The 249,577-nt window shown below is 39.7% G+C and overlaps 1 protein-coding gene across 12 annotated transcripts; it reads left to right on the top strand.

Moving 5' to 3' along the window:
- The first annotated feature begins 21,946 nt into the window (after positions 1-21,946).
- On the top strand, positions 21,947-205,987 carry tns1b (tensin 1b). 12 transcript variants are annotated; one of them, XM_038300269.1, is made up of 34 exons: positions 21,947-22,061; positions 61,725-61,839; positions 76,307-76,344; positions 117,753-117,791; positions 143,525-143,566; positions 150,811-150,860; positions 154,436-154,607; positions 156,657-156,707; positions 156,784-156,906; positions 160,194-160,258; positions 160,935-161,018; positions 162,249-162,361; positions 162,449-162,509; positions 164,639-164,714; positions 169,910-170,039; positions 170,129-170,194; positions 170,288-170,410; positions 185,788-187,281; positions 189,520-189,600; positions 192,791-192,972; positions 193,047-193,185; positions 195,739-195,834; positions 196,962-197,130; positions 197,275-198,302; positions 198,402-198,539; positions 199,881-200,009; positions 200,117-200,209; positions 201,983-202,060; positions 202,149-202,217; positions 202,321-202,347; positions 202,571-202,739; positions 202,982-203,050; positions 205,190-205,219; positions 205,297-205,987. In XM_038300269.1, exons 1-34 carry the CDS (start codon positions 22,047-22,049, stop codon positions 205,433-205,435), a joined length of 5,493 nt encoding a protein of 1,830 aa, XP_038156197.1. In that variant the 5' UTR covers positions 21,947-22,046; the 3' UTR covers positions 205,436-205,987. The 12 variants fall into 12 exon arrangements, with proteins under 12 accessions (XP_038156197.1, XP_038156196.1, XP_038156193.1 ...); XM_038300268.1 differs by lacking the exon at positions 21,947-22,061 and adding an exon at positions 32,245-32,580 and having other exon boundaries at positions 193,047-193,122; XM_038300265.1 differs by lacking the exon at positions 21,947-22,061 and adding an exon at positions 32,247-32,580 and having other exon boundaries at positions 170,294-170,410.
- Positions 205,988-249,577: the final 43,590 nt, after the last annotated feature.

Below are 249,577 nucleotides of genomic sequence, written 5' to 3'. Positions count from 1 at the left end.
CAAGCTTCTATGGCTTTGTGCTCCTCTGAAAGTGGCCTTTATGCTTCAGTTTTGTTGATTTTTCTCCATGTGTGGGAGGGATTTTCTTGTCTTCTTTCTGATACTTGGCAGGGCGATGAAGCATTTGCTGTTGGCACCGTTGAAAAGCCCCCACCAAAGACTCACTCTAGGGGCTTTTGTAGCCTTTCAGAGCACTTCCGAATGATGGACAGGCGAGTTCAGCTCTCCCAGAATTTCATCCTGTTTTCCCTGAAAATGTCCCTCTGTTTTTTTCTCTAGCAGCGTCCGTTTTTTTTTTTTTTCCTAGAATTTATTTCAGGTAAAGTCAAGACGCCACGGGGCTATGAGGGTAATTGCTGTCACGGTGGAGCTGAAGTTGGAGCTGGGCTCTCAAGTCGCCTAATCATGTTTTCATCATCAGGACAACGTTTTTTTTTTTTTTTCTTTGGGGCTGTAATAAATCTCCCCTTTGACATGCTACATTTACGCTGAATGCACGCTGGGAGAAAGACCCCAGGATTTATTTTCCCCTCTTTACTTTAACACCAAGCCTTGTAACAAGCTGAGGCAGATCATTGTTGCTGCTTCGCCTTCACTGTTCATTCAGAGCATAGGTTTGCACACCAACACATTCCAACGCAGAGGAATTTTGAGGGGTATTCACGCTGGAATGTCATGTTTTAGTGGACTGTGAGGGACATGAGGAAATGGATCCATGAAGTCTCAGTAGACGCTTTGCTGTAGAGGAGATAATGGGCTCTTAGAGATGTGTTCAAGCCAAGATGATGCCTGTCAAGTCTGATGTAGCTTCCTTTTAACATCTTAATGCTTCACAGAAGCTTCAACTTGTGCAAATAAAAGCTAAAAAAGTTCAGAGTCTAACCGATGAGACGTCCACCCATTTCTTCCCATCCTAATCCCACCCTGTGCACCAGGCAAAGGAGTCTTTAATTGAATCACACTCCGGGATACAATGCGACATGTGTTGCACGTGTCTCCAACTCCACGGGTGCGGCGGTTCTACCATATTTGGATGCATGCACACATTTTGTTTCGCCTGCAGTGACCCATGCGCTCTTTGGCTGAAAACATGGAGAATCCATTTTAGTTTGGTGTCAGATGATTGGAATTTTTACACAATATCGCTGCATCTGTTTTTTATTCGTTAATGTTTCTGGAGGGTTTAATGTTGCTTGTACACTCATGAGCTCATGCTGTTGACATTTTACTGTAGCTCAAACTAGTGTCATATAATCAGATTTAAACTCTCATCCTCTTTCACGCCTCCCTTCAGGAATCTCCATAGATCATCTCCAGCTCACTTGGTTTCTACCTTCCTCCTCCAGTGGACAAACTCTCTATGCATCCATTAATCTCCTCTCAGTTCCTCCCCCTTTCCTTACCATGCAACATTTGTCCATGTGTCCCTTTTCCTTCCAACCACCTTATCCTTCCATCCAAAATGTATCTCAGCCTGAGCTCTCCCACATATTCTTTCTCATTTTTTTCTATGAACATCTAACCTCTGTCTTCTGTACTTTAGTTCGTATTTGACAAAGACCACCCATGATGCACCTCTCCATCCTCTCTTCCCTTACTTTTTAGCTTGCCTTCTTCTCTGGCTCTTATTTTGGATGGACGTCCACATAGATAAAAACTAAACCTCTACACCTTTCCAGCTTTGTGCTGCTCCATTTTCATTTTAACCTGATTTTAACTGAAACACTCACTCTTCCTCTTTTTCGTCATTCACATGACTTATCACGTCTGGGTTTTGCACATTTCGATCTTTGATTTGATATGATGTCAAACTAATTCTTTTATTTCTCTCTGCTGTCATAATAAGAAAGAAAGAAAAATATAGAAATTTAACTTTATTAATCTCACAACCGAGAAGTTAACTCTGCAATTTCACCCATCCCCTTGCGGAGCAGTGGGCTGCCATTGTGTGGCGCCTGTGTAGCAGTGTGGGGTTAAGGGTCTTGCTCAGGGACCCAGAGTGGAGGCTGTGGTGATCGAACCAGGTGCTTACAACCCTCTTAGAGAACTAGCGCACTGCTCTAACCACTAGGCCAACACTCCCACAGTAAAGTACTGTAAAAGTGCAGTAATATGTTATAGCATCTTTCATGCTTTAAATTTGGAAAGTGCATAACCAGGTGAAGAATGGATTGCATAACATTAATGATGGACAAGTGAATGGCTTTTGGGTGGATAGATTAGTTTAGAGTTAGGTAAATGGTTGGATTAGGGCAGCGTTGTCTGAAATCAGTTCCAAAAGACTGGATTCAACAACCAACCAGATCCCGTTAAGGGTTGTAGAAGTAGATAAAAGGCTTAGGTAGCAAAATGACAATTATAGGTCAACCTATATGGGTTCTTGCTTTTTTGTTTATTGTTTCGCCCATACCAGTTATTTTACTTCACCCTAACAATCTAAAACTATGTTCAACTGACTTGCTGACAGTGTTGTTTTATCTTCCTCTATTTACACGATTGAAATGACTCAATGATGCCAAAGGCTACATGAATCTCAAAAAACCCCAAACACTCATAAACAAATCTAATAAAAAAAGTCAGCAATGAATGGCAAGTAAGAAGTACGGCAATTCTTCATGTGATCTCAGGGGGTGTGGGGGTGGTTTATTTCTTTCCAAAATACCTGAGACCCGTGTTTTTTAGGGGATTGATGTCGAGTTATCTGTGTGAGGCCTTGTTCTGGGGTGTTTTACACCAGATTGCGTCTGTAATCTTTCAGGTACTGTTGCACCAACACATGATTGGGGGGGTTCTTAATCCTCTGGTTGAGACAAAGGTTTAATGAGGTTCTTTGACTATGTCCTTGTTGAGCTCGGAGATAAATTGAAGATCAATTATACTTGGTTTTGGTAGTAAAACATTCTAATCTATTTGAATGAAAGAAAATGGCCCAGAAAACTTTATGGCCGTTGCTATGGAGTCAGGTATCAGTCAAAACAGAACAATAAAACATAGCTAAAAGGAGAATGGTGATGGTCTATCCAAACCTCCAAACGAGCCAACCTAGCTCTCTGGTCCAGTTCTAACATCCCACCATCTTCCTCTGGTCAATAAATTCACAGATTTGGTACACAGAAGCCGTTTTCTGTCACTCGGTGTGGGAGTACAAAGGGACTTCAGTTTCACTTTTCCTCAGTCCATCGCCGACTTCATGAAAAGATAACGGACTGAAATGCTTTATAACACAATTCTCGAATTTCTCTTATGTTGAATGCAAAAACTAAAGTTTGGCATTCATTAACAAAGTCTGAAAAGGGTTGTGTTTATATTATAAAAAAGACCAGAAAAAAAACTTCCCAATTTGACTTGATTCTCATTTAGTCCTAGAGATCGTTCATACAGCCAAAGGGCAATTTATAAAATAAAACCATTTTCTTTGGTCCTTTCAGCTGCCATCCCCTGCCATTACTATATACATTTTCTTTTAAATGTTAATATATTGTTAATATCAAAGAATTGGCAAACTTGAATTGTTACCACTTATTCTTCCCTTTGGATTGAGGCTGGTCAAATTTATGGCAGGTTGTTAGTGCTTTTAAAGGAGAAGTCCGCTCATATTCAGAATTCAAACTTCTGAAAGTACTTGTGAAAATACTTGAAAATTATTACCCGCTCTTCAATAAATGATAAGTTCTTTTAATTAAGAGTAAGTCCCAGTGCTGTATCTGGTGTTTGTCACAACGTGCTATTATCCAAGTCATCTTGAAAACATTCTTCTTTGAAATGTTTGCTACATATTATTTGTTTTTTCTCTGGCCAGAAGTTCTTTGGCAAATCCTCCCTCTTCAAGTTGGCAATCTGACGATGAATGCATAGTGGATTATGAATGGGAAAGGTGAAATAACTGTGTTTTTTCACTTTTGGCCGATGTACTCCAACATCCAACTGCCATGCACGTGGTCATTGTCAGTTTAACTATAGCTCTGACAATTTTCAATGGTGAAGTCCTCTGGAAATCTTAAATAACTGTTGATTGCAGATATGTCTAGTAGTTCCCATTGATTTAGCTTGTAAAGCGGGGAGAATGGCGCTCGGCTTACCGCACTGTGATGATACTGCCGGAAGAGGTCAGGAGTGAGGCCGCTCCTAGACTCAGTGATTGCGACGAAAATGTTTATTTTTTTACAGATTAATGCTAAAATAATTAAATCATGGTGAACTTATTCCTTTCAGGTATAGATAACGATCCATTGATTATTTCTTGCTGACCGGACTTCTCCTTTAATGTGTTCCAGATTGAAGAAAATTTTAGGGGTTTATCCACATACAGGTCCATGTTTTTTAAATCCAGATCCACAGGAGACAGTCAAACTGTTTGGACCTACAGCCAGGCCAGCTTCCACTCACCTAGACGACTCTACTACCTTTCCATTAAAGGAATAACCAGCACTTGGCTACACCCATACTCACCAAAATAAATGTAATTAAATAGCACATAAATGCATCTAAAGTAGTAATTTTAAATGAGAAATCTGATCTGAAATCTTAACCAATAATCTTACATGTGAAACTTTAACAAGAACACAAATAATGGCTTTTACAATCAATGAATAAGTACACAATCATGTAATCCAGATGACTGCTGAAAATACTTTCATTACCAGCAATCCAATTTGAGATCAGATGGAAAAGAATCTGTTCTAAATCTTAAGTGAATTTTAAATTCTTGAATGGATGTTTGTTTGTTTGTTTTTTGCTTTATATAGAAACATACATGCATGAACTCCTTATTCAATACTGCAGTATTGACAAGCTTGCAATATAAGATGGGTGTTAATGGGAGGTTATAAAGTGCAGAAAATGCTGCCTTTTGATTGCATTCTTTGTGCTGCCGTGACTTTTATCCCCAAAACAAGTTAATGACATATTGAATAACCTAAGCTTTTTTTCTTAACCTTTAATCCAGCTTCATTGCACACTAAAGTAGTCTGGGAACATAATCTGCTGCCTCCTGCATGCCTTTCAGCCTTGGCAGCTGGCAGAGCTCTGAAAATAGCCTGAATGGCTTCGTGTCATTCTATTGTGCAAGTATGGGCTCTCACTACAGGCTCCTTGGGTATGCTAGTAATATTGCAGTTGTTGACATGAGATGGCCTGGTTCACTCATCGTTTCATAACAAAGTACAGTTCAGTCCTGCCTTCGACCAAAAACTGGTGAGGGCATTCAGAAGCAGCAGTGTTAGATTTGCTGTATCTTTTTGTCTTAATGTCTTGTATATATCATGCATATTTTCTTTTGTTTGGATTTTACATGGTATTTAGTGCAGAGAAAGTTGTGGTCCAGTTTAATGAACAAACAACAAGTTTTTATCTTTGCTGATAGTGTGACCTCAGATGTTGGATAAAAACGATGGACTTAACAGCCGCATATTTAGATAACATGTTGGAATGAACGGAGCGAGTGGCTTTAATAGCTCCACTATCAGAGAACGGCTTATCAGACGGCAACACTGTTACAAATGCTTTTCCCCTGCGCTTTCCATTTTCTGCCACATTCCTGAGATCTTTGTCATTTTGTACAATTGTAATTTACTGCTGCTAATCCAGGACGTAGCCAAGCCTTAAACACATGTGCAGTCTTAAAATTAGACTCTGAGATTAGCGCTTGGCACGTCGGCGTTTTCATGGAGTCAGTTGAGTGACTGAAGGTAAAGCAGAGTCTATAAAAAGAGTGCTTCCTAATAGTTTTAGTTGGGACATTAAGAGAATGAGATATGAGGAACATTTTGTTACTTTTTACTCTGAGTCTGTAATGGTTTGAGTTTAGATAAATCCCCAGTGTTGGAGAGCATAACTCATCATAATGTGAGTTTTTTTTTCCCTGAAACTTGATGCTACTTTTGGGTTCAAGAGCAAAAATCAAAACCCCCCTAGGTGGTTGACAGTTGGATGTTTTCCGGAGTCCTGCTGTGTTGCGCTGCTGGACATTAGGACCTTGGTATCATTTGCAATATCTGCCATTTTTAAACTTTTATCTCTTGTGAACTCTAAAGTCGTAGGGAAGTCATATTTAAATTTCAAATCATTCTGACTTAAACATGCACATACCGTATTTTCACGACTATAAGGCGCACTTAAACGTCTTTTTTTCCCCTCAAAATGTGCGGTGCGCCCTATGGTGCGGTGCGCCTTATGTGTGTTGTAACTGCGACTTTTGAGACCACCTCATTGAGGAGATGATGAAAGAGTGGCTGAATGTAAGGAGACCAGGTGTTTTTTTTCCACCCCTCACCATCGCTGTTAATATGTAACTCCATGCGTGCCCATCTCACAGCTGATGTGAAAAACATGGGGAAACAAATTAACGCTGCTCGACATCGGTGTGAACCGGACCCAGCAGGTGCAGCAGAAGCAGCGAGTTTACATGCAAAGTCAATGGTTGACGCGCATATAGGTGCAGCAAAAGGTCCCGCAGCGCATTTTGGTGCAGCACGTCGGGAGCGTTTAAGCATCTGAAGCGCCGCCAACGCGCTTCTGCTGCTCGAGATGGAAAAATTGAAGTTTTGCTGCTGGACGCACCGCATCAACCAATCAGAGAAGCTGATCTGGGAGCTGCCAGCGAGACAGACAGCGCTCTGATGACATATGATATTAACGCAAATGGAAAAGGCTGGATGGATGCGTGGCTGAGGCAGGTGTATGTGAGAAGACTAGGTGCTTTTTTCCACGCATCACCATCGCTGTGTGCCCATCTCACAGCCGATGTGAAAAAAAGGTGAATCAAATGAACGCTGTGCTCGCCGTTATCCCGGGGGTCTGACAAAGGAGCTTCAACCGCTCGACATCGGTGTGAAGCAGCCGTTCGAAGTAAGGCTGCGAGCGGCGTGGGAGCGATGGATGACCGACGGAGACCACAGTTTCAGGATAAGAAGGCAGCGCCGGGCAGATTACGCCACAGTTTGCGGATGGATTGTAGATGCTTGGACTAAAGTGTCTGCTGGCTCTGTTGTTCAAGCTTTCGCCAAAGCCGGCATTATTTCTGAGCAGGGGCGGATCTAGAAAATTTTACATGGGGGGGCAAAGGGGTGGCAAGAGGTCTTGGCAGGGTGGCAGAAGTAGACGGTACATGGGAATCCTTATATGTGAGCTGCTTTAACCAAATAAACACAAAACACTTTTAAACTACAGTAGTTGTTGTTTAATCATGCCCTTACACACTACAAAGTTTTTCTTTTAAATTCACAACAGAATAAGCAAAGTGCAGTGATCGAACAAAAAAAAACCTGCATCTTTTAAAAAGTAAAAGTCTAACAAGCAAAATCCCTTTAATTTATTTGTTATAATAATTGTGTCCAAGATGCAGTGGACTACAAGCACTTATTTCCTCATTTCCTTCACTCATTTCTGTGTCTCCTTCATGTATTTCCTCTTTTTCGTCACTTATTTCTGTGTCTCCTTCAGTATTTTCCTGCACTGACCCTCCTGGGCTCTCCAGTTTACTGCCTTCTCCCTCATTTCCCTTGCGCTCTTCCTCTTGTGTACTTGTTGGAATTTTCTTTGCAAAAAAGCTGGTTATATCCCCACTTTTGGCCTTCCTTTTCATGGCTAGGCCTATGAAGTAATATTTGCATGCAAAAGTCAATATGTGAAAACCTCTGGTTATCCTTGTATTTCATTAGCCTACACTGTAGGGCCATGGAACTTATAAGTTAAGTAGCATATACTACAATACCTATATATATATATATATATATATATATATATATATATATATATATATATATATATATATATATATATATAGGTATTGTAGTATAGCCTATATAACAAATATAAATGAGAAAGATTTATCACATTCACACACCAGTTATGTTTAGACTACTTAATTCTATTGTATTTGTTATTTCCCCAGTTATAACCTGGTTTCATTGCTGCGATATCTGAGAGGAATTGGATTTATAGGACTGCTCAGCTAATCAAATCAACACTGTAGCCTGCGTGTTGTAACGTAACGGCGGCATAACGGTTACCATCAGTAAATCTGTTAACGTTATGGATAAAAAAAATATTTTGTATTTTTTTAAGCTGTTTTTTTCTTAACATTAATCAAAGGGAAGAGTGCTCTTACAAATCCCGAGGGAAGGATTTGACCGACACACTCGCTGTTTTTGCTAATCGTCTTTAGCAGATATTGACTACAAATGTAACTTTTAAGTGAAACGTGTGTTTAAACTACACCTGGTAAAAGTCACTTCACCTTCAGATGCCCTGGGACAGCTCATTCTCTCCAGTTGGTTTGCACACTACAGAGCCACCGCGACGATGCAGACTGTGTGTGTCAGACAGACTGAGCGCGAACTGCGCTCTGCACGTTTGAATCAGGGGCGTAGCTAAGTATTTGAGGGACGGTGGCAAATAATACATAAAAAATAAAAAACTAAATTGCAACCTTTTGGTAAATGTATTGTTTTGAGAAGCCTGTGAACATAGTGGCAGGTTGTTTTTACAGGTAAAAACAAAGTTAGGGGGGCAGCTGGGGGGGCAAGGCTCCATATTGGGGGGTCAGCTGCCCCCCCTTGCCCCCCTGTAGATCCGCCCATGTTTCTGAGGAGCCGCGCTGCACGGAAAGTGACTGACAGCGAAGAAGGGGAAACTGGCATGTCTGATTTAGCGCAGCTGTTTTATTCAGAAACAGAGGATGATGACTTTGATGGGTTTGATTAATACTTTGTAATAAATACATGAATAAAGCACAATCATACTCAGTTTTGCTCCCGCTGTATTTTTCTCCCTGAAAACTTAATTCAACAGCATCCCCGGCGCGTCTCCTCCTCTTCATCGCGGTGGCTGGCAGGTGTTTTTTTTTCATCTAAATAATCTAAATCTTGCAGCTATATTTGCTGTGATCAGTGGGAATAAAGTAGTTTTAATATGTTTTTAAGTGAGAAAGTCCACCTGAAAACTTCATAATTGCAGTCAGTTCATCCAGATTATCTATTTCTGTCGGAGGCGCTCAGACCCCCACATACCAGCGGTGCGCTGACAGCAGAAATCTCTTCATCAGCAGCCTGTAGGCTGGGCAGCCTGGGGTTCACCGCGGCTGCTGGCAGGTGTTTTTCATCTAAATAATTTTAGCTGCAGGCACCAGGATACCGGCAATAAAAGCGAACATATTCCGTCAGCAGGTTTCAGGATTTTAAGTTAATTTAGGAGTGACCACAGCGCTGTGTCATCTGCGATGTCTCTGTCTCACGGCCAGCTGCCAGGTTTGATTAATACTTTGTAATAAATACATGAATAAAGCACAGTCATACTCAGTTTTGCCCCCGCTGTATTTTTAAATACGCAGTAGAGGTATTTAAAGGTAGTAGAGGACTTGTACCTGTATATAAAAAACGCGCCCTATAGTCCGGTGCGCCTTATGTGTGTGTTAAATACAGAAATGGGACACATAACTGAGAGTGCGCCTTTTAGTCCGGTGCGCCTTATGGTCGTGAAAATACGGTAAATGTACTCTTCATCAGACCATATTTTTAAATTTCTATTTAAAAATTCTGTCTTAAAATCTTTTTTTTTTGTTATTTTATGCAGGCCAGTTAGCTATACCTCAGGTTGTACACCTAAATTTGGCCAATAATATATCAACGGTCATTTGCCAATAAAAATTTTTCGGTCATAGCATCTTGATTCATATGTCGCAGCTAATATACGCAACGGTTGAAATAATAATTTACTTTCCCATTGAGTTCCGCCCCAGTGTTCATGGGGATGGACATCTGTGTCTTCGGCAGGCGTAGAGCTAACAGAACTGGCAGCGTTGCGAGGCAAGGGCTCAAACATGTACGGCTGTAAGCCTTCTACACCAAACCAAGCTTCTGCCGCCCTGGCGTCCTCTTCCATAACAACTTCTAGCCCACTTTCCATATCTAAATTTAAAAAATTTATGACGGAGGAGACTCATCCATGACCTCAGACACAAAACTCTCCTCCTCTTGCATGTTTCCACTGTCCATGACGTTCCTTGACAGTGTTGTTGCTAATTCACCAATTTAGTGCTACTTGGTCCCAATGTAATTTCCTATTGGGAACCTACTAGCACTAAGTTGCTAACTGGTTAGCGAGATGCTTCCGAGACACCGGCCACAACAAAACTTGCAAATCTCGTGAATCTTCCGCCACAACAATCCCGCCCCCTTGATAATCGACCAATCACATTCACTTTATTCACTCGTGTAAAGTCGGGCACCACTCGGGAGAATTTGGAACTGCAACAGTTGGAACTACCGCTTTTCTACCACCTTAACATTTTGACCAACCTCCTTGGGGTTTACTTTGAACATATGCTGCCATGAGACTGTGTCCAACGGGTTCAAACATACATCAGTAAGAAAAATTCAAGTTCACAAAACTTGGAATATGGGTTGATTGTTATTTTCATGAAGACATCTCCACAGTTCAACCCAAGCCAAAGACAATTCACTGTCTAGAGAAGGGGTCTGCAACCTGTGGCTCCAGAGCAACATGTGGCTCTTTGTACCCTCTACAGTGGCTAATAATGGCTAAAATATATATAAAGAGCTAAATAATGTACTAGTCTTAAATGCTTTAGTGGTTTTTATAAGATGGAAAAGAATGACATTAAAAGAACCAGAAATATGCTTTTGGAGCATTTTTTCTTTTAATTAGCTTGGAATTTATGTGTAATAATATAATTTTAAAAGCTAAAAATACATAATTTGTTGGTTGTTTAAGATGTCAACTAATTTCCTAGAGATAATAGGAAATAAAAATAAGATGTTTTTTGAAAAAGTCCGTTTATGTTTTGTGGCTCTAAACAACTTTTACTTGGTTGGACTCGGGGCCAAAAGCCTCTTTGGATATGAAAGGTTGCAGACCCCTTGCCTAGAGAAATGACCCAAAACCCAAGTGCTCTATTTCCAACTCTACAAGCCTTGGTAAATCTCGAACCTCTCGTCATATGGCATCTCGTCATCTCCAACCTCTAACCAAGCATGGCCATTCAGAGGGAATGATGGAGGCCGCTTCTTCTCTCTAAATACAATATGGCAGAAGACACCACTTGATGTCATGAACTTAAGCAACTCAAGATATCAGTGCAAATGCCTCATTCTGACTGCTAAGCACAGTAGTGCATGGCAAAGGATTTGGGTTTGTTTTGGACCATTAATACCTCTCTAAGCCCTTTTGGGTGCCACGCAGGTTTCCATGGATGGCTGGAAGATTAAAATCCAGGGTGCAGTCCACCGTTTAACCAGTAGAAAGAAAGAGAGAGAAAATAACTCCTTATGCACGACCAAAAATGGCTCAAACATTGTTTCCTCTCCACTTGATTTTATTTATTGCTAAGTTTTGACTCATACTAAAGTAGTAAGGAGGAAAATGCCTTTTGACCTCTTTGTAAGGGATTTAACTCTGTAAACCTTGCACTGTGCGTACAATCTAACTTAACTCATTTGTCTTACCTTTCTTTGTTTGTTTTTTTCTTTTCTGTTGCCGTCTTCCTTCTGTTCTTAAGATCATGATGTATTTGTGTGTGAAAAGTCTGCATGCCATCCAATCTGATAGGAGCAGTAACTTTGCACCCGGTCTGTACCAAGTTACCAATATCTGAAGGGTGTGCGACCACACGCAACGATGGCACGTGTAGTCTGGTGGTGTGGAGTCATGATCGGTGCGCGCCCCATGTTAAGCATGTTGAGTATAAACCAGGCTTAATATCCAAGTGTTCAAGAGTAAAATGAGTCCATCTGTACAACAGCTGGAGTTTTATCGAAAGAGTCATTAAAAGGACAATAATCCCAAATACTATTGTCTAACTGAACTGCTGAAAAGGAAAAGCATCAATGTGATGCCCTGGACTAATTTAAGTCCAGGCCTGGTCCTGATTGAAAATATGTCTGCAAATGTTGCAGCAAAAAAAGATTTGGCCAATGTTCCTCTGGCATTTGCTAAGTTTTGTTAAAAAGCTGCTGCATCCAGAGTTGCATTTAATTATTTATTACTGTGTTGAGAGGCATGCCAACCTAGATCATTCCCATTCTTTTTAACCTTCTAAAGCAAAAGCTACCTATGAGAGGTATGTGTTTTTTATTCTTGGCATCCTGTGAAGTGCAGAGCTCTGGGTAACAGGTGAGGTGAAAGGAAAATGCTACTGCATGCAAGACATTTTCTACAATAAGACTAAAATAGTCCAGATAAAACTCGGGTTCCACATCTCGATTCCGGAGTCACAAAAAAGGCTTCATCCAGTTAAAAAGCATCAATTTGAGGATCTATTTTCTTCAGTTAGGCTTTTTCTGTGGGTCTGGTCATGAGAAGTGAGAAGATCACTGATAGAGCTTTATTAGTCTTTAATCCATCATACACCAATTTTCCTTATTTCTGTATGAATTCCCAACAACAGACGCTCTGTTCTCCAGCAGCGTTTGCTTTGACACAAGTCCGGTCAAGTCTGGAAGTCCACATGTCACCTTTTTATGCCTCCTCCTGTCAGAAGCGGCCCCACGTTTGAACTCCAGCGGTTCCTTTTATCTGCTGGAGGGGGGGGGAGCCATGTGAGGTTGTTTGTTTGGTGTCTGGGTGGGTCTCTGGAACTCTGTCCCCAGTCAAACTGAAAGCCGGCGAAAAACATTCCTCCTTTCAGACTACAGCCAAAACAACTGCAGACGGTTTTATCAGTTTTTCAAAGAGGATTTTATTGTTTCTGTACCTTTTAACCAGCAGATGGGGACATTACTGTTTAGCTTTTCTCTTCTTTAATCTGCTTTATCACATAGGTGCACAGGAATGGTCATTTATTGGTTAAAAAAGAATAGTTATTACGAAACTTTAGAGACAGTTTTAGTTGAACTGATGGCTTTTATGATGCCAGATGTTGACTGATGTTGAAAGATTGCAGCACATGTTACAACCATATAAAGATAAGACTTGGATGGCCAAGGAAAAAAGTTATGTATTCTATCAGCTTTTGCAGACTTTATTTTCTATTTTTTTCTCTCATAATTGAATGTTTCTCATCAGTAAGAGAACATGACAAGATGCAAAAAGGAGTTCATAAATGCTTCATATATTATGGGAAGACATGTATATCAGGTTAAATAGTGAACTAAAGGTGAATAAGTTAAACTTCTAGTTGTAAACCACAGATCAAACCTGATTATTGCCAAACCTCTAGAAATGAAATAATAACATGTCTGACAACATGAAGTAGGCTAAAATCTTTCAAATAAATACATTATGTCTGTATTTTAAAAAAAAGAAGCAAAGATGCAAAAGGTAACTATCAACCAGCTCCACAGGCGGCCCTGTCCAGGGAACACAGCCAGCCAGACCAGCTCCCATGTTAGAGGATGAAAGAGAGCACATCCGGTTAGTCACAGTCAGAGAAACAGGACTATATTGAAAAACAGACCAAACTCTGAGATCTATAAACAAAGGTGTTGATAGCAGCAGCGCTGCCGATATTTCCGTCCCAGATGTTTTCAAAGCCAAACAGGAACCGACCAGATGAGTAAAAAACTATGAGAAAAAGCAGAAAGAGAATAATTTTGAATAATGAGATTGAACTAACAAATGCTGCAGAATAGTAGATGAGAGATAGAATGATGAAAAGGGGTCCCTATGTCCTCCTGCAGTCTAAGCATATAGCAGCTTAATCATTGTATAATCTGAGCCATTCTAACTATAAGCTTTATCAAAAAGGAAAGTTTTAAGCCTACCCTTAAAAGTAGACAGTGTCTGCCTCTTGGACTAAAACTGGTTGTTGGTTCAACAGGATAGGAGCCTTAAAACTAAAAGATCTGCCTCCTATTCTACTTTTAAAAATTCTAGGAACCACTAGTAAACCTACAGATTCAGAGCGAAGTGCTCTGTTAGGAACATAAGGAATAATCAAATCTCTGATATAAGATGGTGCTTGGCCGTTTAAGGCTTTGCATGTGAGAAGGACAGTGTTGTATAGTAAAGAAGTAAAAATACTTCACCACTGTACTTAAGTATATTTTGGAGTACTTTATACTTTCCAAGAGTATACATTTTTTTGAGAACTTTTACTTCACTACATTTACTAACTTAATTGCATACTTTTACTCTGATACGTTTTCAATGTTTGGTTTAGTTACTATTATTTTAAGTGAATTTAACCTTCAAAGTTTACCAAAATGTAAAAAAAATGTCATTCAAACTGCACTTACCTTTTACTTATACTTTTCACTACATAACTTGAGTACATCTATTTTTACAGTAATTCTTATACTTACGTACAAGCCATTTTAGATACTTTAAGACTTTTACTCAAGTAACATTTCAGTCAGTGACTTGGACTTTTACCAAAGTCATATTTTGGAGAGATACTTTTACTTGACTCTGAGATTTCAGTACTTTATACAACACTGGAGAAGGAGGATTTTAAATTCTACAATAGATTCTGCGATTCTGTTGAGAAATCATGTTTCATATTGAGATTAAAAAAAGGGAGTTTTTCATGTTTATAAATATGCATTTTTTTTTATCCCTATAATTATATGGCATTTTCTCTCCAAATGGTTTAAAAGATGCTTTTTATTATAAAATAAATTTTCTTGGGTATTAATATTGAGTCTTGAATCTTGGTATTGTTACAGCCCTACCGAGGATGCATCCTAAAGTTTAAGGACATCCAACCTCAAGGACTATAGTTATCCATGCCTTGCCTCGGATGATCTGCCTTCAGTGTTGTAGTGTGTTTACAAACCAAGAGAGGGCGCTGTTATTCATCCTTATTTTGCACCACACTAGTTATGTTTGCATTCTCAAAATTTCACGATCAAATGGAATTCATTCATTTTTAAAGTTAATTTGATTTTACTGTTTATATCGAGATACATACCTAAAATAAAATAGCTGATCCCACTATAAATGTGTCATTTAAACATGTAAATGGAAATATTCTGATAACGACTAGCAACTCGAGGTAAAATACACCCTGTTGATGTGCGGAGCACATGCATGTCAGCTTGCCTTTTTCACAATTGCTTGATCCTTTCTAGTGTTTACATGAATGCTGATCAGAGGGTCAAGCAGCTTAAACCCCCCCATTTATTTGGATTACAGCTTCATTCTGGTCCTGCCAAATCTGGTCAGAAAATATTCTGACATGTTTACATGACATGTTTTTAGTATCATATTTACAAAGAGAAATACTTGTGCAGGAGGCAGAAAACTGAAATGATCCAAAAAGAGTCTGATGTGGGATTAATGTTTGCTGTTAAATGGCAACGAAGGTGCAGTATGTGCTTAATGTGGTCTGTTGATAAATATAAACACTCTGAAAACTTCTTAAGTTATCGCACAAATGGCACCCATTCAACTCTTTGCATGGCGAAGCAGCATCAACAACTCAACCAAAAATTACGACTGTGTCAAAACACGAGGATGATGACAGAAAAGTGGAGAGCATTGAGCAAAACACGATTGAGAAAGACATGATACAGATGACTGTGATTAATGAGGGCTTTTATAAATGAATGTACTTCATGAAGTCAAGTTTTAACATTCCTTTGAGAGCAACCAGAACCACCTGATTGGATCACAGTTAACAGCACTAAGGGTCGCTCCCACCAATGATTTCTGCTTTGCCCTAAAAACAGCAAACTATATCAGTTACCTTCAAACTCATTGACAGGAAGTAGTAAGTAGACTGACGGTATGTCAGAGTGACATACACCAGCTTCAAATTATAGGTTTACATCTCTGTTCATATGTTTTAACATAATATTTGTCTTATTACCTAATAGGTTCCTGTATGGTTAAGTTTGATAAATGTGTCTAAGTTTAATGATTTTGTGAGGAAACCTAAAGACTTTGTTTATTCAGTCATAAATTGTTTAATATTGATATGCCTCTTTTTTTAAGTCAGCATATTGTAACAAATTTCTACCTTCATGTTATAGAAAAAGCCGTTTAATACTCAGGTTTGTTGGAAAAAAATAACTTACCAATTATTTCTTAGACGATCAATAAGATCAGTCAACTTTTGATGAAGCTAATTGGTAGCCTGTATCCATAACTGATATCTTTGTGTCTGGGAAGGGTTGGAAAACATGTTTTAAGACTTTGAGACTCCAGAGAACCACATTAAAATCCATACCGAAACTGGAATGATAGAGAACCGTCCCAGAAGTGGTCGACCTACTGGTTACACCAAGGACTTATCAACGACTCACCCGATTCCATCTAAATGTTGGTTGATGTCATTTCAAAATCTCAGTTTACAAGGACACCGAATAAGATAATCCGACCATAACGTGTGTATGCATGTACAGCAAACATTTGACTAAGTTAAATCATTTAAATATGAGCAGAACTGTCCAGTCTTCCGTAGTAGTAGAAGAAGAATGAGCTGCCTGTTTTGGAAACAAACTCGTACTTGTCTGCTCGTCCATTAAATTTAGCTACTCTTTAGTCCCATTTCTTTTTCTACTGTTCTTTAGTCTTGTCTGTGTCGTTTTTTTCCCTTCATGGACCTTTCGTTTTTGGTGCTCATACCAGTTAAGGGATCAGTCAGTGGTATATTTGCCTCACCCTTCTTTGTTACAGGGGTAGATGGGAGGATGGCATGTTTATTGGAACATTACATTTAGAGCCACCTCCTCCAACAAAAGGAGACCAGGAATCAGTGGTCTAAGAAAAGTAAAGTGAAAAACGTCATGCTGATGTTGCACACATTTGCAGAGGAGATGATTTTCCTCCAAACATCCGAATGGTTGTACATGGACTCCAATCGGAATGGCTATTGTGGAAAAAAGGCCACTCTTAATCAGAATGAAATGCATTTCCAAACAGACCAATCTGAAATGTTTACATGACACGTTTTTGATCTTATCAGATGTTCAGTCCAATTATTTGTATCTATGTCAACGTAGCTAATGACACGAGTCCATCTCTCACATTAACCAAAAAACACTGATGATGCCAAGATGTCTGGAAAGCATTCCGATGACAGACCTTTTAGAGGCGTTAATGTCATATTACTTCAGGTGTAAAAATAACAGGAATTTGAAAACTCACTGTAAAACTGTAATCATGTCTGGGTAATGGTCTTGGGCTATTTGAGCTTTTTGTAGCTAATGGAAACATTGATTCTTCTCTCAAGCAATATGTCCTAGAAATAGAAAAAGGGGAAGGTTTGGTGTGGCCTAGTCAAAGTCTGAACTTAATTCAAACCCGGATGCGGTGGCCTAGCCTTAAGCAAACACTTGTTGACTGCTTCAACGGGTGATAATGCCAGTGATTAGGTTCAGGGCTGTCTTGTTTATTTATTTATTTTTTTAGGATGAGATTTGTTTGGACTTCATATTCCTTTTTTAAAGTGGGACAAAAACCAAACTGTAAGGACCTGTTAAGTTGGGGATAAAATCCTTTTTGAGGGCTTTATAAACATCTATAACATATTTCCTTCAATTCATCGATATAAACACATCTAGGAGCTCCTGCCCCAACAGGTTCAGTATGAAGTAATTCAATTACATCAGACAAAAGGCCAGCAGCAGCTTTGACGTCCGGAGGAAATGTGATGTCATGCAATAGACACACAGTCTTGCGGTCAGTCAAGCGTGATTTACATTCGTACAACTCCTGGCTGCTGGGCCGAGCGTCATCGCCATGGGTTACGGTGGCTGCTGGGAAGAAATGCTGCTCTGTTTTGTGGGTTTATCTGGCGGGTTTCCTCAGCACTGCCACACACAGACTGACAACAGGCACATGTTTATACATTACTACTGTCAAGAGAAACCAATCATTAACCGTTAACTATACTAAGATCTTTACAACCATAATATTGAGCTTTGTTTTCAATAAGAACAACATGGGAACTCTGAGAGTAAAAGTAAGATTGAGACAAGTCATTGCAGTGAAAGTACTGTTTACCTCTTTGGATTCCAGTGCAGTCCTCAGGCGTGGAAAAGCGTGCAATATGCTTGTTGTTTCCAGGTATAGTAAGGATGGGAAAACCCAGATTACAGGAAAAAACAATAATGAATGTTCTTGGAATTCATGTACTGTATCAAGGTGCTGTGATCAGTGTACTGCCAGTATGTAGTAATAGTCCATGATGTAGACTTTAAATAGGCCATTTCAGCTGGTTTTCTTTTCAGCCATTCTGTTCTACATTTGTTAATCTATTTGGGGTTTGTGGTCCAGTTTGAACCAAGCCTCAGCTAATGGACAGATGGACTGAGATTCGGCTTAGGAGAATATCGTGGTTCAATGAGTGAAAGGTGTCTACATCATTTTGCTGAGATATAGAAGCCCATATAATCATTCCTCCACTGCTGTGCTGAAAAGTTACTGCAAAGAGTTTTTTTTTTTCTGATCTGCCCTTTTTCATTTTCTCCAAGCATTGCTTTGTTTATTATTACCAAAATTTCTACTTTAGTCTTATTTGTCAAGAGGATCATGTGTTTCAGAAGTTCAGAAGATGGATTAGTAAAAAAGTTTGAAGAGCAGGTGTTCTCCTTTAATCCACGCAAACTGCCACCTGTGATCCAAGTTTTGTAGAGTCATAGAGGAAGCTCACAGGTTTATTAGCCATTTCTCCCAGCATCATGCTCTGACCATGGGACTAATCTACATAGAAGGCTACTCCTGAGAAGATTGACAGGTACCTGAGATATTTTTCCATTAGGTAATAACTTTTTTAGTTCTGTGAAACAATAAATTTTATGTAGCTTGGATATGAATAAACTAAACAAACAAGATTAGTTTGCAGCATAAGTTGCTTCTCTGAGGTCATTGCTGATATTTTCCATCTCTCCTGGTAAATAAAGTGTTAAATTAAATAAGTGTATGGATTTTGGTTTATTTTACTGGGAAATTCATGGAGAATTGGAACCAGTCTCAAACCTTTTTTATCTGGATCTTCCTGAGCTCTCTGTCAGAATTCCTGCTTTTACAGAGCTGCTCACACCTGTAACTGAATCCAGTAGGTTAGGTTATTTGCAGCTTTTTCCCTAGACTGTTTGGTCTGTATTTTATCATTTGATGCTGTAGGAACTGAAGCAAGAACAGCATCTTTTAATGTGTGCGATTCTCAGACATCACTAATTCATTTTTTTTTTATCATAATGGTGTTTGTGTAACATGACATATGTGGTCACAGCTTGAACAGATGTTTAAAAGCCTAAACCACATAATTTTCAACATTTATATGAAAACAGTGAAGTTGCATTTTCACCTCCAAGTGATTGGCTGCTTCAACAGCTTCAACCATGATTCTGGTGAAATGGCCAGCAGGGGGCAGTAACGGCTCTAGATTTGCTGGTTCTGTGATATGAGAGATTAAAGTTATTGTTGAACTTTGTTTCTTTGTTCAGGTGTTTTAGATGGAGAATGGAGGCGACTCCAGCTCCATCCTCTGCTTTCTCTGCGACACACATTAGAGCGAGGAGCACCCAAAGCCCCCCCTACCACCACCATGTTAAAGCCTGTGCATACACTGCTGACTTTGATCTGTCAGAGAGGCTTTATGGAGGCTTTCTGAGGAATTTATCCTATATGGTTTCACTTCAGGAGTTCTGCTTGTTTACAATACAGACAGCCAGGATCCGTTTTACATGCATGGGCAGAAACCCCACTATAGCCTATGTTCTTAGATGCTTTTTTTCGCTTTTAAAGTCCTGATAAGTTGCAATAACAATTTCATATCAATCTCCTTCCTGATTTACCTATTTATTTTAATGTTTAGATAATTAAAATGTCACACTGGGTTATATTGGTGTGTCGTAATACCTAATTTCCCAAAGGGGCGGAAAAACCCTTCCACCATTATTATTTTTTCTCTTCCAGCAAAGAAAACACCTCCTTTGTGTTTAACATGTTCTAAAAACCATGTCGAGTTGAAAAGCAAACCGTTGGATGTTAATGTCCCGTGCAGTTTTTGCAGTTTTACATCTGTCTGCCACCCCCCCAGATTTCATGGACAAGTAGCAGTGAATCGGTGAGGTCTGACCTGGCTTCCATTAGCACTCTATCCAACACCCAAAGGGTTCTAGAGAAGTGTTTGACCTCCTGATGAAGCACTTTGCTTTATCCTTCTGTGACATCTTTACAATTTACTTCTAAGCCTATTTTTCTGACATGTTTGACTGTTTTTGAAGATGGTTTACAGGTTTTTCTTTGTCTTTTCTTGAATATGAACTTTATTCGAAATTTGTTGCTAATGATTACTGTTTGCATTAAAGATGTTAAGGTATATTCAGACCAAACGTGGTGTCCCCTGCGAGCGAGGTGGATTTATATAGTATCCCTGTGCAGACGACAGGTTCAGATAAGTGGCCAGCGGTGAATTTCAAGCATTGAGAGCTGTCCCCGCTCTGCTTTCAGCTTATGCTACTCAGTAGAACTGAGTTGTTGTCAACCTGCAACATTGCATGGAGAGAGTCGGGCGGTGATTGCTGAAGTTGAAAATGTTGAAGTTTTTATGTGAAATCGCATTGCAGCAACCAATCAAGAAATGTTGTAGTCATGACGTTCGTTAAAAAAGGGCAGCTGAGGCGGAGCTTTTTTCAGTTAAAATGGAATACAGAGGAAAGAATGTTAACAAAGAATGAAATAATGAATGCCCTGGAGAGGTTTTAAGGTCATTTAAAAAAAAAAAGGCGTTTTAATTTAGCACTAGAAGGATTGTTCGTAGTGCTTTCTTAACTCCAGAGCTGCCTCTGCACGGCTTGAACCACAAGGTAGTACTAATAAATCCGACTGCCATCCAGATGCAGCTTTGGATGAACCAAAGTGATCTACTTTTTCAGCACTTTGGGGCTTTTCCAAAAATGTATGGACTCCCAAAGCCAATTTGAAAGTTGTGCATAGGAAACCATTTTGCAGCAGTTTGTAGTGTTACGTTTCATCTATGCAATAATTGTGAAGTGGTGACAGTGAGACCTTGACAGGTTATGCTATGGGGTTGCTAGGGGTAACGGCACAGAGGTTGATGGCGACTAATATTGTGAAACAATCATTCCACCCAGTAAATGTAAGGTAAACATGCCCACTGTTATATTCATGCCAACACAGGAATGACTTATTATTTGATGCATTTACTTTATATCAGGAAACAAGCACAGCACTAACGTCTGCTGGGATGGTGATGTCATCGGCCAAAATTAAAAAACTATTCCATCTTAAAAACTAAATCAGTTTTACCTGAACAAATCAATTAGCACAAAAATGTAGCTTAATGAGTGATAGTTGACCTCTGGGTGACCTAAAAAAAACATTAATATCTCTGCAATAAAAGTATCACACTTTATTTTCTCAAGTTAATTTATTTTCATTTTTACAAATGATAATTTTGAAGTCTGCAAACATGCAGTAAGGTAGCACTAACCACATTTAATCTATTTGCTGAGTTTTTTTTTTTTTTTTGCATGTCAGCCTCAGCTCAAGCTTCTCCTAAGAACTGGTCCGGGATGTGAACCCTGTGCACTAGTTAGCCAGAACATGACCATTGAAGAAGTCAGACACATTGACTGGCAGTCCTCTGGTTCAAAGCTGTTATGCAAAAATACCAACAATAAACACAAAAGTTTTTCTTTTTTTCATCCAATATAAAAAATTCTGCCATCGTCTTTGGGAAAAAAAGTTTTCTATGATTTGAGTTCTTTAAGGATTTTCTCTTCTCCCTTTCCCAGGTTTGATGATGCACTTTGTTAAAACATTGATTTAAGCTAAAACAACCTGATAAAATCTCTATATTTCCATCTAACAAAGCTAGAACTTGATTGAATGAAAGCAGCAGTAAGTGGAAAATGACCCAGAAATGTTGAGAAGTTTCCATGTTGTGATCTTTTGACACCAGCTTTCCACGGCGTTCACGTGCTTCCTTCTCTGCTCACTAACAATGCAGCTCAGGAAGTTTGTCAGGATAAGAGCCAGACTGTTGGGCTCTCTCTGGTCAGAACGTCCCAATGCTTCCAGGGTCTGTTAATCCTAGAAGAGATCTGCTTCTTTTGTAGCTGTGGGTCTGTGAAAGTGGAAGAACTGCTCCAGGTGTCTTCAAAGAAAACTCAGCGATGTCCCTCTGGCTGGTAAGTCTGTGTCAACCTCTTACTCTGATGCTGTGGGTGATCAGACCCTCCCCGGTTGGTTAAAACCAACAAAACAATATCAAAGGATGCTTTTGCCTATTTTGAACCATTAACCTGCAGCAGATCTGTAATATTTTCACCAATTTTCCTCACCTTCAAACCAGTTTAAAAGTGGGAAGAAGCTCTCAGACTTCCTATGAGGTCTGAGCCTTAAGATTTCATACCCTGGATGGATGTTTATGTATTTAAAAACGACTTCCTGTGTCAGATTGTCTGACAATGTGAGGGTTTGGGTTACAAAAAATTTCATTTTTACTCCACTGCAGTGAGATTTATCTGTCTTGCCGGTAAAAAGCAGTGGAAGCAGACTGGGGAAAAAAAAAACAGTTGTCATAAAGTTTAAGGTTCAGAGTATCACACAGAACCGTGAATATTGAGAACCGATTGCTACTTCATGTCTTTCTTTTCAATTATAAACATCTCACTGGGATCTCCATTGGATCACAGAAGACAATGTAATTTGGCATGAATGCAACAACTGTGGAAATGTTTCCATCTGCTGTCTGTAGATAGAGCTGCTGGCCTTTGTCTTTATTGAAAGGAAATAAAATGAGCTTTTCTCTGGCTGACTGTGGATTTCTGCCACTAGCCTACTTTAGTTTCTTTCTCAGAGGAGAGGGACTGATTGTGATTTCTATAGCTTATGTCGATTTTTTTCCTTCTTTATCCATTTCTATTTTGTCCTGGGATCAGTTTTGCCTAATATGGTCTGTATTTTTGAAATGGAGCAGCTATCCTAATGGTCCACAGCGAGGAGTTATCAGAAGCAATAGAAAACCACCTGCAGACAATTGTTCCTGTCAGACCTGCTACTGAAACCATGACTGGCCGCTTCCCCTCCTGCTCTCAGGGAACAATGACCCATAACTCTTTGACCTCTCGTCGAATTTCTTTAAATACACAAAACAAAACCTGATGTGACCCGACTGCAGCTGACCCATTGTTTGTCAGAGAGTCCTGTTTGGTTCTCTGCCATTTATTACTGCTGATCTTCTGCCATGAAAGAAGCTTTGACATCCCCTGATCTTTTCCTCAATCTTGTCTTTAAGCCACAAATTTTTCTTTTTATTTGGATTTTGTTTGGCTGCTCAGTGGCACGGTGGGTAGCACTGCTGCCTTGCAGCAAGAAGGTTCTGAGTTTGATTCCTGGCCTGGGGTCTTTCTGCATGGAGTTTGCATGTTCTCCCTGAGCATGCATAAGTTCTCTCTGGGTACTCCGGCTTCCTCCCACAGTCCAAAAACATGACTGTTAGGTTAATTGGTTTCTCTAAATTGTCCTTAGGTGTGAGTGTGTGAATGGTTGTTTGTCCTGTGTGTCTCTGTGTTGCCCTGCGATGGACTGGCGACCTGTTCAGGGTGGAACCCGCCTCTCGCCCATTGACTGCTGGAGATGGAGACCAGCACCCCTCCCAACCCCAATTGGGACAAGCGTGTCAGATAATGGATGGATTTTATTTGAACAGCGCCAACAAGGACTGTGTAATTTAAGTGGAGGGAAGTCAATGAATATGATAACATTTCTTAGAAACTGAAACCAAAAAAAGTGTGTCGCAGGCCTCTTAAATCAGATTCCCTCAAATATAATCTAGTGCACCTTTGTGTGATTTCATCAGACTTTATCTGTTCTGTTTAAACCATGAGAGGTGCTTTAGAAATTTGAAAACAAATGGCATCATGAAGACCAAACTTAAGGGACAAAGATGTGGAGAAGTTTAAAGCAGATATAGGTCCTAAAATAACGTCAAAAGCTTAAAGTATCTCTGAGTTCTGTTCACTCAAACATCTCAACATGTAGAAAATATCGACCAACTGTAGACCTGCCAAACATGGACGTCTATGGAAGTAAATCTGTGTCGCTGGGATTTGAAATAAAAATGGCACTGAAATTTAAATGTTGTATGTTTGTACTTACTGTTTCAGTGTTAAAATATATTCAGAACACATTTTAGACCTAAAAAGAAGTTAATTGTCATTATTTCTACACATTTGAAATTTCATCAACAGTGTTTATTACTCTCATTTTTCTGTAGTTGAGTTAGCATTAGCTTGCATGACCGGCTCCGTCATGCTGGTTTTCCTTCCATATGAACGCCACAGCGTCACGTCACGTGACTAAGAAAAGGTAACAGGATTGGCTGGGTGTTTGACGCCACAATCCATTGCTAATGTCTGTGACCTGAAGTAACCCTTCCCTTTTTACACTGGATTTAGACGCCAAATTTAAGACAGTGAAATAGAGCCAGTTGAATCTCAGGAGGCTGAAAATATTGAGTTTGAATTTTAAAAGGTTGAATTTTTTTATATGCAGATTTTTTTAACACTCAAAAATTAAACTGAAAAATAAGTATTGAAAATGTAATCACTTTGAAATAGTAATGTGAATTTTTAGCTTGAATAGAAAATAATAAATAAGAGAAAATTACAAATAAAATTTGAAATTTTGTCCACCTGAAAGGACAGGGCATTAATCAGAGAAGCACCATCAAGTTCATGGTAACTTAGGAGGTGCTGCAGAGATTCACAGCTCAGGTGGGACAATCTGTCCACAGGACAACTATTAGTCCTGTAATTCACAGATCTGACCTTTATTATTAAGGAGCCACAACATGAAAAGAATAACAGCAACAGGAGCTATGTCCATGGTTAAGGACAAATCCGGGACAAAATCAAGAAAAGAACAGAGTGGAGGTTCACCTTCCAGCAGGTCAACCATCCTAAACACAGAGATACAGAGAGCGGTTTGCATCAAAACAGAATCAAAGTCCATACATGAATCAAAATCATGGCAAGATTTAAAGCTTGATCTTCAAATTATTTCATTCCTATTTGTACTTCAGATGTTTTTGAAGAATGGAGAAAGAAATTTGGTCTTTAGACATTTAAAGCTGGTAGAGACGAACCCTTAAGGTCTGCATTCGGACCCCTGTACCAGAGGTGGTTCTGCACCCGCTCAGCTGGGTGGAGTATAGAGGAACACATTTTCAGATGTTTTTGACAAATATGTTTAGAGAATGAAAGGAAACCATGAGGAGTTTTTAATTATTTGGAAGCTTTCTAACCCTTTTATGTTTAACAGAGCTGTCCAAGAGAACCTGAAGCCTAAAGAGTAGAGAAGTTCTCTGTTCATCAGATGGTTCAGAACTTCATATTTATTCATTTCTATATAATACTCTATCCTAGAAAAGCTCCTCAGCATCCCTTTATATTTCTCTGCCCTCTTTTCTACATTAAAATGCAGAACCAGCCTTTTCCCATCACTTTAAGTGCCTCGTTTTATATGAGACGGCTCTGCCCGACCCAACCCTCCCCGCCCACTTCTGTCCTTCCCCTCTCCTAATCTTGTTCCTCTTCATCCTTTCAATGGAAGATCCAGCTGCATGAAGAGATGAAGACAGAGTTACAGGTTGTCGCTGGATTGAAAATGCTGGACTGAACAGAGTGACGTTGGGAAAATGTGCTTTTACTGGAAACGGATGGAGAGTCTTCATGGTTTTATTCTGTAAGACTGCTGGAGCATCTGTAGGTCTGGAGACGGGTGTTGGAGGAAGGGGCACGAGGGTGGGGGGGTATGAGAGGGAGATACAGTCACAGACGTCAAGGGGATTTTTAGGAGAGGATGGGGGGGACTTCACTGGTGCCTCGACACAATCTTCACTTGGGCTAAATTTTTCTTCTTCTGCATCTTTCCATTTTGGAAACTAAGGAGAAACAGGAATAAGGTACAGTTCTTGGCTTGGATGCATCACAAAACAATACAGTTTTATTAAAATAGAGATAATTTTGAAGGCTCGAAGGACCGCTGTGTAATGCTTTCTGAGTTATAGCTTTACCTTTCAGCTTTTGGTGTGTGTTCGGTTCTCTTGTGTTTTTATTTTTATCTGCTTTTATTCTGCTTTCAGTTTACTTCTCTTTATTTAACTTCTATTTTCTTGTTTAATTCATTTTTTGGATCGTATTTAGATCATTGTGCTATATAAATAAACTTTTATTGTCATCTCTATATTTTAAGATATCTATATGTCTGTTGGTTTAGATGTACAAAAATGTTTTATTAGATATAAAATTGACCACTAGGTGCAACAAAAAAAAGAAAAACTTGCAGTAAAGCAGTCAGTAGTCCTTCCAATAAAATATTATTGTCTTTATTTGAGCTTTTCTTTTCAAGGTCTTTAACATTCAGACTTAAACCAGACAATTCAACCTTCTGTAGAACGTCCTTCAGCTGCAGACGAATCTGTTTGACTTTCAGTCTCACATTGTTGAGGAGGATTTTTGGAACTGCTATCCCTTCCTTTCCTGGAGCTCCAGCCAAAGCATTTTACCTGGTTGGGGTTTGGACTTTGACTAGACCATTGAAGAACATATAGTTTTTTTTTCTTTTTTTGCTATTTTGTTGTTCTGGGTTTTTCTTCTTTTGATGACCCAGTTTGGATTGAGCTTCAGTTATTGGACCCACATCTGATTCTAGGGTATTTTTGTTCACAGAGGACATCACAGTCCATTCCGTCCCTGCAAACCGTCCAGGTCCTGTGGGTTAACCTCCCTCCCAGCACTATGCTTGGTGTATATGAGGTTTTAGCTTTAGGTTATTTTCCACCAAACATGGTTCTGTCCTTAATGGTCACTTCTTTGTTTTGATAATCTGTCCAGAGAATTTTTTCTTTCTAGTGCCGCGTTTCTTCGACAGTAGGCTGACCGGAAAGGGTTATGAGAGAGGGTGAAAGACATGCGGCAAAGGACCACATGTCAAATTCGGACCCGGGTCGCCTGCATCGGGGATTTAGGCCTCTGTACATGGGTCGTACGCTCTAACCACTGCGCCACCTGCAGGTCCAGCTTTTTTAAATTTTTATTTAGCTTTTAACCTGACACCTGTAGAATCTATGGTGGTTTTAGCCTTTTCTGAGCTTAATGCTCTGACCTTGGATTGGACCTGCTGAGACGCCAGCTCCTGGGAAGATTGGCAGCTTTCTCAGATGTTTTCCAGTCTTTCAACTGATGGACTTCCAATGGTTTGGAGATAACTTTATGACCTCCCAGATTAATATAAAGCACCGGGTGGTTATTAGGTCATTGTTGATGTCTTCCCACCAAAGCATTGTGTTAAAACACACCAGTAAACAGACACAACATAGATTTACTGGGAGGATCAGAGAATATTGACATCTTTTCTCAATCTTTTCTTTTTGGATCTAAGGGTTACGCTTCCATAACTCTGGATGGAGATTAAGGAGAACTGGCCTCTGATAATTTTTTTTTATCTTAAATTTTTAAAAGATGCCTCATTTTCTGATTTGAGGAGAAGTTGCTTCCTTTGTGTTGGGTGGAGTGTTTATGCTTTGTTATCAGGATATTAGGACAATGTGTCTCTGCGACAGCTGGGCTGTATATTGTGATGGTATTAATTATAAGGTTCCAATGCCCTTTGCAGCTTTCTTTCATTTCCTTATCCACAGTTTTCCATCACACATTTTGAGCTTTAGGATATAAACCGCCTAGGATATAAATCAGTGTTTTTTTTTTTGTTTTTTTATCAAGGGCCGAATTAGTATACATGGCACCCGTTATATCAATGCTATAAAATTATACAGATAACTACTTCTCTGTGATTTCTAGAGTTAATGTTAACATTCCTATCCCAACATATAGGACCCATCAATTTTTCCTCTTGTTCTATGCTGCTTCTGAAATACAAACCATCATAGAGCTGAGATTGACCTGAAACATGGGAAGTCATTTTTCACCTGTGCTTATTCTGAATATGAACTCCACTAAGACGCTGGTCTTTGTTCCAGGTCCAGGTGATGCCATGTTGTAATTTCTACGTGATGGAATCAGACTTACCTAAACGTATCTATACTTAAATCAGAAAAAAATTATACATTGAAGAATAATACATAGATTTATTAAATGGAGTGCAACGATTCAAGCTTTGAATTATTTTAAATTGTGCTTTAGAAAAGTACTAAACTGTGAAAAAGATAAATGTTAGGAACTCTTGGTGTTACAGCCTAAACAGCTAGGAGGTTAAATTTAAGAAAATCAAATGTGTTAGAAAACACGAGTCACCAGCACCAGTGAGAAGCACAGCCTTATGAGAATTATCAACAAAAATCTATTAAGTGTTTAGGGAAGGGCGTAGGTTTGATTTCAACTTTGGTAGGGACACTATTCTTCAGTTTCATTGGTCCTTTGCAAAAATATGCATGCTCTTTTTTAAGCTTAATGTGAGCTTCAGGGCTTATTTTGTTTAAAGAGAACAGCAGCATTTCTTGCTACATTAATACAAATCTTATAAGCAATGACGTCCAGTTTGAATTCCCAGTTAGTGATGATGCCACACCATCTGCTGCTGTAGATCTGCTAGGTCCACAGTTAACGCAGGCTTCTACCAGGAAAGTTTTTGGAGGTAATCAGTAGATCCAGGTGTGTTGGTGGAGATGCTTCCAAAACTTGAAAGATGGTGGGTCTTGAAGACCAACGTTCAGTAGAATATATCTAAGCAGAATCTCCAACAGTACTTCCAACCAAGCATGCTTTGTATGAAAATGAACAGTTTTTTAGAAGCCTGACATTCATTCATCCCTGCTGGGGTCCTGATGGGTGATGGTGCCTATCTCCAGCTGTCTATGGGCAAGAGGCGGGGTTCATCCTGGACAGGTCGCCAGTGTATAGCAGGGCAACACAGAGACAAACAGGGCAAACAACCATTCACACTAACACCTAAGGAGAATTTAGAGAAGCCAGTTAACATAGCAGTTATGTTTTTGTACATGACTGCCGGAGTACCCAGAGAGAACCTACGCATGCTAAGGGAGAAAATGCAAACTCCATTCATAAAGTCCCAAGGCTGGCAATTGAACCCGGAACCTTCTTGCTGCAAGGCAACAGTGCTACCCACTGCCTCACTGAGCTGCCCTTAGAAGCCTGACATTTCAGGTTAAAATATCTGTTGTTTTTTTTCCCCCTTTCTTTTTATATTCTTTTCAAATAAATTTTTCTTTCATTATCTGGGAACAAAAATGATAAAAAATGTAAGTAATAAAGACTTCACTCTGTGTAATGAATATATGAAGAGCTTCACTTTCTGAAATTTGTGACAAAAATAGTGGACCATTTCATTTAATTAGATTTTTGAGGTATACCATAAGGAAAATCTAATATTGCAAAATAAACCAAAAACCTCAGTGTACAGAAGAAGAATAAACCTGACTGGTGTGAAACTCTTCCCTTGATGCAGTCCAGCAGTGCAGCTGTAGGAGGCAGCGTTGTGTTCTGCTGGTAGGCGGCTGATCATGGTCCCTCTGAGCTGAAGAAAAGAGGAAAAGTGTGCATGCACATGTGAGCATTGTGCATGGAGGGCGCGGGGTCTGCATTGTTTTCAACAGATGGGAGTCACTGAGCTGGGAAAGGGTGTGTGCTTTGGAGCGGGGAGCTGACGGCTCACGTTTGTTCTTCTTTTTTGTGTCAACAAACCCCAAGCAGTTCTTCAGGACGTCAGCCAACATGTGGGACACACCCCTCTTCTGTTCTCACACTCTCTCCCTTTCTGTCTGCTTATCTACTACCTATATATCTGAACTTTTTCCTTAAACACTGACCTGTGTCATTTTATTCATTTTCTCTCCTGTTTTTGCTCCTAAGTGTGATAAACCTCTTATCTGTGTTAACATTGCTCTCTTTGATGCCTTCCGTCTGTTTGCTTATAGTAACTTGCTTCAAGGACTCTGTTCTGGCTCTTGTTCAGCGGTCTAATTGCTGAAGTCTTTTTGAGGTAGACAGAGATGGTCAAGGTTAAAGACCTAGAGACGCAATGCTCTGAGGGATTTGTGTAGCCTTGGGAATACGCCCTCTCTTCCTTTAGTAGATCATAACCTCACTGTTTCCAGACTGACTGTCGTTCATCTCGGCAGAGACTGGACTGTAGACTGCAGCTTGGATTGTAAACAGTCTCACAGGTTGTTTGTGAGAGCCTCTACATAAATCTTCTCAGCAGATAAAACGTGAAGTCCTTTAAACTTCCTGCTCGACGTCTTTCTTCACAATCCTTTCAAGGCTTTAGCTATCCCAGCTGCTTGTGCACCTTTTTTTTGGCTTATTTGCTGTTCTGAGTGAATTGTTCTTTTGGGAAATGGCTCGCGTCAGTTTAGATCGTCCAGTTAAGGGTTATTCTGTTGCAAACTTAGTTAACCCCCTTTTGTTTTTTAGCCCTAAAAGCCATAATCTAACATAGATTTGGGCCATTTGTACTGATTCTGTTCCAACACATCTTTATGCAGTAATACTTCCCATTGTCATGCTGTTTGCCTGTTTTGTAGCTCACTACAGATGAAATCCTGGAGCCGAAGGCTTCACTCTATAATCATCTTTTCTATATCATACTGTACATGCAGCTATACATTTGATTTGATTCAACTTTATATTGCATATTTTTAGGATCCACCATGATGTTCTTTCTCTGCAAAAAGGGCACTATTGAGGTCTGCTTAGATGCACACTAAGCCAAAGTGTGAATCAAGGGTAAAAAGGAGGCGGGTGCACTTGAACTCATTAATAAAGGCAAACGATTCTGTGAAAAATCAAGTATTGGGATGCAGCCTTAAAAGTGGCTTAATGGCAGCTACCGCACCACAGTGGGTGTCCATCTACAAAATCTCAGCTAGTTTCATTTACTTGACCAACCCTCCCTATGGATTGGTGGCATGAAGCAGCTTCTTTTGCTGCAGCCACAGATATTTGGCCTCATCCTACTACTCAATTCAATATATACCAATTTACAACACGTCACCTCAAGGCACCTTACAGAGGCAATTCCGCCCGAGTCAAATTGATTTAAACTTTTCTATCTAAGGAAAACCAGTTGATTGCATCCACTCATTGACTCGAAGGCAATCCCTCACACCAAGCATGCTTGTAGCGACATAGGGGAGGAAAACTCCCTTTTAACAGGAAAAAATCTTCAGCAGAACCAGGCTCAGTGAGAGCAGCCATCTGCTGAGGCCGAGTGGGGTTCATGGAGAAAGAAGGAGTACAGTGGAGTAATTAACTTGTCACATCGGCTCAAAAGTCAAAACATTGTGCCGAAAGGAGGAAAAGGTGCATGGGGTATATACAGTATATACTGTGCATCCACATGGGTATATATATATATATATATATATATATATATATATATATATATATATATATATATATATATATATATATATAAAACAGCTGAAGTCTCTTATTTAACTGGAAGTTTATTGCACAGGGTATTAAATAGCTATTTATATAAATAGGTATTTAAATGTAGTTATTGCACAGGGTATTAAACATAAATAGGTTATTGCACAGGGTATTAAACATAAATAGGTTATTGCACAGGGTATTAGATATAAATAGGTTATTGCACAGGGTATCAAATAGCTATTTATATAAATAGGTATTTATATGTAGTTATTACACAGGGTATTAAATAGCTATATAAATAGGTAATTATATGTAGTTATTGCACAGGGTGTTAAATATAAATAGGTAATTGCACAGGGTATTAACTACTAATTGCACATTAGATATTGCACAAGTTATTGCACTTATAGTGCTGCTTAAGATTCATTCAAATTTAATTTGGTGCAATTTAAATGTACTGAGATAAATGCATGTTTCTGATAAGTTTCCCTTTCAAAAATATTTTGAAACTGTGACCCTAAAGCTGAAACACATCACAATGATTTCTGACTTAAATATATTTCAATAATAAAAATGAATCCTCTCTGGAACACATTATGATGATGATGATTTCCACTTTGAACAACTAAAAACTACGCAGAATATTGGACGGATTGATTGTTGTTGCATTTCCTGTTGTCTGGGGGAAATGTGTGCATATTAATCTTGGGGGTAAACTGAGGTTGAGTTTATGAAATATTCAAATGGTCTCAGAGGGGAGGTGGATGGGGGTCCTGGATGCTGCAGGGGATGAACAGAGAGGAGGTGGGATCTGGCAATGAATGAAATTAAAAGTGGTGAGACTTGGAGGGGTAAAGAGGGAGGGAGACACAGGATCGGAGAAAGAGAGGAGGTGCAAGAGAAATGGATAATAAGTGGACTACCCCCTCCCCCCTGCTCCCGTGGAGAGGTAGGGGCAGCCTGAACCCCCCAGATAGAATAGAAAAAGCTTTGTGAAACTTTCCCCCGACAGAGGGAAGGAGAGGCTCAGAGGAGAGGCAGTCAGGATATAATTTGGAGGAACTCTGACTGAACAGACCAAAGCGAAGCGTGGAGGACTGTTTGCGTCCTGAAGGGTCATGTCATTCCCGTGTTTGGCAGCTTTTCTCCTGCTCGGATTAGTCCTGAGGAAGCTTTAGCAGCCGCAGCATCACTCCGGTCCGTCACCATGCCGTCCGTATCCCTCAGCCTGCCGACGGCTCTGGCAGGACCGGCTCGGACCTGGGTCTGTCTGTCCTGCATGTTCTGGGTGAGACCTGAAAACTTTAAAATCGATATGCATGCGAGAGCAGCACTTTCTGTCTGACCTGAGCGTCTCTGCTAAGTTTGTCTGATACGGTGGAATGAGAAGTATGCAGGGATGTGTGCTGGCTGACAGTTTTCCACTGGTCGTTTGGGAAAGCCTGATCAAATGGAGGAGGTCAGGAAATGCAATGGGTGGTCTGTGTTGTCGGGGGTTGGGTGGAGGGTTAGGACCCTGAGCTGTGGGGGGCCTTGGCATAGTGACACATTTAAATAAGCTGCTGGAAGTTCCAGAAGATCCAACCTTCATGTAATGGGTAGAAAGTTTGTAAAAAAAAGAACAGGACATGAAAGCTTTTGGGTTGAACGCATTTCCAAATAAACATCACTGACCATGTGTATATGTGGTTTGATGTTTATGACTTTATCTTGGAAATCAAGAGAACATGATGTCATCATTTTTACTTTGTGTATCTGCCTGGAAACTCTTTAAAATCCCTCTTGACAATGTAAGAAAAGTATTTCAAACTTTTAAAGAAATTGTTGAGCGTATTTAACGCTGAATAATTATTTGGAACCTGGTTAAAAAAATGACAAAAGCGAGAAAAATATATGAAACTGTGAAATGTTTAGATTTGCTGAAGCTTGTAAATTACTTTTTGAAACCAACCGCATACAGTAAATGAGGGATGTCTTGATGCCCATTTTTGATTCCCGATACGATACAGATATCGCAGCTTTGAGAACCTAACCCGATCAATATTAACACAGCTTTTATTACTTATTTAGTATGTATTATCTTAGAAAATGCTTGATCAAGTGACAGAAACTTTGAACTGATGCAGAGTTTCTGTATCACCATTTCATTTTGTTTTTTTGAGATTTTAGATACTGATATAATCCGATATTAGTTTTTTGGCTAACATCGGACAGATATCTGATTTTAATGTTGGATCGGGACACCCTTAAAAAAACATCTCAGTGGTGCTTATCTTAGGGGGGGCTGATCCTTTACAGACATTTGTAATTCCCAGTATTCCTGAATGCAGCAGTTTGGAACATTTGGTTGAGGGACCTAAGCTGTCAGTCATCTTTCCAAATCCTGTCTTCTAAGCCCCACCCACAGGCCAGAGGAGAGGGTAATAGTTTATAACAAAAGGAATATAACTGGGAAAAGAAATGTCACACTGAAAACTTGTTTAAAAAAATATATATTTTGAGTTTCAGATCTTTTTATGCTGTTTCAATTTATATTTTTTAGTTTTGGAACAAACTTCATGGTCCCAACTTGGCTCCTTACCCTACACCCTTCATACGTCCCCAGCCACTCGGCTCTTGGTTGGAACTCCAGACTATTTTTGCTTCCTGCTGCATAATTTAATCTGCCCTTGGTTCCTGCTCATGGTCGGGGGCGGTTTGTGTATGCCCTTGTGTCCTGGGAGCTCTGATCCGCTCTGTGATGATCTGTGTTACCATGTTTGGACTGGGTCCTATTATTCTGTCCATAAACATTAAGTTTGTGCTGATATGAAGCCACATACGTGTTGCATGCTAATCCCCACTTTCAGAGCTGAACAGAAAATGAAAGAGGAAGGATCTGAAAGGACCATTCAGATCCATTCTTCCTCATTGGGCTGCGCTCCTCCGGGACACGACTACGCACCACAGGCGCTCGGCGTGGAGACTGGATAATCTTACTGAGCTCTTCATCAGTTAATTACCATTCTTCCTTTTGAGGAATGGTAGGCGAGGTGAAGGAGGGGGTTCAGTCGTAAAAGAAGCTCAAAGCCCCCCGGCTAAGCCGTGGGTCACTGATTGACTGGATCAGAGCGCTGTGTGACAAAGCGGGCTCACTTAAAGGGGCGAGGTTCAATCTGAGCCTGCGTGTTAATGGCCAGATCTTTGTTTGGTGCTAAAATCTCTTTAATTTGGAGACACCTTCCGTCCTTCTTTCCTTCCTCCTCTTTAGGGTTTAGATAAAAAGAACAGAGCAAACTAAGTGCTTTTACAACAGCCTTGAGACACCTCAACATTTTAAATGACACTTTTCTGTAACTATGGGATAATTTTTATATCTTATACATTTTGCCCAAATAGCTATTTAATCGCCTCAGATTCATGTCTGTTAGGGTCCCAGGTATGAATGGAGATGGAGAGCAGGTTTGTTAGTCAGTTTAGAGGTGATGATCTGTGTAGTTATACATCTCTCTTAAAGCTGTACCTTGGCATGAAACAACATCAGAGCTCTGAATGCATATCCATACTGACCCGATACACGCTTCTGGTTAGGAGGTTAAGGTTTTGCGTTATAATTTTCTCCAAACAGTTAAAGGACATCAACTCATATTTGGGTTTATTTTAACTGCAACATTTTGTAAATTGCTTTAAATCAAGGTTAAATCATAGTTTTGAATCCTTATTGACACTATGGACATTATATTAAATTACATTTAGCTTGCACTTCCAAAAGACCTCCCAAAACTCGGACAATTAAACACTTAAAGTGGACAAACAAGCCTTCTCTGTCTCCTCAGTGAATCTGAATCGGCGTGAGAACCTGGTGCACATGATGGCTCCTTGAGAGAAAAAGTGACCAATGGAGTTTTTTTCAGGCTGATTCTGATACGGCAGATCAGTCCATCAGTGCTTTCGTATTTTTTCTGGGCCAATTTTTCTTTTTTTCCCCTCCTTTTACATGATTAAAAATGACAATAACAAACTAAATACCAGCAAAAAAGAAAAAAAAAAAACTCCTAAACATTTAAAGGTATAGTGGAGGATGTTCTTTTTCTGGGTGGATCATCAAAAATAAGTAGTCCTCCTAATTGTCAATCATTCTAATTAAATGTTTACATAAGACCGTCCTACATGCTCGTCCCAATTTTTACTTACCTGTGGTGAGGCTGACGTAGTTGAAAGTAAGCCTGTATGAGCAATGCGAACAACAACTTTTAAACAGCGTGCACAAGGAGAAATGGGCTCTTGCACGCTCTCACACACGTTTAATAAGTGCTCCCTATAGGGAGCGGGTACAGGGTTGTGCATGTGCATTTTGTTTTAAAGTGGAGAGGGCAGGTCTTTTCAAAAATTTGCAAAAAATCCTTCACTATAACTTTAGCAAATAAAACTACTTTTATTTAGTTTTCAAATGGAGAGTGAGGCAATGCATGCCCTTCATGTGACCTCAAGGCATGGCAAAGAAAAATGTCGTCTGGCGGATGCTTTGGTCTACCTGTAGATAAATGATACTCTCTCTCTCTCTTTCCTCTCTTCTTTTGTTTTTTAATATAAAAAATAAAAGACTGAGGTTTGGGGACAGTGTTTAATACTCAGAAATTGTATTAAAAGTGCTTGGCCCCCTTTCCAACTTAGCAGCTGAAAAAGTGAACACAGCTGCACGTCTTTATAAAGAGGCATTATAATGGAAAGATGGAGGTAATATTAGCATGGAAGGCAAGTTCCACATCCAGGAAAAGAACCACGCTAAAGAACCAGACAGGATCCACTCCTTAACCCTGAGCTTTAGAAGAAAGGATAGTTCTGGATAATAGGAGATTCATCCTTTAGCAGAGAGAAAATCCCGGGGAAATGGCAGAAACCTCTTGAAGGATTCAGGAAATTAAAACTGAAGCAGCTTTAGGTGAAGAGTTGGCGCAAAATAAACAGGCAGCGTAAAGAGAGGCCTTGATGGAGAGCTTCCTCCCCACAAAACACGGTGAATAATTAATGAATGCCAAAAAGGGGTTTACAGATATTTATCAGGTTTCTCAGAGACGACCTGAAAATAAATCAAAGCCACTTTTTGCTCGGAGGGAGTTTTTAAAGGTCGCGCTGATGCTGTTGACATTCAGGAGGTTATTGTTTCACCTGATCGTCAGATTTGTGCCAAAAGACTAAATAAGGTGTTGATTTCACAAACTGCTGTCGGTAATCAAATAATGGTTTAAAACTCGAGTTCTTGAGTGGATCCAAACCATGAGTTTAGAAACTGTTGGTTCATCTAATAGAAATCATTTTTAAGGTGAAATCCTCCAGATTAATTTGGATTTGCAAACTTGACAGATGCATAAAGCAACATTTGCTGCAGTCCTGATCTGGGCTCTCACCGTCGCCCATCCTTCTCAGGACTGTTCCTTCCCACCGTCTCCTCATGTTGCTTCTTTCCCACACTCTGTAATCTCCTTTAAAACCTTGGTTCCCCTCTCTAGAGTTACTTTGATCCCCCCCCCCCTCACTGAGCCGACCTCCTGTTTTAAGATGAGAGCTCCACATGCAGAACCCATTAGAAATCACATAGTCTTAACATCAGGGTTTATTCTGACCCATTGTTTCACAGCAATCATAGGTTTCGGTGATGCGGTCTCTTTCTAAATGCTCATTCATTTATGGTGAGCTGGGTTATTACGGGGATTTTTCATCCCTGCGTGGCTGATGGCATGTGTTATCTTGCTGGTGTGTTTTGAAATGTGTAAAGAAACAGAATAAGGGGAGGCTAACATTTGCTCCTTTGATTTATGCAACTTGTTGAGCTTTGTCTCCTACTCCCACCCACTACTTTCACTCCTGAGCAGACCCCCAGCTTTGTCCACGCTCCACTAGGCACATTTGCCTCAACCCTCCCACAGCCTGAAGGTTTGTAGATCGGATTTAGACTGTGTACGTTCCACCTTAATCTGTCACAAAACATGAATCTTGGTCCATTTGGTTTTTTTAATATAGAAGGTGACATTTTCTTGATCTCCCTTCTTAAGTCGGGTGATTGAATCTAAGGCTCCGACAGATATAAGCACACTGTGTAATTTTCACCAGTTTGACTATAATTACTAATGTGGGGTTAGAGTTTTAATTGTAGGCTTTGTTGTGTAAGAAGACCCTTTGGTGCCTAATGGCCCCTATTCCCACAACTCCACATCATTGTCTTATTGTCCTCCAAAAAGCAGAACCTGTACTTGACCCTTTGACCTTCTGCAAGGTCCATTGAGATCCGCCTCTCTTTATTTCCTGTCGTTAACACATCCGATTTACCCTAAACCCCCCCTCATAGGAATGGATCTGGAAGAGAGGATGAATCTTATCAAAAGTAAAGCTTTCACTAGAGACGCAAGTTATTGATTAACAGAATAATCTAAAGTTGACAGATCTTATCGTTATGCTAACGATTAATTGATATAACATAAATTTTCCTAAAAAGTTTTCTTTTTCAACCAGAGAATCCATTAAATTTAGGTGTCTATCTGTCGCTAAAGTTCAACCACTTTGGATAGAAAGCATCTGCAGGTTTTTAAAGATTTGACCAGGACTTTGACTAGGCCAATCTGTTTCAATCTAAACCATTCCATTGTAGCTGTGGCCTAATGTTTAGGGTCATAGTCCTGAAAGAAGGTGAAACTCAACCCAAGTCATCTCAACATTTTCCTGCTTAAAGAAAATTGTCCCCAAAGCAATATGCTGCCACTGTGTTTTATCATAGGGACATTGTATTAAGGGCATTTTAATTTTAATATTAATTAAAAAAGTAAGTTAACCATCATCTGATCAGGTCACATGTTTGCTGCGTCTCCTATTTGGATATCCACTGACATTTTTTCAACAATATTTTCAGATCCTTCTGCTTGTACTAGAAAATAAACCCTTTCTGAGTGAATTTGATGAGGAAAGGATGACCCATATGTGTGTCCCCATATTGACAGTTTCATTTAAATGGATGAAAATTGTTAAGTACAAAGGGAGTAAAATGTTTTACTACTGGAGTATTTGTATGATTGGGTTTACTGGCTGCTTCGGAGATGTTTTCATCTGGTAATAATTAAGGTTTGACAACCAGCAGGAAACTCATGGTGTGGTCTGAAACTCCTCGACCTTGGAGCCCAGACATGAAACAAAATGCAATAAAATACTTCACTGATGCTTTTTAAACTGCACAGTGATCTAGGAGTATAATGGCTTTTCATGATCGGTCTGTATAATGGAAAAGCGACATAATTATATTTCATTGTGTTGCATTTGATAATGGTTTTATACACTCATGATTTGTGTGACTGGTAGTTTGGCCTGATCTGCCTTCTGATCAGTTGGACGACTACTTAAAGTACTAAAAGTTGGATCCACAAATAAAAATGAAGCATTAAGATCAGACCCTCTCTTTGCACTGGAATAAACCTTTAAAAATGAAAAGTAAGGAATATATTCAGGGTGTCGATTACAAATAAACTATACATTGGTCAGAACCAAATTTTCTAATATCAGCAGTACATTCTTGACTATTACTTCCCGTTTAAATAGAGTAAACTTTATTATGATGATTTGATTACACAGATATAAATTTATTGCCTCCACACTTTTCTCACCTTGGGCTGTTGGCCTGTGTGGAGAGAAACTCATTAAACTGGAGCTATTATATATTTGCTTGTTAATAATTTTCAAGTGTGTCACAGATTCTAACTGTATTTTTTGTTCACTAGAACCTTAGACATCTATAAGCTACTTATAAGGTTGCAGACTTCACTGGAGTAAATTCCTGGATTATTCTCTAAAATCTTCATTTCTATAATGGGGGAGAAAACACCTAATACTCCATTCATTGTCAGGATTGTCTGACAAACCACAACTTCGAAATACACAGTATCCACCTGTATAGAAACACAGTAAAAGTTGCCTAAATGGATACAAATAAACTGCTGTATACCATCCTTGTGGCTACAGTCTTTGCCAATAAAAGCCAACTAATGGACTGATTGAGTTTTGCTGAGATCAATTGGGATGCACCAAACACATAACCTCTTATCTCTTCTGTATTGTGTGTTTGCTATTATTACTTGGATACATCAATATCCCCAGGAAAATAGAGGGCACTAAGGTAATAGTAATAGCACTAAGGAAATCATGGCCTTAAAAACCTAAGAAAACTGTTTTTTTTTCTGCTAATAATTTGCTTTTTGGAATCTGAAAGATTGTAGAAATGATTAGGAAAATATATCCTTCCAGTATTTTTCTAGCCTTAATAAATATATGATGGGTTTAAAATGCCGTCAATGATCTTCCAAGGCACAAACACATGGGACTGTCTCCAGGGCAAATTCTGTCTAATGTGATTCTATGCTGTTACTTATAATAGATTTTTTTTTGTTTGTTTTTTCAAGATTTCTGTATACACTTCTGTTGTCGAGTAAACTTGGATTAGTTATTCTAATGATAATTTCTGTAAAATTAATTTTAGGTAGTTGGTTAGTATTACAGTTTGAAAATGATTTAACTTTAGCACCATATTAATTTACTTTTCTTTTTTATAATTAGGAGTTTTATCCAGAGAAGGCAGTGCAAGCACAACAACTGAAGAGCATAAACAGCTTAATGTAGCTGTACTTTGAACTTTATAACTATACAAGGAAGACTTTTTATCTTTGCTTAATGCAGAAGGAAACTACAACCTCTCTTCCAACAGCTGTTAGCGTCCTAGTGGCTAATGCTACGTAAGTAAACAATCATGCAGGAGCCTTCAGAATGACCTGCTTTGTCTTTTTAACTTGTTAGCAGCCTGTCAGCTTTATGGGACTGCCACTGTCTGCTTACACTCTATACTTCCTGAATTTTAATCATCTATTTTTTTCTGTTTCTAAACCAAGGATGTTGCTATAGCTAATTATTGGTGAATTTTTTTTTTTTAACATACATGTTAGTCTCACAAATAACTCCCTCCTTTAAGCTTAATGGTCTGGCTGTCGACTGTTGAAGCCAATGCTCATAGCTGCAGTAAATTCCCTTAGTCATGAGTTTCTCCTTCCTTTAAATCTAAGGTTCCCATTTTTTGTTTGTTCTTTGAGGAAAAGAGTTTCTTACAGAGATTTTTTCTTGAGAAGAATTATTTTATCCTCCACAGAGCTCACCTGTTTCCTGCATAGATGTCTTTAGTAGCAAAGGAGTTCCTGGTGACCTTTTTGCTGTTGCAGATTTTCCCCTGTACCTCCACTCTGCATAGTCCTGTCCAATTCTTTTCTTTTATTTTTTTTTATAATAGATATTGATACCGGGGCTGCTCAGTGGGACAGTGGGAAACACTGTTGCCATGCAGCAAGAAGGTTCCGGGTTCAATTCCCTGCCCGGGGTCTTTCTGTATGGAGTTTACATGTTCTCTCTGTGCATGCATGGCTTCTCTCCGGGTACTCCGGCTTCCTGCCACAGTCCAAAAACATGACTGTCAGGTTAATTGGCTTCTCTAAGTTCTCCTTAGTTGTGAGTGTGTGTGTCAATGGTTGTCTGTCCTGTTTGTCTCTGTGTTGTCCTGCAATGAACTGGCAACCTGTCCAGGGTGTACCCCGCCTCTCGCCCATAAACAGCTGGAGATAGGTACCAGCACCCCTCGCGACCCTGCCTAGGATAAGCGTACCGGAAAATGGATGGATAATGCAGCTTCCTCTTTTAGCTGGCATTACTATTTTGGAGCCTTGAAAATGTTTTAAAACGACATAATGCTTTGGAGACCATTAGAAAGTTGTACTTTAATTAGCTGCATTCACACCCTAAAGATTTAAAATTGAGATAGGAATAATATTATTTGGTTATTTATGGGCTTAAATGAAAAACATATTTTCTCACCATTAAAATGTGTTTTTGTTGTTCTGCATTAGACACTCTGACGAAGTATCAGAGGTATTGGTCTAATTTAATATTCTCCTGACAGAGTTTTATAACCACAATGATAAGAAGCCAAAACACATTGTGTGGTTCTGAAACAAGCTTTAGGCTTTAACATCCTAACATTTGATATTGAAAACTTACCTTTTATGGATGAAACCTCATGGATGCAGCAGAGCTGTTGTAAGCCTGAAAAAAGCCTCACATCTGCTTGTAGAGTCCGATTTTTCTTTCCTGCCAAAGAAGAATTTATCTGCCAAGTTAAACTTTAAAATCTACTAAGACAAAAATAGAGATGGAGCATGTGTTGTGTTTTGCAAAGATAAAGACTAATAGGTGCCCCAAAGCTCACTTTGTCTGCTGTACAACCTGGATTGTTTGAGGAAGCAGAGTGTTTCTTGGCCCGATTGGTCTGATCTGTCAGCAGACGGCCCTCCATCGATAAAGGCTAGATTGGCATGGTAACCTTTAACACGGGATGTGATTTAAGACCCCCTGCAGTCACATTTATTTAGCTGTGAACCCAGAGAGTCCAGAGAGTTGAGCTGATGGCTTCATGCTGTGCTGCTGTGTGAAAGAGAGAGGATTTGATAATTATTTAAATTTTTGTCCTGAACTGAAAGTTCTGGTTTCAGCTGTGCTGTTGGGCTGCCTTTAACAACACGATGAGAGGAACAGTCTCGTTTCCTTTGGCTCTACAACTTTAAATACCACAGATTAAACCCTTTTCATCCTTTCAAATCAACATTTTTGGCACAAGTGCCCTATTTATTTGGAGCTTGTGCTCATTTATGTTCTGCAGGCACCATTTATTTTCTTTGGGTGCTTAATACAATACTTGGAAAACTGTCTAGAGCTTTGTTTTCTTTAAACAGAAATCTTATCTTCAACGATCTGGTAGATTTTCTCTGAAAACAAATCAAACCGAAGTTTAATATCCTGCTTTATATGAAATTTGTTGTAAGACGTTCAAACGCATAGCTGAATCCAGGCCAGGAGTTAATCGTGTCACCTTGTTACAAATGGGTTCTAGACAGAAATCAAAAAGGCCAAATTTGGTTTGAGTAAAGAGTTACACATTTCTCATAAGCATGGAGCCTTCTGCTGCAGTGGCAGATCCAGTAAAACTTCATCACATCATAAAATTTAAGAGACTAGATGCTGGGTATATCATAGAAATGAAAACGACTGGATTGGAATGCTGAATCAACATCATCCATCCGATACTAGGGGTGGGTATTAACAAAGAAGTCATGATTCGATTCGAATCACGATTCACACGCCACGATGCGATTCTATCACGATGCATCACGATACTTGAAATATTGGGATGCATCGCGATGCATTGCGATATTTTCACTGAACACTGTAAGAAAAAGATACGGCCATTACCAGTGGCTGACTGGCTGTGTATGATCTGGATAGTGTCTTCAATTGATACATACCTGAAAGCAACTGAATTCATACATAGCTGTATTTATTGAAATGACTTTTGGAGGTGTTGCCATGGAAACAAATACTGGACACAAATATTACTATTACTGGTGTGGACACACTGACAAAAAGATGTTAGGATTCATAAAACTTAAAATAACAAAATAAGGATAATCAGTGCCGTTTACATGGCCTCAGTGGTCCTTTAAACCAATGAAATGAAAACATGGAAATGTATGACATTTCCCCTTTTCCAAATTACGTGCTTCATATCAATTTCGTTTTTTCCTTCTTTGTTTTTAAAGCCAAAATGCAACCAAGCATCTGACTTGAAATGTGATGGAGCTGGGGGGCAAATTTTCTCAGGTACCTCCACGTTTTGTTCACGAATGACTCGTCTCAATATCCCGCGGCCGCACATGCTTGTGACACAAAGCAGCGGGCGTCAACACATCCGCAGCGACATCTGCTGGACTGGAAGTTGTATTCTACTTGATTTGGCTGATGTCCGCCAACCATTAATGTATTTTATTTGTTCATTTTTTAATTAAGAATCGATTCTTGCCATCAAGAAAAATGGCATCAGCGCAACACTATCCGATACCCAATCCAAGTATTGGATTGGTGCATCTCTAATTCTGGGATGGTTAAATATTATAAAATCCAAGGTGAGATCAAATCAAATAGTTGTTTTTTGATGACGTGGATTCACTTTTGCTGCGATTTGATTAACTTGGGCAGAACTAAATTTTTTTGTAATGTAAATATTTAAAACACACTGTTTTAGACATAAAATTATACGTTTGGGTTGTATTTGGCTACAAATTGATTGAGCTGGTCTGTTATAGTTGTAATGGCTTTAAGAAATCAGCTCTAATAGCTCACCTCGTCTGGGTTCAAATTTTATGGCAATTGGAAAAACCTAAATTATCGTTTTAGAAATTGGACTGAATCTCAAAGGAACACTGTACCAAGATGGGTTGATCTGTCCTTAATTAAAAGAGAAATAACGGTTTAACTTTTCACAGCGAGGACTGGTTGGTTATTATTTAAAAATGGCAAAAATAACTAAATAAATAATCATATTGTTCGGCCAAATCCTAGAACTTGCCATAGAAACCAAATGCTTCGGCCTAGACCCCATAATCTGTGATGTCACACCGGGACATTGCTGTCATCTACCAGAAGCGAGCATTCGCCTCTGATAGACAAGATTGTGTTTTGGTTCTTAGGGATGAATTTCTGCTGTTGTCTGTGATGACATGGATATGCATTGCATTGCTCTCAAAAGGATAGTGGGGTATTTGAGTGGCCTAAAACGTCATTTTCCTCCTCTGACGAGGTGTCAGGCTCAAAATAGGGGCATCAGCTGCAGTGCCTGTTGATCAACTGGATTCTGTTCGTCATCCGTTCAAATACGTTCACTTGACAAAGGTTCATTAGTATTTTTGTCGCTTATTGCTATCCGTTTCAGTGTGTTTTTCTGCGATGTTGGCTTGGCAATGTCTCGAAGTGACAGTACACTTCCTGGTTTGGTATGGGCAAAAAACAGAACCCACAAAAGAGCCTTTTTCTTTTTAAAAATGCTTTATATTTAATCATTTGTATTTGAGTATCTTAAGACTCTAGTATTGACAGTAATTAACCACAGGAGATCACTGTATTAAACGTTTCACCCCATCTTTAAAGTTTTATGTAGCCGTTTGTGTAACTCTAATGTTTGAAACGTAATGCAGGTTTTCCTGTTCATCCTGAAAATCACAGATTTTTATATCAGGTCATCTCTAGTTAACCCTTTAATGGCAGGGGATAGAAGAATAGAATAGAATAGAATAGATTAGAAAATAATAGAATAGGAAATTCCTTCATTGTCCCAGAATAGACATGGAAGTTGGCTATACTTCAATCTTAACTGATATTTTAATGACTTTATTCAGTTTAAATGGGTTAAGTTTTACTTAAAGAAAATTTTTTATTTTTTTGCCCTTAACATAAAAACGATCTTAATTGAATGAAAGTTGTTCAGAGCTCACAAAATAAGGTTACAACTTGTGATTTTGACTATCTAAACATTAGCTCTGCTGTCATCACTGTTCAGTGCTCAGAAACATGAATGAGGCCCTAATCCTGGGAACTTTGACTAAACGATGGCTGTGTTTTCACCTCGAGCTGATGGTCTGAGGAAGAAGGGATTTTCTCTAGTCTTTATTTCTGGATGACTGAGTAATTTCCTCCTGGGATCCACCTCCACTGAGATGAAATGCAGCGGGGGGAAGGAGAGAAAGAATGGGGTGGGGGGGCTTGAATGCCTGGGGTGTCCCCCACTCTCCGACCCCAGAAATGAAAAGCAGGTGACTTTTCACTGCGGGAAAATCGGGTTAGTAACTGGAGAGGTTCAGAAAAGGGAGGAAGGAAAGGGCTGAAAGAAGAAGCAGCTCTCAGAGGCCTTGTGTTCAGCTCCATTGTGCCAAAGCCTTCTTAGAATAACCAGGTTCACAGGGACTTCATTCTTGTCTCAATAAATGTTTTGAACCAGAACCCTTCAGTGAAAAGTTGGTTAATTGGGGCTCGTTTTGTTGCCAACCTGAAAGGGTTCACTGCAAAAGATGTTTTATTTCACTGGAATTTAACAATTAAGCAGTTTTAGATCAATTATTATGTGGATGTTGTATTGCCTTCCATGCATCTTTTCAGTCTCATCATCTCTGCTGTCCTTTCTCCTTCCTTTCCTTTTTTTTTTATAAAGGTACCAAATGCAAAGTTTGCAAACTTTTGGTTTGTTGCCTTTTTTTAAAATTATTTTTTAGTCTCATGTGGTCAGAGCACTGCTATGTCGGTAGTTGTAATGAAAAACGGAGAAAGCTGGATTAAAGGCAAAGGTGTTTTTTCGGATATACAGTCCATACTGTACAAAAGGAGCAGACTGGTTTAGACTATTTACAGATTTACTCCTTCTGTAAATCTGTCAGATGGTGGGGCAGGAGCAGGGGGGTCAACGTAAAACAGGGGAGTTTGTCTTGATTTTGATTGTTGTTGCAGATTTTACTTCCTTGGAAGCTGAAATTCATCTATTTAGACTTGGTCAATCGTTCTTCTGTTTTTCTCAGTTTTTTTTTTTTTATGAGAACCTTTGTATTTTTTTTTATTTTTTTTTTTCAGTAATGTCCATTGTAGTATGTAGACAGGGGTTGTTCAACTCTATCTCCAACTCACCTAAATTGGGTTTCTGCAGTCCTTGAAATGCATAGATTTCACTTGGTTCCTGTGTTTTGAATGATGTCGCTGGACAACACTGACTTATAAAGAAATTTTTAAAGTATTATTTTGTTTGGCCATTTCATGCTCTTAACTAATGATAAATAGGACACAAGCCAGTGTTCTGTCAACCAGTAATACATGACTTGACAAAGAAATACAAATAATTCAACAAGGAGCAGAAAACTTGGTTCAAATTTTCAAGGTTTCAACCAGCCTTTAAAAAGATGAAATGGTTAATGGCCTGTACTTGTATAGCACTTTTCCAAGTCAGGAGACTTGACCAAAGCACCTTACACTACATTCAGTCATTCCACCATGCAGGCAAACACAGATGGTCGCAAACTACATTGTAGCCACAGCTGCCCTGGGGCTCACTGACAGAATCCAGGCTGCCATACACTGGGGCCAACGGACCCTCTGACCACCATCAGTAGACAATGCAGGTGAAGTGTCTTGCCCAAGGAGACGACGGCATTGAAAGCCGGAGCCAGGGCTTTAACCATCAAAACTTCAATTTCAGGGCAAGCTCCTTGATCTGACGCCACTGTCGCCCCTAGAAGTGATTGAAATAACTAGACAAGAAGTGAATAAAGATAATTTCCAGACTTCATCCATAACGGAGCATTATACAGCTGCTATAGACTAACTATCTGAAGGATGTCCATCAGTAACCTAAGGCAAAACCAGAGATGCACCAAAGTTTCAGCTTTTCGCTCGGAGAGCTACACCTCCTAATCAAATAACACAATTTAAAAATCCCTCTTAGTAAATGTTTACCACCAGGTCAATCCAAGTGATGAGAAATCCTGCTCAACAAATTTCTCATTTATACCCATGTGTATAAATATTGCTTATGAGTTTATCTCTTGGTTTTCTGAGAAATGTTGGAGGTAAGCGTCAAAAATCTTCAAATCATTTATACTAATTTATAAATTATCATCTAATTTAATTCTGCAGGTTGTAATTCTTGTTTAGGTCCATAGAAACATAAAGAATCAATAGACTTTGATTCACGTTAGTAGACATAATTCTCTGCAGCATTTAAACAATCACATTTCCATATAAAGACATTAAATGGGCTTAAATCTATTAATGTCAAATTGGATATGTAGGGGGGGCAATCTGATTCTTGTTCAGAAGGAAATGCACCGATCTTAGAACTCTAATTAATTTAGATTCAGATAATGGATATAAAAATGCTGGATGGAGACCTTCACTACGTCCTGTTGGCTAAAATATCCAAAAACTTTCACAGATGGAGAAATGCAGCCTCTACTTCACTCTCCTCATTCATATTTCCATCCATGCACATGGTGTCCCATATGAGGGATGGCTGCATGTTAACTGATTAACCCAGATGACTGGAAGGGTCTCGTTGGGTCTTCTGGCTCCACTGCTAAGAACAATAGCGTCTGATTGGTGGGGGGCAATTATGGGGCACTGCCTTCTCTTTGAGGCTCCAGATGCTTTTTTTTTTTTTTTTCTGATTTCATTCAGGCTGCAGGAAACCAAGCAGCAGGCGGGACCGGCTCCTTCTGCTGGTTTGATGTTATGATGTTAATGGCTGTCTCCAACACTCAGGTCAAAAGGTTTCCCAGAACCATCATTCCACCTAGAAACAGCGTTATTGGATCGGTAAAATCAGAACCAGAATGTGTAACTTTAATAAGGATTGTGTCAGGATTGTGGCATGACTGTACACACCTGACAGTAATATTCAAATGCCCATTTACACTACCCTTTTGAAAGCTTCCCGAGAGCGGTCACAGCACAGTAACTGGGATAATTATTGAGTGTAAATGGCAAACTGGACCGGACCATGCCAGACACAACTGAACCGCGCTAAACTAGTACTAGTTCATCAGTAGGGCTCGGTGCGATTCAATTCTGGCTCGGTTCTCGGATAGTAAAGGGTGCAGGAGCAGACCGCATCATTTCCTATATACAGTCAGCTTCCAGTAGTTGGCAGTAATGCACATCAGTAAGTTGCTCACCAACCGACATAAAACAGATGAAGAATAACAGCAACAATCAAAAGACTTTTATTTTATAAAATGGATTTAAAAGAGCGTGGTGCAACCTGGGATAATGCACAAAAAAAAATTTCCTAAAAATTTCCAAAGAAATTATTCCCTCCTTTAATCCTAGAGAGCAGATTATTAATCGGATAGCAAAAACATTGAATTATTGTTAAATAATTGACAGATTAATCGTTTAGCAAAATAATCATTAGTTGCAGCTCTAGTGGAGTCTAACTAGTTTGATTAGTTGGTTGCAATTTCTTAAGAAAATGTAATAAAAGGCTAAATATGTACTTCCAGGAGTATTTTCCATTCTATTGTACTTGAACACAGCTTTTAATTACTCTAAAAACCTAGAATTACTTTATTGAATGAAACTGCATCAGAAATATTTATAGTTTTAACTTTAAAATTTATTTCAATTAATTTTGTTTATAAAGTAACAGTTCTCAGCAAGTCATCTTAAGGTGTTTTATGAATCAGTTCAGTTAAATCATACAGTCAGATTCCAATTTACCAAAAATTATCAAATAATGCCGTCAAATTCAGTTTATGTTTCTTTGTAAATTTTCTTTTAACACTGATAACATCAAGTCACATTTAGCGACTGGACAGTTGTTGCATTTTGGTGTAAACTCATACCATGGTTACATGTGTTGACAGTGGGCATCAGTTTGTGTTGTTGTTGACTCTGCAGCAATCCCCCTTTCTTAACACGAATGCAGTGACAGTGGAGATGAAAAACCTCCACAAAAGACTTCTTCATTTACACTGACAGTAGAGTACTAATTATGTTAAAAACTGGAGGTTTGGTTTTCAAAGATATTTGAATTTGAGCAGTTTAGATATTGGCTTATTTGCATTATTATTATTTTTTTTTGCACAAATTTGCAAAAAAATTGCAGAAATCCTACTATTTTTTCCCCATCCATCCATTTTCTGTCATGGTTATCCCAAGCTGGGTCGCGGGTGCCTATCTCCAGCTGTCTACGGGCGGGAGGTGGGGCCCACCCTGGACAGGTCGCTAGTCCATTGCAGGGCAACACAGAGACAAACAGGACAAACAACCATTCACACACACACCTAAGAACAATTTAAAGAAACCAATTAACCTAACAGTTATGTTTTTAGACTGTGGGAGGAAGCCGCAGTACCCAGAGAAAACATGCAAACTCCATGTAGAAAGAGCTGGGCCAGGAATCGAACCCAGATCTTCTTCCTGCAAGGTGGCAGTGCTAGTAGTCCTTTGCCAAATAATGTTTTATTTTTACTTGAGTAAAAATACTAGGAAGTAATCATATTTATACCATCAACTTTTTCAAGCCCTGCATTCATGTAGTTTGTTAATGACAGATTACATTCAAACCAAAATTTGTAATTTAAATTTCTCCACAGGACTATCTAGAACTTTCCTATTTTTTTTTCTTAGAAAGAAATGGGCATGTACGGTCTTCTTTATTTCATGTTTTACAAAAGAACCATATTTCTCAATATCTACTTTGAAAAAATAAACAAGGATGAAGTTATATTGTTTTAAAGATTGCTTGGCAGAAGGTTAGTAAACCAATCATCATGTTGTGTTTTGGCAGCTATTTGTAATCTTTCCCCTTTTAGAAACAAAGATTAAAATTCAGATTTCCTGCAGCTTATCAAAGTTAAATGATAAGCAAGGACCGCTAGAAAATGTTATCAGTGTTATTTCTCTGTGTGAATGATGTAATTAAATGGAGCGTTTGTTCACTTCGCCAAACATGGTTTCCTTTCTAAATGAGGTAATGCATGAGGTGCTGGAGGTGAGTGTTGGCGTAATCAGAGGTGAGATCGGTGCACGTGTGGACGGATCTCTGCATGAGTCACACAGTCGGAGGGCGGGAGGAAAAAAAAACAACCTTCTGGTGACGTTCTTATGCAAGAATGTCTGGAAGAGTTTATCTCCGTGTGCTAACATTACCTAAAGTGGGCTGGTGCTGATCTATGTGGACAGGTTCATGTTCAAACAGAACATCCATTAAAAGACTCTACTTTTCTAATGGTCTCATTAACATTCTGATTTTCACTTGTGTTTATGCAATTTAGTTGTGATTCGCATCCAGAGATCCTGAGACTGAAGGAGAAATATTACTCCTTATCACATTGTAGCAGTTCATTAATGAATAGCTTTCCTATTAGTGTGACCTGCTTTTATCGCTAAATAAAATCAGTCTGGTGTGGTTCTGATTTTTTACCATTAACTGCCTCAATAACCTCCACTCAGTCAAGGTTAAAATGGTATTCCTTCTCTCAATTCAGGTTTCATGTATCTGGAAGTTTTTACCATGGAGCGAAACTGTAGCGCTGTGTGTATATCTAACCCATGATCCAATAATCCAACAGCTTTTATAACCACCTCTGAAAAGCAAATATCCATGTTTTCTGCATTTTTTTGTGGCGATACTTTCTCCAAACCATTTTTTAATGTTGCTTCACTTTTTATAGGTTTCTGCAGAGCTCTCCTAACCTTTTAGTAAATGTTGGATCTTTTTTAATCTTCTTCAGTCATGCAGTTATAGATCTGCTGCTGTTATTGGGTTCAATTTTTTTGTCGATGAGATATTTTGGATCAAGGACTTCTGAATAACTCTAGAATACTTAAGGATATAGAGGAGATCATGGTCCACTCTGTGACTGAAAAACATCAAAACAAACCTAAATCATTACCCCTCCAACACTGTGCTTGACATTTGGTATGAGGTGTTTTTGCAGATCTGATGTGTTTTTCTCTAGGTTCTGTTTAGGTCAGGGGTGGGCAATTCCCGTTCCTGGGGGCCAGTTTCCTGTAACTTTTAGATCCCTCTTTGGTCCAACACACCTGAATGAAATGGCTGAGTTACCTCCTCAGTATGCAGTCAGTTCCTTCAGTCATCTCAATCATCTAATTACCTGATTCAGGTGTGTTGAACCAAAGGCACATCTAAAAGTTGCAGGATACCGGCCCTCAGGAACTGGAATTGCCCACCCCTGGTTTAGGTCATACATCTCTGCTTTGGTCTGGTTTTTCCAGAGGACATTGTCCCACAAGCGGCTATGCTGCCATCTTGTTTTCCCCTTCCAAACAGTCAAACTGGTTCAGTGATTTTCCAACTGACCGGTAATGAGCATTTATCCTCTATGTGCTAACAGAGGCTTGTAGAATCTGAGATGGAGCTTTTGAGATTTTAGTTTTCTTCACTCCTGGGGAGATTAGCAGCTGTCTGAGATGCTTTCCTCTTGGATATAATCTTCTTTCTGTAGAGTGATGGTTTGGAAACAACCCTGCCTTGATCAATGGGCAGTAACAGTTCACTCCAATGGTGCAGTCACACAGAATGAGATTCCGGCGACTTTGTCACCACAGTCTGGTACCGTGCTCCCTTGACACAAGAAATCGGCATGCATTACTCTTAACAATTCACAACATCATCAAATCGCAAAAGCTTCTATCTTCTGCTTGCCAGTTTCAACATGGTGGACCGGGGTTTTATACAGTGAGTTGCTGTGAAGATAATAGCAAGAGCAAGCCATGCAGTTAGGATAGACCAGGGCCAGTATTGCATAGGGATGGGAATCGAAAACCGGTTCCTGTTAAGAACCGGTTCCGTATTTTTCGATTCCATGGCATCGTTTGGCAGCTCGCTGAACGATTCTTTTTTCGATTCCCGCAGCAACAGAGCCTAGCGCGCCGGCTCTGGGGAGCACGACTTACGTCACGTTTTTTACGTACGTTACGCAACTTACGCAACTTACGCAAGTTACGCAAGTTGGAAGAACTATTCGAGGAGGAAGACAACGAGCTGCGGTCACTTTGTGAATCAAAGCCCCGTCTTTCCTTAGCCCAGAGGGTAGATCAGGAAATCCAGCTCTGTAAAAGCTTGCCCTCCATCCCCTGCAGGGATAGCGCCACACTGTGGTGGTGGAACAAGCAAGATACGCTGCCCTTGCTATCTGGACTGGCTGAAAACTACCTCTGTGTGCAGGCTTCCTCCACCCCATCTGAGAGGGTGTTCTCCACGGCTGGAGACACCATAAGCCCTGAAAGATCCCATATCCTTCCAGAAAAAGCAGATATGCTCATCTTTCTGCAAAAGAACTGTTAATTTTCCCTACTACTGTTTTATAATTAGTACTTTTTGTTATTTAAAATAGGTTATAATCCCATCATTTGTTATTAGACATTGTTTGTTATTAAGTTTGTTCTTGTATTCATTTTTCATTTAAACACAGATGTTACTCCAGTTTCACATTTCCTGTGGACATCTTGATCTTGTTGATTTTGTAAGATTGTGCAATAGTTAAGTAAACAAAGTTGATTCTGATAATCAAACTGTTTGTTCTCCTTTTTCCCCCAAATTGGAATCGAAAAAAAGAATCGATAAAGAATCGAATCGTTTCATAGAATCGAAAAGGGAATCGGAATCGTGAAAATCTTTTCAATTCCCAACCCTAGTATTGCAGCTACAAAAGGACAAGTAATAAATAAATAAACTTTCTTTTTGAGGGTTAGATTAAATGAGCTTTTAAAGCCCACCCACAAGCCTCTTAAGAATATTTCTTACTGTATCCAATGTCAATGTCATTTTTTCTGTATTTGATTTAGATTATAAAAACATTATCCTCCACTGCAGTCTTTCGCCCTATGTCATATGCTGTGTCCAAATATCTATCCTAACCCCTTTATAGAGCACTGTATAGCCTGATCCAGTCCTGGCTAGTTGTGGTCAAACAAATTGACAAAATTTTCCTGCGGTGATCCAGGTGCACCTATTGCAGGTGTTGCGTCTCTGTAAAAAGCCATAATCATGCCTGTTGCATAGCTGCATGTGCCTTCACATGGGGATAAGTAAGAAGGCCAATAACTCTGGTGGCTGAAGCAACATTTTGTGTGAAAGCATCATAAGGAGCTAGAGTGGCCTAGGAGGTAGGAGTTTGTCCCGTAGCCCCACTCCGTCTGTCTCTGTTGTTGTTATATTGCGAGTCACCTGACCTGCCTTGCTTGCTGTTGGAGTTCAGAGGACCTGGTGGTGCTGAATGCATGCCAGCTATGCCTACCATGTGGCTTACCACCGTCAGAGTGGGAATGTGTTTATGAGTAGTTGAATGACTACATGTAGTGGAAGGTGCTTTGGTGTCCTTGGACTTGATAAAGACCTATACAAATGTTCCGTAAAAGTAAAAAAAATAATAATAATTGTTGGTGTACAAATGTTGGTGATTTAATGTTGGTGTTGGTGATTTAAGGTCATTGCTGGTTTCTTTCTTTTGGTGTTTAATGATGCCTACATGCTCCAGAGAACCAAACGGCTTAAACTTTTGCTTCTGTAAAAATACAAGCACATTGAATCTTGGGAAAATGGTAAAAAATCGTACTGATCAGAACCACTGTTTTATGATAAAAAATCTGGTTCTTTCAAAGATAGTTTTTAATGGCATTTTCCATAAAGGTCTTGTGTTAAATACCTAGAAAAGGTTTAGTTTAAACATTAAGTAAGCATCCCTTATTAGAGGCAGAGATAAAATAGGCAAAGTTTATCAATTTCCTAAAGCCATAAAAATGTATTTTCTAAGTTAAAGATAAGTCTTTCCTGCAAGAATAAATCATAAATGGAGCTCCTTTAAACAGTGGGAATAGTTTATAAGTAGGGTGGGAGTGATTGCTGGGCAGAAGGACATGCATGAGTGTGTGTATGTGTGCAGTTGTGTCAGTTATGTGTCCTCATCTACACATTTTATTACACAAAACTGCCTGTTTTGCTCATGTGTGCTAATGAGTGTCAGGCAGGAGATTATGTGTTCGTCTCTAAGGGAACGGGAGTCTGTTCCCAGGAGCTACAGGGCCCAGGCTGAGGGGGGTATGTGCACACCCTGACCCCAGCTCTCGGGGTCCTCTCTGCCTGTCTGAAACCATTTCCTCCCTTTGTGGCATTGCTTGGTCCCAGAGTGTGACATAAATGTGAGGGACAGAGGTTATATGGAAGTTCTACAAAGTGCTGAAATAGATAATAATCGGTATGGCTGCTATTAAAACTGCAGCTCCAAACTCCTCATAGCTGTCCTCCTCACCCATGTCTCACCAATCAACAGCTAAAGCCTCCCCCTCCACCTCTCAATAATAAACAAGTGCTGAGAGCGACTGGTGCATTGCTAATGATCGGAAACAATTAAGCCTCCACAAAAGGAAGCGTCCCACTATACCACTCTGTGTTGACTTAGTATTTGGAGGTTAAATGGCTGAAGCAGAGATTGCTGTTGTGTGCAGGAGAGCTAAAAGAGGCTGTTTGGCAACCTCTTTCTTTTGTTTGGCATTTTAGAAGTGCTCCTTTAGTGATACTGGGAGAGCTGATGGATGTGAGAATTTTTTAAAAACCTGATAAACCTTGGACCTGAGGTCTTGCCACATGTCAGTCGTGTCAAATGTTTAATTTTCAATGAACTACACCGCAAGTATCTGGTCTCGTTTTTAACACAGAACCAAGCAACCCTTATTAAAGATGTGCTACACAGATCCTTCAGAACTTTTATAATAATCCACAGAAGAGGATCCCTAATCCATTCCTGTTTCATTGTACTTCTTCACCAGGATTGCTGAAATTAAAGAAATGGATGGCTGCAGTCCTGATTACTATAGACTTGAATCATGTCTAAGCAACAACAGCAGTGATGTCAGGCTTGACTTGAACTCAAGCTTCTGGACTCGAGCTTGTAGAAAATCTGCATCTCATGGATTAGTTGAGAAAATAAACTGGTTTGTTGAGGTTTAAGGAAATTACGGCTTTTCCTCTCTGAGTCACTGTAATGTAATAAATAGCTGGTTGTCATGTTAACAGTATATTTGTGATGTTTCTTGGCAATGAAAGAGGTTAGCATCAAATTCAAGGTCTGTTTCTGGAGGAGTGGTCACGTTGTAGTTGGAGAAGAGCACTTCTGTCCTAAGAAGGCCTTGGGCTCTCTGGTTTCAATACCAGACACTGCCACTCTGGGTCCTTAGCCAAGACCCTAGGCCCCAAGATGCTCTTACGCTGCCCACTAATCCCTTAGGATGAACTAATTGTAAAGAACATCAGAATGTACAGATTTGTAATGATAACTAAAGATGATTGTACCATGGTATGAGTGAATATTCTGATTGGCTTCAAAGTGTCCAGTAAAACAATGTTGTAGGACACCTATTGGAAAGTTCCAGTCGTTTGCCTGATTGTTCGTAATTATTGAGCTCACCTCCTTTGAAAATATACTTTGTATCACTTAATGTCAAGTGATACAAAGTATATTTCAAATTATCACATGTAATGCAGAATTGCACTGCTTTAGGAGGCTGCAGATTTGATGTTTAAGAAAATTTTCAATCCTCCATTATACTTATCTTTTTGCAAGTGTCTTTTCATTGGTTAAATTTTTTATGATGCTTAATCATACCAATCATAGTAAATTTTTCTGCTCATTAAATAGAAGCTAAAATAGTACATTATCAACGTCTGCAATTATCTGCTAAATTGAAATGGATGCATCAAGGAAGTACAGCTGGAGCCCTGCATCATCCTCACAAGGAATCCGGAAAGTCAAGCCATCTGTTCCATCAATCATTATTTGCAATGTGAGATCTTTAGGAAACAAGCTTAAAGATCTCAAAGCCCAGGCAAGGACCCAACCAGAATGATGTGTTTTACTGAAGCCTGGCAGCAGGATCATGTTTCCTCCAATTACCCTTTGCCAGGCTTTCTGTCTCTACAAGCTGAGTTAAAGAAGGCTGGGAAACTAAAGATATTGTCAAACTCAAGGCGGACAGATTTCTACCTTTTTAAAAAACAGAATTGGGGTGAACGGCATCTAAGGCAGGAACCTCTGAAGGTGGAGATGGCAGGTTAGTGACTACGCCTTTCTGTCAGTGGATGATAACGAACATGTGAGTCACTAACCTGGTCTTAAAGTTCAGTCTAAATTCAGAGGCAGAGGATGGTTCCAGCAGGCTGGCTGCCAACTCAACGAGGCAGTCGCCGCATGGAGTCCCAGGTGCTGATGTATTAGTGGTTGGAGGAGAGGCAGGAGATTAGCACCGAGCAGATGGATGTAGGCAGGATCTCCATAGAGCAAAGCCAAAGCTGATACCGGTGACGTGGTCGGTTGACAGAGCCGGGAAGTCAGACATCCAATGAGGTGCCAAAGAACAATCAAGGACAAAGTTGGGTCATAGTTCCAGGAACAGTACACAGTGGGGCTCACAGGCTGGATCAGGGCAGGCAAATGCAGTGGTCAGGAAACGGTTCCGGTTGGAACACAAACAGGCAGAGATCCGGCAGGAGTCAGAAGACAGGTCAGGCAAACAGAACAGATGGGAACAGGCAAGCTCAGAAGTCGAGAGGCAGAACAGGTCAGGATCAGGTAGTCGGAACACAGGTAGCTATAATAAGTCTCACCAACAGCTTGAAATAATCTGGAACTGATGACTGGTCTGAAGGCTGGTTAAATAGAGACTAATCCAGTTGGATCAGATGAGCTGGCTATGAGAACTGGGCAGAGCTAAGCAGATGTGTGATATGAGTAATTAGACCACTTTATTTTCATTTTAATCTTTTTACAAATTAAAGTAAACCGTCTGAGGATAAAAAGTTTCAAAATTCGAAATCATAACTTTAAACTTATTTCCTGCATACACTCCCATTGACTTCCATTCATTTTCTACAGCCTAACTGTTACAATTATGCTAAGCCTTACCGTTACTGGTACATACCTCACCTAAATCACACCTTATTCCTAATCCTGAGCCAACAAAGGGAGAACAACTAAAAAGTGCTCCCTTCAATGGTATTGTGCACCAAAAATGTCCTTCCGTTGGAGCAAGTACAAGCACACACCATACTGCAGATGTGTTTGATCCCCTACTGCACCCATTGATATAATTGAATTCAGCTGTTCCAGGCACTTCAACAAGTACATTTACCCTTGGATCACTATTGTCTGACTTCACATGTTTGCAGGAAGAAGGGTCAGAATTCCCACTAACATACTTTATATAAATTATTTCCAAAACCATTAAATGTTATTAATGAGGAAGGCAAGTGTCCCTAAAACTTAAGCAATTTTGTAGTTTCCCTCCTATTTTTTCCCAGGTCTTTTAAAACAGGATTGTTGTACTTTTGTTTGTCAAACATAGCATTTTCATGCACACTGAGCACACTGAGCATTATGCAAAGATTGACCAATTGATTTTTACCAAGCACTGAACAGAGTATGAAACAAAACAGCCAAAATCAAAAGAATAAACTTCCCAACAGTTTATCAGGAAGTTTCGAAATATTCAGAGAGTGTGTGACTGCTTGGAAGAGAAATATAAACAGTGAAAACAGAAAACATTGACTAGTACCTTTTGATTTACTGAAATGGGAATAATTCAAGCATAAACAAAACAAGTGGGGTTCAAATGAAGTTCCCAGTACCCCGCCTTCCTTTCCCAGTGGCCCAGAGACTGGTTAAGTCTGAGAATTTGCATGGGCAGCGGCTGGGAGAGTTGGAGAAGACCCATGATTGGTCAAGAAGGCGGCTGAATAGACTCTGAAAGCTGAGACTCTCTGCTTGTTTTGACGAATTGCCTGAAAGTTTCTCTGTGAAGGAAATCTTGACTGGAATTAAAAGGTGTGCATTTCTAAAAAGCTCTACAGCTCTCTAAGCTGCAACAAACAACACTTTAAATGTGAGGTCGTATCTAGTGAAACCTAAAGTCATCAACCGTTATGAAGGATGATGCCTGTCAGTTAGAATATAATGGGATTAAGCATTTTAAACTATCATCAGGGTGTCCCAGGGCAATTAAATGATTCCTCAATGTCTTATTTAAAAAATAGGCTGAAGATCCTGGATGCAGTAGCATTAAGACTTAGACTTCGACAAACTTTATTGTCATTTTGTATATACGGAGTTTATACTAAACGAAATTTTGATACATACAGCTTTTCGACACTGAATGAGCAACATGGCAGTAAAAATGAACATTTCCATTTAGAAAGTGCAGCAGTGATCAAAATATAAACACTGTAGGAGAGACACGATGCAGAAGGCATTGATGTGGAAGGTTCAGAGCACTGCAGAAATAAATAAATGGATATGGTGCGAAATGCAGTAGAAACACTGAGTTGAGTTCTATTTTGAAGATGTAGTGCAAGTATGATATCATCAGTGTGATGCAGAGTCTTGATTTGTGACTTGGTTAGAGTTTTCAACAGTTCATCAGTCTGGTGGTGGTGGGCAAAAAGCTGTTGCAGGACCTGCTGTTCCTGCATGGAATGCTGCGTAGTCTCTTCCCAGAGGGCAGCAGGGAGAACAGTCCATGGTGGCAGTGTGAGGGGTCGATGATGATGTTACGGGCTCGGGACACGCAGCGCTGGGATGAAATGTTTCTTATGGAGCCCAGATGTTCTTCTCTGCAGATCTCACTTCTCTCCTCACCTTCTTCAAGAGATGCAGAAATGGCAAAAGTACTCACTTTCCGTACTTGAGTAAAAGTACAGATACTTGTGTTAAAAAATACTCTGGTAAAAGTGGAAGTACTGGTTAAACTTCTTTACTCAAGTAAAAGTAACAAAGTACAGGCTTGTAAATTTACTTAAAATATAAAGGTAAAAGTAGAAACCACTTTTTTCATGCCGTTGCCTACATTTTAAATGGATGTCTGCCAATAGGACTAGATCTCCGTTGTGTTCATTTTCAATCATCTCGTCGTCCATGCTACCAAGCTAACGCCACCGCCACCAAGCTGCAACGATTTGCCGCGAATGAATACCGCCGAATCTGTCGATTCATCTTTTAGCGGTGCGTCAAATGCAACGTAGATTCCCATCCAATTAGATTGAATTTGGTATTGATGACGTGAAAAATAATAACGGTAACTCCATTGAAATGATTCAAAACTAAAGTAACGAGCCAATTTTTTGAAATGTAAGGAGTAGAAAGTACAGATATTTGTGTAAAAATGTAAGGAGTAGAAGTAAAAAGTCGCCATAAAAATCAGTAGTAAAGTAAAGTAAAAATATCAGAAAAATCTACTTGAGTACAGTAACGAAGTATTTGTACTTTGTTACTTCCCATCTCTGAAGAGATGCTGCGGGAATTGCAAGTATGTTGAAGGGAGTGAATGCTCACTGGTACTAGACAGAGCATTATTGTAGGTTAGCATGATTTAAATAACATTACATTTAAGTAAATAAAACACAATTATTAACTCATTAATCTGATTTGATCTAAAACACCCGGTTGTATAATTTAGAGGATTTCTTTTTAGGGTGGTTGTTGTGCTGGAGTTTCGGTCCTCCACCTCATTCGCTAGTCTACTGCAGCCTCTGATATGCTTTCTATCAGATCGGACCTGAATTTGCCTCCATCCCTCTCCAATCAACACTAAACTGCTTCCCTGTCTCCACTAAAGAGCCGGATTTATACTGAGATTAAATGGCACGCAGCTGCAGTACGAGTTTTATGTGCTAAACTAACAAAGTAAACATATTCAGCTATGTTGTTGTTCTGTAAAAGTGGAGAAACTTGAGGGCTATTATTACAGTGCAGTGTTTGTGTTACTCGGTGTATTTCATTCTAACTCTAAAACATTCTGAAGTCTCCATGGATAAAAATGTAAATGGAGCCTAAAGAATTTGACTGATGAAAACTATACCCCCCGTGATGCAGTTAATTTATCAGGAATGTGTTTCAAGCATGTATCTTTCATAAAGCCAGAACATTGAATCCTCTATAAGAGCATTCCTGTACAGTATATTGCAAAAACTTCCTAGAAATGGCCTAGGAAGCGTGCCAACTATTCAAACCATAAAGACAAGAGTCTGATGTTATCTAAACAAGATACTTCCCAAAGACGCCATCACTAATCCAAAACGTCCACAAGATCTTTTTATTATTTTGTTCAGGCCCTGATTGGTCAGAAATGTTTTAAGAATCAGGATTAAACGGGTTTAATGAAAAGTTTTATGGCTTCATCTTTTAAACAGTTCAAAGTGTTTGTGGATCATGAGAATATTATTATTCCATTGATTTAAAATTTTGACTCAATATATTCAAATATCCCCCTTATCGCCTTTTTCCACTCTGCTAAAACCCAAATCCTGATTACTGCCCCTGCAGATGCCAGTCGGAGCTTTTGGGTAACACTCAGGCTGTAGGGTCTTGCAGGGACCTCCATCCTTCTCCTGCCAACATGGCGCATCCTGCACAGCCACGCTCATTATTTCAGTCTAAACAGATTAAACTAATCCCGTTATGTCGTAGTAAGGCGTAGCTGGGAGATGGAGAGAAGGGTTGGCTGTTCTGCTGTTGCCATGTGGCCCTGTATAAAACAAATGGCGAACTGTCACATGGATGTGAATAAACAGCACCAGGAAAGTGATGCAGGAGCTGGTACTTGATGAATATTTAAAAATAATCCTCCTTCGTGTCTCGGGCTGAGAATCCTGCTGCTAAAGTAGTAAAGGAGCAAAACTTTAATGACCCAAACTGTTTATTTCCAAATACCAGCAGATCTGATGACTTTCTATCTCATCTGTGGTGCAGAAATTAAATTAAGAGGAAGAAATTCCAAAAATGTCACAAAAAGACTTTTCTCTTGGAAAACTGTCTGCTTAATGTTATTTGCCAACCGGCAATCAATATTATTCCTGCTGTGACGTTCAAAACTAATCAGTTTTAGACTAAAAATTAATTTACTTGTTTATCTAGGGATTAAACATTTTTATCTTTGATGGTTTCTTTTCATTTCTTTGTATTCTTTATTTTTTCTGACCAAATACAATAATCAATTTCTTTTTCCTTCCTGAAGTTTAATAATAAAAGAGGATGGATGATGTACAATACTTTTAAAAAACAGCTTTTATTTCAATAATCTTCTCTCAGAGTTGAGCTTCATTTCAAAGATAATAAAATTCAATCTGTCAAACATTAGATAGGAGTTCACACCCAATAACAAAAAGTGATAAACTAATGTCCCTCTGAGCTATGGAACCTTAAAAGGTGATTTAGAAGAAAAAGAAAAAAATCGAGATTTTTCCAAAAATGAAACCAAAAAAATAGATTTATCAATAAAATTGATAAACGGACATCCCTAAATTTATCTTAATTGTAAGCTTTTTGATTTAACACATTGGATAGGAAAAATACGGCAAACTGGCTGATCTTCTTTGCCAAGCTAAAGTCATTATTCCTCCATGGAGCCCCTCCAAATGCCAACCATATTGTTCGTTCTTTAGGGCTCTGCAGCGATGTAACCATGCATGGGTTATGTAGCTTTAAGTGGCAACAGAAAGGCCTCGCTAACCAAAACCTGCCTTATTATATATTTTTTTAAATCATTCTCTGCAGAAATGTTAGTTTTATTCCACAGTTTTTGTCAGTAATTTGCTTTAATCAAACCTCATCTGCAAAGAGGGGGATCTGTCACACTGAATGATTAGAAGACCACAGCTGTGATGAAGGGACACCATTTGCCTGTTTTGACATTTCCCTAATTTAGAGGTGGATTAATTAGTTTTACTCCCAGTGTTCTCAGCTTGAACAGATCTGTTCCTCTGAGGGGCAGCCTTCAGGTTGCATTTTTAAAACATGGTTTAAACAAAGCAAACTCAGAGAACCAGAAGAGAATCTTAGTCAGAAGATGTAGGAAATGGTACCGGGTCTTTCTCGTTGTCTTCTTCTACTCTCCCCTTAGAGCAGTGACACATGGGATGATGCATCTTTCTAATCGTGCCTTCCTCCTTGATTACATTAAAGTTTCTCCTCCTTTTGTTTCTCCTCCTGTCTGCAGCCAGAGGAGTTGGAGGCGCTCCATTCTCACACGTTCCGGGTGAAGACGTTCAAGAAGACCAAGCACTGCAGCGTCTGTAAACAGAACATCGTGGAGGACGGACTTGTCTGCAGAGGCAAGTTAAATCTGTGACCAAGGAGTGTTTTTTTTCTTAACCCTAATGGTAAAAACTCCCACATTCTCAGACTGTGGTGCAGAACCAGCTTAGTTATGGTACTAGAGTGAAGAAACGGAGCATGTCCAGTGGTAAACAGCAGAGTTTGAGGTGAGCAGACTGACCTTCGCGCTGCTTGTTCAGATGACACAGCTGCAGAGGGGTCTCAGGGAAATGGCGTCCTGCTCAGAGCAGACGGCAGTTTAACAAAGACAGCTGGGACAGTGAAGGAGATGTCTGTCCCAGCATCCCTCAGAGGTCGTCCCAGGCCGGGTGGGGGTCGGCTGACAGGTCCGTCAGCAGACAGCAGAGGGCAGGAGAAGCTTGAGGGAGGCTGTAGGTCAACAGCTTTTCATTTCCTTAATGGAGTGAAATAAAGAGGCTTTGTTGTCGAACTGCATGTAGTTCACGGTGAAAGTGTTCTTCCAGCACTTTCTTCTCTTCCAGTTCTAAAAATTTCCAGAACTTTTCATGGGAGTTCTGCTATTTTCACTCATATTTGTTTACGCTCTGGCCTATTTTTAAAGCTCATTTTGGCCTTCAACATCTGTGGCTGCCATTTTGGCTTCCATCACTTGATTTAAAAAAAAGTTTCTTTAAAGATCCAGTTCTAAGATGCTTATACCTACTGGGGTTGCAAGGGATGCAGGTGCCTATCTCCATTTGTCTACATGCGAGAGGCGGGGTCCACCCTGGACCGGTCGCCAGTCTATCACAGGGCAACACAGAGACAAACAGGACAGACTATTCACACTCACGCCTAAGGAGAATTTAGAGAGGCCAATGGACCTAACAGTCAAGTTTTTGGACTGTGGGAGGAAGCCGGAGTACCCGGAGAGAACCCATGCATGCACAGGGAGAACATGCAAACTCCATGCAGAAAGACCCCGGGCCTGGAATTGAAACTGGAACCTTCTTGCTGCAAGGCAGCAGTGCTACCCTCTGCGTCACTGTGGAGCGCAGTAAAATAGTCATATTCTGAATTTCGTTTACCGTAGATTTAAAGCAAAAAAGCTAGTTTACTTGTTAACTTGTTTGATTAACTTGAAGATGATTGGCTCATTTTTTTTTAATTAGTTGACTATTCAAAAATCAGTTTCCCCCCAGATTGATCAATTTTTATTTTTTTTCAAATAAAGCTTTAGTTTTTACTTTAATAGTTAAACCAGAAAGCTGTTTTGTTTATGTTGTTTCAGTTAAGTTTTTATTATAACAACTGAAAGAGAAGGACCACTTCTGTCCTGGGCTGCGCTCTGGAGTCTGTGGAGGAAGTGGCTGTGAGGAGGGTGCTCTCCAAGCTTACATCCATCATGGACAACATCATTTTTTAAATATGCTGTCTTTAAATGGTATCATTAATTACATTAAATATAAATTTGCTCCACCAACAATATTCCCGAAGCTCAGCTGACTGAAAATCCAGCCTGCAGGATATGGGCTGCTGAAGAATGATGCATCTCTCAGATCTCAGCTGGATTTTCTTTTATTTTTTTATCTGTTTCTTAAAAACAGCAAAATAAAAAACTAAATCACTTCCAGAGATTCCAGAAGGTCCAACTTCATGAGCTGGTCAAGGTTTGAAACCTTCAACCATCTGCTGAAGGTTTCCTGTTTTTCAAATTAGAAACACTTTGACTTTCTGTTGCATAAAGCCTCCTGCAGCCATTTCTGCCCTGCTGTGTCCTCCACATAGACCGACACCAAACTGGAGAACCTGTGACTGTCTATGCACATGATGTTGTTGTGGAAATGCCTGTTTTTCACACAGATACTGCAGCATGAAGCTAAAGCTTACGGAAATGACTGGATGTGTGCTTTGGCACCCGGGTTCAGTTGTGTTTTTGGAGTGGCAGTGGTGGGGGGGCAGCTCTCGTTTCAAAGCGGATGCAGGGTCGGCCTGGGTACGAAGCCCAAAAAACCCCAGAGGGTTTTTTTCTCCATAGATGGACTCATTTTTTAACACAAAAGCTTTCATAGTAAAAACTACAGTAACTGTAATATGGTCTGTTTTTTTATTATTATACGTAAATCAAGCTTTTTTAACAGAACCATGTTGAGGTTCTAGAGTCGGTCTAGAAGTGTAGCATTCATTTACTGAACATAGAAAAGCTTCTAAAACCCCTCTAATGCTGCTCAGAACCAGAATAAACCCAATAAAGGAACCTCTCCAGCCGTGTGTTTTCTGACCACAATAAGCGACGGTCCATTTCACGGTAAGGGACGGTCATCCTGTTCTAAAAATAAACCTGACTGTTTCTGCCAACTCGTCTGGACTAAACGCTCCCTACCCAGACACGGTCGCTGTAGTGTTCCCATAAAGTGCTACAGGAGGCCATCGTCTGTACGAAGTGATTTATGGGGGAAGTAAAGCAGCACGACGAGCGTGCACTGAGCTTTACGCTGATTTAATTTACTCCGTTAATATTCCCCCTGCTGGATCTGGGTTTGTCCATTAGTCTGGGTAAATCCACTGCCTGTGAGTGTGGAGGGGACATATTTATGAGGACACAAACCAAAGAACTGTGCGGGGCTCTCTGCAGAGGCAGCCGGCAGACACTTTCTTTTAGTTTGCTCTGATTCTTGTTTGCTGGCAAAAAACCGCTGCAGATCTGTGGCTGCTGTTACCTTACCAGGTACAGTAAATGGAAAGGTTTTCAGCTGCTGCCTGAAGAGATGCTGAGTCACTGGTTGCTATGGTGATTTGCAAACAGCAAGGAGGTAGAGATGGATACTGTTATTTTAAGGTAAATTAGTCTAACTGATCCCCGCTTTTGTGCTGTTAATATTTGGGGCTGATTCTCTGAGCAGATAGTGCTTCTATTCTTCCTCCATTTACATGATAAAAATTACACAAAGATAGCAAATAGGTCTCAATTTAATCCCCCCCCCCCCCCCCCCCCAAAAAAAAAAAAAAATGAAATGAAACATTGATAATTATTAGCAAAAGCATTAGAGTGGCACTGCATGCACTCCACATTATATCAAGGCATGGCTGCTGAATGCACTCATGAATCAGCCAATTCATGCACCTATTGGCAGATACCGATAAAGGAAAAAAAAAAAGAAAAGCTAATATTAGCCAAAAATATCATCTGATTTCTTTATCGGTCTATCTACAATGGCAATAACTGGTGCAATTGAATATTTGCAAATACCCAGTATTGCAAATTAATACCCAGTGCAATAGCTAAATACTCATATATATAATGTAAATTCCCTCTCAAAATAACTCTGTATAATAATCCTGCTTAAAAAAAAAGAAAGACTTCAGCATATATATATATATATATATATGCTCTTGTCCATCTATGTCTTGTTCCAGTAGCCAATTTGTGTCATCAAGTTGCCCTGGTTCCCTAGCAACTGACGCGGATCTTGTTAACCCGTTGTATTTGCTGTTTCACTCATGCCTGAGGTAGGCCAGTAAGCACTAAGGACCTTGCCTAAGGGTCCACCTGGATGTCCATGCCGGGATTCGGACTCACGATCACCTGTACCGTAGTCGTCGGTGTTACCTACTGAGCTATCCAGTTGCTCTGGAGGTTCTACTTAGAAACTGGGAGAGTGGCTACAGCAGATTCCAGGTAAAACATCAGAGGTTTCTGTCCAGAAGAGCGCAGTCCTAGGAACAGCTAAGATACTGCGCAGAACCCTCAAACTCCCAGGCCTCTGGTAGAGGACCCGAGCTTGAGGATGACACATACCACCCCACGAGGTGTGAGAAAACAGTTTTATATATATAATTTCAAACTCATGTCTTGAGGATTATGGAACAAATATGAATAACAGAGGAAGATAACCTGAAAAATTAATAGCTGCTCCCTCACTGGTAGCTGCATATCTGTGGTAATAAGTCTTTTATTATGGAGGATAGTTGAGCCACTCTGCTCTGAAGGATTGGTTCAATTAATGAACAATGGTGGGTTTCCCAGCATCAACGACCTGTTTAAAATATTTTAAACAGATCTCAGTCTAAACTTTGACTAGGCCAGTCCAAAGCCTGTTTTGTGTGCTTTTCTTTTATTTTAATTTAATTTCAGACTTGCTGTAGTCCTTTTAATCTTTTTCTGCTTCTTGATCCAAATAGGACGGAGTCTTAAGTGTGACTGTAGAACAATCAACTTCAGGATTGTCAGAGTACATGGCGTCATCGGTTATGGCAGATTAGCCAGCAGCAAACTATCCCCAGATCATCACATTACCCCCACCATGCTTTACTGAAGGAACTGCGTTCTATTTATGAAACTGTTTGTTTTGCTCTTGATGTAACAGGACTCACTTCTTTGTTAAAGGTCCACATTTGTCTTGTTGGTCAACAGAATGTTTCCCCAAATAAGATAAATAGGATGTTTTTAGGCATATATGAGACTATGAGAAGAGAATGAGTCTGTTTTGCATGGTGTTTTGGGTCAGCAGTGTTATTTAGGCCATGACTCTCCTCATACTGTTGAATCGTGACCTTCTATGACTGAGGCAGTGAGGCCTGCAGAGCTGTACATGTTCCTCTGGGTTCTCATGATGTGTGACTTCCTAGATGAGGCGCTAATGTTCTTTTGGAGGAATTTGGGTCAGCTGGCCTTTCCTGGAAAGATTCTTCACTGCTTCAGACGTGGAAACGGCATTGATTTTTTTCTGAGGCCTGTTGGATCAGACCACACTGAGTCTGAAGATCAGGAAAAGCCAACAGCAGCAGCAGGTCAGGAGATGTTCTGCAGTAATTCAGACCTGTCTAAACTGATGGATGACCTCATATTTAATCTGTTAACGCTAACATTTTATTTCAGATTCTTCAGCCTACTTCATGTTGTCATGGTGGTTCTATATCTTGAATCTGCTGTTCAGGGAACAACCAGGCCTGGGTGAGATCGGTTGTTTCAAACTAAAAATGGTTTAATCCCAGTGGATTTATGCTTTAACTAGAGGAGATAAATTATTTCCAGCTTTTAATTTGGAAAAATTTTCCCCCTTTTAATTGAAAAAGAAAATCTTTTTTATCCTCACCTCCTATTATTATTTGCTCTAATTTGAAAAAAGAACACATAATGAAAACAAAACAAAAACAAACATGAAGTTGCATGAGCAAAGTGCAGAAAAAGGTTCTTCTTGGTAAATCCCTCAACGTTCTGGAGGAGAGGAGAGAAGTTCTTCTCTTCATGCTCAGCTCTGCAGAGACCCTGATTTCTGCCTGCATTGTTGACCTTTGATGAAAATGTTACAGGATTGTTCAGAGGCTGCAGTTTTCCATCGCTCCCCTGCTGTGATCCGACCCGGACTTTGTGACGTTGATCCCGCTCCAGCTGCTTCCTGCCTTTCTTCCCACATCAGCAGAAATAAAATGGTGCTGACGTCCACGTCTGACTGTCAGCCAGGTGCTGAAGGAGCTGAAGGTTTCCGCCGAATGTTTGAATCTTCCCACTTCTGATCACCAACAGCCTGCAGTCACGTGGTTCTGGATAACAGGAGAACTTTCTCCTTCCTTCCCTCCGTGTCTTCGGCTGTTGCCAGGAGACCCAGTGTTGGGAGGTTTAACAAAAGCATGTTGACGCAGGTTCGGACCACGTTTTTCCACTTTAAATAAATGTAGTGGAGTATTTCAGGAGAACGAGCCCCAAGGCAGGAACTAACTTTTATGTTCCGCCTTTGTGGCGCCGGACAATCGAGCGTGAACGGATCTGTTGTTCTTTGATAAAGGTTAAAGAAAAGGTCAGAAACTGCTGCATATGTTCTGATGCTCCTTAAAATCATGAAGTTTCCTGTTCAAAACTGAGTCTACTCCTGAATAAATGTCTCATCTGGAGAAGTCTGCAAAGACTCAGAGATGATGTCCTCTGAGGTCGTCCATCTGCAAAGCTTCAGAATGACAGGTTATCATGCAGCTGGTATCCAGCAGAACCCAGTGAGGCTGGAAACATTCTGACACGAGTCCGGAGTGATTTTAAAATTAACCTAGAAAATTAGCAGCACTCAGGAGGAGATGAGCAGAGATCATTAGAGAGCTTCTGCTGATCAGGATCTGGCTCCTGATATATGATTAGACTGGGATCATATACTGGTGACTGTCTGGCTTCATGATGCAGGCAAAGGAGGGACTGGGCCACCTGCTGGATGGTTTGAAGTACTACAGCATCTGATCAGCTTAAATACATTTAGTTTACAAAAAAGACTCTCAGAGGGTAAAAAACTACTGCAGAACACCTCCTGACCTGCTGCTGCTGTTGGGTTTTCTGTGTCTTCAGAAAATCATAGCTGGTTCTGAGTGCTACAGGTTGCCATACATGGGGAGGACTGGGATGAGTGTGGGGTTTGCATCATGTAAGGAAATCTGTGTGGATGCACCAACATGTTCTGCAAACCCTGATGCCTGCAGCGTCTGTCGGGACAACGCTTCCTGCCTCAGAAATACTTCAAGAACAGTTTGAGGTTCACAAAAACAATTGAAGGTGCTGCACTGAAGCCCTTTAAAATCTACTAACTTTATTTTTGCTCTGTCTGGTTGAAAAGCTCAGGATGTCCGATGCATCTGTAACTGAACCCTCCTTAAAATATTTTGGTTTATTTATTGGGAATTTCTAAATAATTTTCCATGTATTTTGCTGGAGTTTTGGTCCAGATCTCCAGCTTTGGTCTTCAGTTACATCAGATTTGTTTGAACTTCAGGACAAAAACCCTGCAGGTTGTTTTTTCAGCCTCGGCCTGCTGTACCCGCTTCCTGCATGTTTCACATGTTTCTGTTCAGCACACCTGATTAAACTGATGGTTGACTTCCGGGCTGCTACAGAACGCGATGACAAGCCTCTGTATCAGAGCGGGAACGGTGAAACATGCAGAGCACAACACGCCCGGGACCGATTCTCACATCCAAGACAAAATTTCCTGAATGTTACTCCGGTTATGAAAGAAATTCTGCAATATTAATAGAAAAAAACTTTCTAAACCTGCTGTGAAAATCATCAGAAAAGACTTAATACACCTCCTATCTGCCTTTTAATATCATGTTTTGCATCGGCTCATTTATAAAAACAGAGGAATGTTCGGAACGTGTGCAACAGATCTAAATGTTTTTCCTCTCCACTGTCGCTACAAGCATGCTTAGTGTGAGGGATTGCATTTGGGTCAATGAGTCAATGCAATCAACTGGTTTTCCTTAGATGGAAAACATTGACTCAATTTGACTGTTTGATCTGGTTGAACTGTAAAGTGCTTTGAGATGACATGTGTTAATTGGCTCTATAGAAATAAACTGAATTGAATATGTAAATATCTGGGATCTGAAGCTGCTACAGTAGAAAACTTTTCTTGTGGTCTATTGTTAAAAAGAGGTGTTTCCAAATTTCTCCAGACTCAACGGGAACTAAAAAAGAAAAAGAAAAAAGCTTTAGTTTTTAGAAGAATAACGGAGTTGATGATAAGAAGCAAAAGAAGTATTTTGTGGTATTTCCGCCTTGTTGGGAAAATCTGAATCATGAAGGACAAATTATTCTAAAAGCTTCTGTTTATTTATCCAGCCATGAATCATCCCTTAAAACCTGGAGCTTCACCTTTCAGTTCAGCTCCTTTATTTATGCCGGGCAACAGCAAAACCTGCAGAATAAAACCCACCTCTAGGCATTCATGTGATGTTTTTAACCTTCATCCAGTTGGTTCAGAGGACGAGATGAAGATTTAAACAGTTAGCCCACCTGCTCTGAGGAGCATGTTTCATTCTAAACATAAAAAAAATCCTCATTGTTGTTTTCTTCCCTGAAGCCATTAGATTTCCTGCTCAAATACCAGTTTTTTCCATCCTTCTGACAGCCAGCATGTAATTTTTATTTATTCACTTTTGAAACATTTGATTTCATCACTGTTGCTATAAATCCTTTGGTTTTTAAGTCATGAGATCGACTCTAAAAGGTCACAGGTCTGAGGAAAAAGGATAACTCAGTGTGGCCACCAGGTGGCAGCAGAGACATAGGTTTGGATGATCTGCTTCATGTTCCTGTTGCTGTTTTTCCCTCTAAGTTTCCCACAACCTTCCTCCTGAACTCATGCAGGTTGTTTAATCAGTGTGTCAGATTTGTTGTATTAAAACATGAGGGGCGTGTGTGTGTGTTTGTGTGTGTGTGAGCAGCTGTTTAAACAAACCCAGCAGCCGCAGTGACACACATGCAAACCAGACAGAAACAGTAAGCAAACAGGAGTTGTCTGTTTTGTCAGGAAGATGCAAACACATGACAAATCCTCGCGGTGATTCCATGAGAATCCTCTCTTGTCCTGGAGGGATCTTGCACGTTGGGAAAGCTGCAGCCGCTGGATGAAGGTTGGGCGTTTCCTGCTGAAATCCAACCCAGGCCAGGATTAGAGCCACCTGGGGAGGGGGGCAGAACGCGTGGGCTGGGAGATGACAGCCCTTGTATGAGTCAGACGACAGATCGGAATGACTGAATGGCGATAATTATGGACATTAATACCAATGTTCTCAGAAACTGAAGCCGGTGCAGCAGAAGGTTTGGTGTCGGACAAAGTGAAGAAACTCATAAAAGGAGGGAAATTCTCTGAGGCTCAGGTTGGAAATGGTGAAACAGACCACATATCTCAGCTGTTTATCGTCTGTTTGCTTCACGTCTCACATGGACTTAAACTATTCTGTCTGGACTTGTGCGATGTCTGCTGTTCTGTTCACAGTTTTATCCAGTTAATATTTTAATCGTTCATCATAAAACAGTACAACAACAGCCAGAGACGGAGAGCAGCAGCCAGAGGTTGATCACGGAATAAAAAGGTGTGTCGTCACACAACAGCAAGATGTAAAGACATCAGGCAGGCCCTTGGAGTAGCAGCAGCTGCTGCTTCTCTGTCCAGAAAGGTTATCAGGTCCTTTTCAGAAGGCCATCGGTCTGTAAAGGGAAAGATTATTAAAACATGTCTGACCAAGAGAGAATGTCTCAGCAAATTCAGGCCAAAGTTCAGAGAATAACGCTCAGAGAAATGACCAAAACAAGAAGTTCTGCAATCAAATGTGAGTCCTTCTGTTTGACTCTAGGGCAGGGGTAACCAATTAAAAATCAGCTGGGTCTGAATAAAGAAAATCAACAACCAGTAAAGGTCAGAAGACATTTTTAATTATAATCTATTATTTTAAACTGCATATAACACTGAAATAAAATAAGGTGTTTATGCATCTGTGTTATACATTGATTTATTATACATTGCTGCCTCTTGGCCAGGACTCCCTTGAAAATGAGGTTTTTAATCTCAATGGGATTTTTTTTTTCCTGGTTAAATAAAAAATTAAATTAAATAACATTTTTAAATAAAAAAATATATATATATTTAAAAACACAACATTTTTCCATACATAGACAATTTCCTGATTCACTTTTTGTCAAAAACACCTGAACTGACCTTTTTTTTTCTTTCTTCTTTTTTCTGGCTTAATCTTCACAGTGGGCTTTATGCTGCCCTGCAAGGCTTTAAACCTGGGTTTGAATGGACACTAAGCCATTCTCAAGCACAAATCAAGGTGCTCATTTTGAGCCTGGATCCATATTTATTTTTGATTCTGTTCATGGTGGAGAATCCTGCTTCACAGCAGCAGATTGAGCCAAACATCCTCTAAATGTGCAAGGTCATCTTTGAGCACCATTTCACTTTTCTGTCACCAGTTCACCGCAGTTCTTCCAGGAGTCCAAACTTTCTCTGCTCTCTTTTTCTCATCGTCTTCTCCTTCTTTCCCATCGCCCGCCTCGCCACAGGTTTGCCTGCTGTGTCTAAAAGTGGCAGCAGCAGCAACCCAGACTGACAGCAGCTCATTGGATAATTTGCATCACTGTAGCCTCTCTGGAGGACTTTACCGTATTAACCGGAGAAGTGGCGCAAGTGACATTTAGACACTGTTGTCCAACAACATGCAGTAATTTATAAATATTTTAAACTAGTTTGGATCCAGATTAGCCAGCAGGTGAGTCCGGATCTGGACCCTGGTCCACTAATCCGTGACCTTTGCTCTAGAGGCTTGATCCAAACAGATTCATTAGCAGAACAAAACTGGTGGCCTACAAGAGAAGGATCACAGCATGGCGGTGGCCTAGTCAAAGTCTGGTTGAGTTGCTGTGGTCAGAAGGAAGAGGAGAGAAACTTCCGCAAACTCATTTGAACCAAAGTTAGATAGGTTGATCAAAAATTGATTGACAGTGATTAAAAAGAGGTGGAAGAAGAAAAAAATGGCTTTTTTCAGACTATTTAACCTTCATTTGTAATCATAAAGTTAAAAGTTTTTGTAGTTTTTCTTGACATAAAAAGCTCCTGACTCAAAGGATGACAAGTGTTTTTGAATCTGAACAGGTAGCCTACAAAACCAACATTACAGTACATTGGATTTGGTACCGCTCTTTCTGCTTGGAAAAGAGTTTAACAGAAATCTGCTCGTTTCCATGTACTTCCATCAAACAGCAGCGGTTGGCCCTGATAGGCGGCTGCTGATGTGGTGTTTACACTCCGTGTGCTCACGTGTCGTACCCTGTGTGTAGAAGGAAAAGGAAACAGAGGAAACTGGACTGGGGAAAGTGGGAGGGGAGGAAGAGGAAGCTGTGGAGCCCCGCCCTCTGATTGTGTTCTGTGGTCCAGCCCAGCCCGGTGGGACAAAATGCTCCTTCTAGGAGAACAGGGGAAGGAAGCTCACCTCAAACCCTCTATAAGACCAGATGTGAGATACAAACATGCCCCTCGTCATCTTCAGCCCAACTCCAAGCTTTCTAAAACACTCTCCCCTCCACAGATGTCTTTCCTCCAACATCATCTGTCCTGATGTTCTCCTCATCCTTATTTCACGTTCTCCCCGCCCTCTGTTTGTTCTCCAAAGCCCTGACTTCCTAAGAAGGTAACGTCCAATGCCAGCTCAGAGTGCTGCTCCTTTCTCACCCAATATGGAAGTCCTGGCTTTTCCTCCCATGTGGCCCTGGAGTGATGTTTACCAGGGCCTCCTGCGCGCAGGGAGCGGCTCGGTCGGACTTCTGGAGCTTATCATGCAGATGGACAAGCAGGCTTGTGTTTCACACACAGAGAGCGTTCCAGTGTGACTTATTTCACAGCGAGCGTGTCAGACGGACTGTAAACAGCCGTCAGACGCGGCTCACATGTCTACTGTACAGATGGAAAACAAAGCCTGCTGAAGGAAAACAGTTGGAGGGAAAGGGAAAGTACGACTGATAGAAGAAATAACAGAAAGTGAACGAAGCATTTGTTGGATCCATGTCTTTATCTGAGACTTACTGCATGGTTCTGGAGGGGATCAAGGTCCAGAAGTCCTCATGAAAGCCCGTAGTTCTGGTATTAGTTTGTAAATCCCAAAGTTAATATATGATGGAGATCTTTATAAGAATTGTTATTTTCTGCTAACCTAAGTCCCTTGGAAAAGAAATGCTGTCCTGTCTTATAAATGCCCTTAATCTACATTCATCTCCGTAGAGAACATATATTTTTTTACCTTTTAAAGTCCAGTTTTTGCGATTTTAATTAATTTAGTGAGTTTTTTCAATTTAATTAATCTAGGGGTCTATTAATCAGAGTCTGGGGACTTAAAAGATTAAACTGAATCAAATTATTTTTCACTTTTTTGGTTCAAAGTCATTAAAAATTCAAAATAGTTTACCTTCTACAATGTGTGAATCATACTTTTGCAGAAAAAAACAGCTTGTCATTGGAAAAAAAAAACACAAAACAATGAAGGAAGAATAAAAGCAAAAATAATCTAGTGGTTGTGCTTTAAAATGGGTTTTTAATAGGATTTATTGCAGAAATATTAACGTTTGCTTTAAAGAAGGAGAACTAACCATTTAAAAGAGAAAATTTAAATTATAAGCAATATGCATCAAAAAATTTAAATAAAGACCAAATATTCAGAGACCCCAAAGGGGTTAAAGGTTATTATGTAGAGGAGAGAGTAATTTGTAGAATTTGGTGAAAAACATGAAGGAAGCTAGAGGAGAAAAGAGGAGTTTTGAAAAAGGAGGAAACAAAATGATCTTTGTAGGAAATTAAGACAAAGGAGAAAGAAAAAAACCCAGAGGGTTGGACTACCTGATGAAAATCTTCATATTTGGACATATTCTCCTTTTCCCAGTTCATTAGAATAAACAAAATTCAATCAGTTATGTAACTTAATGAGTCAGAAAACTTCCACTGTGGAAAGGGAGACATTTCTGCATTAAAAAGTTGCTCTGCCGGGACGGGCATCACTTCTATAAGAGGATTGTTTTAAATGATGGTAAAACGTTGACACTAATAACCAGTTAGGCTCCATGTGCTCAGAATAACATCAGACATGATATTCCTGGGTTCCTGAAACCTTTACAGTAAAACCTGTCTTATTACTCCGGTCTTCACGGAGCTGATGAAGCTGGGAACCGGCTCACACTGCAGGTCTTGGTGCCGTTTCACGGTGCCACCCACATTCAGAGGCCTCTAATTACCAAGCAGTAAAAGTCCAACGTTAACCCCACATACAAGCATCATTCTACGTGTTCGGAAATAGAACCCAAACGGGCTGTGATGTAATTACACATCGGGAAGAGAAGCTTCCCACTGTCTCCACTTCCTGCTCGTTTACACTGTTTATTTCTGAAATGTAGGTTAAATCCGGTTTGCATTGGATATTGAAGTATTCGCACCGCTTTAACTTTTCACAAACTGTATTTTATTTAGAGGAAACTTCAGGACTGCATTATGATTCTAGACGGCGTCATAAAGGAAGGAACACAGCGGACAGGTTGGGGAGAAAGTGCTGGAACGATTTAAATCAGGATTTAAATATCTTTCAAAGCTCTGTTTAATCTATGACCTGCTCATTAGGGGAGGCTGCACCGACTGCAGACCTGAAAAGACATCGACGTCCCCCCCAAACCAAAAGGAGAACTTAAATCAGATCAGCAGCCAAAAGGTCAAAGGAGCTGTGGAGACTAACAGCTGATAGATGTGACATCCACAAACAGGGGCCTTCCTGTTTCCTATAAGTCATGTAGGAGGCTCTGCAGTCAAACATGGTGGTGGCAGCATCATCCTGTGGGAATACCTTTTGTTCATCAGGAACAGGAGAGCTGGTTGGAGTTTTTGGGAGGACGGATGAAGCTAAATCCAGACGATCCCGTTAGAACGAGAAAAGCTGTTAGAAGCTGCAGGGGACCTTTAACTGGGCTGCAGGTTCACATTTAATGTGGATTACAGAATATCCACATTAAATATTTAAAGATAGGAGATGCATTAGCCAAAAGCAGATACGTGTTAGAATGGTCTAGTTAAAGTCCAGACAGAAATCAAAAATATGCTGAGATGTTATCTGAATATAAATCCAAGCTGCACTTCATTTCTTTCTTCTTTTTTATTTTATTTCTAAGAAACTTTTAATAACTATGAATTCAGTTTTTTCTCTTTACTAATGGAGAACTTTTTTCCTCCCTCACATAAGTTCATTAAAAAAAAACCTCAGAGGTTTGTGATTTTAATGCAACAGTAAGAGACCAGGTTAATGCTTTTTGTCCTGAAAATCTAGTGTCAATATTTCTTATATTTATTTATTTCCTTATCAAAAAATAGTTTAGCTTTAAATAAGTTAGCTTTTTTCCAGCAGAACTATCTCAGTAATGTCCCTGCATCCCTTTCCTAACATTTAATCACTTACAGATTACATGCATAATATTTATCTGCTACTTAAAGATATTGTAGCTGGACTGCAGAATGTGTCTCTGCTCAGGAAGAATAACACATTACAGTACATAAGGTGTAGAACCTTCCAGGAAAAGCATACAGCGATCCCGTTAATCCGGAAAGCCGACACCTCGGCCTGCTGGGTCGTGTTTTCGGTTCTCAGTCCTTCCAGAGGATCTGACCCTTATGAGCTTCTGGTCCAGGTTTGCTCCTTTGTTGACCCGCAGTGAGAAACTGCTGTAAAATAATACCAAATTCATTTAAAAACAATGTAATTTATCTTGATTTTTTCACTTAATTTTTTCTCTTTAATTCAGGCTGTGATACTTAAAATGATCCCATCCTGGAAAAGCAGGATTTTCCAGTAGAGAGCCAGGAATCTTATGAGCACTGATGTTTTCATTCCTGTTTTCTTTCCATTTAAATTCACAGCTCCAGGCGTGTGGTGCTGAAACCAGCCTAAAGGTGCAAAAGTTCAGCATCGGGGCTCTTTCAGTAAAAAGCTTCTTCGTTTGTTTGTTAAACCTAATCCATGATCCAGTGTGGTTCCGGTTTCTCCTTTCGAGCAGGGAGTTCGTGATGTGGGGCAGTTCCAGCTGACTGTGACCACAGAGCAAACACAGTTGGCCGGTTTGGAGCCTTTTCTTGCCACCTAACGGCTCCTCGGTGACTCATTCTGCACAACGTGGGGGAGATGTTTCCTGAACTGTGGAGTTAATTCTGCTTTCTCTCTTTCTGTTTTCTCCAGTGTGCCGAGTTGCGTGCCACAAGAAATGTGAAGCAAAGGTAAGAGATCAGAACAATCTTCAGCAGTTCACACCATTTCTGCATTTCTTTAAAAGCACATTTTATGTTTGTTTGGGTATTTTATGTCAGAGCTGCTGTTGAAGCTGGGGTCAGCTTCCTTTTAGGGAATGTAAATGCAGACATGGAGGGGGGGGAGTTTATGTTTCTGGGGAGAAATGAAAATGTTAGGAATGTCTAAACAAGTGCTCAATGTACCAGAATATGTTTACATTGGATGAGCTTCTGCATCTTGGAGATCATCCCAAGTCTAAAAATAAAGACCTTTGGATGAAGCTGAAAAAGTGTCCTGTTAAAAAGCAGGAACGGGGGCAGGTTGTGGGAGAGACGTGGGGAATGCTGTTCATATTCACCAAGCTGATTGCTTGGTGAATATGAACATATAGTTTCCATCTTGGCTTTAAAGCTGGGCTCTCACCCAAAGGCGTCTCTCATACACACCTCGGCACACACCCTTCATCTGGTATCCATCAGTTAAATAGCTTCTTGTTGCCAGCTTTGCCCACTTTCTGTTTTACTCGCAGGAAATGCCAGAGGTGCAGAGTAGATGGGCTTGACTGCTCTATGACTGGGGCGGGGGGGTTACTTGACTGATCTGTAATATCTGTTCACCAAATTTCTGTCGCAAAGAGACATTTCTCTCATTTCTACAATATCAGGCATCAGGACATGACCATGAGTTGATCTTTTATATCAGTTTCTACGATCATTTAGATGTTTTCCGAAAACACAAACCAAATCCAAAATGTCAGTATTTATTAAAGCCAGACAAAGCCAGTGTGTGGAAGTGTAGAAGTCTTTGCGAAAGAAGGAATTCAGCAGGAAGCATCCATGTGATCACTAATTTCTTTTTTCCATTTTTCTCAGGAGTGTATGGGTCAGGGATGGGGAAGTCATCTCCAAGTCATGTATTTGTTTTGCCCAGCCACTGAGCCAGGAGAATCCATTCTGCACAGGTTAAACCAGACTGGACTCACATGGTTCAGTGACTTGGAAGGTCAAATACATGTTGACTCCAGATCCCTAATCTCTGGTACAAATTTGATTGAATTTAACTCAAGCGTGGAACTAAATGAGCAGTTACCTTAGAGAGGCAGCCTTTGCCGCTCAGCAATATGGAACCTAAACATGTGTTATAAGGTCTTTAAAAACCTTGAGTCCATCAGACACAAGGTTAGAAAGAGGGATCTACCAAATAGCAACTTTTCATGAGTGGACGTCTTATCAGATTAAGACCTGGAGCTTCATTTCCAACTCTAGAGTCAGGTTGAAGTTATTTGGAGATGGGGGGGATACCCTTGAAGAGGTCTCCACTCTGCCACAGGACAACAACATATGACAAATGATCGTGCACACACCAGGCAAATAATATTCGACCTAAGAAATGCCTTTTGGACTCTGGGGAAAGCTGAACTATACAAAAAGAAGGCCTACGTTCACAGTGAGAGCATGCAAGATGCCTGCAGGAAAAACTTAGCCTCGTGAGACCATCCTGATCTCGCGAGCTTTCAAGGTTTCACTCGCAGATCAGTCTGGAGACTCTCCGTTAAAGAAAATTTGGAGCCGTTCACCAAACGAACGTCCAATCAGCGTTGGCTTTGAGGCGGGTTGAGGTGTGACGCAACGAGAAATGCGACAGTTCAGTCTAAAGAACATGGCGGCTTCAGCCGATGAAACTAGCGTTAGCGTGGCTATCGAGCAACTTGTATCGGAATTATGCAGTATTTCTTCACTGAAAGAAGAGCAAAACACTGCTCTGGAGGCTTTTGTCAGAGGAAAAGATGTTTTTGCTTTTCTCCCAACTGGTTTCGGCAAGAGTAGCCTGGCTTGTGGTTGTGTTTTCGTCGTCGCTCTGTTAGTACGTCACATGCTTCGTTGATCTGATTGGTTTATTTGGCCCGTCTATCACCAACATAGGCCAATCAGCTAACCAGTATTTTCGCCCCTTCCCAAAATTACTTCAACGGAAGGTTTCCAGATGGATATGTGGAGCAAATCCATCTGGCGGAGTCAGGTTAGGAAAAACCCAGGCTGGGATTTAAACCAGGAACACCTTGCTGCAAGTAAACTGTGCTACCAACTGCACTACTGCCCAGCTAGGCTTTTCAATTATAGCCTCACAATGTTAGAAACTATCTGAACAAAAGGTTAAAAAGCAAAAAGACATTGCACAGTTGGTTTTATTCACAACCAACCAGTATTTCACAAACCAAAAATGTACCAAATATGGTCCGGATTGGATGGTATTTTGGGTTTAAATTAAGCTGTTAATTTACCCAAACCTTACTGCAGCTGTTGAGCCCAAGAGACGTAGAGGGACTCCATTAAATCACTGGTCCTGACTTCGGTCCAGGCGCTCAGATTTTAATGCAGCTGAGATTGAGATCAAAGTGTGATGAATGGTGGAGCCCAGCACACACTTGCTGATAACGTTCAAGTTTCAGGAAGTCAGAGATCAAATTCGTGGGAGGAGCTGATGCCGATGTCCAGAATACACAAATCAGTGACTTTCCATCTCCAAAACCCACAGCAACAATTCCTTTTCTAAACATTTCAGCTGATATTTGTCATAGCTTTGGCAGGAAGTAATTTGCTACCAAGCATGAGATGAAAAACAAGGGAGTGACTGTGACAGGGTCAGGCGTGATGGCTATCGTCTCTTGGTCCAGACTGCAGTCAGGAGGGTTTAAAAAAAGAACAAAAAAACAAAACCAAAATAAAACAAAAGCATTTTAAATATAATCCAAAGCTGGGACACGTCTCTATAAATCATCTTCCTGATGGTGATACTTGCCTTAAATTTAACTTGTGAACTCCAAGCAAATGGCCAATCCAAGCCGTGTTTGTTCACAGCTGGATGTAAAAAATCTGTTAAACCTTGTTTGTAAAAATTCTCATCAGGGTGATGACAGAAATGAGCCAAAAACAGAAGCGGAGGGAACTGGGGCGTTTTTATCGGATGACAGGATGCAGGAAGTAAAACCTTGCAGGAATGTCTTTAATATCGTTATTTTTCACTAAATGATTTGGGTTTTTCCATCATCCTTCTTGTTTTCAAATAGATAAACCTTTTTTTCTTGAAGCAAATGATCATTGGTGCAGTTCCTTTTTAAACAACTTTACTATTAGAAATAAGGAAAGAAAGAAAACATTTTTTTTTATTCCCTGCAGTAAATGTGCTTCTGACTAATACAGTAAAACAGAAGATTATTAGTCTGGGCTGCCAGACTGACTTGCATTATATCAATGGCCTAACAGTCGGTAAAGAAGCGATGATGCCTGATTTAAGGCGGGACTGGGGCAGGACTAACAGCCTGCTAAAACAGGCTGGACCCAATCAGATAACCACAGATGTGTTCCAAAAACTTTTTTTTCTACCAGCTCTTACAGAGGCCCGTTGTTAAAATTTTAAAGATCCATTCAGCTGATTTAGGACTAAATAAAGGGCATCATTAAAACATAGCTCCTTTGCAGCCTCAGTTTCAAAAGTATGGTATGGAGAAATAACATTTGAAACCAGTCTTACTGACATTTTTTTCTAGAATGGAACTCAGTTCAGTTCAGTTCAGTTCAGTTTATTTATATAGCGCCAAATTCACAACACATGTCATCTCAAGGCACTTTACAGTTCAACCAGATCATACAGTCAAATTGATACAAAGTTTTCTATCTAAGGAAAACCAGTTGATTGCATTGACTCATTGACTCAAATACAATCCCCCACACTAAGCATGCTTGTAGCGACAGTGGAGAGGAAAAACTCCCTTTTAACAGGAAGAAACCTCCAGCAGAACCAGGCTCAGTGTGAGCGGCCATCTGCTGAGGCCGACTGGGGTTCAAGGAGACAGAAACAGAGATACAAAAAGCAGCTGTAAAAGGCGGCCCCGTCCAGGAAACACACAGCCAGGCAGACGAGCTCCAAGGCAGCTCCCATGCCAGAGGACGAAGAGAGCACATCCACTCAGTCACGGCCAGAGAAACAGGACCACACTGGAAAACAGGCCGATCTCCAACATCTATAAACAAGGGTGTTGATGGAAGCAGCACAGCTGATGTTTCTTTCCAGGATGACGTCACAGCCAAACAGGAACAGACGAGGCAAAGCTACTCTGAGGAAAAGCAGAGAGAGCAGAAGGTTAGAGATTGAACTAACAGATTCTGCAGAATAGGAGAACAGAGAGAGAATGAAGCAGAATGATGAAATGGGGGTCCCTATGTCCTCCAAAAGTCTAAGCCTATAGCAGCATAACTATAGAGATAGCTCAGGATAACCTGAGCCACCCTAACTACAGGTGCTGGTCATAAAATTAGAATATCATGAAAAAGTAGATTGATTTCAGTAATTCCATTTAAAAAGTGAAACTTGTATATTATATTCATACATTACATACAAACTCATATATTTCAGATGTTTATTTTGTTTAATTTTGATGATTACAAATGACAACAAATGAAAATCTCAAATTCATCATATCAGAAAATTAGAATATTGTGAAAAGGTTCAAAATTGATGGCCCCTGGTGCCACACTCTAATCAGCTAATTAACTCAAACCACCTGCAAAAGCCTTTAAATGGTCTTTCAGTCTAGTTCTATAGGCTACACAATCATGGGGAAGACTGCTGACTTGACAGTTGTCCAAAAGACGACCATCGACACCTTGCACAAGGAGGGCAAGACACAAAAGGTCATCGCTAAAGAGGCTGGCTGTTCACAGAGCTCAGTGTCCAAGCACATTAATAGAGAGGCGAAGGGAAGGAAAAGATGTGGTCGAAAAAAGTGTGCAAGCAAGAGAGATAACCGCACCCTGGAGAGGATTGTGAAACAAAACCCATTCAAAAATGTGGGGGAGATTCACAAAGAGTGGACTGCAGCTGGAGTGAGTGCTTCAAGAACCACCACACACAGACGTATGAAAGACATGGGTTTCTGCTGTCGCATTCCTTGTGTCAAGCCACTCTTGAACCACAGACAGCGTCAGAAGCGTCTAAACAGAAACAGGACTGGACTGCTGGTGAGTGGTCCAAAGTCATGTTCTCTGATGAAAGTAAATTTTGCATTTCCTTTGGAAATCAAGGTCCCAGAGTCTGGAGGAAAAGAAGAGAGGCACTTCATCCACGTTGCTTGAAGTCCAGTGTAAGTTTCCACAGTCAGTGATGGTTTGGGGTGCCATGTCATCTGCTGGTGTTGGTCCATTGTGTTTTCTGAGGTCCAGGGTCAACGCAGCCACATACCAGGAAGTTTTAGAGCACTTCATGCTTCCTGCAGCTGACCAACTTTTTGGAGATGCAGATTTCATTTTCCAACAGGACTTGGCACCTGCACACAGTGCCAAAGCTACCAGTACCTGGTTGAAGGACCATGGTATCCCTGTTCTTAATTGGCCAGCAAACTCTCCTGACCTTAACCCCATAGAAAATCTATGGGGTATTGTGAAGAAGAAGATGCAATACACCAGACCCAACAATTCAGAAGAGCTAAAAGCCACTATTAGAGCAACCTGGGCTATCATAACACCTGAGCAGTGCCACAGACTGATCGACTCCATGCCACGCCGCATTGCTGCAGTAATACAGGCCAAAGGAGGCCCAACTAAATACTGAGTGCTGTACATGCTCATACTTTTCATGTTCATACTTTTCAGTTGGCCAACATTTCTATAAATCCTTTGTTTTTATTGGTCTTCAGTAATATTCTAATTTTCTGATATGATGAATTTGAGATTTTCATTTGTTGTCATTTGTAATCATCAAAATTAAACAAAATAAACATCTGAAATATATGAGTTTGTATGTAATGTCTGAATATAATATACAAGTTTCACTTTTTAAATGGAATTACTGAAATCAATCTACTTTTTCATGATATTCTAATTTTATGACCAGCACCTGTATAAGCTTTATCAAAAAGGAAAGTTTTAAGCCTAGCCTTAAAAGTAGACAGGGTGTCTGCCTCACGGACTAAAACTGGTAGTTGGTTCCACAGGAGAGGAGCCTGATAACTAAAAGATCTGCCTCCCATTCTACTTTTAGAAATTCTAGGAACCACTAGTAAACCTGCAGATTGAGAGCGAAGTGCTCTGTTAGGAACATAAGGAGCAATCAGATCTCTGATATAAGATGGTGCTTGGCCATTTAAGGCTTTATATGTGAGAAGGAGGATTTTAAATTCTATTCTTGATTTAACAGGAAGCCAATGAAGAGAAGCCAGGATAGGCGAGAGATGATCTCTCTTTTTAATTTTCATCAGAACCCTGGCTGCAGCATTTTGGATCAGCTGAAGGCTTTTAACTACAGTTTGTGGACTTCCTGATAGTAAAGAATTACAATAGTCCAGCCTTGAAGTAACAAATGCATGGACTAGTTTCTCAGCATCACCCCTGGACAGGATATTTCTAATTTTTGCAATGTTCCTCAGATGAAAGAAGGAAATTCTAGAAACCTCTTTGATATGGGATTTAAATGACAGGTCCTGATCAAAAATAACACCAAGATTTTTTACTTTATTATCTGAAATCAGTTTAATCCCATCCAAATGAAGTGACTGGCTAATCAGTTTCTTTTTCAGAGACTCTGGTCCAAAGACTATAACTTCTGTTTTATCTGCATTCAGAAGCAGAAAGTTAAGAGTCATCCAGGTTTTTATGTCTTCAAGACATGCCTGTAATCTATGTAATGGGTTAGCTTCATCTGGATTTATAGACAGATATAGCTGGGTATCATCAGCATAACAGTGGAAATTAATCCCATGCTGTCTAATAATTCTACCAATTGGGAGCATGTATAAAGTAAAGAGAATTGGTCCTAGCACTGATCCCTGTGGTACTCCACAGGTAACCTTTGAGCGTGTTGAAGATCTATCATTAACATGAACAAACTGAATTCGATCAGATAGATAAGATTTAAACCAGTCTAGTGCTGTTCCTTTAATTCCAACAAAATATTCAAGTCTTTCTAAAAGAATATTATGGTCAACTGTATCAAATGCAGCACTAAGATCCAACAGGACGAGCACAGATACAAGTCCATTATCTGAGGCCATGAGAATATCATTAGTGACTTTCACCAGAGCTGTTTCAGTGCTATGATGAGCTCTAAAGCCAGACTGAAACTCTTCAAAAAGTTCATTATGGTGTAAGTGATCGCAAACTTGTTTGGCAACTACTTTCTCAAGAATTTTGGATAAGAAAGGAAGATTGGATATAGGTCTATAATTGACCAAGTCATCTGGGTCAAGAGACGGTTTCTTAAGCAGAGGTTTAATTACAGCAACCTTAAAAGCTTTAGGTACATATCCCTGTAACAGAGATAGATTAATCACATCTAAAATGGAGGAGGAGATCAAAGGGAATACCTCCTTAAATAACCTGGTTGGAACTGGATCCAACATACAAGTTGAAGGCTTAGATGAAGACAATAATTTTGCTAATTCAGAGAGTTCAACTGGATCAAAGCAGTCTAAACCCGGTTCAGATTCCATGACTACCTCAGGTACAATCGGGGATAGAGGAGTGCTTATGATCTTATTTTTAATAAGATCAATCTTATTTATAAAGAATCCCATAAAATCATTGCTGCTAAGAGCAGGTGGAATGGACGGTTCAACAGAGCTATGGCTCTGGGTGAGTTTGGCAACTGTATTAAAAAGAAATCTAGGATTATTCTTATTCTCCTCTATTAATGAGGAGAAGTATGCTGCTCTTGCTTTACAAAGGGTCCTCTTATACAGCAGTAAACCATTTTTCCAGACTAGGAAGGACTCTCGCAGGCCTGTGGAGCGATATTTTCTCTCCAGTTTCCTAGCATTTTGCTTCAAAGTACGCAGCTCTGCATTAAACCAAGGAGCAAGCTTTCTATTTTTAACGGTTTTCATTTTCAAAGGAGCTGCGTTGTCTAAGGCAATACGCAGAGAACTAGCAACCCCATCAACAAAATCATCAACCTGTGAAGGGGAATAAGCTAAGCTTTTGCACTCTGCAGCACTGCTCAGTGACACAGAGGAGAGAGAAAGTGAAGCAGATTCTTTAAAATTTTTAACTGCACTATCTGATAAAGATCTACTAAAATTGAACCTTCTTTTGGGGGAGGAGAACTCTGTTAAAGTAATCCTGAAGGTTATTAGAAAGTGGTCAGAGAGGACAGGGTTGTGAGGAAATACTGTTATTTCTTCACATTCTATGCCGTATGTCAGCACAAGATCCAAAGTATGAAGATGAGAATGCGTGGGACTATTCACATTTTGAACAAAGCCAACAGTGTCTAAGATAGCATTAAAGGCTTTAAAGGCCTCAGGTAGAGGGTTGTATCAAAGCGAGCTGTTCAGCTTAATGTGTGAACCAGAACATGACCCTAATGCTCCATAAACCAGTGTGATGGAGAAACAGACTATAAGTTAATGATGAGTGTGGAAGAGCTTGTTGGTGGAAAAGCAGAAAGCTGAATGATGATGAAGGTCTGGTTTTCTAAGAGTAAGGACTCACGTAATTTTGTTGATTGTGTCACAGTAGGTCAGAGCTGAAGGACTCATCTTCTCTACAAAAGCATCTGTGTCTTGAACCAGAGATTACTCCAGCCAGATACTTTATATTTTGAGGATTGTACATATTTAATAAGCAGAGACCTTAAATATCTACGTAGCAGATCTTTAAGGCTAGGTTCTTAGTTTTCCAGTCAGAAATGATTGGATCTTACTGGTCATAAGAAGATGGTGACATCTAAGGAACAGATCTGCAAAAAAAAAAAAAAAAATCTTAATAAGTAATTTTTTCTTAAAATAAGTGCATTTTGTCTTGAATTGAGACATTTTGCCAATGGAATAAGACAATTTACATTTAAAATAAGAAAAATATTTGCAGTCTCTTATTTCAAGAGCATATTTTCTAATGATCTTACTTTAAGAGTAAACATATTAATTCCATTGGCAGATCATCTTATTTATCGACTGAAATTAAGGGTAAATACACTTAATTTAAGAAACTTTTACTTATTTCTAGATCGTTTTTGCAGTGTACAGAGGGGAAGCCTCATTAAAGAGTAGATTATGATGAGAGGAGAGAAGAGCCAGCTGGGTATAACATGTCGTCATCAGCATCCAGATGGATATAAGAACTATCAGCAGCTTATGCTACATAATTATCATATAGGGAGAAAGGGTTTGGGTCAAAAAAGGAGCTTTGAGGCGCACTTTTAGAGATGCTTCTGATGTTTCTGACCTGTTATATTCAGTTTTCAGCTGCTGGTTACTAAGATCACACGCAAACTGCCCACCTAGAACTCAATGAAGTCCAATGGCATTGGTTATAATATGACTCCTGTGACCTCTCTTATTTCTGGTTTAAAAACATATTTTAACAAATTCATTGCAGAATAATCACCATTATCATAATAGTTGCACCCAAATGAGCTCTAATTCACTCAGACTCCTCTGGACTCTACAAGGTGATAATCAACACCTCTGTTTATCCATAACAAAATAGTATTTTGCTTACATTATGAAATCCTATTATTAATTTTTTCAATTTAATGACTGGAAATGTAAGTTTTAACATCCAAGAAAAGAAAAGACAAAAAAATTAAATGTTTAACAGGTTGATTTTGTGTGAAAAGAAGGAAGCTGTCATGGTCTACTCTTAAGATGGAAAAAATGTCCAAAAAAAGCAAAGTTCAAGGACTTGTCTACTTGCTTCCTGATGTTTTTCAGTCCTTGATTCAAGATAATCAAGCACTTGTTTTCACATCTCCTGCACTTCAGATTCTCCAAATGAATGCTTGGACAAAGCAGAGGAGATAACATATTTTTCTTTGCTCTGGCCGCTCCTCAGATCTTTCTTTGTTATTTCAGATTTGTTGTGTCTGACCTCATCTTCAACGAGTTCAGGGTTCTGCTGAATGCCTTCTGCTCCCTGAGAAATAGTTTCCCTTTCATTCCCCTTTGTTTGCCAGAGAAAAAAATCATATTTCTATTTGATTTGTAATTACAAAAAAAAAAAAACTCTAGCAATCTATTGTCCTTTATACTCAACAGGTGTGAGACTTGCTACTGGAACCTTTAGAGACCGATTTTCTGTTAATACTGTAGTAAATTATTAAATTGACTGAGGTGTCACTGCCTTATCCTACAGAAAGGTTTTATGGGTATTCCATTATGTAAAGATCAGTAGCAAATATTTCAAAGGTATTGACTGTATTGTTGAACTTAGCTTTCAGAAAAATGAATTATTTCAAGGCTAGATACCAAGTCTGATACCAGTCTTTGTTCTACCTGAGGTGCTCTAGGTGGATGGGTCTGATTAAACACCAGGTTTTAATGTTTTAAAACATTTTTTACATACTTGAACAGCCTTCTGAAGATAAAAATTCCCTTGTACAGCCAAGAATACAACACACTGCCTTTGTTGTGTTATTTATTACGTTCAAGCACCTGCAGGCACACATGTGAAGGGGATTTTTTTGGGAAGATGTCATAAGATAACTATTTGTTAGTTCATCTGAAATCAGATCAGTTTCCATCTCTTCCCAAAACGTGGCTAATTAATAGGTTAACAATGGTGCACCACATGAGATGTATAAAATATTTGGTAATACTAACAGATATTTAATTTTGGACCGTGCTGTGCCAAAAATACAAACAATTTTTGTTACTGAATCTAATGGGTACTGAAAAATAGCGTGTTGCTATGATGAATATTATATTATGTATATTAAATGTATAGTGGAGGATTTTCACAATTTTTTTAAAAGACCAGCCCTCTCTGCTTTAAAAAATAATGCAGATAACAACCCTGTAGCCTTTACTGAGATGAAACGCCTATTAAACACATAGGATAGCATGGAAGAGCCCTTTTCTCCTCGTGCATGCTGTTTGCGTCACTCATACAAGCTCAGCTTCCTAAAGAAGATCTGCAATATTTCCACTATGTAAAACTCACCACCCGTAAGTGAAAATGGGGACGAGCATGTAGGACGGCCTTATGTAAACGTATAACCAGAATAATTGACAATTAGTAGGACCACTTATGTTGATGATCCACCCGGAAAAAGAACATCCTCCACTAGGGATGCACGATATAATCGGCCCCCTATCGGTATCGGCCTTAAAACTGAATATCGGACATCGGCCACCCTACCTATATTTAACCCGATATTTGATCAGCTTCTATGTTTCTAAAGTCTAAAAAAAAATAAAAAAATACTACTTCTTCTTCCTCAAAAACTTCTTTTTTACAGACTTAATAACTTCTAATGACGAGGGAAAAAATATTGATACATTAAAATATCCCAACATCTTCCTATGCTGATATATTGCCATTTAAAAACACCATATCAATCTCTTTTACTAATGAAATATTGCTATATGTCATCCTTATGCTACGAAATCCCCCGAAAATTCACAAAATTTTGCCATATTTTTATATGTTGATATATTGACACGGTATCGATCTATTTTACTAACAAAATCTCACAAGAATTTGCAAAATATCACGAGAGTTTGTAACAGAACGATGAAATTTCACGAGATTTTGAAAGTAAAATAGATTGATACCGCGTTTTTAAAAATCAATTTGATATCAGCATATGAAAATATATTTGAGTATATTATTTTTCAAAGTGTCAGAAATAGATAACAAAACAGCTATTTTCAATGACTACTTATTTTTGTCCAGCTTTAACATCGGTATCGATATCGGTTATCGGCTACATGAGTTTTAAGATATCGGCATATCGGATATCGGCCAAAATCCCAATATCGTGCATCCCTATCCTCCACGATACCTTTAAGTCTCTGGTTCTTGGTCCTTAATAGTACAATTAGAGACTTAAACATTCTGATACAGAATTTTAAAACAGCTTGGCGTGTTAGACTCTCATTTTAAGCTTTATGTTGTTTCCTTTTACATGTAATAGTTTATATAAGATTTTGTTTTAAAGCAGGTTCGGTAGGGTGGCTGTCAACTGTAAAGCTAGAAGACTAATCTTTAGGTTTGCAAACTAACTCTGCAGAACAAACCTTGCTACCCTGGAAACAAAACAGATACCGGGGGGGAGTGGCGACCTAGTCAGGGCATTGCACTGGGAATCCATAGGGTCTGAGTTCAAGTCCCACTCCCACAGACTGCCACTCTGGGTCCTTCAGCAAAGACCCTTCCAGACTGCTCCCCGGGGGCCGCACAATGGTAGCCTAGTGCTCCCCAAGTGGATTGGTTAAATGTAGAGAGTTAATTTCGTTGCTGACAATGAAATGACAATAAAAGATGAAAAAAAACCAACAGCAAAACAAACAACAACAATTTCTTCCCCAGAAAGGTTTGTCAACAGACATCTTGTTTCATCATATCTAAATCTGCTCCTGTAAAACCCGAAGGAGATTCTCATAAGACGTCTTATAATGATGATATTGTCTTCAGTTTGGGTTAGCTGCTCGAAAAAAAAAAATATACAGCTTCAAATGATCCGTTGTCCCTTTTTGTTAACTCCAAAGAAGAAGAGACTTCAGCATATTTCCAGTTTTTTGGTTTCCAGAGACCAAACTGTGCATCTAATTTAACACCATGAAACCAGATTATGCTGCAGGAATTTGCATGTTTAGGCCTGCGCCTTACACATGCAAATACTTTTTTTTTTTTTCGAGCATCAGAAACCAAGACTGTATCTGCCGAAAATCCATCATGACTTAGTTTGGGAATGACTGAAAAAAACAACAAATGAACAAAAAAAAAAAAAGATTAGTGTTTTCTAGAAATAAAGTGCCACCTCAATGTTGTTTTTATAGATAACTGAAAATTCAAACCAATAAAAAAAGCATAAAATCTGTGTTTTTATCACATTATTAGTTTTTAATCACATTTTTTTCCTACTGTACAGTATCCTTGCGTGTCGCAGTAAGTTGCACTGCTTTGGGGGATAAAAACATACCTATGTAAAGGAAAACTACAGACCAGATGTGTCAAAGTGGTATCAGCAGGACACACATGAAGATGGGGACATGTTGGAGCAAAATAGAACCTACAGGGTCTGTTTATAATGAGTGTAGACCACAGTAGCTGCCAGAAAGCAGCCCTGAGTCTGATTAAACACAGGCACAGCCAGCAGCTCTCTGGCTAATTGAATTAGCAGTCACTAGACAGAACACATGCTCAGAACCTTCCTCTCCGGAAGACAACAACCGTTTTTTTTAAAACATAACCAAAGTGCTTAAGCACAGGAGTAATTTCGGACCCTCAACTAGACGTAAGAAGGAAACTGCGACGTCCTGATTGTCGGGTTTTAAATCTAATATCTGGAAGGATGCGCTAATTACATCTTGCTGTTCTATTGATTTTTCTTTCAGCTCATTGGTTGACAGCACAGCACATCTGAAACATCCCACCTGCCGAGACTTGCTGAAAAATGTCACACAAGTAAATTTATTACATTTAAACCAATTAGTTTAACTTTCGGTCTGCTAAATAAGCCGTTTCAGCTCAGGTATGATAATAACAGGACTGTTAGCTGCAAAGATACGTAGCAAAAACAACCATCTGTCATCTGTTTTCAGCTGCAGCAGCAAATGGCTTTCACAGTGAGCGGTGGCTCATGGCCATGTGTTTAGTAAGAGTACAGTAGTGAAATGTGCTTAGATACAGCAGAGAAAACAAACAGGAACGCCCAGCTCTCGACATGATGGAGTAATCAGGAGTTTAAGGAAAGAATGTCAACAATGGGTCGAGTGTACGAAGGAGACAGTGATGGAGGAGCCAGGATTTGAAAAGCCACTCCTATAAGCCGCCAGCGATATCAATTCATTCTGCTTTAATGTTTACAGAAATGCAATTTTTCAATCAAACTTCCTTGCTTTTGCAAAAAAGCTCTGATAGGTTCAGTTTGTTGGATGTCAAAGACTCTGGGGGCCGCTGCCAGATTCCCAACCAGAACCCTCTGACATGTTCATTTATTTCATGGAGCAGGATTTTCCGCTGCTTTTTTTCGTTCAATCGGCGCTAAAGCTGCCAGAGTCCTGATCCTACACTAATAAAAGCGCTCCATGGCCAGCGTGGGTGTTACTGTAGAGCTGCACTGATCGCTTTGGGAAAGAAATTTCCTTAGCCCTGCTGTCGTCTGGGAAAGCCTGAGTCAGACCCATGAAACCGGACCTCATCCACACTTTTATCCATCCTCTTCACTCTCATCGTCTCTGTTTTTGGACTTTCTAAGGTGCCTGTTTTTGGAGACATGTAGTGCTATTTTTGAGCAGAAATTATATACTATAGGTTAAAATGCTAAATATGGAGCTAACATTATGTTTTGAGGAAAAAAAGGAAAACGGTCTACAGCCCAAAGCTTTAAGCCAGACAGAAAATATCCTGCTTCAGTGTTTTTTTCAGATGTTTCTATGCTGGGTTAAAGTTACTACTCTTCCAATGCATTTATTTATGAATATCTAAAATGTATCTAGGAGATCATAGAGTTCACATCTGGGGAAATTTCTATTTGGGAGCCAAGAATGTCACCTTTTTGACTGACAACAATGCTTTGCAACACTTGAAACTCAAAGAAACATCCCCATCCCGTAATGATTGATAGGCGATGATCCGCTGATGAATTCGATGTCTCAGAATTATTTTATTCATGGATCCAATGGACCAAACTGGCTTTCAGTGGTCAGTCACCTGTTTCTCCATTTGTCAAATTTTCTTTTAGGCAAACTGTAGCTTCTCCTTGGTTTCCCTTTGACATCTTCTAATCACTTACAGGAACAGCAGGTAACTCTGCTCGCTCTGCATCTGATTTTTAGCTGATTGGTTTTTGACATTTTTGGATCTTCTTCAATTACATTTCTTTTCTGATTTTCTACTTCTGGTTTCCATTTAAAGCATCTGAGACCATTTGAGCTCTGCAGCCTCATTTTCTGGATGTAATCATATGGTTTCCCCTCTTCAATCAATTTCATTGTCAAAGTTCTCTGTTCCTCTGTAACTTGTCTCAAGCAACCAATGTTGCTTAAACGTTCAGAGTAAAAATGCATCATAATCTTGTTGTTCTATATCTTTTGCTTTCAACCTGAAATATTTGCTTCCTGTTGGGCCTCATTGAATCATATACTCACTACTTTTATTTTAAATATTGGGGTGAAATGTTTAATTGAAGCTGCTCTCCTGTAATTGATTACTGTCAATACTAGTATTGAGATATTCATGTAGTAATGATTAAAAATAAAGCAGTTTTTTGTATCAAAGCAGGAAGTATTATGTCACCCCCGGAAGATTGTGTGGCCAACATGGCGGATATAAAAACGGAAGCGGTTAAAATACTTAAGAATAACTAAGAATCTTTATCAAGTGAGCGATCACAAAAATAATCCTGTTGACGAATAGGTCCTGCCCCTTATGTTGGCCCCTGATGATTTTTTCTCTTTAGATCAATGCATTGCTGCACTAGCCTCGTGAGACCATCCTGATCTTGCGAGCTTTCAAGGTTTCACTCGCAGATCAGTCTGGAGACTCTCCGTTAAAGAAAATTTGGAGCCGTTCACCAAATGAACATCCAATCAGCGTTGGCTTTGAGGCGGGTAGAGGTGTGACGCAACGAGAAGCGCGACAGTTCAGTCTAAAGAACATGGCGGCTTCAGCCGATGAAACTAGCGTTAGCATGGCTATCAAGCAAGTTTTATCGGAATTACAGAGTATTTCTTCACTGAAAGAAGAGCAAAACACTGCTCTGGAGGCTTTTCTCAGAGGAAAAGATGTTTTTGCTCTTCTCCCGACTAGTTTCGGCAAGAGTAGCCTGGCTTGTGGTTGTGTTTTCGTCGTCGCTCTGTTAGTACGTCATATGCTTCGTTGATCTGATTGGTTTATTTGGCCCGTCTATCACCAACACAGGCTAATCAGCTAACCAGTATTTTCGCCCCTTCCCAAAATTACTTTAACAGAAGGTTTCCAGATGGATATGTGGAGCAAATCCATCTGACGGAGTCAGGTTATTGCTGCACATCTGCATAGAAAGAATTGTCGATCAAAACATGAACATAATCCTTTTAGCCCCTGTTAGACGAGAACTAATCATGCAAGATGTCACCGGTTTCATGGCTGAAGCCGAAGCATTCTGTTGCTATGGCATTTGCTTTAGCTTTAACTGAAAACATTTTTGCCGTTTTGCCGTTCTTTAATAATAACCTCTCAGTCCTTGCTGTGAAAAATGACGGCTCAGTTCCTCTTTACTAACTTTTTATGGCATCTTCAAGCAAAAAGTTTTTCGATTGATTGAAAACTGTTGGATCTGTTGATCTTCTGTTAAACCTAATAGTTAATCATTTTTAATTTAGAACATAGCTTTTGCTACAAAAGGTGGCTGATCAGAATAACGATGGCAGACTGTTGCCCCTAGTGTTTGTGAAGAGAAACTACAGTTTCTGATCTGTCAAAGTGAGGAACTTTTGATCAATATGGGCAATTTGATAAGAAAAAAAAAATTAGCAAGAGTTGATAAAATAATAGCTTTTTCTGATTATAGTGATTGCAAGCATACGTGTACAACAAACAGGAAATAGACCAGACCAAGCCAACCATATTAGCTGCAGATATGCCACGGAGAACTTTCCCATGCTTTATAGTTCCTCAGATGTTGGGAAGAAGCTGCCCGTCTGCAGAAAGAAGGCCTTTAGGAATCAGGGAATTCCCACCGTTTAGCCCCACAGTGAAGGTATCTGTCGGTGGTAAACAAGCGTGCTGTTTTGTTCCCATAAACCACACGTCGCCTCCCTTGCTGCCCACCTTCCTTCCTGGCCCTTGTCATTAATAGAGAATTAAATGGCGCTCATAGTCCCAACATCTGGGAACAAGTCTCCAGTTAAAGGTGCTGCCTTCCATGTAATTACCCCCTGGTAGCATCAAAGCTGATGACCATGCTCTGCATGTTGAGGTATAATTTTTTACGTGTGGCAAATTTGTAGCCAGCATTCCTCTGTGTCCTTTGTCTGCTACTGGATAATAGATGTAAAGGCTTTAAAAGGAACATCTGAATTCCAAATGCTTGGTTTGATCACTTTTTTAATTTGATGATGTTTATTTTGCATGGCATGACAGTATGCACATATTTTTCAATAAGGCAGGTGTTCTGGTTTCCAGTGTTTTGCTTTCACTGGTTTATTTGAGTCGTGCAGCTTGTTTTCAGATGCAGCGACTCGAAACGGGAATCTGGATGATGGAGGCGGCTGGTTTGTAATCAGCATGTTTTCAATCGGTGGGTTAAAGTGAAACCATTTCTGATTGCTGTAATTACTCCTCCTCTTTATACTCCTCATTTAGCTGGCTTTTAACCAATAAATCTCCAGTGTTGGTGGTAGGAGAGAATTCCCACTTCAAAGCAAAACTCTGGCTAATTTTATGTGTTATTTTCTGTCATACTAATTTTGAGGATATTTTGCTATTTTATTGTCTTTGATTACACCAAGCGATTTCTTTTACTGTCCTACTTACCTTTCTTAATGTGTGGCTGACGAAATGTTTTAGTGGAGATCTGGTATAAATATATTCCTCAGAAAACCGTTATATAGAAGAAGAATATTGATATAAGTGAGAGACTATGTTCGTTTTTTACTTCCAGCTGCAAAGTGAGTTTTGTGTTTAAGGTGATCATATTTTTTTGTATTTCCGCTTCTTTCTGTATCTCTGCTTCTGCCTCCTATTGAAAGATCTTGACTTAACGGTCATTGTATTATAGTGTAGTTACTGTCTTGTCATTGTCTTGTTTGGACCGATCTTCTGCAGAAGTTTTGGTCTAAACAGAGCAATGAGGAAGAGGCGTTAATAACGCAGTCAATACCTACAAGGTGCCAGAAAAGCTTTTGATCATCACCCTTCCACCACCGTGCTTGATAGTTGGGATAAAGTGATGCTGTGTGAAGTTTTCTCCAAACATGGAGCTGTGTATTGTTAAACATAATCTGTCTGGAGGATATGGTAAAAAACAAAGATGTTCCAGCCTGATTTTCTTAAAGTGGAAACCAGCTGATGAACGTTCTCCTTGGTTCCTCCCAATCAGCCATCCTGGTTCAGTCTGTTCCTGTTAACCTGCTGAGGCCTGACCTAAAAGGTTTTGAGTTTGGGGATATTTCACATCTAATGTGACGTTGAGCAGACTGGCAGCTGCCCTCTATGTTTTTGACTTGGAAATAATGGTCCGCTCTATAGACTGATGGACCTCAGATGGTTTGGATGTTGCCTTAAAACCATTTTTTCGATGGATGGCTGCTTATTTAAGGTCATTGCTGATATTGTTCCATCTTGGCTTTATATTAAAACATACCTGCATCCTCCAGAGCCAGAGCCAGATGAAACCCCAAAGGATGAACAGTTAATCATTAAATCTGATCAGTAGGACCTGGATCCTTCTTTCTTTCTTGAACCTTGTGGAAGCTGCAGTTTTTATGCACAACCTTTCAGATTTTCTGTGTTGGTAGTCCACCTTTAGCATCATTTTTTGATGAATATATTAATAGATTTATTCAGTGTCCTTTTAAGCTGATAAACATTGATGGCTTGTGTCCGATAACTCAGTTCCCCTCGCAGCCCTCAAACCTGACTCCATGTTTTAGTCAATAGCCTCTTTCATGGGAGTTTCTCTCTTGTGGCAGCTGTGCAGAAAGTGAGAGTAATGGTCTTTATGTTGCGGGGGGGGGGCCTCATATTAAATCTGTAACTTGAGAAGCTGATAACAAGCAGAGAACGAGGAATGAGCTTATGAGGACGGAGGGTGTCAGACTCAGAAAAGGCTTTAGTTTCTCTGCTTCTTGTCTCATTATGTGGGAAACTGAGTATTTTTGTTTTTCCTAATTCGTTTCTCCGTTTGGGAGGAGGGTGAAAACGGCTCGAACAAGAGGGAGGAGAAAGCCCTGGCAGCGAAGGAGAAGGGGAGCAGCCAGACTTTGCCTGCTTATTCAGCTTTGAGTGCTGCACTGCGCCGCCTCCACTTGTGGGATGTTCTCATTCTCCTTTGGCTGCACTTCTCCTCCACTCGCACATTAGGACTCCTGAGGAATTTTTATGCTCATTTTCTTGGAGGAGGGCTAAGAGAGGGAGAGACTCTTCAGCCCTGATAGCTTAACACACACTTTTCCTCTCTTAACCTCCCACATACATACAGTGGTACGCTGCTCTGGCTCTGCGCTGCACCAAGGTAACTGAGTGGATCTAGCTTTAACCATCTGGTCGGAGCTCACAGGAAACCGTCTCAGAGGAGGTGGTGGGGAGGGAGGGAGGCGAAAGACGATGCAACACTAAAACACAGAACGGCAAAGAGTGAGAGTGATCCACAGACAGGCAGCGATCCGGACAGGATGGCCACAGCAGTGTTCCAGGTGAGCAGAGTGGAGGGGATGCTGTCCCTGTGTGAGGATGGAGCCAAGATGAAGTTATATCTGTTTGTTTCAAAGGTGCATGTTTCACGCATGCATTGAGGGTGAATTGCTGATACAAAGTTCATGCAAGGGGCTGGTTGGGATGTGTGAGTGTGCAGTTAGGAGTTGCACACTGTATTAATGTAATCTTTGTCTTTATGTAACGTAAAGCTCTGCTTGTTTCTCTCCGTGTGTGGTCTTCTTGGCTTCCCATGTGGTCGGTGGCTCGCAGTCACAAATGGAAGAACTTTCTATTTGTTTTTAAATCTCTCATTGTTTGATGAGAATCCCCCCCGAAGCCTTTTTGTTAGAAAGCAGTCGGCCATTCATTAAAGCGTACGTGTCTCTAAGAGATTTCAGCCTGGGTGAGCCTGCAGCCGTGAACTTGCCCGCAGCGTTTCACAACGGGAGCCTGCAGGAATTTGTTGCACATAAAAAAAAAAAGGCCCCAGGTGTGAGAAAACCTGGGAATGCTTTGGGAAGTCTCTGCTATGACAGGGAACCACAGTTGCCTCCTTTTTATCCTTATTGAGGGGTAAAGAAGGATGCTTTGCATTAATTCTGCTGATGCAATTTTTTTATTTCTATGTTTTGCGTTCCTGCAGTATGAAGACAAAACAGGCACATATTATGGAAATTTTGTGTTACACAACCTATACTGGAAAAAAATAAATAACTGGCTCATGGTAAGACTCCTAAAACATGATCAGTGTTTGAATCATTTCCATCAGTGTTTGAATCATTTCCATTTATAAAATAATTCACATTGTCTTTATTCAAAATAATTAACAAATATAAAAAGTATGAGTTTATATCAAGTTATATACTGAATGGAAAAAACAGCTTTTAGTGCATAAATAAACTACGTTGAAGCAATACAAATGGTATCTAGATAGATATTACTGTCCAATATCATTTTTATGTTATATTTAGTTACAAATATTTGCTCAAAATAAATGTTGAATAGATATTTTTTGCCCTTTTAAAACCGAAAAAGCCATTCCACTGATATTACTTCTTCTGGTTCAGTTGAATGCATCACAATCCTGCACTGCGTCACTATAACTCGCTCATGGCCAACACTAAACCCATCCCCTTCAGAGATGCGTACAAAATCAGCTGCTTATGGAAATAAGAGATGTGGGTATTTTAGGAATTCTTAATAAAAACAATAAATAAGTTGCTGGTTCAACTCCTCCAGCACCCTGATGTTCAAGCAGACTGCCTGCTAGCTCAGTTCTAGCATCATATGATTCCTGATGTTTTATCGCATTTACTCAAAGCCAAAACCCAGGATTATCTTTTAACGTTGTATCTTTTTGCTAAGTCATTAAAAAAAAAAAATGTTAAAAGGGGCTACAAAGATAGGTTAAAGTAAAATGAGTGAAGTTTTGTATTAAAAGGTGATCAAAGAAATCCAAAAAATGCAAAACCACCAGATTGAATTAGGTAAAACTAGAAGTCATTATTAAATAACTTAAACCTTAATCTCAAAAGTTTGATATTGAAACTCTGTGCTGATAGACGATGTTATCATCATGGCTCTATCAGAACAAAATCCTGATCTACTACTAGAAAAAGATTCAACTAGACCTGGTCAGAACAGACATTTAAGAAAACCTTGTTTAGAAGCATAAAAACTACATAAAACTGCGTGTAACAGCCTGGATGTCTACACTAGTTTTTGAGGCCCTCTTTTTTTAGTGGGAAAGGAAGTGGTTCTGGTGTTGACAACATTGAATGGTTAAAATCGTCTTGTTTGGATGATGAATGTGTTGACTTTCAAATTATTTGGCTGCATTTTCCACAATGGCTGGATCTCACTGCGAGAATAAATTGACACGCCGCTTAAAATGCTAAAGTTGGCGTCTGCGCTGTAGCTCCCAATCATCACTAAATTAAAAGGTTATTTCATGGGTAAACTGATCATGATCTATCCAACATAGAAACCACCTGCTGACCAAATCTGAACCAGAAACTTTTTATGCCGATCATAGTTTATGAAATAGCAATTTTCATCACTCTGTCTGGGTTTAAAGTTGTCACTGCTACTCTGACTTTCTTTGTTTTCTTTCATTAAATAGGCCTATCCAAAGACTTTTTGTACTGAATTAATGTTTAAGTAAAACTAAAAATAAAAAAAATGCTAACATCTGATGTGGGTAATATTCTTAAATGAATGGCCATCTGTGTTTCTGGGAATAAAGCCTCTATATGACAGAACTTCAACCTATATATTCTCCATCATGCTTTGCTTATGAAAAAGGGTGGAGGAACACGTAGAGCTGGGGCGTTTAGGAAGGTGTGAGTGGATCGGCCGTCCGTCTGGGATTTAGGATAAGGCAGCAGTCCAGTGACCATTGAAAAACCAAAAAAAAAAACACACCAGAATGAATTTTCATGCTCTTCTGCTGATGTAATGCCTCTGGGGTGTGTGTGTGTGTTCGACTATTTGTTGGGACCATTTTTATCATTTGTATTGCTGTGAGGACCCTTTGTAAAATGCTACTTTGGGGTTGGAGGTTAGGTTATAGACTAAGGTTTGGATTTTGTTCATGTTTAGGTTTTGGTTAGATATCAATGGATGAGTCTCTGTCAAGATAGTAGAACCAGACATGTGTGTATTTGAGTTGGTATTTTAATCCCTTCAGATACAGATCAACTTTTTGCCTCACTGTCTGTAAAAATAAGCAATGCTTCATTTAAGATTTCTTTTTAATTATTCATTAGGGTAATAATGCATGCTTTTAATTTTACACGTTGGGTTTTATCTCCAGCCATAACTCTGGAGGCCTGCTTTGCACAAATGCAATGTGTAAACAGCAGTTTCTTTACACCACTTTTTCTCTGGGCTCCATTCTGCACCTGCAGGACTTTGCAGACATTAATAATCTGTAGCACTGGCAGAGCTTTGTGCTGTCCACTCCTGCTTTTAGTGTAATTAATAGCATCCTGCCAACACAGAGTAAAAGCTTTGTTTATAAAGAACTTGTGTATGGTAGTTAGTCAGCAGAGTCAGAAGCTACTGTCCCAGGACATGGAGCTGCATAATACAGTATATGGCAAATCTAATAATATTATATTATAACTAAACAGCTGGACTGCAATGAGTGTTGGCTTATTATTTGACACCTGTGTACCCAGATTTCCTTTGGCTGCAAAACTTTTTAATCTTTTCTGTTTAATACAATGAAAGTTGGGGGAAAAAAGTAATGTTATTGCTTTAATTACTATTTATCAGCCAATTTACCCTACATTCAGTCTTGCAAGGACCACAAGAAGGTGCTCTGTAAACCACTAAACCCTGCACTACTGTTGAATGGGGTCAGAGTTTAAAAAAAAATACAACAAGAAATCACATCAAGCAGTTTTTAATATTGGTTTATATTAATTCAATGACAGGGTTTCTATATGTATGGTATATAACACATGGTTCATTTGTTGACCACTATTTTGATTAATAGATGAACAGTTTGGTAGCAAAAGGTGCTTACAGAAGTTTTATTTAACAGAATGTGAACCAGATGATGCAGAAACTACCAGCCCATGAGCTTTTCTTAGCAGATCATATTAATAATAGAAAAAGACTCTTTATCTTAAATGTAAAATCATTTTTTTAAGCGAGTAGCTGGTTTTGTAGCTTATATAGTCGAGTTAATGTTTGGATTCATTACCAAATTATGATGATTGTTTCAATCTATAAATGGTGAATGGATCTCTCAGCCCTTATTAGAAGAGTTGTTCCTCTCCATTGTCACCACATGCTTTTGGAGGATAAGTGATTTCTGCAGGTCTGTGAGTCGATGAAATGGCTCATGAACTAGAGGATGATTTAGAAATTAGTATCACATGATATACAGAATAGGTGGTTTTATAATGAAGATTGAATTGAAACCAATGTAATAGGATTTGAGTCAGAATATATGATTAGATCTTTATTGAAAGGAATTGCTTTAGTTTTAATTACATTTGATCAAATTGGATTCTGTGTTCTTGGACATGAATATAGTCCGTTTGTCTTTTAAAGAGTTCAAGACATTTGCCGGAAGTTAGCGCCGTTTACTTAAACTACATTGATGAAGCATCCCTCCATCCTTTATAAGCCTGTCTGGCTTCAGGATCAGGTGGAAAAGGCACTGAAGGGTCATTTAGTTTCAGGTCTCCTTTGGTTGTTCAGTCAAATCTGCAGGGAGAGATACATTTTATAGCTCAAATGATATAAAAAAACATACTCTGCTCTGTCATTATACTGAGAAAGTGTCAGATCTCACAATTATATTATCCCAGGGTTTTTTTTAAATATGTCCTAAGCTGTCGTAAAACGTTGCAGTTCAGATTTGGATCAAACCAGCCTCTTGATATCTGATGATTGGTGTATGGATGCTGATGAGTGGAAGGATGGGTGTTTGATGGATATTCAGTCAGTGGGTTAGATGACCTGATGGGTAGATGGGTCAATAGACTGTTGAACCCGTAGCAGGATTGATTGGTCTTTTTAGACTGTAGAAGGGAAAGAAATATCTCAATGCAGAAATATTTCTGATTAATCCCATTTTCCAGAAGAGTAGAGTTCATTCCAGGTCCCTCAGGTTGTCAAGACAGCAATGTGACGTGCTAAAACTCCTTCGGGTATCGGAGAGATTTTTGTTCAATAACATCCTTCAGATTATTCAATATACTGGCAGAGTGATGTTTGGACCCACCCAGTGTAATCAAAGAAAACTGAAAAAAGCTGCAGTTCTTTTCCATATGACTGAGCATCCATGTGAACACTATGTGAAGTATGTGGCTACGTTGGTGCCAGCAGGCCATGCAGAGGGTGGAGAACGTGTTTTCTTCTTTCTTCCCTTCCTTCTCTTATCAGGGCTCCAGGTCTCCATGTGGAATGCTTGGAGGGGGGGCGCAGTCTGGTTTCCTTGCTTTTAGCAGCCAGCCCCGGTATTGTTGTTTGTATTATGATGGCTGATTGATGGGAAGGAGGTCAGGTTCCAAGCAGAAAGACAGGAAACTCGCACAACTGTTTGATTAAACTCGGGCTGGGAAGTTGATCTTAGCCTCTATATGGATTTGTATATTTGAATCCTTTGTTAAGAGTTGCTGCCTGAAATTTTATGTATACTGCATTTTTCATCAAAGTTTACAGATCTCCGAGTAGATCGCTTTTTTTTTTTTAAATGCACATATGCTAAACTTGGAAAGGTTGAATCAGGGTAGAAATCAGAGGGAGTAAGGAGGAAACTCCCCATTCTTTAGAGTAACAGAGCCTGTCAGTTTAGTAACCATAAGACCAAGGCTATAAATATAACAAGGGTAAATGTGTTAAAGCCAATTTATGCTTCTGATGCATAGCCTCTGCAACCTTCAAATCTGTCTCTGAAAATCCTGAGAAATCCTGACTATGTGTCGGATGGTCGCAAACCCGCGTAGGCCTCAAGCGGAAGTGCGCAGACAGAAAGCAGCTGTGATTGGTCCTAGGTATGCCTTTCCAGCCTTCTGTGTGGCCGCCCTTCTCGATTCTGTGCCCGGGGTGCGCCATTTTTAAAAACCGAGGAACAACTACAATGGAAAACTACGGCAAAAGGTTAATTGAGGAGGTTCGCTCCATTAACAGAACCTCTTCGATATCTAGCAACTCTAGATCCATCTCCGTGACAGTGATATCTTGCAAATGCGTCATTGTTAGATAAACACAAAGTTTTCGCAAGTTCTCGAATAGACTCCCCCTTGCGCTTTGGTGGGAAACTGCTGTGTGTCCCTAGATATTCCAGACAGACAGTGCAGGAGCTTACCAGTAAAACTGGCTCGCGACCAGAACCAAGCAACATTTGATGTGTGCGGGTGCAGAAGTATAATCTGCCCTTAAGACTACTGCAGGGGTAGGCATGGTTCTCTCAGTTGAAAGTTGAAATCTTGGCCAGGTGGAATTTGCCTTTTTTCTTCATGCAAAAACATTTCACTGTTATTCCAGAGATATATAATTACAGTAAAACAGTAAATGTATGGATGTTGGTCCTTTTGTGTCTCTTGAGTAAACTCAAAGGTGCTCTCCAACTGTTCTCTGTGCAGTTCAAAGACTGTGGACGGGTTAACCTGTCAACATTGAAGGGTCTGTGTCATGACAAGTCAACTTTTTTGAGCTTTAACTGTTGTAACGCTATTCCATCAAAATCATGCAAATGCTGGTATTTCAACTGGTTCATGCATCTTTAAATCGTCCTGATGGGTCCTGCTGTCTGAGCAGCAAGAGAACAGTGTTTAAAAAGCTCCCAGCAGAAAGCAATTACCTTAACTGTGCTGTGCCTGCACTAAACAAATGCCCACTTACTATGACCAAAGAGGGATGATGTATTGTAGAACACGATAATTTTAACTCAGAGTTAAGAGCTTTTAGCTAATGTCTGACATGAAAACACTTTTTTTAGTGTTTGAATCTCTGATTTTGTCCAGCCACCAGAAATGCCATGATACAGCAATGTCATCAACTGGGTGGCACCCTGATAGCGGTAGCTGGCTTTGCTTCTAGAGCAAGTTTTTTCTTTGGGGCTGGAAAAAAAGCAACTATACTTCATAACAAATGTATGTAGGTATGTATTTACCTATAGATGACTTTGAAAGGCTTAAAGCACAATACAAGATCTCGAAGTCTTTCACCCTGCTGAGAAAAGATCAAAGATTTGAGGTTGTGCTTTCATCCTGCCATTCCAGCACAAGGGTTGTTTGGTGCAAATCCTCCATCATTTCCAGCTCTTTCCTTCCACCCAGGCTTTAAAGCTAGGACTATAACATAGGGTGGAAACCTTGGTGTGCCCCATCTTTAGGCTTTGCGTGAAGTAGGGGGGGTCTGAGGATATCCTCCCCTGGAAAAATGTTGAAATTTAGACTCTCCAAAGCTAACTTTTTGTCTTTGTTACAACACTACTTTTATCCTGATTATGGGAAGTATGTGTGCTTTACTAAAGGTGGGAATTTCATATGGAAGGCATGAGATCATTTTTAGGTACAGCATCAAAAGCATCATTCAGCATCAAAAAGCGCTGCTACATTTTGGATGCTTGTACACATTAAGGTCAGACGCACCTCAAGAGCATCTTTGATGCTCCTGAAGTGCGTCGATTAAAGTGTGTACAGGCACGTCTGATGCTTCTGCTGCTCCTGTGTTCAATGGCAGAGAGTGGCTTTGCTATATTTGCCGTGATAAGTGGGTAAAATGTAGTTTTAATATATTTTATACGAGAAAGTCCACTTCAAAACATTGTCTGTAGAGTCAGTTCATCAAGATTACGAACTTGCCTTTGAAATATTATTTTCCTGTCTGAGTTGCGCAGACCCCCACATAGCGTCAGTGGACTCTCACCGGGAATCCAGCGGCAGCTGCCTCAGGCCCAGTTGCCTCTTGGCGGTTTCCCCCCTACGGTTCGTGGCTGCTGGAAGTAGATATTAACGTTTTTCACATATATGGTACAAACTGCAGGTACCAGGATACTGTTGCTTATCATCTCTAACCTTTTATGATCACATTGAACCCATCCTTTGATTAATGCTTCCAGAGGGATGATACACATGGTGGAAGCAGCTGTCATATCTGAGCTGAAGAAATGCCTGTGAGCGAGGCTGTAGTTGTTCTGTTTAGGTGATGTATGGGGAGTTAGATGCAATGGTGGTGTTATAACTTCTGAATTATAAATAGAAATGTACCAATACAACAGTCTGCATGTGGACAGCAATGCTCAGTTAAGCAAATCCTCTGAAGGTCAATGCTGGTAGGAGATTCACATCCTCTTATGAATCATTTTCAAACATCTGCTTGGAAAGATAAGAAACAATACGATCAATATTGACACAACAATCAATTTCTTTTTCTCTTTAGATAAAAAAAAGTCTGAATATTTTCTACAAAACTTTTTAATATGTGACATTGAATATTTCATATATGAAAATATTTAGATATTTATAACAAGGCAGATTAATTTGAGAATTAGGGTTTATCTTTAATGTCAGGATGACATTCTTATCAAGAACATAAAACATTGGCTACATTGTCATCCAGTAGGAAGGAATTCTGTAAAGTTTGTGACGCAGGGGCTTGCTTTTTAGTGCGCACGACCCATGTACTTAGGCCTTAGTCCTCGACGCGGCCGACCTGGGTTCAAATCCGGCCTATGGTCCTCCTGTCCCCCCCAACCCACCCCACCCTCATACCCCCTTTCCTGTCAGCCTACTGTTAATCAAACAAGCCACTGCTGTTGTAAAAACTAAAAAACAAAAGGTTGGTTACTCATTGCAGTCGGCCAGGTTTCCTTGGATAGAAAAGGATTAATCAAATTGACTGTGACAAAGGTGTTTCTTAAGCAAAGATAAACAGTAAATTGCCCTCCCCTCATTTTTTTTTCTTCTTACATTTACCAAGACTGAGTTTTGACTTGGAAACAAACTAAAACATTAGTGGTGAGTCAAGAAAGGCTGTTATACCTTTAGGCCAGATTTGCTACATTCAACATGCCAATTAGGGTCCATAGAGTCTGAGATGGCTCTACTGGGAGTTTTGTCATTTTTCGAACATTCAGCTGTATCTGCAGAGAAGACTGACAGATGTCAGGGCTGCATAAGTCCAGCCCTCAGGGTTTACCATCCAGCGACTTTTGCTTCTCCTACCCACTCCAATCAAATTAATAACTTGTCACCAGAGCTGGTTACTTGATCCTGATGAGGGAATTCAGCCATTGGCTAAATGCCACAGAATTTTTCTTTCACTTTGAAACTGCATCAGACCAAAGTTGTTAACTCCAGACCAGCAAACCACTTAAAATCTTTTTAATGGCCTAACTTTACCCTTTCACATTTTATATCTATAGTCACTAGTTTGTCAGCTTAAAGATACGCAAAGATGTCTGGCTCCATAAATGTGAAACCTACTCCTACGTAATTATATTTAACAATTTCTAAGGCAACACAAATATAAAGATTAAGACTAAAAGTTCATAGATGATTATAGATAACATACTTATGAATAATATAATACATTTCTTTATTTAATTCCCTGTAATTAGTACAGACTGTAGTTTCAACATGATATATTTAAATCCGGTCACATGGTACAGGGATCTATTTATTATGTAAATATACAGCAAAATCAGTCCAAAGGTATTGACAGATTCAAAGTTGGTGACATACATTACACTTTGACTCTAGCCATAATAACTTTATTTATTTTATCACTCAAACTGAGGAAAAAAGATTTCCATCTGAGAAAATCCAGCTGATTGCATAGTCATTGACTTTGCAGAAGCAGGTGATTGCACAGAGTAATGAACTCTGCAACAATTTGTTTTACTGACACATATTGAGCAACAGAAGAGCAGAAAAGAGCTCCCCTATGACAGAAAGTAAATTTCTGCAGAACCGGACTCGGTGTGCATCTGCAGATAGACCCACCAGACGTTTGAGAAAAGAAAGCATACACACACACAAAAAAAGAAGCACTGATCCAGGAAAGGTTAAACAGAGGGAGAGGCTTGATATAGGAGAGAAACAAAGGTAAATAGATAAGCCTTGAGCCTGAAATAAAATATGGGGGATGACAAATAGGAAACAGTTTCAACAATAGCTCCTTAAATTGTTGTCTGAGGGGACAGTGCAACTGATAGCAAGAGAACTGGCAGAATATTGGCAGTAGTAATTCAGTAGATAGCAGCCTTCAAGAAAGTGTCCCAGCTAAACAGAATACCAGGTAAGCTGTAGCTGAAATGAAGAGAGACAAAAAAAAACAACAAATATAAAGGAAAGATTAACTATGAAAAATGCAAAATTGGGGAATAGCAGAAGAAAGTAGCGAAGTGAGGAAAAATGGTCAGTATGTCCTCCAGCAGCTTTAGCCTGTAGCAGCAGAACTACAGAAATGTATCTTGATAAACTAAGTCACTCTGACTTTAAGCTTTATCAAAGCGAAACGTTTTAAGCCTAGTCTTTAAAGTAGACAGGTGGTCTGTATCTTACACTTCTTGAAGAGCCTGAAAACTAAAATATCTTCCTCCCACTCTACTTTTAGAGTATCTACTTTATAGACACCAGTAAGCCTACACTCTGAGACCTAAGGGTTCTTCTAGGAACATATGGAACAATTAGATCTCTGATACATGAAAGAGTTTGATTTTGAAGGGCTTCATATAAAAGAGGAAGTATGTTGAATTATTTTCTTGATTTACAGGAAGCCTATAAAGAGAATCTAGAAATGGGAAAAGCTGATCTCTTCTCATGCGTTTTAGGTCATCACTCAGTTGGCTTTAAATATGCTGAAACCTGGAGTTGGAAGGAACAAGAAAATGTCTCTTGCAACATACACTATATTGCCAAAAGTATTTGCTCACCTGCCTTGACTCACATATGAGCTTAAGTGACATCCCGTTCCTAATCCATAGGGTTCAATATGACGTCGGTCCACCCTTTGCAGCTAGAACAGCTTCAACTCTTCTGGGAAGGCTGTCCACAAGGTTTAGGAGTGTGTTTATGGGAATTTTTGACCATTCTTCCAGAAGCGCATTTGTGAGGTCGCACACTGATGTTGGACGAGAAGGCCTGGCTCTCAGTCTCCGCTCTAATTCATCCCAAAGGTGTTCTATCGGGTTGAGGTCAGGACTCTGTGCAGGCCAGTCAAGTTCATCCACACCAGACTCTGTCATCCATGTCTTTATGGACCTTGCTTTGTGCACTGGTGCACAGTCATGTTGGAAGAGGAAGGGGCCAGCTCCAAACTGTTCCCACAAAGTTGGGAGCATGGAATTGTCCAAAATGTCTTGGTATGCTGAAGCATTCAGAGTTCCTTTCACTGGAACTAAGGGGCCAAGCCCAGCTCCTGAAAAACAACCTCACACCATAATCCCCCCTCCACCAAACTTTACACTTGGCACAATGCAGTCAGACAAGTACCGTTCTCCTGGCAACCGCCAAACCCAGACCCGTCCATCAGATTGCCAGATGGAGAAGCGCGATTCGTCACTCCAGAGAACGCGTCTCCACTGCTCTAGAGTCCAGTGGCGGCGTGCTTTACACCACCGCATCCGACGCTTTGCATTGCACTTGGTGATGTATGGCTTGGATGCAGCTGCTCGACCATGGAAACCCATTCCATGAAGCTCTCTGCGCACTGTTCTTGAGCTAATCTGAAGGCCACATGAAGTTTGGAGGTCTGTAGTGATTGACTCTGCAGAAAGTTGGCGACCTCTTCGCACTATGCGCGTCAGCATCCGCTGACCCCGCTCCGTCAGTTTACGTGGCCTACCACTTCGTGGCTGAGTTGCTGTCGTTCCCAAACACTTCCATTTTCTTATAATACAGCTGACAGTTGACTGTGGAATATTTAGGAGCGAGGAAATTTCACGACTGGATTTGTTGCACAGGTGGCATCCTATCACAGTTCCACGCTGGAATTCACTGAGCTCCTGAGAGCGACCCATTCTTTCACAAATGTTTGTAAAAACAGTCTGCATGCCTAGGTGCTTGAATTTATACACCTGTGGCCATGGAAGTGATTGGAACACCTGATTCCAATAATTTGGATGGGTGAGCAAATACTTTTGGCAATATAGTGTACTTACACAAAAAGTTCCTGGGATAATCTTGATGTTTTTTTTTTATTTTATTGATTATGTTTTGATTGTTTTTAACAGGTTAACATGGATCCCTGGAACCAAACTGGAGCTTATAGATGCTCTAAACATTAAGCCCAGTAAGGACACAGCCAGTATGTCATAATGAAGGTTAAATGGAAACAAACGCAAACATATACACAAGCCGTTGGAGACTCGCAGTGCTCCTTATGCTAAGAACCATAAATCACTCCCACAGACACGGGGAACAGTGTTTGGACACAGGCGCTTTCATGCCCTCCGCTCCATTATGCTCAATAAATCTGAGGCTTTCCAAAAGTTTCCCTTCAGGGAAACTGAGAGACCATAACTTTTCCCACAGACGGATAAACTCAAGAGAAAATGCATTTCTAAAAAGGCAGAAACGGATAAATGGGGAAATGTGATCGGGATAACTGGGAGTTGGATATCGGAGTTGATTTGTCAATTTCAAAAACAATAGAAGCGATTGTTATTATTAGAAAATAGAAATGGTCTGGTAGAACAAAGACACTTTGCTCTCATCACTCCTCTGTGCTTTGATAATATCCCAAGGAGGCGTACGGACCAGCTTTCTGACACAGTGGAACATGAGAGGCCGAGTAAAAGCCCTCTGTTACCAGTTACTTCACAAATTGAATTCACACACTGAATAGTTCTGCCTGGTTGTCCCAGATGCAAATATGTGGATAAACATGAAAGTTCTCAGGGCAGCGATGTATTTATGTTACCAGAGCTGAGATCAAGGAATGGTTATTTTTCTTTATTTTTTTTATTTTCTCTACCGACTGGCACCGATCTCTATTCCAAGTGGAACTACCTAACCTGCATGCTGGCAAATTCCCTGTTTAAAGAAAAAAAATCTTCTGCATCAAACTGAGTCAGTTTATCATTGGCAAATGACAGGTTTCTGGAATAAAGCAGATCCGTAGTGGGGGTTTTAAACGTATTTAGACCTGCAGAATGACATAAATCTCATTAGTTGGCTGTATCTGGAGTGCGTTAGCCTCTAACAGGAAGCTTGCTGCATGTGAGCACCGTCCTACAAGCTGAACATGCCTGACATGGGCATTTGTCTACAGGAAATGAGCCCTTGTTTAACGCTGTTAACACAAACATGTATGGAATGCAACAACACAATTATCCTTTATTATATTACACTCATTTGAATACTGTCGATAAGCATCAGTGTGCGGGCCTCCTCCCAATGCACTGCAGAAAAGGACCTGTGTAGGTTTTCATCTGAAGATGAACCACATTCAGAATAATTTACATTCCTTGGGTTCTGGGCGGCATTGTAAGCCGATAAACCACCACCTATTTAATGGGACTTCTGTGCAAGGATAAAAAAAAAAAAGTATCTGCTTAATGACCTGTTAGTTGTATTATAAAGCTAACATGCTAAATTTTTCTAAATGGGTGCATTCTTTTTAAACTAATTCAATTAAAGTTTTACAAATTTTTTTGTGTATTTTTATCTACTTTTGGTTGTGTATTAAGCCGAGCATACTCTTGTGTGATTTTTTTCAATCGTTGCACGCAGCTACAGCTCACACTGTACGACGAAACTGCAGGGTTTTTCGCACAGTGTGAGTTCACAGCTCATGATGCATGTTCAGCACAACGCTCTGATGTGATCTACCTGCTCACACTGTACCTCTAAAAACCACGTCAGACTGAGCTCCGCAGTGAGATGGCGCTATTTGGACTCGAGGAATATGACGCTCACTAGAGTGAAACGCGCTGCCTGGGCAGTTTGTGCAATTTGTGCGGAAAGTCCTAAAAAGAAAAGGCGACAACGTATTTGGACAAAGACATGGCTGAGCAGACGTGGCTGCAATGATCTGTCAATTTTACAGAGAGAACTCCATTTCACTCGCATCATGCTATGCTTTCGTATTTTACTCTGAGAGGAAGAAGAAGAATCCTTGTTTGTGCAACAACAACTCCGAACTCACGATTCCTGATCGGGAGGCGGTCATGAGAGGCTGATCGCCCCTCGTTACCCCCTGTGCACTACACGACACATGACCCACGATCAGGCTGAAAGTTGGTCTGATCTAAAAATTCTCGCACGACTCGAAAGTCGGCCCGAACAGGGCAAAAAATCCCACAGTGTAAGCCCAGCTTTATGGTAACATTTACATTAGGAGCATTGTATGTAAATTAAGTAAAAATTAATTGCATCTTATCATTAAGTAAATTTAACAGATAAACCCTTTTCAACATCTTAAAAATAGGGTTAAGTAAAAGTTTGCTTGCTTGTTAAAAATTTATATAGTTTTTTTTACTAATTTTGAGATGATTTATGATTCATAGTTCATAATTTGTAATAAAGCAAGCCATGCTTGCAAAGAGTAAAAGTCTAAAAATACTGGCATTTTTTCTAAATCATCTTAATTAAAGATAATAATGTGGATCTGTAATGAGGAGGCACCTAAACACTCCCGTAAATCCTAACAAAAGTATTACCTTAATTAAAGAATTTTATGGATTTTTTTTTTTTAGGCCAATTTAGAGTAATTGGTGCATAATGGTGCTTTGAGCCCGTATAACTTAGGAGGGTCGGATCCATCTTTGAATGAGTCATGCGACTGAGATTAGAACTTAACAGCGGTCTGAGCTCCCCTCAAACATGAGAATCAACTTAGTTAAAAGTTGTTGTTAGGCAACAGATTTGGCACTTAACAGATCAGATATGGTTTTCGGTCTCTAATGAAGGATTTAATCTAGAGTGCTAAAGATGACTTGATGACTTCTCAATCTGCCTGTCCAAAGTTCTGCTGTCTTAACCAAACCTTAACACTGAAAGATACTAGTTAATTTTCTGCCAATACCCTTCAGCAATGCTTAACGCAGGTCTTGCTCTAAAGGAAAATACATAGGTTGGCCATAATTTCATAAAAATTATCAGATTAGATTTTTATCTAACTACCGTATTTTCTGCACTATAAGGTTCACTCAAAAACCTTACATTTCCTCAAAAAACAGCAGTGTGCCTTATGCATGGATTATTTCTGTTTCTAACTATGATATGATTTTGTGTTTCACACGGTACTCTGTCAAAATGTTTTAGTACGACTTTGATAAGCTTCAAAGGGAGTATCACCATTACGGCTACTGTAGTGAGAAGCATGGCGGAGTAACGCATGCTGTGCTTCTCCATAATATTGCTGTGTGTGTCTAAGGATCCCAAAATGGCCCATTTGGTAAAGACTTTAAAGACAAGCATGCAACAAAGAATTTAACCTCAAGGCTATCAGTCATGTAGTAGAACATAGGCAAAGAGCAGGTATTAGAGAATTCAACTTTCATGAACCAATGTTGTGAAATCGGAGGAATAAAGATGAACTGCAGGTTATAGTCTGGTGCATGTTATATATGAAAAAGTTCAAAATCAGACCCTTAATTGGCAGTGATCTATTCTGCCCTTTAGTGCAGAAAATGTGGTATACTCTAAAGTAGCCCACTAAAAAATCATGACCAAAAGAAAGGAGCCTGAGTACAAATTAGGCTGACATGATGCTCAGCATCCACAACAGAGGGGGACCAGCATTTGGAAAAAATGGGCTTTCAAATTGCACATCGACTCTACGTCATTGGCTATATTAACCTGTTGTGGCCAATCGATACGCAGTCTATGACTCCAAATGAGAAATATTCACCAAACTTATCTGGGGCCAGCCTAAAGGCTGGCTTATTATGACTGATGTATTATTCTGTTGGCAGTCTTAAAGTTCGATGACACATTAAAGGGACATTAACTGGAATGCATGCAAAAACCCAACTGTGTCCTATGTTAATTATATTTGGGACATGTCTATTTTCTGGGACTCATTGACTACGGTTTGGGAAATCTGAAAAATATGAAAGAAATGTTTTCAATTTGAAGTCCAGATCATACATTTTTATGTCACATATAGTAGCTTTTTTATTTTTTTTAAAGGGGGCTATAAACGTGACCAATAAAGTTGAACTTTAAACTTTAGCTTGAAAGTGTAAAAACTTATCAGAAATAAACTGTTTGAAAAGCTTCTAATATGTTTGAAATTCTGCACTATTAGTGCGATGGAGATGGGAGGAATGTGCTTTATTATTGTCAAACATAAACTATGGGCTCATAAGAGGATCTCATGACCTCCGTTGGTAGAATTAAGCCTTAAGACCTTTTCCACATTAAATTTAAAGGCTTCACACGACTTAGTGATCAGATATTTACCTTTCATAGCAGCTGATTTAGCTGAGTGCTTCCATCCTCAGAGCCATCCTTCCATCCTGAATCATGGGTTGGTCACGGGTAACTCACATGCTTAACTTTAAAGCTGTTTGGCTCTGTCCACTAGCAGATTTCCTAGATTAGATTAGATTATCTGGTGGCTTTTGTCTGGAGTCTTTTTCACACTTTGGTTTCCTCCTTCTGGACTGTTCGCCCCCCCCCCCTCAATTACTGATTGATTAATTAAATCAATCAGTAATTTAATTTAACTTCATTGTGATCAGGTTAGATACTAATCATTTATAAGGTGTTAAATCAATGAAGCCATTACTAGTTTTCTACCTGAAGGAACTTCGGTTTGAAAAATTCTGGTTTGCATTCTGATATAAATCTAATTTGAATCTGTATATACCTAAATATCTTTACCATTTGTATACTTCCTATTTTAAATAATGCTATAAATATATATTTGTTTACAATTTTAAGGTGCATGAGGTTTTTCTGAAAGCTGTGAGACAGATATTTCATTTTTGCTTAGCAGTGGTTTTGGACTTTAAACTCCGCTGCCCGTTTATCTGTTCAGTTTCCGTGCTCTTCAGCATCACCTGTCTAATGTGTGCTAATAGTCACTGGTCACTCAGTCTGTCAGAGGTGCATCAAAGCGAGCTGTGAAACCCACTGATCTTGGATAAAAAGCCTGTTTTTAGGCCGTGACTCCGAGTCTAGTTGAGCTTGGGTTCTGGTTTGTCCGGTTGGAGAAAAGCTTAGCACATCCACATCCTGGCCTAAAATGTAGCCTGCATGATGTTGCCTGCTAACTTGTGTTGTTAGCTATGATTGGAAAGCAGTTAAAGTGGTCCTTAAGAACTGCAAAACAAAAGATTAATGCAGACTATTTAGAGTTAGAATAACATCCATGTTTTCATTAGATGACCCTGCTAAATCCTTGCTCTCTGTCATAGAAGCTCCTTGGTTTTCATGGTTGAGCTCTGGGCTCTCTATGATGACCACTCAGTCTTTCTCTCTTCCTCTGCTGGTTTTTCATGTCTGGTTCTGGGATTCCTCGGCCTCAGGAAGAAGTTTGGTTTGTCCAAACAATGTCCTTACACCTCTGCAAACAACCTGGATCATGCTGTCATACCCAGGCATGTTTCTAGATATTACAAACTTTTCCTGGGTATCTGGGTTCGCGATATGCTTGCTGAGCCGTTTGCTCACCACAGGTGGATCAGCTGTTGGCAGCTTACAGTGCAAACATAAAAACACTGACCAGACTGGAGGAGTCGGGACACCAGAGGGAGGAGGAGGGCCCCTTCAGCGATAAGGATGGAGATATTCACGAAGGAGTCGTAACAGGGAGGGTTTAAGATGGGCATAAATGCTGTGTCCTCTCATCAGCTCAAAGGAAAACCTCGAAATCAGACACATTCCACATGGATGGCATCGTTCATCTAGGCTGCATGGAGATTTTCCTTCACATCTAACATTAGGGTCCTTCTGATGACACCATGTTGGGTTCTGCTTTAAAATGAGTCACAGCCTCTTTTATGGCAGCTGCTGCTACAGCAGAAATGGTCTGAAACATATGATGTGATTAGGGTCATTTCCTGTTTAGAGTGAACATTCCTGCAATCCAAAGCGGGGGGGGTGGGGGGTTGGGGGGAGCTATAAAAGACATGGAGATGCTTCAGTGGCCCAAAGTGACTCACTCATGTTTAACTTTGTGGCTTTAATCAGCCTGAGAAGTCCCATGGAAGTCATCCAGTCGTCTTTTTGCAGCTGGTTTGAAATCACCTGCTGCTCATTTCCACGAGATTTTCTCCCTCCAGGCTGCCAGACGTTTCAGAAGTCTTTTAAAGTGGTGCTGATCAATGGATGTCCAGGCCTCCTGAAGAGGTTTTTAAGTTTTTTTTTCATTGGATAGCTTGTTGACATCATCTTTTAATGTTTGACAGATGTACTGGAGGACACTTTAGACTTTCCCCTAAGTTTATTTCAGGGATTCATAGTGGCGCTGTTTTTTCTTACCATGCCAACATTCAGTTTTAAAACGAATAACTAAATCAAATTTTTTACCAGGTCAATATAGTTTTCTAAAACTGATAAAAAAAAAACAACTATCGTTTAAAATCACTAAAGCAATAGTTTTAGTTCGTAAAAGTAGGTTGTACAAAAATAAATCCCTCTACAAAACCTAATTAAGTTGAGTTAATTAGAGAAGAAAATGTTAAAACTAAATAAAATAAATTAGACTGAAAAATCCAAAACTGTTATAACCCTGGTGGTTTAAAAGCTCAAACCACTCAAATTTCAATTACAGCTCAAATTTCTTGCCCTATTTTTGCTCCTATTGTCTCTGCTTTCATCTGTTAAACTTAAGATCGTCTCATTAACCTGTAAGTACAGTTAAAAACCCAAATGTGTAGACACAAAATTTTAAGAAAGTGAAGCTTATATTCTACAGATCCATTAACACAGATTAAAACATTTCAAATTTGCATTTATTGTAATTTTAATGAATATAGCAGACAACTGAAGAAAACTTTTAACTTCTTGAAAAAAAACCTCTAGCATTTTCATAGAAAATTGAGTAAAAGGGAAAAAAAAGATGAAAAAAGATCACATTGAGGGGACTGAGGCTGAAGTCACAGCATCAAGAGCAACATTGGTCCTTCTCAGGAGAAAATTAATTGCTATGAATTGCTCAGTAATCCACCTTTTCCTTGTAGAGTAAAAAGAGGTTTGTATTTTATTTTGAAATCATGGTCTAACAGGCTGGAGGAGAGCTGAAGGAGTCACGTTGCTTCGTCCAATATGACGTTTCCTCAGCAGATGATTATTTAGGAAGCTATGTCGTCTGTTTCTACTGGTCCTCTGGGTTTCCTGAAGTCCAGCAGACTGGACTGACCAGAACCCTGCAAACCAGAACCCTGGAATGAGAAACCCGAAGCATTAATGTAGAATTTCTGAAAGAAAGCTGGGATGCATTTACAGCTCAGCAGAACCACAGGCAGCTCACCTCCATGCAACGCTGCATAGATGCATTAATTAATCCAAAATAAGCTCCAATCACATGGAGGGTATTAAAAGGAACATACTTTTCTTGGTCAAGACATTTCAATTGATGTTATATAATAACTCTCTGAGGAAATTTATTTTGTTTTCATTCTCTATTAATCCTAATCATGAAAATGACAAGAAATGAAAACTTGAATGTTTTACTCTACGTAAAAAAAGGAAAAAAAAAAATATATATATATATGCATGATATTTGTTTCTGAATTAACTGGAAATTGTTTAACTTTATTCATATATTTGTAGCCCAGCCTGCATTGCTGTTAGATCTAAAGCCATCAGATTTACCCAAAATGGTTTTTGCCAAATTATTTTGCTCAACTGTGTTAAATTTATTAAAGATATAACATTGATTTTAAATTTCAAATCTTAAAACAGGTCTGCCCAGTGGGGCAGTGGTTAGCAATCAAACCCGGGGGCCATGGTTGGATTCCTGGCCCGGGGTCTTTCTGCCTGGAGTTTGCATGTTCTCCCTGTGCATGCATGGGTTCTCTCCTGGTACTCCCGCTTCCTCCCTCAGTCCCAAAAATTGTGAGAGGTTGTGTGCATGGTTGTGTGCCTTTGTGTGTCTCTGTGTTGCCCTGCGGCAGACTGGCGACCTGTACAGGGTGTACCCCACCTCTGACCTGTAGGCCACCGGCCATACCGGGGCCCTGACAAGGACTAAGTGGGACAAAATGGACTGATGGAAATACTGAAACACTGATGCTGTAGAAGCCTTAAAGATGAAAACTCCAGCAACACTTGAAGTACCTGGAAACAAACCTCAGTGGTATATCAACAGGTTTCAGACTGTGGCTTCCTTCATGCTCATTAGAAATCACCACACAAATTTTATTTAAATTAAAAGTACCTTACAAAAAAAATCTGATAAAGAAATCACATGTTCACCTGTGCACCCGCTGGTCAATCAGCACATAGGGGGATGCTAAGTGTTGATTGGTTTGGTCCTGACTGAAAAAAACAGTTGTTTTAAAGGGAGGACAAAATATGCCACGCTAGAAACACTTTGTTCTAGTTAAAAACAAGAAAATAGATAAAATAAACCCTAATGATGAGATTAATACTTTACTTCTAGCTTTGCAGTTTTAGAATAGAAAGAAAAGGCAAAAATAAACTGGAGGACAATAAGAGGATCATCCTGGGTTTAACTGGGATTCCTGACTGTGTCCAAACTAAACTCCATCATTACCTGCTGAACACCTCTCTGTCAGGTTGCCAGCAGATTTACAAACATAGATGCAAAGATACCCTGAGAGGCCCACGACTTTATCCTGTTTGTTGGTCAGACGAGGAATGTGCCGCAGTAACAAAAAGCAGACGTGTCCTTATCCCAAGCCTTGTGTTCATCCGATGACATAATTAGTCTCGGATAAGGAGAGCAGCCAGGATGAAAGATGCTTCTAGTGGCCGACACTTGTGATAACAGTAGGGCCTCATCTCCTAGAGCTAAAACGCAGAGTGGTAATAAAACCGGGATTGAAGGTCTGCAGGAGTCAGAAGCTCCCTGCAATCATCAAACTGTCGTTTAGCAGATAAAACCACTAACTGGTGGAAATTAAGTTTGCAAGTAATTTTTTTGTCTTTCCCCCAATGAGCAGCATTTGAGGAATGAAGGTTAAAGTGAAGGCAGGCGTGCACAGGAAGGAAACATCAACACGGACATCCTGCCTGCATTCATCCTCATCAGGCTTTTTCTGTAATCCCTTCATTTCAATCTTCTGTTAACCGCCATTATCATTACGCTCTTCCTGTTTATCAGCGCGCTGCAGTTCTTGCTCTGAGCTCGTTGAATGAGCCAAACTGCAAAGGATGAAAGTCAGTTCAGACATCAGGAGGTCCTCTGATTCATACCTTATTTTAATTTAAAGAGCTTCTCTTACATTGCAGGTCGATTTCTGTTATCGTATGCTCTTCCAAGACACACCTTGGAGTTTAAAGCAGTTTGTGGCCGTAAAATAAAATAAGCATAAAGTACTCTGACTGTGAACATGACTTGTTAATAAATTAGGGAAATGTTTGAGAAATGAGACCTGCTGTAGTAGCATTTCCCATCCTGCCGTGTATGTTTCCTGACCGTTAAAAAATAGGCAGTTTGAAATGTTTTGCCAATGACGTCCTTTCGCATCTATGAAGTATGTAATGCTTTGTAATCTGCAGGCTTTTATTTGGAGAAAGGGTTCTAAGTAGATCTACAGAACCTTGACCAGTTGCATAATGTCTCAGACTTGTTTGATTTCATAGTTATTTATGTGGAAAAGAAAGTTCAATGCAGTTTAAACGTTTAATAAACTCCACCAAGTGGTCAACTAATGCATTTATTAGCTTATAGGTAAGGCTACCGTGTGTTGGAGCCACTTCAAGCATTCGGCATGTGGAGCTGAGTGGATATTCATCTTTGCAGATAGAAATTCTGTATAAAATCAAGAAATGCTAATGAATGAATTGGATTTTGGCAGTTTTTATTTTTCAAAGAACCTGTTGAAGCCTGAATTAGTCAGATGTGAAGCTGTTCAGTTTAGTGTCGGATGTTAAGGAAGAAGATGTTTCCCTGTGATTCTGAACTGCTAGGCTGATCAGGGACAGTGTGACTGAGTTTAAAGATCTGAAGAACACGAGGGTCTACAACACATCTGGTGTAACTTTTTTTTATTTGATTGTTCGTGTTGCTTAGAGATTATTATCCATGTAACATATATCCTACATTAGAGGCTTGTTGTGTTCTTATACACCCTCTCGAAGGCTGAGGTCTCCGGACCAGAACCTGCTCATGGTCCCTCGTACTCGTTACAGGACCAGGGGAGATTGCTGCTTTCAGGTGGTCGCGCCGGCGCTCTGGAACCATCTTCCTCCTTCATTGGGCTTTCTTGATTCTGTTGATGTTTTTAAGAGTGAACTGAAAACCTATTTGTTTAAGAAAGCACTTTAATTCCAGTAGATTGAGGGTTTTATGACCATGTCTTTTGTGACTGTAAATGTATTTTATATTTGTAATGTAATTTTATGAAGCACTTTATGACCTCTATGTCTGTGAAAGTTGCTATATAAATAAACATTACTTACATACATCTGACCAAAAGCATAACTGATTACGTTTCTGCTTGTTTGCAGGTGTCTTCCTCTTGTGTTCCAGCGACAAACTATGAGCTGGTAAGTAGATTTCAAATGCCTGAACTTATAACAAAATTTCTCACTTTGCAGTTATATTAAGAAACATTTTAAAAAAGCTTAGTTTAACCTGAATTATTCAGTTTTTCTGTTAATAAAAAAGTGAATCATCATATAAAGGCGTCATCTGACGTGAGTCTGAGCTGAAGTAAGTGGAACATGACTGCAGCGAGAAGAAGCTGAAGGGCAGAGGAAAAAAAGGCTCTGGCTGCTTTGCCTTTTTTGGTATCGGTTGAAGAAGCTGTGTTGGGCTTGGATGAGATTTGCTCACTCGCTTCCTCACATGTTGTGTGTTTAAATGGTTTTGGGTGCTTGACAAACCAAAGCAAATATCCCCTGCACTTTACTGCTCTTGCAGAGAAAATGTCTGGGTTTTCTTTCAATAAAAGCTGCCATAATTAATCAGAAACATGTTGTTATCCTCACAGATGCTTTTGCACTAGATGTTTTCTGCATGAAGACATCTTTCTGAGATGTGCACAGGCTTTAAGACTATTGTGAGGAGGGATTTAGAAAACATTCACTCAAATCACCATTGTTTCCTGTCTCTCATGACGTATTTGTGTTTGTATTAAAGGTTCTGATCGTCATTAATGCTGATGAGCTAAAGTTTAGTAAATGTTTGGAAATTTGTGCATCATGTTTTTCGTGACCTTTCTGCTTAATTGGAATCAGGAAGCATGAATCGTATCTCCAACACCCAGTGGACAACAGGGTAGGGATAATCTGGACAGATTACCAATCCATTATCTTAACGCAAAGGACTGATAGCTATGTACAAACACGTTCACACCTAAGTGCAATTTAGGGACATTGACCTAAAAGTTGTATTTTCGGACTATGTGGTTGAGCTGAAATACTCAGAGAAAAACAACAGTGGGAATGAAGTAGTTAAATTCCCTTATTCTAGCTGTGTTTGCCCAATTCTTAAAAAGACAGTTTTAGCCGATAAGCACATCTAGGGTAATTCCTTTCTTTTATTTTTCTTTTTAGAAAATTACCACGAACTATTATGATTAAATAATTTAATGGTGGGCTGGACAGTGGTGAAGTGGGTAGCACTACTGACTTGCAGCAAGAAGGTTCTGGGTTCAATTCCCTGCCCAGGGTCTTTCTGCATAGAGTTTGCATGTTCTCCCTGAGCATGCGTGGGTTCTCTCCAGGTACTCCAGCTTCCTCCCAGCCAAAAAACCTGACTGTTAGGTTAATTGGCTTCTCTAAATTCTCCGTAGGTGTGAGTGTGAATAGTTTGTCCTGTTTGTCTCTGTGTTGCCCTGCGATAGACTGGCGACCTGTCAGGGTGTACCCTGCTTCTCGCCCATAAACAGCTGGAGATAGGCACCATCACCCCTCGTGATAAGCAGGGATAAGCGTGACTAAAATAGATGGATCATTTAATGGTATCAAATCATATATCGGTAGATGCACCACTGCTTCATCTTTTCGTACTGATTGTTGCTATGTTTGAGCGGGTCATGCAGAACCTGAAAGGTCAGACTGAAACAGGATGACTTGGATGGCAAGTACTGCTGGGAAAAAAATCTGTTTTGTTTGTAAGGGATGTGTAATGTCGGTGACTAAATCATTCATAGTATACTGTATATACAGAACCTGTCACTTTCAAGCATTAGGCGGAAACTGGTTGATCTGTGCACACTTCCCAGCCTTCCCTGCAGCGGGGGCAGAACTCCAAACCTCCACTCCTTGTTTGGCAAATTCCTCCTCTTGCTGCCAGAGACCAGAGATGATTTAGTGTTGCATTCAGGTGCAGACTGATTTCACCAACCGTATATTACCTTACTGAAGGAAAAATGTTGGCAAGGAATAGGAGCCCTTTTTACTTAAAAATGCACAAAATTCCAGGGAGACGAATGAGCCACATCTGGACAGAACAACAACTTTGATATCAGAAGATAAGGATTCATCTAAATGGAAAAGAAAATTATAAACATTTACGTTTTTTTTTCTTATACTGGCCTTAAAGGTTATCTTCAATTTTTTTTCCCCAGGTCAACATGATCCCAAGAGTATTTATAGCAGGAATGCTGGGAATCTTTATCATCCTCTTCAGCTTTTGAATCAGTTTGGCAAGTGGTCAAAAAATTGGACGTTCAGGATTGCACCAGAAAGCCACACAGTAAACAGTTATAGGGATCTAGATGGTTAAAATGTAATCTCCCAAAGAAATGAAAAGGCTTTATTGTCTGGATTCTTCTGTCACGTCTTCTTGGATTAAAACATAACCTGGGAAAATCCAGTAGTCATTTCTCTAACATCTTTAAACTCATCACTCATGGTGAGGTGGTTTGCTGTTGGTGCACTGAGTAGACTTGGATTAAAGCTTTAAAATGATAGATTTTAACTTATAAACACTTCTCTTGAAAGTGCTAAAAGACAAAAATATAGAATTTATTCAGCATCAGACTTATAAAGCATAAGAAACAAGTTTTTAAAAGATAATTAATGTTATATATTTTTATTTTTTTGGAGAGGAAGGTCCATTCCCCAATGAGCTGAGGAGAAGTCTTGTGTAGTTTCTGTTACCCAGTAGATTCTGGGTATGTTTTTAAATTAAACAGGGTGTCGTCAGCATATTGTTGGAAGTAAATTGATTCCTAACCAATAACAGAGCCTGGAAGAAGCATTTTTAGATTAAAACGATGTTGCCCAAGAACAGATCCTTGTGTGACACCCAATGTTACATGGGTTGTTAAGGAGTAGATCTGCTGTTTCCTCTGATTGGGCGATGAGCTGCAGAAAATATATATGGTGTAATGTTTGTAATTTACAGTAACAATTTATATGTCCAATTATTATGGTGTGATGAGTTGTAAATGGGTAGGTTTTGTTTTAGGGTGTGAGTTTCCGTGTGAGTGAATGTCCGTAACACAAATTGAAATTATTATTATCTACTTTTACTCAAATATGCATTTTAAGCTTAATTTTCAGATGAAAAAACACATCGATACTCATCTGCTTCCTCTGTAATTTTTTTATTCTGAATTTCAAAAAGTCTATGTCCCAATTTTTGTTCCCTAATTTATTTATATTATCTTTCCAAGTCGCTAGAGATCATGGTTTTGTTGAATCTCTTTTTAACCAACAGTAAATAGAGTTTTAACCTGTTTTGTTGGCTTTTTGTTCCTCTATCAGTAGAAATGCATCAATGTAAGAAGTTAATTGTCTGTTTTAAGAAATATGAAAAATGCTTGGGTTCGACTTTCCACATTGTTAAACATTGAATTTCTTCTTAGTTACAAAAATGTTTTTGGTAATTCAAAAAAAATCTAATATTAAAGACCCCTACCGGTTACACCAGTTAGAGAGCTGTCATCCTCAATATTCAGTGAAATTCCCCAGGTTACACACCGGCTCATCAGGTTTAGAGGTATAAAACGTTTTTTTTTCTTTTTCAGTAGGTTTATATTGTGTAATTAACAATAAATATCCCAAAGGAAATCAAACCATGTGGATCTAAGTCTGATTGGAATTAGTCACAGACCTTCAGCAATTCCCCCTCCTTGATATCGCTACAAACAACACTTTTTTTCTACTAAATGATTTTCACTAAATAATACTGCTGGGATTTAATACATTTTTGTTTAGTTGGTTTATGAAATTGTTTGCTCATTATTATTATGATTAACCAGCAGCCTAGAGAATCCCATCTGACATACTGTAAAAACATCCTTCATATACGTTACATTTGAATCAGCTGAGCTCTACACTTAAAATGGCTTTTATTCCAAAATAAAGAAAAAAATCAAACTGACATGACGGAAACGTTCTAAAACATCAATATTGACTCTCTAACTTTGGGAACAGTATTCCTAGAGTTATGGTGTGTTCACTGACTGCAAAAGGCTCAGATTTTAGGGCTCTTAATGGACAAGCAGACCTTCAGTTGGTGACATATAAATATGCTAAACTCATTGAGAACCTTCAGTAGATTATCGTCTGGAGGTTGGATGTGTTAATCTGGTTTAATCTCTGTTTTTTCCACACCTGCTATTCCTCAGGAATGCTCTCCACTGTCCTTTCTCCCGCTTCCTTGGGCTAACACTTTACAGCTTCCACTGAGTTGCCTACTGGACTTAAGACAAGTGAAAAAAAGAGCTAAATCTCAAAGAGAGCTTGTGAAATACCTTCAAACAAACCTGCAGCAGTATTAATGAGAAGCGTTTTAGATTACAGCTGACAGATGTGACTCGTCCACCAGCCCCACTGGGATGGCGGTGCTCCGAAGCATTCCTCAGACGTTCCCTCATGCAGATCCACTTCTGCCAGGAATAAGTTTTATTTTTGGGGGTTTAGACAGAGGTGGAGGGATGTGAGGTCACCTCCTCCACCCCTCCCCCCTCCTGCAGATCCAGACCTAATGAACGCATGCTCTCTGAAAACCATAAACCACCAACACATACGTCATCTGGGCAGATGAGGTGCAGGGCCAGGACATTGCAGAGTAATGACTAACTGTAGGGTAGAGATGGTGGAGATGTGGTCCAATTAGCGCCAAGTTCAGAACCACAGAGTTTACTCCAGTGTTCTCGGTCTTGTTCAGCGTGTTTAGACACCGAACGGGGATCATGATGCAAGTCACAGCTTCCAGGGTGAAACTGATCGTTTGCCCCTTTTTAATAAAGGGACGGTTTAAAGTTCTGCAACCTGTGAAACCAAGAAAATAAAGACTGACTGGTGCGGTTTCAGACACAGATGCATCCTGCACAGCCTGGAGCGGTTAGCTGTTGTCGTTAAAACTGATCAAGATCGTTAGATAGCCTGGAAACAAAATGAAGAAATATGAAGAGAAAATAAGAGAAAATGAAAGTGCACTTTTCAAGCTGTTTTCATTTTGAAGATCCTTCCTTCCTTCCTTCCTTCCTTCCTTCCTTCCTTCCTTCCTTCCTTCCTTCCTTCCTTCCTTCCTTCCTTCCTTCCTTCCTTCCTTCCTTCCTTCCTTCCTTCCTTCCTTCCTTCCTTCCTTCCTTCCTTCCTTCCTTCCTTCCTTCCTTCCTTCCTTCCTTCTGTCTCTCCTCTATGCCCTCCCTTCCTTCCTTGGATCCTTCCTTGACCTGTTCCTCTTTTCCCTCTGTTCTTCCTTGTTTCTTCCTTTCTATTTGTCTCCTTCCTACCTTACCATACTCTGTCCAGCTGTAGGAACATCTGCCACAACTCCAAGCTGAACTTTAGTATTTTATGTGTTTAAATGAACAGGAAAGAATGGGATCTGGGAAGCAGAGTCTGGAAAACTTTTTTTTTTTTTTTTTTTACAAAGATATATGTTAAAACCCTAAAATAAGGGAAATGTCTGTAAAAAGTTGGATTATACACTATATTGCCAAAAGTATTTGCTCACCTGCCTTGACTCACATATGAGCTTAAGTGACATCCCGTTCCTAATCCATAGGGTTCAATATGACGTCGGTCCACCCTTTGCAGCTAGAACAGCTTCAACTCTTCTGGGAAGGCTGTCCACAAGGTTTAGGAGTGTGTTTATGGGAATTTTTGACCATTCTTCCAGAAGCGCATTTGTGAGGTCGCACACTGATGTTGGACGAGAAGGCCTGGCTCTCAGTCTCCGCTCTAATTCATCCCAAAGGTGTTCTATCGGGTTGAGGTCAGGACTCTGTGCAGGCCAGTCAAGTTCATCCACACCAGACTCTGTCATCCATGTCTTTATGGACCTTGCTTTGTGCACTGGTGCACAGTCATGTTGGAAGAGGAAGGGGCCAGCTCCAAACTGTTCCCACAAAGTTGGGAGCATGGAATTGTCCAAAATGTCTTGGTATGCTGAAGCATTCAGAGTTCCTTTCACTGGAACTAAGGGGCCAAGCCCAACTCCTGAAAAACAACCTCACACCATAATCCCCCCTCCACCAAACTTTACACTTGGCACAATGCAGTCAGACAAGTACCGTTCTCCTGGCAACCGCCAAACCCAGACCCGTCCATCAGATTGCCAGATAGAGAAGCGCGATTCGTCACTCCAGAGAACGCGTCTCCACTGCTCTAGAGTCCAGTGGCGGCGTGCTTTACACCACCGCATCCGACGCTTTGCATTGCACTTGGTGATGTATGGCTTGGATGCAGCTGCTCGACCATGGAAACCCATTCCATGAAGCTCTCTGCGCACTGTTCTTGAGCTAATCTGAAGGCCACATGAAGTTTGGAGGTCTGTAGTGATTGACTCTGCAGAAAGTTAGCGACCTCTTCGCACTATGCGCGTCAGCATCCGCTGACCCCGCTCCGTCAGTTTACGTGGCCTACCTCTTCGTGGCTGAGTTGCTGTCGTTCCCAAACACTTCCATTTTCTTATAATACAGCTGACAGTTGACTGTGGAATATTTAGGAGCGAGGAAATTTCACGACTGGATTTGTTGCACAGGTGGCATCCTATCACAGTTCCACGCTGGAATTCACTGAGCTCCTGAGAGCGACCCATTCTTTCACAAATGTTTGTAAAAACAGTCTGCATGCCTAGGTGCTTGAATTTATACACCTGTGGCCATGGAAGTGATTGGAACACCTGATTCCAATAATTTGGATGGGTGAGCAAATACTTTTGGCAATATAGTGTATTATCCTACTGGGACAGATGGAGTGAAGAGATAGAAAACATCTCTAAGATGTTGGAAAATACATTCTTGTCAGTGAGACTGAGTGAGCTGAGATGTCAGAGGTGGTTTAGGTTCAGAGTTTTTCCCACAGTGAGGAAAGACCACTCCTCTATCCGAGCGGTCCGGAGGGATTCTTGGTACGCCATCAGACCCCAGCCTTAACGAGCGTACGGACTGTGAGCGCGCCCCCTTTTTTGTTTATGTCTGAGTGTGTGAAGCTGCAGAGGTAGGAACCGAGGAGCTTCAGAGGAGCAGCTGTGTTTAAATGAATCAGCAATAATATAATATCTGTGTTTAAGTCTGTGAGTTTAAAGTGTACAGATGTGTAGTTGGGAAGAAATGGTTTCCTCCTGATGCAGGAGGTGGTCTCTGTATGAAGGACGACCCACAGCAGGTTTTATTCAGTGTGTAAATATAAGGGAAGGGTTTCGGCTCTGACGTCCTAAACCACATGACTGGATTTCTATGACATCTAAAGTAAATTTCTTTGTCTTATGACTCAGCTGTCTGCATGTCCCTTTGTGGAGTCTTGATGAGCTCACTCAGAAGAATATTGTTTTTTTTGCTTTGTTTCTTTTCAGAAATGTCCCGTCTGGACCATGGAGGACAGATAAACATACAGGGAATAATTTGGATAAACTTTGATCCTGTAGCACATTTTAAACGAGCTGTTTCAGCTCAAATTATTTAGTTTTCCAGCTCATTAATGTCTCTGCAGGGGATGGCATGGTTTCTTTATCCCCTCAGTCACCTAAAGTTTCACAATCCTACCACCAGGTGGCGGTAGTGCTGCAAGCTAACCAATAAGGCTGCTGTCAGAAGCTTGTCACCATGTTTCCACTTTGATCCTCTGGATAATCTGATTATATTTGTATCTGTCTTCCTGGTTTGAGTTTTAACCAAATTTAATGATGGAATCAGCAGAGTTTTAGTAAACAGATTGATTTCCCTGCACACAATCAGCTTTAAAGCATAGTTCTCAAATATTTGAAGGGTTGAGTTTTTAGCTTTAAGAAGACCACTTTGGAACCTTAAGGTTGGTCTGCCTTTTCCAGTCCAAAACCAGTATGGATGTGTGCTCCCAGTTTCAACTATTTATATTAAACCATTTTGTTCAGGATGTTTAATCTAAAGCCTGCCTCAATGGAAAGCACTTAAACAGCGATGTTACGTCCCACTGTGAAGCCAGAATCTCCTCATCAGCAGCAAAAAAAGGGAAAGAGAAGCACCAATCCAGGCGTACTTTCGACGTGAGAGGAAAGTGAAGGGTTAAATGTAAAAGTGGCTTCATCCTGGAGAGAAACGGAACTAAACAGGAGAAGTCTGAGCTTCTTCAAGATGGTGTATTAAATCTAGACAGAAGAATCAGTTTAATTCATTCCAAACTGGAGCTGTATTAATATAAACCACTAACATGTTTTATTGAGCCTCCGTATCTCACACTATAGCAACATTTTATATGCAACATAGAAACTGAGCTGCCCTTTTTTAGAAACCTTGATAATAATTACCAGAGCTGCATCATGTAATGATTTGCCTTAGGAAGGTGCTCAGCGTTACATCATCAAAAGGGCTTCATAAATATTTGTCCATTAGAACTCCTGATACAGCTACCTTATTTGGCTATTTGATGCCAGTAGCATCAAATACATATTTTAAAGGTTTTTGAGCTGACGAATGTTAGAATACTGAATCTGGTGAAGTTTATTATTTTTTTCTTGCTGCACATGAGACACTAATTAGTTTCTGATTCTGTTTTCTGTTGGATTTGTATCGTGCAACGAATGTTTTCAGCGTGTCAGGCTGAAACATGTTAATGAGCTGAATGAAACCAGACTTTACCAGCATGAACCATCTGTGGCTGTTGTTCGCGTCCCAGTAGAGATGTTTCAGGTTAGGGTCACTCCACATGCTAACTTTACTTCTGCTTCATTTAGGAGACTGTTGCTGTAGAAACGCTGCAGAGGTCCTTTTGGTTCTATCCTCCTAACATGCAGTTATCCTATCGTTCCACTAGAAAGCACTATTGGACCTGACGGAAAGGAAGAGTTCCTGGGTTCTGTTTACCAGTCCAAATAAACACAAAAACAGGCAGGTTATTAAACCCAACTGTGTGTCCTTTTTGCCTGGTATCATTCTCTAAAGTCCGAAAAAAAGCAGATGATCAGAAAACGCTCCAGTTGATTTGATAATCCAAAAGAGCAGAAATAATCACTTGAAATAAACAATTCCATGTGGATTTACTTTATACGTTGACTAAATGAAATATTAAAAAATACTTTTTGATAAAAAATTATCGAGATTTAAAATCATTACATGAGATTCATCACATGAGCTTTTCCAGGAGCAGATTAGTGAATCCTCGTGCTCCTGCGGTTTGGTTGCTCTACATCTCACTGATGTATCCTAAACACTGAATCAGAACCCATCCACAGTCCCACACCCAGTGGGCTGGGCTCAGTGGGCGAAAGATGCAGAGCATATATATTTAGCTCCAGGTCATTTCCGCATCAGCCAAGACAGGAAACTCCCCCAACACCAGTGACCTCTGCTTTGCTTCAAGCTGCAGGCTGTAATCAGTCAAGGAACCTCTGTGTGGTTCCAGCCTCATGGTTCAATAGCGGTGAGGATGGAGAGCTGAAGAATCACAAGCTGTCCCATCATCTGGGAGCTGGAGCCCTCGGGCAGGGATCTCCATCCTATTGATCTTCATAATGGTTCCTGATACTGCTGGGTGGAGATGTTAAGGAGAAATCATGCAGGATCAGCAAAGAACCTCCATAACTAAAGGACTTTAGTGCATTAGTGCAATTAAATTTGTGCTGTTGTTGCCAATTGTTTTTTTCTATTATTTCTGTTACTGTGAAACATACAATTCCTTAAATGTCATTCTCATTTCAATTTAAAGTTGTTTAGTGTTTAAAATTAAATAATGAAAACAAAACGATGCCCTAATCGTATTCATTAAAGGGGAAAAGTAAAGTTTGTGAATGTAGCTTCTTAAAGTAAAGAGGACCAGTAGTATTGTATCTGCTTCCTTTGAGTCCATCAGCTGTTTTATGAAGGATGGCTCTTGATGTAGAGAGGTCGGAGATCTGGAATGTCCAGTTTAAGTTTTCTTCTTTAATCGCTCCAGATTCCATCAGTGGCTCCAATGGTATCCTGCTCAGCTGGGGCATAACCCTCCACATTGCCTCCAATTGTTCCAACAAATAACTTTTTTTTTTTTTTTTTTTTTTTTTTTTTTTTTTTTTTTTTTACATCCAGCTCCTCTTTTATCGTCACTGCTAGGGTTTCCACCATACTAAAACTTCAAACTCAAAATTGATACAATATTCAATATTCATTACTCAGTACCGTTTTTAATGGGGATAAAAAAAACTGATGATTAAGGGCATCCATCTATCCATCCGTTTTCCATCTCGCTTTATCTCAGCTGGGGTCACGAGGGGTGTTGGTTCCTTTCTCCAGCTGTCGTCGCGCAAGAGAAGGGATCCACCCTGGACAGGTCGCCAGTCCATCACAGGACAACCAAAGACTTTTGGTTGCATTTTTTTTTTTTACTTTTGGAGGAAGCCAGAGTACCCAGAGAGAACCCACACATGCACAGGGAGAACATGCAAACTCCATGCAGAAATGTCCTGGTCCGGGAATTGAACCCAGGTCCTTCTTGCTGCCAGACAGCAATGCTACCCACTGTTTCACTGTGCATCATAAGGAGCACAGTGAGGCACCTTATGCCTTAAGGGCATAAAAGATAAATTTTTACATTAAAAAACTCCTCATTTAATCTGAACTGGAAGAATGCTTTCAAAATAAAAACACAGATGCCAGTTAGTAATGTTTCTGCATACAGAGTTTGAGTAACAATACTTTTCAGCGTAGGATTCAAGTTCAAATTGATCTAAATTGAAGTTTTACATGATTTAATGAAAATGATCCAACTCTTGTTGGCCTGTGTTAAAATAATCAACCGCTGTAAGAAGCCTGAATAAGCCGGTTCCACTGACTCTGGGCTTCATGTGTTGATACCATTTTTATCTCCACAAAGTAACAACATTAACAGCATAATACAGCATATGGAATACTGGAGTTCTTATAGGATCCCTTTGGTTTTGCTCTGAAAGCCATAAACGTTTATTTCTGAGTTTAATGACTGCTGTGGTAAAGCTCTGCGTGGTGGGAACACTCCGGGTGAAAAATGTCTGTTAATCGTCATCAGTCATCTTCAGTTACTCTTTTTCTTCTGATATCATGCAGCCATGTTTTCATTCCTTCGTCATTCAGGAGATCTTCTCTGGACCTCTGAAACAACGAGCTGCTTCTATACACCACTTTCTACTCCGATCTGTTTGGTTCCACAAACCTGGAACTTAATGATTCTCAGTTAGACGGATCTTATTTCGTTTATTTCGTCTCTGTTTCAGACAGTTTCCCTGAAAGGAGACCTTAAAAACAATTATTCCCCAGTTTTCCCCTATCCTGCATCTTGGGTCACATTAAGAGTCTTTATTTAGTCTCTGACATGAGAACAAGTCCAACATGATGCTCAGCTGACTCGGCTTAAGATGATGGCATGATTCCAAGCGAGGGATGTGCCTGGAGTGCAAAACTTAGGAGAATCTGCAGCGGAACTTCACTGCCCTACAATTAGCAGTGAGTCTGCTCATTTCTGGGGTTTGGCTTCAGAGTCTGTTTCTTCTTTGTGTTTTTATCTGTTGCAGTCGTGTGCAGTCAGAGCTTTGCTAAGACTTTGATGGTGTGGCTGATTTCTGCTCTGAAACTGCTGTAAACAACCAATCAAATGCAAGAACTTTAAACCCGGTAACACCAAGACTATCAAACTTGATAAATGAGTTTTTGAAACCTTTACATCATCAGTGGGATGTTTTTTCATTCTTTGAAAACCCTGAGTCATACACAGACAAATATAGTTAAAGCAAAAAGGCATAAGGAATTGCACAGTAATGAATAATGCATCACAAAATTATCCAAATAATTATTCATTTAAAACATATTTATTTTTTTAATTTTCAGAATTATTCATCAAGACTTTACACGGATAAAACCATTTATGATTAAAATCTTTAAATCAAAATAAGTTGATCTTAGGTAATAACTTGTTTAATGTAAGTTGTTGGGTTTGGCCTTGGTGTAAAATCCAATGCTTATAAAGCTAAAGGTTCCCAAAGTCCAGCAGCTTCTGACCATAAGGTTTAAAGCAGATGTTAGCAGAAAGTTTGAACAAACGAGAAAAACTCCTGTTTATAAGTAAAGTATTGTTGAATCTCACTCACAATAGCTAGATATGCTGCTGTTTCAACAGCTGCATCAGGGTCTTTCCATTCGAGGTGCTTCTGAGGAACTCAGAGGTATTGTGGAGGTATTGCGAATTTTTGAAAAAACCCGCCCTCTCCACTTAAAAAACAAAATAAAAAAATGCGTATGCACAACCCTGTACCCGCTTCACACAGGGAACGCCTATTAAACGTGAGCGAGAGCATGCACAAGCCCATTTCTCCTCATGCATCCTCTGTTTGAAAGCTGCTGTTTGCATCACTCATACAAGCTTACTTTCCAAAAGAAGATTTGCAATTTTTCCACTATGTCTGTGAAAATGGTGACGAGCATGTAGGGCATCCTTACGTAAACAAATCACCAGAATTATTGACAATTAGGAGGACCACTTATTTTGATGATCCACCACCACTATAGTGAAGATCCTCCACTTTATATTTAACATTAAACTTCCTGAAGCCCCAGCGTGAGGGGAATCATTAATGGACCTATAAATCCCACTATGAGCTGTTCCTGCTACTGATCCAGGCTGGGCTCCACTGGGTTTAAAGGAATCCACTACTGAGTAAACATATTGGCCAAAATATGTTGTAATATTTCTTATTAGCTTAAGGATGGCCTTTTGTGATGTGTTAAAGCTCATAATTACTTCAAAAAAATACTACACTGGAACCTACATAGTAAGCGCAGTAAGGCTAACAGGAAGATAGGGTTATCCATGCTTGTAGGTTTTAATAGTTCTTTTAATTCAATTCAATTTCAATTCAGTTTATTTCTATAGCGCCAAATTCACAACACATGTCATCTCAAGGCACTTTACAGTTCAACCAGATCATACAGTCAAATTGATACAAAGTTTTCTATCTAAGGAAAACCAGTTGATTGCATCGACTCATTGACTCAAATACAATCCCTCACACTAAGCATGCTTGTAGCGACAGTGGAGAGGAAAAACTCCCTTTTAACAGGAAGAAACCTCCAGCAGAACCAGGCTCAGTGTGAGCGGCCATCTGCCGAGGCCGACTGGGGTTCAAGGAGACAGAAGCAGAGACACAAAAAGTAGCTGTAAAAGGCGGCCCTGTCCAGGAAACACACAGCCAGGCAGACGAATATATTCCACCCTGTTGTTGATCTTGATTGTATTTATGTTAGAGGTGTGAACATGTCATTGTTTCCTCGAGGTAAAATCTAGGTGAAGTCTCTAATGACTGAAATAAACATTTCTTAACAATATTCAGATCCAGTCCACCTAAAAAAATCAGAGTTGACATAAATGAAGAACTGTTAAAGGAAAGCTTTGTGTTTACACCTGGAAGCTTTCTCTCTCCGGTTCCTGGAAAGAGATCGATCGGGACAAACTCTTTAAATAAAAATTCATTAGTTATATGTCTTGCATAACCATGAGAAATCACAACTGATTTTCATAGAAATTGTAATCTTATTCAGATCAGAGAAGTTGCTTAGGATTACAGAAGGCAGCTGCTTACCAACCTGGGCTCACTTCTTGTGAAGCGGCCCCAGTTAGAGAAGCATTTTATACGTCTCCAATCTGCCACATCATCACATCATTACGTCATCATACATGGTTGCAGGTGAGGAGACATCCATGGCTCCAGCCTTATCAAAATATTACAATTTGTTCTTAGTTGAAGGACACCACTCTCATTCCATTCCCAAATCTTTGTCACAACAGAAGGAAGATCATAACTGTATATCCTGAGTGACGAACTGTCCTAATTAGATAAACTACTGGGGAAAACATTAGTTCTGACACGCAACAGACAGGAAATATTATTGTGTAATAAACTCACACATCATCAATGATAATTATCCTAATAAAACCACGTAGTAAAAGAGAAAAGTATTATTTTCTAAATCAAGCATTTAAAAAAAGCAAATACTCTGAAAATTAGATACAAATTTGAGATTTACTGTATTTAATATACATAGTCATAAACTTAAGTGGAGATTTCTTTTTTCTAAATAATCTGACCATGCATATCTCTCTTTTCAATGGATCCAATATGGTTATATTACTTTTTCATGTAGAACTTTTGTTCATCATCTTTCTATCCTTTCTATTCAGGCCACTATAAATAAACGAATCCATATTCAGATTTTTTGACTCCTCTACTGAAACTCAACAGGTTTTCTCAGCTCTTAGCACCAACCATCTGGCTGCAATTAGCCAAAGAGGAAACGCACGTTAAAATCCATCACTGTGAGAGCTGCTTGTGTGTTGTTGTTTTTTTTTTTTTTCTACAATAGGCTGTATTTGTGTGAAAATGCCTGCGGCTGCAAACTTTGGCCCAGCAGCCAATCCACAGCCTGTATTTAGAGCCTCTAACTGCAGCCTGTTGTTTCCTCTTCAGATTCCTAGATGCAGTCTAGGATGGTAGGTCTCTTTTTTTCCAGGACTGTAGATCTCCTACACTCTCCCTGGTTGGTGGTTTCATCTGGGCGGTTGGAGTGGGTATTCTCGGCCTGTATAGTCAGACTATAATTTACCCTCTGACTTTTCACTGTTTATACTACAGCCCAGCTCCCTACAGAAACATGTCATACAGTAGGGTTGATGTAAGAGTCAACTCTGTTTTCTGGTATAATCCAGACCAATGTTTTTAAATGGATAGAAAATGTTGTAATAGTGAATACAAGAAATCCAGACATCTGTCGATGCTTTTTGAGAGAGGATGATTCCACAGATCCCCATTAATCCCAATATTTGTCATTACCTGTGAAAGTCCAAAGCTTAAATCCTTGATGAGAATTATTTGGAGTGGGAAGGATCTTTGTCAGTGGTGAATATCTGAGGCAGTCTTAGGAGAATGTGTGTGTTTTGATGGATCAGGAGAACAACTATGACTGTTTTCCACAAGAGAGGGTGGTATGGGGTTATGGTTTTTCAGGGCTATCTTATTTTTCTGTCTTCTCACCACAAGGCTCGCTGTGTTCCCAGTGTGTGTTGGGAATCCACCAGTATCCATTGTTTTGTTGCAGATGTTGTGGTTCTGTTGACCAGATCTTCAAATTATGACCTTTGTTGTGCACAAGATGGGTTTCCTATTCAGTTTGAAGCAGCAGGTTTCAGAGTCACCTCCTCTAAATCTTATGCCACAGCTCTGTAATGCAAAATGTGGACCGCCCTATCTGATTTTGGGGGTCTGATGGAGGATTTCTGGTCCATGAATGATGGTATGATGGAGCAGGAGAGGAAGGAACATATTGGGGCTTTGTCCAAAGAATTGAAATCTTAGTTAATTGTTCTTAAAATAAGTGCATTTTTTTTTCTTTGATTGCAGTAGGCAAGTGAGACACTTTAGCAATGGAATAAGACAATTTCATTTAAAATAAGAAAAAAAAAACATCTGCAGTGTCTTATGTCAAGTGCATACTATTTATGTATGCTATTATAATGGTATAAATACTAATCAGTTGACATATTTACCTACTCAAGTTAAGTGTAAATACACTCATTCAAAGAAATGTTACTCATTTTTAGATATTTTTCCAGTGCCCAAAGTAGAGCCGCTTATTCTTGCACCTGATCATGATGCCTACAGGGATTTGCCCTTTATAGGTTTTCTAGGCACATTTCCCTGAGAGGAGACTTTTGGGAAGCACCAGAACTAAGGGGACTATATATCACTTCCTGGAAACACCTTGGGATCCTCCAGAATAAGATGGAGGATATTTGGCTTGACCTGTTATCCCTACGGCCGATCTCTTCTAAGCAAAAGATGACGGCTAGATTACGAATGATTGAAAAAAGCTGTTGTATCTGTATTTTACTGGTGAGATTAGGAGGAGTGTGGCAATAATAGACCAAAGATAATGTTAATGGTTTAAAAAGGTCACTTGTACTGACTCTCTACCTTATTTGGCTGCAAATGTTTGTAAAATGGAGTGAAATGTGGCAGAATCTAAAGCGGAATCAAGAGAATTGATATCATGGCACCTCTCTGAGTTCCTTTGTGCTTCATTTTTGCTGCTGCTCTACTTGGTTATCACTAAAACTATGCGAAACCATGTCCTGTGCTCTGTATTTGCACAAAATGGACATTTATCCTATTCATCACAATATCTGCAGATAATGATGTTGCTCAACGGGTCGCTCACACTCTAGCAGCAAAGATCTAATGACAGCAAGCCTACCTGACGTATCATTGGGCAATGGTGTCCTCTTATCAGTTAAACACCACAACATCATGATTATAAGTAATTATGTTTAATAATTGAACTTTATTGATCTCACACTGGAGAAATTTACCTCTCCATTTAACCCATCCCCTTGGGGAGCAGTGGGCTGCCATTGTGTGCCGCCTGGGGAGCAGTCTGGGGTTAGGGGTCTTGCTCGGAGAGCCAGAGTGCAGGCTGTTGGGATCAAACCGGGAACTTGCAACCTTCTAAGAGCACAAGTCCTGTGCTCTAACCACTAGGCCAACACTCCCCTAAGTAGTACAGGAGGTTTGGCCCCATATCTGTCTTTAAACACTGCATGAAAAGTGGGATTTTCGTCAATATACGGCACTGTAGATTGTCGTGGAACTTCAGGTTAGCGGCAGTATACGGCAATTTGCAGGCTTCGCCGAAAACTCCCGTAAATTGTCAGAAATTGACGTGGAATTTCTTAGGCAGTGTTTCCCCCATGCCTCCCCCCCATGGAATTCTAGGGGAGGCTTTAACATGTAAATGAACATGCTGTGAGCTATACAAATGCAAACCAGGGTTGCAGGGGGGGTTTTATCCCCCCTGCAACCCTGGGTAAGAAAATCTCTGATACAAAGAGATCAGGTATAGCCTCTTACATTTTAGCTTGAATTGATTTATTTAATTAAAGTATAGAGACCAAAACAGATATTTAGCTGACAGAGCAATACATTTAGGGCCGGATTTATCAAGATCCAATTTTGCGTGCAGTAATTTGCGCTCGCAAACTGGAATTTTGCGCGAGGGGCTGAACCATGGTTTGCGGGTGATTTAACAAGAGTGATTGCGTAACTGGTGGAAGGTGCAAAACTGTTGGAGACGCCCTATTTAAATGATGGTTTTGCGCGTTTTGTGGTTTGCAGCAAAGTAGTTTGTAGTCTGTACAAACTAGTGCATTAAGAAATTTAAATCTTACAGTGACCCCCAACAAAAAAAATAAATAAGTATATATATATATATATATATATATATATATATAGTGGGAGATTTTAACATCCATGCTGACATTGAAGGCGATAGCTTAAGAGCAGCCTTTAATGCTATCTTAGACACTATTGGCTTTGTTCAAAATGTGAATAGTCCCACACATTCTCATCTTCATACTTTGGATCTTGTGCTGACATACGGCATAGAATGTGAAGAAATAACAGTATTTCCTCACAACCCTGTCCTCTCTGACCACTTTCTAATAACCTTCAGGATTACTTTAACAGAGTTCTCCTCCCCCAAAAGAAGGTTACATTTTAGTAGATCTTTATCAGATAGTGCAGTTATAAATTTTAAAGAATCTGCTTCACTTTCTCTCTCCTCTTTGTCGCTGAGCAGTGCTGCAGAATGCAAAAGCATAGCTTATTCCCCTTCACAGGTTGATGATTTTGTTGATGGGGTTGCTAGTTCTCTGCGTGCTGCCTTAGACAATGCAGCTCCTTTGAAAATGAAAACCGTTAAAAATAGAAAGCTTGCTCCTTGGTTTAATGCAGAGCTGCGTACTTTGAAGCAAAATGCTAGGAAACTGGAGAGAAAATATCGCTCCACAGGCCTGCGGGAGTCCTTCCTAGTCTGGAAAAATGGTTTACTGCTGTATAAGAGGACCCTTTGTAAAGCAAGAGCAGCATACTTCTCCTCATTAATAGAGGAGAATAAGAATAATCCTAGATTTCTTTTTAATACAGTTGCCAAACTCACCCAGAGCCATAGCTCTGTTGAACCGTCCATTCCACCTGCTCTTAGCAGCAATGATTTTATGGGATTCTTTATAAATAAGATTGATCTTATTAAAAATAAGATCATAAGCACTCCTCTATCCGCGATTGTACCTGAGGTAGTCATGGAATCTGAACCGGGTTTAGACTGCTTTGATCCAGTTGAACTCTCTGAATTAGCAAAATTATTGTCTTCATCTAAGCCTTCAACTTCTATGTTAGATCCAGTTCCAACCAGGTTATTTAAGGAGGCATTCCCTTTGATCTCCTCCTCCATTTTAGATGTGATTAATTTATCTCTGTTTCAGGGATATGTACCTAAAGCTTTTATGGTTGCTGTAATTAAACCTCTGCTTAAGAAACCGTCTCTTGACCCAGATGACTTGGTTAATTATAGACCTATATCCAATCTTCCTTTCTTATCCAAAATTCTTGAGAAAGTAGTTGCCAAGCAAGTTTGCGATCACTTACACCATAATGAACTTTTTGAAGACTTTCAGTCTGGCTTTAGAGCTCATCATAGCACTGAAACAGCTCTGGTGAAAGTCACTAATGATATTCTCATGGCCTCAGATAATGGACTTGTATCTGTGCTCGTCCTGTTGGATCTTAGTGCTGCATTTGATACAGTTGACCATAATATTCTTTTAGAAAGACTTGAACATTTTGTTGGAATTAAAGGAACAGCATTAGACTGGTTTAAATCTTATCTATCTGATCGATTTCAGTTTGTTCATGTTAATGATAGATCTTCAACATGCTCAAAGGTTACCTGTGGAGTACCACAGGGATCAGTGCTAGGACCAATTCTATTTACTTTATACATGCTCCCAATTGGTAGAATTATTAGACAGCATGGGATTAATTTTCACTGTTATGCTGATGATACCCAGCTATATCTGTCTATAAATCCAGATGAAGCTAACCCATTACATAGATTACAGGCATGTCTTGAAGACATAAAAACCTGGATGACTCTTAACTTTCTGCTTCTGAATGCAGACAAAACAGAAGTTATAGTCTTTGGACCAGAGTCTTTGAAAAATAAGCTGATTAGTCAGTCACTTCATTTGGATGGGATTAAACTGATTTCAGATAATAAAGTAAAAAATCTTGGTGTTGTTTTTGATCAGGACCTGTCATTTAAATCCCATATCAAAGAGGTTTCTAGAATTTCCTTCTTTCATCTGAGGAACATTGCAAAAATTAGAAATCTCCTGTCCAGGGGTGATGCTGAGAAACTAGTCCATGCATTTGTTACTTCAAGGCTGGACTATTGTAATTCTTTACTATCAGGAAGTCCACAAACTGTAGTTAAGAGTCTTCAGCTGATCCAAAATGCTGCAGCCAGAGTTCTGATGAAAATTAAAAAGAGAGATCACATCTCTCCTATCCTGGCTTCTCTTCATTGGCTTCCTGTTAAATCAAGAATAGAATTTAAAATCCTCCTTCTCACATATAAAGCCTTAAATGGCCAAGCTCCATCTTATATCAGAGATCTGATTGTTCCTTATGTTCCTAACAGAGCACTTCGCTCTCAATCTGCAGGTTTACTAGTGGTTCCTAGAATTTCTAAAAGTAGAATGGGAGGCAGATCTTTTAGTTATCAGGCTCCTCTCCTGTGGAACCAACTACCAGTTTTAGTCCGTGAGGCAGACACCCTGTCTACTTTTAAGGCTAGGCTTAAAACTTTCCTTTTTGATAAAGCTTATAGTTAGAGTGGCTCAGGTTATCCTGAGCTATCTCTATAGTTATGCTGCTATAGGCTTAGACTGCTGGAGGACATAGGGACCCCCATTTCATCATTCTGCTTCATTCTCTCTCTGTTCTCCTATTCTGCAGAATCTGTTAGTTCAATCTCTAACCTTCTGCTCTATCTGCTTTTCCTCAGAGTAGCTTTGCCTTGTCTGTTCCTGTTTGGCTGTGACGTCATCCTGGAAAGAAACATCAGCTGTGCTGTGACTGGGTGGATGTGCTTTCTTCGTCCTCTGACATGGGAGCTGGCTCGGAGCTCGTCTGCCTGGCTGTGTGTTTCCTGGACGGGGCCGCCTATTACAGCTGCTTTTGTGTCTCTGCTTCCGTCTTCTTGAACCCAGTCGGCCTCGGCAGATGGCCGCTCACACTGAGCCTGGTTCTGCTGGAGGTTTCTTCCTGTTTAAAGGGAGTTTTTCCTCTCCACTGTCGCTACAAGCATGCTTAGTGTGAGGGATTGTATTGAGTCAATGAGTCGATGCAATCAACTGGTTTTCCTTAGATGGAGAACTTTGTATCAATTTGACTGTATGATCTGGTTGAACTGTGAAGTGCCTTGAGATGACATGTGTTTTGAATTTGGCGCTATATAAATAAACTGAATTGAATTGAATTGAATATATATATATATATATATATATATATATATATATATATATATATATATATATATATATATATATATATATATATATATATATTTATAAATTGGCAACCTTTATTCCCTAAGGTGGTATGTGCTGCAGTAAAAAAAAACCAAAAAAAAAAACCAGGTGTTTTGTATTGGCCTGTGACTGTGGATGAGATCCCCGCAGCATTTGGCACGTTGCTCCACAGGCGGAGAACCCCGACCCCGTCGGACAGCACTTCTGAAAAAACGAGATTGGGAGATCCCAGCTCACGCTGCAACCGTACGCTGGAATGACCCAGATGCAAAAAAGTGCAATGTTGCAAGGAGTTTTGTGATATCTGGTATTGCGTGGGTCTTCCTTGTGGCTGGCTCCAAATCCATTCGGAGTTCCCCCAACAGCTCCAAAATGGCAATGCTGGATAAACGATATGTTTTGATGATCGTTTCCTCGTTCATTGCAAAAATATTCACACGGAGTGAAAAAATGCGTTCTCTGCGTCTCCTTGTTTTATTTCCATGTCTCCTTCTTGCGACAATAACCGCTGCCATGTGTGCGCAATTACGCATACAGACCATTTGCACCTTCTTTTGAAACGTGTTAAATATAGAGTCAGATACTGTTAGCAAAATTGCGTTCAAGTTTGATAAATCACTTTGCGAGTGCTAAATTAATATATTTACATGTTCTCCTCCCACAAGACGCACTTTAGCGTGTAAACGCCCCATATTGCATATTCATTGCAGAAAAAGTACTAAATGGATCAGAGGCGCTATTTAGCACGTTTTAAAGACCAAATGCTTTTAGCACGCTGTTGATAGATCAGTTTGTACATTTTTTAGCGTGCGCAGTGAAATAGCTCACGTTTTAATACACGCAAACCTTTGATAGATCCGGCCCTTAGAGCAGTAATTATTTTTTTTTAAATTTGCATTTAAGATAAAAAATAAAATGTTGTCTGTCAATATGCTCAATTCACAATTACTTAAGTGGAAAAGTTTCAAGAAATGATTGTGAGATGATTCACTTTATAACATGGCGCATTATCCTGTTGGAAGTAGCCATCAGAAGATTGGTACACTGTGGTCATAAGAACATAGGCCAGCATGCTAAATTGGTTTTAAGTGGCCCAAAGTGTGGCAATAAATATCCCCCAAATAGATGGTAGAAATAGATCAGGCTCAGTATAGCCTAATTATAGACTCTTACATTTTAGCTTGAATTGATTTATTTAATTAAAGTACGCTAGATTACTGTGTATGCAAATGTTATGTAAAAAAAATACACAAAATAATTTACTTCAAAAATTAGTTTTAATCAGAATCAGTTGGCTGTAATGGTTAATTTTTTTTTTTAGATTTCCACTTTTTTTTTTTTTTTGTTATTGAATATATAAGAAAACAATAACAATCTCAAATAACAAGTCAATAACAAATATTTCAATACAAGAAGAAATATCACAACTCCTGCTTTTGAAAAATAAAATTAAATGCACAGGCTGGAACAAAGTATAAAATAAAATAAAATAAATAAAAATAAATAAAATAATAATAGTAGTTAAAGTAAATTAATCAGTGGGGACTACCAACTGAAATTCTTCAATTAACTCAAACAATTTAATTGCATTTAAATTCTGCATCTTTCTCAGACATCTTTTGAAAAGGGAAAGTTCATTTTTGAGAGCAGAGATTGAGAGGGAGCATTTTGCATAGCGACATTTATGGATATAATACTTTGTTACAATTATTAGAATATTGATTAAAAATTCCAAATTTTTTTTCTTTAATGGATAAACCGAATTGAATGTTTTGCCAGGAAATAAAATCTAAATTTATTGTTTTAGAAGACAGAAAGGTTCGAAGTTGATCCCATAAGTTTAATACTTCTTTACATTCATAAAAAAGATGTTTAGTTGTTTCCAATTGAGTTGTACAAAAGCCACAATTCTTAACATTAAACTTAAATCTCTCTCTTAAAAACTCATTTGAAGGATATATGTTATTTATTATTTTAAACTGTAATTCTTTATATTTAGGAGGAATTGGGAATTTCAAATAATTTGTCCTAATTTTGACTATCATAGATTTCTTAAAAGTTTGTAAGAGAGCTGTGCTTTTTGTTCTTCCTGGGTACATATTATTTATAGAATATTGATTCAAAAACTTGTTGTTGCATTTATTATCTCTAATGTCCACCTGCTCAAATTCAATCTTATGGAGACAAACAATTGCAATTGCAAACAATTTATAGGTGCATTACCGCCACCTTCCAGAATGGAGCGACGCGAGCTCTTCTCGCGAGTCCTTCCGTATAACAATGACGTCGTATGTGATTGGAGGAGCCTGATGAGCCTTCGGCCCCATCGTCCAATCACGTGTGAGCTTTTGTGCACTACGACTTCTCGCGAGACCAGCATATTAGCAGACATGTTTGTGTTGTGAACTTCATCTCCATTTACCGTGTTTGTATTTTGTTGTTACGTGAACAATGGCTGCACGACGTCTCGCGTTCAACTCGCCTCCAACTGCTCTTAGTCCACAACTTTCGGCCAGCCCGCAGACCGACGAGAAGAAACTGCTGATTGCTATCAGCGGACTGTCTCGTCAGCTTGCCCAACATACTGCCGACATGAATGAGCGCCTCACTCAGCTGGAGAATTCGATGCTACGAACTCGAGGAAGAGAAGACGGGTGCACAACGCCACGCTAGCGGTAAATATATGTTCGATTACTGGTAGCTATGCTAAAAGCAGCCTAGCTTAGCTAGGCAAGCTAAAGACAACCTAGCCTAGCTAGGTAAGCTAAAAGCAGCCTAGCCTAAAGCTTTATTAAAGTGTATTTTTTGTGATTCACAGGAAGCAATATGCCGTCTTAACAACTCGGAGACTAATTGCAGGCGCTATGAACCGGAGCAGGGGTAAGGTTTAAAGAATATGCTTTCATTCTGCGGTAAAAGGACATGGATACGGATGGATACCGACCATAGCTGTACTTTTTTTTTTTTTTTCACAGACTACAGTCGCCTCACAATGAGGCGGTGACCTCCTATTTGCTCGGATTTGCACGATGTTGATAAAGACGACATTGTGTGGAAGTGACTCGTTTTAATGTTTTCTCCTTCCTTGTTACTGTGACTTGCGTTTGATTTTTTTTTTTTTTTTTTTTATTCATACCACTCTCATTTAATTGTTTTCCAGCTGCCTGTAAGACGTATTATGAGACGGTACGCAGGAGCTTCAGATACACGCTGCTAGCCAGCACGCTGCGTGCGGAGGCTGCCAGGCTATCTGCTCGGAGTCGGGCCAGAAGAAAGAGGGTAAGACTTTATTTGGTGACTATTTTTCAGGTGCATTGATAGATGTGTTGTGTCCATACGCAGTGCGCTGATTCATTGTTTTTTTTTCAGCTGCTGAAGGCGAGGCAGAGTGTGCTGGCAGATGAGGAAGTGGAACTCTGGAAGTCCGCCACCGTCGACCTCATGTCCGACGAAGAAGATGGCGTCGTCGGCGGTGTCTCTGGATGGATTGTACGGTCGCCGCCATTTCGTAGGCCGGATCTCACTGAACTCTGTGTTAAGCTGCAGTCCCGGTTAGAAGCGATGCCGAAGTACAGGGCCACGCACAGTATGCGTCTGCACATCGGACCTGCCTCGGAGGGAATGCTGCCAGTTACCTCCAACCCCGAGGAAGCAAACGGACCGTTCACGGAGTTGTAATTTTTAGATACGCATGTGTTTGGATACGCGTTGTATATAGTTGTGTGTGTTTTAATAAACCTCTTTCTTTGCATAAACAGCTTCCTGGCAAATCTTCATTTCCTGTATAAATTCATTCATGTCCTTGATGGTAGCATAATAATTGTGTAGTAGTGTAGGATAACATAAATACACAGCATATGAATGAACAAATATATGAATGAATAAATATATGAATATATATATATATATATATATATATATATATATATATATATATATATATATGAATGAATAAATATATATATGTAAATATATATATATATGCCAACCAATCACGAGCGACTTTACTTGTTTAAAAAGAAGTGGTTCCGTCCAATACTCAGTAAGAAAATTAAAGCCTGGCGTGGCCACGTGTGGTTTTGCTGCCAATCACGAGCGATTTCACTTGTTTGAGAATAGTGGTTTCAGCCAATACTGAGAAGGTTATTCAAGCCAGACCTGGCCAGCCGCGCGGGTTTGCTGCATTCATATGCTAATTAGGGCCATTAGTACAGCTGATCGCTCTCCACATACGTCAGAGTCCGTTTCCGACAATTTGTGGCACGACAAACGCGGACAAGCACGGGTTGCAAATTGTCGGAAACTGACGAAAATCAGGCAGATCTGCGGGAGTTTACGGGGGTTTACGGGGACGAAAATCTCACTTTTCATGCAGTGAAATGGGCACCATTAGTCAGATACAGATATTGGATGGGATCATCTAAAGTAGGCATTTCAAACTCCTTTTTAATAACATTGTATGCCTTTTCTGGCTGTTGAGGACCAAAGAAATTGCTGTGGTGGGCCGGTCCGCACTGTGGACCTTGAGTTTGACACATATGATCTAAAGTATTGGCCTGAGTGGCTATATTTAACTGTCCTGATCCAGACTCAAACATGAGAGAGGCAGACGGTGGTAGAAAAGATCAGTTTGATCCCAAAACTCAAACTTGGTCAGAATTCAGGCGGGATGAGAAACAGAAAAGCACAAATTTCAAACACTCCTTTGTCTTCTGTGTCTAAGATCTGTTAGCTTGGAGCTGTGAGTCTTCCAAAAAGCCCAAATCTAATAATCCTTCACATATTGAGCAGTCCTTTGTGTTTCCATACAGGTTGATATTTGTGAAGATAAATCCAATAACAACACGTTAAGTTAATGAAAGCTAAAACATTCCTCCTTTACATTTCTGAAATGCTATTTTATCCATTGAACGTCCAGCATCTTCTGTAGGTTCAGTTCTGGTTCTTTAATGGATGCCAGTGATGTTTTGCATCTTCAGTCCTTTAGCAGACGTCTTGTGTGGGCAGGTTGGAAAATGTGACTTTTTCTGTTACTTTTCCTTTTTCCATGTTAGCAGATGAATCCCGCATCATGAAGTCTGACATGATCACGGTCTTCGCCTTTATCTGCCCCACCTGGCTTCCGTCTCAGCTTGTCCTTGACGTCCACCTACCTCCTTGCTGTTTATGCTCCTCTCATCCTCCCTCTCTCTCCCTCCATTGCTGTATAAGGCAGTGAAACTGTGGCCGGACCCTTCGGTCTTGGCTAAAGGCTGCAGTCTTGTCTCTTTGTGTAAATATTTGTACAGGGGGGGATAATAGATGGTCCCCCGCATTCAGAGTTGGAATCCTGATTCACTCTGGACCACATTTGGGCAAACACTGGCTCCCAAATGGCCCTAGATATAACCTCATATAAAAATAATTGCACATGACCTGATATGATTGGAAGATATGATGTGTATTGATTGTGCCTCTTTGTTTCCTAACAGGCACCAAGCAGTAACCTCGCTCTCAAGCATGTAGACACCATGGTGAGTCTCAGCCGCCGCCTTTATTTACTTTACTCCCGCTTTATGCTTTAATCCAGCTGTGTCCTTTACTTGAATTAGATAAAACTGCTTTCCCCACATATGTTTTTATTAAAATAAGTAGGGATAATTTAAACTGAGGCTTCGTATGCTTAACGATTTACTGTCATTTTCATTCTCTTTTATGTTCATAATATTATATTGTTTAATGTAGTTGCATTTATTTTAATTTTATTTTTATTTTTTTTTTATTTTGATCTATTTTTCTCTTTTATAAGTTTCTGTTTAAGTTGGTCTGATATGTATATATTTTCATTAAAAAGTTAATTATTCAAAAGGGGTCTAGTAGTGTTCAGTGATGGTGTCTGGGTTTCTGAAGTGAGCCTCTGCAGGTCTCCTTCCTGCTCCAAGAGCTGAAATCATGATGCAACTTTTTTATTATAGTAAAAATGTCTCCGTCATCTTCATTAAACCAGACATTTTCAGCCGATTAACTTAATGATGCAAAATCCAAAAGCTCAAGCCATAAAATCAAAATATGTTTGCAGAACTTTCAAAAAGAAAATGACTTAGACTCAACTTTATTTATCCCTTGGGATTACTCTTTCAGGGAAATTCCGGTTCCAGTAGCTTTTATAGAGTACAAAGAGTTAGAGCAAGATGCCATTAAAGATAAAAATACGACAGAGAATATAAAAAGAGTGCATATAGTACAAAGAAAAAGTTGTAATGTCCTGGAAAGTTTGTCCCTTTGATATAAAAATATCAGACTACACAGTAACTGAATTGGGTTATCGCACTTGCACTGCAGAAATGTACTGACCTTATAAATAAGTTTTTAAAAAATACACAGGCTACACAGTTGTTGGGATGTGTTATTGCACAGTGACGGAGAAGAATATTGCACATCAGAGACGATAAGTAATGTTTTGCATAAGATGTCCGGGGAGGGTGGGGGCGGGGTTTAACAATGGAGGTTTGAAGAGCATTAGAAAGGTGCCACCGTCTGCAGGTAACGTTTGATCTACCTCATATTTACGTAAAATCGTACAGCCCTCCTCTTTGTGTGCTAAGTTATAGCAGCACAAACATCACTGTGTTTGTTTTGGACCCACTGGTCCACATTTGTCTGTGACAACATCCTCTGGGCTGATTTTTGTCTGAGAACGGAAGGATCGTGGAAGCGGCGTGGGGTTGTGCCCACTGTCCCCACACAGACCAGAACTCAACCAGTTTGTCTCTGTTTGTGCGTGTGGTTCGCTTTTACTGGCATTTCCAAACTTAGCCCAGAGTTGAGTGTTAGTGGAGTCTCTAAATGAGGTTATCTACTTTTAGAGAGCAGAACAGAGAAGCCAGAGTCGTGCGGGACAAAGATGTTGCACAAACCTGCTGAGTTAGAGGAACAGAGGCGCAGTCTTCTCGTCTAATGCGGATCCTGAATCGGCCTTTCTCTGAAGCCAGTTTATGGGTGAGACTTCCTGCATGGTCACATGTCTGTGCAGCTGTTACTGACCCGGAGAAGCTCGCTGGCTTGTGGTCGCTCTGTGATGTCAGGCGGACGCGGGCCTCGCCTCATCGCCTGGGAGCATCAGAAGCATTCATCTCATGAATCCAACGCTTCACTTCGTCTCATTGCTTCATTTTCTTTGGGATAAAGATATTGTACCCCCCCTTCACATACACCCCACTATGGATATTTGCCTGCTAACTGTCTGCTAAGTGCTTATTATTATGAACAAACATTCATCAGTCCCCAGATGTTTGTCCTGAGAGGCGGAAACGGTTCACAGTTGCAATTTAGATTTGTACACAGATGAGGGGAAAAAAAGCTACGGGAGGGAGGCAGGCAGGGAGGGAAAAGTTTGAACATCAGGGGGAGAGATAACTGGGTGGTAGGCAGAGCTGGAGGGGGAGGGAGGCCACAGCAGACAGGAGGAGAGAAAGGAGAACACAGGGAGGACGGAGGAGTTCTGTGGAACAGCCTGGTCTGAGCAGCATTGGCCCGGCTGGCCCAAAATAGAACCCTTGTTTTTCCCTTTTTTGCTTTGGTGAACTCCTTGGCTGTCAGGGAAAAGGGAGAGGTCCCTGAGAGAAAAGTTCACCGCTGCACACGGAGCGGCGACGGGCAGCAGAAGAGATGAACCGAGGAGGGTCTCTGAGAAGGCGGCTCTCCTCTCTGAGGGGGGCATGGCGATGGAGCACCGGCCACCTTTTCAGGAAGGTAGGATGGGGAGACCATGCGTCTTTCTAAAGCTTCTCTTTTTGGCGCTCAGATTTTGGTTCTCACCAGCGGGCTTCAGCCCTTCCTCCATCCTTCGCTCTTTCTCAGATGGTTAATTTGTATGGTTTGCTTGTAAAGTCAACCTCCCCAGATGGTTTTCATCTTGCAGCAGGGCCTGGAGGAACCCCCCCTCAGCTCCAGGTCCCACCTCCTCCACCTCTGCCGCGCTCCTTCCCAGCGCGAGCTTTTAAAATGCACATGGGGTGTCTTTAACGCTGCAGGGCCACGAAATGGATTTAAGCAGCACATATTACAGATATCAGGGCTTCCTCTGCTCCGCAACAGCGATGGTCTTCATTAACTCTGCGACTGCTTAAACAAACTTTAGTTTTTAACAATGCCAGCACATTAAAAGCTTTTGTTTTATTTCTTCTATTTGCAAATGTGGTTGATTTGTGATTGAAAGGTTCTGGCTCATAAAAGCCACTCAGATCCCACTCAGGGTCATTAAAACCCAAATGTTGAGTCAAATGGGTTGATCTTCTCAGTTCCTCTTTTCACGTTTATCTCTGCCCCTTCTCTCGTCGTTAATTCATCTCTGTCCTCCTCTGACGACTCCCTGCACTTCGGAGGTCGATCTCCCATACTGGAGCAATTAGGCGGGGGGGTGGGTGCTTTGTGTCACCCCAGTTCGGCAGCAGCCTCGTGGGAATGTCGAGATGAATGCGAAGCATCTAGAAATGAGCTTTTTTTGTGTGCATAAACATTAATGTTGGTGTGCTCGCTGCTGAAATGCTCTCATCAGAACCTTATCAGTTGGATCTGACAGCTTCCCATGAATCCCAGTAGAGTTCTGCTGGAATTACTGGGCAGAACGAATGCTTGTTTTCTTCAGTCACAGCTTCTTGGGCCCCTTACTGGATTCCAGTATTTACTTTTAGAGCCATTTTCCTCTTAATGCATTTATGTAAAGTCTTTACAATTTGGTCAGAACTCATTTTTAATTAAAGATCCAAAACAAAATATCCTATAACACTAATTTGGACAATTGTTGCTCTCTCATCGATTGAAGAGTTAAAAGTCAGCCTGTCGGACATTACTGGGTCTCCTGCCACATTACAGAGTAGCATGCACAAATCTTTCACTCTCATGGTTGTTTATTTTTGCCGTGGCGACATATCAGGTTCCTGAAGGATGAAATAATCACAATGTGGGACCCTAAAGAGCTGTTACTGTTTAAAATAAGGCCTCCAGTATACCCCCTCCAAATAGGCCTAATGTGACCTTCTTATCCATTAAAAGTGGCCTAGAGGTGTGTGGACCCAGCTGGGTCCGAACTCCAACTACCTTACAGAGGTTAAAAGATTTATAGTCAGTCTTCGTAATAAATCATAGATTTTATTTGACAGAAATATACTCTGATGTCTAGTTTTACTTAAACATACCTTTTATTTTTTTTGAGTAATATGTCAATAAAGTACTTATCTCCATTCTTACTTGAGTAAAATATTTTGCTCCTCCACCCAACCTGAGTAACTTCAATGAAGTGAAAAAAGCTCCAGTTGATGTTTGCATCAAAATAAGTCTTTCTTTCATAGACAAGTTCACTTCAATTTACTATGACTTTTAGAGATGGACCTGACAGACAGTGAGGAGTAAATATTGTCACTGGAGGCACTGATTTCAATAGTTATGTTAAGCTTGGATAGTAATTGTTTTTTATTTTAATATAGTCTTTTAAATACCAGAATTTGCACATAACTTTATATTTTGGTCTCTCTGTATCACATAAATGTAAATATCCGGTGTTAAGATGAATTACTCAATACTTAAATACCCTTTTAACCAAGTAAATTTTTTACTATTACTTGAATAAAAGTATAATGAAGTGGTAGAAGTGCTCTTAGTTGAGTACAATTATGGCTCATTTCAGCACCATTGTTTTAACTTCAGCAGCGCTACTAGTAGTAATAATGTCCAACATCATTATGCAGCCACCACCATGCTTGACAGTAGGATAATATACCCCAATACTTCTAGTTGTGTCAGAGCAGCTTGTATGGAATACTCTGTGCATTTTATAGATTTCATCCTCATAGATTAAATATGTTAAACATGTTGATGTTAAATAGAGTTTGCAGTAAAAACTGAAAGCAACATGAGATATGACCTGGTAGTTTTAGTTACTCACTCCATTAGGATCCCTTTCTGTGGCGGGTTGTACCCCTTTTCTTTTTTTGTTGCTGCTTCTTTATTTCGTAGATTAAAAACTTTGTCAGGAACATTCTTCAGATCTGGGTTTGTTAGCTGCACATCTACACTGCAAAAAATTGAAGTCATTTTCCCTTAAAATAAGTGCATTTTTTCTTGAATTTAGGTGGTAAGTGAAGCACTTTGCCAATGGAACAAGACAATTTACATTTCAAATAAGAAAAAACAATTATATTGTCTTATTTCAAGTGCATGTTATCAAATTATCTTATTTTAGTAGCAAAACTACTCATTCTATTGGCAAATCATCTTATTTACCGGCTCAAATTAATGGGAAATACACTTAATTTAAGAAATGTTTACTTATTTCTAGATTGTTTTTGCAGTGTAGGGTGAAGCTGCAGACCATTTGGGTTTAGATTAGAGGACGACGATACATCAGCCGGCTGAATCTTTGGTTTGTTCAATTTAAGACTTTAGATTTGTCATCATTATCTTATTTTTATCATGTAAAAACGGAACAAAAAGAAACATTGCCTTAAAAAAATGCACAAAAGGAATCGGCAACATGTAGAGAGGATCGGTTATACATGTGTAATAATAATCCATATTCAGCATTCGCTTTAAAACAAGCTTCCATTGGTCGACCTCTAATTCAGAGAACACTGTCATGTTCCAGAAACCGGTTCCAGATTTTTTGAGCTTTGTGACAGGGAGCATGGCTTTTATAAAATAATGCTTAGCTGGTACCAAGGGACCTAATCTCATGTTCTTTGTATTACATCAGAATTTGGGTATTTATATTGTGTGGATCATATCAGCCTCAGGGTTAAAACTGGTGTTTTATTTTAGTTTGATGTGATCTACAGAGATGTGAAGAAGTTTAACCCTTTTTTTGGATTAGTTTAACTTCCTTTTTTTTTCTTGGGGCAATTGAATAACTAAACTGCTAATCTACTCATGTTTGTAATCTGTAGGAGTGTCTGTCTGCCTTTCCAATTCTGTTTGGTTTTTCTGAATTGGCTTCAGATAAATTTAAGCTAGATATTTTTCATAAAAACTACAGACTTTTCTGTTCTGGTTGGAAGAAACAATGTTTTTTTCAGGGGGAGGTCTGAGGCATGATAGAGAATCAGATAAGGGAGCTAAAGATTAGGGTTATGGCTAGGAGGCCTTCCAAACCCGAAGACTTGAAGCTCATCAAATATCAACCAAAAAGTTCAAAAAGCTTCTCTGCAAAACGCCTCTGATTCTGTCGAACATCAAGAGGAGAAATTGTTTTCATCTTTTAATTTATTTTATCCTTTTATCATCCTCCGGTGTGTTATGTTTATCATTTATCTAAAGTGTAAATCTGTCATGAATAATTCTGGGTTTCTACACCCTCTGAAGACTTTTTTTAGAACATTTCTATCGCGCTCTCCTTCCATCTCTCATTTCGTAAAGATTTACCCCAAATATATATCAGGATGGAGTAATTATTGTAATCTCCTTGAACAGAGCGGTCAGGGTATGTTAGATAATGAAGTTTAATCAGATCCAGTTATGAGCCTATTTACTGTTTTTTCCATCTGACCAAACCCCCCCTCCCCTCCCTCCATCTTTACTTTTAGGAAAGGTCTCTTTTTTTCTCAGATATTTGCCTTCTGCAGCAAATGAGGTCAGTTTAGTGGAAACAGAAAACAAAAGGATTCCCTTTCAGACAGCTGAGCTGTTAGAGGAGCAGAGAAGGTTGAGGCTCCTGCAGGGAGGACAGCCATAGGTTATGGTTAGCGTTAGCGAGCTAGTCAAGTCTAATAGATGATGAACGCCCCCCTCTGAGCTCCTCTTTGAGCTGGTCTGAGGAGGAGTCGGCCTGGGCGGCTTTAATGGAGCCAAACACAGTCATGCACCTTCAGAGTCAAACCGCTCTGCAGGGGCCCCTCTCTTCTGCTGCATGAACACATCATGTGAACCAGTAATGACACCCCCCCACCCTCCTGTCAGGGTGTACGTTGTATTTTAAGTCTCTCAGTGTGCTAATACTCCAACATGAGGCTGAAACTTCCCAGCAGCAGAAGCAGCAGCTCATGTTTTCCTTCATGTTGAGGGTTTTTATTGAAAGCTGTGTCGCAGGTCAGGATGTGTGCTGGAGTTCTCTGAGTTCTGACGTTCTCTGACTCAAACATGACCGCGTGACGAGACCCTGGGGGGTCAGTCCTGATAGGGGCTACGGATGTTGGGTTTCTACAAGTCATTAAGAACCGGAATAACTTTCCTTTTAACAACACAAGCGGTGGTGTTACTACTGAAATTACTCTTTTAATTGAATTTTTTTCAATTGATTTTTATATTTGTGCTCGAAAAAAACTTCCCAAAAAAACAAAAAAAACCTAAATAAAGTCATATTTATTTTATTAAGCTCAGGGTTAGGGAGATAATAATCTTTTTTTCTCCTGGTTTGATAATAACTATATATTTGGTAAAAGCTCAGATTTAAAGAACATTTAGATTAGCAATAAAATACTTTATATGTTTTGGAAAATCATTTCAAAAAACACATTTTGATTAAATGCTTTATCAATATTTTTGTACAGCTCCACAGTTCTCTAAAGTTTTCGTTTATTTGCTATTATGTCCCTTAAATGAAGATGATCTGAGTGAAATCACAAGTAAATGTTAATTTCCCCTGTGATGCTTAGATTGGAAAAGATTAGATTTGATGGGAAGTCTTACATCGATCTGTAGTAAAATAAGCAGTGAGGCCGACAAGAGTAGCTGAAACTAAAAGCAGGTAAAAATGAAAAACTGATGTGTGACTTTTTGTCATCTCCAGGGTTCAACAAAATCCTCAAAGAGCATGGAGTCACGGAGAAGACCGTCCAGGTCGGTTCCCTCTCATCTTCCTCTGTCTTCACTTCTGCCTTTTATTTCCTGAACTTTTACCAATAGAAAATGTTTCATCAGTTTTTCTGTTGAATAATTTCAAAGATTAAAGATGGAAGAATCCGGTATTCATATTAAAGTGATCTTGGATCAGAACCAGGTGGAGATGGGAAGATTTTTTTTAATAATGGTCGATCATATTTTATAACTTGATAATTAGTGCACCCATGTGTCTTTCTATAATCTGTCCCAGTCGGTTCTCGTTGTGTTGTCTACAGTAAGTGTAAAATACGAAACTATAAAAGCTGCTGTCCAGATTAAAGACCTCGTTCATTTAGTCTGCTAATGATGCCTTTAAGCTCCACATGCAGAGGATGAACTGAACCACAGCAGATGGCCGACAGTGAGACTTTTGATAATGAGGAAAAACAAACAGAAGTCTTTCTGCAGCATTGAGATAATAAGAAAAACAAGAAAATGAGAAGAAGAGGAAAAATAAAAATGGGAAATGAAAAGAATAGATCTGCTGATAAAAAGTAGAGAAACATTATTTTCAGTTTGGACCAAAAGGTATTGTTTAATGTAGAAATAAATCCCTATAAGTCGGTTCTGTTTCCCTTCATAATAACAGGACAACATTCAGAAACAGAACCAACAGGAGAACCAGTTTGAAGCTTCGGTAAAATCTGCTCCAAATAAAGCTGCTGTGTTCATAGACTCTACCCGGGCACAACATTATGACCGGGCATTTTATTCCCCTGAACATCCCACCGATGCTTGATTTGATTGGGATCTTGGTGATATTAGTACAGATAAACAACTCCCACTGGTTGTTCCTGAGCTGTTCTCCTCAGAGGCAACAAGCAACTTCCAGCTCAGAGAGGCTTCAACCATCAGAAAATGATTTCTATGAAAGAGTCAACATGTCTACAGCTTAGCCTGTCTAGGTGGTACCCATCAAACTGATGTCCAAACCGTGACCCGCTCTCCGTCTCAGTGCAGACATGTGGGCTGTCTCTGCAGGTCTGGTAAAACACCTACCATTTATTTAACCATTGGGGAGTCCAGCAGGTCGGGTTTAACGCCGCCATTGCTTGTTCCGGTACAGATCTCCTTCCAGCCAGACATCTCAGGTTTCCTGATTGAAGAATCCTTCTTCACTATTTGTGTTGGTCCAAATGGGATCAGCTCCGCTCTCAAATTGAGCGTGCTGAGATCATTTGTCATTCACCAAACGCGATGCAGCAAAAAACAGCAATCACTTAATCTCTGCAGCTGATGAGAAGCCAATTGGCTCCTGGCCTGATAGACCCACACTGCCGGATCTGGAAGGAGACCAGACCACGACTCTGTTCTGTCTGTTGGTGCAAGAAGAGGTCAAAAACATGCATGAAGGGAGAAAACTCAAGAGCACAAAGAGGACACCAAGAAGAGGACAAATAAGGAGAAAGCAAAATCGTTCAGAAAACCTTCCTGCATCTTTCTGGAGACGCTGCAGGCATGTGAGCTTTATTTCTTCCTTAGTCAGTGTAATGAATCATTTCCAGTAAACAGGTTCTGATTGGCTCCAGATGTACCACAGAGGTTACAGTATCAGTACAGTAAAGCTGGAGGGATCTCCTCTCCGTCGACCAGAGGCTGACGAATATGGGAAACATGCAGCAGTCTGAGATCAGACACCCTGAGCCCAGCTCATCATCTGACAGCTCATGTTTGGTCCACCAACCGCCCACCTTTATCACCACAACACAGTTACTTGAGGCAGCTGTAACAGGATGATCTGGTGGGAAAAAGTCTGATCTCCATCCAGAGACGAGACGTGAATAAAAACATACAGCAGAAACTTGCAGCAAAGATCAGAGCAAGCCTCAGTTTTACAGTATTTACCCCAAACAGAAGAGCTCAGAACAGTTGCATCATGTAAAAGAGGTCAACTTGGTGTAAATAAATAAGCTTTAGGACATCTGAGATGGAATAGGACCAGAGATGGGCTACAGAACCATCTTACCACCTGTGCAGAGCTTGATTAACCTCGGGCAGCAGGTTCTGGGAAACTATTGTCTAAGAATGCCATAATGGACAGACAGAAGGAGGAGGAGACTGGAGCAATGGTGCTGATTGTCTGGGATGTTTGGGATCGAATCTTCTCAGAGAATGTTGAGAATGTTTTGAATGTTGGGAAAACCTACAGACCCGTAATCAGTGATCAGAACCAGAACCCGAGCAAATGGGATCAATGTGTTCAGAATGTGTTCTGAAGGCTCTGGTCAGGAAGACAAAACCAGAGAAGTTCTAACTAAATGTCAACCATGAAGTTCTGTTAAAGATAAACTTTGAAAATATATTTAATTCCTCTTTGGTTTACCATTTAAATATATAAAACAAAAATCTAAATGTGCATAAATCCAGAGATCAGAACCTGACACATTCTCTTTGATGTAAAAGCAGCAGATATTTCAAAATGTTATTTACTACATTACATACCAGATTAAAAAAAAAAAAACTCCCACAATCTTTCAGTCCAGAAATGCGTCAACCTTTTTCTTTCTTCTTTTTATTTGTTTTCTATTCCATAAAATATCAGACAGTAGAGATCAGGAAAGGAAGCCTTCATGATCAATGTTTCTCAGTTGTTTTCTTCATTTTTGTTCTTCTTTTGTTAATTAGTGGATCAGAACCAAGAGAGGCCTGATTGGTGAATCTCGACAAAACACCTGAAAAAAGCTTGAATCCTGCAAATGGAGCTGGTGGAGATTCTCATTCTTCCAGGTCATAGTCTTTCCAAAAAGTTAAAGTTAAAAAACAAACCACTGGACTTTGTTTTCCAAGTTTTCCAACGCTAATCCGGACATTTTGAATTGAGAACGCTACCTGGATGGGAAGTGAAACGTCCTCAAACTTGGATAACAAAGTTCAGTGGAATGTTTTTTAACTTAAACTTTTTGGGGAGCTGTTTAGCAGATTAGTATCTGCAGATCCACCAAGATCAAATCCAAAGGATGTGTTTTCTGTTTGGACCTTTTAGGTCTTCGGTTTGGAAAATTTCAATTTCACGCGTGTTGAGGGAAAATCACGTCTCTTAGAATCCAGTTCTGGGTCTCTTCCCCTCTTACTTCCTCTTACCTGATCCACTTTCACCTCTAGTGACACGTAGCTGCAGCAAAATAGTGTCCCAACAGACTTCTAAGGAATCTTTTCCCTTCATCACATGGTGAACTTGTGAGGTGCTCGCATTCTTCTGCTGGGATCCATAAATGAATCCCTTTATCCTCGCTCTGCAGTCTGACCACATGACCTGTCATCGTTGGTGAGCCCGTATCACTGTCAGGCTGCAGGAACCCGCTGGTGCTGCTGTAGATTTGGTGTTTATGCTGCATGTTCTCCATATTAGGTTGTTTATTCCAAGGAGGTCCAGGAATGTGTTGAAATGTATTTTGCAACCCTGAGTAGAACCAGAACAGGCATGCTGATGTCGTAAGCAGCCACTCAATGTCTGAAACCCCTGAATGTCTGCAATGACTCCCTGACAGCAATCCCCCCGTCATGACGTTTTGCTCTCTTTGATTTCTGTGCAGAAGTGCGAGCCTCCTGCAGGCGCTGGACGAAGGCTATGAGCTGGACCTGATCTACATCACAGAAAGGATCATCTCGGTGTCCTTCCCCAGCAGCGTGGAGGAGCAGAGCTACGCCGCTAACCTCAGGGAGGTGGCCTCCATGCTGTGCTCCAAACACGGACACAACTACCTGGTGCGGTGACTCTGATGTGGTTTTAGGTTTAACCGAACAGTCTGCTTCCAGATGGGAAGGATTAGCTGAGATTTATTGTGTTCAATCATATAATAGGTCTTCATCATTTGAACAATCAGCTTTGACAAAAAAAATGTCCTCATAATGTGGAACAGAGTTTGGTGCTGCTGCTGTTTGGTTTCCAGATTTTGTTTGCGCTCAACCAGATGAGACATTTACTGTTGTCCCAATGGAACTTGGACTCCTCATTTGCTTCTGTTAGTTGGAGAACATAGAGATCTTTAACCAGCGCGTTCAGAGCTGAAAGAGGAGCAACATGCCATGAAATAAAGACATATGTTTGTTTTAAGTATTTAAAATTGAATGATAAAAAAAAAAGTTTCAGCTCTTTAAAAGACTTGATATGAATGCTAAGGTGGCCCCATATAAAATGTGTTTGACAGCATCATTGTCCTGGTGAAAATCAAACGGTTTGGTGTGTTTTGAGTTTTCAGGAAGATTTGACTTGCAAAAAAAAAAAAAAAAAAAAAAAAAATATATATATATATATATATATATATATATATATATATATATATATATATATATAGATATATGAAACAGCTATTACCAGATTATGACAAGCTTCTGAAGAAAGTTGACACGTTCAAACGACTTCCATGTTGTTCACGTACATGAAAGGAGAGGATAAGCTGGGCTGTCTGCCGCTGTCTCTGCACAGGTCTTCTGTTCAGAGGTGTAATGTCATTACAAGTAAGACGGTTATGAATATTGAAGTTCATTTTTCAAGAAAATCATATTTTTTTTTAGCAAAAAGAGGCTTCGTTGCAATTCGTTGCACTAGTTTCTCTTCAGTATGAAAATATGGAGTCTGTGATGTTGTTTGAGGTAAACTTGTGGCTGTTCGTTTTCAAAAATGCCTCCTGTTCTCTCTGAGACTCAACAAAGTGGCCAGAAGAACGACAGCGTGCAGCGCTTCACGCCCACCTTCATGCTCAGAGAATATGATCTATCATGAACTGACCAACAGAGCCTGTAGATGCAGTTGGGCTAAATGGAGGAAAACTCTGTTGTTGTTTTCTTTACAGGAAATCATAAGAACTTGTAGGAGAAGGAAAAAGAAGAAAAAAAACAACAACTTCATCTTAAAAAAGGCAGCAACATAATTCGTTAAAGATAATTATTTAATAATGTGGGAGTTTTTTTTTCCTTAAATAATAAATGGCTTAAAGTTTGATATTAATCATCTGCTATTATATCAGTGCTTTTTAAGGTGTCTTTGTATCTGTAGCCTTGTTCCCAGGATCTGGTGTTACTCTGCAGTAACTTGTCCATCTTGTAGAGCTTTTCTTTAATTCATTTCCACAAAATAATAAAGTTCTGGGAGTTTTTTGTGATGGTGTTGCTGACTTTGCACTCTGGGATTGTTCCACTAAATGTAAAATATCTAGTAGAGAACAGGAGAATTTTACCGATCTGCTCCTGTTTGAACTCGGTCCAATCAAATGCACTGCGGTCCAGTTCAGTTGGGAAGGTTGGTCCCAGCTGGTGGATGGTACTGGTTCTGTTGGAAACCAGAACATTTTTGCTTGCTCTCATTAGATGCATTGGATTTAGGCGACACCAGGAGGCAAAGTTGGTGATGTGGTTTTTATTTCACAGTGAAGAAAGGATACAGAAATAAATATAATGAACAAATATTGGTTATCAGGTTCTTTTTTGGACTATTTTTGATTTCTTTAATCAAAATCAGGAAAGTGATGCTTTTAGGTATGAAATGATGATCAGAGGTTTTCTGTTCTCTGCGCTTTTAGAGAACCTGGTGCTGGTACCAGAACCAGACCTGCTTTAGAGACTGGAAGTGCTTGTGTGTCGAAGATTTTTTTATGTTGCCATGCCAACTTGAACAACATGAAAGAACACAAATAGACTGATCTGGCTTTTTTGGACTCTGATGTTTTTTAAGGATTCTAGCAAAAATAAAACAGCAACAAAATTTAAGGTAAACTATTACCCTTCTTAATGCATCCGTTCTCTTCTCTTTTTTAGCTCTTCAACCTCAGTGAGAAGCGCCATGACATCAGTCAGCTGAACCCAAAGGTAGTTTCACTTCTCTTTTCCTCTCTTCTTCTCCACTTTTTGAGCAACATTCATCCCGACCCTTCCTCTTTTCAAGGTGTTGGACTTCGGCTGGCCTGACCACCACGCTCCGGCCCTGGATAAAATCTGCAGTATCTGCAAAGCCATGGACACTTGGCTGAGCGCCGACAGCCACAACGTGGTGGTGATACACAACAAGGTGGGACTGACTAGCATCTGCAAACAGCAGGTGGTGCTGTGAGCTGCTCTTAGGAAGCTCCAGCTGCTCCTGTAGTGACGTCCTCCCCGGTGAAACGGGGTGGAGTGTTTTGTGCTTTACATTGCTTCCCTTTGTGTGATTGTTTGGGTCAGGTTCCACTCGCAGGGTTAGGAAAACACAAATTAGAGCAGGAAGGCAGAACAGTCATCATGGCTGCTTGGTTTTATTTACTCTTTTACCCTCAACAGTGCCATAAAATCTGACTTGACCAATATTTCGCTGTTGTTGCTTCACATTAAACTTCTGTGGCGAGCCACACTCATCTGGCTCCAAAGTGTTCTGACAGCACCAATAAAAACAACATCCAAAAGCAATTACCCCCAATCTAACACCTAAATATTTTCATGGCAGACCAACTGCAGTCCTGATTTTTTTTTTCTTTTGCAAAAATCAAAATAAGCCAAAGGATCCTAAAACTTAAGGCCGCCGTGTTCCCACAGGGAGGTTACAAACATGTTGGCTGCCATGGCGACTGCAGCTCTGAGAGTTGAGGAAGGGAGCTCAGAGGTTGTGGTGGTCACTAAGGAAGCGGGCCATGTCAGGTTTCAGCAAATCAACAAATCATTTCCACTGGGCTCCCCGTGGTTTAAGCAGCTTCAGTATTTATAATGCAGAACACGCTCAGTCCCCGCAATCTGTTTTAGAAAAGAACAACGTGTGAAACGAAAGGAATCTGACACCAGTTGAACAGCAATAACAATATTTTATTTAACTGGTTCTCTCCCACTTCTTTTACTGGGAAAGTACAATGCAGGACCACTTCTTTAAACACCTGGAAAAATCAGTCCATCCATCCATCCATCCATCCATCCATCCATCCATCCATCCATCCATCCATCCCTACATCCGTCCCTACATCCATCCGTCCGTCCGTCCATCCATCCATCCATCCATCCATCCACCCATCCGTCCATCCCTACATCCGTCCCTACATCCGTCCCTACATCCGTCCGTCCGTCCGTCCATCCATCCATCCATCCATCCATCCATCCATCCATCCATCCATCCATCCATCCATCCATCCATCCATCCATCCATCCATCCATCCATCCATCAGTGGTTCACCTGTTAGCAAACTCCTAAAGTTTGCAGACAACAACACATGAAGCAGCTCATCCAGTTTAAGTCTCTGCTGAACCCACAAAGTCTGGAAAAGTATAGAATTCCGGCACTACAGAAGGTTATTCACATAAACCAGCCGACACAGAGACAATTTGCGCTACTCTAACCTGCCTTTTAATGATTATGATTCCCTTGTTTTGTTTTATATATTTAATAATGATGGGACTTTTTATTTTATAAATGAGTCAAGGTCTATTATTAATTATTTGCAGTGAGTCGCATTTTATTTAAAACCCATATAATGATGTTTGTGCTCATTTTTTTGGTCATAAATAAGCTCATTAACACATATGTTTTTTCTTTACAGCTTTTTTAAGCTCTAGTGGCCTTTTTTGGTTATTATTGAAAATAAAAAGACAAATGGGATTAGATAGAGGGGCAAGACATGCAGCAAAGCCTGGACTTGACTGACTATCGAATTGAGGATAAAGCCTCTGTACATGGATTGCATGCACATCCTTGCACCATCAGACCCATATTTTTTGTTTATAACCCATTATTTAGGTTATTTAACGATTAGATTTTTTAAAAGTTATTAGCTCTCTTTTTTCTAGAATGTGCTATAGAAAACAAAACCCTGCCTATAAAAGGATAAATAGTACATGGACATTCACTATAGCCTAGTTCCTTTCATTAAACATGTTAAAAAATATATAGCAAAAAGAGACGTACAACATTTCCTCAAATAGTAACTTTTTACTGTTTTATTTCTAAAACTCACAACAGAACTATGACAGTAGAGCAATACATAAAGCATTACCATTCAAAGCTTAACACCTGCTAATAAACATGCAATATTTAGTGAATTTGAAACATAGAGAGGCTACAGATTTTACCAGAGAGTTGTTTAGTATTTCAGACGTGGGCTTACAATGTTCGCTCTGAAGCTTTTGCAATGTCTGTCATGCTTTATTCCTTTCTGACTCCGAGCGACGGTTGGCAAAATGGACAGATCTCCTAGCATAGGTCGAAGTTCTAATGTAAACAAAATCACATACATGGTGCAAGGTGTTACGTCTATAAATATACCCTGGAGATCTGCGTTCCGTCTCCTGTGATCCTCTTGCTGAGAGGTTCGTAGTAAACGTTTTGACTAGCAGTCCTCCAGTAATTTACTTAGCCATACACTGGAAAAATGATCAAGAAATAAGTAAAAGTATCTTAAATTAAGTGTATTTACCCTTAATTTGTGTAGGTAAATGAGATTGCCAATGGAATCAGTATTTTTACTTTTGAAATAAGATAATTAGATAATATGCTCTTGAAATAAGACAATGCAATTGTGTTTTCTTATTTTTAATGTAAATTGTCTTGTTCCATTGGCAAAATGTCTCTTTTACCTTCCCAATCCAGGAACAAATGCACTTATTTTAAGAAAAAATGACTTATTGACTTATTGACTGCAAAAAAAAACAAAATTTAAGTAAGTATTTTTTTTCTTAAGATACATGCATTTTCTTGAATTGAGCAGGTAAATGAAGCACTTTGCCAATGGAACAAGATGATTTACATTTAAAATAAGGGGAAAAAATGCAGTCTCTTATTTCAAGTGCAGAATACCTAATTATTTTATTTTAAAGGTAAAAAATAATCATTCCATTGGCAGATTGTCTTATTTTCCCACTCAAATTAAGGGTAAAATCATTTTTTTGAATGGCCACTGCACTGACATTGTTTATAAGCTTCAATTCCCCCAGTGGAAAATCACTGATGTTTCTGCTTGTGTGTCGGATCTATGATCTGGAAGAAGATTCCTGCTTAGAACTTTCATCTGTATCTGTTGTCACACTAGTACCTGGAATCTGATGTTCTAAACCGTGCTGAACTCTGAATCCTTCTGCTCCTTAAGCTTTTTTCATAAACAAATTACTGAATGGAAATCTTTTCAGATTAAAAACAGCAGGGTCGCAGTTTAGGGTTTTTCCTGGTAAACAGAGTCTGTAAATATGAGGTCAGGGAAGCATTGTTTCATGATGTCTCTTTTGGTTTCTCTTTGAAAAACACTGGAACTATACTTGGAATTATTATGTTTTTTTTTTCAGATTTAAAGTATTTCTGTAAGTTCAAAGACTTTCTTTGCTGATGCTTAACTGATTTCTTTTCAGGGTAATCGGGGCAGAACCGGTGTGGTGGTGGCTGCCTATATGCACTACAGCAACATATCTGCCAGGTGGGTCTGGAGTCCCAGCTGCAGGACAACCCAGATTAGTCGCCATGTTTATCATGTGATGTGGTGATATGTTTCACACATATCACTGATCCAAAGTACTGCAGAGATGAGCAGCGGATGGCACTTTTGTCCCAGCAAATCAGATGAAATTTGTTTCATTATATTACAGGCAGAAAACCACAAGTTAGCTGCATCATAAGGCTCAGATTATATAAAATCTTCTTTGCTTTTCTCAGTTGGGTTGTTTTTTGGTTAGAACACTAACAATCAGACGAGCACATGATGTTTTTACATGTTCTAAAAAAAAAAAAAAAGACCTCTGCTCTGTTTAAAGCTTTGGTTTTTGTCCTAATCTGATTATCCCGGAAGCTTTTATGAAGCTGACAGTAAGGAGCTAGAGAGCTTTTATTAGCAGCAAACTGTCCGAACATGGTGTTTCTGATGGTTCATGGATAAATTTAATCTGCTGATGATGTCAAATTAACACATTTTCAAATACAAGATTGACGGATTGTAAATGAGTTTCAATTTCAAGAGGTAAATCTCTTTTTTTAGCTGCTGTTTCATCTTTTTCAGTGTTCTGATATCTATGGGGTTAAAGGTCCTGGTACTTACTGTAAGTCTGACCCGGCTGGTTGCTCACATGTTAACCTCATTGTTTTGTGTTTGGATACAGCGCTGACCAGGCTCTGGACAGGTTCGCCATGAAGCGCTTCTATGAAGACAAAGTGCTTCCTGTGGGTCAGCCGTCTCAGAAAAGGTCAGAAAGATGTCTTAAATAAACATCTGGTTTTTACAGGTTCTAAAAATAAAATTGTAAAATTCCACATGTCAACAATCAAGCATGGGGGTGGAGCTGTGATTATACGGGCTGGTTTTGCCCTAACTACATTCAACAGTGTTATTAGCTGACCTTTAAGCACTGATCGTGGTGCGTTCACTGGTCGGCAAACGGTCATATTTTTTAGGATCCAGCTCGCTTTGTGGAAAATTCACAATTTTAATGTTTGATCATTTTCAAAAACTGCTTAAATATAGAAAATGTGAACACCTTAAGAAAATAAAACAGTGTTTTAATGTAAAACGAACAAACCTCTTAAAAATGAAGTGATATCTCCCTGCACATTTTTTAAGTGACTGACCAAAGATATTGGCAAGGCAAGGCAAATTTATTTGTATAGCACAATTCAGTACAAAGACAATGCAAAGTGCTTTACATGAATAAAATATAGGAAAATAAAACAGAAACAAAGCGAGTAGGAAAAAAATAAATAAAAAATGCAGAAACAAAAAAGAACATTCAAAACTGTTGGACTAAAGAAAATAAAAAAGTTGAACTAATGATGTTTCATGATATCCATTCCATTAATCTCCAACTGAGCTTAAGGTAATCAGACCGGATCAGACTGAGACTTCAGTATTTTAATTTAACGTCCTTTTATTTCTCAAAATGTCAAAAGTCATTTACAAATAGCAGAAAATGTATAGGCACTCCATAAAAAGCGAGGTAAAACAGTATTTGTATTTTACAAACAATAAGCTGACACAACATCCCGTCGACTAAAACTGTGGAGGTGTTGTCTGTCCACAAGAGTCATGTTTAAAGACAAATCCCCTTTGGTTTTGGCCAAGGCTAAAACGTTTTTGGACAGGCTAGAAAGGAACACATTCTGGTATTAATTTCTGGCCTGCAGATTTCCACCTACATTCCAAAGGTGTGGACCCGTTCGTCCGTTTCACTTTATGCACTTTATTTAAGAAATAATGACTTATCTAGATGTGTAAAATGTTCATTTTTAAATAATTTCCACTGTTTAGATTAATGTATCGCTGGTCAAAAGTTGGGCTTAAAGTCCTAATCTTGAACAATGCCTTCCAGAGCTTTTTGAGTGTGATAGACATTTCCAGACAGCCTGAGTTGTGAGGTTTGTTTTCAGATGTTGGTTCTTAAACTTAGAGGAAAACCTTTCTGTCTCCTCTCCTCCCTCAGGTATGTTGAGTACTTCAGCGGCTTACTCTCTGGCCAAATCAAGATCAACAACAAACCGCTCTTCCTTCATCACGTCATCATGCACGGCATCCCTGACTTCGAGTCCAAAGGAGGTCGGTGTCCTCCTCTGATCTCCACCTACAGCCAAACGTCTCCAGAATAAATCCAGTGTTTTTAAAAATGTCTTTCTTCTACCGCAGGTTGTCGTCCCTTCCTTAAAATCTACCAGGCCATGCAGCCCGTCTACACATCTGGGATCTAGTGAGTTTGAACAGACGCTCAAATGCTCTTAACAGGATTTCTGGGATGGGGACCCCAGAAGGGCTGCATAATAAACCCTATGATTTTCCTTTATTGCCTCTCTCTAACACCCACTCCAACCCACCAGTTACACTCCAGTCTCAACTTACATTGTTGTATTTAGCTAGCCTCTGCGGCAGTAGATCCCCCAATCACACCTTGTTAACTTGTGAATAGGGAGGCAGACAGGCATCTATGTGGACGCCTATAGGGTTGTTCCTGCCTGAGGAGACTATTTAGGGTTCTACAGGACTGACAGGCAGTGGCTTATTGGTCATCGGTTGTTTTTTAGGAAGGTAAAAGCTGCTTAAAGGCTGAACATCTCCTATATACACATGTCGAATTAGACATAACTGTATTTGGCTCAGCTGCACAGTGAAGCAGTGGGTAGCGATGTTGCCTTGCAGCAAGAGATGAAGTTTGCATGTTCTACCTGTGCATGTGTCGGTTCTCTCCAGCTTCCTTTCACGGTCCAAAAGCACGACTGTTAGGTTCATTGGCTTCTCTAAGTTGTCCTTAAGTGTGAGTGTGTGCATGAATGAGTGTGTGTATCTGTGTTGCCCTGCAACCAACTGGCGACCAGTCCAGGGCGTACCCTGCCTCTTGCCTGTAGACTGCCGGAGATAGGCACCAGCCACACTGCGGCACTGACATGGAATGAGTGTGAGAAGATGGATTTATTTGGCTTAATTTCCTCTCATATCTACCCAAACAGACCCATTTTAGATGTACTGCTTTCACATAGTATCCTTAAATGCAGAGGAAACCTGTTTTTGGAGTAAATCTGTTCCTTTATTAACCCCCCTACCTGGCAAAACCAATTATTTCAAAGTCAGTTATCAAGTCCAAAGCCAGTTTGGGTTCATTGTCCTGTTGGAACATTTATACCATCCTACTAGCACAGAAAAGGATCCACAACATGATGCGATCCATCAAACCTTGTTTGGAGTAAGAGTTATTAATATCGAAGTGGATTCATCGTAGACATTCCTACTGATGTTCCTGCGGTTTCCAGATCATGGCAGACTTCATTATCATCTATGCTTTCTGTGTTCCTGAACATCCAAATTGAATTATTTTTAACCAACAGGTCAGTTCATGTCTTCTTAAGTGAACATGCTTCCTGTCAGCAGTCGTTGCCCTTTGATGAGGCTGTGGGATACTTTAAAGGAATAGTACACCCAAAACATGATTAGCCTTCATTTTCTACTCACCCCCATGCTGAACAACACTCTGGAGTACTTTTTTGATATCTCAAATGCATCTGGAGATCTGGGAGGCTTCTTGCTGTCTGCTGACATTCAAATAATGGAGGTCTATGGCGCCCGAGACAGAAAGGTCCATAAAGGATTTTTTGAAAGCACGCACATGCGCGCTCACGACGCTACGGAAGCCGGCAGACCAAACCAGCGCATTCAGCTCGGCAAAGAACTCATGCTCTTCCTCAACACTGAAGTCCTCAGACACTTTTCTTTCGTTGTTTCTTTCTTTGCACAGGTAAACAGCACATTTCTTCTTCTACGCTTGCATTATTGGCAGAGCAGACGCTGAATGCGCACTTTAATCTGGTTTGGTCTGCCGGCTTCCGTAGCGTCGTGAGCGCGCATGTGCGCGCTTTCAGGAAATCCTATACACTACTGTTTATGCTCTAAAAACATTCTAAATGACTTCGTTTCGAGTAAATTCTGGATGCTACCCACTCAGGACACTTGGAATACATTGGACGAGCAGTATGGAGGAATATTGACACGTTTTTTGTGGACTTTTATGGACCTTTCTGTCCCGGGCACCATAGACCTCCATTATTTGAATGTCAGCAGACAGCAAGAAGCCTCCCAGATCTCCAGATGCATTTGAGATATCAAAAAAGTACTCCAGAGTGTTGTTCAGCATGGGGGTGAGTAGAAAATGAAGGCTAATCATGTTTTGGGTGTACTATTCCTTTAAATCTTTAGTCTGATATGGTTTTTGCTGAAGAAAAAATTGTTTAATATCCACTGAGCAGCAGTTAGTGGAGTAATCTCTGCTGTTTCCACCGCTAACTGATAAGACAGAGTCATCTAATATATAATCCCTTTTTTTTTTTGCAGTAATGTTCAAGGCGACAGCCAGACAAGCATCTGTATCACCATTGAACCTGGTCTCCTTCTGAAAGGGGACATCCTGGTAAGAACCGCACACAGACACAGGACACATATCATAAAACAGGCATGGTTGGTTACTGGTATGAAAGTTTGGGTTGAAAAGGGTCCCAGGGAATTCTCAGAAACCTCTTAAAAACTTTCTGTTGGGAAGTTATTCTTGGAATGTTGGAAATATTCCAAGTTGGAAACTGTCCATGGTAATAATGGGAATGTTGGAGGACTTAAATGGTAAATGTGGGTAATTTATAGAAACATTCTCACATCCAGCCATTGGTATAAGAATTATGTTTAAGGAGCCACGCAGGACATGTTCACACATTAGCGCCGGGTTAGCTGACTACAGTGCGGCTATGGTCCCGATCTGATGTGGGCATGCTGCAAAAAGCCACTTACACTGATCGACCCGACCTAACTCCTGCTCTGGCTGCAGAGAAGATGCTAACAGGAAAAATGGTTCACGTGGATTCAAACCCTCGGGGCCTTTTTGTCCTCCACCAGCCCCTCAGTTTCCTAGTAGTTTGCCGATTTCCTCGGACTATCCAAGGTCAGTTTTCTGCTCTAACAATATTGATATCGTACATTGATAATAACCTGATTTGGCAAATTGGTACATCTGTACCAGAGCTGGACTTTTTTTTCTTCCTTGCATCAGTATCAGCCAATACCTGCATGCATTCCCCGATTCATTAGTGCATTCAGCAGCCATGTCTTTAGATCATGGAAGTCGCCATTTTGCTATCCATAATCAGTTTTGTTTGATTTGTTAATAACAGTTTTTTTTTTATGTTAACTCATATGCTGTTTGTTATGATTATTGTAATTGTAATCATGTAAATTATGAAGAGAAAGTAATATTAAGCCTAAAGAATCAGCCCCAAAATATCAGCAGAACCTATATGGGATCAGTTAGACATCAGGGTAATCAGTAGCTGCATCGGCCTTAAATAAACAGAACCAGTCAATCTCTAATCCCTGCAATACATAACATCTGTTTACACAGTCAAATAAAATGTTCCTCTCAGGCTCAGATGTCTGCTTTTAGAGATGCTCTGTGTGTGTGATGTTCAGTGCCTATAAGCTGTTAGGTCATCAGACCTTCAGTAAGTCGCCTGCATGACATTGAAAAACTTTATACTTAACAAATAGTGTTTTTTTCCCCCACAAAATTGGGAGAAATTAGGAAAATGGTTAATCTCATGAATGTGAGAAACTGGATTTTTAAGTATCTGTAAGCTATTAGCATAACTACAAGGTTTACACTTACACTATAAATGTTTATAATGTTTGTTTTCATTTTTAAGCTCTGCCTTTTCAGTACTGATCATTTACATTTGATAAAAAAAGCTGCACTAACCAGCAGAATAAGCCAGGTTTCTGGTGGTCCTGTTGGGTTCTTCCCCTCTCAGCATGGATATGATGGGAGCTTGTACTGTACGCACGCTGTGCAGCAATTTCTGGCGATTATTGACAGAAGCAGTAAAACATGGGGAGAGATTGCTGGCCTGGATCCTGCAGGCCTGTTTATAGACCCTCATTAGCACACAATGTGTTTCTGGAAACAAAGACGTAACAGTGGGACCGTTCTTCCGGTCCAACAGCATTTTTGGACCTTTTTTTTTTTTTTTTTTTTTTTTTGGAAAGCTGGTCTGGCTTTTTTAATGTCTAAGGGAGGAAGCAGCCGTGTTATTCTCTCGCTCAAGTTTTCATGTGGAAAAAGTTTCTCCCCCTGCTTTCCTTGAGGCTGTAAAGTTCCCCATGAGGTGGGCCTTTAGTGTTCCTCCATTTGTAGCTATGTGACCCTCAGATTGAGCCGGCGGTGGCTGAGATTCTGGCCCATGGATCCCAACTCATCTCATCCTTTATTTAAGAAGAACTAATGGATCCTTCTGAATTTATAATCAGATGGAGCGCTTTGATGATGCCTGTCTCATTCTGATTACAGGAACAGAGATAATGTGAGTGTTGGCTGAGGGCCAATGGGTTTGGCAGGGGGGGATGATGCCCTAAACAACAGTAACTAAAGCCTTTTTTCACAAATTCACAATGTCCTCCATTTTTAATCTCCTCTCATCTCCTTACCTTGATACCTCTGTAATACCATCTAAATTGCTGATTTCAATACTAACCCATCCATGGATGCAGTATCAGAATGTTGCACATTTGTTTTCGAACAAATAAAAAACAGAAATTATCTTTTTAGATGCCATGGTTTGAATACAGTTGAAACCCGAGTTGCTTGGGGTTTGAGTCAATTCACGTCTTCCACTGTGACTGCCTCAACTACAGATAATGCAATGCGCTGCACAGCAAAAGGGCTCCACAGCAATATCTGCCAGACTGGCGGTGCAAAAGTAGCTCAGTTTTCCTCAGTTTTAGGTAAAAATGTTTCGCTTAAAAAAAAGAAATACTAGGAACTAAAAGATCGTTATTGTATCAAGCAGCCAAAAAGCATTATACAGGTGCTGGTCATAAAATTAGAATATCATGAAAAAGTAGATTGATTTCAGTAATTCCATTTAAAAAGTGAAACTTGTATATTATATTCATACATTACATACAAACTCATATATTTCAGATGTTTATTTTGTTTAATTTTGATGATTACAAATGACAACAAATGAAAATCTCAAATTCATCATATCAGAAAATTAGAATATTGTGAAAAGGTTCAAAATTGATGGCCCCTGGTGCCACACTCTAATCAGCTAATTAACTCAAACCACCTGCAAAAGCCTTTAAATGGTCTTTCAGTCTAGTTCTATAGGCTACACAATCATGGGGAAGACTGCTGACTTGACAGTTGTCCAAAAGACGACCATCGACACCTTGCACAAGGAGGGCAAGACACAAAAGGTCATCGCTAAAGAGGCTGGCTGTTCACAGAGCTCAGTGTCCAAGCACATTAATAGAGAGGCGAAGGGAAGGAAAAGATGTGGTCGAAAAAAGTGTACAAGCAAGAGAGATAACCGCACCCTGGAGAGGATTGTGAAACAAAACCCCTTCAAAAATGTGGGGGAGATTCACAAAGAGTGGACTGCAGCTGGGGTGAGTGCTTCAAGAACCACCACACACAGACGTATGAAAGACATGGGTTTCTGCTGTCGCATTCCTTGTGTCAAGCCACTCTTGAACCACAGACAGCGTCAGAAGCGTCTTGCCTGGGCTAAAGAGAAACAGGACTGGACTGCTGGTGAGTGGTCCAAAGTCATGTTCTCTGATGAAAGTAAATTTTGCATTTCCTTTGGAAATCAAGGTCCCAGAGTCTGGAGGAAAAGAAGAGAGGCACTTCATCCACGTTGCTTGAAGTCCAGTGTAAAGTTTCCACAGTCAGTGATGGTTTGGGGTGCCATGTCATCTGCTGGTGTTGGTCCATTGTGTTTTCTAAGGTCCAGGGTCAACGCAGCCACATACCAGGAAGTTTTAGAGCACTTCATGCTTCCTGCAGCTGACCAACTTTTTGGAGATGCAGTTTTCATTTTCCAACAGGACTTGGCACCTGCACACAGTGCCAAAGCTACCAGTACCTGGTTGAAGCACCATGGTATCCCTGTTCTTAATTGGCCAGCAAACTCTCCTGACCTTAACCCCATAGAAAATCTATGGGGTATTGTGAAGAAGAAGATGCAATACACCAGACCCAACAATTCAGAAGAGCTAAAAGCCACTATTAGAGCAACCTGGGCTATCATAACACCTGAGCAGTGCCACAGACTGATCGACTCCATGCCACGCCGCATTGCTGCAGTAATACAGGCCAAAGGAGGCCCAACTAAATACTGAGTGCTGTACATGCTCATACTTTTCATGTTCATACTTTTCAGTTGGCCAACATTTCTATAAATCCTTTGTTTTTATTGGTCTTCAGTAATATTCTAATTTTCTGATATGATGAATTTGAGATTTTCATTTGTTGTCATTTGTAATCATCAAAATTAAACAAAATAAACATCTGAAATATATGAGTTTGTATGTAATGTATGAATATAATATACAAGTTTCACTTTTTAAATGGAATTACTGAAATCAATCTATCTTTTCATGATATTCTAATTTTATGACCAGCACCTGTATATTGCTGAACTGATTTTTTTCCCGACCACTAGTTAACACCCTGTGCACTAACCCAATATTATGATCCTACTATAAAGAAAAAGGTGTCATATGTGGACGCACTGTACGTATATACTGTAAATATCCATACACCTTTTTCTTCTTTTGCTGCCTTCTTCTTCTTTGACTATTTGAGCTGATGTAATGAGTAAATTTCTCCACTGTGAGATCAATAAAATCGATCAATCAAATAATGCAAAAAAAGCGTTGATTCCTATCTGATTTTTAATGAACACAAAAGAAAATATATAAATAAATTGATTCTTGATGATGTGTTTACAGGCTTAAAAAGAGAAAAAAAACGTTTCTTTTTTTTTTTACTTCTGCCAATTAGAGGGGGGAAACTGAGTGATCGTTGCATCACTGATCCTAGAAAGAATGATCTAAGTGTGAATACTGATGAACAGGGAGAGGTGTTAAATAGATTAAATTTACAAACAATGATTTCCTAATCTATGGTAAAACAAAATATAAATTTTTTTTTAAACAAATAGTTTCCTTCTATCCTTTCTGGCTACGTCCATTTTGCTGGAGTTTTCCCAGATCTCAGATCCATTTTGAAAAGCACCCCATAGTATGATTCTGCCACTTCCATGCTTCGGTATAAAGATAAAAACAAGGAGATGATAAATATTAAAAGAAGCAGCCTTTTTATTTTGTCTACTCAGTGTCATTTGTAACCATGGTTCTGGAATCTGACCCACCATCCAGTAAATAAAAGCCAGTATGCATCATCATTCTGATGTTTCCTCTTTTTGAAAAAAGCTATAGAGTTATTCTGTTGTGCAAAACTGGTTTAGAATCTCTGGAAAACATCTTAAAAAGAAAAAAATCAAACAAACATCTATTTTAATTAATTTAGGCTTCAAGGCTCATTTATTTCATCCAATTTAACTATTTGGAGCCTTTGATTGTTTGTCTGTTTGTTGTTCTTTGGTAAGTTGTGAGGCAGTAGCTGTAAATGTGGTTTCTACCTGAACAAAAACAATTTAAACCCAGTCAGACTGCTGGAGGAGTGTCAGAACCAGAACATGCAGCAACCATCATCATCTACTCACCATCCTTCCCTCTGAAGGTGACCTTTTTGCACTGTTTCCCCCCCCTTAGCTGAAGTGCTACCACAAACGCTACCGCAGCCCCTGCAGAGACGTGATATTCCGGGTGCAGTTCCACACCTGTGCCATCCATGACCTGGGAATTGTGTTTGGGAAGGACGAACTGGACGAGACATTTAAAGGTAGAATGGTCTCCTGGATCGGTTATAACTCACAGCCTGAGCTTCTGTAGCTGCAACTTTATTCTGTATTACATGTTTCCTGTGTGCAGATGACAGGTTTCCAGAATACGGAAAAGTGGAGTTTATTTTCTCACTTGGACCAGAGAAAATCCATGGTAAGTATCAGTGAGGTTAAACCCCAAGGGTTAGAGTCGGGACTTCTGATTTAAAGGTATTCACGTCTTCTGCTCCGTCTATTTGTACTTCTGGTCAAGGTATGGACCACCTGGAAAACGGGCCGACAGTCTCGGTGGACTACAACACCCAGGATCCTCTGATTCGCTGGGATTCCTATGAAAACTTCAACCAGCACTGCGAGGACACCACCGATGGTGAGAGCGAGACGGCAAATGATCTTTGATTCAATTTGAATATTTAAGAATTTTTCCCAAGATGATGGGAGATAGAGTGCTGCTACTAGTTGTTTTAGACAGAAAACTGTTAATTAGTCTGCTGCTAGTGGCTGGATTTGAGTCTATCATCTAAAAGGTCAAAGAAATCCTGTATGACGACTGATATTCCTTTCAGTTCCCAGTATGGAGATCAGTTGGGCTGCTGGGTTTTGAGTTTCTAACTTACAGTCTGGGGTTCCTATGTAAGAATGACAGGGAATAAGAGTCATCATAGTAAGTGTTGGACCCCATCAGAGCGGCTGTTTGTCTGATGTTGAACACTGGTTGAATACTGCTAGGCAGACGGTCTCCACCTTGGAGAGCTTGGGTGAAGAGTCAGGATGAGGTTGACCTCCAGGTCTGGAGACGTTAGGAAGGATGCTCTGAATCAACTGCAGGCATTTCATTATGTTGGATCCTATCAGGGAGTGCAATCTTTTTATTTACCAGTTTTCCTGTTTCCGTGGTGATTGTAACACGTGATAGACTCAGGATATAAGCAGCTGATACCAGTTTCTTTTGCAGCTTTGATAAATGGACACATCCAATGTGACTAACTGTTATTCACAGCTTCTTGGGTTGGGGAGCGTTTTGCCAGCGTATGCAGGGCGCTGCTTTGATTGGCTACCAAGGTGCCAATTTTAAAACTTCAGGGAATTCAGACTTTACTTTATTCTCTAATGGTATTTTTTTTTTATAGATGACCTCTGAATGCTGTTTTTAGGGATGTTTGAACGCTTTTTTTGTTTACTGCATGATTAAAGCATCGCTCCATTGCAGCTGTGATCTTGATGGCCATGGTTACAGTAAAGTGCTGTGGTCTTATGGGGCCGCCTCTCACACTACGGAAAGTATTGAGCCTCAACAGACTGATTTACGCACCGTGGAAAGATCTGTCCGGTTTGCCAGATTATTAGGGCTAACCCTATTCCTTATGTTGGTGAATCAGAAATCTAAAAACAATAAGCTAGGTACATTTAATAGGACTTAGGAGGCAATAGGAGGCAGATGGATGGATGGCAAATTTTTCTCTCAGTCAAGTTTGAGGTAAATATTTATTACCTGAACTCAAGGGTATAACTTTGTGATGAAAGTTGGAAGGGACACTCTAAGGGTGGTGGCTGATGGACCTACAGTTACACGACACAAATCCTTTCAATATCATTTGTATTTAACAAAATTGAGCTCAAACATATATTTATTAAATGCTTTCCTATCATTAAGAACACAAAATAACCAAAATACATTGATATTTATGTCTATGGGTAGATGGACATTGTATATAAAAAAAAGGATGAATTACAACCAATTCTGATGCCAAAAGCAATATATCATGCCTGCCTAGCATGCACACAATTTCAGTTTCATTCATCCATCCATCAATCCATCTAGAAAAATAGGGATGGATTGATGGATGTTTTCCCTTTCAGCTACATTAGGGATTATCTTCCTTCAAAAGCATCAAAATCAGATTTAGAAATTTGTCCCACATATTGCTTAGAGCCTAAGTCTATATATTGAAATTTATTGGTGGGGAGATGTCCCCACCACTCCTTCAGGAAGTACGCCTGTGACTAAACTTAATAATTTCCTCTTGAATTTAGCCCTTATTATCTCTGGAACCATTTGTCCAACAATCTAGAAACGTCATGTGGAAGTGCCACACACTGTTTCCATCTCTGATTCTGACCTCTGAAACCAAGCTGCTTGTTTTTCTTCTTCATTCAGTCCTTCTCTGAAGGTGGTTTTATGTCTTTAAATCTTCTCCGTGATGGAGGTGATGCTGAGGTCAGACACAGATGGAGCGTACTGTTCCAGACGATCTACCAGTGTTGTTTCCTTTCTTTATACATCGAAAACATCGTCGCATCGTAAACATCTATTGTTTTCTCATCGCTTCAACATCTCCCCGCCCTGGATGGAATTGATGGCTGAAGGGGACAGTTTTACAACCGCATCATTTACGGTGAAATTATCACAACAGAGAAGCCAAACGGCCCAAGAGACCCGAGGCTGCAGCCTTCCAGAGCGCAGACATTCCTGGGCTGAGCCACAGGCATGGACCGGGGTTTCCTTTTGAGGCAGCGGTGGTCATGCTGCGACCAAATCTCTGCTTTATGTGCCACCCAAAAAAAGAAAGTGCTGCTACGCCCTCAGCAGCACGAGGTGCCGACCCCATCCTGCTCTCTGCTCCCTACTCTGGTAAATAAAACAGTAAGATAGGAAGCGTGCTTGTTGATTAGGGATCCAGCCACGGTTCTTGGACTCCCCTCCTCCTTGTTTTTATTAGGCTCCCATTTAGTCAAAGCTCAGAGGTCATTTGGCTTCTCTTTATCACAGCTCATAAAGCGTGGCAGCCTGAAATAGACGCCGCTAAAATAGAGCAGGTGAAAGTCTCATCTTAGCTTGTTTCTGTAGAGGTGAGCTGTATCTTAGCCCCGCCCCATCATGAGCTAATGAGATCAGAGCAGAATAAACATCACAACTGTGAGGTCTTTTTTTTTTTTTTAGCATGCAGTCCTCAGTTAGAAAGACTTCAAATTTAGATACAGTGTCTTGATCTTAACATTTTTTTAATCAAAAGACATTTTGTTTTGCAAGAACTTTAATTGCATACTTTAACTGGGAAAAATTATAATTTGAAAAAACAAAGTTTGAAAAAAACAACAAAAGTTACACTCAAAACCATTTTTTGATAAAAAAAAAAAGCATAATAAAAAAAATCTTTTTTGAATTGCAATTTGTACTAATTTGCATTTACAAAGTGCATTCATGCTTCAAACAATAATTGAACAAATTTATTCCTCTGGCATAGCCTCAATCAGCCAAACGTCTGAATGTAAGAAAGGGAAAGCTGCAGGCTGACAGCTTTACTCATGAGCTTCTGGGTTCCACCTCTCAGCTTCTCATCTTTGAAGCTTGAAAACCTTCCAAAGTCTGCTGGAGGTTTCTTCCTGTTAAAAGGGAGTTTTTCCTCTCCACTGTTGCTACAAGCATGCTTAGCGTGAGGGATTGTATTTGAGTCAATGAGTCGATGCAATCAGCTGGTTTTCTTTAGATGGAAAACTTTGAATCAATGTGACTTTATGATCTGGTTGAATTGTAAAGTGCCTTGAGATGACAATTGTAAATTGGTGCTATATAAATAAACTGAATTGAATTGAAGTGTCCTCACTGATTGACACTATAGAAACTGAGCCTCTGTCTATAGAAAATCAGATAAAGAATCAAACTTCCTGGAAGAAGAGCTGCTTTTACTGACTGACACAGGTCTGAGGCTGTTAAAAAAACAAACAAACATGTTCTTTGCTGGATTCATAGAAATGGATCAGAACCAGCAGCGGAATCTGGAATACCTTAGATGGGATGAATCCTAAAAGACGTGTTTTGCTGTTAGTTGATTATACTGTTGATTATTCTTTAGGAACACCAACTTATCTTAGTCCTTTGTTGATCCTGAAACAACAGTCGGTAAAAAGGCTTAACTGGATTCAGCTCTAGCTAACACACCTCTTGTTTTCACTGACTGATGCTGACTTTTTCTGTTTTTGATCCTTAAAAAATAATCAGCTTCAGAGGTCTTTCAGAAATATTCAGAACAGTGACATCTTAATCCTTCTTTGACTGGGTTTAGCACCAATTATCATGGATTTGATGTGACCAATCTACACAAAGTAGCTCATAGTGAGTAACAAGAAAGGAAAACTAGAAACATTTGTGTCCGGCTCTAAATCTGATACTCCCCAATGAAAGTTTAGAAACTAAAACAATAGACTTATTTAGACCAATGTACACAGTTTGGGTTTATAGCAGGGTTAGACTCTTGAACAATGTTAATGTTTAAACAATTCACAGGACTCTCTTCAACCCATCATCTGAGCATGGAAATAAATGTAAAAAGACATGATGTCCACCTCAACTGACAGGAAGAGCATTATTCAGGGAATCAGCTACAGTAAGAAGCTTTGGGTAACTCTGGAGTAGCTGCAGGGAACCACAACTCAGAAGGGACAATGTGTCTTCAGTTAAGGTATTGATCTCTCAGAAAAGTGAAAAGAAGGAAGTCATTTAAAAGAAAGTCATAAGAAAAACCTGCTTGAAATTAATCACAAACATGTAGGAGATTCTTCAAACGCGGAGGAATATTAACCTGGACCCAGCATTTTCGTGGTGAAACGGTGGTGGCAGCATCATACTGTGGGAATGCTTTTCTTCAGCTTAGGGATTCTAAATCCAGGAGGGAAAATCTGAGCTTATCCAGAAAAAACACGGAAGTAAAAGACTTGAGACTGAAGATGAGTTTCAGCGTCCTACAGAAAACCTCTTGAAACATACACAAAGAATGGCCTAGTCAAAGTCTAGACCTATTATATAGAACTGAGCATCTGTGGTTTAAAAAAAAAAAAAAAAGTTCTTCAATTGATTTCACTGTGTAAGATTGATATTTCAGTCTTCAGACGTTTAAGGCTGGTAGACATGAACTTGTTAAGGCCTGCGGCAGTTCTGCCAGTATTAACTCAGGGGACTTGATTCAAAGGCAAGCCACACTTTTCAGATTCTTCTTGTTTAAAAAATGGGAATCCATGAACTCTTCTAACTCTTCTATGATGCACTACTTTGTGTCACTTTGTCACGTAAAATCCCAGTGAAAAAGAGTAAAGCTTGTAATCGGATCATGCTCATCTGTTGGATCAGAACATTTCTGTGGATGTTGTTAGTACTTTTTTATTCTTTGGTTCTGCACAAAGCGAGATGTGGTGGAAAGTTTCCGCTTTTCCATAGTGAATATTCAAACTTCTGTTTTCTTCTGAGCCACAGTCGCAGGTTCAGCAGCAAAATTCCACCTTTGTTTCCACAGTTTTCTCCGTGTCTGTCGCCCCTCTGAGGAGCTGCAGGAGTTAAAGCAGATTCCTCTCCTCAGCTCTACAGGCTCATTTGTGGACGCATTCTCCAGTGGGGCGACACAGAGTGTCAGAGTGGGTTTGTGCATGCTGCGGCTCTGCAGGGTGGTGACTCTGTGTGCAGCTTTGCTTTAGATTCCTCTTTGCAGCCCAGGATTTGGCTGCTGTTGGATCTTTTTCCTCTTTCTGTGACGCTGGAGAGAAAAGCTGTGAGTAAGACTTTCAGGACTGCAGGAAACCTGAACCTCTGATTTACTATAACTAACAGTTATGTGATGTCCTACTTTCTATTTTCCTTACACATTTTACAGATGAAAAGATGAATTTTAATGCTTTCATTTTGCATGGATGTTTTTAATGACTTCTCTTTATTTAGTCTTCAGTAGCGTGATGGTTGCTGGGCTCTTGGAGAGTTAAAATGGGCTCTAAAGAGACCGTAAGGAGGATAAAAACAAACATTTTGTGGTTTCTTTTGTGTGCTTCCATGATTAATAGTTTGCCACTGTATTGCAGCTCTAACCCTGAACAGCTTGGGAAGCATACATGTAGACATCTCTCCATCTTCCATATTAGCCACAGTGAAGGTTCAAAGCATCCGTTAGACTTCAGACAGACCTCCTGGTTCAGCTGTGGTCACTTTAACTGTGGTACCGTTACCAGAGAGGAGCAATTACCTTATTTTAGGCGTAATATCCAAGAATACACATTAATCTCCAGTGTTTGAAGCTCAAACTTCTCCAAACGTGAACTTGGTTTCTCTCTGTAATCATATTTTCTTCTGCCACAAAGTTACTGTTTTACCCGTGCTTCCTGTCAGATGGTGTCGTTATTTCTTTCCAGGGGTCCAACACTTCCTCTCTGATCTCATGCATGTTAGCTCCTGGCCGTCTTGTTTTCCCAGTAGATTTGTTATGTGTCCAACAGCAGTCATAAGTCGGGTATTTCTGTCCTGTCAAACTTTTGTCCTCAGCAGTAACTTGTTTTTTTGGCAAAAAAAAAATACTTTACATTAGAACTTCTAGAGAGTTAAAGCTGTTGAGACTTTTTTGATTAATTTTCTCTCTGTAATCGAAGGTTGATTGTTTCCAGATGAGGTGCAAATAAATAATTAAATGGCCTTAAATTCAGACTTTGAAATTAGTTTTCTTATTTATTTTAGGTTGATCATTAGGGCTGCAACTAAAAAATATCATGCAATCGATTAATCTTTCTTTTTTTTTTATTAATCAGTTAATAATCAGATACCAAAAGAATCCTTAAAGAAGAATTTATATGAAATAAAACCAAGTGAAACTTAAAGTTTTCCACTTGAGGAGTTAGTAATGGAGCATATTGACATATGAAAAAGGTTTTATATCTTAAATGCAAAATGTTTACCGTAGCAGCCACTCGAAATGGCCCCTCACAGTCAAACGCCAGCTGAATGGCAGCCTACTTCCCTTTTTCTTACTCTGACTTCACCCTTTCACTGAATTACAGTCTGACCTCGAGATGAGGCTTCACTTTAGATCTTAATGTCCAAAAATCATGACGGAAAGAATATTTTATTACAGATATTGATGTTTAAAAATGAATAGTAGGGGAACAGCCAAGGACCCATAAGGAAGAAGCAGGGGAAATTTTAAAGGGCCACTACTGTACATTTTTTTTTTCTATTTTGGTATAATTACTGCTCTAAGTGGGTTGCTTTGTCAGTTAAAGGCATTTTTTATAGTCTCTACCCTCCAGTTAACGATTAATCGATTACTAAATTAGATGACGATTATGTCAATATCAATCAATAAGCACGATTAATCGGATTTTTTCAGCCCTATTGTTCATCCAAAAACGACCAGCTGTTCAAACTGAAGACATTGACTAGATCAGGTTGTTGCATCAGAACGTCAGGTTTGACTGACAGCATTTTTTTACTGTATTTTAAAGGTACAGTTATGAAAATCTATTTAGTTGGTGTAAGGGCTGTAAATTTGTTTTAACGTTTTTTTTATTTCTGTTTTAAGGAGAATAAATATAAACAACATTTGGGCTGAAAACAAAACCCTGAGGAACACCTAAAGTTATTTTCTAAGATCTTATTTATGTAAAAAACTTGAATAATTTTAGGCAGACACAAAATCTCATCATCATTTACGCCTCTTTGATAACCAGATATCCTCAGTTACATCATAGTTTTTATTTAAACACCCAAGCAGCCATTTTGACTTGAAGCTCTCCCTGTTGTTTGTTTGAAGAATATCTCATTCCTTCAGGAGGTTGCTGAGGTGCGACGTCTCGGCTTTTGTGTTGGCAACACGCTATCAATCCCTCAGCCTGGCCATCGGTGGATTGTTCTGCTTTGACTCCAAACAGCTCTGGTTGCGTAAGAGCCAAGACAGAGGCATAAAGGCCCTCTAGTTGAGTCTGTGTCAGACACAAAAGGGAGAACAAGTGCCTTGTGTTGTGGAGTGTCCCTGTTTGGATCATGAAGAGGCCATGGAGACTGAGGATGGCGGCAGGGCGATGGAGGATATTGAACTCTAACAACTAAATGTATTGTTTAAACATCTCCATGCTGGATATCCAATTTGAATAGTATTCTGGAGAATTAAAGGTTTTCTAGCCTTTTTTTTCTTTCAACATGAGTATTAAAGAGTGTTTCTGCGGAGGCTTCAGAAGGCTGGTTATCGGTTGTCCAGTATGTGCTGGAATGAATGGGAGGTCTGTTATCTTCACATGGAAACAGCTTTTATTCCAGCTGTTAGACAGGCTCCCCTCTTTTCCTGCTCTCAGCTGTATTCAGCTGATTTGGATAAATTAGCCAAGGATGTCTTTAATTATGGCCATTGGCAGAACTGCAGACATAGAGAAGCCCCGCCCCCTTTTGTGTGTTATTTGGTAGCTACTTGTTGACATCCTCAGTTTCCAAAAGAAGAGTCGTGAAGTCAAATGAAGATTAACCAGCAACTTCGGTTTAGTCCTCCTTCCAACACTCACAAAAAGAACATGACTTCTGTGGTTCTGCTGCTTTATTTATTGTCCTAACGGCCCGTGGGACCTGTTAATGTGGGTCATTTATCTTCCTGAATAGCCCCGTTCTAAGCTGGGCTGTGAAAGGACTCTTGAGATAAACTTTAAAAGAAGATAAAAGCTTCTGAATGAACTCATTCTGACTCCTCTGGGAAACCAGCCTCTCCTCTCCTTTGTTACCGTCTTCATTTCTGGAGAAATCTTTCACTAACGCCCACATTTCTCTGCAAACATTTGCTAATCTTTGTCTTAACACTTTATTATTCATCCTATGTGGAACGTAGATTATAGATGATTGGTTCCTATTAGCTGTGTTTTCTTTTTTTCATTCTTTAACGCCACCCTGTCTGACCGCTGCTGTGATTTTACTCAAAAAAGTTCCAGTTTTCTCCTGTTGGCCCACAGAATGTTCTCAGAAAGGGTCTGTGATCATCAAGATGTATTTTGAGGGGAACATGAGTTGGGCCTTTGGGTTTTTTTGTTGTTTTTTTTCTCTGAGAGGTAATCAAAAACAAGCTGGGGAAAGACCTTGGCTGTGGGTTGACTGATTGAATTTGTTTAGGGATGGCAGCAGAATTAGCCCATCATAACCAGAGGCAAATGTCATCATGTAGAATAAAAACAAAGCAAAGAACGGCTTATTTCCACTGCGGTCCGACTCAACATGCCATACAAAGCTAGAAACAATTTAAAACCAGGAGCAAGGATAAATATATATACAAGAAAACAAATAAGAATCCAGAATAGACATGCAACTCTTAGCATTGCAGATAAAAGCTGGAGAACCAACTTTGATGGTTCTCATTTCATCAAACATCAATCAGTTCCTCAATAATCTTGATGTTTTCTTAGAAAAGGTTGTTTCTAAATGTGTTCATGTTTCAGCACTTTAAAATGTTAGATTATTCAGATGTTCTGATGAGTCCTGGAGAATCTGTTGTGGAGACTAAAGGGAATCTGATTGTTTATCTTTGAGATAGGTTTGAAGATATCTCCATTAGTTTAGAGTCTTAAAGTCTTGTTCCTGGTATCTATAACCTCTGGTCTTTGTCCTAATTTTAAATCAAGTTCTCAATTCCCAGACTGACCCAATCTCTTTGGCCATTTCTCAATTCACTAGAACACAGGTACGGACTCATGTTCTTGCCAAGTATGTTCTTGAGAAGAACACAAGAAAGTCTGGATTCTGGGAAAACAGGAGCACGCAGCATAAATCTGGGTCAATTGGAACAGCAGCATACTTGTGACGACACCACACGCTCGGCTCGTCTGGAGCTGCATTTCATCTCCTGTTATTAATAGTCTCTAGATCAGGGGAGGGCAACTCCAGTCCTGGAGGACCTTTATCCTGCAACTTTTAGATATGTGCTTGACTTGACACACCAATAAAGTAAACAGATAACTAAAAGGACTCTGGAGAAATTGATGGCATACTGGGGAGGCAATTCAACTATTTGATTCAGGTGTGTTGGACCAAGGATGAATCTAAATGTTGCAGGAAACTGGCCCTCAAGGACTGGAGTTGCCCACCCCTGCTCTAGATAATAATAAATTCTGATTTTTTTTTTCATTTAGTGGGGGAATAATAATTAACAGTCATATAAACACAAATCGAATTCACATATTGTCAAATAAAACCAAAAAACTCGCCATCATAGCCAGCGGTCCTTCCCATACGGTAGGCTGAGAGAGGGCTGCTGCAGAGGGGCTGCGGTTAGCCCTGGCTGTCGTTACCCTCGGAGGTCCGCTGGTTGCTGCGGTCCTCTCAACTTTAGAAAAAAAAATTTTTTTATTATGCATTAAATAGGCAAATGGGCCATATAGTGACACTTGAAAGTACAATCTTCTCTCCTCAAATGATCTTAAAACGTACTTTTATTGAACAACAGAAAATAGAACTTTTAACTTAATACTCTGAGCTCTGTGAGCGCTCTATTGAAAGCTGCTGCTGCAGTGCATGCTGGGACAGCTGTCAATCTCAAGAACGGACATGTCTGCTCTGATGCATGCTGGGTAAAGAGGGAGGGGCGAGAACAACATCCTGGGACTTTATCCTTTCTCAGTCTGCTGTTCTTGTGAATTGCAACAGTACTAGGGCTGAGGCGGATGATGTTTTTCGAGTAAACAAGCACATAAGAGCGCACAACTACACATACTGAGAAACAGCCTTTGATTCTGTTATTAATACAGCTACGCTGAGGGTGCTACACTTCGTTATAAGGGGTGTTACGTGTTTCCACTCTTTATTTGGGATTGCCATGAAATTGCTGATATCATAGCTGAAAATCAACAACCTTTTGTCGTGTTTTTTTTTTTTTTTTCCCATTACATTCTCCTTCATTTCTCCAGTCTTAAGTATTTAGCACTTATAGATATTGACTCTTCAATGCCTCTGATGTATATTTAATAAGCTGCTTAAGTGCTTACTGGGAGCATTTCCTGTAGTTGCATTGAAGCAGCTATCTGGGAGGTTAGAAGCATGCGGTTTGCTGAACTGTACTTAAACATGGCTGTACATTTAAAAAGCAGCTCAGGTTCATCTATGCCAGGGGTCTGCGACCTTCACAGTCCATTCTTGCCCTCAGTCCGGTTAAAACCACTTTAGAGCCACAAATGTTCCTTGCCACTCTGGAAACAGAACATATTTCTGATTATATTTCTGCCTATTTTAAAGAAGCACAAATTTATTTTGAGGTTTTGGAATACAATTTAAGTTGATATATAAGTTGGTATTATTTGTGGTGCAATGGGACATAACAGATAAAAAAATAAAAACAGTTTGGTACCGTTAGTCTTATTCTGTTTTGCCAGTCAGAGCAGTTAGTTTAATATATAGAAATGGAAAGATTGCTAAAACCTGCAGTTTTTGTTATTATTGTTGGCATAATATTCTGTATTTAGAAACATCAGTTGGTTCTTTATGATGTTTAGCCAAGGTTTTTAAGAAGGAAGGTCCAAAGAGCCACCTTTTGCTGACCTCTGATCAATGCTGTACTGATCATCTCTCTGTGGTCTTCATAATGTAAATAAAGCAGCTCTGAGCATGTTGTAGATCTTTGTTAATCAGTTATAGACACGCTGTATTACTGTACTAAGCATCATTAAGCTCCGGCTTACCGTAAAGGCAGCTTTAGTGGCCAAATCAATCGTTTAGCCATTAACTTTCTCCAAATACGGCAGCAGACTAAACTTACATACGATTACAGCATCACTCACTCAGCTTTATACTCTGGGGCTTATTCAATGTAAATACATGTAAGGCTATTCCCGTCCTGCTATTAGTGGTGGTAACATCGTGGCCGTTTGGGAGGATTCTCAGAACGTGTTTCATCGTTGTTTCTTATTAACGCGCCACTTCAAACGCCACAGAAGCCGCACACGTGTGCGTTTGTGTACGTAAGCTACAGGAGGAACATGCTATTTCCGTTGTAAGGCTCGGGGGGGGGATACAGCCAACTGGGGTCAGAAGTCAGAGTTCAGAGATGAAGAGGTCACACAGTTGCACCATCTGGCTAGCAGAACCTCAGAATATCTGGCACCACCTTAGATTTATTTGGGAACAAACGTTGGTCCTTTCGACATTTATCAGCTGCTTTTCTCCGAATGATCAGAATCGGCTCCTAAACACAAATCCTCACATCAGAGTTGGAAATTATTTACATCCCCTGGAGTGTGTAGAGACCCGCTGACATAAAACACATGCTCCGTCTTATCACACGGAAGACCCAGTCAAAGGTTATTTGTAGAGGCTTATGTGGATTCATTACAAGCAAATGAAAACAGCAGCAGACGCATCAGAAGCCAAAGCAACATAAATAGTCGCCCAGGTCTGAGAGGAAAGTGTAAAGTGACAGATTAGATTTCCCGTAGTACCAGAGGTGATCCTGCTCATTAGTCACATCTAGTTTGAGACGGATGACTAAAAGTTTTATTTAATATTAGAGCTGGAATCATCCCAGTCATCTTCATCATCAGCGTAAGAATAGAGAGAGAGGACATGGAGACTAAATTTAACTGTTATAAGGCAGACTTGCTCTAATTGGTATAAAATTAGTTTTGTTCTTAAAAGTAAAGGATATAAAGTGGACAAAGACAAATGCTTCTTCTGAATGATGCACCTTCATCGGGGGGAATAATAAAAGGACTGTCCTGCATGCTAATGTGCACAGATGGATCATAGTGCCCAAACACTTTCAGAAAAACGGTTCCGTCATCAGAAAACATTCTGTTTATACAGACCTGAAAATCCACAGCTAAATATTTCTCATCCTCGGTTCTGTGTACATCAGAACAGCAGCCATTCTTCTGTTTTCTCCATTTGCCTGCAGCAGGGTGGAGTTTTCTGCAGCTTGCTGAAAGCTTGTTAAATCAGTTGTTGGATGAAGCACCTCTTTCCATTATAAGCATGGTATTTTTCTTTTTAACTGCAGCAGGCTAACAGAGGAGCATCCAGTGACGTACAATCGTGAATGTTTGATATAAAGGCCCCTTTTTCCACATTTTCCAGTAGAGTTGGTGTTGTTTAAAGGAAGTAGGTGTGCATAATAGAGTCGGACCCTGATAGGTTGGATGTGGCCCCGTTCAAACCCAGTTCTGTGGAATTTGGTAGCCCCTTAGCCTCCACCTACATGCACCATGACACGAGCTGTTGTGACAGACCTCCCACATGCACATTCAGAACAGGGGCAGCTTTTAGACCAGAGCAGAGGCACTGCAGCCTGCAACATCGACAGCTCTAAGCTGGAGATAAAGTCATTCAGCTGAGTGAGGAGAAGCAGGAACAGAAGCCAACAGAAGGGGTAAATTGGGATTAAACGTTTGCTGCTCATACAGGTAAGAGACCAGCCTCCTGCCGTGCAGAGGTAGAGGGGCTGAGCTGTTTCCAGCAGACCAGGCGGGTGCCCAGCATGTTGAGGCATTGTTGTTGATTGAGTGATGATGTAAAATTATCTGTGCTGTGACAGATCGTCCTGAGTCTGGGAGTCTCATGTGACTACAGGACAGGTGATAAAATATGTGGTGAAATTAGAGAGTGCAAAGGAGTCTCCTTTCACGACTGTCTATGTTTATCTGCATGGCTGCTGCATTAAATGTGTTTGTTGGCTCACATCCGTGGGACTGCGTGAGCAGATTGGTACTCACTGGATATCTGAGTGTTTTTATGAGCTTTATACATATGAAGTGATGACTTGATTTGGAGCCTCCTGTCAGACCAGCTTGGCATTTAGGTGAGCGAGATGGAATGAGCTTAAAACATAAATAAATAATAAATAAAGAAATTGGTCGCATTTTTGGCTGCTTGGTGGAACAGCTGGTAGCCCTGTTGCTTCACAGAACAAAAGTTCATGCAGAAATCTTTCTTCATGAAGTTAGTTTACATTTTCTCCCTGCATTGGCTTTCCATACACGTCCAAAAACATTACGGGGAGTGTTGGCCTAGTGGTGAGAGCAGTGCGCTTGTGCTTTGAGCTTTGGGAAGATTGCAAGTATAGCCTACACTCTGGGTCCCTGAGCAAGACCCTTAACCCCACACTGCTCCCCGGGTGCTGCACAATGGCATCCCACTGCACCCCAAGGGGATGGGTTAAATACAGAAGTGAATTTCCCCAGTGTGAGATAAAGTTCAATTATTTATTTTATTTAAATTGCACTTGGGTGTGATTTTTCTGCTTCTGTTGGTCGTCAAAAATAGGTTGATTGATTACCAGGATGGGGCAGGAGATGGTTTAGTGGATAAGAGCCTAATCTGCGCCTATGTTTGCATCGATCTCTGTCGGTAGAATAAAAAGTGGAAAATAATTTTAGAGACAAAGCTCTCAGTCTAAGAAGTTCAAATATCCATACCCTCACCTATAGTCATACACCACGGTTCATCAGCATGGATGGAAACGATGGGCTTGGTCAGTCTGTCCCTCAGGGATCAGAAGCTGCATCATTTGGAACGCTGTAGATCGTACTTCACCACATTCAGAGCAGTCGGACTTTTTTTTTTGCTTTTCCCTTGGCAGATTTTCCACATATGTCAAACTTGAAAGAAACTCTGTTGGAAACGAAGAAATCACAGAAACTTTTACAATCCGAAGCTGGACAAAAAGGGATGTGCGAATGTGCTTCTTTAGCTTGTAACCATGGCAACCCATTACTCACATGGATCACATGGTTCCCACGCCTTTATTCTCCACTCTCACTAAAAATGTTTTCAAAGTCTGAAACAGACTCAGAATCCATAATAAAAGAATATATGTACAACAAGGAGGTATTTATTGGCATATTTATCAATTAAACTGGAGAACATTTTGCCGTCCATACAATCTGTTAGTAGCTGAATTGTTGTTATTTTTGTTGCATCCAGGCCTTCTATGCAAACCTGGAAACATTTATGTTCCATAACCTTGCAGATTGTGTAATGGTAAATTAGCAGCCTCTCCTTGGCAGCTTGTCTAAGGTCAGCCCAGGAGCGCCGCCATGGCCGGCCAGTGCACGCCCACTGAGCTCCAAGACAAAGGCCTGTTTTCACTAATGCAGAAATGAGAACATCTATAGGTTTTGGACAAAGGCAGCATCTTTACGCAGCTCTTCTCACCGCTGGAAATTGATAAAATGACACATGTCTATTCTTTTTTTTGGGTCATGCTGGTTCTAGGGAACTTTGGTAAAAGATGAAAGAACCATTTGCTCTCCTCTTCAGAAGTGTTGTCCATTTCTAAATTTAAACTAACTCACATTTTTTATTTGTCTGCTCAAATGCATTGCGTGATCGTTCGGCTCTGGTTCCCATTGTTCACTGATGATGGAGGAGAACTGTGCTTTGTTTGGGGTTCCAATCTTAACCTTCTACTTGGCTTTTATATGTTGTATTTGTGAGTTTTTTTTTTAGGCCAGGAGAACCCTTCTGGCCTTTCTTAGTCAGTGAGGGAAAATTTCCCTATGATGACTAAGTCTTTCTGACTGGGTCACCCTATATCTTCCCAAGGCTTCGCTGCAGCTGTACGTGAAAGGTTGAGCCATAAACACAAGAAATATCTTCTGATGAACTGGTGTTAGTCAGATGGTGCATATTTATCTTTAAAAAGCCTAACTGGTGATTTCATCATATTTTCCACAGTGAGCTGCAGTAAATGTTCATTTCCTGAAGCTGGTAGAAAAAGTGGACATTTGCCAGGAACTTCCTTGGCAGGCCCCTGACTATTTTCTGAATGCCCTTTTTTCATAGCTTTACACAGTTTTCTTCTTTATTTATGGATGAATACCTCTATTTTTAGTAGATTGCACAGTTGTACTTCTAGTTCCCTAGCAGCTGTAACTTCAGAAATGTGTGGGCAGCTGAATATAAATGTGAAAAACTGAGACATTGTTGATGACCCTGTTTATCCTGATCGGACTAAATACATGTTGTTCTGCTTGTTTCAGACGTCATCCATACCCAAGGACCTCTGGATGGGAGTCTCTATGCCAAAGTTCGTAAAAAGGAGTCTTCTGAAGGACCAGTTACGTCGAATGGACTTCCAGCCGCTGCTGTTGAACACACTTTACCAGCCGGTGACCAGGCCCTGTCAGTGAGCAGTGATTCAGGAAACTCCACCGCCTCCATCAAAACTGACCGAACTGATGAAGCCACATCAGCCACACAAGCTTCCACTGTGAGCCAGACTCACATTACTGCGGGCGAGGAGTTACCTTCGGTCCATCAACAAGCTCCACCAGTTATACAACCTATAAGTCCCAAGGAGAAGAAGGAGTTAGAGCAACTACTGAGTGGATTGGAGGGGCCCTTGCACAGACAGGCCTATCTTTCCACCCAAACATCTACTGCCAGTGCAGGAATGCTTCACCTGGTGCCCGCCCAGGTCCATGTTAATGGGCACAACGGCATTGACCGAGAAACGGACATCCTAGATGATGAACTGCCCACCAGCCAAGAGGGCAACAGTGTGGACAGTCTGGGGACATTTTCTTCCACAGATGGACGAGCTACACCCGCTGACCTTTACTACCAGTCTGAGGGATTTAGCAACGGCCATGAGCCTGTGCCATATCTGGAGCGCAATGTCCTGCAAAAACCTCTAGAAACCATTCAGTCCTATGTTAGCAGGTCAAATAGACCTGGTGGTCAAATGCAGAGTGACCCGACAGCACCACCGGAAAACTACATGGCTACACAGAATGGCAGCCTGTTCCGCTCTCGTTCCTTTGGTGCCGAGCCCAAGTCCATGCCAGAGGCTCCAGCCCGCACCACCAGCAGCAGAGATGCCGTCCAGCGTGGTCTAAATGTCTGGCAGCGGTTTGGAGTTCCAGAGGAGCCTGTAACTGAAGGCATCACCTTTAGTCCACTTCCATCGATGTCGATGTCCACTCATCATAGCCTGCCACAGTTCCCGCACCGACACAGTGCCTCTCAGGAAGAGATTGAGCAGTCTATTGAAACCCTCAACCTGCTCATGCTGGACCTGCAACCTGGCCATTCAGCTGTGTCAAAATCCCAAAGCACCCCATTGAGGGAAGTCGTAGTTACCACGCAGCCGTCTTTCTCCCAGAGCCAAACCAGACCGTCCCACAAGACTGATGCTGCCCTTCATGTTCCTGCTCCTGTGTCCAGCTTGGCTAGCCATTTGTCAACAGCTCACACGTCATCTGGAAAGCCAGGCTCACCCGAGCCTACACCTTTCAATGTACCTTCAAATTACTCCTCTTCAACCATTGGTTCTTCACAAACCCTGCCCTCTTTAAGCAGCCACCATCAGTTCAAACCGTCAAGCACATTCCCAACAAGTATACAGACCCAATTCTCAGAGGTTCCTCAATCTCAAAGAAGCCCTAGTGCTGCCTCAGTATCATCTCAACCAAGAGACAGTGAACCAGAGGAAGTTTTCAATGTAGAAGGTCTGGTGGCACAGAGAGTGGCTGGTAAGACCTGTTTATTTGTTTATTTTGATTTTTATTTTATTTTATTCACACTTGTAAATTAACAATAAGGACAAACGACAGTGGCAACGTCGGGAGAATGTTTGTCCTGAGGCTTGAGGATCGCCAGTGAACCTCAGCTCCATTCACTTCATTGTGACCTTGGCCATGCCCACATTACCTACTGATGGTCAGAAGGCAGGGTAGTGCTTGTGTATCACAGCCTTGCTACAGCCGCCGCGCCTCAGTGCAGTTGTGGCTACAATGTAACTTGCCACCATCAGTGCCAGAATATGTGTGAATATTTCATTGGCCATTTACAAAACAGCAGATATAGTGGCTTCTAAAGTACATACCCCAGCATCTTCCCAATGAGTTCAAACTGGAGCACATTTTAGTGATAAGAGAGAACAGCTAGGCCTGGTCAAAAATCTTCTAAATCCTTTAGGGAGAATGTTCTGGATGGATGGAAACCAACTGGATTGTTTGGGCCATAAGCCCAATAGTTATGGTCAGCACAAAAAAGTAGGCTGTATCACTAGAACACCACGCCCACTGTAGAACATGGTGAGCTTTTTTCAGCCGGAGCTGAGGTTTTTGGTAAGTTGAATAAAGTTATGAATAGTTGGTCATTTTTCAAGTTTTGAAACAAACTCTGTGGATTTCTGTTAAAAACCAGCAATTTTATTATTCTTATATTTATCTTAAGAATATATTATATATATCTTATATTTTTTAGCCTTGTAGACAGTCTAAGAGCAAATCCAACATAACAAAACTACTGATTTTACTGTTCGCTGGATCAGACCAGCAGTTTGATCCAGAGAACTTGTCCAAGGATTTTGGCCCAAGATTTAAGATACGCCATATGCATTATTTCTCTTTGCAGATAAGTTTCTTTTAGGGTCTTAAAAACATCTTAACCTGATATTTTACATGCGTCATTCTTCAGAAACAGTTTTGATAATCATGTTTTTATTAGAAAATAAATAGAGCTCAGAGACTCCTTGTCATGCCTCCTTTTTTTTCCTCACAAGGGCATGGTCTAGAATCTGACTGGTATGCGCATTTATATCGATGTAACATTAGCCACATTAGGAGATAGCCATGGTCTGTTTACCATTGTTTCCTGGTTGTATCATGGTTGGACTATTTTCCTGGATTGTTAGAAAGCTCCTTTTTGGTGGAATAGAGACAGACATGGTGATAAAAAGAGGCTAATGTTAGCACCTTCAACGAATGATGTAAACAAGGAAGAGGACCCAAATCCTACTCTGTATAGAGTGTGCTCATATGGAATATTCTGGATTAAATAGCAAAGAAAACATGTCCATTTCATAAAGCCTGGATTTTCAAACAGGCTTTAATTCAACTTAGACAACTTTTTTATTGTCATGTTGTATACACAGAGTTTATACAAAATGAAATTTTGTTTTTTGCTGCTTTCATAACATTTCCATTCCTTAAAATGCAGCAGTGATCAAATGTAAACAGTGTGGGGAAAAAAAAACATGGTTCAGTTCAACAATTCAACACTTATGCAGGTTTTTAACATGAAAAAGTAAGATTTCTGGGTGATGACTTCTTTTATGTACAGAACTTAATCAATGTGGAAACATGGCTGAAATTATTTATTGAGTTTTGAGTGATTTATGTCTCAAAAAGCTTGTGTTTTGACACCTGGTTTGTAACCTTTTTTTAAGCCACAGTAATGAGTTGGAATTTTTAACAGTAGCTTGGCCACATTTGGTCTGCTGTAGAAAAACTGTTGAGGAGAAAGATGGCCTATGCCATTAACCATTGCTGAAATATAAACAAATCTCTGTTGAAACACACGCTCTGCCTTTATCTGGTTTCCTGGCAGTCGACATCACTCAGCCTTAAACAGGAAGGGTTTTCTAGTCCAGCAGGTTGACAGTGTCCAGATAAAAGCATGAGACATCCTGCAGATGGTTTAGCAGGACAGAGTCAACATGAAGCAGAGCCACAAGGAGGCATTCTAGAATCCAAGCTATGCTTCAAGTCCTTTAATTGCTGATATAATGTTAGACTGTTGGGTTTTGTTTTAGTTTTGCCGTCATGTGAGCCAACGTTCCATGTGCAGACTGTAAACAGGAGCATAAGATATCTCTTATCTTCTTCCTTTGCTGTTGTTTTCAGATGACCTCATCCTCTCTCTTCTCCTCCTCCTATAAGTTTTATCTTAATCTCCTTTCTTCCATCATTCATGTGTTTGTCCAGAGTACTCGGCTCGAGTCCAAAACATCAACCCCAGCATGACCTCTTCTCAGTCAGAGCACCGCCGCTCTCACTCCCTCTCGGGTTGGTTCTCACATCCGGTCTGAAGGGAAACGTCAGGAAAACGGGAGATGCTTTTCCCGTTTATCTGAGCGTTTCTTCTTTCTGAGTTCGAAATTGTTTCTTCTTTACCTGTTGGGTGTGGTGGGCATTGTTTTGCATTGACTCGTTTCTGTCGTCTTTCCCTGCTTCACTAAAAACTATTTCTGTCATCACCAAATCTCTTCATCATGCATGTTTGTTCTGAGTTGCAGTTTCCTTTCTTAATTTTCAAAAAGGTAAAGGAGGGGTAGAGCATGAAACAAACAAGCCAGAGGGATAATGTTAAATGTTTCAGAGTAACAGGACAGAGGAGGAACAAAGGAGGCTCTGTGTCCTACCAGGAGAGAGTGTGTCACAAGATATGTTTTGCCAAAGATGGGGAACAATACTGAAGCCAGGATACACTGGCCTCTTTCAAAGCCACTTTTATCACTTTTATACCTTTTTCATGGGTTACACAATAGGACAAAATGTTAAATGGAGACCAGAGGAGTCTCCAGACGTCAGTGAAGATGAATATGTCCTCTGAGAACCAGTGACCCGATCCAAATGTTCAGGATTCCTCACCAGAGATGTTCCCAAGAGACTCAACACCCCTAGAGCTTACAGAGGAATTAGGTGTTGATGTATTAACTGTGTGAAGGAGCAGCAGTGAAGTCATTATTGGTTGAGCTCCTTAAATGACCTCTAACAGTGGCAGGTGTGAAGATCTGAAAGAGCCGCCCTGATCACCTGAGCGTCGCGCTGCTTCCGCTGGATGGTCGGACTTTAAATCAAAACGATGTGGAAAATAATCTGGAATCAGCAGCTGTTAACCATTAGCCGTTGCTGTGGTAACAGCGTGCTGCTTCACAGCGCTGTGCCGTAGGGAGGTGTATGTTTTGAACACATGTGGGCCTGGGTTTTCCGGGCTCTGTCTCTGGGTGGGTGTGTTACTCTTTTTTTTTAACCTGGAAAACAAAAAACAAAACAGATTTCTACCAAACAAGGGGTGTTACTGGATACAAAAACTGATCATGTGGGGCTGCAGGACATCTGCTCTGATGTGTCCTCCACCATTTCTAATCAGCCTTTTTTCATCTATGGCTGAAACACTGCAGTACATCCCTGTTTGCATATCTCTCTTTGTTCCCTGGAAACTATATTAACAGGTTAAATCCTGATAGTTACAGAACTAAAATGTTTATTTGCATTTATAATGATTTGCCTTAGCTAAACAAATGATGCATACAGATGGTGCTGTAAAAATGTTCCTTTAGTTTGAGACATGTTACTGCAGGGAGCAGTTGACCAGGAGCCAATCAGCAGACACTATTTTTACACTGCAAACAATTAAATATATGAATGAAAATGTATTTCCTCCTATATGAACAGATAAGTCCATTCGCTAGTGGAATTAGATCATTTATGTTTAAAATAAGAACAAAACGTGCATAATATCTAATGATTAAAAGCCAAAATACTCATTCCTTTGGAAGAACATCATCACTTGCTCATCGTAAGAGCAAAAATACTTAATTTATGAAATTAGTACTTTTTAGAACAGTTTCTTCAGTGTGAAAAGTTGCTTTACTCAGCAACCTTATTACCTTATTTGCCTTATTATGGTATGGTAATATCAGGTCCCAGTTCAGATTTGTAGAGGCAGCAGAACTCATGAATCAATTATGAATACTATTATTGTTTTTTTTTTTGTTTTTTGTTTTTTTGGGTTGTGTTTCATTTAATTTTAATTTAAGGATTTAAGGCTGCCAATATTGCTGAATCTAGCATGTTAAAGGAATAAAGGAGCAGGTTCAATGTAGTTCATCCTTCCTGTTATCAGGTGAAACTCTTGATCTCTCTCAGGTAAAATGACCTGGACATGTCAGAATTAATTTAAAATAATGTTGATTTGTTTTAAATCCTCATATCTCTGTCCTGAGCGAATGAGTGGATTTATAGAACCTCACTGAGACGGTATGCTAACACCTTATATCCAGTGAGAGCTGGTATTTTTAGCCCATCATGGCCGATCATGCTGATGTAGACTTAATTTTATCATAATCTTATTCTCAACATGTCTAGTTTTGCAAGGCTCTATGTGGACTAGAGTAAGTTCTCTTTTAGAATACATTTCAGCTTCTTCATTAAAGGAACAGAAGTAAGAATTGGATTCAACACATTCAACAGAATGAAACTAAAACTATTAAACGTGATGATTTTTGTTTTTTAATTCTACTTTAAATTGAATACGATCAATGAACAGCAGCATTCGTGCTGGGAAACAGTGCGGGTGGATCATTTTGGTTGATTTTGCAGGATACTCAGTTATTAAATCCAAGTTAAAAACATTTATTTTAACTTTGAAACATGCTCACCAGGGTGCAAATCATTCGGTTTCCTCAGTCTCTGTTAAACTTCAGAGTGGGGAGTTTGTTTTGGTTTAATCAGGTTCATTATTTTAAAGCGCCTTTTTTCCCCCAGCAGATTTTAAACATGTCGATTATTTCCATCAGTAATAACAGTTTTGGGTATTTTGAAGAATAAGATCTCTGATTAAAATGTAAAGCAGCCATCAGACTGTGAAACCTTAGAGGGTAAACTGCCTCAGAACAAACACAGGACATGAAAATGTTTCTCTGTACTTAAATTAGTTGAGTTTCTCCAGCTTCAGATCTTAATCCAAAGTGTGAGGCAGCTGCTGACGGGTTAACACACTGACACCATGTTTCTGAATTCAGGCTTTACTTCTCCAACTTTTTACTAGACGGATTGTTGGATATTTGCTTTAAAACTTTAACTGCGCTCTTGTTTCGCTCTAATGCTGTTAAGTTTCTGCCTGGCTCTGAAAGTTTAAGCAGATTAATGAAGATAAGCTTACTCACAGCTTTGAGGAACTGCCAATGTCTGATTTTTATTAAGTGTATTTCTGCCTGTTAATTTTCCTGGTTGGGATTTTAATAACATTGATTTGACCGTTTAGCTGCAGAGTGGGAATATTTTATGATGGTCGAAGGTTTGCTGTGCATTTACTCCTTTTGTAACCTTGCAGAGTGCATGTTGACAATAAAAGTAAGTTTTATTCTGACCAACAGGCTGCTGTACAAATGCAGAGCTTGTGTTTCAATCACCACAACCAGGGATCCCTTGATATATTTGACACTTAACCCTTCTTCATGCGTCACCTCAGGGGTCCAGGCACGTCCAGCCCCTTTGGATGAACCAGCAATCCTTCCCCGACGCCGCGTCACCAGTGAGGGACACTCAGACGACGCTCTGTCCCCAGATGTCCCCGTTCGCTCACCCATCCGCTGCGTTTCTCCAGAGTTTGTCAACGCCATAGCGATGAACCCTGGAGGACGTCCCAAGGAGGTAGAAAACATGCGCCGGGATCAGAGGATTTTCAAAGTGTTTGTGTTCTGACCTGCTTTTTTCCACCTCTGCAGAGAAACATGCACAGCTACCGGGAGGCCTTTGAGGAAATGGAGGGAGGCCCCGTCAGTCCTACAGCCACATTTGGTGGTGAGGCGTTAACCCAAACCCCCGCCTTCCCCGTCTCACCACAAACCCCTTACTTCAACCTGTGTAAGTCCCCCTCCGGCTGACAGATGGCACTGTGGAGCTTAAATATTCAAGTCATTCATAAGCCTAAAAGTAGATTTAAAAAACTAAAACTTGATCTTTAAAATTCAGAAAGTCAGGTTAATTTATAACTTTTTCAGACAAATTTAGTAAAACTTCAAAAATTCAATTATAAGCAACCTTTTTAAATCTTTTAAGAATTTACTGCAATTTTAAACAACTCCAATGGAAATAAAGTTTTGATGGATTTCCAAATCAATTGCTTTTATTTATATAGCATCAATTCACAACAAATGTCATGTCAAGGTATTTTACAGAGACATTTCAACCAGCTCATCCAGTCTGATTGTTTCAAAGTTTTCTATCTAAGCAAAACCAGCTGATTGCATCGACTCATTGACTCGAAAGCAATCTCTCACACTAAGCATGCTTATTGCGACAGTGGAGAGGAAAAACTCTTTTAACAGGAAGAAACCTCCAGCTGAACCAGGTTCAGTGTGAGCGGTCGTCTGCTGAGGCTGACTGGGGTTCAAGGAGACAAGCAGAGATACAGAAAGAAGCAAAGATAGCAAAGGCAACCAGTAACCGGCTGTTACTGCTGTTTGTGGATAAACTGGCATGAAATTCCTGAAAATTCACCCTGGATATTTAACTTCACTTCTAAATTAATTAATAATTATTATAAAAAACAGAATTGCAATATTTGCAAATGACCTGGATAAAAATTTTGCATTTAAAGTAGAAAAAACAACAACTTTCCAACTTACTTAAATATAATAATCTTACTTAAGGGGTGATAATTTTCATTCTAGTAGCAAATTATTGTTATTTCTGCTGAAAGGAAGGGAAAATAGACTTGGTTTGAGATGGTTTTCACTGATCTTTAGATTATGTTTTGAAGTCTTATAGATAATGATCCTTACTAAGGTCTTTCATATGTTCCAGTAAACCTTTAGCCAAAGAGTAATGTTAAAAGAGATTTTCCTTTGTATTTCAGCTTTGCTGTATATATCAAAATTACTGTCAGCGTTCCTAGTTTTTATAAAAAATATTTCAGTTCCTCTGCTGCAGTTTTATGTCCTTCTGCGCCCTCCAATAATTTAAGAAAAAAGTTTTCTCTCCTGGATAAACAACAAAAAAAAAACTACAAGTTATTAAGAAAAGTTTTTTTATTCTCCTGCCAAACGTCTTTAAAGTGCATGTTTGAGGATCGGTTACGGTCTTCACATCTCTGCACACTCGCACCATCTGTGATCAGAGGTGCAGTTTCAAAGAATTGATTGGGATTCTTTGGTAAGTGAAGGATGCACGACCCTGGAGGGGAGATCCACTGTCCCAAGCCGTCAGCCATATTGCCCCCCCCCACCCTCACCGACCTCTGTCTATGTGCCTGAGTGTTATTTGGCCATCGCTTATCACAACCCTGCACTGCTTTGGCGTGAGACAAACTGAAATGAGATCTGTTCATGAGCAGCATTTTTATAAACCACCCCGACCCTCAGTGGCTGCTGCTCTCCGTGTTCCTGTGACTGAGTTCCCATTGCCACCTTGTTTCCCTGCAACAGCACCCTGCTTGTTCATTCATTGTTACCCTTTATTTTTGTGTTGCTGTTTAGTTATAGTTCCGCATGAAAGGAAAAACAAAGCTGTATTATTGTGGTCTAGGGCTTTCTTTACCTCTGGGATGCATGGACGATAAAACCATATCCCAATTTAGGATTCCTTAGAGCAGGAAACATGGTTTCCCCACTAAGTTTAGTCGCAGTATCGACTTAATCAATTCAGTTGTTTGGTCAGATGATTTTTAGTTGAAAGACCACAAAGCTACAATTTGGAGAGCATTTAATCAAAAGAGAAATTATCTTCTAAATTTTATTTTTAATGAATTGAAAATAAAGGTTTCCAGATGAAGATAATTGACTGCCTCATTAAAAAAACAATAGATTAAAGCTAGTAATCAAATATACAGTAACCATGAGTAAAACAAAGATCTGCTGTTTCAGTACTGTAGGATCAGAAGTTTTTAAGCCTAAAGAATCCATTCACTTTATTTCTTTTTTCTTTGGCATAAATGTTGATTTATTGCATGGGTTTTCTGTGCTTCAAAAGTAAAATACAAAAAGACTAAATTTGCAAATTAAAAAGTCCCTCAAAATTTAGTTTAAAGTCCCAAAAAGCCACCTTCTTTCTGCGTGCTTTCTAAGTTTATTGGTTTGACTTGGTTCAGCTTTATTATCATTTCATTTTTTGGCACCTACTGGTAGATCGGGTCAGAGTCTGATTGAAAGTGCTCACCTGCATGTTTTGATCCTTCATCAGAGCATGAAGCATGGGAACACCCACCTTTTGCTCTTTGTGTGTAAACCAACCCGAACATGTTGACAGCTCCTTACCTGGTTGTCTTTGAGGAAAAATAAAAACTGCCGTCTGGAATGACACCAGAGTTTATATGAAAAATGAATGTTTTTCAGTCAGACTGTATCAACAGGTACCAGCTGTCATCATGGCGGTAGGTCTGCTGTCGTTGTGTGACGCTGTCTAATTTCTTTCCTTCAGGCCGCTCCCCTCCTGGTCTCGCCAAGACTCCCCTGTCCGCCCTGGGGTTGAAGCCCCACAACCCGGCAGAGATCCTCCTCAACCAAACAGGCTCAGGTTGGTTCTGAAACCATCAAGATGTCTATGAGCTCATACAGTAGTATCCATTCAAAATTTCCCCACTTTCCTTCATGGCCCTTGGCTGGTCCTTGGCTGGCAGTTGGAGGCGATTTTGCTGGGAGTTGCAGGGAAGTGGGCTGTTATTTGGCTGGCATTTTACTGGGAAGGGCCATTTTGAATGGCTGCTACTGTATACCAGGAAATACCAAACTTTGGACTCATAATTAACTTTAATAATTACTCAAAGTTTAAAACATATGATCATAAACTCAATGTTTATTTGACACTACAGCCGTAAGCTCCAAGAACAATTAAAATGCCAATTCTAGGACTCTTCAATTCTGAACTGTATTGTTCTTTACAATATTTTGCTTCTGGGTTCATCTCTAATTATGCAACAGATGAAGAGAGCAGTCAAAGTGAGGGAGGTAAGTTTAGAGATCATTGCTGGAACTCGAGCGTATCATCCGCAGTCATGTCATTTATCTTAAAGGGCATTTTTTATCATATTCGTCTTGTCAAGCTGTGCTCAGGTGTTATAGCTTCACTTTTATATCAAACGTAAGAAAACATTCAGTATGGACTAAAGTGGTCATAGCAAAGCTTGCTTAAGAAGAAGATATAAAACAGTCAACAACCTTGTCAGAGATTAAAAGCTCTCTGTGATAAGCGCAGTCTGCCTGGACTTCACCACCATGGAGCTGTAAATTTTGCTCCACTTCTTACCAGCATTCTTACCATAATTCAACCTAATGATCAGAACTGGTCATCATCCATATATGGTAGTGCCTTGCTGTTTTATTGGGAATCAGTCAAAAGATTTTAGTTTTAAAAATTTGAATCAGAAAAAAAAGAATTTTAATTTTTTAATGTTTGTGTCATAGAGATGATGATGATATGCCCTTTAAGATCTTCCTTGGCAGCGCTATTTTTTACTCACTCATCTTTTCTCAACGGTGCCTTCACTGTAGCTAAATGAACTTCCTCTCTTTTTATTTGACCCTTTCATTGCACTAGTCATTCACTAAAATGACAAATTGTCAAAGATCAATGTAGAGATCAATTATTTACAGGTTGAGGATGTTATAAAATGAAGTATTGGGTTTTCATTTTTTCCTGTTAAGGCCCAAGAAGCTATGTGGAGTCTGTGGCGAGGTCTGCTGTGGTGGCTGGGGAGCCGCCATCATCACCTCAGAGCCTCAGTCCCCCTGGTGACCCCAAGAGTCTGAGCCCGGCCAGCCATACACTGAACCCACCTTTATCAAGCAGCAGTCCCATCCAGATCTCACAGGGGTGAGTCAGTTATGCTACCAAGCACTGTGGGTATCTTTAAAGTAACTGCTGACAGCTTTATAAACCTTTAAACGTTAAATAACTTTAATCTCTGTCAAACTCGCTAAAAGAAATTGACTGACAGACCTTCCCCCTCGATTTCAGAGACCGTCTCCAAGCAGAGAGCATCATTAACATCCCTTCCCAACCAACTGTTGATTCTGGGTTCCACTCCCATCCTACAGAAAGTTCTTACACGACTCGTTCTCCATCCAATCAAGACCTAAATCCATCCAGTTCTCCCTACCTGGACTCCAGCTCCCCAACCTCCTCCTATCTCGGATCCACAACCCCAACACTGTCCTATCTTGGCCCTAGCAGCCTATTGGGTAGCTATCCAAACTCCAATTCCAGCCCAGCTATCTCAGAACCCTCCAAGACCACATTTAACCATGAAGGTCTCCAGCAACAGCCCAACTTCCACAGCTCCAACTACAACCCAGTCCTTCAGCAGCACTTCAGCGTTAAACAAGATGCACCCATCCAGCCGCGTCAGAAGTCCCCGTCTAACGGCTTTGAAGTAGTGATGGCAGGGCTGGGTGGCAGCCCAGTCCTTGGTCGTCATCGGTCACAGGGGGCGCCGGGCAGTCCCGTTCTCAACAGACAGGCCTCTTTAGGACAGGGATCACAGCACAGCCCCGTCCTCAGCAGGCAGCCATCTTTGGGTCAGCCCATTCAGAGCAGCCCTGTTCTTAGCAGACAGCCATCTATCACACACCAACAGGGAAGCCCAGTGCTGGGCCGTCACCCATCTGTTCCACAGATGTCGCAGAGAAGCCCCAGTTTAGATCGCCACCCCATGCACAGCGGCTACACTACACCAGATGAAAGACATGGAAACCTGTCGAGACAGAGTAGCTCTTCGGGCTACCAGGGACCCCCCACTCCCTCCTTCCCCATTTCCCCCGCTGGCTACCCAGATGGTGGGATGGGCATAGGTTTCAGGCAGGGTAGCCCGGCCCCAGGTTTCCAGCCTCAACTCCCAGAGAAAAGACGCATGTCGAGCGGAGATAGACCAAACGGAGCGCTGTCCTACGGGACCCTAAATGGGAAGATAATGTCCCCAATGAGTGGGGGGAGTACTGCTGGATACTTCAACACCCTCCCAGACTTATCGGGGTTCAGACGGCATGGTGAGAACTTCTATCATCATCACCTATTCACTAAGATGAAGAAATAATCTGATTAAAGATTTTAACCTGTACTGTGACTTTACATCATTTCATTATCAGAGGTCTTCCAGGAACCAAAGGATCCTCATGGTCGTATTATTTTCTCTGCAGATGGAAGCCCAGAGAGCAAGCTGAATGTTAAATTTGTTCAGGACACTACCAAGTTCTGGTACAAGCCTGACATCTCCAGGGAGCAAGGTAAGCTTAAACCCTGGTTACTTATCAGAGGTTGGTTTTCCTGTCAATGTGTGCTTTATTGATCTAAAGATCAATTTTATTTCTGGGCCACATCTCATGGTGTATTGTGGACAGAAGGAACGTCTGGCAAATGGTGTGATTGTGTTGTCGTGCTTAAGCTATGACCTTCAGTTTGCACATGAGCATCTGAAGCAGCAAGGATAAGTCGGTGGCTCTGGGTCTGAGGTGGTTCTTGGTTGCGTTCCCCATGTTGGGGCTGTCTAAACAATGGGCAACCTTCATTCTCCAAGCCGTTAAAGTCCATCTTTTTGTGGTCTACCTTTATCGCTGAGTTTAATAAGTTATTGAATGTGGCAGTGCTTGTGTTGCATCCTGTCTGATAAAGTAGGAGCAAAGCTGCAGGAAAAGAGTAGGGCGCTCCCTTCCTTCAGCCATCATTCAACCTGTTGATCTAGCGGCTAAACAGGGAAGGAGTGGGGCCTATGATGCTGCAGCTGCACACAACCTGACCAACATGCAACATGCAGCAACATGAGGAAAAGATTAAGAAGTTTCGAGACGTTATTTTTCTGAACTTTGACGGATCACTAAAAAATGTTACTTAACTGACAATAAAAACCTGCCAGGTCAGCATAAGCTAAAGCCGATCCCACAGCTTTATGCACTTTTATTTCATGCTTATATATGTGAATGTTCTGCTCCTAAAACTGCTGCTACACTGGAAGAAAAATCGAAATCTGGATAAGTCCTTTTTTCTTAAATAAAGTGCATTTGTTCTTTGATTAAGGAGGTAAAAGAGACATTTTGCCAATGGAACAGGACAATTTACACTTAAAATAAGAAAACACAATTGCAGTGTCTTATTTCAAGTGCATATTATCAAATTTCTTACTTTAAGAGTAAAAATGTTCATTCCATTGGCAAACCACCTCATTTACCTACTCAAACTACGGGTAAATACGGGCTCCAAATGCAGATGGTTTTAGTTTTTTTTTTCCCACGTTAGAACTTTTTTTGGTCCTATCAAGGTCTGTTTGTTGGGCTACTATTAAGAGCCTCCAACTCTACACAATGTCTGACATTTGAATTGAAAATACTTTCTGGATGGGAAGTGAAACGTCTTCATACTTGGAAACAAAGTCCAGTGGATTGCTTTTTTTTTAAACTTTTTTTGGGAATGGCTATGACCTGGATGACTGAGAATCTGAACCAGCATATCTGTGCACCTTTTGACCCACATATTAACTTAATTTGATATATAATAAATTATTTTAAAGGTAAATATGCAGAGATAATTTCTTTTGTAAAAAAGACATTTAAATAAATTCTGTATGTTTACAGCCATCAACCTGCTGAAAGACAGAGAGCCAGGAGCCTTTGTGATCAGAGACAGTCACTCATTCAGGGGGGCGTACGGCTTGGCGATGAAGGTGGCCTCCCCCCCTCCATCTGTGCATCAGAGCAAGAAAGGTAGGAGGTATCTAGGGATGGTTTTCTGTGGAGTTTGATATCCTGATTCCAGCAAAGAACTGAAGGAGTTTCTAACCGTAACCGATTCTTCCTCTTGCGTCTTGCAGGTGACATCACCAACGAGCTGGTGAGGCACTTCCTGATTGAAAGCAGTCCAAAAGGAGTGAAGCTGAAAGGTTGCCCCAACGAGCCTTATTTTGGTAGGAAGACCATCTGCAAACATCTCTGATGAGTTAGAAAGTAAAATTAAGAACTGGTTTCTATTCTTTCTAAATTTGAGTATTTATAGTCACTAGTTATTGGACCTTAAAAGTTTATCTATATTATAGATAAACTTTTAAGGTCCAATATATTATATTATGTAGTGTTTACAACCAGAAATCTGTTTGAGTTTTTGTGACTGTTAATGTAGTTTTCAGGTTTCTTTAATAAACTTTTAGCACAGAAACAGAGTAAATATAGGTCAAAGATTTCTGACCCAGGTCTGTTTGATGTACTCACATTTTAAATACAACAGTTTAACTTCTTTTTAATATTAAAGGGGCATAGTCAATTTATATGCTTATAAAAAAAGATTAAAAACCATTTGAGCACAATAAAAAATAAGCTTATATACACGACATATCTGTTTAGATGGACCTTTAAGCCTAAATAGAATTCCTGCACCAGGTGTGATGCGCTCACATAAACAGGTGTGGCGCCATCTGCTGGCAGTACCACAGACCCGTCAGAAAGCCAGAAAGTGAAAATTGATGCACCAACTAAATCGAGCCCAACAGTCTCACAGTGCCTGACATTAAAGCATTTAGAACTTTAAGGAAAAATAAAATTCCTAAAGGTAAATAAGATAAGGAATATTTAAATGAAATAAATAAAAAAACATCAGGCTAAAACCTTCATTGGAATGAGCACAGATAAAAAGACATATGTTCATTTCTCCTAAGTGTAAAATGTTGTTTTTTCTTAGACTGTAGTGACTAAGAATAGCTTTTCTATCAGTAATAATGAGAAAGATTAGTGACTTATGCCTCCGGTACACCGTAGCTTCAGTGAACCAAAGTTTATCCTGTACCCCAATCTCTTTTCCAGTCTTATCTCTCTTGAAATACAATATTTATTTTTTTCCATGGTTTTACTTTTCTTCAGTATTTTCACTCCATTTGAGGCGCTAACAGCCTTAGCCACATTGCTTCCTTGTTTTTCCCCCTGCATATATGTGCATTACCGTACAGTACCTCCAGACACTCAATGGTTTATTGTAAATATAAAAAAAGAGATTTATTTACTAAACTAATCACTAACAGAAACTAACAAACATGTCATCACGATGTAGTACTTTTTTAATGTCATGTAACGTGATTTTATCCCTTTAAAGGTCATTACTGATGTATTGAAATGTAGGACAGAGCATTAGGGCCATTCTAAGAGATTTTTTTTTTTTAATGCCCAAATAACAATGAGAGTAAAGTTCTAATAGTACAAAAAATAAAAAGTTGTTTGAATAAGAAAAAAAACTTCAAAAGAGCTAAAATCAATACATGCAGCCACAGATTTCTTATGTTTATTTCTGCATATTGCTATTAGAACCACATATTTCTCTTTTTGACTTTGAATCCACGTTTCCCAACTTAAAAAGATGAGTGTGGTTCTGTCCTGCCGATAGACATGTTTTCTTTCATTTTTTCCAACTTACAGCATAAAGCGTTCACCGGGTTTAATATGAAAACATTGAACTATACTTTTCTACTGGAAAATTATAGAAATAATTACATTAAACTATTTTCTGCAAAAAAGCAATATGCAAACTGAAAAATACTTGTAACCAAAACATATCACTGCAGAAATAGTTTATTCAATCTGCAGAGATACAAATAAAAAGTGTTATTACTTTAAAAGAGGCCAAGAATAAGTTCAAAGAATTGTCATAAATATAATTTTTTTCAGTTCCTATAAAAGTTTGTTGTGTTTGGCAGGTTGCCTCTCTGCCTTGGTCTACCAACATGCCATCACTCCTCTGGCGCTCCCCTGCAAGCTCCTCATCCCTGCCACAGGTATAAACCATCAGCAGTGGGTTTTTAGAGGCGTTTCTATGTTGTTGTTTTTTTCCACAGATTAAATTTTTAAATGTTCTTTCTGTAGATCTCATGGAAGAAACTCCGGAGGTCGCAGCGACGAACCCGCTGGCTGAAAGGCTGAAACAAGGAGCAGGTAAAACATTTAACTCTTCTGTTTGAAGCGCAGCCTGTGAAGTGATGGCAGTGTTTAGATCAGGAGTCCTCATTCTGACAACCTGACTTCCTTGTTATCTCAGTGCAGAGTGCCCCCGCTGATTCCCATGGTAAAGCCATTTTCACATCTGGAATGTGCATCTTATATGTCGCTCTATGTTCTTAACAGCAGCGTCTAGCATCTCCGTCACCTTTTCTGTGGAATGATTTCCCTCTTTAACCCCCAGATTTGTTCCTTGAAGCATGAAAGATGTCGAAGCACTTTTTGCATGAACAGAATCGATCCTGCTCAACAATTCTTACACATCTGAGGTGTTTTCTTTCTCCTTCCAGCTTGCAACGTTCTCTACATAAACTCTGTGGAGATGGAGTCCCTGACGGGTCCTCAGGCTGTTGCCAAGGCCATTTCTGAGACACTGGCTGCTGCTTCCCCCCCCACCGCCACCGTTGTGCACTTCAAGGTGTCCTCCCAGGGCATCACGCTCACAGACAACCAGAGGAAGTAAGTCTCGTCAAGCTTCTTCTGACAGAGTAATGCCATTTTCCAAACCCTACACCGTCAAACTATTTTGCAGTCAGCTGACTCTTTTCGAATGTATTGCTACACACTGATTAAAAAACAGTGGAACCCATCATGGACCCCCCATTCCTGGCTCTTCATCGCCTCATTTCCCAGAACAACCCCTGCTCTCTGCTTTCAAAGTAGTTCAGTGATGAAACAAAATGCTTTCTCTTCTTTTACAGGCTGTTCTTCAGACGTCACTACCCCGCTAACACTGTCACCTTCTGCAACACAGACCCTCAGGACAGGAAGTGAGTCAGCAGAGATTAAAACAGTTCAACCAGCTCATCCAGAGGTTTCTTCTTGTTACATGAGAACATGAAGCCATAAAGCAGTTATACCCCAGTCTTTCTCTTTAAGGTCATAGGGAAGTCATATTTACATGTTAAATCATTCTTGCTTAAACATGAATATAAATGTATTCTTTATCAGACGATATTGCACCAAAAGTTAGAAAATTTCTATTTAAAAAAAAATCCTGTCTTAAAATGTTTCTTTTTTTTTCCGTTATCTTTCGTTATCAAATTTTTAAAGGTGAAAGCTCCAAGTTTAACTCCTCCCATCCTATAAGTTGCTGTGTCGCACTCGCCCAATCTCCTATAATAATCTGTTGATGTCAGCAGAGAATTACAACTGACTATTACCGCAGAATTCTTTTTGTGTCAAAGTTGGCGTTAAAGTCCTGATATAAAGTCGTGACATCGTAACCAGGAGTAAATATTTGTTTATTTTGGACCTATCTAAGTTTATAGGACAGTTATTTGAATTCACATTTTCATTTTTTTTTTTTATTATAAAATGACAGCAACTATGTCTAAGCACACCATTCATCACTCCATCAATCATGTATAGCGGTAATGGTAGCTGCCATGTCTCAAAAAGCCTCCACAACTCAGATGTAACCATGTCTTTCAAACGGAAGTGATGTTTCTAAAATCTGGGATTTACTGACAAAAAGCCAGCATTTTCCTCAGCTTTAAAAACCACTAAACCCACGTAAACTTACAACATGATCCGTATATGTTTGCGGGATCTACTGTTATGCTCTCTTTGGTAATGAGCAGGACTGTCTAATTGAACCGAATTCAGAAACAGTTAGCTTTGCACTAATTAAAGCTGTACACTTTAATTACATGTCAGGGGAAAATGCTAACTTCAGTGTCGCCTTTAAAATCTTTCTCTTTCATAAACTCCTTCTACCTGGAGAAGGCTTCCTTGATATTCATCCTATTTTCTAGTTTCGTTTTTCTTAAAAGTTCTCTTTTTCCCTTTCCTTGGGGATGATGAAATCGTTCCTTGCTGCTGCTGCTGCATATCGATGGTCCTGCATTGTGCTGTGAACTTTCAGTTTTTGGATCAGTCTCTCCAAATAATCCTCACCTCCACCTCTCAATCACACTGAACTGCCATCAAGGGGAAATGGGTCGTTATTCCACGCGTTTGTACTATTTTATCCCTCACTGACATCTGTACTTTCAAGATGGCAGACTGTCATAGTGCTTTTCAAAAAGATGCACAGCTTTATGTATGAATGAATATAAAATGATTCAACAATGAAGATGTATTTGATTATTAGTGAAGGCAATTATACACCTATAATAACAAATATCTAAATGCAGTCATTGATTTCAGGCAGTAAAGAAGAGAAATATTTACATAATATACGTTTTATACTCTTGTGCTGCACCTGCCTAGATGTGGATGTTATTTTTGAAAAATGTATCATATTATTCTGACCTTTAAAGATAGTCCAAGTCCATCCAAGTCTTCAAATATGAGTTATATGCCGGTTGATGAGTGTGAGGGGAACCTGACTGAAAGACAAACACATACCCTTTGTTTCTTCAGTTCAGGATTTTTTTATTTAATTTGAGACAAATGAAATTATCTTTCAGGTTAATATACATTCCTTAAATTGTTGTTCTCTGTGGGTTTCTACCCTCAAAGACCGCCTATGAGTCAAGTGAGGATTTCAATTAAGAGTTGATGGTACATCGTCTTTATAAGTGACTCCTTGACTTCTCAGTCTGCTGGTCTAAAGTGCTCCGCTGTCAGATTCTAAAACAGAGAGGAAGATGTTTTGATTTTGCAACAGTGCAGTGTTCCTTCTAAACCTGGAAGTTACAGCTCTAGTGCCCCTAGTGGCCAAAAGTTACATAGATTTGCTTTCTTTTCCACAATAAAAGAAAATTTAAAATGTGCTTTAGGCTTCTGAAAAAAAGTGGCAGCTTTGAATAAGACAGAAAATGTAATTTAATATTTTCTGGAGATGCTGCTGAACAAGTATGAAGTATCAGTATTATTTTTAAAATTTTGATCTAGTTCTGTTAAAGAAATATGAACTTATAGAATGTTTATTAGGAGTCCTTATATTTGATCTTTTTTTCCAGATGGAGCAAACCTGAGGGAGGCCCAGCAAAGTAAGCGAGCGCTCCGTCACCTGTCTGCGTGTTTCCTGGTCAATTCGGTCGTAAAGATTCTCACCTGTTTCTTTCAGGCTCTTTGGATTTGTGGCACGGAAGCAGGGAAGCACAACAGACAACGTCAGCCACATCTTTGCTGAGATGGACCCTGACCAGCCCGCCAGCGCCATCGTCAACTTCGTGTCAAAGATAATCGCCTCGCAGGCCCGATGAGGAGCGGGGCTAACCCTCCCCCCCACCCCGGTTCTTTTTTCTTTAAAATCCTTTGGTTGAATTTTCTTTCCTGTCTGGCCTCTATTTTTCACGCTGTCACCCTTTTTTCCTGCTCTGTCACCTTTCAGATGCGTGGCTCTTCTCGGATGGGTTTCAGAACAGAGCGGAGGAAGTGTCGGATGGGGGGGTGGGTGTGTAGGACGGTGGGACGGAGGCGTAAATTAAATTAAACCTCCGGGGATGGGTAAACCGAGAAAAGAAAGAGGGAATGATTGTGTATAAATAGTAACGTTTGAACAGTTTTTTTAAACTTTTTTTTTAAGAGAAAGTTAAGTTGTGTGAAGGTAGACTGTTTCTTTCAGGCTTCTCAACCAAAGATTTGAACCAGGGAGTCAGGGCGCGAACGGTGCACCGCTCTGAGGGTCACGAGTTTTGTAAACAAATATGGCGGCTTAATCCAAAAAAAAAAAAAAAAAAAAAGTTTCTTTCTGTATGTAATGATACTGTAGGTCAACTCTGCACCATTGCTGTCTTAGAAAAAAACAAAAAAAACACTGTTGGACATTTTGCAGCTGGTGGGGTCTGTAAATATTCTGAATGGCTTTCTTTTTTGAGTGGGACTGTATTAGACAACATCCGGTGCCTGACTTTGTTTTCCAAACGAAGAGCTTTGAGAAAATCTCCACGGCGACCTAAATATGCAAACAGCCAAACATGGAAATAAGCTTGGTGCAGAGCTGAAGCTGATGCAGGTAGCTTCGACTATCACTGTAAGCTCAGAAGAATCCAGCTGATCCTCTGCATCCACCATCACTGCATGGCTGCATGTAGGCAGTTTAACTCACCCTTGACTGAAAGGCCCCGAGTTGTTCTGAGTTCATCTTTCTTTACGGCTCTCGGTTTTTGTCTGTGGAAACAAGCAGAGTCAGAACGCTAACACTCACCCTACCCAAAAGTAAGCTATACCTATAAATATATATGAGTTCTATATATAAACTTCCGGTGATTTAAGATATTTATTTTTTTTTGGCTTTGTTGCTTCGTTTTAACTTGTATACCTGTATTATAAAGTATACATCCAGATTACTAAAAGGCTTTTATTTTTGCCTGAAGTGTATTGGCAGAAAAGTTGTAAAGCGTATGCATTTAAAAGTGCATCACTGATGTTATGAATGTTGCATTTTTCACAGCTTATTTTTTTAACACTTTTGTTTTTGTTTTTTTTGTAGGAGGGGAAATATTTTGTATCAAAGATTATTATTACCTAAGTCCAAATTGGAGTTGATCTAAAGTGAAGCCATAGATAAAATGATTTTTAACTAGAACCTGCCCAGAACATGCATTGTCTACAGTTAGCACTTAAAAGTTTTAACACAATTTGATGGAAATTTGGATGAAACAACCTGAGGATTAATGTAGACGTCCGATCAAATAGTTTTTTTTATTCTGAGATAACCTCTGAGTCAGTTTAATCTGCTACTAAAGTAGCAGCCATATTCTTCAACATTTAGGAAAAGAAGCATTAAAGGTATAATGGAAGATCTTAGCTAATTTTTGAAAAGACCCGCCCACTCCACTTTAAAAAAAAATGCACATGTACATCCCTGTACCCGCTCCCAATGAGGGAATGCTTATTAAACTCGTGCAAGAGTGTGCACAAGCCCATTTCTCCTCGTGCACACTCTGTTTGAAAGTTCCTGTGTGCATCACTCATACAAGCTCACTTTCCAAAAGAAGATTTGCAATTTTTCCACCATGTCAGCTTCACCACCGCTAAGTGAAATTGGGGGCGAGCACGTTGGACGGCCTTACGTAAACATATCACCAGAATGATTGACAATTAGGAGGACTTCCTAATAGTAGAGAACATCCTGCACTATACCTTTAATTTGAATTGAAATTAGCTGCTTTTTAAACTAAATGGCTGTAAAGTCCTGCTTGGGTTTCATATAATCAGATAAGCATCCATTAGGGCAGTGTTTTTCAACCCTGGGCCTCAAGGCACACTGCCCTGCATGTTTTAGATGTTTCCCAGCTTCCACACACCTGTTATCAATTGATAGAAGATTATCAGGTTTTGCTGAACTGCAATCATCTGAATCAGGTTTGTTGAACCTCAGAAACATCCAAAACATGCAGAGCAGGGTGCTTTGAGGACCAGGGTTAAAAAACACTGCATTAGGGGATGACTGATCTGGATCTAATGTGGTTATACATGGCATAGATGTGCAGCAATATGTTAAAATCTCCTTTTCTTGGGAGAATGATCCTGAACTGGTTCATCCTCCAGCAGACTCACAAAGTTTGACTAATCTACCGACAACATCAACATCTTGACCTCTAACTAGCCGTAATCAGGACCCTTCCAGGGTTATTGTAACTGACCAAAGGAGTTCATGTGGCCAGTTGGTCATGTGGTACAGATGTTATAATGGCCATATGTTCCAAAAGACCAATCCAAAACTAACTACACCAAAGGAAGATGATAACCTGATAAATGTGCTAAATATGAACCCAATTCAGTTTGTTTATTTCCTTCCAAATAACAGAGGAAAGATCTTAGGAAGAAGAACTATTCAACCGGACTCTATGTTTGCAGCTGTGACATTAAAATCCCAAATCTTCAGTGTATGGTTAAACGAGATGCTAGCGCCCTCATGTGGCGCAGAACAATACCTACAAAACCACTCGCAGTTCTAATACAGTGTTTTAACTGTGTTAGATGCTTGAACAAATTAAGTAAAAATAAAAAGATCCACTCATTAAGAGTAAAAAACCTATCCTAATGTATTTTGTAGACAAAAGTATAATTTGTTTGTTAAGCCATTACATTTTATTTCTTGAGGACAGGTTGCCAGCATGATGGATGGTCTAAAGTATTTGGGGCCTTACATAAACTTTAAAAAGAAAATGCAGCACTTACAGGATTTTTATATCTTCCTAGAATGTATTTATTAGCGGGGGCTTGCACGCTCATCCAACTGTAACCTTAATGCTGCTGACTAATCTGTGCACAGCATCGAGTTTTACCCAAACCAGGCCCATAGGTAGATTTTAAATGCTTTTGACTCGGCTTACGTAACAAAATATAAAAAAAAATTTTCTTCTAAAACATCAGTTTTTGCACATCAGTGCATCAGTTTTTGCTAAGCAGTTAGTGAAGTAAACAGACTTTGAGCTGAAACTCCAGAGCGTCTGCTGACTTTAACGGATCCCTCTGGACTGTAGAATGTGTATGAATGAGCTATGACTCCTGTAAAGAGCTTTTTCTGTTTTTGGTTTGCTACATTGTATGTATTTTACCATTTCCAATGGATAAAAATATTAAAAAGCAGTACAAATCAAATGTTTGTGTCTTTTGTTATACTTGCCTGAACTTTAATTCAGGATTATTTTGACATATTTCTTTCCATAGTATCAGTTTGCTGGGGGTTTTTTGGTGCAGAAAATACTTTTTTTCATCATTAGATTCTTTTAGTTATGGTCAAAGGAAAGCTCTGTGTTTACACCTTGAAGGTTTCTCTCTCCGGTTCATTTTGCTGAAAAGACTTCACTCAGGACAAACGGTTTAAATAACACTTCATAACGTTTATGTATTAAATAACCATGACACATGACAACAGATTTTGATAGAAATTTTAATCTTCTTACTCAGATCAAAGAAGTTGCTTTGAGTTACAGAAGGCAGCTGCCTACCAACTGGGCTCACTTCTCCGGAAGACGCACAGGTAGAGGAGCATTTTATACATCAGTATGCCACATTATTACATCATTACATCATACATGTTTGCAGATGAGGAGACATCTACACTGCAAAAAATTGAAGTCATTTTCCCTTAAAATAAGTGCATTTTTTCTTGAATTTAGGTGGTAAGTGAAGCACTTTGCCAATGGAACAAGACAATTTACATTTAAAATAAGAAAAAACAATTATATTGTCTTATTTCAAGTGCATGTTATCCAATTATCTTATTTTAGGAGCAAAACTACTCATTCTATTGGCAAATCATCTTATTTACCGGCTCAAATTAATGGGAAATACACTTAATTTAAGAAATGTTTACTTATTTCTAGATTGTTTTTGCAGTGTATTCTTAGCACTGTTCTTTTTTCATTCCCAAATCTTTGCCACATACAGAATGAAGATTATAACTGTATGTAGCCAGACTGAGGAACTGCCCTAATTAGATAAACTCATCTAGATCTTGATATACTGTATATATAGTGTTTATTCTTAATGCATCTTTTCCTCCTTGTTTGCACCTTCTTTAATTATTATGCCAATATGTGACCAGTGAATTTCTCCGCTGTGAGATCAATAAAGCTCATCTAATCTAACTATTTGGGAAAACATCAGTTCTGACATGCAACAGCTAATATTAAGGTGTAATAAACTCACAAATCATTAATGATAAAATTTTCCTAACATTACAATCTAGAAAACATGTTTTGCTTCATGCAGAGCTGTTTCTGGAAATAAGTAGTACAAGCTTGAAAATGGATGAAGCGTATTAAAATGTTTGAAGATGTATTTGACTGAAATTCTTAATATTGGATCTATAAAACTCCAGTAGGTATTGGATAATTAGACACAGTTTTAAGGTTTCTCTTAAACCATTTGTTATTGTTAATAATATGTGAAATAGTTCACTTTATTCTTGAAAAATGTAAAACTAAAATATGTTTCTGTATTAAACAATCCTAATTATGTTTATTTTTTTTTCATTTTTATTGATCTCGCAATGGAGAAATTCAATCTTTAAGAAAATATGTGGTTAAATGATCAAAAGTTTATTTATAAAGCACTTTTCAGCAATACAATTCAAAGGACTGTATATCACAAGAAAAAAAAGGACTGAAGGCATCAGAATAATGATACTGAAAATTTTCTATTAAAAGATGAAATTATTAATAAGAAATTAAATGAAAAAAGTGATTATCATTTTAAATACTAAAACTATTTGGAGTCCTATCAGGACAGGAGTACTTTTTTCAATTATGACTGTTTTAGATAATGCTGCATTCTTAATGCAATGTTGAGTAGGAGCGATGAACGGGAGGAATTACTCAGCTAACGATCCAGATAGTCAGAAAGGAGAAAAGTGGTTCCAGCTATTAGTAAGTGAAAAAAACACTTGGAGCAAACATACAGAGAAATTCACTAAAATGCAGGAAAACTTAAAAAAAAATAAATCACCTTTGTTAATCTAAAACTTGCTCCAATTCTGCTTAGCAGGCTGCTGCACAGCTCCTTTAGTCTCTGCTTAGGTCTTCTTTCTAACCGCAGCGTCAGAAATCCCTGTAATAAAATGAAATTAATAACCAACCTGAAAAATGCTTTTATTTAGGTTACATACTGGTCATATTATGGACTTCATGTATATCTCAGACACATTACTAGTGGCAGGCTTAACTGAAGTCATTCCATCGGCAGCCAATCTGAAATTCAAATACAGCCCCCAAATTCTGGATATACTGAAAATGTATTGCTACTCATTTCAGAAGGTGAAAGTCATTTAGACTCATTACTGAGTGAAATATTATATTTATATATTTAATATTTTTATTTATTTAATGGTTAAAAAAATGGCTCAAAAATAAAATCTCAGAATTCAGTGTCTGAGAAAATGTGAATATATAAAAATCACTAAAAAAGGATATTTCAAACGGAAATACAAAGCTTCTAAAAAGGGTTTTATTTCTACAGACACATTTTGCTTGATTGGGGCTACTTTAATATGAATTACTGCATCAGTACAGCGTGACATGGAGATCAGCCCATAGCTCTGAGGCCTATGGAAGCTTAGGTGTCTGTGTTGTTGGTTCTGGTGTCTCATCTTCCTCCTGACAATACTTCACAGATTAACTTTGAGGTTCGGGTCAGGGCAGGCTGCTGGCACATCAAGCACAGGAAAACTGATCAATAGACCAGCTTTTGGTTCCTTTGGTGTTATGGTACAAAGTTCTGCTGGAAATATAATCAGCTATTCCATAAATTGTGTTGACAGGAAATGTGAAGTGCTAAAAAATGTCCTGGTACTGTAGATGGCTGCATTGACAGTAGACTTTGGAAAACTCAGTCGATCAGAATCAGGAAATGGCATCAGTGGCTGAGGGGACAGAAACAGGTAGATTCAGAGCCTCTTCTCTTTTCCCTCAGACCATTTGATCTAATTTCCAAACAACATTAAAGCTTTACTTCATTTGAAAAAAAGAGATTGAACCACTGAGCAACAGTCTGATCATTTGTAGCTAGATAAGAATGTCAAAGTCTACATTTAGGATGCATCTTTGCCTAGTGGCTGTTAATACTCCACCTTCAGTGCACCGCTTGTGAAGCTCTTCCATATTCCTGAATAAATTTGCAGGAAGGTCAGCTTGGCTCAAACAACATAGGATGGTCTGATCTGACACTGATGTTCGTTTGCCTTTAATTTCTTTAGTAGATTTTCTGGGCTCTTTTACTAACAATTACATTATCCATCCATTTTCTGTCATGCTTTATCCCAGCTGGGTTAACAAGGTGTGCTGGTGTCTATGTCCAGCTGTCTACGGATCAGAGGTGTGGTCCACCCTGGATAGGTCACCAGTCTATAGCAGGGCAAAACTGAGACAAACAGGACAAACAACCATTCATGCACACACTCAAAACCTAAGGAGAATGTAGAGAAGCCAACTAGCCCAACAGTCATGTTTTTGGACTGTGGGAGGAAGCTGCCTGCTTTCATTTTCAACATGCAAACTCCATGCAGAAAGACCCTGGGCCAGGAATCAAACCCAGAACACTACTGCAAGGCAGCAGTGCCACCCACTGTCCCAATATGCAGTCCCAACTACATTATAAGCAGGCTATCCTTATTTTCTCATCAATCTTCCCCCTGCGGCCATGTTCAGGAATCTTGGCTACATTACTATTGATCTTAAATTTCTATATAATATATGCAACTGTAGTGAAAGCTGCTTGGAGATGGTCTTATGGCCCTCATCTTTGAAGTCTTTATAATTTTCTTTTTCATTTCCTGAGAAAACGTTCCTTCATTTCCTCTGGTTCATGTTGAGTGTGGAACACATCATTTTACGAAATGACACATTAGCTGCGTTTCAATGCGCACAACTATGTAGATATTTTTCTAATTTCGGAAATGGAAGGTTTTACAACTGTGCATTTTAAATAGATAAAATAAATAAATAAAAAATTGCCTGTGAATGAATTTGTTCATGATAAGATACAGTGGGTAAAATAAGTATAGAACACAACTCGATTTTTCTGAGTAAATATATTTCTAGAGGTTGGCTTATTTTCACCAGATGTCAATAACAATCCATGCAATCCACACAGAGTTCAAACCGAAGACGTCCAGAAATTAAGTTATGTGTAATAAAGTGTATGTTTATATATATATATATATATATATATATATATATATATATATATATATATATATATATATATATATATATATATATGTATATATACCTGCTGGGGGATTGGAGAATTAACCTTATCTGAAAAAATGTTACAATTCCCAAAAATATTATTAGGTATTTAGGACTCATTTAAGAAAGCAACAGAAAAATCTTAACAGTTTTTCCCTTTTTAAATCTGTCTAAATTACTTCAGAAAGTCTCTAAAAATGGTGATGCTGTTGCACATTTTTTTTTGTGTTGATATATTTTGTTTTTTAAACCAGTATGGTTATTTTTTCAGTTTTTTTATTCTCTCGGCATCCAGAGGGAACAAAGTAAGAATTTCCTTATACAGGTGTTTCTTTAGTTTTCATATCATATATACATGTTCATATCAAATATGAATTATTTTAAAGTGGCTCTCTGTGTTATATAAGGTGATGTATGTTTTTTTACATCTTCCCCAAAAACCCTTTTCTGTCTGGAATATTTGTAATGTTTATATCTTCAACATTTTACAATATAAGCTAATTTGAATAATAATCTCAATCTACTCTAATACAATTTTTAGATAACCATTTAAAGATGCCATGAATCTGAAACCCTCAGTAGAAAGACTTAACCTGCTCCTCAAACTGTTTTTGAACTATTTCTGCCTAAGGAAGAAACATTTTCCTGATGAGGAAATAGGAACCTATTAAAACCACCAGCTTTATGAAAGTTAATAAATGGCCTGTAAGGATGCTGAGGTAATCAGTGCGTACAAAGTCAAATCCAAAGTCTGTTTTTAAAATGTTGTGGTTATCATACTGCAGGAGAGGAACATCCAATCATCTTACGACAGTTAAGTCTGCGTCAAACACATAAATGATTACGCAGCTTCTAACTCTGAGGAGAGAAGGTTCACCTACAGCCCAAAATTCCCATCCAGGTACAGGTTGTCTGATGGAGGGATGATCAGGGCTTTTTAGTTCAGTTAAGAGCGCTCATTACACTATGTCTGACTGACTAACACTTATTGGTATTCAGCATTTCTTCTTGTTCTTTTCTTCAGTTTGTAGCTCAAACAAATTGATAAAGGATAAAACACTTCTGCTAAAGGGCTTCAAGTTTTCTGCTACAGACCTGCAACCTGCTGGAGATAGGCAACAGCCCCACCATGACGCTGATGGATAAGTTGGAGAACATGGAGGGAGGGGTGGATGGATGGAGGGAGCGAGGGATGAATGTATGGATGGATGGATGGTTGAATGGATGGATGGATGGATGGATGGATGATGGATGGAAGGTGGATGTATGTATGGATGGATGGATGGATGGATGAATGGAGGGGGGCAGGGATGAAGGGAAAGATGGATGGAGGGAGGGAAGGACTTCTGCTGATAATTTAATTAATATTTTCCAGTGATATGTTTATATGTCTGTGTTTATTTGGTTATTTTATTCAATATCTTGCTCTATAATACATTTATGGTAAAAATTATCTACAAGTAGATTAAATAAATCTATATTTTTCAAGAATGTGAAAATATTCATCTAGAATCACTTTATATATATACACTTTATATATATACCGGTAATTGTTTTATTCTGACAATTGTATACCTTTTTTTTTTTACCTGCAACATTTTTAATAAACATAATAAAATATATATAATTTTAATATGTTCTGTATTTTATTAAAGTAAAGTTATTAGTAAAGTTATTCCTGTTAGCCAAAGACAGCTGTGGTTATGAGTGATAATGTGTCTGGCCACTTGATGTCACTATTTCCTTTGTAGACAGACAGTTGCCCTTCATTAGTTCAGTGGTTTTTCCAACTTTAGTTCAAGTTCCTCAAATGTTTAACAGTATCTGTATTCCTTATGTAGCTACCTATTATTGAATAAAAAAACACTTTAAATACTGGAATATATGAAAGTAATATAGAAATTCCAGCTGGTCAGGTGCTGTGAAATGTTCTCCAAGTTGTGTTTGTTCTTCTACATGATACTTTCAGGGTGCAAAGCCTCATTATTAGAGCATGTAAAGGTTCATTTACAACTAAATAAAGTTCAACCTTAGTTCATGGGAAAATGTAACATCACCACTGGAAGTCCTGCATAATGCTTCCTCTCAGGAAGCATTATGCATTACTGTAATCCTTTCATCTCTCTTACAGCATGGGATGAATTGTGATTCTGGAAAATGGTAATTTGTATCCCCGCAGGGAGTCCAGATGATGAGTCGGGGGGGCTTAGATTGTGTTTTTAAGGAAAAGAAAGCGGCATTCAAGTCAGTCTCCTTTTGGATTTGGGCACCTTTTTCACACTCAGGCATAATCCAAGCCAAAATGTGGCCCCAATGCAGAGGGTTGTCTTTAGCTCTATCTGCTGGTTCTTAAAGCCATAAGACTTACATTTACTGGCTTACATGTTTTTTTATAGGTTTTGGGACGCAAATAATGTTGACATGATTTAAACATGGGTATTTCACAAGCAGAGTAGTTTTAATAACATGGCTGCTACACATACAGGTCATTAAAAACACAACATATGGATGTTGTGTCCTGGTACCTGGGAACTTTGTTTCTCATCCCCAAGAAGTAACCACTTGTAACCTCTGGTCTGTTTAACGCGACCGGGGACTGAAAAGATCCTGTCAGGCTTATCCCAAGCAGCTGTCCACAGGCGAGAGGTGGGGTACACCCTGGACAGGTCGCCAGTCCATCGCAGGGCAACACAGAGACAAACAACCATTCACACACATCTAAGGACAATTTAGAGGAACAGTTAACCTAACTGTCATGTTTTTGGACTGTGGGAAGAAGCTGGAGTACCCAGAGAGAACCCATGCATGCTCAGGGAGAACATGCAAACTCCATGTTCTGTCGAACCTGGATCGTCTTTTTGCAAGGTGGCAGTGCTAACCACTGCACCACTGAGCAGCCCAGGCTGCAGACTGAGAAGATATGATAAGTTATTGCTAAAGTATCTTCTGGCAAAATGTAATCCCAGCATTATATTTAAGTTCCAACCTGTTGAGTCATGAGGTCTGCTGTCATTTTTCCTAGGATTTTTTTTTTCAGATATTAAGCTAAATAACAAACTCTTTATTAGGCCCACCTTGCAAGAGCCTGATTATTTCCAATCATACCTGCCTTGAAGGTACTTTATCTTTTAAAATCAACTTTAAGCGAAATATTTCTTCATCATAACACTTATTACTTTCTGGGAAAATGTGCAATATGTCTGCTGAGTAAAGCACAGTAATCTGATCAGAGCAGCAGGTGGTTCTTGCTAAAGCCTACTGCCAGTTGCTACTCTTTCAAAAAATTTGTGGCTCAGGAAGAGTGCTGAACCGCAAGGTTTTCACTGGAAAACTAAGAAAATTCCAATAACTCCATTCTAAATAGAAACTTTAATTTGGTATAAAAAAAATTGAAATTACTATTGGGATGTTACACACAAGTAAGGCACTGGTATGGTGAATAAAACTATCCATTAAACTCCTGTGTTGTCCTGTGGGCAACACAGTAGTTTCTGCAGCTCATCTTGGGTCTTGGGGTCTCCTCTCTTTAAAAAATACCAAAAACATCAAGACAAGACCGGTCAATGTTAATGTCAATGTTAAAAGACTAGTCTAGACTTTCCAACGTAGTTGCTTTTTGTCTAGTAAACTAAGACAGCTCTCAAAATGTTCGGGTATTTTGGGGTTACCTACTGTCTAGCTGATGTGTGCATCCAATCAAGCATTAAAAAAATGTGAAGCAAACTATCCTTCATATTATAGCTTTCTTCTCCATAAACAGCTTATTGGTCTTTTAAAATAACTCCAAGTTACACAAGGTAAGTATCCTACAGTTATTCTAGTGCAATACAAGTATGAGGAAGTATTCAACAAGTATCCCACTAGGTGAAGTTAATAGGTAACAAAGCAAAGATTAAAAACCAGTCCAGAAAAACGGATTGAACAGCTGTTTAATGAAAGAATACAGCTGTGAAAACAGCAAACCAGAGAGCTTGGTCATGATCATGGCTCTGAGGACTGAACCAATTGCTCATTTCATTCACCTGCCTGTCTCTGCCTGGTTTCCAATTACTGTTATCTAATCCACCTGCTCCTGCTGGTATATACACAGCTCAGTCCCTGCCATCGGTGCCAGATTATTGCTGATGCTCTTGTTCATGTGCTCATTCTCAGGGGCCAGTGGAGAAAGGTTTTTTTTTTTTTTAGCATATAGTGTTTCTGATTTCATGATCCTGATCTGTCTCTCATCCTTTGAGCGCATCTGTTCCTGTCTTGGCTCAGTGGAGAGACTGCTGTTTTAGCGTTCTGTAGTGTTCCTGATATCCTGACCTGTTCTGAATATCAACCACTGAGTCTGCCTGTTCCCATCTAAACGTTCTGCCTGAACTGTCTGTGGACTCCTGAAACACTGAACCAGCCTGTTGCTGTTATTATCGGTATCCCTGACCGGGCTCTGGACTAAACGCTTTGAATTATCCCACAGTCTGTCTCGTCTTGAATACTGGGTCCGTCTGTCCTGCGTTGTAAATACAACATGTAAATACATAAGCATATTTTAAAGATACCTTTAAAGGAATGAAGATTTTCCACCATGAACATGAATGAATTCATTTGAACCCAGCTGAATTAAGTCGTTGTTGAGCTGGAAATGGTTCTACAGTGAGTCTTCGAAACTGTAAAAAAAAAAAGAAGTAGGAAACTGACGATAAAAACCCAGAAACTGTCAAAACAAAGACTTGAAATGCAAAAAAACATTTGCTTTTAGGATGGGAATCAGTGTTGGATTATCCCAGGATACGTAACCTGAATTATCTTGGTTCACAACTGATGGCTTTTTTAATGACAAACAAAGGTTCATGTTTCTAGATGTATGGAGCAGTTTATCTAAACAGTATCTGTAACTTACTCCTGCTCCATGCCAGAGCAAGAGTTTCCATGTTGGCACCTTTAAAGGCTAGAGCTGTCACCATCTGGACCGTCAGGGCCCTCCTGGGCTCCCACCTCGCATCCGTGACTGAGAGGCGACTAAAAATACAAACTTCAGGATGTTGTTCAAAAGGACATGACAGGCTGGGAATTGCTTCGCAATTTCACTTTTGTCTTGTTACCATAAATAAAGATAAAAGGACTCCGTCAAACAACAATAAAGCTTAAAATTGTTGTTCAGACTTCCTAGAAAATTACATTTCTTGAAATATTGAGACGTCTTTACAAGAAACAGATAAAACATGTCATATTTGAAACACTTTAATGATAAATGTTAGGCCGGTTTATATGTAGCCAAGCTACGAAAAATCTAATAAACCCTTGATTTGAACCTTCTCTGGTTTAATAAGAATATGACCATGTGTCTTTAGAGCAGTGAAAAGTTTAACTTGTGGTCAGTAAACTCCTAGATCAGAAACCAACAGAGAACATGGAGAAACACAGGCCAACACACTGGGGTCGACTGTCTAAGGAGACAAGAATGTGTTCCCATCAGTCAAGATCTGGTCAAGATGTTGACATCCAGCAGGTCAAAGAGGAATCCATGAGCTATGAATTAAATCCAGTCTGGAAATGTTGACTCTGGAGATAAACTTCATGCATTACCTCCCATAAAATTCAGGATTCCATGAAAAAACACAGAATCGAAAAAAGGCTTGAAAGCATCGTCCTCCTGCTTGAGTGAATTTGTTCTATTTTGTCATGGATTCTATGCGTGAATTTACTGAAAGTTTCTGATGTGTTTTTGGATTAATATCACTGGGTTCCAATAAAAGTGGCCAAGAGTTAAAAACAAGCAGTAGGAAGAACATAACCCAACAGGTTTTCTGCATTTTAAAGCAGGTCCAAGAAGTTCATCTGTTGCTTCTTTGAAGCTCATCCGATGGATCAGAAACATTCTTTTTTTTTGCTGCAATGTTGGCTTTTGGGATGAATAAATTATCAGCTTGGATTCCTGCTGGTGTGTTTGGCTCCAAGCAATTCATCTGTTATGCATTAACATTGGAAAGCAACATTATTTGGGAGCTTTATTGACTCCATACATTTTCCAGCTCATGCCATTTTGTATCATAATCTTATATATGAAGTGGAAAACTGGGTTAACGGAGCCAGCTTTTAAAAACCGGGGATGAACCACAAGAGTTGAGGTCTGGGATAAAAACTACTCTAGAAAATTTCAGAAAGGTTAATAAACTCAATGATGCCCAACTTCGAGGGAGAAAATTTTTTTGTATATCCGCCAAAATGATGAAGGCTACACAACTCACAGGAATCTAAAGAAAACAAATAGAGAAAAGATGGATAATAAATTCACTGAGTTCTATGAGGGTGACAAAGCTTTAAGGCTTTTGGACACTAGAGAACCACAGTGGGAACCATGATCCATAGAGAAAACATTGCATGGTGAAGAACAATCCAGAGAGTGGGCAACCTACCAAAATTACTCCACGAGTTCATGAATGACTCATTCAGGAGGTCAGCAAGAACTTAAAAGAACATGTTGACCTCTTCAGGCCTCATTACCTCAGCTGTGGTTAGAGTTCAGGGTTCAACAATAAGAAAAAGACAAAAGGAAAAAATGGCCTCTGTGGGAAAGTTCCAACACCAGAACCACTGTTCACCCAAAAAACAGAGATGTTTACACCACATTTACAGAACACCTCAACAAATTCCACGACCTTTGGGAAAGAAACATTTCAAACGATCGACAAGAGGAAGATGGACAACATTTCGGAAGGTCTGCATCACTGTTACATGTAGTGTTAAAATAATACCATTTTAGAAAGAGCAATTCTAGTTTAGCATGGAGGAGGGAGTTTGATAGTCTGGGAAGGCTTTATGGTTTGAAGAACCAGGATGGATTCAAAGGAGACAGTCCAAGCACCATCATGGGACTTTAGGTAACCACAGCACAGTGATCCAAATCATAGCAGCAGGCCCAACTATCAGAAGCTCAAAATGAAGATATTTGAATTTGGTTTGGACTTTTACTAGGCCACTCTATGTGTATTTAAAGCTCAGACCTCAATTCATAAGATGTTGGAACTCTTGGAACTTTAAACGGGCCTTTCATGCTTGAAAACTAATCACTGGGGCTGAAATAAAACATTTCTACTCAGCAGAGAAGGCCTGAATTCCCTCATACTGAAGTAAAGACTGATTACCAGTTGTCATAAATACTTTAAATCGACTGTTGCTGCCAAAAGAAATCAGGGATTAGTGCTAGAGAGTACCTATATCTTAAGATTGAGACAGGCAGACCTTTTCCTTTGTTAGATAAACTATTGTTAAAAAAAAATTACTTTATTCAGGTTGTCTTTGTTTGATGGTCTAAAACATTTAAGTGCAAATTAAAAAAAGAAAGAAATTTGTGTGGGCAACAGTACTTCAACTCAAGGTTTATAAATGATTAAGTTGTGAGTTTTAAGTGTGAAATGAATAGGAGGGCAAACAAATGAGCCTTTCTGTTACGGTCAGGTCAAAGCGTCACGTGAAAACTCTTAATTCTTTGTGTACAGAATGCCTCAGAGTTTCTGAGTTGAGTCTGTAAACCTTTACCCTCATTCAACCTATAAGCGCACCTCAGACGCCTGCACCAGATGGCTGCAGGGGTCACTTGAGGTCAGCTGGGTTAGGGTGGGGGTTGTCTGAGGTCAGGCCCAAACATTGAGGTGTTGGAGATTGTTGTAACACCCTGCCTCCCTGTCAGAGTGCAGGTGGGTGAGATGCATGTGACCATCCCATCCTACACTGCCTTGAAAAACTGGGGGGAGGCTGGAAGCTCAGTCTAAGGGATTCTTTGTTCTGTCCAAAATCTCTTGGGGCTTACTCTGCACTATTTGGACCTGTTCTGGAACCAGACTGAATCGAAACAAGCGTTCATGCTAATATTAAGGGTTAATCAAGATTTATCAAATACTGTGAAGGTAGACTAAACATCTGTGTGAAACACACTCAATGTGGGTTTGAGAGAAATGTCAATGGGAAGAAAAAATTAAAATTAATCATTTTGATATTTAGAAACAAGGAAGAAAAAAGACTAGAGCTTGTAAACATTATTTGTAATTAGTAATGATCTTAGAGAAGCAGCTGAGGCTGCTGATCAATCTGGATAGGGTTATACAGTCATCTCCAAAGTATATTTTTTTTTAACAGGGTCCTGTCTGGCAATTTGGCAATAAGAATAATTGTCTTGTTGCCAAAAAGAGCCCAACAGATTTTACTTTCACAAGTGGAGCAGTACGGCTATCGCCATAGTGTTGATTTATGGATATAAATTGCTTTATTATAATTATGCAGGGCGTTTTACAGATTATATGGAAACTGCAATGTAAGTAGAACAGGAAAGGAAAAACAGAAAAAAAGAGAAAAGATGAAAGAAAAAGGAGATAAAAGGGAGACAATGAAAAAACATTTTCAGTCTGCTTCATCACCTGCAAAGAGATGTAAAAAGAACAGCACAACCAACGGACATGGTACAAGATATACAATAAAGTAACACCTAGATACTGTCGCTGAAGTATAAATAGTATTATTTAATCTGACATTTATTCTGTGTTACCTGAAGGTAAGAATATGGGCTTTCTGTGTGGAAGTGAATCGCTAAGTACCTGGAATCAAGCACCTGTAGTTGTTTGTGAAAGTGCACTTGTGCATGTACAGTTTATCCAAAGTAAAAAAGCTCAATAGTGGTTGTGAAGAGCCGAAGAGGCTAATCCTAACCCATCTCTAAAGTATCTGAAATGGCCAAAACCCAAGAGCTCAATCTCACACTCTAGAGGCTTCAGTCAGCAGAGTGGATTAAAGTCACACTCAACCATGAGAGACTAATAAAGTCATAAAACCAAGGCGATAACTCCTTAACACGGTGAAGATTTGAAAACTGAGCTGAAAATGGAATACAGCTAGTTAACCTAAGAGTATATTTGGGCTTATGTTGTTGCCAAACACCTGCAGTGTAGCTGAGATGCACCAACACACACATCATGATGTTTTTCCCCATGTTTTCACCTTTGTCCTGCTGAGGAAGAACATCCCAGTGGGCCCGTAGAACTTTCATGATTTACTGAAAAGCGGCAGGCTCCCTGAGGAGGAGCTGCTAAAGCAAACTGAAAGGAAAAACACTGAAACAAAACATTGACTGACATAACATGTGTGTGTGTGTGAATCCGTGTGTGCTTACATTTATACGTCACTGATATCTCTGGGAAACTCTTTTGCCTCTCAGACCGGATCTTAGCTGGCAGATGCATTCGCCTGGTGGGACAATCGGGAAATCAACGCAGACGGGTGTGTGTGTGTGTTTAACGGGGGGGTTATGCTGTGACTGTGGCAACAGTAAACAATCACTGCTATTGAGTTCTTCCCTCATGTCTCTGTATTTCCCCTGTTTGCATCCTTTTGGAGGATATGAGTCTACTCCTCCAAATGTATGACGTTTTAAGCACAAAACCAGTTTTCTTGGTCTAAACTTTGTGCTTAAACTGGTTGGGATCAAAGTTCTTATTATTCCTGAAGCTGGTAAACTGTCTTATTTTGTCCAAATATCCTGCAAAGCTAAAGTAGTTTAGCATCTGTACTCTTGGAGACCCTCAGACATAAAGTACTGCTATAGATTCATGCAATGATCAACAAAGAAAAAAAAAAAACGATCATGGTACTGTAAGAGATTTCTCCTACAGAAGATTTATGGTCTTGCATGATGACCATAAATCCTCTCTGTATGATGTTGTCATGGCAACAGCTCCCTGCGACACCTGTTGTTATGGCGGATCCCATCTGCAGCCATGCGAGGAGGGTGATTTCACTGATGGTGAAAGCAGGCGTTGTTGTCACCTTTGCACTTGCTGTGTGAATGAAGAGATTCCAGCATGAAGAAGGATCAGCCTCCAGGTTCAGCTTCCAGTGCCCACTGACACCCAGGAATTAACAAACCTTAAATGAGCACTACATTCAGAAAGTTACAGGTTTGGTCATAACTTCTGAGGCTTTAAACCCCAAGTTTTATGAAGTGGCTCAAGGGTAAAAGTGTTCTGAATGGTTGGGAAGTTCTACCCATTTACCCAGGAGGTAAATATGTGACCACCATTATATCTGCATTATTTGGTAAATGCTTTCACAAGATGTTCTCAGCATAACTCAGTTCAGTGTTTCTGGAAAACATAATTTCTCTATCTTACATCCTTTCAATAAAAAATCAAAACTAAAGTTCCACAACTAGGATTCGGAGACAGTTTAAAAACCTTGGTACTGGATTATCAATGGAATTATAAACAACCTAAAATAACTTCCACTTGCTTGTAGCAATGGTAAAAGAGGAAGATGTTAATTGGGTTCTTCAGCATCTGAAGGGTCAGAAAGCTTTAGGGTCTGATGGTCTCTCTTCTCTGATTTAAAACCTATGCAACTAATACCCAACTTCAACTGCTGTTGTAAACATTCTGCCATCATCTTGTACTATCAGTGGATTTAATGGTATATGGCAAATGACCTGTACTTATATAGCACTTTTTTAAGTCAGGAAACTTGATCAAACCGCTTTACACTGCATTTAGTCATTCACCCATTCATGAACACACACACACAGTGGCAAACTAAATTGGAGCCACAGCTGCCATAGAGCTCACTGACAGAAGCTAGGCATCCATACACTGGCGCCACCAGGGCCCTCTGACCATCATCAGTAGACGATGTAGGTGAAGCGTCTCCCCCGAGGACACAACACTGAAAGCCGGGACTGGAACCGTCAACCCTTTGATTTCATGGCAAACTTCTACATCCGCTACTGTTGCACCAATGACTAAACCTTTGGCTCTGTGCAATTTGAAAAGAAGAAGGTGCCAAAGGAAGAGAAAAGGTCCATAGGATATATGGAAATATAAAAAAAACCTCGAAACCTGATGCTATCACCCCCATGCTTAACAGTAGGGATGCTGTTCTTGGGATGAATCATCATCCAAATGCCCATTGGCAAACTTAAGACGGGCCTTGACATGTGCTAGTTTAAGCAGGGTAATTTTCTGTGCCATGCATGATTTCATGACAAATTCTGAAATCATGCATGGCAAGTGAGAGAACTTAGGAAATAGCAGGGTGTTCAAATACTTAGTATATCTAGATTCATTAGCAAGGTGATTATGAAAATCTGATATATCTTCAGTAATGTATTTAGAAAATAAGAGTGACGTAGTCCTTCAGTTTAATGTTGATAAATCGTAATTTTTGAAGATTCAGCCTGAGCTTATTTTGGTGCCCATCAGTTCCTGTCCATCTCTCAGTGTTCTGGCTGCGCTGCTGACAGTGAAGGCCTTGTGTACTATTAAAAATGACCTTCCCTGTTTTGTAATTTAACAAAACAGATACACACTTTTATATATTATTGTCTCATTATTTTATGTTGCTGTCTATCCATTTTCTACATACCATGGTTCTCTGTACTGATGTTCTAGATGTAATCAGTGGACAACAAAAAACACATTTCTTGTTTGTCCACACAAACTTCATAATTTAATATATATTTCTGATGCTTCATCTTTCAGGCTCTATGACAGGTACAGGCTGGTTGTTTTTTTTTATTTTATTTAATTTTATAGACAACATTCTGATGATTGAAAAAAAAAAATATATATATATATAAAGGAAAAAGAGCCAAAGTTTTAAAGTTTTAGTCGTTGAGTGACTCTCACTTACTGAAACCCTGCCTAAGTTTGATTCACACTCCAAATTGTACTGTCTTTGCCAAGTGGTATGAACACCAGATCTAAATTTCTCTGCATGTTTAACAATTGCAGAGAAAGTTCAAGCGCTATATTTCATGACATTATAACTGACTACATTTCCCAGAAGAAGGACTTTTTTGAGCATCACATTCCAGGTCCTCTTAATCTTTTAAACAGCTTTAGGGATTGCAGCTCGGAGCTGAAAATGAGCCGCCACACCTGCTGAAAGCTGCAGCTGTGGTTGTGACACGAACACCGCAGAAATGGAGCAAGGTCGAAGGTTGCAACCTCTGCTCCTGTCCAATCTCTGCTGCAGTGCCGCCCGTCACCCCCTGACCTTTAGACCCTCAAAGTATTGCAGCTCCACCAGCATCACACGTGGATGCATCAGAACGCTTTAACACACAGCTGAGTGTGATTCTGTGGCGGGGTCAAGGTCAGGGAGCAGATGGGCTTTGTGTTGCGACCTCTTGTGGAGGTGCAGTGCTTGATTAAGAGGTATGTTGACTCTCTGCAGCCCAACTGCTGGATTTCGGAGCACCTGCTTCAAGAGACACTCATTAGGACTTATCCATGATGTTTTCCTTGACAACCCTGTTAGTCGAGATAATTTGAAAGCATGAAAACTATTATTTGTATTAGGAGGGTCTTAAATACTTAAGATCCTTCAGTGATTTTTAACCATTTGTTTAATAACATGAATGTTTACAGAATGAGTATACATTTTATGGAAAAGATAAACTATGACCGCAGTACTAACTCAAAGAAATCACATTTTAGACCTAAATTCCTGCCTTAGATATTTCATCTCTCAAATAAGAGAGTCAGATCCACAGAGTTTCAATCGCAAACATTAAACTGACTTTAGTCAGAAAGCTCAGGTGTGAATAAAAACCAAATTACCTTACAAATGAGTTTATGTTTTGAATCACAGCTCATTTCTGCCAACTGAAACTATGGTCCTTAAAAGTGAATACACTGTATAATATTTTCAATGGCTGCACTCAGCTAAAACTCAGCTTGAGGTAAATTGGCCCATAGACACTATTAGCTCTGCTTCGAACAGCTGGATGCCGTCACGATCTCATGATGAATTTCAGAAGGGGGTAGCAAACAGCTAATCGCCCCTTGTTACCCCCTGTATACTACAAGACGCAGGATACACGATGAGGCTGAAACTTAGCCCTAAACATAAAGTTCTTTCACTACAGAAAAATTGTTCCAAAAAGGGTAAAAAAAATTATACAGTGCAGGCCTGTCTGAGCCCAAGAGTGTGATTGGGTGGTGGAGGGGGAGGCAGACCTGCATAAGTTTAAGAAATGATGCATGTCATGACTATATTCTAATATTTACTATTATTCTGCTGCCCTACTTCATATGTCCTGCAGATTTAGAAGATTATTAATTGAGGAGGATCATAACAACCCAGGGTGATTACAAGAACCACGTCACAGCGCTGCTCCAAATAATGTAAAAAGCATTTTTCTAATCATTTTGTTGGTTTATAAAGCAGAACAAATACATTTCAAACTAACCTGGTCCTTTGTGAAAGTTGAACTCAAGCCAGTTCATAAATAAAAGACTAAAATTTATATAATTTTTGTGAATAGAAATTTGATGTCATTTTTCACTTTAACTGACTGCACCTCTAGGTAATTTCATTGCAGCGTTTCACTGTACATTAACAATAAGGTAATTCATTCACTGCTTTAGTGTAAACCATCTTTGGCCCACTGTGTGTGTTAATGAGTGGCAGATGGCCACGCTGCAGCCCGGAGCTCCAGGCTCCCAGAGCTGCAGCCTGGCAGGAAGCGTTGGCTCCTGGCTGACCTCTGCCTCCACCAGGCTGCCCTCACTCATTCACCTCATTAGCTTGACTGGAGCAACCAAACAAAGTGAGGGCATCAGGGAGCTCGCTACTCTGCCATGGGAACATATTTCCTTTAATTCTTTCCCTCCTCATCCCAGGCTGTGCTCCTTACAGCAATCCGCATGTAGACAATGATTTACAGTAACAGGGTTAGGTTGGGTACGATATTTACAGTTAATTGAATTTAACAAATATTTATCATTTATTAAACAAAACTAAAACTACAGTAGAAGGTAGGTAATATCTGCCTCCCCTGACTGATCTGTAAATAACAGACTTTTGGGTGATAAAAATGCCATTTCCCAAACAATCAACAAACTTTTTGCATCAGTCTGTCCAATATTAGAAGTTCACCTAAACTAGTTTATTTAAGATGCTTTACTAACGCAGCTCAAAAACTTCCTAGATGGTTGAGATCCCAGGTTTGGGAAGACCAATCCAGAAGCCTAAAGATTGCCTACTTCATTTATTCAAATCACTTTGGATTTGGGTAACAATCTTCCAGAACACAAAACGTTGTCAAAGTTTCAAAAAATCTAGATAGATCTATCATGATCAAACCTTAAGCTGATCCATGTAGGCAGCAGCAGACTTTTGTTAATAGATGTATTTTAAAGATTATATAATCATTTGATTGAAAGTGTCAGAAATGCAAGAAGCTGCCATCAATAATATTACAGCTGTGAGATTAGTCTGAATCAGCAAGCCGGGATGTTCCACTGCAGATGAGAAGCTTAAGATTCTCTATAAAAGTCCAGCGGTCCGGGATCTTTGACCTGGTCTCTGTAGGGTATTTGCAGAACCTTTTTGTCAAGACAATACCTGAGTAAATCCCTTATTCTGGCTATAGGAAGACTTAAACCTTTTAAATGCCATGCATTTGATGATTCAGAGGTTAAAACATGTAATAAGAAAATCCAGATATGAAAAACTACGGCAATTTACTATTTTCATCAATAAATTTGTTGCCTTTAAACAGTATAAACAATTATATTTCAAATATTTTTCTCACAATTCTTCCCACAAAAACAAGATAAAGATGAAAATCTGAGGTAAAATCCATAAATCAACTTCTAGAGTAGAAGCACCCGACTCAGACCTTTGAAGAATGACCTTCTCTAACATTTTCATTGCTTTAGTCTCTGTGGACAGAAAGTTTATGCTGATCTTTCAGACCATCATAGCGAGCAAAACAGGAGGCTTGAGAGGGTGAAACAGGACGCAGGTGGTGTTAAAGAGGTGATAAAGAGAGAGAGAGCTGCCAGAATGATGGAGTTCGAAAGCTTGAGAAGCCAATTTGTTCTACAAGCGTTTGGTGTTGAACTTTGTCTTCTCTCACCATCATTCTTCTCTATCTGTTTTGAAAAATGTCCACATGGAGAAGTTTCCAGCTCATTGTTTTAATTTCATGGCCAGGGCTAAGAATTAGTTGTTGATTCTCACTCTCATCAACTCCCCCAAATACTATCCAGACAGCTGTCACATGGGTTCAGTGCAAATGAGCTGCTGGCTGAGCTGAACAACAGTTTGTGTCTCTCAGAAGACATCCAGACGGTTCATTTAATGAAGAACCTGGCAGCACCAGAACCTTAAGATAATCTACTGAAGGAACCAATGCGCACACTATTAATGAAACAAAGGACAGTTTACAAGTTAAGTGCTGGAGTGCATTTCATATAATCACATTTATTTCTGGATCCTCCTTTCAGTTTTTAGCTCTTAAGCAGGATGGTTTCCATCCATCCATTTTCTGTCAAGCTTATCCCAAGCAGGATAGCAAGGGGTGCTGGTGTCTATCTCCAGCTGTTTATGGGCGAGAGGCAGGGTACACCTTTGACAGGTCGCCAGTCCATCACAGGGCAACACAGAGACAAAAAGGGCAAACAACCATTCACTCACACCTAAGGACAATTTAGAAAAGCCAATTAACCTAACTGTCATGATTTTGGACTGTAGGAGGAAGCCAGAGTACCCGGAGAGAACCCACACATGCTCAGGGAGAACATGCAAACTCCATGCGGAAAGAGCCGGGCCGGGAATCAAAGCCAGGGCTTCTTGTTGCAAGGCAGCAGTGCTACCCACTGCACAGCCAGATTGGGATAGTCAGCTAAAAATATCTTATCATTCTGCTTAGGTAACTAAAGTAAATCTATCATAAACAAATGATTTCAGTTAATCTCAAGCTGAAGCTCGATTGGCTCTAAATCTACATGAGCGTGAAACCTGATGTTTTATTTGTGGCTTCAGAGGTTTGTTAGAGAACCTTAGAGAACAAACAGAACCATATATACCAGAAACATGAAGATAACCGTCAGAAAGGCCAGTGAGAAATTAGCAAAAATTGGGATGGGTTAGGAAACAATATCCCAGTCTTTGAACAAATCCCAGAGATTTATTTAATCCATCATCTGAATCTGGAGAAAAGGGGGACCAACTGTAGACCTAGTATGGACAAATGCCCCAACAGAAAGGCTAGACAAGGAGAGATTTATCACTAAAGCATCTAAGAGGCCCACGGTAACTCTGGACAGATCCAGAGGTGTTAATGTTTATTACTCGAGTGGAAGTATAAATCCTACTGTTTAAAAAACAAACAACTTTGTAGAAGTTAAAATACCAACTTAAGGTTTTTACTCAGGTAAAAGTAAGTAAAGTAAAGTAAAAGTATAATTTTCAAAACTAGTTAAATAATAAAAGTAAAATTAATGCAGGAAAAATGTTCAGGACAGATGCTTTAAACTATTAAACCTATTAAATAAAACATTTTTCTGCAATCCTGGATGATAACTTCCCAATACTTAGTTTTCATATTTTTATAACTAATAGCAACAGCGTCAAATTTAACTTTGCATCATCTTGAAAAAAATGATGCAAAACAATATATAATTCAACAAATAAAACAATGTACTAATGTTATTTTTGTTTTTTCTATACCAACAGGCGATAACAAAAATGAGCCTAAATGAAAATAAAAAAACAAAAAACTAAGGAGTCTATGAAAAATAATTACTCCAGTAAAGTATAGATAGCCAAAATGTCTACTTAAGTAAATTTATGAAGTTACTTTGTTACTTGACACCTCTGGATAGATCCATAGCTTAAGTAGTTTATGTCTACTATCTGTCCACAGGACAATGACTAGTCAATCAAGTAGATAATTCTTGATAAAAGAAATCCCTATTAAATTTGATCATAAAGTTGAACATGAATAAATATGTTCTGATCATAGCCTGTGGGAAAAATGAACACCGCATATCATTTGCAGGCTGAAATGCAGTGGTTGCAGCATCTTTCTGGGGGGACAGTTTTTTTCAGCTTCTTCTGGGAAGCTGGTTGATATAAAGATGGAGGAAGTAGATTCAAGACAATCATAGATGAAAACTTTACAGGCGCCGGAAAACTTGAAGCTACAGTGAAGGTTCAGCTTCTAACAGGAAAACCAACCTTAAAGGAGAAGTTCGGTTTTTTACACTTTAAGCCCATTTTCTGTAGTGTCCAGGATGAAATCGAGTGATCGACACCAAAAGTTTGACAATTGGTCCTGTCTCTGCTTTTTGGCTCATTTAGAATCACCCCCTGGCTGCTTTAGAATGGCTAGCATAGAGCATGTCCGATAATGTCCTTAAAACAACCTTAAACGTTCTTTTTTTAAAATATGCTACTCACCGTGTCGTCACCGCTGTTCAATGACGTTCCAAAAAAAGTTTCGTGAAGAAAAAACGTTCCTGTAGTGTTTTATTTAGCATTTTGTAAATCCCATTGAGTTCTGTTGGAATAGTCAATATTCCGCTGCCACCGGAAACGGAAATGGGGCCTGTTTACACAGTTGTAGTCTTTTCGCTTCACTCTGTGTACTCCGACGTCGAGAATCAAGAATCCACCTTTCGTATTCCATTTTCAGAGTTTTTTAAAGTGTTTAACAGAGACGTTAGCACCTCGACGTCGGAGTACACAGAGTGAAGCGAAAAGACTACAACTGTGTAAACAGGCCCCATTTCCGTTTCCGGTGGCAGCGGAATATTGACTATTCCTACAGAACTCAATGGGATTTACAAAATGCTAAATAAAACACTACAGGAACGTTTTTTCTTCACGAAACTTTTTTTGGAACGTCATTGAACAGCGCTGACGACACGGTGAGTAGCATATTTTAAAAAAAGAACGTTTAAGGTTGTTTTAAGGACATTATCGGACATGCTCTATGCTAGCCATTCTAAAGCAGCCAGGGGGTGATTCTAAATGAGCCAAAAAGCAGAGACAGGACCAATTGTCAAACTTTTGGTGTCGATCATTCGATTTCATCCTGGACACTACAGAAAATGGGCTTAAAGTGTAAAAAACCGAACTTCTCCTTTAATAATACAGACGGACAGAGATACAGAGAGAGATCAGAGCAGATTCATGCGCTATGGCCTAGTCAAAGTACAGACCATATTAAAGATGAGTGTATGTGACAAGGTTTGAAAATGGATGCTTTAAAGCTCTTCTCCATCCAGTATGACTAAGCTTTAACTGTTTTTAAAAAAGAAGGATATGCAAAACTTTCCATCTGTTTAAGACTCACAGCTGTAGATGCATTTAAATGCATTCTATCATTTTCATTCCACTTCAACATCAATGCAGTTGTTAGCCTTGGTCCATCATCTAAAATTTCAAAAAGATGAATTCAAGTTTGAGGTTACAAAGAGACACTACATGAAAAACTTAGAAGAGGTGAGCACAGTTTGAAAAAGGACTGTTTATACAAAGTGTTCACATAAATGAAATTAATGATTCTCAGGGCGAAACTGAAACCGATAAAAGAAACATTGCATGAATCTTTGGGTTCACTGACAGCGAGTGAAAGCCGGTTCTGATTACTGTTCAGACGTCATGTTTTAGCAACAGTAATTTTAAAACATCTTGAAATTCGTGTGCATGCAGATCAACACCAAGTTGCTGAACCAAACAGACAGCATTCCCATTTGTTCCACATCGTTAAAGAAAGCTTGGACGACATTTAGATCATTACTTATTGTACAATTTATTGTCGCTTTACCCACAAAGTGACTGAAATTGAATATTGAGTGTGTGTCTCACCCAAACACACCCTGAGGTATGAACCCTAAGAAGTCTGGGATTAGTTCAGCAACGTTCCAGCTAAAGGACATTAACTTTTTCTTTCAGAACCACATCTGGCACAGGAAAATGTAGAGTGTTTCCAAAGACTCTTGCAGCAATCCTGGAATTTTCTGTGCAGCTTAAATTTTTCTCCCACGCTTAAATTTTTGTGTTAAACTCAGATATGATCTTTTTCCAGATCTACCACTTGTGTCCAGTATTGGCATGGACTCATGTGGCTTATGTAACATATGGTCATAGTAACACACACCCTGTGCCTGTTGATGGTGCTGACATTGATCCGGGATAAATCATTTTACGGCATGCAATGGGCGTCCACCTCCAGCCTTGTAAAAGTATTTTTAGCTTGCGGTCTAACTAGGTTCACGCAGCCTGTCCTCTTGACCATCTTTCTGATAAAAAGACATGAAATATGATGTGTCTTTAATGTGAAACATACTGCTTGCCTCCTGCACACTGTGTTCTCAAAGTGTAAAGCCTCAACCTCTGAAAGAGCACACTCATCCGTCTGTGTCAAAAAGATCTGGGGTGAGGTTCTGAGAGTGGATCTAAGGTTTAATCGACAAGCCACAGAGTATTTTAGTCACATCTGGGATCATCATTACAGGCCTGAATCACCAAGACATAACGGAAAAAGGAAAAGAAGGTGTTTTAATGGTGAGAAAGGGCCACCGGTGAACTAAAAGGAGAATGGAGGACAAATGTAGGCGGAAAGAAATTCAAGAAAATACTTTTTTTTACTGTCAAAGAGGCTTTTTAGGTACTGCTGCCTTTCTGCAGCAAACTGGACCACATTTTATAGAGAGCTACAAAAAAGAAATGTAAAGCTCATTTGAACATTTCTAGTCACCCCAGTAAGATACTCTTTTCTGATCCTGAAGAGCTACTGGGTTTGTGCATCTATAATTTACCATAGCTCTCCAGGACCGAACACTTGCAAAATGCTATTAAACATTTAGAGGAAAGGTGATGTGTCCTCAAAAGCCAGAAAACCTATTTTCATTTGATTAACATACCAAGGAAAAAAGAAAGTGTTGTGTTTGCTTAGTGGTAAAACATCATGAAAAGCTAGGAGATTTTTTGTTGTTGTTGACATACTAAATGTCCTTTGTTGTCCCACTGCTATAGGAATGAATATGGTTTGTTGCTGCTATGTATTGACTTTCAAAAAGGTGAAATGTTGTTTGAAGTCGTTGTCTCTTCTTGCCTTCTGCCTTAGGAGGCAAAGTGTCTTGAAACATTTGCTGGGGCTTCAGTTCAAGCAACCAACCAGTTTTCATCCATAGTAGGCAATGGATAACATCCCTTATTTGTCTTCCCTTGTCTTGTCCTCCTCCAAAGAATTCTCTAAGCTGTCTAAGTTTTATCATTCCATTCCCCCTCTGCTTTTTGTTTATCCAACTTTATATTCAGTTCACTGGAAAAACGATCTAGAAATAAGTAAAAATGTCTTAACTTAAGTCTATTTACCCTTAATTTGAGTAGGTAAATGAGATAGTTTGTCAATGAAATGAGTATTTTACTCTTAAAATAAGACAATTAGATAACATGCACATGAAATAAGACAATGTAATTGTGCTTTACTATTTTCAATCAAAATCTTCTTGTTCCATTAGCAAAATTAATTTTTTTTACCTCCCCAATCCAAGAAAAATGCACTTATTTTAAGAAAAAATTACTCATCTAGACTTTGATTATTTTCCCCAGAATGTATTGTGTGTGCTAAAATAGGAATTTCTCTGCCAGCTGTGCTCGTGCGTGACTCCATCTTTGTGCGCACTTAGCTCCCAGTATGCGCTTGCACTCTGTCCGGCTTCGCACCTCCTTGCTCCCTTAATATGTGTGTCCTCCTCCCTTGTGACAATAAACTGTATCTGACTGACACGATCAGCCAAGCCTTTGTCTAACTTTCAATATCTGGGCTTAATCCAAATATCTCAAATCAAAAAGGACACTAAAGTCACACTGGAGGCGCATCAGCCGATGTCAAAAGAAATGCTACCGGAATAGTGGTGAAAGTAAGGAGCTAGGTCAAGAAGCAGGATGCTTCCTGGTGTTAATTCAGTTAGAGTGGGATCTTATCAGTCGTCGCTGGGAGTTTTACTGTAGCCCACATTACTTTGTGTGACGGAATATATAGACACAGCCAACCTTACAGAGTTGAACAGAAATACATTATTTCTTTATACATATTCTGTGACACCTGCAAATGAAATGCACACCTTCACGTATTAAAGGGTTTTTAGTGATATTCAGATATTTTGAGTGATTCAGTTGTTGTAGTTCCAGTTGGACCAATGTCCTCATGTGCATTTTGGTTAATAAAGACATCTTTAAGGCTGAAAGCAGTCTGGGTTCAGCACAGAAATGAAAAGCTACTTTCCTATACCCTGGCTACTGTAATTACTGTGAACCCAGTCAGAGGTGAAAAAGCTAGAAACAGCAGCTAGGAGCAGAATTTGATGTAATTGGATTAAGCCTTTATTCCATACAGCTCCCATACAATAAGATTATGCAAAGCCTTCTTTAATTTCTACCAAAGGAATCCCTATTTCAATTTCTTCCCAGGTTAAAACTGTGGTCTTTAAACAGCGGAGCTTCAGCAGAAAAACTATCAAATGAACATCAGCTGTCTCTTTGGGGCTTTTATATTATATGATGTTTAGACACCAATTCAAACTGAAAGACTCATCCCAGCATCACCTGGATTCAACATGTGCCTCTGCTCCAGCCAATCACAGTCAAATTCCGAATCCTCTTCAACCAGCCATCCTGGAAAGATCTGCTTAAGGCTCTACATTAACAGACTCTCTTGGTCTTCAACTGAGCTTCGACCTACTTTCACCCCATCTCCTCCATTTGGCTGTCAACCTCCTTCTGGCTTCTTTCTCATTTGGCCTCAGTCCATCACCAGTGTCCGAGTGCTGGGGGAAACATCTCTAATCCTAACCTCATAGTAATCATCCAAGCTCATTGCAATTTGCAGCTTCCATGTCAGAGTCAGATTGAACCATTAAATCTCTCTAGCACGTGCCAACTTGAAACTTGGCATCAGATTAACGAAGTGGAACCACAGCCGGAAGATTCAGAATCTCTTCAATGATGCCATAAGACCTAGGAGAATGTGACTAGGCATATGGACAATCAAACATTACAAGACCCCCCCCCCCCCCCCCCCCCCCGGTATATGCAGCTGATGCTAACGTCCTAAATGAACGAAACAACTTCTTCTTTGGGAGGTTTGAGGCACTAAACAGCACTCCAGCAGTGAAAGCCGTTCCACACCAGGGGGGGGGGGGGAGGCATCCAACCTTGACATAGATTAAGTGAGGAAACTTCTGTGGAGAGTTAACCCAGGCCCTAATGTCATACCTGGGTGGGTGTAAAAGGAATGTGCGGGTCAGCTGGCTGGTGTCCTCAAAGACATTCTTAACACCTCTCTGGACCAATCCTCAGTGCCAGCATGCTTTAAGTCTGCCAGCATCATTCCGATCCCAAAGAAACCTCAGATCATCTCACTCAATGACTACCGACCTGTCCCACTGAGTCCTATCATGACGAAGTGCTTCGAAAGGCAGGTTAAAGAACACATCGTCTCCGGTCTTCCCCCAACATTCAACCCGTTCCAGTTCGCCTACTGACAGAACTGCTCCACTGAGGACTTCAGTTCAGCTTTCAACACCATCATCCAAAAGGAAAGGAAGACTGGAACAGCTGGGGTTCAATACACCCCTCTGCAACTGGCAGCTAGACTTCTTCACAGACAGACCTCAGTCAGTCCCGGTCGGACAGAACACCTCTGATGTCATCATCCTAAGCAGAGGCTCCCCTCAGGGCTGCGTCCTGAGCCCACTGCTGTTCACCCTGATGACACACGACTGTGTCCCCAGGTTCACCACCAATCACATCGTGAAGTTTTCAGACGACCTACGGTGGTGGGCCTCATCAGAGATGAAAACGACCAGGACTGCAGAGAGGAGGTGTAGCAGCTGGTGGACTGGTGCAAAGATAACAGCCTGATCCTAAATGTGGAGAAAACAAAGGAGATAATCTTGGACTTCAGGAAGAACCTTCCCAACCACACTCCACTGGTCATCAACAGCTCGGTTGTAGAGGTGGTCAGCAGCACCAAATACTATTCAATTCAATTCAGTTTATTTATATAGAGCCAATTCAGAATACAAGTCATCTCAAGGCACTTTACAATTCAACCAGATCATACAGTCAAATTGCTTCAAAGTTTTCATTCCAAGGAAAACCATTTGATTGCATCGAATCATTGACTCACAAGCAATCCCTCACGTTTTAAGCTTAATTCCTGGGGGTGCACATCACAGACAACATAACCTGGACTGTAAAAACAAATCTGTTGGCCAAAAGGGCAAAAAGCTCATGTACTTCCTGCGGAGAATGAGGATAGCCCACCTGCCCCTGCCCATCCTTATGACCTTCTACGGAAGCACCAGAGAAAACAGTCTGACCAGCTGTCTCATTGTGTGGTGTATAGGCTGCAGTGTCTCAGACTGGAAGAAAGTGAGAAGAGTGGTGAGAACAGCAGAGAAGATCATTAGTGCTCCTCTTCCCTCTATAAAAGACAGAGCTGCTGGGATGAATGACCCCTCACGCCCCCACCATGGACTTTTCTCCCTGCTGCCCTCTAAGAAGAGGCTTCATAGCATTCAATGCAGGTTCGGCAGATTCCAAAAAGCTACTTCCCCACCGCCATCAGCCAGTTCAACTGTTGGGAAAACAGTTAATCATGTCACTTACTCCGCAACACACTGACAACACAATCCAAAATTCTGCATATTTGCATAATATGTTTTTAATGCTCTGAACTTCCATATCAATGCGTTTGTTTAAATGTGATCACTGCTGCACTTTAAGGGATGGAAATGTTATGCAAGCTATACAGAACGAAATGTTTTTTATACACTCTGTGTAAAATAAAAGTTGTCTAAGTGTAATTTCCACTATTCTTTTGTGAGCCTCACCAGGTAAAATTAGTGATAAAAGACATAAAATCAGAAAATTGGACATACACTATATTGCCAAAAGTATTTGCTCACCTGCCTTGACTCACATATGAGCTTAAGTGACATCCCGTTCCTAATCCATAGGGTTCAATATCACGTCGGTCCACCCTTTGCAGCTAGAACAGCTTCAACTCTTCTGGGAAGGCTGTCCACAAGGTTTAGGAGTGTGTTTATGGGAATTTTTGACCATTCTTCCAGAAGCGCATTTGTGAGGTCGCACACTGATGTTGGACGAGAAGGCCTGGCTCTCAGTCTCCGCTCTAATTCATCCCAAAGGTGTTCTATCGGGTTGAGGTCAGGACTCTGTGCAGGCCAGTCAAGTTCATCCACACCAGACTCTGTCATCCATGTCTTTATGGACCTTGCTTTGTGCACTGGTGCACAGTCATGTTGGAAGAGGAAGGGGCCAGCTCCAAACTGTTCCCACAAAGTTGGGAGCATGGAATTGTCCAAAATGTCTTGGTATGCTGAAGCATTCAGAGTTCCTTTCACTGGAACTAAGGGGCCAAGCCCAGCTCCTGAAAAACAACCTCACACCATAATCCCCCCTCCACCAAACTTTACACTTGGCACAATGCAGTCAGACAAGTACCGTTCTCCTGGCAACCGCCAAACCCAGACCCGTCCATCAGATTGCCAGATGGAGAAGCGCGATTCGTCACTCCAGAGAACGCGTCTCCACTGCTCTAGAGTCCAGTGGCGGCGTGCTTTACACCACCGCATCCGACGCTTTGCATTGCACTTGGTGATGTATGGCTTGGATGCAGCTGCTCGACCATGGAAACCCATTCCATGAAGCTCTCTGCGCACTGTTCTTGAGCTAATCTGAAGGCCACATGAAGTTTGGAGGTCTGTAGTGATTGACTCTGCAGAAAGTTGGCGACCTCTTCGCACTATGCGCGTCAGCATCCGCTGACCCCGCTCCGTCAGTTTACGTGGCCTACCTCTTCGTGGCTGAGTTGCTGTCGTTCCCAAACACTTCCATTTTCTTATAATACAGCTGACAGTTGACTGTGGAATATTTAGGAGCGAGGAAATTTCACGACTGGATTTGTTGCACAGGTGGCATCCTATCACAGTTCCACGCTGGAATTCACTGAGCTCCTGAGAGCGACCCATTCTTTCACAAATGTTTGTAAAAACAGTCTGCATGCCTAGGTGCTTGAATTTATACACCTGTGGCCATGGAAGTGATTGGAACACCTGATTCCAATAATTTGGATGGGTGAGCAAATACTTTTGGCAATATAGTGTATTTGTTAAAATTTGACAATCCAGAAGTTGCCTGTCAAGTTGAAACTCTGGAATCATGCATTTAATCAACATCAACCATTTCCAGGAGACAGCAGGTTGCACAAGACCAGAGTTGACATGTTAAAACACCACAGTGCTGTTTGGCTGTAGCAATACTGCTGCCCAGATGTTAGTTTGCACTACTTTTCTGCAGTGAAGAGGATTAACTTTGCCTGAAAGAGAGCTGTAAAACTGATTTGGAAAGATGGGCTGGTCCCCCAACGCCCATCTCAGAGCACTATTTGTGCTCTGAGATTTTGTTTCTGAAAACTGCTTTGAACAAGAAACGTCTGAATTTGCTGTACAAATTAGGTAAAAGGATCTGTTATCTTACAAACAAAATAGGGAGACCTTAAAGGGAAATGTTATTTCCAAAGCTTGCCAAAAGTTGTTGGTAGACAGATCACGGCTCAGCGCAGTGGAGTACATCCTTGTTGCAAAAGCTAGCTGTTGTTATAATGAAAAATTATGCGTGATAAAAACAGTTATTTTGAAAGGGAATTTTATTTATTATTCCTTTTGTTAATTTAAATCGATGTTACTGGCTGCTGGGTTTTTTTCTGTCTTTAATGGAAGGGTACTGTATGTAAGCAACTATTTCAAGCACAACTGTAACTACGGAAAAATAAAAATTTTCACTGCTGTCTGTTTTGCGAGGCATTTTAGCCTGGGTTCCTCTTTTAACATCTGAAAAAGTGCTTTTTTGTGAAATATTACCCATATTTAAACACAACAACTCTTCATTTCAACAATGAGAGGTTTCTTTGAGAAATATTTGATCAATGTCATTCATTTATACATATACATTTATTTATAAAAGGATTAGGATAAGAGGAAAGCACTTTAAGGTTGCAGCAGACCGTGTCAGATCAAGGTTGGATAGCCTTCCCACTATAAATAAACGGCTCTACATTTTTAGGTAGAACCGTGCCGAGCCCACCTCCTTCTCCTCTGAACACTCTATGTATGATTGTCTTGGTCCGCACCCTGTTTTCAAACCCACAAAAATAAACCACACCAAAGGAGGAAGTAAACCAGAGGTTTGTTTCAAACCAGCTCAACGTCTTAGCTGTTGAGACACTGCAAGACGTTGAAACATTTTTAAGAACCACATAGTCAGATCCAACTGCATTTGGTTAAGAACAGAAATATCTTTCATTCTCCAACAGTAGAGAAATTCAGGTGTTTCAGGGGCAAAAAAATGGCCAAATAAAACCGTACAGGCACACACGCGTTAAAAACCCTATAAAAGAACATTAAAAAAAAATCAAGAAACACAGCACTTATTAACAATGGCATCTTATAAACAAAAAAAATCAAGTTAGAAAGAAAACAGATGTCAGTTTTGGTAAAACCTGTTCAAATATAAAGTAGAATTAGCAAATTAATTACGATTACAGAACTTTGGGCAGAGAAAAACCTGCACACAACAGAAGATTTTAAGACTTATTCGGCCTGTTGGGAGAAGTGAAGATCATGAAGCGTAACAGCAGAGAGAAGGGATAACGCTCCTTTGTGCACCTACGGTGCTGCAGTCCTTGATAAGAAGAGCTCTCCAGTCTGTTTAAACTTTAACCTAAGGTTGGAGACACTGTACAGCTCCCTGCATGTCCATCTCAAAGTACATCAAATTTTTTCAGCAGTGGTGCATGATAAAGCGTGCAACACATGTAAGATGGGCTTATGGAGCAGCCTTAATGGGTTTAAAGGAATAGTACACCCAAAATGCTGAACAACACTCTGGAGTACTTTTTTGATATCTCAAATGTATCTGGAGATCTGGGAGGCTTCTTGCTGTCTGCTGACATTCAAATAATGGAGGTCTATGGTGCCCGAGGCAGAAAGTTCCATAAAAGTCCACAAAAAAACGTGTCAATATTCCTCCATACTGCTCGTCCAATGTATTCCAAGTGTTCTGAGTTGGAAGCGTCCATAATTTACTCGAAACAAAGTCATTTAGAATGTTTTTAGAGCATAAACAGTAGTGTATAGGATTTCCTAAAAGCGCGCGCCTTCGAGTTCACGAGCCTACGGAAACTGCGGCAGACCAAACCAGATGAAAGTGCGCATTCAGCGTCTGCTCTTGATAATGCAAGCGTAGAAGAAGAAATGTGCTGTTTACCTGTGCAAAGAAAGAAACAACGAAAGAAAAATGTCTGAGGACTTCAGTGTTGAGGAAGAGCATGAGTTCTTTGCCGAGCTGAATGCGCACTTTCGTCTGGTTTGGTCTGCCGCGGTTTCCGTAGGCTCGTGAACGCGCTTTTAGGAAATACTATACACTACTGTTTATGCTCTAAAAACATTCTAAATGACTTCGTTTTGAGTAAATTATGGACGCTACCAACTCAGGACACTTGGAATACATTGGACGAGCAGTATGGAGGAATATTGACACGTTTTTTGTGGACTTTTATGGACCTTTCTGTCTTGGGCACCATAGACCTCCATTATTTGAATGTCAGCAGACAGCAAGAAGCCTCCCAGATGTCCAGATGCATTTGAGATATCAAAAAAGTACTCCAGAGTGTTGTTCAGCATGGGGGCGAGTAGAAAATGAAGGCTAATCATGTTTTGGGTGTACTATTCCTTTAAGTCTGAGCTTGTTGAATTTTGCTGCATATCCCCCCAAACCATCTTTAAATAAATGCCAATAGTAACAAAAAAAAGAAATTTAAGCAATTTACGATGAAAACAACCTTTTGAGGGGCATTCTTCCAATGACACATCAGGAGCAGAGTGACCACAGTCTTTACTTGGACCAGAGCAGAATCAAACTAGTCCAGGAGTTTTTATATTTCCATAGAGGTCAGTCATTTAAGCCACAAAGCCCAAATGGTTTCCCTGTAATCTTGTTCTTTGACATGAAACACAGTCTTTTTTTTTCTTTCTTTCTGTGTGCTGATTCTTATGTGTGAGTCCTGTTCTTTCCCTGTAGTCTGGAATCAGATGAAAGGTGTTCAGCTTCCTGTTCTGGGTTCGCTCCAAGGCCCCACTGAGCATATGAAAGGACTCCAGAGAAAAAGCCTAGATCAGCTGCTGAAGCTCAAACTCATTAATTCCCTAACAGAGATTGTGGTTTGGGATGACCGGAAGATTAGCAACATTTTTATTTTATTTTTTTAAGGCAAAACTGAATTGTAACTGGAACTAAGGGGAAAAAGGTGGAGAAGTGAGAGAACGTCCTTCTGTGAAGCAGAGATCTACAGCGAAGTGGTTGGCTTTTCAAAACATGCAAGACTGATTATGGAAAAACACAAGTACATTTTCCATTGCTGTGCTTCAACGGTGGGAGGGTCTTTGATCAACGCACATGCTTTCTTCTTGGGTGCAGCTGTATCACCATGTCTACGTTTTCTTCTCTAAAAGCCAGACAGGTGATGTTAGAGAATCTTTGTCTGCCTAGAATTGTTGCCTGCTAAAATGTCTTTCTCTAGGGTGTGCACTGCAAAAAATAGAAATCTCAATAAGTTACTTTTTTCTTAAAATAAGTGCATTTGTTTTTGAATTGAGGAGGTAAGTGGGACACTTTGCCAATTGAACAAGACGATTTACTTTTAAAATAGGAAAAAAACAATGATATTGTCTTATTTCAAGTGCATATTATGTAACTATCTTATTTTAAGAGTAAAACTACTCATTCCATTGGCACATCATCTTATTTACCTGCTCGAATTAAGGGTAAATATATTTAATTTAAGAATTTTTTACTTATTTCTTGGTAGTTTTTGCAGTCCTCTGTATGAGCATTTATAGGGAGGACTGATTACATGCACGCTGGAGGTGTCCTGATGGAGACGATCAAGATAGATTTTAAAGACAATAATAAGTTCTACAGATTTTATGAAGGACTTTGTGTCATCTGGTAAAATATTTTAAAAGGTGAAAAGTCTGTATTTACAAAAAAGTTAAAAATCTCCTAAAGGCTTTGACTGTGAAAAAACACACACACCCAACTAATCCACCTCTAGCAGCAGAGCCAAAGTTTGATTGTGTAACTGATATTGACGGCTCTTTTTCACTGCTAAACACAAACAAGCCACATTCCTGTGATGTCATGAGGAAGTGCTTCACTGCTGAAATCTCACCAGTGGGGAATTCATTATTGTCAACAAAGTAAAGCATTTCATATTCATGTCAAGAGAAAATTAATGTTTTTTTTTTCTAAAGAACTTATACTTGATAACAAAAATTAAAAAAAAATATTTTAAACATGCAAACATGGAAAGCTCTAACAATGTGACTACTCTAAGGTGAAATATACACACACACACATATATATATATATATATATATATATATATATATATATATATATATATATATATATGTATTTCGTACTTTCACTTTAGATTTTTCTGAGGATGAATATATTTACAAATAAACAATAAGGGGTAGCATAACAGGTAGCATAACGTTACATAAATAACATGTTATTTATAATGTTACATTATGTTACATAAATTGACTGTTTTAATCTTCACTTGGTTTTATTTAGCTTCTATTTTAGCATTTAATTACATGTAAAGCACTTTGAACTTTCTTTGTACTAAATTGTGCTTTTCAAATAAAATTGCTTTGTCTTAATCTTTTTATCTATTGAAATGCTAAATAGCTTTAGCATCGAATTGAAAATCGCACTCAGGCAAGCACAGCGACAAATTAGGACATAGCATTTAGGAACTAACTTATGGTTTTGTATGAAAACATTTTCATGCACAACATTTCATTTCACTTTGGGATTAAGAAAGAATTTTTGAATTGAATTGGAATTAATTGCATAACAATTAAATAACTTTAACAGCAGGATTACACAAAAATTTCTGAGCACCTGCAACATGACTACATTGGTTATCATTGATTGACTGCATGCACTAAGTACATTGGTATTACATATTTAAATCGAGAACTTTGCTGTCACTTTTTGGGTCAGTCTAAATTCTAAACTCCAATATAGTCATATGTTTTGAAAAAACAACAAAGAAACAATGTAGAAATTAATTTTTTCAAAGATTTATTTTCCTTGTTTTGGTGAACACCACCGAGCAGAAGTCACCATGGTTTCATTGTTTCTTATTTTTCTCTGAATAACAAAGTTGAACTTCAGCTTGTACATTTTTCCCCCATCATTACTAAATTTGTTGACTGTTTTTCTTAATCTGTTATATATAAAACATTGCAAAAAATAAGTTTTTATAAACAGTTATTTTATTTAAAGAACTCTCATTCTTTTCTCTTAGTTCCTAATACCATGAACCTAAGGTTATTGGTTTTTTAGGTTTAAAATCATCAGAGACCCTTGCCTCTATGATCCATCTGGGGGTGATCGGCCCCTGGCTTGTGTCTAGCAGTGCTCTGCTCCTTAAACATTCCCTCCTAGGGCACCCTGAAGCTTTTTTGGCAGCCTCCATGATGTATCTGGTATCTCTTCTTTCTAGATATCTTCTGATGGCAACAAGCCTGAATGCCTGGTGTACAGATGGCCCTGAAAAACGCTGCAGCCAACCTTGCTTAGGTCAGTCAGCCTGCCAGCCATTCTCCCTGCTGGCCTCTACCGGCTCCAGGGTTTTGGCTTCTTATGCCCATCATCCTCCTCCATTTAATCTTCCCAGCAGCCGTAGTTCCTTTGTGGGCTCAAATGTTAAGACTAAATCTGGTCAAGGAACCCTTACTGCTACTTTGATCCAATTCTCTCTGCAACTCATGGACTGTAGCTCCGTGAGACCTTGTGTGCCAGGTTTTTCTCCTATTAGTAATGTTTTGCCTTGCTAGAAGCTGGTGTGCAGATGGCATCAGCTACTGCCTTCATCACCTGGTCATGGCACCAGGTGTAACTCCCCTCTCCAAAGGTTTTAGGGCAGCCTGTTAGCAAATGCTCTAGGGAGCCTTCGGCACAGTTTACATGCTGGTGATTCAAATTATCTTTTTTCTCTCCTTATTTCTATATTCTACAACATAATTTTGCGTGCATTGACTTTTGTTGTAAAAAAACAACACTCAAAATGATTTCAGTTCATTTTCTCATCATCACAATCTTTCCTTGTAGCAGATATTGTGGTGACAAATAGATAAAGTAAACTAGAATGAAACCATAGAGAGTTTTAAGTTTTAATCAGCTAGGATTTTCTATTAATCAAGTTTTTCTTTGTTCTGATAGATTCTTGATCCTTTGCAAAATTCGCACAGCCTCACCATGTTCATACAAGAATAATGTTACAATTCTGCGTAAGATCTGTGTCGGATATGTTTGGTTGTTATTCATGTTTAAGCAGGCAGAGGTGCTTGCTTAAAGAAGTCTTTGAATTCTGCGTTGGGCTCACATTTTTCCTTACACAAGCACTGAAGATTGTGACTATGCTGGTACCTTCATTCAACACAGCGATCTAAATAAACTCAGGGATTGTTTACAGAAGCTTTATCTGCAAAAACGGCTTATCTAACCGATAGAACAGTTTAAAGCCCTCTGTGTCTCGTTGCCTTTCATGTTTAGATACTTAGATATGAATGTGGACAGATGGCTAAAGTAACGTGATTTTTTAAAAATATGTTCAGAGCTATAATAATTATTTCCTGCCTTTACTGTAATGTTCACATGCACCCACTAACGATCATTTTTATCAAACATAACCCAAGTAGATCTGAAAAAAACTTTTTTAATTTCAAGATTCAATGAAAAAAAAAGATAGACCCTGGAAACAAAAACGGGTTCTGTGTGAAAGAGTATTTACTCTCATTAAACATGGATTACATGCGATTAACCACACAAGTTTGGATTGTTTTGCAAACCACACCCTAGACTCTCAACAAAGCTCTTCAATAGAATCTGTCTGATAACATGGAGAAGCCCCCAAAAAATTTAAAACAGAACCATCTCTATGGTTTATGGACATCAATTAACTATAATTACATATGTTATTTACACATGGAGAAAACAGAACAGCAAAAATCCTCCTCAGGAACGACAGGTTTACCAATATTTATCATTCTAGAGCTAAACGATGAATCATTTGTATTAAGACTTTGGTTTTTGCCCCAGAACCCTGATCAGAAGCACCTCAGCAAGCCTTTGTAAGGTTAAACCTGTCCCAACAACAAAGAAAAAAGGATCACCTGAAAATTATCAAGAAGGTACAATATATGGACCTTTTAAACAAACATAGACGTTAGATAACTAATAACAATAATTCTTTAAACAACAAAATATCTCCAGAGAGCTGTGAAAGACTGGCAGTTTTACAGAGGCTTGATGGTGCTTGTAGCTGCCATTGGTGGAACAACATTTTACACACAGATCCATGTTTTTGGATAGTTTATTCAAAAACATTTAGGAAACAATCGTTTATAAAACATCTTTTTATATTTAGTCTTTTTTTTGTCTGATGATAAAATTTGTCGATTTTTTTTCAATGATCGAAAACATAAAGCAAAACCAGACGATGCCCCGAGGTGAAGAAATCCTTTTCCCAGAGCCCACAACTATTTTTATCTGCAGATCAGCAGGCGGAGAGCTCTGTTTTACCCCCTCCCTCTGCTGTCAACCAGGTTTAAGATAAAAACGAGGAAGTGCAGGAGACTGGTTATAAAATGTAAAGCTCGCAGGATGGATCCCTGCAGGAAACATACAGATGATCAAAGGGCTCTCTGTGTGTTATACCAGAGAGTTGCTAATCTCTAGTCTCATGGATCCTGTCTGAAAATGTCAAGGTCAATCTCACTTTCTCTCAGCGTGTGACCCAAACTACATTCTCAGTGTTCTACCTCTGAACTGAAGAAAATCTGACAGAAACGTCAGTAATAACCGCCCAGAACAACCATCTCCATGTGGTAAATTAAAGCAGACAATCCAGAGCTTTTTATAACTCAGGGCAAAATGTTAACATTAATGAAAGTTAATTGAACTGAGACTGCAGAAGGAAAAAAAAAGAAGTAATTTAGCTCTGGTCAGAGTCTGTGACAGAGGCGTTAACCGTTGTTATTGCACATTTCAAAAAGAACCACATTGTAATGAGAAATTGATGAAACTGTAAAACTGTTAGCTTATGAACGGTCATTAAACTCAGAAGCTTTGTCGCCTGTTGGTTCTCTGCTTTATGTGGTTCCAAAAAACTGCTTTTTTTCAATTCAAGTAAAATGCTTTACTCTCCCTCATATCCTCCATAAAAGATGATATATATTCAAAGACAAAGAAAATATATAGCCTGGTAGCCATCATCACAGAGGTGGGACCCTGGAGAGAGCCAAATGCCTCCAAAAGACCTGATTGTTGCTATAACTCAATTCAGTTTATATCGCGCCAATTCACAATGTCATCTCAAGGAATTTTACAGTCTGCCAGATCATACAGTTAAATTGATTCAAAGTTTTCTATCTAAGGAAAACCAGTTGATTGCTTCATCTCATTCACTTGAAGGCAATCCCTCAAACTCAGCATGCTTGTAGCGACAGTAGACAGGAAAAACTCTGATGTATGTAGTCCGCAGAACCAGGCTTAGTGTGAGCGGCCATCTGCAGGGGCCGACTGGGGTTCAACGAGAGATAGAAGAGAAAATATCGTTATTGTTAGTGTAACAAGTGGGAGGTTAAAAAGTGCTTTTCCTTCTGAGCAGATGTAGGGTGACAGATAGATATACAATATGCAGCCTGAGGAGAAGTGATTTAGTATGGTGTCAATGTATCCTACAAAGGATAAACTCTTCCTTAGAGCAGTGTTTACCCAATATTAAGATGAAAATATACTTGTCTAGCTTTATTGAGTTTTTATAATAATGCCATGATTATCTGGGGACTTGTTAGGAATCCAGTTTGTGTGGGTTGTGTTTTTTTGTGTCTTCTCTCCCTCCACCACCAGGTGGTTCCCTGTCCTCGTTGGTCCTCTCACACACCTGAGGCTGGTTGACTAATCACTGAGGACTATTTGAGCCATGGACTGTCACTACCTCGGCACCAGAATGTTTGCCAGTTTTGGGTACTCTAGCCAAGCTGAGTTTTGCTGAGTCTAACTTGTCTTTGTGTTTCGCTGAGCCTAACCTATTTTTGTCTTTGCCTTTTCGGCAGGAAGCCTTCCTGCAAACTGGATGTTTGGCCTTCTCCCCCCTGGAAGGATTGTTTGAGTCTCACACTGAGCAGGGGATTAACCTACACAAGCTCCGTTCACGTTCTAACGTGAGTCCCGTTTTCTCTGTCTCTCCAAGTCGTCGTTCAAAGTTCCCACGGACCCTGAACTAACCACTGATACTTCCCTTCCCTCTTCCTGTTCCGCTTCACCAGTTCACTGTGTTTCCTGAATCCTACCCTGCTGGTTTCATCAATAAACCTGTTCAAACTTTTACCCTGGTTCTCTGAGTGGTTTACTGCATTTAGGTCAGATCCCTTAAATCATGACAGGACTAAGAAGAAGGATTTATTCTTTAAAATGTAATTGCAGCAGGACTTCTTTCTACAAGTTGAGGACCTAATAATGATAACTTATTTTGCTAAACCCAGCTAAAGAAAAGGACTCTCTAGGCTCTCCCCACAACGTTTCCATCTCCTGTTACGCAGAACAACTGATACTTATTTCAAAGGGTACCATTACACTTCATGAAAACCACACTAAAGAAAAAGCTAACATTTAAACATGGATGGTCTTTGCAGCGTCTTCAGCGATGTATTAAAAACATATTGGGCTTTCCATTATACATAATAGTTCCTGACAGGCAGAGAAGATTTTCTGAAAGATGCATCAAAGTACAGGGTTCTGGGCAGTGACGGCTGGTGGAGTTTTCTCCAGGGGGGGCTATAATTTCAAAATAGACATATACCAAAAACCAATCAAACATATACTAAGTTATCACACCAGTATATTTATGTGCATTCCAACAACAAAAAACATAATTATAAAAACACTTTATAAAAACAAAAACATAATTTCATGAACATGTTTACTTTTTGGACATACATTTTCGTCTTCTGTCCTTGAGAGAATTAAATTTCTTAATGACTCTATAAAATCAGGGAGGGTTTTGATTAGGTTCTTTTCCATAGAGAGCATGGCATTGAGACAATCCTGTGACATGTTCCTGAGGAAGGTCTTGATCCTCTTTAGTATTAAGAAGCACCTCTCAGATACAGCTGGGGTCATGGTAGTCGTGATGAGGATCTTCAGCTGAGCCAGAGTCTCTGAGAAGGTGTCCTGAAGATTGTTCCCAGAGCTGCTACAGAGCCACAACACCACAGCAGCTCTTGAACTCATCATTGCTGTAGATTAGAGACTATATAGCCCCCTATATAGTGATTAGGGTGAACATTCAGACACAGTCATTGTTTCTACCTGAACAGATGCTTTCAAAACAGCACTATCTCATTTTTTAATGCTGCTCCCCCTACAGGACCTTTTGAAAAAAAGAGCTGTCCTGAACAATGACTGCCCACCACATGCCCAGCACTCCACAGCTCCAGCCCGCTATCAAGCTGATGAACAAGTGGAGAACAGGATCACTCTAAAGTCACAATGGTAACACTGAGGTTAGTGCATACCGTAAGTTACTTACAGGTTCAGTAACAACATTAACTTCGCTTACACGGAAACAAATAATTGAAATTGAAGGCCAGATCAGTTCAAATTTATTTAATGTAAGCATATCTGACTGAAGATTCTGATGCGATTCGGTTTGACTTTAAAGAGAGAGAGAGATAGTTTTTGCTGATTGCCATTCTAATTGACATCCATGTAAACACCCGTTCGGACCTTTGGAGTAAAATAATTTCCACTGCGCATATTCGCAACTTTACTATGACATGTTTCCATCCTTTTTTTTAATGGAAATTAAAAATTTCTGTGCATGGTTGAATTATTTAATCTGATTGAACGCACACATCGACACAACAATATGATGAGATCATTTTATTTAGTGTCCATCTGAAGTAAGACTTTTAAACTTCGATCAACCAAAGTTTAGATTGGACCAGGGAAATTTTGCACCTATACTGTAGATGTAGATATTAACAGGTCTGTGTTAATTTAGCATTTTTAAATCGTTTTTTGTTTAATGTCTCACCTAGAGTAAAAACCTTGCATTCACATCCTCATTTCCTCCTTGGACAAAAGTTTCCTTTTCCTATTTTTTGCCATTAAACTCCAAAATCCAAAAGTGTTCTATGATCAGATGTAAGCAGCACAGCAAGGAGCATGTTTCTATTAATTAGGCTGCCATAAAGCTATTCCTCTTACAGCCAGATCGAAAAACAGAGCTGCAAGACTGCCACTGAGTTGTGCCATAGAAAGTGTGCTTTTCTTACCAGAGATAGATGACCAACCCCTCAATCACTTCATAAAAACTGCCCTTACATTGATTTAGAAGTTGATATAGCAAAGTAAAAATGTTACAAACCAATGTTTTAAGTGAGTAATCATCTTAAGTTTTATGAGAATAATTTCTTTCATTTCTCACTATTTTTATTTCTTGTAAAAAGTATACCCTAGTGTTAAATACCAGCTTTGATAGTCTATATTTATTTTGTAAAACTGTAAAATGTTTAAAGACCAGGAGAATACTTAAAACCATGTGCAGGGGAACCCCTCTAACAGGCTTCAGTGCGTCTGCATGTCAGGATTGTATCTTCACGTTGTGGTGGACCACGCCTCCACACTGATTTACACCGTTATTCGCTGGCACCCACCAGACAGCAGCCGGCTCCTGAAGCGACCAAGCGCAGTTGAAGGGCC

The sequence above is a fragment of the Cyprinodon tularosa genome, unplaced genomic scaffold (assembly GCF_016077235.1).
Source record: "Cyprinodon tularosa strain WSP-4 unplaced genomic scaffold, ASM1607723v1 ctg444, whole genome shotgun sequence".
Lineage (NCBI taxonomy): Eukaryota > Metazoa > Chordata > Actinopteri > Cyprinodontiformes > Cyprinodontidae > Cyprinodon > Cyprinodon tularosa.
Note: the sequence above shows the minus strand (reverse complement) of the source record. Positions and strands in the feature narration are given on the sequence as shown.

Bases quoted from the DNA above. Each gene is read 5' to 3' on its own strand.
- tns1b (XM_038300264.1), top strand. From the start codon at position 32,500: ATGCCGTCCGTATCCCTCAGCCTGCCGACGGCTCTGGCAGGACCGGCT. The intron at 76,345-117,752 runs GTAAGAGATCAG...GCTTGTTTGCAG, and splicing joins ACAAGAAATGTGAAGCAAAG to GTGTCTTCCTCTTGTGTTCC. The intron at 170,040-170,128 runs GTAGAATGGTCT...TCCTGTGTGCAG, and splicing joins ACTGGACGAGACATTTAAAG to ATGACAGGTTTCCAGAATAC.